Source organism: Nilaparvata lugens, chromosome 8 (assembly GCF_014356525.2).
Source record: "Nilaparvata lugens isolate BPH chromosome 8, ASM1435652v1, whole genome shotgun sequence".
NCBI lineage: Eukaryota > Metazoa > Arthropoda > Insecta > Hemiptera > Delphacidae > Nilaparvata > Nilaparvata lugens.
The window spans coordinates 21,339,964-21,628,321 of NC_052511.1; the positions used below are offsets into that span (position 1 = coordinate 21,339,964).

A 288,358-nucleotide genomic window follows, 5' to 3' on the forward strand; every position below is an offset into this window, starting at 1 on the left:
TAATAATTTATGTTAATAACTTTGGTGTAAACGCAGCTTAAGAGACCATATCGCTTGCTGAAAACCTCAGTTTTATATCATCAGATAACTTACTGGTGATACTTTTCCTTGAATATGCTCAAATCAAAATTTAATTTTATACTCGTAGCAAAGTTCTTCTAAAATATTTTATTTGTAAATATGGATTTTTATAGGGATTTAAATGAAACGCAAATATAATTAAATTAATTGTATTCTCATCGATTTCAACATTCTACAATTATAACGTTTGGTAACATCTGTACAAATAGACAAAAATTTAAAACAAATCTACAAGAATTACAAATAAACAAAAATTTTGACATCTACTTCAAGTTACAAAATAAATCTACAAAAAATTGTAATGCTAAAATAAATCACAGATAAACTTATAAAAAGTAACATATTCCATATTTCTAGTAGTTTAGTCAACTGTAAACAATTAAATATCCTGAATAAATGGTATTTAAAATAAAGTATAACTGTATATTATTGGGTGTATAGTTTGGGGTACTATTGTAAAATTATATTAGTTTCATACAATATTCTATGTTGATATAGATTGACATTAACATTAATAACATTCACTTTGATTTACTAGTTCAAATACACTAGGCCATACATACAAACATGATAATAGTTATGAAACTGTTTAAATTTATCGTTATTATTGTTCTCTTATTACTGTTGTTTTATACATTATATAAATATAAAATTCTTTTTCAAAGCAAAAATGAATATGAAATTGAATTATTGACACATGGTTTGAACTCAATGTTTGGTTGGTTGATAAGGGTATTGAGATTGCTGTAGAAATGATAAGGGTGATGAGAAATGTAGAGAATTTAATAAATAGCACAGGTTTCTTCTTAATTGAAAACCATATACACATAATGTTAGAGCACCCAAAAATTTAATGTAACATCAAAAATTTCAAATATTGTTTGGAAATCAATAAGTTCGAGCATTATTTTTAAAATTGTTTCAATATTGCCAATGAACAATCGAATTTCGCGTCACCTTTATCTCCAAAATAATATCAGTTTCTTAAATAAGCCTCACAACGTTTGTCACTTCACACATATAAATTTTTTTCTAGTAAATTCTAGATTATATCTGGCTATTCTAGTCCTTAAACACCCCATCATAAAGTGAATTTGAATGGCTTTTTGGTGGTGGAGAGTCCTTTGCGGAAAGGTCATTGAACATTAGGATAACTAACTTTCCAGGCTTTTTAAACTTTGAAGTGGGAATACCACCCTTAGATCAGTTCCATCTCGCCGTAAAACGATGATCAAACATTTTCATGAATCGGATGGAAATTCTTCTCTCATCAATATTCATAGTAGCTATTTCATCCAAATATATTCTCTTTAACCTTGATACTGTATTTATTTCGAAATGTTGAATATATAAATTCATATTCTCCAAGTAGAACTGCAACTGCTGGCTCCTCCATTTATATTTGTAACGATACATTTCATTTTGGAAATTTATTCCCAATTTATGATGAACTGAACTAGATATTATAATTACCATTCTCATTATTACAATGAAAATAATTTCAATTGAAATAAGATTTATGCAACTAATGCATTAAATAACTTTACAACCATTACTATTCTTACAACCTCATTTTCACTCATTTCTAATTAGTTTTCAAATGGAAATTACAAATTTCTAAATCCCTTACAACTGAAATTTGAATGTATGAATATTATGTAGTTCAAATTCTTCTTCATTTGAATGAATTTCTCAAAACATTAAGAATATTATCTTTCTATTGTTGATTAATAATTTATTAATAAGTTTTACATACTTTAACCTCAAAAAATCTCTTCATTGCTCAATATCTTCTAGATATTACAATCATACTTATTAATGACTAATTCCAGTGTTTTGTGTTCATTGGCATAAACTAGTAGCATGATTTCAACAGTAAGGGCATGTTTATGTTGACAGATATTATAAAGGATTTCCAAATTACGGTATAATTCCAGACATTAAGAATACAACTCGAATATCAAGGTTAAATCTATACAATAATTTACAGCACTGTACACAAGAGACTTTACAACAATTATTTCTAGAAAAATGAAACATTAATCCTATAACACATTAATTTATAATTAACAACATTGAGTCTTTAAACACAATATTAGCAATAAGATTTTTCTTCCAGGCTTCCTACTACTATACATTTGTTAAATATTGTCACCATTTCACGATGTAATGTACACTAGCTTCCTAATAATATATCATACTTTCACACTTGGATTTTAAAAGCCACATCAATTATATTTTAAAAGGTTTTCATTGTAAACCTGTACATTTGAACTAGAATACCTTCGTTTTTTAATAGCCAGGTATTATATAGGGGTAGATAAAATTTAAAATTTGTGTTTTAAAAATATACAGTACCTAGTACTGTACTACCTCCTCAAAGTTATTATAGTTTGTCTTATTTTTCAAAATATCTGAACCCCATTTTTGTAAGTCAAGTAGTATCTGAATTGACTTTCTCATTGGAATTCAATTTTACTGCACCTACTCAGGAGTGTAAGTGTATGACTTTTTTGAATCTTAATCGAAGTCGAATCCTTAATAAAGTTATGCTAAGTTAAATGCAAATAATTAATTTTTATTTCATTTTGACACTTACACGCAAATAATTTTTTTGTTCCATTTTGACACTTGAACTGTCCAAGTCTGTTGGTTGTTAACGCTTGATTTTATAATTTATGAATTAATAGAACAGTTTCAGGGAATCTAATCCTTAAAATTTTGAGGTCCAAAGTAGATGGTTCTAGAAATATTTGTGGTAAGTCAGAACTTCAATTTGGTATTAATTTATGAATAATTATTTCAAATGTTGTGTACTTCGACTTTGAATTATTTTAGTTTTGGAAAAAGCCACCATCGTCTTTTTTCAACTATTCCAACCTGTATTTTGCTTTATTACAAGTCAAAATTGGAAATTTTGATACCATCAAGTTTTTCATTTTGACTTTTAAATAAAGTACCAATATTACTTTTCCAACTTTTAAAAGTTTTTAAAATCTTTACCACTTTTATTTCATGAGGTTTCGACTTTTACATTTGAAATTCTTTACCACTTTTATTACATGAGGTTTATCATTTCGACTTTTAAATATAAGTAAATATTACTTTACTTATAAATTACTTAATATTACCTCAAATTATTTCAATTTCCCATCTTCACCATTTATATTATTTTCATGAGGTTTATTCCTTCGCGTTTAAACTGAGGGGATATATTTTTGTTTTCTTACAAATTAAGCATATTTTTCTCGGAATAGCTTTGAAACATACATAAGCTTTATTAGCTTTCAAATATATATGAACGTATAAACTTTAAAAGTTTTATTGCTATTCCAATCATGATTATGATAATTTGTATTTCTTTTAGTTACTTGTATTATTATTTGCATCCGTCATACAATGACTTACTTATTTCTAAATAACGCTTCTGAATATATAATAATCATTATTATTTTACGTGAAACCTCATTGAGTATATCTAAGTATAACTCTCTTAACGTTGAAAGCGATTAACTTACTAAGAAATTGAGTTTTTCTCGCTTTAGTATGCTGGTGCTTGATAGTCCATATTCCCACCTGAAAAATTGAATTATAAATTTAAATAAAATTCTTTGAAAGTATACCGGTAAATTTAAAAGAACTTTCAATTGAAAATGAATATTTAGATTTGTAATGAATATTTCTAGTCTTCATTCTATCAATATAAAAGATTTGGATTTATATCTTATTGGTTAAACTTAAGCTTTAATAGTAATGGCATCATCTACAGTAGAAATAGTACCGGTACTTAATAGTATTGCTACAATAATTTGTGTAACAATATATATTTTCTTGTAAGGTCTACACAATACAAGTAGTTAAAAACTTCAAATGTCATACTGCATTTTTATTTCAATAAATGTTCACAGCATTTATAAAAGTATAGAAAACAGGACGATAATATTGTTTACACAGTACAGTGTTATATTGGACCAGGTCAATGTCAAGGTACGGTATGAGAAAAACAATCTACATGATATTTTGTAGAGTTTGGATATCAATTCTACGTGACACATTCTTCGTCATCGTGTACAGCATAATCCTAAACCGACAGATTAATCCCATTCTACACTTTTACAGAATATGCAGTATTCAGGAACAATTTTGTATAGGCTAATTATCAAAACCAATTGATGATGCGGTTGATATTAATTTTTTTCAGAATTTAACTGACCTCTCTGCTGATTTCCTGAGAAAGGAGCTTCTTGGTATCCAGTGTCTGTGTCAGGCCCTGTAAACATAGAAATTTTGTTTTGAATATCGTCAACATACATAACTAAGTACGAGTCCATAAACCAAATAATCCAATAAATCAAACCCTTGAGAAAACTTTTGTCCCCCTGTGGGGCGAGGGAGCTTTGAGTCGAACATCGGACTCAAGAATTTGTTGAAAACCAGAAAACACCCATAGTATCCCTGCTTGTCGTAAGAGGCGACTAAAAGGCACCCTTTCCAAAACCCTTCTTCTCTTTCTTAATATGCTTTGAAACTTTTCATTTCTAGAATGGCACTTTTTCCATTCACTTAAATGAGTGTCATTCTTTCTTTCTCTATCTGTCGGCCTTCCTTGGCCATTTTCTAACTTCTTCTTTCTAATTTCTTTTTATCACTTGTAAAATCTGATTTCACAAACGGTTGTTAGGACCCCATGAGTAGGCGGACCCTCCACCTAACTAGTTCATGGAGGGCTAATAACCCACATTGAACGTGGGTTATTATCGTTTCTCTTTATTTGACTCTGAATAAATAAAGAGAAACGGACCGGAACTCAGGAAAAGCTTGGAAAAAAATTATATTTTTGCTACATGGAATGTTACTTATATTGCAGGAAAAGAGTGTGAAGTGGTCGATGAAATCAGAGAGAAGTTTGTAATTAGAAGTGAGATTATTTCTTTCATATCTGATGAGACGGAGAAATAAAAATTGAAGATACTAGGTCTGAGTGAAACAAAAAGAAGGGATGTGATGGGATGGCTCCAGGTAAGGGATACACTCTCCTGTATTCTGGGGTGGAAATGAACTGTCGAGCGAAAGTAGGAGTGGGCATTATAGTCAATATTCAAGCCAGTTCTACTTTATGGAACAGAATGCCTCGCAATGATAGAAAAACACAAGGGTAGAATTACCACCTCAGAAATGAAATACCTAAGGAGGGTGGTTGGAAAAACGAAAAGAGACGGAGTGAGAAATAGTGTAATCAGAGAAACATTAAAACAGGAGGAACTGTAGTCCAGGCAATGAATGCTCAAAAAAGGGTATAGAAGGAAAAGTTTGGAAGACAATTTTTGACCCCGCAGCTCTTTTTACGGTAGTAAGGAGGTAAACATATCAAAAGTCCCTACCCCACCCCCTAGTGGGGATGGTTCGAAGGTACCATTTTTTGGTTTCTCGCATATAACTCGAAAACTATTCATCTTAAGGACATGTCTGTTCTATACAAAATTGAAGGTTACATAAATTCCTATAATATTCATCCTACAAGTTTTTCTGTATCTTCTATAGTTCCCGAGATATCCGCTCTTGAATGTGTGAAATTAAAAAAAAACACGTTTGCTTCCAATTTTTTGCCATTTTTGCTCTTATAACTTCTTAAATATTGATGGAAGAAATCCATGCTGATTATGAGCGTATAAAGTATCAAATTCTCATCAATTAAACGTATAATTTCATACTTTTACGCCTTTCCCTACGACTGTTGTAGCAGCTTTCAATTTGATGTATTTTTTCTCTATTCCAAGTTTTCCTTTCGTTGTTATAGCATCTTTAATGTGGGGAGGTTGATTTTTAAATACTGCAATAATTGATCATTTGACAATGGAGTTTGAAGGGGGTGTGTGGAGCGTAATATTTGACTTCGCAGATTAATTCAATTCAATTCAATTCAATTCAATTCAATTTATTTATCCTTTTTACAACATAGTTATTGTACAAAGTAGTTATGAAATAAATAACTTAAAACTAAAACAAAATAACTTAAAATAGCAGGTTAACAAAAACACGGAAGGTCCCTGCAAAGGCAAAGCCTGTGCGCAGGGGCCGAGTGTTACAAAAAACTACAGAACCAAAGTGAAAGCATAAAACAAAAATATAAATTATAAGTATGAAATTTGTATAATAAAAAATCTCGAGAATACAGACAATTAACAAGAAATAATGAGCTTATTTAAGAGAAAAAAAGAGTTGAAAGGTGAACAGTTACAAGAAATCGAACAAATCAGTAGAGTTATGCGATGTGATCCATTGACTTATTTCGTTAGAAAGATTTCTGGTCAAATTGTTGGAGATAAAATGATCAGGTATTACGTTAACAAGTTTATGGACAATGTAATTGAACTGCCTTCTACAAATGGATAAAACTGTATGATGAGATTCGAAAGTGATGGATGAGGGACGAAGATTGTACGGTGATAAACGGAGATTGAAAATATTACTATGCTTATTCATGTAGATTATCAAGTTTTTCGTGTGAAGCTGCCTGACAGTCAGCACATTCAGTTCCCTGAAAAGATTGTCACTAGGGAAACGTCTGGGCTTTCCAAGAATTGCCTTTAATAAGGTCTTCTGAATAACAATTATCTTATTCAAGTGATTCATGTAGGCAGCGCCCCAAACGATAATCCCATATTGAAGAAAAGACTGGATGTAAGCACAATAAACCAATCTAGAAACGGCTATGTTACTCAATTTACTGATAGTGTAGAATTTGTTGATCCAGTGTTTAAGCTTATTACAAATGACATTGATGTGGACATCCCACCGAAGATGTTGATCAACAGTGACACCCATATACTTGAAGAATTTTTCTCTACCTAATTTTGGACAACTACAATCTGATGAATCTGAAAGGTTACAATCAGGACTATGAATATGAATATGAGTGAGATCAAGCGGCAAACCAACAACATTCGGTGAAAAGGCTAAAAATACACTTTTCTTTGCGTTGAGGGTAAGAATATGCTCATCTAACCAGGCTTTAACAGTTCTCAATCCAGATTCAGCCCTATCTTTAACCTCTTCCCATGAATTACCAGTAAATATTAAGGCGGTGTCATCTGCAAAAGCAAGTGTCACACAGTTCTCAATATCAAGTTTGATTAAATCATTAATGTAAATGAGAAAAAGGATAGGAGATAGCACCGTGCCCTGTGGGAGACCAAAATCACTCAAAAGTCTAGAACTAGTTTTATTTTCTAAGGTAAGCTTTTGATGTCTATCACTCAGGTAACTGGTGAATAATCTGAGGGGTACACCACGAATTCCTAATTTCTCCATCTTGTTCAGTAATTTTGAATGAGGAATGGTGTCAAAGGCCTTAGCTAAATCCAGGAAAATGGCTATTGTTTTCTTATTATTAGTGAAATTATTGGCAATTGTTTGAGTTAAGAGAGTTATAGAATCAATTGTATTTTTGTTAGTCTGAAAGCCATACTGCTGTTTATGAATGACCTCGTGTTTGACTAAGTAACCAATTAATCTAGACTTGATTACTTTTTCCATTATTTTTGAGAAACCACTTAACAGGCTGATTGGGCGGTAATTGGTTGGGTCCTTAGGATCCCCCATCTTATGAAGCGGTATAATATTAGCTAACTTTAAACTAACAGGGAAGTGCCCTTCTAAAAAACAACGGTTTATTATTACTGTTAATGGTTTAACAATGTGTGGAAGTATAATTTTCAATGTTCTATTGCTTATTTTGTCAATTCCCGGAGCAGAGTTATTGTTGAGAGAGTTAATAATAGCTGATATTTCACTTTCGTTTGTGGGTGATAGGAAAAAGGAGCCATGACCATTTACAGAAGAGTTCATGAACAGATTACCATCAGATGCATTGGGATTATTACTTATCAGCTTTTCAGCGAAAGTTTTACCTACTTCAACAAAATGACGATTTAAGATGTCTGCATCAATTTTAGGAACAACCTTTTTACGGCACTTACCCAATAATTCATTCAACGAGTCCCAAACTCTCCTAATATTGTTTTTATTCTGATCAATCTTGTTTTTATAATAGTCGCATTTACACTGTTTTAATAATTTATTAAGCATATTTCTGTAAGAGATGTATTCGGCTTTTAATATTACATTAGAAGGCTGTTTAGAGAGCTTTTTAAAAAGTTTATCGCGTTTAGCAATTGCCACAATAAGTCCCCTGGTGATCCAAGGCTTCAAAGGTTTTAATCTATGTGGAATATGTACTTTAACTGTAGCCTGTTCTACATGGGATGAAATCTTGTCAGTCAAAAAAAGCATTTGATCATCCAAGTGTAAATTAGGGCTTAACACCTCACTCCAATTTTCTTTTTGAATAGAAGACAATAATTTATCATAATCAACTTTATTGTAATAATTAATAGGTTTGTCAGACCCATCAATATCAGCCGCAAGATCAACGTGAACACTAGTACAAAAATGATCAGTTATATTAGTTTTAATAATAGAGCTGATAACATTATCAGAATTGAACGAAGAGTTCTTGAAAAAAATGTGATCGATACATGATTCAGTATTGTTATAAATTCTTGTAGGTTTATTTATGTAGGATTTCAAACCATTTAACGATAATATTTCAAAATATTCACTGGCTAAATTAGTATTTCTATTCAAATGAATATTCATGTCACCAGCGAATATTACGTTGGATTTATTCCTTAGAGTTAACAAACAGTCATTCAAGCTGTTCAGAAAAATATCAACATTGGATGAAGGCGATCTATAAACAGCGATAACAGTTATCTTTTCGCTAATTCCTGGCACTTGTACATCCAAACAAACAGTGTTGGCTTCATTAATCTCACAATTCAGCTCATCTACAATCAAGTTACTTTTAAAAAATATACAGATTCCGTTACATTTATTGATTTTTCCTATTTTGTTAATTACTGAATAACCATTTAGGTTAAAATTGAATTCATCATCATCGACCACCCAAGTTTCACTAAGAATTATAATATGAAAGTCAATTGAACAATTACTAATTACGTAAGAGAACTGATCGAAGTTTTTTTTCAAACTTCTAATATTAAGTGGATGACATTAAAAAAAGAGTTGCATTCTCTATTACCAAACAACTCAGTTCGACACTGGAAAATATTCTCAATTTCAATAGTATTGTAACATTCGAGGGAAATATGTTTGTCAACGTCATTGACAAGAACCATACTTAAAAAAAGTAAGAAAGAAGAAAGAAAGAAGAAAACGGAAAGTTAAGAAGGAGATATGAAAAAGCTTAGAAGAAGCCAACATATGCACGTTGAGTCTCCACAATCTTATCGTAATGATTCATATTAGAGAGAGAAAAAAGATGACCATATCTGATGCAAATAAAATCAATTATAAAATAACGAAACTACCGTAGTTACCTCGGCAAAATATGAAAACTAAACTTAGAAATCCTAATCTCCAACCAGACACTCACGCATCAAGAAATCCTGATTACTAATAATAAAAAGATGTTTTATAATGAAAATAATAATAAATATGTTTTATAATAAAAATAATAGAAGCTTTATAATAAAACTAATAGAAAATACTCGTTGAGTAGTTTAACAGAAAAATCAAGACACCCAGGACGCGAGCACAAGTTGAAGAGAGAATAATAAAGAATTTTAAATACTAGAAAAAAAATGAATTAAACAAAATTGGCTATAGATATAGATACCTTAATCATGTAGTAGACTAGGGCACAAACACTCACTCACTTTCATTCATACGAATGCGAGCTTTGGAGAACTGAGAGACCGTTTTCCCATTCTTTTTCCAAAACACAACACCATCTCGACTCCACACATTTTTAAATCCAATCTTGATACACAAATCTTTGAAAAACGTACGTCTTTTCATGGTAAGGTCCTCATGAATGGAGAATCCCGTACCCTTCAAATTTCGTCTGCCCGTGATGACTAAGTTTCGCTTTTGGTAGCTGACAAATTTGATGAGAATTTGTCTGTGAACCACACGAGTAGAAGACGAGTCATCAGCAGCAGGAGGGTGGAGGTGGGTCGGGCGACCGACACGGTGGCATCTGTCGATGTCGTCCGGGCAGATTCCCACATTCAGCTTCTCATTCAGGAGACTAACGACGGTGGCGGTTACATTCTCACCTTGAACCTCCGGAATACCCGAGACACGAATATTATTTCTTCTCGAGTACTGAGCTAGCTCGTCTAGACGAGAATCGAAATCCTCCTCCAGCCTTGCGATGTTACTTTTGAGGGTATCCACCTCACTCGCGAGCCTCCTAGTCTCGTCAGCCATAGCCTCGAGTCGCCCGTCAAGTTCGGCAAGCACCTTAGCGCTAACCTCGGCAGATAGTCGCTCGCACAAAAGCTCCTCCAGGCGGGCAGCAATCTTGTCAACGAAGGCTTCGTTTGACAGCAGTTTTTCAAGGGCGGCTGCTATCTGGTTCTCTGTTGTCATAGCAACCGGGACGCCGTCTGCAGAATGCGGCCGGGCCTGGCACTTCTGCTGCTTCTTGTGTTGCTGCTGTTGATGCTGCTGCTTCTGCTTAGCCGGTGACGGAGCGATAGCCAGGTTCTTATCTTGGTTGGAGTTGGCACTGGCAGCGGAACGAGTTAAAGCCGGAGATTGAGATTTCATGTCAAATATCAGTATATGCTATAACAATGGAAGGAAAAATTGGAATAGAGAAAAAATACATCAAATTGAAGATAATTTAATGCTCTTCAAACCTACAATGAGCATTAATTTTTACAATGTATTGTTGGAGAGTTATACGCCCTGAAAGGGCAAAACAATGGATAGAAACCTGTTATTCTGACAATTCCACACTTTCAAGAGCGGATATCTCGAAAACTGTTGCAAATATCACAAAACTTTATTGAACAAAAATTGTAGAGAATTTATCAAACTTAATTTTTGAACATTTAGTCATAATGGTTGAAAAAGATATGATCGTGGAAGCAAAAAGTTAAAAAATGCAACATTTAAACCACCATCATCCCTTCAGCACATGAGGTAGGGATGAGGACTTTTGATATGTTCACCCCCTGACTGGTCCCAACAAGGCTGCAAAGTCAAAAATTGTGCTGAAAGTGAAAATACTCCCTCCAAATTCATTTGTCAATTGGTCTATTGTTGCAAAACTGAAGATTTCACACTCAACACTAAAGCTGCTACAACAGTCGTAGGGAAAGGCGTAAAAGTATGAAATTATACGTTCAATTGATGAGAATTTGATGCTTTATACGCTCATAATCAGCATGGATTTCTTCCATCAATATTTAAGAAGTTATAAGAGCAAAAATGGCAAAAATTGGAAGCAAACGTGTTTTTTTTAAATGTCACACATTCAAGAGCGGATATCTCGGGTACTATAGGAGATACAGAAAAACTTGTAGGATGAATATTATAGGAATTTATGTAAACTTCAATTTTGTATAGAACAGACATGTCCGTAAGATGAATAGTTTTCGAGTTATATGCGAGAAACCAAAAAATGGCACCTTCGAACCACCCCCACCCCCTTAGCACAAGGGGTAGGGGTGGAGACTTTTGATATGTTTACCTCCTCACTACCCTAAGCAGAACTGCGTGGTCAAAAATTGTCTTCCAAACTTTTCCCTCTACAAATCTTCCTTGACTGGACAACTGATTACCACTGTTCAACGAAAAACCCTTGGATGGTATGTATGGCCATGTAGTTCGGATGAGTGATGAACGAAAGACAAGGCTGGTTATGGAGGCAACACCGGAAGGAAGACGAGGCAGGGGACGGCCACAACTGCAATGGAATCAGTATGTAGAGAGTATAGCTGCTGGAAGAGGAAAGACAATGATTGAAGTAAAAGAATGACACAGGATCGAATGAAGTTTAGAGAATAGTTGAAGGATCCCGACGCGGCAAAAGGGTATTAAAAAGAAGAAGAAGTGAAAACTTTTGTTCCTGATTCTAAATTAGTCAACATTTCAAATTCATTCATTTTTTTTATTTCAAGAATTTTGGTATTTTTAGTAACATTATTTTCAAAATAGTATTCAGGTGATTTGTGACTATATTATGTACCTGGGTATGAAGTGTATGCAGCTCCGGATAGATTGCCTGGGTCAGCGTCGTAGGTCGGAGCGAATGCTGAGTCAGCTCCTTGTTTGAATCGTTGGAAAGCAAACCACGCGCAGCCAGCCTAAAATTTAAATTAATGTATTAATAAAATTATATAAAATAAATTAATTTCAATTAAAATGGATTGATAAGATTTCTATTATAAATCTTTGCTACCAAGCTTTAGAGATATATTTACTAAATAATATAAGGGTGCATCAGATTAAATAGTATATAATACTACCTCATAAATTACATTAGGCCCAGTTTCTAGGACACTTATCAAATCTAATATGGACCATTAAACCTATAGATCTAATGGCAGATAAAAAAGTTTCATGGAAACCGGGTCTACGAAACATTATATTTCTGCTTAGATTTTAGTGTATGGTACATGGAAAATATCAGGAACTTTTCTATCAATTATTATAGGGATATGAAGAATTATTCAAATATTTGAAGTAATGAGATGATTTGAAATTAGTTGCTCATTCAAGAAGGAAGTTTTACCTCTCCAAGTTCAAATAATCACTTTTTTTGTCAATCAACTAGCTGGCTCGATACAGTCATGACAAAATATAATGATTTCTTTTCAGAGGACAAATTGACATAGGCGTATTGCTGGATTATGGGAAAACAATTATTTCACAGGAATATTTTTTATTAGCTTTTGGACTTGTTAATTCAATCTAAATCCAATAGAGCTCAAGGTAAGTTGACCCGATCATTTAAATTGTGTTCTTTTTGATAAAATAGTTGGTTGATAAATATCTCATTAGGACTCTTCTATCTGAAGCTTACGGTATATATTATGCGGTATACAGTACCTACTTGTGGTATAATGATGAGGTTTTGCTCTCGATTTTTTATAATATTGGTGAATTTGTTGACTTACCCAAGTTATAACGGAGAAAAACGAGAAACAGATGGCGGCCTGAATACTTCCGGTTCCGGCGGTCTCGGGGGGAGGGGGGGCGCTGCTCCACTGATTGGCCAAGTAGCAGAAGCTGATGAAGTACAGGAAAGACCAGAATCCTGAAAAATTGCACAGTGTATTATTTTATAATAATTTATCTTTAAAAATTGAAATTATTTTGTTTTTAATTACATAGACTTTGAATAAAAGTATCTGAAGCTATCACAAGCACCTTGGGCCAAGCCACATGAAGCGTTTTTTCAGGCGTTTTTGCACTGGCAGCGGACGAGTCGGCAGGGCAGGAAGCTCTCCGATTGGCTGATAATGAGCTTATTCCCAAACGCCAACCCATCAGCTTATAATCAGCCAATGTGAGAGCTTCCTGCCCTACCGACTTGTCCGCCACCAGTGCAAAAACGCTCCATGTGACTTGACCCTAATTCTCTGAAATAACATGTGACTAGTCTCAGTTGTTAAACCATTATCAATCTTCAGGATAAACTAAATTTTCTATGGAATTATAATAGTATTTAGTCCAGGCAATGAATGCTCTAAAAAGGATATAGAGGGAAATGTTTGGAAGACAATTTTTGACCCCGCAGTTCTGTTTAGGGTAGTAAGGAGGTAAACATATCAAAAGTCCCCACCCCTACCCCCTGTGCTAAGGGGGTGGGGGTGGTTCAAAGGTGCCATTTTTTTGGGTTTTCGCATATAACTCGAGAACTATGTATCTTATGGACATAATTATTATACAAAATTGAAGCTTACATAATTTCCTATAATATTCATCTCCCAGCGTTTTCTATAAATCTTCTCTAGTTTTCGAGATATCCGCTCTTGAAGGTGTGACATTTTTGAAAAAACACGTTTGCCTCTAATTTTTTTTCAATTTTTGCTTTTATAACTTTTTAAAAATTGATGGGAGGAATTCATGCTGATTATGATCTTATAGAGCATCAAATTCTCTTCAATTTGATGTATGATTTCACACTTTTACGAATTTCCCTGCACCTGTTGCAACAGCTTTAGTGTTGAGTGTGAAATCTCCAGTTTTTCAATAATAGACCAATTGACAAAGGAATTTGAAGGGAATGTTTAAAACACAATTTTTGACTTTGCCAGCTTTGTTGAGACTAGTAAGGAGGAGAACATACCAAAAGTCCCCATTTCTAACTCATGTGCTAAGGGGATGAGGGTGGTTTAAAAGTTGCATTTTCCAGCGTTTTGCTTCCACGCTCATATCTTGAGAACAATGCGGTCAACCGACATAACTAACTGTTCAAAAATGAAGCTTGATAAATTCTCTACACTTTTTGTTCAGTGGAATTTTGTGATATTCCCAACAATTCCCGAGATATTCACTCTTGAAAGTGTGTAATTGTTCATCGTAGGTGTATAGAGCATTGAATTCTCTTTGAAATGATGTATTATTTCACTATTCCAAGTTCTCCTTCCATTGTTATAACAGCTTCAGTATAGGGAATGAAATTTTCATTGCTGCAACAATAATTGATCGTTTGACAATGAAATTTGGAGGGGGTGTCTGTGACACAATTTTTGACTTTGCAGCTTAATTTAGACTAGTTAGTAGGTGAACATAGCAGAAGTGCGCATCTTTATCCCATCTGTTGAAGGTGTGGAACCGCTGAGTTGACACTTGTTGCAGAGTTGAAAATTTCATTCCCTACATTGAAGCTATTATAACAATGGAAGGAAAACTGGGAATAGTGAAGTAATGCATCATTTCAAAGAGAATTCAATGCTTTATAAGATCATAATCAGCATGAATTTTCCCCATCAATCTTTAAAAAGTTATAAAAGCAAAAATTGGAGGCAAACGTGTTTTTTTCAAAAATGTCACACCTTCAAGAGCGGATATCTCGAAAATTAGAGAAGATATAGAAAACGTTGAGAGATGAATATTATTGGAAATTATGTAAGCTTAAATTTTGTATAACAATTATGTCCGTAAGAAACATAGTTCTCGAGTTATATGCGAGAAACCAAAAAATGGTACCTTTGAATCACCCCCACCCCATTAGCACAGGGGGTAGGGGGTGATTCAAAGGTAAACATATCAAAGGGGACTTTTGATATGTTTGCCTCCTTACTACCCTAAACAGAACTGCGGGGTCAAAAATTGTCTTCCAAACTTTCCCCTCTATAACCTTTCTTTGACTGGACTAATAGCGATTAAAGCTTGCTTATTTTTCTTGTACTGTAATTGATAAATGGCTGTTACAACTTTCAGTAATAACTAATTACATTCAATATACGTATTACATAATATAACTTATTACATTCAATATAAGTATTATTAAGGAATTGGAATGAATGTTATTTCGTAATTTGTTTCACTGTTTGCTCAAAATCGTTTACTTATTTTCTTGTGTAGACACAAGTAATTGATACGTCAATTTTATACCTAATAACACTAAATATTCAGGAAATGCAGGCCTCCTTATTCGAATACTCCGAATGAAAAATATTATGAATTTTTATTTCTTAATTCTTGTGATAGTAATCTTATATTTCAAATTCACATCCTTCAATCACTTGAAATTCACATCAAACACTTGATTCAGCACCGCATGGCAAAGCATGATGATATAGCTTAAAGTTAGTTTCATGTTTCCATTATTTTTTTTTATACTCGACTATAATATACTATACCAATAAGCTTTGCTTGTAAAAAATTATTTAGCCTAACTTAGAAAAACATACATATAACAAATAAATAAATACCATGGCCAATCTATAGTGTAGCCAAAAGAGAACTATAGATTGGCCATGATAATACATATTATATGTTATAATCTAGACTGTTATTGGCAGGTGCTATTCAATAGTGTTGTAATGCCAGGATCCCTTCCAGAATGATCTGGAGTCTCAGCAGTTGATAATAGTGGAGCTTGAGATTCATAAAACTAGGGGTTTCTCAAACACGTTTTACCTATGTACCACAACAGTCAGATTCCCCTTATTGACCTTAATACTTTCTTTCCCACATGTCAGGTTTGTAGGTTCATAGTTCATAAGTCAGATTAGTCATTAGTTAAATCTGATAGACCATTAAATATTTGGAGAGTCCCATCCCACTAGGCGTCAAATCTTCAAACCCGTAGAAATCCATCTGGATAACCCCTACATATTTTATATGGATTTAATATTCCATTTTGATTTAATAAGTGTCCTAGGAACTAGACGTATTGTCACTATATATTCCTCACTTCAATACTATGCATTGAAGTTAAGATCACAGTACTATTGAATCGACAGTGGGAGGAAGACAGTTTTGAGCCAAGTCTTCTCTACATCATATTATTGTATATTATATAATTATATGTGATTTTCAATAAATGAAACAAATAAATAATAAGGAGTCCGGTCTCGTGAGGTGTCAAACTATCAAGCCATACCGGTAACTGAAGAAAATTCAATAAATATTGTTTAGAAATCACATTAATCCCTATGATAATATAATAAATAAAGTGTTGCACTAATTGTAAGTTGAATGGCAACTGACCAGAGTAGCCGAGGTCGAGCAGAACGTAGTGCTTGCGGGTCTTGACCGACGACATCTGTTCAAAGAGGTACTCGCCGACCAAGAAGCCGACGGAGGCGAGGAATGCGAGCAGAGCAACTCCCTCGCCGTAGTGACAGGCGCTGGCATCCCGGTTGAACAGGCACACCTCCTGCTTCTCCGAGTCGTCGTATATCCATCCGTTCGAGCTGATGCACGAGAATACTATGATGGCGAACAGCTACAAAAAAATAGAAATTAGTTTGTATAAATTACAACTGTTAATCTGGAATTCGCTGAAAATTATTCGTGCATTACCCTATAAATACGGTACTATGATCGTGAAGAGCTACTAAAAATGGAAATTCGTTTATATGAATTAAAAGGGTTGAACTGCAATTTTCTGAAAGTTATTCGTGCTAGAAAAATTGATATTCGTTCGTAGCCTATGTATAAATCACAATGGTTCGTTGAAAAACATTTGTTCATTACCCTGTGAATAATGTGACCGCGAATAACTTACACAATAATGCAAATTTGTTTGTACAAATCACTATAGGGTTGGACTGGAATTCGCTGAAAATTATTAGTCCATTACTCCATTACCCTATAAATTGAAATGTACGGTATTTATAAAAATCCACTTTTCTGGTACTGTATTGTTATTCATCTTATTTTGGTATTCTTAATTTTCATGTATTATTATTATTACATTCTATTCTATTGTTTATTGTACTTGCACAAGTAGGCTGTATTGTTTTTGTTCTTTTTTACGAAAATAAATATATTATTATAGAAATTTATAATTTTGGTGCTGGTACAAACTACTTCTACTTGTTTGTAAAAAAATGGTTCAAAATAATCACTCTTATAAAACTCTCCCTCATGGACGACAGAACTCCGAATATTTAGGAGTATAATATTTCAACATTCTTCATAAAAATTTATGAAATGAAAATTGTCATTCTAGTATTGAAAAAAAAACGAATATTAAATATTCAATAACAGAAAAGGAGAGCTCATAGTGGATGTTGAAAACCAATAATTTTTTCGAAACAGTTTGAATTTTTTTTTGTTTATGTTTTTTTATTTATAATCTGTTTAAACAGCAATGTTTCAAAGATTGATTGATTATACTGTTTTCAGAATAGTTATATATTTATTTTGTCTGTAATTGTGATCACATTAGCATACCTATAGGCTACTTGTATTTATACATAACTTAATTCACTCATTCTAGAAGATTGGCATGTCAAAAATTATTGTAGGCTATGTGGCATTGTAATGGATTTAGTATAGAGTATAGAAAATAGACCATCCGCTTACTATTGCAGTTAATATCTACGAAAATGGAAAATATAACACCGTATATTTGAATATAATGTATCAGCTATATCAAATTGAGATAAAGTATTTCACGCTATTTTTCATTTATTACTTGGAGACAAATGAGTAGAAAGAATTGTACATTGTAATGCAGATCATGTTATCTGCACGCATAGATCCATTGTCAGCTATGTAGAACGCACACTTGGCTCATAGCTTTCTATAAAAATCAATAACTTAACTTCCGTTGTTTGTTATATTATAATTTTCTTACTAAATTTTATTTAATGAAATTGTGCAAAACTCTCACCAAGCACACCCCTCGCAGAATAACTTGAGGCCTTTGCACAAATGTGAAGGGATCGAAAGGGGCTCCTGCCTTCCCTCCCCCGTAAGCTCCGCCAGCATCCATTGTTAATTATTCCGAAAAAAACCTCCCCTAAAACTTAACTCGAATCTATTCGCGTGCTATTCCTCACAAATACACACACCTTATAGAAATGCGAACTGTTAAGATGATATCAACTCAAAACTCATTGAAAAAGCTAGCTGTCTTTGAAGCACGACTAATGAAATCTACCCATTGAAAATATCGAACATCAGGGTAGCCAACTTGACAGGCTTCAACCCCTTATCACAGGCAAGTAATCAATGTTTCAACTCGAATGGTTTCTGTGAATGAACTAATTACAAACTCAAGAATTGATTTTAAGCTGCGTGTATATTATTAGGAAATATGAAGATGAAAGCAATAATATAGTCCCCCATTTTTTTCCTGTTGCCTATTTTAAAACCTTCGGCGCTTCATTCAACCCCCTTATCGATTCGTATTGTGTCAACCCTCATCTATTTCAAGATTCGTTGTTCCAACTATATTATGAGGAATCAGTAATCTAACAATAGATGAATATTGACACATTTCTGGTAGGGTATTTTATTTCTTTTAGATATATCTGGCTGCAAAAAGTAGGCTACATCCTTTTGTCATAAAATTTTATTTCTTCTCATTAATATTACTATAAATAAATATTAAAATTTCGTACTAAATAATGTTGACAAAAGCAACTCTTGATGAAATTGAGAGCCCCGAAATTCTAACTATCAATGCAAATTATATAATAATAATATGGTACATAATTAATATACAGTGCTACATTATAACAGAGACAAGAATAATATAGTACTTATCGTACTATAGTACGCTATAGTACGCTATCGTACTATAGTACGATAAGTACGTATAAGTACTTATAGATAGTACGTATATATACTTATAGATAGTACTTATAGTACTTACTTATCCTTCATCTATGATTATAATAAATAGACCAGATTTATTTTTTCTCTTCAATGTGGACTCCTACATTCTCTTTATATTGAATAATTTAAATTCATTTTAAATCAAGCTCTTTATTCTAGCATTCCTATTTGCAATGAGTTTCCCTTAAGAATTTTACCCTACAGTTTTTTATAATTTTTTAAAAAATATTATCGTCACTGTTTGAAATAAATTTTCAGATAAAATAAATTTGATCTGAATCAATAAATCTTCCTGATCTAGATTTGCCTTGATAAAATAAGCTTAATAGTATTCCTTTTTATCCAATATATACCGAGTAGGCCTATAGGTATCATTTTTATAGTTTATTTCCTGATCGCATATTTTGGATATTTATTGACATTTTTATGCAACATAGTTTTCTACAGAGTAGCTGAAAATTATAGAAACAGCCTAATATTTCTTTCACAAACACAAGGATAATTTTACAGTGAGTTTTATTGGGGTTTGGGGATCCTATTCTAATATTTTTCTGTGTTCTGTCTCTTCAACATTTTGATCCACCATGATTGCAATATGGAACCAACTTCATCTTTTTAAATTGGAAAGTGATCATTATGATCAAAAACCTTAAAGAGATGCATCTTTAAGGTTTTTGATTATGATACAGAATTTCAAACCGTTCCATAGTAACTCACATTTAAAGATACTAATATTATGGTAAATCATACAAAAATAAAACAGAAAAGTAAATTCAATGAAATAGACCCTATTAAAACTCACTGTCAAATTATTCTTGTAAAAGAAATATTTACCTGTTTCCATAATATTTTCACCAACTCTTAAAAAATATAATAACCTGAAAACAATCATGATAAAGGGGTGGCGAATGTGGAAATAGTTTTCGCCTAGATTTTCCTGTTTTCCTCGTAGCAAAATCAACCCGATCGCTATGTTGGCATTTGGCAATAACCTTGAAACGTTCAGCTGGTTTTACAATCAGCTGTTTTTATAACTGAATATTTACGTTTTCATTTCATTGCCGTCTGCGATGTATGTGTCTGAGAATTTGTAGGCTATCTATTATCTCCGTGATTTAAATTCAGAATAATTATTAATGAGTAATACAATAGCACTGAGAGATGTGACTGAGATATTTCATGATTTTAGAAAGTGAACTTTAAAACAAGATAAGCGTTACTCTAGATTACGATGTAGTTCATCATAATAGTAGCTTACCTAGTAGACTGAAGAAAACCAAATTTATTGAAAATGTTCTGTTGTAAATTAGTATTAATTTCTATGCTTTTCTAGTGTAATTAAAAAATGGAAGAGACCTATTCGCTATGGGTAAGGATAAATTTTTGCGCAATGCTATTTTCATTTTTACACAAACATATTTCTTAAAATAACCTTAACACTATTTTCAACTTTACTTGCTTTTACTTATACCAACTATAATTTTATTGCAATATAGAAACCTTTTTACTTACTTACTTGTTTAGTCTTTTTTTGTAGTCAGAGACCGGGGAATCGTAATTTTGAGAAGGTATTGTGGTTTCTGCTTCTCGACAAGGCATGTGTTGGAATGACTTGTATGGTTTTTAATAAATTCCCTTAGCATAATATAGTATGGTCGCTCTGTGAGGAAATATCTCTTCAGCAAAGATTCCACCTTGTTTTTGCTTTTAACAAATAAAATTGATTAAGATATAGACAAAATATTTAAAACTTTCAATTTACTTTGTAAAGAGGATAATATTCTATTGAAGATTATGATAACCAATGAAGACTATTAAATTAATCTGTAAGAGATAATAATTCATTTTTGGTTAAACTCAAAGCAGTAAATTAAACAGCAAAGACCGTATCAAAATATTAATACTAAAAAAATGTATAAATATTTTTTCATATTCCATGCTATTCAAAATACCAGCCAACGAATATTACTTTTAACTAATCAAATTTGAAACGGGAACTTCATCATAGCTGTAGTTGTGGCGGCCATTGTTGTTACAAATTTGTCGGCGGAGAACTGTGATTACAAGCCAGCTGTTTCTGTTTACTTTTTAGATTATGTTGTAACACAATGTTTGGTCACGTACGTTTTAAAAAATTATTTTATTTGTAGTTTTTATAAAAATGTAGGTGGAGGAAAAAAAAATGTTGTGTATATCACAAATGAAAAATGTTTTTTCTCCCTCAGGGAAATTGCTGCCCTCGTCTTCGCCTCGGGCTTCAAACTTTTCCCTCAGGGAGAAAAAAACAGCACTTTTCACTCTAGATATACAAATAACAATTTGAATTTTCACAAACCATGTTATGTGGACCCTTCTTTTTATGTCTTTCGACTTCCGAGCCTCAAAAAGAGCACATAAACTATCATAAGAGTCCAGTCAATATAGACATAAAAAAGGGGTTGTGCTTGCAATTTATATTGTAGTTTTGATTTTTTAATATATTGTTTGGATAGATAAGAGAAGTCTAGAACTAGAACCAATTCTTTCATGTAAAATTTCATTTTGCTAAAAAGCCAAAACCATACGTGGCCCAAAAACCACGTATTTCCGGTTAATTTTTTAGATAATGAAATTCTGAATAAAATGAGATCATTGGGAACTTTCTATCTACGATGAGTAACTTACTGAGTGATGATTTTTAAAAGTGAGCAAAATTTCAAGAAAAAAATCAATTTTTTTGAATTTTAATTTTTTATCAACAATATCTTTCGGTTATTACCATTTAAATGTTTAATTACATACTGGGCGTAATTTTGTGCTCTAAAATCTGTGACCAGGTAGAGCGCTCTATCTCATATAGATTTCCAGGTATATCTGACAATGTTCCTTGTATTTTGAAAAACACCTCATTTTTAATTTCAATCATCATCACCACATTCATTGTACTCACATTTAGATTTCGCACAATGATAAATGATATGAGAATATGATATTGATTTTATATTATATGATATTCCATGAGAATCACTCGTTAGATGCACTTAATTAAGTGGAGAGGCAAAAGACACCTGAAGGTCAAAATTTCAAACACTCGTAACTTTTGACACATCGGATCTCATTGTACTACAGCTCATTCTTCTCGGCTCGTTAATGCGGTTGAAAATCATGCATCACAAGTCAAATTCGGTTGAAAAATCGAAAATCCATCCTTGATTGTACTTCAATAAGTATTTCAATACACAAAAAAATCCAATTTCTTCTGTATTCACACAAAATTACGCCCAGAGGGATTTTGAATTATAAATATTAAATGTTAACAATCGGAAGATATTATTGATCAAAAACTAAAATACATCAAAATTGATTTTTTATCAACATTTCACTCATTTTTGGAAAAAATTTTAACTCAGTGCTCATTGGAGATAGAGAGTTCGGAATGATATAATTTTATTCCGAATATTTGCTCCTCATTTCATCACTGTGTACATGATTATGTAAGCTTGTAGCGCATAATAATATTGCTTAACAGGTCTCTACTTTTTGCTTTTTGGCACTAATTGAACCATTCAATTATTCTCATATAAAATACTATAAAATTATCATATTATTAACTTATTGAATTATTCTTAATTGTTTTAGTCTAGAGCGTAATATGGCTTTCAAATATTTTATTAAATTATTCAAGTAGCTTCATAATTATTAGTAAGTAATGGTATTTTTAGTATTTTAGTATTTAATTAATTAGGTCCATAAAAGGGATCACTAAAGTGAAGCCCACTGGGACACGCCAAAAAAGTAAAAGAAAAACAACTGCCCTATGGCAGAGATCAAATAAGAAAATAGGCACTCACCACATTGCTCTCCAACACAAAGAACTCACGGAGTGTGTAAAGACTGTGATCCGTCAGCAGGCTCCTCAGAGCCCCTCGAAACCGCACAGCAGGCAGATCCCTGGCCAACAGAGGCAGCCTGTTATAGAGGCTGATAGACATATGAGCCAGACCAGCCCGAGTTCTGCTCAGCCTCTGGTAGGGTAAATTCAGCCTGAGTCTACCCCTAGTCTCATACGGGTGGAACCTCTGTCGGGTTACGAGCAACCCCACATTTGCATGTGTTCTGCAAAGGGTATGAAGAACATAGAGGGAGAAGACGGTGAGGATCCTCTCTTAATGGACGTTACTAACAATCATCTTATTGGTACTCATTTGATGATTCAATTCACTTTGATTCATAGTTTCTCTTCTTTGTTTGCAGACTGGTCTGATCTATGTTTTCAATTTGATTGTTGGCACTGGAGCGCTCACTCTTCCAGCGGCTGTTTTGAAAGCAGGATGGATAGTTGGTATAGCAATGCTGTGCTTTCTTGCAATTGTCAGGTTAGCTTTCAAAAACCCTATTTCAAATAAGTTATATCAAATTAGTTATTGCTAATGATCTAATGCTGCCACGCTCTGATTATTGAATAAAGCTTTAATTTGATTTTGACTAAACCTAAATTTGATTTTTTGAATAGATTTTATCAATTTGTTTTTTTTTTCAGTTACATCACACTGACTTTTGTAGTGGAGGCTATGGCTACTGCAAATGCTATCACCCAATGGTACAAGATGAAGCGTTTGAAGAGAGTAAGCCAAAATTTATGCATGGTGGTAAATATTTTTCCATTTTATTACCAAGCTCCTAAACTTTTTCCCTTTTCCTAAACGTTTTCAATTCAATTTACAATTCCTGTTGAATCTACAGGTATTTTTCACTTATAAAATTGAATGTGAATACTGCTTCTGTATTTTGTCTGAGTGGCTTGAATATTTTTTTAATCAAATTCTTAAGTATTATAAATATAATTCAAATCTAAAAGCTACTCTTATCTGATGAGTAAAAACTAGCCTATTGTTGTTCAAGGCTCAAGTAACTAAAAGTTACTTGAAATAAAAACACAGTTTCTGTATTATAACTTGACTTTCCACTCAATCTTTTAGGCTGTATATGCTTTTTTAATTTTCGAATTTACTAATTGTCATGGATGTATTCTTCTACACTGTCGTTTATTACTACCGTATTGCATGTGCTTTATTGCTTCTTCATATATTACAATAATATTGATAGTATTTTTATATTATATTTATGTTGTATCCCGTTAAATGTTTTCTATTTCTTACTTTGCATGTTGTAAATATTTTATCTTCTAGTTATAATTGATTGTCATGGATATATTTATACAAATTTGGAAAAGAACCATTTTGTATTATAATACGTCCTCCTTTTCATTTTCTGCTGCCATTGAATCTATTAAATTTTCACGTTTCCACTATGAATGGAAGGAAGAATAACTACAATTCAATAAACTATATTACTAACTACACTTATGTATGTTGTATTGATTATTGAATGGCTGTACTCTAAATATGTACTCAGTGTATTGCTTTTAATATTGTCACCGTAGTGAATATGAAAACTTTGTTATTTTATTTTATTACTGAAATTACTCGATCACTTACAGGTTGAAAATTTATATTCACTATTAATTCTCTGAACAGTATTCATGAAGATTCTTCTCCATGAATATTGTGATTTTTTGATGAAAACCCGTCTGTAGGATTCTTACTCTGGTATCTCAGTGTTTTCACATTTCATTCTTAATGTTCCATTCATTATCAATTTTTTAATTATATTCATGAAAAATTATGTTTCTAGTTCCACTCTACAATAGTTGCTCCATTGTGCATGTATGCACCTGTAAAAAAATAGATTTGCATTGATTAGTAGTAGCATTGGTGTTTGAATATAATAGGCTACCTATTGTTGTATTTTGAATTTAGTGCACTTATCGCGCCCACAATGAAAATACTGTAGACTATATTACAAGAAATAATGGCTTATCGCTATTATTCAATTTCTCCATGTTCATGGTACCTATTCTTTCCATTAAAGTATCAAATTTATTATTATTATTATTATTATTATTATTATTATTATTGAACGAAAATCCAAATTAAATGCTGTAAATCATTATGCAGAAGTCATTTGCAGTAGCAGAAGTCTTCGGGGTGATTTACAGCATTAGATTTGGATTTTCGTTTAATAATAATTATTAATTCATTTGAATAAATGCAATATCTCAGTGATTTCCATCTATCAAATTTATTATCAGGTTTGTATAAAACTATAATAGTATACTGTACTATTATACTGTATAAAACTATAGTATAATACTATACTGGTCCATGTATTCGTTTATCAATATATTGTTAATATTGGCATATTGTATTATCTATTTATTTCATGTATATATATAATTATAAGCAATTCTCTATAGTCTCAATTACAGTATTTTTTACTCTCCTTGCCGTATTACCATAGGTAAGGAAAGTATTGCTTTCCAAAAAAAATTAAGGTACCCAAATTTCAAGTTTTCTATGCGTCCAAAAAAATGATTTTCGCCTTTTGTTTAAGATACAGTACAAACACTAGCAATCTATTACTGTATGCTTGAATTCAAGTATAATCTGATTACAATTTTTATAAAACTACTTCTTAGATTTTAATATTCATTTTGTGTTATGCTGCAGATAAATCAGGGTATAGGTGATGATGATGATGATCATGATAATGTTGATGACGACGATGATGATGTTGAGAGAATTAATGACGATAATGATGAAAATGATTCCATGCTTTCATCCGAAGATGCTCCTCTATACAGTGCTGGTATGTTCAAAAATTTTCTTTGATTTTCACTGTTTTCACCCTCTTTATTTTAGCAGTAGGCTACTGCAATTAGAACCTATTGATTGGAAGATAGTTGATAATTTCAAAAATTTATTGAAAAATGTTTGTCATTTTGATTATTTTTTAGTAATCGTTGTTTTTTCTCCATTCATAGGTGTTTTAGTGGAGTAATCCATTTTTTAATTATCATAATAATTTGATAATGAAGTTATTGCTATATAAGTTAATGATGTTATTCATACTTAATCGTCTCAACCACACTAATTCATTACAAGAATCATTATTATTATGTTGTAAGTAATAACTTTATTTTCCAATTTATTCATTCTAGCACAAACTATAGAATAGAATAGAATGACTGCCTTTATTTTATACCTAGGAGGGCGAAGTTAGTGCGCAGTCGGCCCTCTCTTACACCTTAACCCTCAACCCTTAACCATATAGGTCTAATAATGATTGGTAGTGAGAACAGATACAAGGCTCAATCTATAATATTGTTTCCCTCTCCCAAATTTCGTTATTTTTCAAGTTATAGTTTTAATTATTTTTAAAGTTGCCTATTTTATTTTTCAACTAATTTATCATATTTTTCTTTCAGGAACTCTTCGCAACTTCCCGCCTATGCCTGTCACATTCTTCTCAATTGATGAAAAAGTTGAAATGGTAGGTATAGGATTAGCTTTGCAAACTTTTCATTATTTTCTCACCCTACCAATTCAATTTTAGTTTCCTCTATGCGATTATTTCTATATGCAATTATTCACATTACTCATTAATGTTAATTTACTAATGTGGAAGTTACAACATACCAATCAAACGGTTGAAGACCGAAATCCATTTCTCTCCAGAATTTAAAAAAATAATTACCGTGTCAGTACAGTCATAGAGAAACAATAGCATAAATAGATATCCCATGGTATAGGGCGTTTATGTCGCAACTTTTACTGTTATCTCAAGCCGCTAGTTCATGTAATTCTTTCCCGTAAAGCTGTGTGACACTGGTAGTCTCTCATACTGTGCCGTTCATACACTATCACCCCAACAAAACAGTAAAATTCGACAATAATCAACAGTAATCGGCTTGAGATAACAGTAAAAGTTGCGACATAAACGCCATGGGATATCTACTCACGCTATTGTTTCTCTATGGTACAGTATAAAAATTAAAAGAAACAGTTATTTAAATTAACAGAACAGTATAAAAATTGAAATTTATTTGCAAAAGTAAATTAATTACAAACATCATGAATGAAACTCAAATTGTATAAACTAAACTAATACATCATACAAAACTGATTCCTTTCAATAAATTAAACTAAAATGAGGTTATGATTTATGATGATCAATGAGGTTATCTACACTCATATACCTCCAATGGTTACCAGATTACGAGCGAAACTGGAAAATATTTTGTTATGTTTTCATCATTTGGTTTTTCCACAAACCAATGGATTGTATTCATCGAGGAGAAATATTGTCTGATCATAATCTATTGCCAGTAACTGATTGGTTCTATTTTTGATTTAAATTTCAGGGACAGATGGCAAGATTGTTCTTTCCAAAAGTGGGTCAATTCCTTTTCTATTTGACCTTCTGCTTGTACTTATTCGGCGATTTGTCTATCTATTCAGCTGCTATTAGTAAATCGCTTGTTGATGTAGTTTGGTGAGTAGATTTTGTTTGTTGAACTGCAATTAAATATGAAAATGGGGAGGCATCCGAAATTTGCTTCTGTCTCTTTCGAGACTGTTTTTAGAATTATTTCAAGTCGTCTCATTCTATGTGGATCTTAGTCAACATAATTCACCTCAATTAGAACTCATAATATGTATTAGATAATAGCATTTATCCATCATCAGTCCTAAACATGTTTTCAAATCATCATCAATGCAAAGCTGGATGCAAATTTGTTCTTCAAATTGAATAAATGGAATGTGATAATCTCTTGGATTCAGATAGGTCTAGTTAATATTGTTTCATTACATTATTACATCTTACTTACTTACTTATCCTGGCGTTACAGCCCGATGTGGGCTTTGGCCTCCTCCACAATCTGCCTCCAAGCGTCTCTGCTGCCTTTCGCCTTCATCCTCTTACTCCCATCGCTCTCAAGTCTCTCTCCACATCCTGCATCCATCGAACCCTCGGCCTCCCTCTTTTTCTTACAGCTTCCAGTTTCTTATATAGCATTCCTTTTTGTATTCGTTCATCGGCCATTCTTTCAACATGTCCAAGCCACCCTATTCTTCTTGCCTTGACGAACCGGAGAATATTTCTACCTTGCAGGATGGCTTCTATTTCGGCATTCTTTCTTATTCTTACATCATCAGATGTTATTTGTTAGTAGACTGATATTATAGTAACTGTTATTATATGTTGTGTTGCTCATCATAATTGAAACTCTTATCTTATAATTAGTAACTCTTATTCTTGTCTTATAATTAGATACCACTCTACTTGAGATTTACTTGTACTTTTTATTCTCTATCTATTGTATCTCTGTACTGTTTATAATCTATTGCTTGGTCTATTACTGAATCTATTTTTAGATTTACTAATACAGTACCGGTACACATGATTTGCAACACATGCTTTTTCATCTTTATTAATTAATGGCTTGAAGTATTCAGGATTAAGCAATTATTGTCCGATGCTCTTTACATGTATAGAAATGTTTTTAATTTAAAAACATTCATAAGCTGGAACCTTCCTTTTCGAATAAATAGTGCTTCTATCTATTATTAAGAGTATGCTGTAATTTGTGTCTGTTCTTTGCTTAAAATTCTGTAGCATATTATACAGTAGTATTTTCTTATCTTGAAATCAATTATTATAATTATCTATCAAAATTAATCGTTTGTAAAAACGGTGTATTTCTTGCTATCAAAAAAATTTGAATTCCAAAGCTAATTTTAGATTCTAATATGTTCATAACTACTAACACATTTAGTATTGTTCACAAATTGATTTCTAATGAAAATAATGTATTTATTACAGTGAGGCTGACCGTAATTCATCATTGCTGAAAGATAATGAGCCCTGCTTTGAGAATTACAATATCACACAAAAGACTGCTTATAGATTATTTCTTGTAAGTACCTTTTTTCAAATATTGTAAATATTGTACAAAATATATAAATGAGCTGGAATATATTTTCTATTCGCGTTAGCTTGATCATTTTAACATTTTGAATTTGATTATTAGATTGATTATTTTCGGATTGTTTTTTATAATTAAGTTATAATAACTATAAAAAATCACTTAATTATTAAGTTAAAAAAGTGATTTTTTTTAATGCAGTGATATTTTTGATGGTTGATAATTCATATTCTTGAATTATTCCAGAGTGCCTTCCTAGTCGTATTTGGACCATTCGTTTTCTTCAACGTACAAAAGACAAAGTATCTGCAGATTCTTACATCTCTAACAAGATGGCTAGGTATGTATTCACTTTGTACAAATCAAATCCGTGTACTTAATAAGATTTGAATATTTCAGCACACTTGGACGAAAAAAGATGTATCAATAATACTGTAATTACCACAACCAATTAAGAAGCCAAGAATGAATAAATGAGATAACTAATTTAACTAAAATACGGTACCGATAGAAGTGATGAATTCTGCAAGTAAGCTAAATTATAAATGTGAGAGTATCCCTAAATGTGAGGGGATCCCGGTCCATCACGTTGCATATTATGTTGACTATTTCATGATAACTGTAACAAGTGGGAAGTTGAGCCGATCAGTTCGTCGAATCACACGGCATCACAGCATAACCTGATAGGCTATATTTGTAGAGGTAAAAGATATACTGTATGTCAAGATATTTCATATTGACTGAGGCTTATGAAGAATAGTTCTTTATGATGGTGTTCAAATTTACTGATGTTAGCGGTAATGTGGTCAAATTTTTATTTTTTCCTTTTACAACTTCATTCTTTTAGTCTCCTTCTTCCTCCTCCTCTTCTTCGTCTTCTCTTTCTTCTTCCCCTCCTCCTCCTCCTCTCCTCCTCCTCTTCTTCCTCCTCCTCCTCCTCTTTTTTCTCTTCCTCCTCCTCTTTTTTCTCTTCTTTCTCCTCTTCTTCCTCCTTCCCCTCTTCCTTTTCCTCTTCCTCTTCCTCCTTATCCTTCTCCTCCTCCTCCTCCTCCTCATCCTCCTCCTCCTCCTCCTCCTCCTCCTTCTCCTCCTCCTCCTCTCCTCCTCCTCTTCTTGTTTTTCAACTTATGATCATCGCAGTTATTATTAACATTTTGTAATATACTCGTACCTAACGCCATTTCTTCTTCTCCTTCCCTTGAAGCGTTCACCTCAATGATAGCCCTAGCCATCCGGCGCCTTCTATCGCCGTCACTGCCTCATGGTGACCCCACACCGGCGCACCTACACGGCGTCCCGACGCTGTTCGGCGCCTGCATCTACTCGTTCATGTGCCACCACTCCCTGCCCGGCCTGCTGGCCCCCATCCACGCCACCTCCAAGCGCCGCCTGCTGCCAGGCTTGGCCGCCGACTATCTGCTGATTCTGCTGTTCTACCTGACGCTGGTGCTGACCGGCATTTTCGCGTTTCCCGACCTGCAGCCGCTGTACACGCTCAACTTCACGCCGCGACCCGGTGACAGCGGCTACTTGAGGGCCGTCGACTACTTCCTCGCGCTCTTCCCTGTCTTCACATTGTCCACCAGCTTTCCTGTCATCGCTGTCACATTGAGGAGTAACTTGCAGGTGAGTTTCATTCTTCAATAACAAATAATAATAATACATCATTTATTGATTCAATGATACATATTTGGTCGATTGAATAAAAACTAGAATCTAATGACCAGCAAATAGTCATTGGTTCTAGCTAAACAAATAAGATTATACAGCTGACTCGAATCCTAGCTCTAGTTTTATTTAGTTCATTATGAAGAAATAATATCGGGGGACCGAGCTTTGCTCTGGGGTGTAAAAGCATAGAATATTTGTAACGATAGATTGAATTTATAGTTTATTTTTATTTATTCATTTTCTCAGTCGTACAATTATTTTTTACAGTTATATGAGGAGGCACAACAGGATTATGCCCAAAACTGTCCCTTTTCAAATTTATACTACAGTCCAAATCAAAATCTAGGTTAAGCTACTATCACTCATCAAAATAACAATTTATTCACACTTCAAAAAACAAACACATCAACAATCACAAATAGATATACCGGTACTATGAATTCGATTTAGAATGATATATTATGTTTGCGACAATATTTATTTGTTAATATACTACTGTATGTGCTATTCTACACTAACTGCATCTAGTTACTTTTTTGGACTTTCTGAGTTAAACATGTTTTCCAAAAAAAAGAAATAAGTTTTTCTTGCTGAATTTTTTTTCTCGTGAGATCAGCTGAATGATCCCACACATGCACTCTTTCACTCACTTTCATTACGGTACCGACAGACGACAAAATTTCCAGCTGTTTTTCCAAGGACGTATTTATCCTTTCAATGTCCTTCAGTGAGTTATCCCGGGGTTGAGACCTAGTGCAATCGAATTTTCATATCATGAACCTACTTTGTTCCAAATTTCGTGAGAATCGTTAGAGCCGTTCTCGAGATCCGGTCACATACAGATATATAAACAGAAATTGCTCGTTTAATAGTATAGGATTTCAATATCATTCACAATACAAATATTAATTTATGAATAAAAGAATGAATAAATCAATCAATAAATAATTTTATTTGTTAGAGGACCCATGTAAATAAAGTCGAGCGCATAAGAAAATAAACGTACGCAATACATATAACCGTAATTGATACATTTAACAATACTAGTAACCGTAGATTGATTCACAGAATGTAGCTTATACCTTCATCAGAGTGTGAAGTTTCATTTCTTATTCCATTACAAGCTACTAAGCTAAATCACATTTTTAAAACTATATTGACAACCTGCTGACTATTTTACGTATAGGATTATGTGTAACGCTTTAATTTCTAGTATAATAATATATATTTATTTATTTTTAATTTTTACAAAGAAGTACTGATCTTGAGAGAAAAACTATGTGGACTGTATAATTTGTAAACGATGTAGAAATATCTCTTCAGAAATCCGGTGCAAGCAACACAACATGCATAAAATTAAAGAATAGACTCACCATATTAACCAGATTGCAATACTTGGTTGATGCCTTGCAGTCTCCTATTTATTATAGATGGAATGGACGTATGTGAGGAATACGAATCTAGAGGGTTTTCTGAACTGTATTAGATGCTGGTCTTCTTCACTATTTACACATAGTATCGAAGCACTATTTTTCTGCTGATGTTTTATTTGTGTGTATTTTCAACTCGAATAGATAGATGAAAAAAAATTAAGAATGATTGTTTAGTAAACAGTTTATCCTTGATACTTAGACGCTCACTTCATTATTAAGTGATACTATACTTTAATCTGGGAGAATGACTTATCTCCAGGAAATATACGACGATTATTTCCCGGGCACAAATTTAAAGGTTGGATTTGAGCCGAATCGCTCAAATACTAAACCCAACGATACGATACGCGAATGATGCTTTCCGATCGACAGTTCTGCAATCACTGGTTGTAGTCGACGGTCGACCCCGATCGCCGGGGCGAGAGGGCTGAGCCCAGGGTAACAAGCTGCCGGGAGCTCAATGAGATAGATAAGCGAGACCACTCCAACAACAGCGGTGGGGACAAACTACTAAAACGAATCTATACAGCACACTTGAACGCAAATCGCGTCAACAATGTGAAATATTTATCCACTGACTGCAGCATGCTTTAGGATCGCTGTATTTATGTTATATGTTTAATGTATACTGTTGACAGTGGATCCCAAGCGCTTAGAAAGCATGTTTCAGTTAGTAAATATTATTGAAATTTTGTGTGATAATACCCCATGGATAAACTTTTCCAAGCCACCATTTTAATTTTCGATTTCAGGCTCTGCTATCTCCCAGCACTCCTTATTGCATCCGTCAAATCATTGTACCAGCTTTCGGTGTGATTGCGCCTGTCCTATTGGCTGTGGTTGTTGATGACGTCAATACTCTGGTAAGCTAATCCTCACTTATTACAAATTTCAAATTAGTAGTTCTGTGGCAATAGATCTTGCGCAGTTATTTACATACATCTCGTAACACATATTGTACAGTGTTATTCATGTTGACAGGGCCAAAGTTGAAGAACCAAATCCTATTATATTAAGCGAGCAATTCCTGTATATCTGTTTATATTTTTATATCTGGCTATCTGGTTATATGGTTATTACGGATCTCGAAAACGGCTCTAACGATTTTCACGAAATTTGGAATGTAGTAGGTTTATGATATCAAAATTCGATTGCATTAGGTCTCATCCCTGGGAAAACTCACTGAAGGACACGAAAAGGATAATTCATCCTGGGAAAACAGATGATGATTTCGTCGTCTGTCGATAACAAAAGATGCGTGTGCCTGTGTGGGAGATCAGCTGTGTAATCAATTAGCTTACCGTATCTCGCGAGAAAACTAGAAATTTTAATTGGCTCGATCAAAATACAGTAATCTTATTTGTTGACATGAGATGGTATATATCATAATATTCAAAGTTAATCATTATTTTACAGTTCTAAGTGATTAGTGAGTGTTATTTTGTTATTCAATTTGGTATGTAAACTATCTAAATTAGAACTTTTCTGTTTTCAAATATTTGAACTGAAAATTTGACCTGAATTCAAGTGTACGAAACATAACCTACTTTTTTGGAATATTTATAGTGTATAAATCAAAATTCGGGGAAGAAAAAGTTTTGGGCTGTGCCTGTCAGTCCTTCCCCAATCATTTTAAAGAATTGAGTTCTGTTTATCAATAAATGAATAACGAGCAAAGCTCGGTGCCCCGATATTCAAAATATTATGTACACATTATTTTGGATTATTACCAAGTAATGATTCAATAAGTAGCCTACTGTAGGGAGAAACAGTGAGAGAATTCAAGGAACTCCTCTTTCTTAGTGAAGAATCGTTCTTGATTGGAATTCATAATATATTCACGTTTTCATTACATTTGTACTCTTTTGATATCAGCCTTTTGAGATCTCATACATTACACTCTCATGACACAAGAGCCTTACGCATACCGATGCGGGATGAGTTCCATTGTTTTAAAGCTGATTCTATGATAAAAATCCTCTCGGTTCTACGTCTAGTACTCATCCCGTATCTTTTAAAGGGAGATTCCCACGTATCAGTATCACGGAACAGTGAATATATTATTCCTCTTTGTTCTTATAGGACTATTCATACTCGCTTGTCCGGGCTTGGTGGGGATAGTCCCATTAGAGCTCATGGGTATAATATCTTCACTGTACCGAACATCTACACTGACACTCATTCGAATTCAAATTCATTTATTGCCAAAAAGAAAACGAACAATTTACTCATACACATACATACACTAGCAAAAATAAAAATAAAATTTACATGATACAATTACACATACATGCAGAGAAGAAAAATTAATTATAATAGGCATCACCAGCAAAAAGATTACTCTTTGCCCGCTGGTGAGAGTTGCTTAAAAAATCCTAAAAATAAAACTAGAAATTGAAACGAAAAGGCTTTATAACAAAAGTAGAGACACAAATATACTTTAAATCAATATACTTTAAAAATATAAATATACTTACATGTGGGAATTCGTCTTCTCCTATTAAATAGGAAATAGCTAAATTTTAGCTAGTGTTTCCATTCAGATTGAAATATACTGGATTCAAGATTCTCAACAATATTCGTTGATATCCATTCAAAATACTTCAGACAGAGATTGTATCGTCCAACTAGTGTGTATTTGTTACCGCAATTTGATCAAGTTCGATGATGTATTGTGTTATTAATGTAGAGTGTTAGTGTGTGCTCGAACTAATCCAATATTTTTGCTGAAGGTTGGTTTCACTGGATCCTACGCTGGAACAGGAATCCAATATCTGATTCCAGCATTCCTGCTGATTTCAGCCAAATCAGCTGTTCCTCCTGAGCTAGCTCGTTATAGGAATCCGTTTGCATCTCCTTTTAGATCGACCACTTGGTTGGTTCTAGTTATTTGCTGGTCAATAGTTTGTATCACTTTTGTCTCAATCAATCTGATCAAATATTGATTGAACTAGGTTTATCAGTGATAATTAATTATCATTCCACCAACAGTTGAAAAACTATCTTCTAAGTCTATATATTTAGCATTTTGTTGTCTGTTATTATTTTTCAAGAATGAAACTATTATGTAAAGGAATTTTATTTTTACCTCAGAAGACTAATTTAATGTGAAATGTGACTAAACAAAAAGCTTTGCGCACACTACCTAGAGCACAATAATTACAATTATTGGGAAGAGTCTATCATCGATTTCCGTTACAGAAATAACCAGAGATCCAATGGTTCGGAAACCATCTAAAAATCAAGATATTGATTATCTCTCATGATAATCATCTTTGTTGCCCACGTAAAAATTTCATAATTTTGTGTATCATTTTCAGCTAAAACACCGGATTAGATGATAAAAAATGAAAGTATCTATTATTCCTCACTTGTACTGAAATTTTTAAAGTTACTTCTATATATGTCAAAGTATTTTCGCTCCCATTTTGTATCTGTATTTTCTGTTGTGAAAGTGAAATTCCTTAATATCAGTGTTTTATTATTCTAGTGATTCAACTGTTTCAAACTAAATAGATGTTAGTCTAGTCTCTTATATGTATTGAACTGCATTCGGAATAGTAAAAAATCGACTGATAATATCATTTATACTCTGAATTAAACCAGTTATTGAGACTTGCACAAAATATTGTCCATCCACTATATAAGTTGACATTGGTGCTTGCAAAATATGTTGTAGTTATAATTTTCAAATAATATTCTGTTTGGATACACATAAGAAGTCCAGAACCAATTTTTCCCTGCAAAATGCCCTTGTGCTAAATTCAGGGTATCCCAAAAACTTCGAATTAGTCCATTAGACATTAAAAAGAAAAAATCATTCTCACCTTTTATTTAGATACCTAATTTAATTTTGGATGAAATAGAATCATCCACTTATATCTATATTCAATAAGTAGTACTGAGTAAAGAAAAAACAGTGCTTTTTAATTTATCAATGTATGCATTTATTCATCTATCTATTTATTTACATAGGAAATTTACACAAATCATATTATGAATGATCAAATTATGAAATCATAATCAACGAATTGTTTTAATTGCTTCCAATTACTTAAATACATAATGTTTATAATACCAAAATGGGCATATTGTATCCTCTACAGTTTTAGTCTGAAACCAATATCACTTATTATTTTTAAAAAGGAAGCCTATAGTTTTCAAATAAAAGTTATTTGTACTAAAGTCTGGTTTACACGAAACGAGATTTCTTCATATTGATTTATATAGGTTCTACATATTTGTCAAAAACATTGATTTGAGTTGAAAGGCAAGGAGCCTAGCGCTTGATTCGAATTACTCTAAGCTGTTCCTTTTCTATCTTGTACAATATTGGTCTGCAAATTTGTTTAGAATCAAGTTAGTTATACTTCCTCCCAGTTGTTTGTTCTGTCCTAACAATCACTTGTATAAATTAACACTTTTAAAAAAGTACTTCTCCTGCAGAAAATATTGGCTCCCTAAATTATCTTTTATCATTGTAGAAAAGTTTTTTCAAATAACGTTTTATATTTTAGAATATTGTTATATTGTTTCCTTTGTATTGTTTTCAATTTTCCCTGTGATAAAACTATATTCCAGTCTAGAAAGGTTGTTTAGACAGAACAAGTAGCTTGGAGCTTGTAACTAGGTTCCATATTGGGTTGACTATTGTAAAAAAAGAAGCTTTGAAGGGAAAGTCCACTTGTCATCTAACTAGCATTATGTAAACCAGAAGTCGACCAAAATCGGTTTTTAGGATTATAATGTAATTAAAAAAAAAAACCATAATATGTTCTGTAATACTGTATGTTGAACATTTTTTCAAGTTGTTGTATCTTAATAAATGTTGTAACAGGAACCTTCCTCGCATTTTCGTACAGAAAATGGAATAAGTCTTCTTTGTATTTTCAATGTTTCAAAAATGTAATTGTAATTTTTAAATGTTTGATATGTCTTAGTTCTTACATGATAACTTTGAATAAGACTTCTTCAGCTTAATGTTTTTATAAAGTAGGCTACACGGTTTTTTAAATATTTTTATGAATGTTTTAAAAATAATAAATTTTAAAACTTGATAATATTTGGTAATCTCGTCTCTATTGAATTTAGATACATTTCCATTTTCAAAATTGGCTTCCATTGAGTTTTATTTATCACGTAATGCAATATCTCACATCTAATTGTATATCCTAGAAAAGATCCCTTTGTGATGGTAAATTCAATAAGAAAACCGGCATTATGATGATTAATAATTTATTACGAGAATAGGCTCATTCCTCTCCATTAGTACAGTACATCTCTATTAGTAGTCTATTATTCTTAACAATATTTCTAGAAACTTTATCATAAGTGAAAGACAACAGTCTGTGTATTAACATAATTTACACTTGCTCAATCATGCTATTTTCATGATAGAAAGGATTTTGTACCATCTAAACTCACTATAAAAATGTCAATGTTGTTTTATTTATCTATTTTTAATATTGTTGTTAAATTTATAGATGTAAAATAATTTAATTAAGGAAAATGCGAAGACATTAACTGTCTTATAAAATGTGCAGCTACATTCTTACTAGAATCTGGATAGCCTATATTCTAGTTGAATAATATTTTATGTATGGAAATACTGTGAAATATATTTTCTATGAAATGTTCCAAATTTATTTTTTTCTTGAATCCTGTAGCTATATAATTATATAGTTAGCCGAGTGATTAATTTTTTTTTACTTATGCAGTAACTTATTCTCAGGTGCGGACCTAGGGGGTCTTTTCAAGTGATATTTGATAAAAAAAACTACTGTTACTACTGTAGAAATTAGAATCGTGAACTTGGAATTTGAATGAACAAATCGAATTATCTAAATTAATATTGAAAAATAAAGCTCTCAAATGTTGTTTCTGATTAAAAACTTCAATCAGGTTGGTGTTTGGTGATTGGTGTCATGTAGTTGGTGGTCGAACGGGGGTCCCCATTTCTTCAATTTCTCGAATATAACTCGAAAACCATGTATCTTTCGGACGTACCTGTTATATACAAAATTGAAATGATGTATCATTTCACTATTCCAGGTTTCCGTTACATTGTTATAGCTACTTTAATGTAGGGGGTGAAATTTTAAATGCTGCAACAATTGATAATTTGACAATGTAATTTGAAGGGGTTGTCTGTGGCACAATTATTGACTTTGTAGCTTCATTTGGAATAGTTACTAGGTGAACATAGCAAAAGTGCGCATCTTTATTCCCTCTGTTGTAGGTGTGGAACCGCAGAGTTGACACTTGTTGCAGCAATTAAAATTTTACCCCCTCCATTAAAGTAGCTATAACAATGTAAAGGAAACTTGGAATAGTGAAATAATAGATCATTTCAAAGAGAATTTAATGCTCTATAAACCTGCGATAAGCATTAATTTTTACGATGCATTTTTGGAGATTGATAAGCCCTGCAAAAGCAAAAAATAGGATAAAAACCTGTTATTTTAACAATTACATACCTTCAAGAGCCAATATCTCGAAAACTGTTGAGAATATCACAAAATTACACTAAACAAAAAATGTAGGGAATTTATCAAGCTTCATTCTTGAATAGTTAGTTCTGTTGATTGAACGCATTGTTCTCAAGTTATGAGCATGGAAGCAAAAGCTGAAAATGAAACTTTTAAACCACGATCAACCCCTTAGGAATGGGGACTTTTGATATGTTCCCCTCCCAACTAGTCTCAACAAAGCTGCAAAGTCAAAAATTGTGTTCAAAAATTCCCTCCAAATTCCTTTGTCAATTTGTTTATGTTGCAAAACTGGAGATTTCACACTCAACACTAATGCTGCTGCAACAGTTGTAGGGAAATGAGAAGAAGTGTGAAATTATACATCAAATTGAAGAGAATTTAATACTCTATAATCAGCATGAATTTTTCCCATCGATTTTTGAAAAGTTATAAGAGCAAAAATAGAAAAAAGTGGAGGCAGACGTGTTTTTTTTTCAAAAATGTCACACCTTCAAGAGCGGATATCGCGAAAACTAGAGAAGATATAGAAAAACTTGTGAGATGAATATTATAGGAAATTATGTACCGGTAGCCTAAGCTTCAATTTTGTATATAACAGTTATGTCCAAAAGATGCATAGTTTTCGGGTTATATTCGAGAAACTGAAAAAATGGTACCTTTGAACCACCCCCACCCCCATTAGCACAAGGGATAGGGGTGAGGACTTTTGACATGTTTACCTTCTTACTACCCTAAAAAGAACTGCGGGGTCAAAATAATATGTCTTCCAAACATTTCCCTCTATAACCTTTCCTTGACTGGACTATTATGAGATGCTAGAAGGTAAAACATGATGTCGGTGATCTTTTTCTGTGAATCTTCTTGAAAGTTTCAGCGATGGTTAGACTATAATGCTTTTATTATAGTATTTCTAGTTGTAATTTAGTTCCATATTTCAAAAGTGTCAATTTTTTAGTTTCTATTCCTTTTTTTGTGAAGACTAAGAAAGTTTGGAAAATAAATAAAAACTTGGTAAAATATCTTGTCAAAAATAATATTATTTAACGGAAATATTATAATTATACTGTAGATAAAAATTGTTATTCTAAAGGTGCATACAGATACACGCGCCTCCAACACGCTCCGCAATCGCTCCGATCATGAACTTTATGGAAGATGTTAGCTCTTCTCGCGTTCCACTCTTGCTCCCCGGTCGATCATCAATCGATCTGCTCGAGTGACGTTCGATTGCGGAGCAGAGCGAAAGTCTGTACGCACCTTAATCTGAAATACTACATGTATCTGTATTTTCTTATTGAAAAAGCAAGTCAAGCTTGCATCAAGTTCAAATAATGTTTGAAAATGGCGCCACATAATATACTCATAACATGTTGACTGTATAAATATTATTTTTTTGTATTAAACCTTATTAAGATAAATAATTTAATCAATATAAACACATTTTTAATAATAGATATTCCATTTTTCTTGTAAAGTGCTGCACTCTGGCCACAAAGTATTTGACGCAGCTGAAGTTGTCTCTTCTGAAATCTGGAAATTGAAAGAAAACAAAGATGGATGACATAAAGTACAATGTTTTGTTTGTGTCAGTGTGTTTATTGTGTTTCATTTCTTGACTCTAATGATTTTTTTCTAATAATTAGTTTTATAAGACAATGAATAATCCTCACAATTCTGACAGCTTCAATTTAAACGGTGAGTGGAAACTATTTTCTTGAAATCTAACCTTTCACTTGTCTAGCCTACTTTTTGGTTATCAACATATTTCACTTAAATTATTAGTATTTTTAAGCGAGTTTTATGCTATGCATTGTAAAGTATTTGCAAATAGACTAATATATTGATTTCCTTAAGCTTGAAATTGCATTTTATCTCCATGTTGAATATAATAGACTACCGTAGGCCTACTGATTTCTTGTTGGCTAATTTAAGCAGTAATTAGCTTCTTAAAATAAGAATCTACATATTAAAACTTTTAACATTAAATGTACCAAAAAATGAATTAGTCAATATTGATAATTACATGCGTACTGAGAAAGTGTTGAGGGAGATTTTTTGACTTATCTATTTATTTTAGACATGGCTAACCTATAACTATAATATTCTAGGTAGGCTCTAGCATAGAGCCTATGCTATACAGTATCACAGAGGAAAGAAACACTACTTTAAACTTTATGCTTATTCCGTGACAGTATACTGTAGTAGACTAGAGGTGATCAATATAAAAAAGTGTTAAAACATAGTGGAGTGGCAAATGTGAAGTATTTACGTAAAGGTAGCTAAGAATTTTAAGCGTAATGTAGACCTATGTATTTAAATGTATCAAATAGATTAAAGGAGAGACATTTTGATACATGCATTGTTTTAACACTCTGCTACATCCTTTGATACACTCTACTTTCTATGTTTTAATTCTTATTGCAGCCGGTCACCAATCCAAGTATAGCCCTTGAAACTTTCAACTTAATCTCATGATCAATAATTGAAAAATACACTTTCAATACTGTACTCTTTAATTTGGTAAACTTATGACTATAATGACTTATTAATACATACTTTGCTTTATATCTAATGCTTGATCCAAGTTCATTCAGGATATACCTGTAAAATAATGATTATTTTCTAATTTTCAGATTTGTCCCCTGAGCAACAAAAAATGCTCATAGAAATTAGGAGACGTAAAACAGAGCTGCTGCTAGAAATACAGGTCAGTAAAATTCAGGTTGTTTTGAAATCCAGTTTTATGGAAATTTTAATTCATTTGCTGCCCACTAGATATCTGAATAAATTATTGACTAGTTTTTCTATGTTTATAAGAATTTGTGCTGTGTATTGTACTATTCACTCATTTGGACTTGTAGCTTCTCTAATAAGATGTTTTATTTTACTCGCTAAATTTGTCGACATACAGTCAGTTTACCCTTTTACTTTTATGGTACCTACCCTTGAATCATTGTAAAGGTTGTATTCCTATGAGACAACTTTGCGCTTTATAAACAGTTGAAGTCTATTAATGTACATTATTGTGGTCTATTACGTCGAACATAGCCCACAAAATATACAGTAATAGACTATGTTAACTCATGGCTGTTAATAAAGCGGAGCCAGAGTTGCTTAGGAATTGGACATTGAGACTCCCTCAAGTCCAATTATCTTAAATAGATTACCTAACAAAATATTGATTGTAATATTATTAGAATATTAACCTTAGTGACATTTGTGTACTTGAACTGTAATCTAACAATGAAATATTATGATATGAAATATATTATCACTATGACGCGCTAAATCTTCCCAGCACAGAAATCTTTGAGAAATATGAAAATATTGATTGTCTTATTATTAGAATATCAACCCTAAGTAACCTTTGTGAACTTGAACTATAATACAACAATCTTATACTAGGATGTGAAATATATCATTGCTAAGACGAGGTAAATGTTCCCAGCGAAGAAATCTTTGAAAAATATTATTGAAATGTGATCATATGTGTTAGCAATTGGATTTGATTGATTAGTGTCGATACAATAGAAAAATGTCTTGAAAGTATGGAAGAAAGTGTTGAGATTTGATATGATTACTAAAGTGTAAATTACACTTTACACTAAATTACAAGGGTAGATTTACTATAATAGGTGAACTACTTTTATTATATTTGCAATATCAATTGAGCTCTCCAATCTGGTCCATCGTCAGTATCTTGGGAACATTTAATTAATTAAAGTAATTTGAAGCTCCAAGTGCTGACTTTGTGAGAGATGTGGTTTCTGCGTAGTAAGAATGTTTTACTCAATTTGAATACCTGAATGAGTTTCCACTTCCGCACATCTCTCTCTTCCATTCATTGTTCTCACTTTCAACGAATTGAATGGTTAGTTTAACAGACTTCTCAATTCTGTCATAATTAGCAATCTTTCATTTATATGACAACGCTCTCTAACTAGAACTCAATTTATCTGACTTAATATCAGTCTTGAATAATGATTGTTTTTAGTCACAATACACATTTATAATTTGAGGAAGTCAGTTGTGAAGATTTTAGATCAATTCCAATGATCAGTTAATGATCAATCCCGAAGTCGTATAGTGGAGCACATTGTAGATACATGGTTATTCTAAATGGTAGTCCGATTTCGAAAAAAAATTAAAGTAGGCTACCTTGAAATTAAAAATCTAAGTACCCTATTTTAAAAGCTGTTATTCACTACAGGTCTCAACATTTTAATGCCCTTAGATTGATAGAATATATACTAATGGAAAGAGAAGATACCAAAGACTTTTCACAATATTCACCTTAGGTCCCTAGTAGACTAGGCATTCGGCAGGGCGGACGGTCGCTCACTCCGTCACTTACCAGGCATTGTTGATAGTGAGGTCCACGTTATATAGGCAGTATTTGATTAGCATTGGTGTTGCTATCCTTGTCTATCATCCGACAAAGCAGAGCGCTATCCTTCTCTAGCTCCACATCGGGTCTTCAACAATGTAGAGACATAATTGATCAACAAAATATTTTATCTTAATTGTGAAAATTTATTACCGTACTGAATCATTGAAAACTATAATTTCTCGGAGAACAAAACGTATAATTTTAAACAAGAATGAACAGTTGATATTACTTCAGATATACCGGTATCAGCTATTCTCTAAAGAAGACGGTAGCAAGACAGAGAATCGGCAACGCTGTTCGGCTATCTTTCGCCACTGCAATTATAACGTGGACCTCACTAATAGAGTCACCAGTCGGGAAGCCAAATTTTGGATTTTGGGGATCACGTGGCCGCAATCAAAACGTGGCTGCACTTGTCTAAAAACTGTTCTCAGTGATGGAGTGAAAATTTTCGAAATTTATGAAATATTTCAAATTTGCATCTCAAATCTTGAAAACTTTCGAATTAATATTAAATCAAGAAAATAAAGCTTAAGACTTTACTCACATTACATTAAGTTTTTCCACATCCTAAATTTGTGGTTCATGTAAAAGTATTTGTGGAACCTGTTTTAAAATAATTCAAAAGTGTCGTGAAACGGGAACAGCTGACAGCAGGATGTACACACACTAGAGAAGCATAGAGCAGGCTGTGTATCTAGTAGGGCTTGTCTAGTGTGTGCACAACCTATTTGAGTACAGCTCTTATCATATTTCAACCTTAAAAAAATCTATCCGATTCACATGGCTAACACATTTTTATAAAACAGGATTCGAAGTTTTTAGGTTTTTAAATAGGATATAAGGATAAATAGGATTTAAGTTTGTATTGAAGACTAGTTGAGAGGTAAGGAGCGGGAGATATTGCACCAAAATATTACTTTATTCCATAATGCAGTTTGCATCAATTATATAATCTTCTCAACATTACCGGAATCCCCCGACCAAGACTATAACTTACGTATATGTTTAGGCTGTAGGAGTATTTTAAGTAGTTAATTAAGTAGGTAATTTAAGGGGTTTTTAGGTAATAGGGTTAATATAGGCAGTGAAGTAGCGAAGGAAGGATGTTTCCAGCTAACAACCAACCCCCACATGAACCCCAAAAAAGAGGCCTCAAAAATCGAAGATCCAAGATATACTATGTAAAAATGATCTCAAATTTGTTTTCACTACTATATTGTTTGCTGAACGTTGAAAAACTATTACTCATTCAAATGGTTTGCAATTGGCTACAGCAATGTCAATCTCATTCACAATCTGTTAAAAGAGACCGTCTCGCTAATGCCTAAATGTGTAATCCAAACATCCATAAAACACAGCTAAAGCAAAGTTGCATTAAAAACAAGCAAAACAATTGCCGGTAGTGTATGCTTAGGAGAATAAGTTTAATAATCACCAAACACCCAAATTCGTCACCATCTTGTTGGCAATGTCACTAGGTAAGGTCTATATGGGGTCCAAAAGTTTTGGTCAACATACAGTAACACTGCATTCCTCATATGAATAGGTAAATTCCTGTGTACTATATGAGCTTGTAAGGTATTCTCATTATGGACCACATAATAATCTTACACCCTCATCCATGGACCACTTGAGGCGTCACAAAGCCATAGTTCATCCTGTATATTCTTGGGTAAGTAGGAATTATTTCTGGCACAATATTTAATGTAGACTTTCTGAGATAATTATTGATAAAGATCTATTTAGAGTTGTTTTATGTTCAACAACGAAAATTCTATGAATAGCTGAATGGTTGGGTAGCGGTACTCTTTTTTTAGAATGCTAATAGAATAAAAATAATCAATATTGTTATTGATGAAATGAAAAACCAATTGAGTGTTTTTTATGAATGATTGAATTGTGCGCAGAAGTCTTCACAGTATTTCATCTGGATTTTTTTTCTCAAGTTTTCATCCTTACTTGAAATGTTGGTAAACAAGCTAATAAGATTAGAATTTCACTTTTGAAAAAGTACAGTGAAGTGCTTACTGTACATGTTGAGTACTTCCAAGGACCACATCTTCTGCATACTGTGAGAGTATCAAGGCCATAATGCTGAAGAAGAAGGGATATAGTTACTAACGCGTCCGTACTCAACTGTTGTAGTGAAATATTCTATAATTTTGGATAATAATCACACGTTGTGGGGAGAAGAACTTTCTCAGTGGAGCTAGAGTGATTCTTTTCGAAGCTAGAAGAGTATGCAAATCCTCAAAAGTTGAACGTTATCAAAAATAATTTAGGTGAACAACTGTTTGAATGAGATCAAGTGCTGGTATACCGTACACCTGTAGCAAATTAAACTATATGTGCTCATTCACCAATGAGCAGTCTCTGTAAATTTTACAACATGCATACTGGTTCATTGACATTATTCATAATAGAGTGTGCCATTGAATAGATTATCCCAATCAGTCCATATGGGTTATTGCATTTAGGCAGCAATAATTTGAACTTTTGAGGACACATTATTGTGCAATTGGTGAACCCGTCCGATCACGAAAAATCCCGTTATCGATTGATTTTATTCAGTTATCGCATGTCCATGAAGCAAGTTTCCACGAAAATCACCAGTTTCATTGGTAATTTGGATCGAATTATGCATTAACACGCTATCCCGTTCCCGTTTGTGATTGGGAGTGCCAACAGGTTAGTTTGATACGTAAGGGATGTTGCGTATCATAGGTAAGCAACGTGAGCGTCCTGTCTGTATCACGTCGACCTTCCGCCGGTTTTGTCTGTAGTTTCCAGTTTGTTTTGTCAACTTTCAGTAGTGCCAGAGATCCGCTGTTGTATAGTGACTGATATTCTGGTTTCTGCTCCTTATCAGTTTGTTATCGCGTGTTATCAGTACCGGAAGAAGAAGAAAAATGGAAGTGCTCGAGATTTTAGGTTATATTCTCGGCGTGTAGATACCCTCTTTGTGGTGTTTTGTGCAAAATTGTGTGGTGTTTCAAGTGTGTGCATTTTGTGATCAGTTTGTTTTTGTTGAAAATACGGCGTGCTTTATGTTGGATGCGTTCCAGTTCGTTTGGGTTTGTTATTGTCACTTGGCACAAATTATTTAATGTTTCATGTCTTGCATTGAAATCAATGTGAGACATTTTACAAGATTGTTAATTTTGTATATCTTTACTATAGGAATGTGTGTAACAAGGCGTTTATTATAATGTACATAGGTATCCCATGTTTCCTTTGTTTGAACATCTTTTTTACAATTCTTGAAGCATTCTCCCTATCATACAAACAGGAATGTGTGAAAAATAGAATAGGGGTCCTAATGTTTAACCTATGTATAATATAAATCCATGCTATAATGTTATATAGAAATGTTTTTTTTTTGTATATTTGACGTTTTTTCAAAACACAATATTATTTTTAAATTCAGGAATGTGTGAAATGACTAACATTTAAAAATGTGTTTACATGCATTATGCATGTTTTTTACAACAGGAATGTGCGAAAATTAATAGAGATCTACGACGGGGTCCCTTCGTTTTCCTCTTATTCATGTCTTGCTCAGTCATCTCTTTGTGTCGTCTTTTCATGTAAATTTAAATTTGTTTACTTCTCACTGCACATTTTTCACAACAGAAATGTGTAAAATTAGTCAGGTTTTACTCGACTTTCTGTAAGCTGTTCATCACGTATAGACTAAACAATTTCTAGTGGTCTACTTGATAGTTATTTATAGGTTCATAGAACCCTTTGTCTAAGAAACCGGCCGTTTAAAAAAAATGAAGGTTAACTTAATACTTACTATAGGTTTTATAGTGAAAAAACACAACAAAATAATATTCTTTGGTATTTTTGAAAACACATTCAAAAATTATGATAACGCAAAACAGGTTGAGGATACATAAATTGAAATTTTTCAAAGTTTCAATAGTTTATATTTATTTTTTATAAAACAAATTATGATAAAAGTGTCATGAACACTCTCGTAGTCTCCTGCTACTAGTCACTCAAGTCTCCTGCTTCGCAATCAATCTCCGCTACTGGGCAGGAAAATAATAACAATATTAGGCTATTGGTTCTTATAAGGGTTTTGAGTGTTCAGCATTGAGCTGCGTTCCAACACGGGAAGACTGCAAATGTTTGAACACTCCCATAGCAACAAATGGTATTCTCTGTCTGTCAGAGCAGAAAGTTTTTGAGAATCAGGGGTTTAGACCAAACTATGCAAATTATGAATGGTAGGGTTAATTTATTGATACTTCTAGAAGCATTAATTTGTTTAGATAAATATTCATAGTGAGGAATACTGGAAGTGGTATCTGATAGTAAACCTACAACAGGTCTTCAACAAATATCTAACTACTGGTCAAAATTATTAATTTCATTTTTCAAAGACAAATTAGATCCATTAGGTATTTAAGAACATAATTATTTGTTTTTACAAAGTTGAATTTACAAATTAACTTCTTTCATTGGTACTGACCACAGTAGGACCAATCAATACTTTAATGGCATCTAAAATTTAAACAGTGTATAACATGCTGCAAACTGTTTTTCCTTTCTTTCATTTGCTGAGCTGTTTGATTCACTTTGAAGCTGCTATCCCGAGTTATTAAGAGAGGCAAAGAGATTCTATCAGCAGCGCAAAACAGCGCAGATAAATCTATTGGAATGGATTGGCAGACGTCCAACCTCATTGGCTGGGCCCAGGGTCCTTCTTGTAGTCACTTGCAACTGTCAGCATTGCTTGAATGGGAAGCGTTGATGTTAGGTATGAGGAATGCTGACAAAAGTGAAATCTCACCATAGCCGAACTTGTCTTAGGTTGGCTGAGATGTATTTGTAGTTGAGATCGAACTATTTTCAGGTTTGGGATTCGGTTGAAAAGTAACATTGCAGGGTATGGTCGCCGCTTTCACATCGACAGACACACTGTACTTCACAGACATTCTTTAAGTAAGACATTGGACAGATATTTCACAACGTAGCACAGTTCCAGAACGTAGGTAGATTTTGAAAAAAAATGTAGAATTGTAGGTAATATATTGGAAGAAAACTTTGAATGTCTAAAGGGGGTGCCTTGTTTATGAACTATTCTTAAGAAGGGCATTGAAACATGATTGTATTCTTGAATAACGCCAAGCAAAATTTGGTTGCCCAGCAAGCAGCAATCATCTACTAGAGATGTTCCGATTTGTTGTTATAGTGAGATTCACTTGGAACTGTTAGAATCGGTTGTTTGGGAGCTTTAGTGCTATTCACGAGGAATGTTGAAAGTTCAGTCAATTTTACAATAGACAGTCAATAGATCTTGATTACTAGGGATTAATATGGGTGTAACAACTGAAACTATAGTCTAAGTGAAACTTGAAAGTTGGCATAGCCAGATTTTGTAAAATCTCGTCTTTCTCATGCACGTCCATGTGCCAGAATATATTCTATTGGTAAAACATGCAGTGTCGTCACATATTTTGTTGCATGAAAAACAAAATATGCATGAGAAAGTTTCCATTTCAAAAAAAAAACTGGTTACGCCGATATTTGGTCGACTAGAAGCTCAAGTCTCAACTTATTTTATTCAGATAAATTAAATTAGTGATTGTGACAATTTCAAGTAGTTTTTATTCGATACTAGCTGGTAACCCGTGCTCCGCAAGGGTCTAATTAAAAACGTGACCTACTGAAATCTGGAAGAATTTAAAATAGGCCAATTCTTTTCTTTATTATATTATAGATAAATATCTACTACCATAGCACATTCCCTACCACACAGAAAGTTAAAACTACAGTTGATACTTCATGAAGAAAGCTTGAGGAAAAAATAGCCGTGTTTATTTTATTTATTTTTTGATACAATTACAAATCATATGAATATGATCGGGATAGAACAACAGGCATAGCCAAAACTATTCTGTTCCCAAATTTTTATAACTAATAAAATGTCCGAAAAATAGTTTATGTTCTTACTGAGGAAAGTTAAAGTTCAAAGTTCTTTGAAAAGTATATATGAGCTAAATTTTTTGAATTTAGAATGATTAAAATAACAAATTATAGCCGAATATTTCACTTAATATCACCGCACTATAAGTATATATAGTGTTATAAGTATAAATAACGGGTGATAAGTATTGTTCCTAATTGATGATTGGAGTATTGTTTCATTTTGAGAACGTAGTAATAGGATTTCTATTTTCAAGCATAAACCTGTCAATTCTGTCATTAGCATGATGGCGTGACAAATTGTTATTTGGCAATCAATATTTTTATGGCGCTATTTTCTGTCACTTATCTGTCTCAATTGATAGTTTACTGTGAATTTCAACTGCCAATGTCTCACGAATTCATTTATGAAAAACGGCCTTTGAATCTATTCAAAGCTGAAAAAGTATCAAAGTAATACGTTGTACTTGAATAATTGTGGTAGTAAATTAGTTTCAAGTTGTCTCTCGATTTAGTTATGCAATAATGAAGCTGTCACGAGTGATTATAGTGATTTTGTAATGAAATTATTATTGTTTGATACCCAATAATATTTGATAACTGATATCTTGTTAGTCACATGTAATAAAAAAATAGTACCTGTAAACTGTAAAGTACTCATAAACCTACAACTGTCGATAGTAAATTGTTCGAAGTTCAATGACTACTTGTTAATTATTACAATTGGAATTTAGTAATCTCGTACTTTTCAGATTGGTTTGAGTGTAGAAATGTTGCTATTGGAAATTTGAAGTTGATTAGAAAGTTTCTGACTTGAAACAGCTTGATAATGATTACAATTTCACACTTGAGAGCAAAATGTGAGTGATAACTTCAAATTCCTCTCGATAATTTGTGCTTAGTCTCTTAATTTGATTCCCAATTTTCCATTTTTATGTACATTTTTATACAAGCAAAATATTTATCAATGGTATATTATTACAATGATCGGGTGAGAACTGTTCGCTCACACCAAAACTATTTCTATACCTAATTTTGATTAATAAAGCGAATCTAAAATTAAGGTTATATTTTTACTTTTCATATTTCAAGTCCTTTCTCCTATCGATAGATTCATTAATTAAACATATCACATGGAAATATGAAACTAGAAATATAAATGCAAAACACAAATTTGTGTCTACATACTTTCAAGGCATCTTATAATACACATGAAATAGAACTCATTCTTACAAATTAATTCCAATGACTATCTTTCTAACATTCTTGATAAAATGTTCTATTATAATATTATTTATGTGCTTGTAATTTTTATTTCAATTCCTTTTTTAACAAAAATATCCTTCTTGACGTATTCTAAACTATTTCTTCCAGCCTTTTTATTCGGAACAATTAATATCTTTTCAATCCCATTTCTTTTATGCTCGATCTCCTTTCTAATAATCCTCTTGTTGAAACAAAAAAGTATTACACAATAATCAAACTAACCTTCTATTATTCCCTTCTAAAGATACCCGGATAGAAAGTAGGCATTTTCATAGCACACCACAAATTTAATTGTTTCGCGCTTTCGTAAGACATAATACGCATCTATTCAATGTAATTAGTGTTGCCGAAGAATACTGTAGTTTAAAAAGACCTTCACCATCTACTTTCAGAGCTGTAAATTCGAATTAATGTAACTTATAAACTCACTAAACGTTCAGTTTCCTGTTGTTGCTTCCAAACGAACCGCGGGCACTAGATTTTAAATGATGGCAATTTGGATGACACTCGTGCTATGCATAGTACCATAGTAATAGGTGTTGCATAGAATATACGGTATAGAGATGTATACAGATTTAGGTGTTGCATATACATATAACATTGAAGTAGCTTCAGTTTCACGCTGAGCTTTGGTAATCCTCTGTTATTTTGATCAACGCTAATAGGTCAGGTTTTAATTGCTGACAAATTAACTGCAGTCAAATTTAACGTGTACTAGTAGCTATAGGCACAAAGGAAGGAACATAGGGGTTCCTTCTGAGTTCCTTCAAAGAACAAATGAGTTCATTCTTCTGTGCTATAGGCTAGGTACACCGTGAGGTTTTAGGAATTTTTGTTATTTCGATCGACGTTAATGGAAAGTCAGATTTAAACTGCTGTCAAATTAACTGCAGTCAGATACCTTGTGAATTCAGGTTGCATTCATCTGTAATCATCGTTTTTTGCAAATTGTTCTTTGTTTTCACTACGGTTTACATCACTCTCGTTATAGGGGCAAGTCAATTTAAAATTTATTTATTTTTCTCCTTTTTTTGTGGATATGTATTGACTGCAATTACTGACTCCGTACATATGTACAGATATCTCCTTTCTCCGTACTATTTCCAATTTGTAGCTTGCATTCAGCAGAGTTCTCATCAAATTTATTTTTTAATATATTTATTTTTACGGTATGCAGTTTTTATTGAACTTTATTCTATTTTTCATTTGTGGCTGATTGACTACAGGAAAAGTCTAAAGCAAATTTGTAAACTCCATCAATGATATTTGAGTAGCTGATTAAGAGTTGTATTTGTTTGTTGTTAATATTGATTTTGTGTCTGGTACTACACATCAGTCTAGAAAATAGTATTATCGGCTAGATGTATTAAGGTTAGACATGTGTCCTGATTAGATTAGAAGTCTCTCGAAAGAGTTACTGGTTGATTTTACAAGCTTTTAGTCTTTGCTGATAAATTTGAAACAAACATTGTTATTCATAATTAATTTTCTATGGAACGATTCTAAAGTGTATGTAAATACACTATAGTTTAGGTTTATCTTCTTGTGAACCACAATATTGAGATCTTACATGTACGAGTTCGACTATTTTGACTAGTAACCAATTACTAGAATCACACTGATTGGTTGAGAGGCAATGAAGGCTGAATATAAGAAGTTCGATATTGAAGATTGTTCATAAACGCAAAACTCCTAAATTTGTGATTACCAATTAATTTGAAACTATTCGATACAATCGATAAATATACCAAACCAGATCATTTTTATCTTTCAGATTGGTCCTCTTCAATATAACCATAGAAAAACCAAAAAATAAAAATCCAAGTATGTACCCTTTTTTGAAATTGTTAATGGCGTGATGGCCGAAACATGTCGTAAGTAATCAATTTAAAAAATCTAGTGTGGTACACTCACATAACTTTCCTTTGCTCATTGAACTGGAAGCCTCATTCTAAAGAGAATTTAGGGGAATAACATAATGACGATTGGCAACATATTTGGAACTACGATCAGACTACTGTATAATATGTGTGTATATATAATATGTTTTCAGAGTACTTTTCCTTTGTGTATTGTGAAATTCGATGGTTTTTTTAAAAGTCGTCAGAACAACTGTTTTACAGATGAAATATCTCGACTATGTGTTCTTTTTATAAATTGCTCTACCTACCTACCTACCTACCTCATGCACGAGAAGGATTCTACAAAGTCCATTTCTTGGGTTGGACCCCCCATTAGTTTCCCAGGAAGGAGACTCATGCCAGTTGATAGAGCTGATAAATAGCTATCTATGGTATAAATTTGAAGAAAATCGTTGAAGCCGTTTCGAGAAAATTGTGAAAAACTTGTTTTTTTAGTAATTATCCGCAGGGTATGAAGTTGAAAAAATCGGTCGTCATTTTTGAGAAAATCGTGAAAAACATGGTTTCTTTGTAATTATCCGCCATTTTTCTCAAGAATATTACGGAGCTCCTGCAATTTTCCCAGAAATGAGACTCATGTCAGTTGATAGTGCTTATAAATAGCTATCTATGGTATAAATTTGAAGAAAATCGTTAGAGCTGTTTCGAGAAAATTGTGAGGAACATGTTTTTTAGTACTTATCCACCATTTTTCTCAAGAATATTGCGGAGCTCCTGCAATTTTCCCAGAAATGAGACTCATGTCAGTTGATGGTGCTTATAATTAGCTATCCATGCTATAAATTTAAAGAAAATCGTTGGAGCCGTTTTCGAGAAAACCGTGAAAAACATGGTTTTTTAGTCATTATCGGCCATTTGGTCAGCCATCTTAAATTTAATTTCTTGTCGGATCCTCATGGTATAAGGACCTTAAGTTTAAAATTTCAAGTCAGTCGGGTAATTAGGAATGGAGTCATCGTGTTCACAGACATACACACACACACATACACACACATACAGACCAATACCCAAAAACCACTTTTTTGGACTCAGGGGAACGTATAGAAATTTAGAAATTGGGGTACCTTAATTTTTTTCGGAAAGCAATACTTTCCTTACCTATGGTAATAGGGCAAGCAAAGTAAAAAGGGTACTTAGATTCCTATTTTTTATTTTTATTCAAGTGTAGCCCTAACGAAATTAGACAACCATAGAGAAAACATAGGTTTGTGTTTGGTAAAACTATTGTTCATCTCATTCTTAGTACGTATTTCATTAAGAATCCATCTCTTAGTTGAGTATTGGTATATTCTGTTCTGGTTTTAGTGTTCCAAATCTGTCGTGAAGATTACTCTTACAACGCTTGTGCAATTTCTAATGATAAATTCTTGAGGAATTTGAGTGATGTAATTCTGTGTACAGCAGCTGAGAGAGCCATTGATACTTTGATAGTTACATCATAACAACTATCTTCTACGATTTAATACTGTCAGTTTGAGATGTTGAATAACTATGATAGTTCTTGAAGGAGTTTGAAGTCTGATTTCTGTGCCTTATTAAAGCATTGTAGCTGATTCATTTAAATGAGCAAATTAGTTCAGTCTCTTGAATGTTGCTGTTATTATTAGGTTTCTTTCATTGTAATTAGGTTTGAGTAACCTACAGGTAATGTGGCAATAGATTTTCAACCTTTTGAAACGAGTGGTATGATGTTTAATGATGCCTTGTCATTTCTATTGGTATATTCTCTATTCTTCAGGATGTGAGTCAATTTACCGACATTGGTAATTTTAACTGGTCTTGAAACTGCCGGAAGTCATTTTTTAATAAATTCCTTTACATAGTGAGTATAAAATTTTACGAGTAATAAACCTTCTCCTCAACGATGAAATTTGAACCTTTCAATAGAATGTACGATTAATTTAATATTCTATTGATAAAGCAATAGAGTTTGAACCTTTAATTTTAATATTTGATTCATTAAGTATTTTATTGATTGATAAATCGACGAAGTTCGATCTTTTCAATTGATTCTACAATCAATTGAATATTTTATTGAGTAATAAATTTTCGTCAACGGTCCTGAAATAACTTCTTAGGCTTAATTTTTTATAGCTTCTACAAATAAAGGCAGTAAATCCTTTCAATAACATGGTTATAGACCTAGTTGGTAACATGAAAACCTAATAGGCTATTAAAACGGGGGTTTCAATGGTGAGACTCATTTGATACTGTCAGTTTTCCTTATGAATAACATCAATGCATCCCATTCAATCAATGCTGACAATTTGGAGTGAATTTCACTGTAGCAGGTATTTCAACTATTTTGGAGTGCTGGCTATATATATATGGCGCACAAAAATAGATATAAATTGCCGATTTTATGGAAGGGAAGCGTCTTTTTGGTTAGATTTATTGGTTCAGTGATACATTGACACAAATCACTGGCTTGGCTTTGGATGCAGTTGTAGGCTTTTGCTCGTTTATGGGTGGATAACATCGGAGAAGATTTTGAAGTGGGAGTGAGAGAGAGACAGTGCGAGACGGATGAGGAGTCTTTTGGATAACGTAGAGAAGGGTTATTTAGGGAGAAGAAGGGAATAGAAACAAATGAGTGAATGGAAATTATGACGAAGTGGAGAGGTGATTTAGGAACAGATAGAATTAGGTAATAGAAATAGAAATATGGAATAGAATATTAGTGTAAATGGAAGAGCAAAAGAGAGACGAGAGAAAATGAATAAGGAAGAGTTTAGAAGGGTTGGAGAATATAAAAGTTGTAGATAAAAGGGAGGAAAATATAAGAAACGAGGATGAGAAGAAAGTACTGTGAAGTCAATTTGAAAAAGACAAATGAGAAGGAGCAGAAGAGAAAATGAGGGAAAGTTGGAGAAATGGAAGAAGAGGAAGATGGAATGATGAAGAAGGATGAATTCGGAAGAAAAAGAGAAGTTTCAAAGGAACAAGTGCAAAAAATATTTGAAATAAATAAAATAGCGGTCATTCAGAAGATTTGATTGGATTTATTTATTTATGAAGTTAACAATGTACACTGTCTTATGCACTTGTATAATTTTTATTTCAATCTTTTTAAATACAAAATTTTATAAAGTGGAGAAAACGTAACCTATTTTCTGAACTATTTTAATGAATGAAAATTCGGGAGAGGAACAGTTTAGGGCTGTGTCTGTTGATCCTCCTCCACATTATTTAAAAAAATAATTGTGTATCATTGAATCAATGAAAGAATATGAATGAATGAATGAAGTTTTATTCTCAATAAGTTTAATACAAGAAAATATAATATACATGCATATCAAAAACTAATAAACAAGTTTATAATATACAGAACTGCATAGTAACGAATCACAAACCAAATTTAATATTACTTCTTGAGAAAAATACAATGAGAATGTAATAATCTGCCATGCCAACCATGCTAATGAATGAAGGAAGTGATAAATTTTATAAGGATAAATAAGGATATGGATAAGTAGTTAAGTAAATAAATTTAAAATCAATAAAAAGGATTGAAGGTTGAAGAAGAAAAAGAACGAACGTTGAAATTGGAAGGAACAAGAATTTAAAATAGAACGGTAGTGATAATAAGGGTGGATGTATGGTGTCAGATTCACCCTTTTTTACTTTTACTAGAACAGCGTTCCAAAATATAACAAATTTCATTCACTAATTGGGATCATTTTTCAACTTATCTAATAGCAACCCTATCCAGCTCACCACTTTTGGTAGATTATTTACTTCCTCTTGAGTTGAGGATGTAAGAGAAGAGTGGGAAAGAGAATGAAAGTGCAGTAGTAAAAGAGTAAACCAATCTATATTTACTTGGACGATATGAAAAAATCTAAAAATAGTAGCTACCTGTACAAATATCCTCCTATTTCGAAGCTATCTGACAGGAGATGAACAGACTACGTTCATTAATGGCTTTGAACTTTGCTGTGGCAGACAACACTCTCTCAAATCAACGTTGGCACAAAGTTTTCGTCGGAGGAAAGAAGCAGAAGAAGAAGGAGGTAGAGGAGGAGAAGAAGAGCAAGAAGGAGGAGGAGAGAAAAGTATGAAAGAATAAAAAATAAGAAAGAGAAAATGATCCAAAAAGAGAAAGACCGAGTGAACAACTTTGGCACTAAGTTTTCGTCTGAGGAAAGAAGTAGAAGAAGAAGAAGGAGGAAGAAGAGGAGGAGGAGGAGAAGAAGAAGAAGAAGGAGGAAGAAGAGGAGGAGGAGGAGAAGAAGAAGAAGAAGAAGAAGGAGAGAAAAGTACGAAAGAATAAAAAATGAGAAGGAGAATATGTTCCAAAAAGAGAAAGATCGAGTGAACATCAAAAAGTATAAGAATATTGTGAAGACAGTACAAAAACAGGGAGAGTAATGCAATGGGATTTGAAGAAGAAGGGAATATGGAAGATGATAATGTGGAAGAAGAACGGAAATAGAAGAGGAAGAAGAAAAAATTCAATGATAAGGAAGAAGAAGAAAATGGTGAAGGAGAAGCAGATGAAGAAGAAGAAAGAAGTATAAGGTAGTAGAGAAAGAAGTGACAGAGGAAAAAGATGAAAGAGAATGGGTTAGAGAAAGAAGAGTGACAGAAGTAGAAAGCGGAGAGGAAGATGCAAAAACAGGAAAAACTGAAAATGGATCAGAGGAGGATGCATGTAAATCTGGAAGAAGAGAAAGCAGCAGGATATAAGAAGAAGAGGAATAGGTTAAGCAGAGGAAGAGGAAGTATAGACGAATAAGGTAGTAAGGAAGTAGTTGCAAGAAGAAAAAGATGTACAAGAAAGTAAAGATGATGAGTGAGTAGAGAATACAAAATTCAAATTAAAAAAAAGTTGAAAAAAGTTTAGTTTAGTTTTGAAAGAAAAATACTAGAAAAAGAAAAAGATGTAGAAATAGTCGAACATGAAATGAACTGTCAGAAATAGGAGGAGCTAAAAACAAGCATGTAACAAAGAATGATGATTGACGAAAGCGAAAGAGTAATAAGTAACTGGAATATAGATGAAAAAGGTAGTGAGCAGAAAAAAAATATTGACTGAAAATAAAACGTGGGTTATTACAGAAAGAGGGCGTTACCCTGCACTACAACACACTCAAGTCGCCACGCGTTTTGACGTGATCGAAAAAACACCCCCCTAACCCCCTGTTAACCACAAAACTCCTCCCCCTACCGCTGAAATCGGCAGGCACCCTTTAGGTGTACCGCACACGAGCCACTTTAATTAGGCATGACAGTCGGACCCGGAGTTGAGAAGGGGTTGAGCTAGCACTCAAACAAACCGCGCTCACGCTAAGTGCACGAAAAACCCACAGATTACAGAGACGGACAAATGTAGGTGTAAGGGTTCTGAATTGAGGATCGGACATTGGAGGGATTCGTTGATGTTTCATGACCAATCACATTACGGGCCTATAGTATAGTCGATGAAATGCCATGCTATGCTTGCTTTGGCTATGGCTAGCCAGCAATCCACGGACCTCCTTGTGTTGTGACGACTATAGATAGTTCACCAGGAGATGTGCTCTGGCTGCCATTTGAAAACCATTGTCAACAATCAAAACCAGAGCTTGTCTAATGAACTATTTTTTATTATTATTTTTTATAGTTATAATTATTGTTCAATAGTTGATATGCATAGCACATATGTTTTCTGTTCCTCTTGCTGGTTTTCATTACTCAAGTCGACGTTCTGGTTACTGAAAGCAGGTTACTCACTACTATTATTACAGGTATACTTAAAATAAGGTGCTATCTTTTTCAGGGGATGGTGAGATTTGTAACTCAGTACTCCCTCTTATGGCCGACGTTCAAATTTGTCCGATCTCGTCTGCTATGTCTGTTATTGTAATCTGTGGGGAAAATCGAGGGATCGGGCGACAAAACCATACACCACTTTGCGTGACACAAGTTCCCCTAAAATTCCCCTGAGAGCGGGTGCCATTTTTCCTAATTTCACCAAAATTAATGTTGCTATGTGTGACCCCCTCCTCTTCCCACCATAATCATCATCATCGTCATCATCATAAAACGAAAACAAGTTTGACAACCCTTTCCTAGGCTTTTCCTGAAATACTATAAACTAAGGATTTTTTCGAGATTTGTGTTTCAGAAGTCTCTTGGTCTATTGAGATATTCATTTTTTGGTTCCTCGAGAATCGTTGTAAGGGGTTGCACTGTAATTTTTTTCATTTATTATTTTTGCATGAAAGCACTGACCGGTAGAGAAAAACTAATGATACTCCTTGTAGCTAGTACTATTTCTCTCCCAAATTTAGATACCATTTTTAAAGTTATCTGAAATTAAGTCCATTTTCAATTTTAGTCCATATTATCCACAATGATCAATGATATCGTTACAAATATAATACGACCTTTCCACAGGGTAACAAAAGAGACTCTCCATTCACAAATAAATAGATAAATAATCTCAAATATAATTCAATGTTTTCTCATTACGTTGAACTTTGTTAGATATTCTACTATATAGGACTAAAATAATTGTTTTGTTTGTACCAAATAATACGCATTTTCAATTTTAGTCCATATTATCTACAATGATCAATAATGATACTGTTAACAATAATACGACCTTTCCACAGTATAACAATAGACTCTCCATTTACAAATAATAGATAAATAATATCAAGTATGAATATGATTCATATTTAACTCCGTTAAATTTGCTACTATATAGGACTAAAATAAATTGTTCTGTTTGTACGAAATAATATGCCTACACAGTTCCAAGTTCAAGGGCAATGATACTGTATTGGAATTAGCAGCATTCTATTGTGTAGATACTGTATCATCAATCGGTCATATTTGCCTGAGGGAACACGGAAATTTCTATTGTTAGATTCCGATTTTCTCTCAACAAATAATAATGTATTATTGATAGATTGAATATAATACATTGTATCAATAAAAACACTGTATTATTTATGAACTAAATTTCATTAATATACTTGGAAGATGATCGCGAAACATAAAGTATTGAAGAATTTTATAGGCAGAAATATAATTCGTGATTTTGTGTTTATACATCGATTGTACCGTATTACTTGTAAGGGACTGAGAACTGTACTAGCAAACTACCTTATTTCCTCCATGAGGTTCTTGGACCAAAACAAAGCTGTTGAAACAATTTTACGACTACAAACAACAACATCAATGACATTGACATTTACAAGTTAAGTATGACAATGACATTCAATGCGTCAGATCGATTTATATGGTTTGTCAGTAAAATGTCCCTGTACCAATAAAAAAGCTTCCAATTTCTTCTTGGTAGAGTAGACTACGCGTTACTACGCGGCCTCTGTCCTATTCATAACGTGTCTATTTTAATGCCGTTTAGGGTGAAATCCAATTTTTTCCAAATTGACTCAAAACTGGAAATGTCTTATTTCTCTGACTATTCAGACTGATGTAAATCAGTCCAACTCTAGTCTAGTGAAGTCTAGTCTAGTATGCTACTGTATTGAATACAACTAGCTAAAGTTGTTACAACCACTCATTAATTGAACAATCAAGAAACTTGTTTCAATATCAATCACCAGAAATCAAATCTTGAACTTGGAACAGTAGAATACTGTAACAATGGAGCTATCAAGTCCATTGAAAGGCTGCCATTGGTCAAATGGTACTCGTATACCGTCATTCATATTGCAGCTGAGATTATTTGGAATTATTAATTTCATTTCAGATTATTACAACAACAAAGATGTTTTAATGGTTTTATAAGCCATGAGTTGTTATCTCATTCACCAATCATGGTGTTCCATTCGCAGCATATATTCTGCTGCTCCATGTTCATGGTTTCAGTCTACTGTGGATTGATGAAGATTCAATAATTTTAAAATAATTATTGTTGAATTGAAACGTTTTGAAACGTCATACCGAACTACTTGTTACAAATTATGATGATGTATATTTGGTTTGTTGATTATATTCAGGTGGATATTTCAATTTCTGTAAATTGTTCAAAACTTAATCAAATGGAAGGTCACGGATTACTGCATCCAAAAACAAAACTAAATTGAGCGAAAATCGTTAACAACCCACTCACTGTACTCTCTCTCTCTCTCTCTCTCTCTCTCTCTCTCTCTCTCTCTCTCTCTCTCTCTCTCTCTCTCGCGGCCATCATACATAAACGAGCTCTCAAGCTCTCAGTAATCAACGAACCCTGTGGCATTCAAATTTGGGTCGCAGTTTAGAGATTAAAACCCAAAGCCATCACACCCCATTTCTACCACACAAAGAACAAATTAAAATATTCATCGGGAATACTGTGGTGGGGAGAGTTCGAGAGCGAAAAGAATTAGAAATTCCCTGAGTATAGAATAACAGTGTATTTACTTCTATTACTTTTTATACAGTGCTGAAGAAACAGGGAACTGGAAAAGAATTGTCAACGATATTCCTTCAGTAGTCGATGTTCTCTACAATAAAAAATATGGCTCACTCTTTTCCATGTTATCCCTGTTCTTTTATGACTTGAACCGACGATCTATTTGTGAGATTCTCCCTCTAACAATAGAATGAATACTGACTGACTTTAAGAACGATTTAGTGGATCAAACCGTACCTCTTCATCCTTAACGGGTTAGTATCCTACCACTATCATCATTGCCCAATGCAATGCCAATCCAATCCGGAAATCTATTTTTAAAAGGGATACTACACATCACCCGCTAAGCAGTGCTGTCCTCTTAATAGCCGTATAAAGTGCCCAGTGATTAATGCTTTACTACTTGATCCACAGAGATTTGGAGTCCCTGTACTCAGTTCTTCACTCGCATATTCCATGATACTGTACTCTCCCTATTCATTTTCTTTTTCTTTTCTTCTTGGTTTTGCTCTTCTTGTATTTTTTCTTGTTCATGTTCTTCTTTTTCTTCATGATCTTTCCTCCTTGTCCTTCTCCTCCTCCTTTTCATCTACCTCCTCCTTCTCTTTTTCCTCTTCATTTCCTTTCTTTTTCTACTCCACTCCCATCTCCCTCCATCTTGTCTTCGTCTACCATGTCCTCCTACGTCCTTCATTTTCTCTTACCATATACTCACTCCTCCCTATTTCTACTTTCGTTTTCCATGTTACTCTTGGAAAAAATGATTCGCAGGAAATTGGTTACAATAATTTATTCTCATATGCTACCCGTAACTGATTTACAGTAATATCTTCTTTATAAATCTGCTTGTACGATGTCATAACAAGAGTAGCTAGAATAACTAGAAGAGAATTCTAACTTAATTAAGGTATTAGTCTAATGACTGTAATCAAGAAAAGGACGTAGTCCTATATAGTCTAGGACGTATATGAAGAATAATTCAATTTGGATTTCAAGGCAAATCTATCTCGTTCATGGTTCAAATTTCTAGGATAGTACCAATTCTGTTACATTTTCCCATCAAATAGTTGATATTTGAGCTAATTAATTAATTCATGGTGATGAATGATGTAATCTGGGATACTGAAACTGGTCACTTTGTATGATTAAACTTTCATAAATTTATCAATATAGAAATTTCTGCTATATATGTCTTATCAACTAGCTGTAAATTAAGATATACTCATTTCTTGTGATTAGCGAAAGTGAGTTTAGAACACTGTGTATGATAAATTGTAAGATCGCGATGATTACTTTCTGTAAATAATTCCAATCTTGTAATACTCCTGTCACAATTTCCCATCAATTTGCTAAAAATTGAAATTCATTCACATGTTGCAATTTGGGAAAGTGAATCTGGAACACAGTATGATAAATTATGTTTGTGAGAAGAAGTGTTGAACGGTAATTTGGCCGCCACTGTAGGTGGTCTCTGGTCTCTGGTCTCTCCCACATGTGACGGCGCTTTTTAAAACGAGCAGAAATAATTAATGAGACGAAACGGCGGACATGTGTTGCCTCTATTAGCAAGCTCCAGGAGGGACTAGGCTGGCAGACTATTTGCAGATTGTATGAAGAACACATGCATATTTTGGGGGGAATTGTGAGTAGAATGAGTGCTAAAGGGACAGACTATTCGCAGACTGTACCTAACACATGCATATTATGTTTGGGGGGTTGTGCGTATAGTGAGCGCTACAAGGACAGACTCTTTGCAGACTGTGTGCATGATACAGCTTATTTTTGAAGGGGTTAGGAGTGGTGTGAAAGCTAAAGGGGGAGACTTTTTGCAGGCTGTATACAGACAATTATATCAACATCTAGAATGGTTTAGCATGCATATTTTGTGGGTATAAGAAGTAGTATGAGTTCTAAAAAGACTGACTACAGATTGTATGCAATACGCATTCAGCATATTATTTTGATGGATGAATGAATTGAAAAAAAATCAATTAGAAAGGAATAGACCTATCATTTTGTAAAATTCATCATGAATTATGTTGAATATTACTTGAAGACAATGTACAATAACTATATCACAATAACATTTCTTTCTGTAAAGCTCAATTTTCTCTACGTTTTGCTAAAGTATTGAAGACTCATAAAAATAGACAATCCTTCTATTTGAACATATCACTCAGCAAATACTGCTACCTATTGGAAAAGTTTAATTATAGAAAAAGTCGACCAATCCGAAGAGATAGTAGGCAGAGTTGAAAATATTACCCAACATTTGCTGCCGTCTACTGTCGAAATTCCAAATTACATACAAACTGTTTTCCAATCAGGATATAGTAGGGATGATCAAGATTTTTTTAAATTCCCATACAGCAATGTAATGAATATAGTCCTGTCAATGAGTGAAAAATAAATGTTTTAATGTGTGGAGCAAACAAGATAGACATTTTCCAGACTGTAAACATTCAATACCCATGTAACATTCAACAATTCAACCTCATTTAGACTGATATGATTGATAGATTCTCTGCAGATTAGACTGAAACTGTATTTCTACTTTGCCTACTACTCAGGAACCAATTTCCGCTTTTGGTCTCTTACTAGTAGGTTGACTTCCAAAAACCATTCATTGTAGCTTTTTTTTTCAGGACTCATTTGTACCCATTTGTAATAGTCTCTTGAAGCCATACTTAAAAGAACTCTCATTATCGAGATAATGGTATTCATAAATGTTGAATATGAATGTTTGTCTTAGAGATACATTTATAATCAACACCTGTCCCTTTCGATCAATAATATTGGGAGAGTTCAGCAACGTTCAATTCAACCTTTTAGAAGACAGTTGCCCTCAATTATTCCGTTGGAATGGTGGGCGCTTGAAGCCAGCTCTAATAACTGACAGTTAGTAGATGTTAGTACTAACTTTTAGCTCCACCAGTTAGTAGTTGGGTTTGATGAGATATGAAATGTTGGTTTATGGATATGTATGTTGGTTTTTATAAGATATGACATAGGTAGATAGGTATGAGACATGAGATACGAGAACCACAACTGGCAACATACCGTACTTTACGTACGAAACACGGACAGTTATTGCTATTACTGTCAGGTGGTTCGAAACCCACCTAAAACTGTTGGTCCTGTACCTGCAGGTCCTATACCTCCTGTCTCATCACTAACTTCATCATCTCTCTCCTCTCTCTCTGTCTCTCATCATCACTATCTTCATCATAGTGATCATCATCAATATCATCATCTCCTAACAACATCATCATGCATCTTCAATCTTCTACATCATCATCATCATCATCATCCTTAACCCAGAACAACGTTGACAACCCTTTTCAATGCATTCATCCCAAAATAATTTCCAGTATCGAATAATCATCGCTAATGACGTATCTCCAATCACTAATCCATACTAATTAAATCTATTCACCCATTCACAAGCCTAGATCTCATGAGCGAGTCGAATAGTATGTGAACCACACAAATGGCATATCTACGAGTCAGAACGGAAACGAGCGGAGATTAGCGGTAGTGGACCCATCACGGGGAAACCGTTGGTTGCCTTGAAAAAGAAGAAGATGCACTTATATAACCTTGTTGTTGATTTGCCAGTGCCGCGGAGGTCTAAATTCGGCCGGTCGTCTTTCAAAACCGGTTGGCGAGAAATTTTATCTCCAGTGAAGAGTGCACGGTGTCAGTCTCTCCAGCTGTCATTGTGACAGGACTTCTGTTGGTGGAGGTCTGTCAACCACTATTATAGTCGTCGTTCAATGATTGCCAAGTTGTGGAAAAGGAAGGCAAATGAGGCATACGCGGTAGCATGCCTTAAAGCTTTTAAACGTTGAACACAAAATGTGATTAACAATATTTTCAAAATCTGTTCAAATTTTACCAAAATGAACAATTGTTGGTAACTGCTTGCTTCAAGTTGTGAGAAATGATAGGCTAGTGATTTGTTTGTATGCCTAAAGATTAATCCAACACTAGCTATGAATTTGCTCAACTGCTGGTGTTCAGTAGAATGATTCAAGTTGTATGGAGGAGAAGGGTTTATTTTATGGCATGCACTGTTTCATTCCACAAGCACGTCTTTCAAGTATCAAGTCGAATGATAAAAAAAAGATGTGGTAAGAGAAAATGTATTATTGAATTCGTCGAAATTAGAATGGAAAGTAAGCCTCGCAAGTGGGAAGATAATTGAAATTTGGATGCATCAAAATATATGGATAATTGAAAAATTTCAATGCATCTGTTGAAGGTTGGAAGAAACCAGCTGAAAGGAAAGTTGCAGTGAATCTGTTGAAAGTTGAACGTCGTAGTGAACCATGAAGTTGAAAGTTCAATGGAATACGTATAGTATTGCTAGTAGAAAACCGGTTGAATGTTGGAAGAAAAGTTGCAATAAATTCGTTGAAGGTTGAGAGAAAGATATTGATAGTTCTTGACTCCACACTGTCTGGTTACTTCACAGCTGTTTTCCTCTCCAAAGGTCGTTTGAATACTTGTCTTTATAATCCACAATCCTGGTTGGAAGGCAATTCTGCATTTTCCTTGTTCATTTAGTTCAGTTTTAGCTCAATGTTGTTGTTTTATGTACAATTTAGTTCTTAGTCATTTTTATGCACAATTTTGATATTTTTTTTGTTCTCAATATTGTCTCTGGCCTACTCTCAATGTTGTAATTCTGATAGCCAATATGTGTTGCCTTTTCTTTCGTGGACAGGTGTCAAAATATATTGTGTAAATACCATCATCTGCTCTACGCAAATTTCATCTGCTTCACCGGTTCAATTTTTTTAGAGTTTCGAATGATTCACAAATCATCCAAAAGCTGTTATGTGGTTTGAAAACATAAAGACTGTGAAATTGTAAAGATAATTCACTGCTTCTATAAGCTTCTAGACTTATAAATAACACCAATGCTTGTCATCCTCCCAATGCTGACAGTCAGAAGTGAATCTCAATATAATGTCCTTGAATAACCACGCAAATAGCCCGTGTGGAATTGGGAGGAAATTTCAGTTAGTTGATAACTATTTGCAACTATTTGCTAATTACCTTGTTTGAATGTCAACTATACCAACTTCAGAACATGAAATAGTGATATGGTATCAATAATCATTTTCCAAGCTAAAAACTCTCACTAATCAGTTAAAGTGAGGAAAATATTCTCAATTTCAAATAGAACTTTAAATACAAATACATGTATATTTTAATATGCAGTGATTTTATACAACAATATTTCTCGGTTGGAAATTTACTGTGTATATAAGTGTATCAGCTCTACAAAACTCAAATATTATCTATGAAACACTTTCCAAAATGTAGCCTATTGTCAAAAAAGATTTCAATTTGTGAAAAAAGTTTTCTGTGAGAAGTAAATTGTGTGTTTCAAAAGTATTTCTGTGACTAGGTAAAAGGAATTGAATCCAAATAAGCATATTAACTAATATATTTCAATTCAAGTTCATTAACTGTAGCTGGGTGGTCCTTATTAAATTAATGGTAATTGTATCATTATAATCACATAGATCACATTATTAACGTGATTAACGTGATTAACGTGATTATTAATATTACACACATCACATTATTTACGTGATTATTAATATGATCTGTCACACGAGTCTATTATAATACTGATATTCTAATAATAAACTAATCTATCACAACATATTACCCATTAATAACATGAATCTACCAAACCATATCCAAATATTAATGAACCTAATTGTCATACTTACTTCATTGTTAGTAGACATAGTCCAAGTCAGACTGAGTCATTGAGGAGGCATTGTTATAGACCAAACCTCTCCAATACAATTCTCAGAAATCCCCACTCGGCTTATTAAATCATAGCAAATTGTTGAGCTGTATGTTCATAATAATTAAATTGCGAATATTTGTGGCGAACTAACAAGAGGAACAATAATTCTGTGGGAATTTGATTGTCGGTTTGCCCTTGGTTGGTTTGAATAGTTCTCACGAGACACTAGTTGCTCTAGTCACATTCACTTGCAACTGTCAGATTTAGATGAATGGGAAGCGCTGATGTGCTATGCATAAGGAATGCTGACAGTATAAAGTGCATATGACTGTAGTAGGGAACAGTTGTCGGTATGTGGAAGATGCATAAAACAAGATGTAGAAGAAAAACATTGAATAGAAAAGGATGCAGTATAGAATTAAGAGGAAGTTGGAGCAAGATAGATGAAGTTGCGTGGTAAAAATAATTTTCGCATAACTTTTTTCGTATGGAACCAAACCTTGAAGCAACCGATTTTAGACGAAACAATCTTGCTTCCTTTCACATGTTGCTCGACTTGAATTTTAACATTGATTTAGTTTTTATCGATGCTTTATGATCACGTTTTGTAACTTGATTTAGTTATTTTGTACGGGAATGATCTTCGAAAATTATTTCTAAATAAATAAAAATCTCTCCAACTTTTGAGTTGTAGTGAGTGATATTGTTTTATTCTGTCTCATGTGTGTAACTTGAAAAGCTCCACCCATATGGGCGTGTTTGTCTCGGCCAATGACTGTCTCTCACGTTGATTCGCTAAACAACTACCAATCATGAGGCCACATTATATATAAGTTATTCTGTAGCTCAATGCATGTGAGAAATCTGAATTAATTTATCAATTCTTCAATAAATGAGTAGTTATGATAGTTTCAAGTATTTTAGTCTAAAATTATCCCTTTTCAAGTTTTAATACTGTGAAACATTTTTTATTTTGGAGGAAAGACTTGTAAAATTGCAAACTCCAAATTCAGCTACTCACGTTACCCCAATTCCAATACCTTCTTGATTATTTACTTTTTTAGGGCTACTGATTATTAAAATACAAGTTATCAATAAAATAAAGTATTTCATAATTTATTTGCATTGTGTTTTAACCTTCTTGAATAGAGTATACTGTATTTTGAAGACGTATGTAAATTTTGTCCCATTTCATTCCTGTAGTAATTTTAGAATTGAATAAACTTCCAATTCCAGTCCATGATCACTTTGCTAATAAGTACATCATTTTATCACAGACACAATTATTGTAGCGAATTAAACCAGCAAAATCTATATCAATCCATATCCGCAGTGAGATGTCGAAACTGTTAGTTAAAACTTGAGAATATTTCGCTTTGTCCGTTCAACTTTGAAGTATTTCGCTTTTTATCACGCAAACTTCCTTTAAATTATCCGGCGACAATTTCTCAACAGGAAACCAGATTAGCGATGTCATCCGTCACACAATCACAATATTTTACCATAGAAATAGGACGAAAAAGTTTGTCAACTGCCAACTATTGATTGCCGAACAAAAGTTCTCAGCAACTTTCTCGAAGCTCTTCAAATTCGCTTCCGAATTTCCGTTCCAGTTTTACTGTAAAGAGAAGATTTCTAGTTAAATTTGAGCCAAGTTTGGGTACATCATTAACTAAACTCTGGCAATAATTAGCAACAATAAGTTTCGGTGGGAGTGTTGGGAATGTTCTCCAAGCTTTGAATTACTTTTGTAACTCGATAATAATTAATAGCCTGAAACAGGCAAACTCAAACTACCAAGTACGTACAACTGTTTCTTCTGAAATTTGCTTTCTACAGAATACTTAAGGACTGTATTGTACTGTATATTCTGTGCAACTATTTATTGTATTTAATATTATTTTGAATTTCATTTTGTGCGATTTACTTACAGTTTTTCCACTTATCTACTTTTCTATTTCTATTTATAGCTATTTTGCCACGCCTACAATTCTTGCATTGTCCACTGACTCAATACTGTAGATTTCAAAAAAAACTTGTATTCGACGGTATTTTAGCTTTTCCATACCTACCATCCATTAATTAACATTGTATATTGTGGGTTTACATTGATTACTGTTGCGAAATCATCTTGATTTCTTGAAAGAATTCAAATTAAAGCATCCCTATCTTGTATTCGTCCCACTGTGATTCTTTAACATTGTATATTGTGGTTTTACTTTGATTACTGTTATAATCTTGATCTCTTGAAAGAATTTGAATTACTGCATCACTACCTCGCATTCATCCTACTGTGATCTTTGAGTTGGAGTTAACAACCTTTTGAAATAACCTTGTTCTTGATCAGTTTAATCTAAAATGTAGGCCTGATTGGATACAGGAACCAATTACTTGGTTATAAAGTTGATCAACTACTATTGATTGGATGTTCTGTAGGTTGATTTGGAGTTCAAGTAAGATGTTCAACTCAAAGATCAATTTGAAATCAAATTACTGCGTCCTACTGTTCTGAGTAGGATGTAAAGAAACATTCTATGTAGTAATGTAGATACCATACATTCGTTTGTTATGCTTGAGTACATGGAAATGTTTTGAACTTTGCAATTCTTATGTTATGAATAACAATTGTAATGTATGTCATTCTGCTGTTGGAAAGTGATTTTAATAGATTCCAATTGGAATTCAAATGACTGCTTCCTACTGTTTACTGTTGAAGCTATGATAAATTCTATCGAACTACGCAGTTCTATAAAATGAACTTATATTGATATTGAAAATTGACTGACTTTAAATATTGTTCTCCTTGTACCTAGGACCGTCCCAATTTCCATGCAGTCCTTGAAAATTAACTAAAAAAACTGTTGAATCTCACTGAATCTATTTTCACTCTTGAAACCTTCCCATACTTGTAAATCAACTAAAAAAATTTGGAATTTCACTTGACAAACTGGATACGTCACAGATCATGCACTCATGTAACTGAATCTCATACCAATATAATCAAAGTCGTCTCTCACATCTCACATTCAAACATTCCTGTTCAAGTTGTATCAGATTTGGTGACACGAAATAATGATCATGTTACATTATCATAACATCGTATTTTGTTGAATGGGATTTGACATTTCACAGTTCAATTCAAAATATATATTATCATCTAGCAAGAAAAAATTGTTTATTTTCAAATAACTTGAAATATCAATGAATAGATTTTCATTTATCCACGAACACTTATTTTTGATAATGAAATATTAACACTATCAGTTCTAATCACCAAGTTGTCTATTCTACTGAAATGATCTTATGGATATAAAACCTAGACTTCAATGCTCAAGGCATCATAATTAGTTACTGGTTTACTCTTGAATTTGGAGATATTTATGTTTAGTTATATTAATTTTCGCCACACTTGTATGTAATGAGCTGGTTTACGTGCGTCATATGGAGGCCGAAAGTGATTGTTTTCCGACCAGGCCGGTAAAACTTTACGGCCCTAGGGCTGTAAAATGACCTTGAATAACAGCTGATCGTGTCCGATCTCACAAAAATCATAGAGATAATCTCATAACGACTGTAATAATCTATATAATTATGTATCGTGAATCGCGGTATCATGTCTATAATATATTTTATAAATTACTGTTTCATAATTTAAAATTTATTATTGTGTTTTTGATATCAAACAATAGAATATGATGATATCTCCATAGCCTCAACAATATAATGTTGGCTGCATTGTCCATTGTCAGAAAGGTACGTATCGCAAGTATTTAAAAGTGAAGAATCGAATTTGAAATCAAAGTACAATAATTGTATCAATATTTAAAAGTGAGGTAGAGTAATAATTGTTTTTTTTTATTATCGAATTCCACTTCTTAATGCAATACAATCAACAATAATAATAGGAAAATACAGCAGAGATCTGAAGTTTAAGGTAAGCCTACTGGTGAAACTCAGCCTTGACTGAAAAATTCCTAGTAATTTTTCCGTAATTCATTATTAAAACTTTTAGATAATTTTTCTTCAATATCAAACCATATAGAGAAAACATTAGGCCCACTCAAGATTGAATCTTCGAATGTTTTCTCTATGATTTAACTATTTTCAGAGCAATATTTTGTTGTGAAAATGCCGGCAAACCGGCTTCAAGTTTGCCGTATACACTATATTATAGTAGCCTACATACGTTACCTGACTTACAGGCCCTTACGATCAACAATACGCTATAGCCGAGAGCGTAAAGGCGTAATACAACAGAATTCAAAGCTCAGTGAATTTACAAACATGATCTAGGTTCGAACCTCGGTCAATGACATTTTTGTTTGTCGATGAATTTCGACTTTTATTAGCTATTTTTTATATTAGTTACCGTAATTGAATTTCAATCAATTTTTTAGATATATTTTGAGACAAAACTGTGAAATATGCAATTATATTAATTTTTTAATCACATTATTTCAAAATAGTAATGGAAATTCTATTCATCCATCTATCCATGAGATATTGCACCAGGCGCAAAGCGCGAGCTATTAAAAATTCAAACAATTATTAGAAATATTAACAGTATAAAAATATTGTCACTATTGTAAATTATTAATTAGTAATATTGAAATTAATTGACAGTGAAAGTTGTCATAACCAAGATTCAAACTATCAAAATAGGCTGTTTGAATTTTATTTATTTTTCAATTTCTTATATATTGGGAAGTTTTTTTTTTGGTGTGGCGAAAAATAGCGTTCGCAACACGGGCAAAAATGTTTTCCGGCTCTCGAACGCTTCAAGTTCTCGACTTCGTCTCGAACTTGAAAACCGCGATCTCGAGCCGGAAAACGTACATTTTCGACCCTAGGTGCGAAATATACTATTACGACTATACATTTTTGTATCCAAAGAATTCGCTTTTGGTAACCTGTTGGGTTTTAAAGCTAGAGTTGAATACCCTAAAATTCATCATAGATAAAAATAATCATCTCGAAAAAACTGTTCATATTCTTGAGTTCCATCCTTCTACCTGTCATGAAATCATGTTTGAATTCCTCCACATAAACGTTTTCATGGGAACCGATATTTTTGATTCTAGAATGAAATAAATTCTACTGTAAACTGAAATACTTTATGAACTAGTGCATACAAATTAGAACTTGATACAGCCCTGCAATCAAAACCTTGAAGAAGATTGTAAAATTCCAGTTACCAGTTTTCTGGTTTAGGCCACTTGTGTTGTAATACAACAGTGCTTCCAAGTACATGCATCTTTCCTTGAGCTGATGCTTTGCTAGACCAATGATTAAGTCCGATTCTGTGAGATGATTGCATGTTTCCTGGTGCAGTTCCTCTGCAACACAAGTGAGATTCACTTCATACTGTCAGCATTGGTTGAATGGGGAACATTAATCTCATATTATAAGCAAAAACTGTCATCGACACATCAATTGAGAACCAATTCTCGAGTAGGAATATCAATTCCATAGGAAAAAAGACAAATTAAGAAGAATGTGGCAACATTTAACAAGAGTACATATCTTGCATCACGTGAATTTCTCTTCAAACCGTCAGCATTTGTTGAATATTCCGAGCATTGAAGTTATAAGGAAAACACTTCTTTATTAATCACTATCACAATTCCTTTTATCCTTTTTAAAACCAACCCACATCACTACAAATACAGTTCACGTCCAGGGATTTTCAATGTTTCGCGTTTGTTGACGTATTATTTCCTTATTCCTCTCCATGAGAGTGATGATATTCGCATCATATTTCCTGTGATTTCGGTTATGATTCACTCAGTTCAGAATCGTCATGATTTTGCGGATTGTAATTTCATTCATTGAATTTTTTCTAAAGCTTGTCATAGAAATTCATTGGAATGTTTTGTTATTGATAAATGAAAAAAATATTGGAATGGATAATTCATTATCCATAATTTTCTACTCTCAAAAAATGCTTAGTGTATTAAAATTCAGTTCTTGAAACTTTTGGGGACCGGATTTGAAAACTTCAGTCTGCTATCGCTGTGCCTGGTCGTGGGTTCGAACCCTGATGCTGAGCACATGGTTGGTTTGATTATTTCATCTTACCAACAAGCAAAAAATCGTAAATTGTACCTTAGTTCTTCAAATATTTATTCCCTTGCTCGTCCTAAAAAATACGATATTCAATCATTACCGCACATGGATAGCTCCTGTAAGACCGCCATTCTTTATAAAGATTTTTGTTGTGCATTGATCCAACCCATAGGTATCAAAACTGAATCAGGACAAAAAATATTTATTCCAGCAACCACATGCATTGAAAACAATCAGTTTATTGACCTCGTTCTGATCGTAATCGTATTTAGAATTGCAAATTATATTGTAATAAAGAGACAACTCTTTCAACTTAGCTTTGAATTGTAACATTGTTCCGATAGTTTTAAAATGTCCAGTTGAGTGGATAATCTTGTCCCAAGATTTCACTTGCTCGCATCCTGTTGTCGAAGGACTCTTTTACAGTCCTTTGTTTAGTTTGAAAGCAGTTTATGATGTGTTTCTTCCTTTCAAACAAATTCGTGTGCATGAATTTCGGACAGAACAATAGTTCTTTATTATTGATATTTTTAAACTATCATCAGAGTGCAGTATCATAGAGTGAAGATAGCATTTAAAAGATACTATAAGCAGTACTTATCTTATAAAATATGAACATTCAATAAATTACCAACATAGACAGTTCTTATTCAGGATGTATACTGTTAATCCATACGATTCCACAACATATTCATTCAATCAATTCACTAAATACTCTGAAAAATTTGAAATAAACCAATAAAAGTGATATCAATTTAATATCAAATTGTAAAGGTGTTATTTCGGTAGATATTGATTACGAATGAAACTACTTGAAGTTGTTGCAACCACTAGTTCAAAATGCAAGAAACGAGTTATGTGTGTTACACCAGTATCCATCCCTAGTCTACCTCAAATTAAGTCATATTATTGGTAGTTGGCTATCAAGGAGATAGGAGGCTGTCATTGGCCAAGACAAGACACTCTCATTGTGGGCGGGGCAGCTACAGTAGGAGTGCTCACCCCCACACAATGGCCATGTCTCAGCCAATGACAGCCTCTCTCCTTTATAGGCCAATCAACTACCAATCATGTGGCTTCATTCATAGTATACACTCTGTAATGTCACGTTGAAGATTTTAGTTAACTGTAGATCGATTATGGTGTAAAATCTAGTTTCTCAATTATGCAATAAAATAGGTGGCTATGAAAGTTTGAGTAGTTTTATTCATAGTTGAACTGACGTTAGTTGTCATAAAGTTTTATAATTGTGCAATATTTATTCTGATGAAGTTTGGAAGAACTAGTACTTTTAATTCTCTACAAAAGAAAAATTGAATTTATTCATTTATTTATCACATTGTGTACAAATACTCAACATGAGGAAAGGCACAACAGGCTCATGCCCAAAAATGCCCCATTTTAAATTTATACTATACTGTCCAAATCAAAATTTTTGTTATGTCACTTTCACTTTTCAAAATACAATTCACGCTCTTCAATACTCAGATAAACGAGCAAATTTTGAATCAATTAGATACTATTAGAGTCTAGAATCAAAAAATCCAGAACAGTAACTTGATAATAAAATTACCGTATTCAAAAAGTCTAAATAGTACGGATATAAAAATAATTATAGATTAAATTCAGATGAAACCAGAATTTTCCATATATTCATGCTGTGATAACTAATAATCAGTGATTAGAGCATATAAATAAGGAGTTATTGATGAATTTCTGAGCAAACAATTTAGTCTTGCAGTCTGGGAAAGTCCCACTGTTTATCAACTGAATAATTTGACATTTTCCCTTAATTAAACAATCGAAAGACAATAACATATTACTCATATTAACAATAATATCATATTAAAGTGAATAATATTTTCATAAACTGAATTTGTTGACTGCTATCTGCGTTTTCAAGTTTTATCATGTATCCCTCTTACATTTCAAGTGTCTTTTTATCTTTGATTAGTGTTATTAGTGGATTTTAAAATAAATTTATTACTTGCTGAAAATTGTTTGGATCTCTGTATTTTCTAGTCTTTAGTTATATCAAATCGCAAGGTTTGAGTTGGCTTAATTATTCAATTAGTGCCAAAACCAGTCGATTTTTAAAGTAAAGATTAAAACTGAAGTAGGTTCTTGGGACATATTACAGTGATAAACTTATATATAATATTACTTACTTTGAGTGGAATCTTGTGAATTATCAATAAATGTTGTTCTTTACTTCATCACTGAGCCCTATAAATAATTGTAAGCCACAACATCCCTTCCGGGTGGTAATATGCTCATCTATAACAATAGGCTAATATTCTAATCATTAACCCTCCCATAACCCACGCATAGAGCATAGGGCTAATGTAGTATCCTCTTCAATGAAAAAATTGTCAAACTTCAAATTTTCATGCTTCAATAATTATTATAACCAACCTTATGTTGTGCTAATGTCATATTTATCATTTTGAAAAAGATGACTTTCAAATTCTTTTTGTAGTTTAAACTAGATTTGATGTTAATGAACTTCTTGTTTTGCTTGAGATTTAGCCTAAATGTAAAATAATAAATTACACTGAGATACAGCAGGTCAATGCCATAAATCCTTAATAATGTTTACAGTTTCTGAATAATCAAAATTCAACACTATTCAATAACGTTCATAGACATTGCTTAGAATAATCAAATTGTAATACGGGTTCAACGTTTCGTTTACAACTTGTCCACTAAAAATTGATAATTAATCAAAAATCAATAAACCTCCAAATAAAGAGGATCTAATAACTCACCTCTAATAAAATGATAAAATATGATCTATAGATTTTCTTAGAATTGTCAGCATTTCTTATCAATACCACCGACGCTTCTCATTCGTACATAGCTGACTGTTTCAAGTGAATCTCACTACAATACAGTATACTTGGCACTCAGTATTTATGTATTAATTTTATCAGGTAAAGAATTATTGACCTTGCACCTCCCATTAACCTCATTCATCATTCATTTTTTCCCTCGTTTGCAAATTCACACCTCATGTCAATGAATCAGCTCAACCTTTTACGGGCCAGAACACCATTTCACCTATCATGTCACATACTATGTATAAATATATTCAAATTTTATCCGAAAACTATAATGTCTGGAATTTGGTTGCCATTTCTCATATTGACGCGAAATATCAAGGCAAGGCTACGACAATGAGACCACTTCAAACTTTCAGCATTCCTTATTAATAACATTAATGTTTCCCATGCAACCAACTCTGACGGTTCAGATTGAATCCCACTATAGACAGTGTTATTTACAAGGTAAATAGCTGGCTGTGGCATTTGTTTCATGATAATAATAGGTGTTCTAAATTGATTCGCCTTCCAAGTCTTGACACAGATACTGTTGATTAGTTCTCCTGCAAGTTGCTGTATTGTTAGTCAGTAATTGATGAGAATAGAATGACTGGGCTTGGTGATAATGTGGTTCACCTACTCACTCACACAATCAAAGTACACAATATACTCTATATGTACTAAATTATATTTATAGTGTCTATGTGAAGACTTCCAATCAAGCTGGAATCGTTTCTAGTAGGTTGTATCATAGAAAAATGATTCTAATTTGAACTTGCAACCTCTTTGGTTGTATTTACAGTAAATTTTAAGCACAGTTTATAATAAATTTGAATAATAATATAATATCGGGGACCGAGCTTCGCTCTGGAGTACAAAAGCATAACAAATTTATTACGAAAGAAGAAATTATAATAACATTCATACAGAAATGTTCTATCTAATAACAGTAAATTTAGATTAATTCCCAGAGGAATGCAAAAATTTCCCTCACAAAGGCCCAGTTGCACAAAAGCCGGTTGAATTTTAATCCTGATTAACTTCACGTGAACCAAATCAGAGAAGACCATTTAAAAAAGATGGATCTACTGGAATTAATCAGGATTGAAAATAACCAGGCTTTTTTCCAACCGGCACTAAGTACCTGATTGAATGATTACAAAAGTTCAACAGCTGAGTCATAATTTTGACACTGTCCCACACACATGAACTCGCTCACCCACTTCCATCACCAACAGACGACGAAATAATTATTATCATCTGTTTTCCAAGGATGAATAATAATTATCCTTTTAATGTCCTTCAGCGAGTTTTCCGAGGGATGAGACCAAGTGCAATCGAATCTTTATATTATAAACCTACTATGTTCTGAATTTTGTGAGAATCGTTAGAGCCGTTTTTGAGATGCGGTGAAATACTAACATAAACATCTAAACATATAAACAGAAGTTGCTCGTTTAATAGTATAGGATAATAAATAATAATAATCACAATAAATAGAATGATACGAGATACATTTGTCAGATCTAATCATTGGAAAATACAAACTAGTTTCGGCTGTTACATCATTAAAAACGTTTACTAGATTTTAGTTACTAGAGATTGATAATGGTGTAACAGCCGAAACTAGTGAATAAATAAGTATTTTTGTTTAATATGCATCTTTACTTAACAATACTTGTACTACTTCATAAAAATTACATATTTAAATATACATAAATAAAGCAACTTATCAGAATAGTGATTTTACTGAAAAATCATCAAATTAAATAATAAAATTGTTGCATTTCCCTCAACTAACAAGGAAAATATAATAAATTATGGACATTCTGTTGAGAAATTGAGAATGATTACCCAAAGGAGGAATATTTATAGTACATTCGTGAAAACAAGAAATTTGAAGATATTAATAATAGGTTTTTATAGGTTAATGTATCTCTGAAAACAGAAATTATAAATACTGTATATTGAAACGTCAAAAGCAATTCATGGTTTTTACAGTCTGATTACTAAATTTAACACCCATTAATATTATTAAATCTCCTGATAATGTGTATGTGCTCATCGGTTTTTGCTAAAATGATCATGAACTTTTACCGTAATTATTCAATGATGTCTATGTTTGCAAGCGTTTACGACTTGATAAAATTTCCAATAAACACTAATGGAATTAATTTGCAAGCCAAATATCTATCACATTTAATTAGGCTACTGTTCATTGATTGCAATGCTCTTAACGCCAATTATGGGTGTAGAATGCTTTCAATTGATTGCTGAAATTTCTGAGAATTGAAAATAATTATGTTGACTGTGAAAATTGATTTCTTATTGTCGATAATGTTCTCCATTTGGGGAAAAAGGTCGACCCTATATGGTATATTGCTTGTAGAATTTATCATATTTTGTGAGTCTATTATGATATCGTGTTATCATTTTCTCATATCTTTTTAAATTTTCATGGGTTGCTATAGTGTAGTTGGTTGAAAACAAGGATAGTATATTATTCAATCCAAGGATTAACTATGTACTTATCCAAGGATATACTATCAAAAATAGTAACTTTGATGAAATCTATGTCCCTATCTATCTGTCATGTTCGAGTTGTAGAGTGATCTTGAAGTCCCACCTCCGCCAAATGAATAATTTTTTTCATTTAATTTCTCTGCTCGGTTGATCGGTTCGATTCCTATTTCACCTAACATTATCTTCATCTTCTTTCAACTCATTACCCCATATTGTCAAAAAAATAATTGTTTTCCTATTAACTTTTACAAACAGCAGCATTTGAACCATTTTACTATATCAGACTATTTTCTCCGGTTCACCATTTTAGACTGCACTTTTCACTGTAATTGAGTGTCGAAATGCTTATCAAAGTCTCACATGTGCCCAAAATCTATAATTATTAGTTGATTGTTTCATTTTTCAAGTATTATTTCCACTTTAATTATAATAATTGTTTCGGCTGCTTGCCAAAAAATAATAGATTTTGTTGTATTGAGACGAAAACGTTGTCAAATTTATTGACACCGACTTTGAAGTCTAATCTAAATATGTGTTGAAATTTGAGATAGAACAATATTTGGATTTAATCATCCAATACTTGGATGATTAATTGAATAATAGTCTTAAGATCTCAAAATTAATTTATTAATATTCAATTGATCAATGGTATATTTGAATCACCCATTGCTTTTGATTGGTAGTTGTTGATGATGGTAGAAAAAATGAACATCTCAATTATTGGATTTGTTGTTTTAAAGTACTGTATTCTCCTTGAAGATGTATTGTAGAGTAATAGGTCTATCGCTGTATTTTGTCTGCTAGTATTTGGTATTTTATCATTTTGAAAGAAGGCTTACTATTTCCATTTCTTTTACTCATCCATCACTAAACAAACATACAATACCTTGTATTATTTACTTTATCACTAATCTGTGGTTATTATTTTTTTTTTATTAACTAATTATTATTATCATTACAAATAAATGTGGGGGTTTGTAATTCATCTAGCTCCACCGTTCCCCCATATCCCCATAATAAGGCTTTATTGCGAAGTTGTTCTCCACACATTTAAAAGCAATAAAAACTGTTCAGTATTGAAATAAATTTCTCTCATAACGAGACTGAACGGAAATTTTATGGTTTCAAGTTGTATTGCAAATATTACACAATTTTACTCCACGGTAAATGGAACCATTGAACCACAATCTAAAGTTTAAGGTTAGTTCATTGTTAGTTTTTTATGAGTTCTATTGTAAATTTATCAAAGCATTGATTTACATTTATTATTAGAGTTGATCTATTTTCCAATAAAACCCTTGATCCATGATACTCTTAATAAACTTGAAGTTTTATCACAAATAGTACTAACACTAAAGCATTGTATAACCACAGATAATATAGAAAGGTTTTAGTAAGCTTTCTGTGGTATAACATTGCGAAACAATCAGTTTTAGTAGCGTTTTACTGTATTTGAAATGCACTTTGGTGTACTGAGTTGGAATAGAGCCGACGCCCACTATTTTATTTTCTTTGGTCTTTTATTTTGTGTCCCGATTCTGTATATTTTCTGGGTCATTTATTCACTTTCTATCAGATTGGACGGCAGCTTTCATTGTTTGCTTGCTGGCTGACTCTCTACTATTATGTTATTCACTATTCACTTTCATTGTCACTCGTCACTTGGGGGGGCTCTTTTTCTCTCTTTAGCTTTGCTGAATCAATTTAATCATCTTCATGATCACATTCTTATTCCTTGTCCTATTCTTTTTTTACCTTACCTCCTGCTTCTTTATCACAACCTTCATCTGTCACCTTCAATATTTTTAATTGTTCTTTACTTTAGTTTCTTACATTTGTGTACTTTTCAATTTGCTTCATCTTATTCTTCTTCATTTTTACTTTCTCATTCATCTTTCAACCCCAACACAATACCATCCTTCTCCTTTTCTCTCTTTTTCCCTCCTTTCATATAATTTAGAGTTTCTATCCCTTATAATATATTTTCACTTCTCTACTCTCATCTTTGTCCTCTTTCTCTCACCCTTTCCGAATTTCTTCCCTGAATGCTCCTAACTTTTCTTCTACATCTACTTTCTTAACTTTGATTTATTCTCCTAACTTTATTTTCCTAACTTCCTACTTTGCATTTCTTACTTCGTCCTGCTCTTTTTTCATGTCCTTCCTATTTTCTCTGTACTCCCTTTCTCTTCGTCCTTTCTATTTATCTAAACTTCTATTTCTTTTTTTCTGCTTCCTATTATTCTTGCTCCTGTCTTATTTACTCTCACCCTCCTCGTCTCACCTACTTCTTCTTTCAAATAACGTCTTCCAAACCAATTATAATATTCTCTACTTTTTCGTTTCATGCTCTACCTTTCCATCCTCCTTTACCATTATTCTTCTCCTCCTCATCCACCATTTTCTCCCCTCGTCTATTTACTCCTTCTACTTCATGTTCTATTCCTCCTCTCTTGTTATTCTTTTTCTCATTCTCCTTCTCCTACTCCTCCTCCTCCTCCTCCTCCTCCTCCTCCTCCTCCTCCTACTCCTCCTCCTCCTTTATCATGTTCTCATAATTCATCAATCGTCGATATCGTCATCGTGTCCCTCTTCCACTTCTCAGTTCATCACTTTCTCTCTCCTACTCCTCTTCTTCACCTTCATAATTCCAATTCATTTCTCTCCCACTATCTCCTTCCTACTTCCTCTTATACTTCTCCTTGCTCTTCGCACTGCTGTGTTGTTTATTCTGGCTGTCATCCAGAAATGACACACTCCTCCCGTGTGCTGGTCTCTCGAATACACTTTGTGTACTGTCCTTGTCCTTGTGTTGATGGGATGGGATGTGATGCTTGTTGGTCACTGCCTGCCCTATTATATTGATTGTGTGTATTGATGCAAATCGGCCCTCAATAAATTGATTGTGAGACGTCAGAGGCTGGCTCTCTTGATGATTGATTGCGTCAACAATCGTGAGTCGCGAGAAACCAGTTTTCAGTTCATGAATGTTGATTAGGTCTTGGGTTCAATGTTGATTGGGTGCTAAGTATGTTTCTTCTGTTAATGTCAAGTTTTAATAGAGTTAGCGATGCTGTAAATCATATACCGATCCGTGGACTGATAACTATGATACTTTATTGCAAAATATAGATATTTCAGGGTATCAAGAACTAGTTGAAGAAAAGGTTGAATTATATGCATTGACGTTTAAAATTTCATTTGAAACTTCTACTCATAATTATCATTATATTTATATCGTTATTTCTACTACCTATCTTATCAAAAAATAGTCAGCGTAGAGATAAAAACAATTAGGTTAGCTGATTTCCTCTAGATGAATGTTGAGGTTAACATCGATTGGGTGTTAGGTATGTTTCTTCTTAATGTCGAAGTTGTAATAAGTATGTTTCTTTTTAATGTCGAAGTTGTAATAGGATAGAGTTATCTTTGTTGTAAATCATATACAGATTTGCGATCTGTATATAACATATATATTATTGGCTATCAAGAACTAGTTGAAGGAAAGGTAACCAAATTGAAGTAAATATGCACTGAACTTAAACTATTAATAGACAGCTTCTATCCATAATTACTACAAAAATTACTCAAGTATATCATCTAGTGTACTCGTAATGTTATCAGTGGTATTTTATGACAAAATATGGATATTTTAAATATGTCACTGACCAGTCAACTCCAAGAAAAGTGTGATTTGCAGTTTTAATACTTTACTACTGTAATAAAAAAGTTTTACTCATTATTATAGAAATACCAATGTTTTACTATCGTATCAAAAACTAGGTGAAATGAAAGGTTGAAATGAATCACAGGAATGAATTATTCACTATTAATGAAAAAGTTTTACCAAACTGATATTTTACTGTCTTTCAAGAAGTAATTACTTGAATATAAAGTTATATTTCATGGATTGAACTACTTATTGAAAGGTTTTATTCATGAATTTAACACTAATAATTGACTTTCATATCTTTTCATTCTTTGAAAACATAGCACAAAGCAAATACAGTACTGAACTGGAGAAAGGTTTACATGAGCGCGTTAAGAATGACTTCACGAGTTTTGAAAGTGCAATTTAATATTACAAAATATAACTAACTAAATATACAGTTAATGAACCTGACCAATGTTAATAATTGATATAAATATATTTCATGAAAATTATATGAGTAATAGAACATATTGCACACTTTAATAATTATTGATTATTCTAAATCATTTACTTTCACAACAATACATCAGTTATTGACCTAATTTCTTGTGATCTCAATTGAATTTCAACCCAGATACACACATTACTTCATTCACGTCTTCATTCTTGTCTTTTTATGTAGTAAAAGTCATGAGACCTTCAATAAGTATATTTATTACATGCCAGATGATATGCCATTGTTCTAGATACTGGATGACTCCACTTTTATACCTAAATAACTATTTTTGATGCGTCTAAAATGAAAGGTCATATTTAGTGATTTTACGGTCTATTTTTACTAGTTTTAATGGAGTGTCTTCTATCATACTTTATGAGTGCTTTTCTGTTTTACTGTTATGAGTGACTTTTAGAGGTTTGTCCTCGTTGATGGTATTGCACGGTTGTAGTTGTGAAAATGTACCTTGGTGCAACTATTCCAACTTGAAGAACAAGTTGGAACTTTAAAATTCAGGGTTGTTCTTCGTCTGTCTATTGAAAAAAATGTGAGAATTTCAAGAATTTTTATATCATATTAAAGTGGAGGGAAATATCCTATTTTCAAGGAACAGAAAGGAATTCTTGATGAAAAATGTCCAGTTTTCTGGCTATTGAGGTATTTCATTATACCAGTTTTATGGATTACTTTGATTAAAATTCCCTTATATTGTTGTTCAGTTATACACTTGTACTAGTATGTCACAAGATAATCCAACACTTTCCATATAATTAATAATGAATACTCGTATCATATTTCATTATCTTCTTTGTTAGGTTAGGACGTTAGGACAGTGACTTTAGTGACAGAAATCCATTCAACACTAGTTTCATGTGTACGTCATCCTTGGCAAAAATCGATTAATGTCTGTTGTGGGTGTTGGGATCGACGCTAATATCTTGTTATTTCTCAAATCTTACATATGGCTGTGTTCCTTATTCTCTATTCTCTTGATTCTGTTTTAAAATTGAAAAGCATGGTCAGCGTCTAGGTTAGGTTCACTGGCTGATGAGAATGGCGTTCCCCATTTTTATTTTCTTGCAATAACATGGACAAGCTGTGCATTTATTCTTATTCCACATTTTATGTTTATTTTAAAAGTCACGCATTTCGCTCTTAATACACTGATTTATGTAATGATGAGTAGTTCAAATATATCTCATCATACATTCTATATTTTATATTATAATATTTCATCACTTGTAGATAATATTTGTTCCAATAGTGTTGTTTTCTGTTGTGGTCAATTGATTAACTGAACTGGATGTAGAGAGAGAGGCTCCCCCTTCCCCTCTCCGAGGTTGGTTCATTCTACTCTCATCACCATCCCTCCCTCCACTTACTCACAAGGTCAAATCAAATAAAATAAAACTTTTATTCACAAAATAAGTAAATACAGCAGCACAAACAAAATACAAAATATACATAGTGAATATTCCCCACAAAGATAACAAGTCTGGGTTTGGGGAAAATGGGTTTAATTTTCAACAATAAAAATATATTCCTATCACAGTTCTTCGAATTAATATTCGTACAGTGCTGTTTTTACATTTTCAAGCTATAGATTAGTAGCATAATAATGAGCTTTTTAATCTGAAAGAGTGTCAACTACACTTAACAGTTAAAGCAATCCAAAAACTGTCTATTCTCATTTAAATGTTCTTACTACAAGTTCAATTGCATGAATAGTGTTTAAACCAAATACAAATAAAATATTACATGATGGATCAATGTAATGTAAGCACCTCAAGGTTGTGTCGTTATGTGCTAGAGAGAATACTATCAATATCAAATCCAACTCCCAAATATTAGAGAATAATATTTCAAGAGAATAGTTTCTAGAATAGGTGAAAGAAAAATTTCATTTCAAATCCTTTACATGCCCTACTGTAGCGAAATATGTGACACATTCAGTAGCTAAAAATGAATTTTCCTTCCGAAACACAAGTAGCCGTGTATGTTTTGTTTATCTTTGTGGGAGAGCCCCGCAAAAACTGTAAGCTATTCCAGGAAGATGACGCGTTCTTGAAAGCGCGCGCACTGGTATTTACGGGTGTGTTGTCCTTGCCCCCCCCTCCCTCCACCTCTCGGCACCCTCGAGAAACTTTAAAAAACTTTTTTCCTTGAGTAAAAAGGCTAGCGGCTCATTCATATCCATTGCACGCATGTTTGATAAGCGCGCTGAAATAATTTGTGAGGTGGGAGATGACGGACGGGGTCATAGAACACCAGTATGCGAGGTGTGTTGACGGTAGAGCTGCTCCGTTGCAAAGCTCGGTGATACGGGAGTGATGTTTAGTATCATCAATGTTTGTTGATACTAGATGAGATGTAATAAAGATTTATAATTTATTGTTGAGAATATTATTTGTTTTGCTCAGATAGGATCATTGATTAATAAGGGAATAAATGTTTTCTTGAATTCATGCAAAATAATCAAGATATTGCTGCTGCTAATGTTTGATAAAACAATTGATTAATGGAAAATGACCATAAACTACATAATATTTGGACAATTTGGGGCAAAATTAAGAAATAGAAGAAGTTTTGAGCAATATCCTGTTTTTTCGTGTCTGACTATTGTATTGGTGGTTCTATCCAATAAATAAATAGTTGAACAATTTGGTAGTAAATATTGTGTACAGTGGTTTTTGACTATTGGTGGCTCAACACTTTAGTCGCTATATCGTAAAATTACTTTCAAATTAGGTTTATTCGAATTAATGAACATGGTTTATGTTCAGCTAAAGACTGTAAAATTTCTCTGTTAGAGTTTATCAATCAATACGTGTTAATTTTTATAAAAGCGTTCCAATTCTGAATATTTTAAACTTTATTGAGAAATATAGGGTTTGCAGCAATATCGTCATTTCAATTACGGTATACACGGACTGAATGAAAGTAATTGATTATTGATTTATGAAGTTCCAAATATGCTCCATGAATTATTGGTCCTTGAACGATTTAAGTAGATATAATCAAATTTAGATTCAATTCAATAAAATGTTGATAAGCATATTGGAATGTTCTGAAGAAGTTCAACCCCCCAGATTCATAATTATATTGCATCAGACAAATCAATAAATTCTAGTAGAATAAAATGAATTATAACAACAAATTTCTAGAATAAATAAGTATTGTTGCTCTATTAATACGCCTTTGTTTAGATACATTGGTATTTTTGAAGAAATATTGGTAGAAAAAGAATATTATTTATATCATAGAATCTGTTCGAAAGCCCGGTAGTCGTCGTATATTAATATCTTATTTATTATATGAATTCCAGTGACGATAAATTGATTCCATTCAGGTTTATTAACAAGGTTTATGGTGCATTACAGCCAAACACACTAATAACTTGAGTTGTTTTGGCATCCAAACGTCCACAGATCCCGACTTGAGACGACTAGCATTAGCTATTTGTGACGTCATTTGGTCCGAAAATAGTTTCACAGTGCGAAAACAAACTAAACTCAGCTAAACTAGCGTCTTGTCTAATCGCCTGAAGCTCACCTTTCAAATGCCAGACAATTACTAGAGAATTTATCTATACGAATGTTTGGTATGGTTCTGTCAATATTTGTCCAATGAAATAATAAATACTGTTCGTTGACTATGATAATAATGAGGAAATTTTTAATGATTATAGGCTAGAAGTTGTGTCCAATTACAAAAATATCCAACTAATATTAATCAGATACATTTCCACAATGAGAAATGAGTTCGAGGTGTCAAAATAAGTCATGGGCTTGTTGTATGTCAATTCATACAAATCATTAAATAAATTATACACGCAAATATATAACTAATGTGGAATATCCCATAAGCATAGGCTAGAAATTATTATGCTTAATACCAGAATATCAACCTGTTTCATGTTATTCATCAGATACAATATATTTCCCATCTATGTTATGTCCGTAAATACTTAAAATACGAGTTTATGATGATATCACTTTTATCTATTAATTTAATTTAATTTTCACTTAGTTCAAGCTCGTGTTTTACTTTTACACACTCTTGAATTTACTAGCGTGATTTTCTTTAAGTTGAATTTTTCACTTTTTACAAGAAAGAAGTTGCTCCAAAATAAGGTGAATTCCGAACTTAGATCATCGAACATGCTGTGTATGTTAAATTCTGAGTCTAGTGAGGATATTTGGGGTTATATTCCTACTATATCAGAGGTTTTTGCTCTCAATCCTTGATAATTTGTCGGTAGTTTTTATGTTGTTTACTGGAAGTACTGTATCGTCTTTTGGAACCACAGAGGCTAAGTTTGACGTTGGCTCATCAATCATTGGCTGTCAAGAGGCTTTACTTAGCTAATCATTTTCCTCCTTCTCGTCTGGTAATTACGGGTGTTGAGGTGTTTTCCAACACTATCAGAGTTCATCAGAAACATTTAGCAACCTAAATGAGGTGATTTTTATGAGGTGTGCCTTTTTCATTCAATTACTCTTTGGGTTCTATTAAAAATTTGAATATTTTGTATCATAGAGAAATATATCATAGGGCTTATGCTATATTTTCTCGCTATATCGCTAGCTATATTGCTATATTTAGTCGCTGTATCGACTGTGAGCATCTCAGTATCCATATGAACTTATTTCTGGGTAATAAAGTTATTACTGTACTACTTATCAATTTCTGCAGTTTGTGAAACTAACTTCTAGAACAAGCTTTTAATGATAAAATACTGCTTTTTAATTTTTTTTTTGGTACTGCATTAATAACCTTCGACTCATAAACTAGTTAAATATTATAAGATCTGTTGATATAAGATTTGTTTGATAAGATCTGTTGCAATAAAGTTCTGTTATTCAGTTACTTTTCTAATAAAATTCTCGAAACGCCGGCTCGAACTGAAGAATTTTACATTTTCTGTTGCATGGTTCGAACTCAGAAGATCGAGAAACGCCTGTCGAGAGTTGTAAATTACAAAATTGCTGGTTGTTGTGGAGTTGAATTGTGGTTCCGCTTCCTTCTCTGACTTCTGAAACTGAAAACTGGTTGATCTGGTGTTCTTTGGCTCTGTAAACCAGTCTCTGATGTGAATTTGACAGTTACTGGTGTCAAAATACTTTCAACATTTCATAATATATACATTAGCTTAGAAGGAATATCGCCATTGAAGCTCTTGAAAGGATAGATGGTTTCATATATGTTTGAAATGAGACGAAAATAGCCGTGTGTTGAACATTTTGAATATTTGGATGTAATATTTAACAGATATATCTTGTCAATCGTCAAGAAATATTAATCCGTTTTTAATATTAAATATTTAATACGTTTAAATTTTAAGCTAAATTCCATTTTTTCAGCTGCTAAGTCACTTCCACCCCATCATTATCCTACCATAACCAATGTACAAGAACAAGGATAGAGCTTATTTAAAATGTAGAGCTCATTCTCCCTTCCAGAGCTCAGGCTCCAAGCTTTTCTGGAAGGGCCTGTATCATTATTTCTGATTATTTTATGTATATAATATAGTAATTTAGTGTAATATTATATTGTATTATAAATCATATCATGTATATTTTTGAATAGGGCAATAAAAATCATTTCAATTTCAATATCAATTATTATTTTATGAGCATCATTCTCAGTAAAACTTGGATTAAATAGTGAGTTGACGATATTTGGTTCAATTTACAAACTCTGAAGCCTCTCAAAATTTGCAAACTGAAAAATCATGAAATTCTCATTTATTATAAACTGAAACTTTTCTCTATTCTCTTGATTCTGTTTTAAAATTGAAAAGCATGTTCAGCGTCTAGGTTAGGTTCACTGGCTGATGAGAATGAGAATGGCGTTCCCCATTTTTATTTTCCTGCAATAACATGGACAAGCTGTGCATTTATTCTTATTCCATATTTTATGTTTATTTTAAAAGTCACGCATTTCATGCTTATTTTCACAACACCTACACAGCCCAGTGCTTGGCTTCAGATTATTTTCTCGCAAGTTTTGATTTTTCTTCATGGTATTCAAATATGCAATGAGCATAAAGTTGAGTGTACTCCTGTACAGTGCATGCTGTAACAGTGCTTCTTTGTTTTGACTACAACGCAACATTCCACAGAGTTGCAAGCTGTGAGGAGGAGTGAGTGAGAGAGAATGAGAAAGAGCGAGAGGTAGCAACTTGCTTTCCAAGAACATAGCGCGACACCTTGTGACTGTGCGAGATGTGAACTCAGTGACCACAACATTGCTGTACTTTTTATGTGAATGCAGACGTTGAGTAAGCTGTTTTGCAGAGAAAATCTCATGGGATTCAGTGTCTTTTCAGTTCATTAAAATTATAAATCACAAGCAATAAATTATTTTCTCATTTTCATAAAATAATGCTACTCATATGATTTAATGAGTTTACTTCCTTTATGATAAAATTCAAGACACGTCTTGTTGCTTCTAATTTGAAAAATGTAATAAATTTGTGAATTCCAAAAAATTATCCATACCAGAGGATTTATGGTTCTCATAGGTAGAACCGCCAATTCACACTGATTAGAAGAGTTTATGAGAGATGCTATCGTTCCTCTCATTGGGAAATGTCTCTGCTTGCATACAGCTATGAGCTTCATGACTATTCTCTCATAGTTCCGGGACCCACTTAAAACTATAGATTCTTTCATCCATCCCTTCATTGCTCACGCACAAGCCTTATGTAGCATTATAATCAGAAGAAACTCCAATACCTACTTATTCAGCTAGACTAGAGTATGAACAAAGAAAATTCTAACTTGATGAAATGGTACACTGGAACTTCTATGGATGTTACAACTTCCATGTTATTAATATACAATCAATGCAAATAGATTATATGATTTGGAATGTTGATGTTATTTTCGAAAGTTATCTCTAGTATCAATTAATACGAATAGACGTGTGAGATAATTTCTAAGAATAAAGAGAAAATGAAGTAAGACTAGTAGAAAAGTTTTCTGTAGTGAGATTCATTCCAGACTGTCACAATTGTGTGGAGGATAATGATTGATGGTATGTATGAGGGATGCTGACAGTTTCAAGTGAATCTCAGTGGGTAGCTTCCTCCAAAGGCAGACTAGACCGGATTATTTGAGTCTGTGAGCTTTCTTCTGACATTTAAGAATGTTGTTCTTTTCGCAAGTTTATTGGAAAACGTAGGAGTTCTCTTGCTTTCGCCAACTTAGGTGTGCTTTATGTTGTACCTTGTTTGAGTCTTGTAATTCTAGTTGTTTATTACTTGAGCTTCTGAAACTTGGTTTGGAAGTCAGACGGAGTGTTTTGGGCATTTTGGTGAATGAGCTTGAGATTAAAGATTTGAATAATATTGCTGTGTGAAAAATATGACGTCGTATATTTCCTAATTTAAAGTTATGTGTGTTGTGCAAAGTCAAGCAGCTTATTGTCGTAATTCACGTTATTTGAGTAATGAACATAATTTTGGAAATTTCCCAATTCAAATTTATATTTATGTTGTATGCACAGTTAAGCAGTTTTATTGTCGTTATTCACGTTGAGCTATTTGGTGGCATTGATCATTATTTTGGAGACTTTTCCAAATCCCCAAAATACATATTGAATAAAAATAAAATATTATTTATAAACGTTTGTTAGGCACAGTTGAGTAGCTTTATTAGGGTAATCCACATCAATTTATAGTCTTGAGCGTGATTTTGTAGGTAGGTCAAATATGTTTTGATTGGACTTATTGATTTTTGGGAAAAAATCTCAGTTACTTGAATTGTTAATTATTATTTATGGAATCTTCTTAACTTGAATTTATGAAACCTTGAAAAAACTCTTGTTAGCTACTAGTTACTACTCATAAATGTTGATTTATAATTATAAAAAATCAGTCAAGAGGTAGTTGAAGTTTTAATACCTCTTGATACTATGCTAATAGTTGAATTTTTAATACTTCTAGATACTAAGATACCACTTACTTCTCATTAATGTTGATTTATAATTATTGGAAATCATTCAGTAGTAGAAGTTGTAATACTTCTAGATCTAATCACTTTTTATGCAAATACTTTCAAATTCAATTCTTAAAAATGAGTATTATTTATTAAGATTACTGTTGCACACATTCCTTAATCCTCATCTGTTTTGTCAATCACTTGGATGCTGATTGTTGATTTCTGAAAGACATTTTTTACAATATTGTTGATCATCAATCACCATTTCACACATTCCTGTACCCCACCAGTGCCAAATTCGATCTACAACAAACCCAAACGAACCGCCAACTAAATTCAAATTTGCCACCAGGTGTGCACCAACCTAGACTCCGAAATATGCTATGTTGGCGCGCTGCTGTTGCCGTACTGCTTCTAGTCGCGGTGATGCCAGCAGTGGACAACACGTTAAAAACAGTACAGCGACCGCTACATGTCTCACAGCCATCTATTACAACTTGACAACTATTTCAAACTGTGTTACCGTGTTGCATTTGACAATAACTTTCAACAAACTCTGTACCGTCGTTAGCAGATGGTACAACAAGTGTAAACAACTGTTATCAACGGAATTATGAAGCTCTTTAACTAAATAATTGAATAGACTTTTCTTGATATTTGTTACAATTTTGATCTACAAGTGCTCAAACGCCTTCCAATTAATTTATATGTTGAAATCCTTTTCAATTCTATTAGGAAGCTCTACAAACAGCCTGAAACGATTCTACAAATGTTGGATTGTCAACAGCTTACATCAACGATATTTTCTAGTAGTGACCAACAAGTGTACATCTGGTCATAAAAAAATGAGGATTGTCTAGGTCTAGAACTAGTATCAACAAATTTTCGCCGAGATTTGTGTGTTAATTTGAATTCCATCTGTTTTTGGGGGGGTGATGGTTCGAAATTAGCTGGAAATTTGTCATTTATTATTAGTGAAAGTGAACATTCGTCTGTTATTGGGGCGTAATACTTCAAAATCAGTGAAAAATACAACGTTTAGTTTTGGTAATAGTTGAAAATCATCGGACAATTCTCCCATTTTGGGAGGTGAAAGTGGTGAAATATGCAGAACGACTCGAGGGGAGCAGTGGACAATATATCGACGTTGAGTATGGTGGTGAAAAGTACAGCGCGGACCTCCCGGCTACTGAGGGTGTTTGGTGGCGGCCATGGAGGTGCGGGTGGCAAGGAGGGTTGGTTCTCGTCGCTCAAGAGGTCGGCGACTGGGAGGGGTAAGAAGAACAATCGGCTCACCAAGTCCGCCTGGGATATCAATGCAGTGGTGAGTTGCCAGATCAAACATAAAGAAAGTATATACGATAAAGTTTACACATTTCTGTACGTTTGGAATTCATTTTTGTTGGAATTTATGATCCAGAATTTTGACATTCCAATACAGTAATGAATTTTATCAACATTGTAAAAGTGTTGAAAATGTACAAGTTTATAATATTTTTGTTATACAGTTTTTCTATTTTTGATTCTGTGTCTAATTCATCTAAATTTTTTATTCATAAATCATTATTGGAATAAGAATTATTAGACTTGAGGTCTTGAGGATCTAAATTTATTGCAGCATTACAAATTTTAGTGATGTAGTATTCCATATATTTCCAGTGTTTTTTCCGTATAATCATATAAATTTACTACTCATTGTGGTATAGTGTTTAATTTTCAATAGTCATCATTTTCTTACACAAGGATTAGGCTCTATTGGCCTGTACCGGCATCCATTTCTTTCTTGGTCTTCTTCCTATGCCTTGCTTTTCAGTAGTATTTTTATATTCTTACTTTTTTGTATCCTTACTTATGTATAATGAATTATTGTGATTATACTTTTATGGAAGCAATTTGTGGGCGAATTCCAGTTTACTTCTATGTTTACACAAATAAAATATCTAATTTTGGGAAGTATATAGTTTCAAGATTTGGGAAAGGACCTGTGTCAAGGTCTTTCATTTTCAGAAGGTCTGAAGGTGACTATTTGAAGGTGACAATACAGTATTGTAAAATGAAATATCACAATACTAATCATCTTGACAAACATTCTATTAATAAAAAGTTGGACTCATCCAGTCTAGTATACGAGATGAGTTTAAGCTCCATGCAATAAATTCATTGAGTTCCTACATAGTTTCCTGTATGAATCATGATTTGTTGAGCCTTCATAGAAGCTCGCCGATGACTAGTCGCTATCATCTGCAGTGACATTCACTTTAAACTGTCAGCATTCGTTGAATGATAAGCATTGGTTTTACTTATGAGGAAGGCTGACAGTGAATCCCAGTTCAGTATTAATAGGTGTACTCTTTTTGCCTGCAGTGAAGGTCGCTTTGTTAGCTGATAAGAATGTGATTGTTGCTTTTGAACTGGTATGTCGTATTTATGTGATAAAACACTGCTCGGGGAATTCGATGCACGTCATTAATTTATTGCACTCGAATTATTCATCAAAATAAGCGATGGTTTCAACAACATCATTAATACGAGATTAGCAAACGTTGACAATCGAAATGTACTGTAAAATGGAAAATTGTAAAACTCTGTAAAAATGTTGATTTTAGCAAAATTTGTGATCAAGTTTAACTCTTCGCATGAATTCAAATGAATATTGTTCAACTATATGTTGAATACAAATGACACTTTTGAATGCTACACACAACTTATGTATATAAAATGAAGCAACGTATTTTTTCAATAGTGTAAATGAAGTTCAGTGCACTGATGAATGAAGACAACAGGTTTCCCCTCATGTCTCCTTAATACATGAAATGCTATGAAGTATAAATACATATGCATTCATAGGCCAAGGATAAATAATAATTTTACACCTAATGTTAAATACTAATAATTTCACACTTGATATGTTAAATAGTAATAGACTCGAAGTAAATTCTGGAGCCACTGACAAGCCTCTTCTCCAGCAGCATAAACTTCAGTCAGCCCTCCATGATATGAATATTATTCTCTTTTATTTACTTATACTATTCTCTTTTATTCTTATTTATACTATTTGAGTATTGTGGACACTCAGCTTATTGCTTAGGCCTATACATGAAGTTGTTTGATGATTGTTTTGTAACATGTAACAATAACAATAATACTGCATTCAGAAATGTTAAGTGTCAAGTATCGTATAATAAATTTGCATTATGGTGATGATTTCTTGATACTTGAATTTATCTGAGGATTTTAAAAATGTAGTAATGAAGGGGGGGTTTCAGTTCTTCTGAATTTCAGTTCATCCTGTCTATAAATTTATATGAATATATCCTAAAAGGTTATGTTCATCAATTATCTTGCAAAGGTAAAAGAACAGGTTAGGGTTTTGTTTTTAAATAGCAATATGTTGGTATCAATCGGAATTTATTGATTATTTTAGATAATAAACACAAAGAACGAAAACGTTAACCAAACAGCGAATCAGGATGAACTGAAATACAGGATGAAATGAATGTCACCCGTGATGATGTAGGCTACTGTACTTTAGTGAGAATAATTATCATACTATAGTGAGGGATAACTTTCAGAGTTTTGTTCTGCAGCCTGTAGCTAGTTTCAATCCAATTATTGGCTCATCATTGCACAACCCCATTCATACAAACAGCATTGTGTCATTCAACAGTATCCACATCCAGTGGTATTGAATGATTCCATACTATTTGAGGACTATTGTATCAAACTCTCATTGGATATAATGTGGAGGAAGTGAACTAAAATAGAGCCTGGCCACTGGGCACCCGTATTGCTGTGTTGGGACCCTATGACCTCATCAGCCGGGGCTTTCAGTCTCCATTTAACATTTTATTACAGACACGAATCGCCCGCCCTGCATTGATTTCTACACAGCTTGTCGATTTGATTCACAAAATTGGGTGATAGCTCTCTCATAGTGGAAAGAAGAATTAAATTGATGCTTTACCTCTCTCATAGTGAAAAGGAGAATTACATTGATACTTTACACATAATATATACTATTTACTCTATTTGATTTTCTTTGATTCAATATTATGTAATGATTTGGCCAAAGATATATTGCAAACACCGTACAAAGAATAATGTATCCATATAGAGAATAGTTTACTATCCGTATAAAGAAGTATTTTCCATTTAATTTTCCATTACAAACTGCTTATCAACTGTTAGTGTGAAAATTTTTAAAGACTGCTATGTAGTTTTATTCAAAGTTGAAATGTATTTATTAATTTTAAGCCATTTCCACTAACAGCAAGTCCTACTCTCCTACACCAAGTCCAGTAGTCAATGTTTCATTTTATTCTTAATTATTATTTGTCCATCTGACAACAATAGCAAGCACTATAATTCAAATTGTGTTCTGAAATCTTCGTGTCAATATTTTTCATTCCAATATCTTCCACGTACCTGACTGAATAAATCAATAATAAATTAGGCAGACAACAATACTGTAGGTTTACCAAGTAGGTGTCATTCAGCTATAGATGATTCTTTTCTCTAAAATTGTCAATGATTCACAGTTTTTCAATAGAAACTATTTTCCTTTCTCAGTACATTTTTCTCCAGGTTTCGAATCTTATATTATTGTTGTTGTACAAAAAAGGGCTGTAAGGATCATTTGTAAAGTTGATAGTAGAGCACATTGTCGACCTCTGTTTAAAAAACTAAATATCATGACTGTTTATGCTTTGATGTATACCAGAAAAAATCTATCCATCTTACCCATAAATAGTAATATTCACAATCATTTTACAAGACAAGCAGAAGCACTTAGATTATCACAGTGCAATTACCATTTAACTTTGAAAAGTTTTGTTGAATTTGGAAAGAGGTTATTTAATAAACTGCCTGCTCATATTAAAGAATGTGATATTAATAGTTCTAAGGTTTCTGTTAGAAAGATTCTAATTGACTGCTGTCCATATGGTTATGAGGATTTGTGGTGATGTATTTGTATTTTCTTATTCTGTGATATACCTGTTTTAAAAATGTGTCTTATATTATATAGAATTTGCTTACCTTTGTCTTATTTTTTTATATATTACAATGTGACTGTGATGACTATTAACGTTTATTGTTATATTTTAGAATTTTTTTTATTGAATTGTTGACTTTGTCTTGCATTTTTGTTAAAGTGTTCTGACAATAAATGAATCTTGAATCTTGAATCTTATTAAACTATGATCGTCTATTGCCTAAAAGCATCAATGATTCACAATGCCAAAGAATCTTGAGTCCGGTCCCACAACATGTCAAATTATTTTAAAGATAAACTGAAAAACTTCAATACATAACAAGCAAATTTCTATCTTTGTTTCTTATTCAGGAATTCTTCTTTGTTGGCTATCAATTTTGTATTCAATAGTAGATTATTGTGATTTAAGAATCACTTGTCTGTTAACGAGTTAATGCAGTATTTTATTTGTTTGCAGTTTTTGACCATTGGTTTTCTTTTGTTTGTTACAGCAACTCAAAGATGAACTCGGCGAAGTGGTGGCCGAAATGGAGAATATGGACACTGCCGATGACAGGTAATTCAACCAGAGATCACACAAATAATCTTTAATATTTACTTACTTTATGATTCAACCGAGAGAATCTGTTTCAAAATTGCTATTTTCTATCAAATAAAACATGATACAAGCAATCCTATGACAAACATTATTTGTCTATGTCAGTAGATGTATTGTTGGCTATCGGTTGGTCTGTCAACTTATCATAAGCTTTGACATGATAAGCTTTTGATTCACAAAAATGTTATTTAAAAAATGATAGATTAGTCACTGCAATTGGACCGTTGTACTCACAATCATAAACCAGAAATAGTTTTCCTCTAGATTACGATGAATCATCATCATATCATTGTATCCACGCAAAAGCGAAAAAGCGTATAATGATCTTACTTCGCACATTAATGAATAATTGACGAAAGATTTTCATTTACTTTAGAAAATCGATTTTTAATGTCAATTATAATATAAATAATCTCAATAACTTAAACTGTACAAATATGAACATTCAATGATAGTTTGATAAACAACATTAGTAAATTATTAACAAGTCATATGGTTCATATGATTAGAAAGAAGAAGCGTGAATGTAGAGCAACCAGCTTCTTACATCTCCCCCCCTTGAACGAGAAACTTCCTCGAAGGTGTCAATTTGCTTGAGTGACAGATGATTGGTTCACTCCCATTGATTCCGCAGGCCACTTCATACATTGAGTTTGATATTCTTCTTATAATGGGGAACGGTCCACTTCTAACTTCATCTAATTTATTTCTATTCAACTTGTTCCCTTTTTCTATATACACTAGTTCTTTTTCCTTGAAACCATATATTCTTCTGTTCTTATCACATCTCAGTTTGTTCCGTTTGTGGTTTAAATTGGAATTTTTTATTGCTTCTTCTCTGTCTATTTGTAAGTTTCGTTTTTTCCTCAGTTGTGATGGTATTATTTCCATATTTACAGAGAAGACAGATGACTCATAATTCAATCTTTCAACATCTGTTTTGTCATCAACCTTCTGTAAAATTTCTAAATTTTCATTCTGTATCAATTTGAACTTTTTTATTGCATCCAATCCAAGAAGTAAGTCATAAGAGAAATTATTGTTCTTCACAACATATACATCTAATATTTCTTCGATTTTATTGATTTTCATTGGAATTTTGGCCCGGCGATTTGTAAAATTCACACCACTAATAGTTCGAAAAAGGTTATGGTCGTTCATAAGTTTTGTCTTCAGCTCATCAACAATTTTCTGATTTATTAGAGTGATATTTGAGCCACTGTCATAAACCCCTTTTACAATCTTCTTTTATCAACTAGTACATTAACTGTAATCAATGGAATGAACTTACACGCCGGCTTATTCAGTTTTTTGAGTTATCAACATCGAGTGTATTTTCCTCACAGGTTGTGAAATTCACTGTTTTATTTCTATTCCTACAGATCTCTGCAGGATGAAAGCGATTTGGTTTTCCCATGGCTGTACATACAGAACAAGGAGTCTTCTTTCTTCTTATCTCTTCCATCTTTGTTGAGTCTTTTTTCTGGCTATTTATATGACTATGTCCGTTTGAGTTTGTGAATGAATCATATTTTTGAATCTCATTCATCAGATCTTCTGTGGTCTCGATATTTTCCTTATCTAATCTATTCTGAATATGAACTGGTAGTCCCACAACAATATGTGAGATTCTAGATTCATCTGTCATAGTTCTCTCACATTCAAGCAATAATCGTTCCTTTTTCAAAGCATAATCAAGCATAGATCCAAAATTTTCAATGTATTTGAATGAATATGCATATCTCACATTTGACCAGCCTTTATTAGAAAAAGTTTGGAGAAATGTTTTTGACCACAAATTCCAATTTTTCAATCCTAATTTATATTTGTTGGAAATATACCAATCTTCAGAACTCCCTTCTAAAAATAGTCTTAAACATGTTAATTTTTCTTCATCGTTGTGGATATTGTAACGGATACATTCTTTTTCAAAATCTTCCAGCCAGAATTTTGCATTTTGTCCAATTTTCCCCGAGAATTTTTCCAAAACAAATTTCCTATCAATATCAATTGAAAATTCACTCTTACCTTTTTTCGGCATGTTGAACAAAAAAATCGATTTATAATGATCTTACTTCGCACATTAATGAATAATTGACGAAAGATTTTCATTTACTTTAGAAAATCGATTTTTAATGTCAATTATAATATAAATAATCTCAATAACTTAAACTGTACAAATATGAACATTCAATGATAGTTTGATAAACAACATTAGTAAATTATTAACAAGTCATATGGTTCATATGATTAGAAAGAAGAAGCGTGAATGTAGAGCAACCAGCTTCTTACAAGCGTATGTGGGCATCATCCGCAAAAATGATTATAATAATAAGCGGAAACGTTTGGTGTCATATGGACAACAATTGGAACAATAGCTACTTTGAAAATATACTACAGTATAAGTTATGCAACATGAAAAATTAATTATATTCAGACGACTACAGAAAAATGTAGATATTCACTATTATGATTAATGTTATTATTCACTTATAATTCACCATAATACAAGAAAGTTTGATAGTATTCATGCCAAAGAAAAGTATAGTTTGTGTAAAATGAGTTAAGACTTTGCCCTCCATCTCAAGAAATTACAAGGTTGCCAAATCGTGTAAAATTGCAAATTTCCAATTCAATGTCAGAATATCATCCCCGATATCCTAGTAGTGCTAGAAAAGTTTCAGGGTTGAAGGATCAAAAGGTAATTTAACTTTAATGATAAAATTGGAAAATCGCGAAAATTTGTTTTTCTTTTGAATATCACTTCTCTCAGAATCATGGGTCATCCTAATGCGTAATAATTTTATATCAAATTAACGGCGAATATGTCTCATTTCTATTGGTGTCTGGATAATTATTATCCGACCTATAGTTATTTTTTAATTAATGTTTATGTTCGTCAATGTCGAGACATTTCGAGCAGAAAACATGAAATTTTCGACATGCCAGAAACTTTTTTGTTTCAAAAGATAAGTAGGTGGTGAAAGCGAGAAAGTTTCTCAGAAATAATTGAAATTATTTTTCCAATTGTCAAACGTACTCGGAACAACGTATTTTGGCCTCTCGGGAGTTTCAAAGTCAAGGATAGCGGCTGAATGGTGTGCCACCATAGGCTATCAATAGCAAGGATCAACAAAAACAAAATACAGAACGATTGAAAAATTCAGAAACTGCAAGCCAAATGATTATAAAATAGTGAAAATGACAACCTCGCCTTGAATAATCCAAGCAGTGTTTCATTACAGCCTTTCTAGAGGCAATCAGCTGCTTACGTTTGAAATAATTCAGTCAAATATCTCGTAAATTTCCAGCTTTTAGCTTACAATTTGGTACACAATGCAACCCATGCAGCCGCTCTCCGAAATTTAAAATTCCTTGGACATCGAAATACGATCTTCCGATCTTTTGACAATTGAAAAAATAATTTCAATTATTTCTGAGAAACTTTCTCGCTTTCGCCACCCACTTATCTTTTGAAACAAAAAAGTTTCCAGTATGTCGAAAATTTCATGTTTTCTGCTTGAAATGTCTCGTCACTGAAGAACATAATCATTAATTAAAAAATAACTATAGGTCGGATAAAAATTATCCAGACACCAATAGAAAGGAGACATTTTTGCCGCTAATTTGATGTAGAATTATTACGCATTAGGACGCCCCATGATTCAGAGAAAGTGATATTCGAAAGAAAAACAAATTTTCGCGATGTTTCCAATTTTAACATAAAAGTCGGATTTCCTTTTGATCATTCGAACCTGGATCTTTACTAGCACTACTAGGATATAGGGGATGATATTCTACATCCAATTCTGACTTTGAATTGGAAATTTGAGAAAGTTGCAATTTTACACGAATTGGCAACCCTGTAATTTCTTCGGATGGAGGGTAAAGTCTCAACTTATTTTACACAAACTATAGACTTTGAAATAGAAAAAATCAGCTACCCTTTAATTGCCAACACTTGAAATGAAAGCTTAAGTTCATTAAAAGCATTGAAGTGCTTATCCGTTCTATCCAATAGAGTATTTCTATCTGCTGATCATAGCATAACGGCCTATTTTGTATAGGGTTGGTGAAGATGATTGAAACAGCGTAATATTTCTTTTAAAGGGAAATTTTTCATAAGTTTTATTGAGAATCCTATTCAAATTGAAAAACTATTTTCTGTAGCTTCAAAATTTTGTTCTGTCAACTTTGATTCGCCATTTTGAATCCAACTTATTATTTTTCTAATGGTGGTCATGTGATACATGTAAAATGGGAAGGTGGTCATGTGATACATGATTTCGATACAGAACTTCAAGAGCAAATGAATTATTGATTTTTTCATTATCTTCAAAATAATGTGTAAATGGATTAAATATTAAATATGAAAGCAAAATAATGTAACAGGCTTTTTCTTCAAACTTGGAATAAATGAAGAATTCGGTTGGCGGAATGAGTCATGCCAATTGAATTCTTGTTATGCTCTCAAAATTTTTATTGTGTTTTTGTTTTGAAGATCAATATTTCTTTATTTATAATCTATCTAAAAGAATGGAATTTCAAAAGGTAATATAAGGTGATACATGATTTCGATACAGAATTTTAATAGAAATGTATAGCAAAAATGGCACCTCGATATCTTTCTATCAATATTTGATGGTGAAATGGTGCAGATTCAGCCTAGTTCTTCCTCCTTGGTCATAATTACATTATGATTACAGTGTTTTGTACAATAAAGTGAACATTTCTGACAGATATGAAATAAATGTGAACATTGAGAATCCAAACTATCAAATTCCTTGTAATGAAAACATGTCATTATTGATGGTGAATGCTCACAGTTCAAAGTGAATCTTACCATTGTATAGACTTAGTGTATTGAGGTTTATACTTGGTATAATTTATCAATTTGTCGCTATGAATGAATCTATTACCTGATCGTTTAGAAATTGATATTAATGTTGGTATATATTATGGTTGCAGTAAAAACCACACGCGCACGAAGCAGACGTCGATCGGCCGGAAGAAGTTCAACATGGACCCGAAGAAGGGCATCGAATACCTGTTGGAGCATGGCCTACTGCAGCCGACGGCCGACGATGTGGCCGCCTTCCTGTATAAGGGCGAAGGCCTCAACAAGACCGCCATCGGCGACTACCTCGGCGAGAGAAGTGATTTCAACGAAAAGGTAACAGTAACATCCGAAAACGGTTGTAATTTCAGTGGTGAAAGGGCAGCTCAGCCGTCTATATAATATAATATAGTAGAATTAAAGCAACCTCCGACTTGGAGGGATATACGGAGCAGAGATCAGCCAATAACAGTGATAGAGTAAAGTAAATTCCTAAGGCTTTTGTTGGTGGGGAGTACCTTGCGGGAAGGTCCCACCTTCTAAGGTGGGTCCCACTGAATATATAATTTGAGCCGTCAATGGGCCTTACGACTGTCATATTGACATCTGCCGGGGCCGACAGATTGGCGTGCCCATCCGATAACATGGTAGTGACCTGGTTAGAAAACTTTTGGTCGTGAGTGGGTTTGAACCCGGGATCTCTCGGCTGTTTCGCAAGCACTCTATCCACTAGACCACGGACCACTCCATTACAGTGATAGAGTCATAGAATGTAGCGCAGTTCCCAAGTTCACTATTAGACTCAGTCAATGAAGTGCTTTCGTAGAGGAAACTAGATATGCTAAGCATGTCAGGTATGCTTATAATGTGGTGTTGAACACTCACTAAAGACTACAGAACGCTGTCCACTTTAGCACGGCAACATCGCCGCGGTATCCCTACCTTTCTTCTGCTCCGCATATCCCTCCAAGTCGGAAGTAGTTTTGAATCAACTATAGTGAGATTCACGTTATAAAGTCGGTCATATTGGAAATGGAAATGATAGGACAACAGAGTTGCCAATTTTCTGTTACCACCGCCTTCTATAGAAGATAGCTGTTATTCAAGTTATTCCGGTTCTGTATATTTTTTATAATATTAATTATTGATTCTTGATAATAATGAAAAATTCTGTCTCAAATGTATTTTATTAATCAAGAAAATAATCCTCTCATGATTTAATAATGAGTTTTCATAATCGAGATGTAATATTTTTATAGTTCATTCTATTTCTTCATACCAAACAAACAATTTGGCGACAATGTGAACTTTGAAAATGATAGAGTAAACTGCTTTATCTAATGAAAGACAACGAACATTGGCAAACCAATGTCTATCAGGTACTGACTTTATAACGTGAATCTCAATATTGTAGTAATCACGAGCTGAGCTTTAGTCGGTAGAATAGGCTCAAATAGGCCTCCTAACAATGTATACAATTATATTCCATTACATTTACATTACATTTATTACATTCCTTAATCACAACATCAAATTAATGATTGGGAGAGAATCAACAGGATAAACCCAAAACTGTTCCTCTCCCTAATTTTGATAAAAATAGTCCAAATGAGGTTATGAAAACACATTTATAAAGATCACAAAAATTTACAGTCCAAATATACATTATACTAAAAGTTTTGTATCTCGGTTGATCAGAAAGATGAAACAAATTATTATTACACTTGAAAATTCATTAATTCAGAAATTACAAAGTGATTCTGATGAGCTGAATTCTACAGAATGCAGTGGTTCAGTTCTACAGGCTCACAGTCGACCATCCTGATTTTATTATAAAATTTTAAAATCTTCGTATGTGTAGATAATTCTCTCTTAAAATTTTCAGAGCTCATCTCGTAATTAACTAACAATACTTAGTAATATTTTCACCGATAGAGGACTAATCACTAATGTGTGAATAAAATAAGTTGAGATTTTCTACTTATAGCCGACCAAATATCGGCATTGTCAGATTGTGTGGAATTTAGACATTTTCATGCCTAATCTCATTTGACTGAATGTTTGCATCGGCTAGTGTCAACGGTATTGCCACTTGGACGTGTATGAAAATTTCTCAATTCCACACAATTTGGTAACGCTCATTTGGTTGGCAGAGAGTCTCAATATTTATTCATTCAGAATATAGCCTAGCTCAAACAGATTCTAAAGCAAATTTATTTTTACTATCATATTATTATCCTTCATTATCAAGCGAGCAAATTCTGCATATGTCTCATGTGTGTCCAACAGATCTCAAAAATAACTCAATGATAAAAAAAATTGAATATAGAATGCTCGTAAAAAAATCGGTTGCACCAGGTGTCATCATCCTTGTGATAAGGACCTTAAGAATGAGAGATTCGTCCTTCAAGAAATAGCTTCCTATTCATATTCCAAAGTCTGTACTCGGTGCCGGGAGACTATGCAAAACATACATGCGCGTATGAGAGTAGATCTTGGAGTAGCTAGACCATTTCACAGTAGCCACCCAACACACTCGTATCTTCAGACCTTTGCAGCACCTAGAGAGTAGTTAGTGAATACTCTACATAATAATCTCAGTACATGATTCAGTGTAAATAATTGCATCATGTACTGGTATCTAAAAGTTTAGAAAACAACAGATATGAGTCTTCCTTCCTGTGAGTACACAATCGCAAACCTAATGTTTTCTATTTATTTGTTAATCAAATATTATTAACTATTCATTAAATATTATTATTTATTAATTAAATATTATCTTTATTTATTCATCCATTCATTTGTACAGAATCACTTATCATTAAAATGATACTGGAAGAGGAAAAGCAGGCAAATCATTCAATATTCTTCTTATAAATTTAGAATAATATTAGTTTTAAATAAGGTTCAAGTCACTTTTAACTAGTCCACTCTACATCACAATTTTCTGTCTAAACATATTTGCACTTGAAATTTTGAACGATTAATTAAATAAAATGAAAATGGACATTTCTCATAGCAGAATTATTCTTTATTGTTCATTTTTACAAAATGTACATCATTGAAATGATCAGGGGAGAAAAAAAATAAGGTTACCTTTGAGATATTTCTCTCCAGAATTCGATGAACTCTCAAATTCAAATCCAAAATGTTCCATTGCCGTGAAAAAATACATGTTATTGACGATTCATCAGGTGAACATTATACAAATCAAAAATCAAATCAAAATTTATTTCCATAAAAACACTTTACAAAACAAAATTAACTAATAATTTACGGAAAAATAGCACCCGCAAAGAAAAATCTGAGCGCGGAGTGCGAGTTGTGCTTATTTTTTACAATGATGAAAAATACAATACCGTATATTAATTATAAAAACAGAACCAGAAGTAACAATGGCATATCACAATGATAATCTTCTTGTAGCATAAACCTGAGTCACAATGATATAACTTCTACATTAAAAACAACATATAGATATATATATATATATATATATATAATATATATATATATATATATATATATAATATATATATATATAATATATATATATATATAACAATAGTGAAGCAGTAGACATTACATAACAATAATCGACCTTGTAGGGGGAATTTATTGTAAAATGTAGGGATATACTCTCCCTTTATTATTTTCCCTCATTTATTCTATTTTTATTTCTGATGGTGATCTGCAGAAACCCTAAAACTCTATTTGTTTTTGTATACTGTATTTATTTTCTATCATGAAATATATCTCCTGTTTTCATAAAATTTTCTAGATTGAAGCAAATGTAAATCAATATGATAACAGCAAATACACTGAAGTTTAGATGATTTATTCTCGTATTTATTTTTTTCCCGGATTGAAATTCAGCTCAATTTATAAAAATCAGTTATTCATTTATTTAAAATTTTTTTATTCTTCAAGATGGCAGCTCACTTTTTAGTTTGAAGCAAATATTGTTAGATAGGGTTACTGTTTTAAGGATTACAATATAGTATTTGCTTTCAACCAATCATCAAATTCTCTAGTGTGATATTTTTTGCAGCTCATCTCTACTATTCTCATTGGAACTAAACGCATAATTTTATTCATTCTGTATTTGAATTGTTTCCTGCATACATCTAAGTCTACCCTTTGCTGGTTCATCGTTATGCCTCGTAGGTTGTATGGTGTATCTCGTATTTCTAGTCTGAAATTACTTTTGTATGCATATTGGATAATATTTTTACTATATAATTCCCTCACAGTAAGTACTCCCAATTCCCGAAAAAGCTCACTACTTGGATAGAGTCTAGGTTTACCCAAAGCTGCCCTTATTATGTGCTTCTGCATTACAAAAATTTTGTTTATATGACAGCCCGCGGCTCCCCCCCACGTCAGAATCCCATACTGTAGAATAGATTGTACATACGCTATATAGATTAATTTAGTTATTTCTATGTCGTTTATCAAATTGATTTTGTAGAATCTGAAAATGAGGTATTTCAATTTTTTGCATTTGTCATCAATATGATAATTCCATCTAAGATGAGAATCAATTATAACACCCAGATACCTAGCATGGTCCACCTTATCAATCATTGGGCACTGACAATGATCCAGCGCAGCAGGCAAATTGCATGATGCATCATGAATTTGCAATCTTAAATTTGTTGGTTGTGATCCGGCAGTAGGGGAAAAAGCTATGAATGAACTTTTTTTATGGTTCAATGTGAGTGTATGGATATCCAACCATGTCTTGACCGTCTTCAACCCTTTCATTGCCAAATCTCTCACCTCCTCCCATGTAGAACCCGAGAAAGTCACAATGGTATCATCAGCAAATGAAATAATTGTTCTATTTTCAGAATTAAGTTTGAGCAAATCATTCATATACACCAGGAACAATATTGGAGATAACACAGTTCCCTGGGGTACCCATATTCCGACAAATGCACCTGATCAGACTTGCTTCCTATTGATATGATTTGTGTTCTGTCTTTTAGGTAGTGTTTGAACAAATCTAATGCCTTGCCACAAATTCCTATATTTTTCAGTTTGTTCAACAAATTTTTGTGTGGAATTGTGTCGAAAGCCTTTGCCAGGTCCAGCAGCACTGTAAGAGTTTTTTTATTGTTATTAAAGTTATCTGTCACTATGTCTACCAGGTGTAATATAGCATCTTGTGTACTCTTGCCGGTTGGAAGCCATACTGATTTTTATGTATAATATTGAATTTATCTAGGTATTCTACAATTCTTGTTTTTATTATTTTCTCCATTACCTTAGACAGGCTACTAAGTAGGCTAATCGGTCGATAATTACTAGGATCATTTTTAATTCCACCCTTGTGAAGAGGTACGACTCTAGCAATTTTGAACTCCTCTGGGAAGTATCCCTGTTCAAAACACTTATTTATTATGAAGGACAATGGACTAGCAATGAAACTGGATATATTTTTCAAACAAAAATTACTTATATTATCAATACCAGGTGAAGAGCTATTTTTTAATGTACATATTGTTTTAATTACCTCACATTCATTTGTTGGAACCAGAAAAAAGACTTTGGTGAGTTGACAATTGTTTCAGGGAAATGAATATCAATATTGGAGTTTCTTATCTTTTCTGCATGCGACTTGCCAACCTCTGCAAAATAATTATTCAAGATATAATTATATCTTAATTAATAAATAATAATTATACATACAATCATTCCACTTATATGGGGTACTTTTGTTCAAATTAATAAAAACAATATAAAAGCTTGTAGTACCCTTTATTAAAAACTTTAAAATAAATCCTCGTCCTTTTCCTCCTTCTTATTTTCCTCCTTTCCACCCTTTTTCTTCTTTTCCTCCTTCTCCTTCTCTCCTGTTGCCCCTTCTTCTATTCCTTACCCTTATCACTCCTCCTCCTCCTCCTTCTCTTGATACTCCTCCTATTACTCCTCTTCCACATCCAAAGTATTTTAAAGTTTTTAATAAAGGGTACTATAAGTTTTTATATTGTTTTGTTAATTATACATACATTTTGCATGCTCAAAAGCATAGAAAAATATTATCTCAGAAAACAGTCTTGGGTAAAACAATTACATATTCCAATCAATTATATTATTTTAAGAACTCTTTAAAAGTCAATGTCTCCTTTTGATGAAATGATGAACAGTTTCTATCATCTTGTCAATGGGGATGTAAAATGTGTTGTGTTATTTTTTATTAGAATCAATTTGAATTTGTTGCAGGTGCTTCGAGCGTTTGTCGATCTGCACGACTTCACCGACCTGATCCTGGTACAGGCGCTGCGTCAGTTCCTGTGGAGTTTCCGGCTTCCGGGCGAAGCGCAGAAGATCGACCGCATGATGGAGTGCTTCGCGCAGCGCTACTGCCAGCTCAACCCCAACATATTCACCAACACGGACACCTGCTATGTGCTGTCGTTCGCCATCATCATGCTCAACACCTCGCTGCACAACCCCAGTGTCAAGGACAAACCGAGTGTCGACCAGTTTGTGTCGATGAATAGGGGCATCAACAATGGCGGCGATCTGCCCAGGGAGCTGCTCGACAGTCTCTACGAGAGCATCAAGACTGAGCCGTTCAAGATACCCGAGGACGACGGCAACGATCTCATGCACACCTTCTTCAATCCCGATAAGGAGGGCTGGTTGTGGAAGCAGGGTCAGTGCCAGTGCCAGTGCCAGTGCCATCTACAATCTTATATCTATTAACTATTCTATAATATTATAATAAAGGAATGAATTGGCTTGTACAAGTACGGGATAGGAAATTCACGAATGACGCATCATCACGTCTCAACTACTCAACTGATTAACTTGAAATTTGTAACTTGAAATTTTTCATATTGATTCTCAATTTAACGAGGATGGCTATAGGTCTATTTTAAACTATTTGCTATTTCAGTAGGTCAAGTTTTCAGTTTGTCAAGTTTTTAATTAGACCCTTGTTGAGCACGGGTTACCTGCTAGGTTTTATATAACGATAAGGGCAAAACAACTAAATTATTATCAATATGCGTATGGCGCTATTGGCTGAAACTGGCCTCTAACGGTAGGATATGCATGATAAATCATCCACACACACACTCACATGTGCATTATGCATGATTTGTCATCAGCTAGAGGCTTCTAACATGAAATAAGCCAATAGCAATAAATAAACCACTGGAAAGTTACAAATTATAATGGTGGAAAATAATTTAATCTCGAATTATTGCGCAGTGAAGAAAAAAAATGAATACAAAATAGGAGGAAACCTCAAAATTTTTGTTCGAAGCCTTTCATTGTGATGACACTACAATGTATCACGTCATGTGTATCAAGCATTTTCTGTGAGATAATGTTTGAGATAACTAAATAAAAATAATGTTTGGATGCAATTCATATTCTTAGGATAAAATATAGAAAAAAATTTGAATGGCATTAGTTTATTTAGTTTTAAATATTAATTGTCTCAGGCCAATAGCTTCTATTATTGTAATTTTTTATCTTTCTATAGCATATCAAAGGGTATAGTTCCCTTTGTCAACAGGTCGCTCTTCAACTTGAATGTCTTCGGAAGTTCACTTTAAACCAATTTAGATAAGTTTTCTTTAATGCCAAGCAAGAATGCCTTTGTTTCTAATGCCGCATCTACATGTTGGTCCAATGGAGGCCAATGTCGACCAGTGTCCCACAGTGTGTGGATGGGTGGTTTGCCAACGCTGGCCTTCATTGGGCACTGGCCACATTGCGGGCTGGGCCAGCGACTGGGCCAACATTTAGATGCGGCATTATGGAAGTGTTCACATATTTGCAGTCTGCCAACCAAATCAAAAGAAATCATTGTCTATTCATCAAAAATATAATTCGCAATACAGAGTGGCCAATGTGTGACCACCTCCATCAGAATCAACAAAAATTCGCTCTCGGTCGTTGGCCGCGGTCCCATAAACGAAATCGTACCTTTACTTGAGATAACTGCACAGGAAGAAGCTAGAAAAGGTTAAATCAGGCGACCGAATCTGCCATTACAGACCGCATTTCAATCTTCAAATCGAAAAATTATTTATAATTCATTTATTATTAGTTATTCATTTATTTTTATGTAAAACTTCTTTATCATAATTCCTCTTGTTTTATTATCTATCTATAATACAAAGAAAATTTTTGGCTTACACATAATATACGGGATAAGAAATACACGAATGACGCATCATCACGTTTGTAATACTGAACTGATTAACTTGTAAATCTCGCATATAGATTCTTAATTTACCGAGGATGATTATAGGTCTTTTTTCAGTTCTTCAAGATTTCAGTACGTCAAGTCTCCAGTTTGTCGATTTTCCAATTCGTCAAGCAACCATTTTGTTATACTTTGCTTGAGAGTAGATAAAATAGTATATTCGACGGTTTTATCTTTTATCTTTTTATTTTTCTTCTATCTATATCTTCCTCTTCTATTTCTTTAGGCTACTTATAAAGGAAAGAATAAGCTTTTATATGTACGGGATACGAAATAGATGTCTGAACTACTAAACTGATGGAACTACTTAAACTAACATGGAATTTTGCATAAAGGTTCTTAATTTACCGATAATGGTAAATTATCACATTTGTTAATACTTTCAATATCAGCATTGATTTATAAAACTGAATTCAATCTATTTGTGCTTTAGACAGACCCTTGCGAGCACGGGTTACCTGCTAGTATAATAATATACATATACTCATTTATGCTCTTATATTTATTCCTCTTCAGGGATAATTTTCTTCTACAAATACAAAATGTTTAAAAACATATTGAATTGTTGTTGGTTGCTGTGACAGGTGGCAGATACAAGAGCTGGAAACGCCGGTGGTTCATTCTGAACGACAACTGCCTGTACTACTTCGAGTACACGACCGACAAGGAGCCGCGAGGCATCATTCCGCTGGAGAACATCGAGGTGCGTGAGGCGGCCGACCGCCACTCGTCCAAGCCGCACTGCTTCGAGCTCTACGCCGCAGCCGGCACCGACTTCATCAAGGCATGCAAAACTGACAGCGAGGGAAAGGTCGTCGAAGGTAGCATATCCTCCTTCCATTTACTCACTCACTATTACCTATTTACTCCACTTGAAATATCGGGGTACCGAGCTTCGCTCGTTATTTATTCATTGATAAACAGAACTCAATTCTTTAAAATGATTGGGGAAGGACTAACAGGCACAGCCCAAAACTGTTTCTTCCCCGAATTTTGATTTATACACTATAAATATTCCAAAAAGTAGGTTATGTTCCATACACTTGAATTCAGGTCAAATTTTCAGTCCAAATATATGAAAACATAAAAGTTCTAATTTAGATTGTTTACAAAGGAATATGAATTCAATTGAAATTGAATTCAAACCAAATTGAATAACAAGATAACACTCACTAATCACTTAAAACTAAAATAATGATTAACTTTGAATATTATGATATACCATGTCATGTCAACTAATCAGATTATTTTGATCGAGTTTATTAAAATTTCTAGATTTCTCGCGAGATACGGTAAGCTGATTGATTACACAGCTGATCTTCCACACAGGCACACGCATCTTCTGTTATCAACAGACGACGAAATTATCATCTGTTTTTCCAAGGATGAATCATCCTTTTCATGTCCTTCAGCGAGTTTTCCAAGGGATGAGACCTAGTGCAATCGAATTTTTATAAACCTACGAGTACTATGCTCCAAATTTCGTGAAAATCGTTATAGCCGTTTTCGAGATCCGTTGGACATAAATAACCATAAATAAATATAAAAATATATACAGAAATTGCTCACTTAATATAATAGGATATACTTTACTTCTTATTATAAAGGGTGATTACAAATGAAATAGACAGTTTGAATAGCTTGTAGAGAATTTATTATTTAAAAGTTTAGATCATTACTTACATGATTACATAGAAGAATTCTTGAAGTTTTTATTGAAAATTTACAGATGTTCAATGTGTGCACCATTTGCAACACGACAGATATCAACACGGTAGTCAAATTCTGACCCCACACGACTAAGCATCTCACGGTTAACTGTAGCAAGAGCATTTGTGATTCGTTGTTTAAGATCATCGATATCAACAGGAAGCGGTGGTACGAAAACTCTGTCTTTTACATAGCCCCACAAGAAGAAGTCGCAGGGCGTTAGGTCCGGACTACGAGGTGGCCACGGCTGAAACACAACGTTTCCTCACTTGCACGGCCGATCCATCGTCTAGGAAGATGTTCATCCAGATACCCTCTGACGTCTGAGTACCAGTGAGGCGGAGCTCCATCTTGTACAAAAATGAAGTTACAACTATCTTCATGGAGTTGAGGCATTAACCATTCGGTTAACATGTCCAGATAAATTCTTCCGGTTACTGATGGTTCTTGGAAGAAGAAAGGCCCGTAAACCTTTTCACAAGATAAAGCGCAAAACACGTTCACTTTAGGAGAATCGCGTATATGCTGTACAGTCTCTCTTGGGTTTTCTGTTCCCCATACTCGTACATTATGTCTGTTAACTTTTCCACTAATGTGAAAAGTGCATTCATCACTGAAAATTAGGCGATTAAACAATGTGTCGTCATTTTCAAGACAATGTTGCATCTCTTGACAAAAATTTTTACGTACAACTTTATCATTGTCATTCAAACTTTGTACTAACTGCAATTTATAAGGTGTCATTTTCAAACGTTTCCGCAGAATTTTCCACACAGTAGGTTGAGGACTTTGCAATTCTAAACTTGCTGATCTTATCGATTTTCCTGGACTTCGTACAAAAACATCACGAACACTATCAATTTTTTCTTCTGTAACAGAAGGTCTTCCAGTACTCTTCTTCTTACACACACATCCACTGCTTTCAAAACGTTCATACCAGTCATAAATTGATTGCCTTGTTGGTGGTGGTTTACCGTATTTTGTTCTGAAATGACGCTGCACAACAGTAACAGAGTTTGTTTCGGCTAATTCAGAACACAATAAGCTTTCTCCTCTTGAGTAGCGGCCATATTGTTAAACTAAACTGGCTGTTGTAACACAGAGCAGTCAACAATAGCCAGCAACAGTTCTACCAACATAAACTTTAAGAAATTCCCTACAAACCTATATCACTTACTATGTTTAAATACACCAGTTTAATTTTGTACAGGCTATTGAAGTTGTCTATTTCATTTGTAATCACCCGGTATATACTCATATATTATCATATTCACTATCATTTATTCGCCTATTCTTTATTAATTCTATTTTTCTACGTATATTTATTTTTCGTTTTCTTTTTTCCAATATTATTTCCTATTCCTATATTTACTATTTATTTCTCTTTTCAATTCTATATTTTTATTTCTTCCTCTACCTTCATATTCTTTAGGCCATTAGGCTACTCTACCATTTTTATTCTTTGTGTATTTATTCTCCTTTTCCCTAGAAACTATAAATCCAATATGAGAAATTAAAAGGTATTTTTTATTTTATTTGTAATAAATGTAACTCTTATGTAGCATAACTTAATTTTTGGACTGTTTTGTATAAATTGGAATAGGGGCAGTTTTGGGCTTCAGCCTGTTGTTACTATCTGCAATTGTTATTATTGCATTCTATGTAAATAAATGAATAAAATATTCCATCTGATAGCATGTCAAATGAAGTTAATGGAAACAATTATTTGAAATAGGAAAGTTTTCAGCTAGGCTGTAGTTGACAAATTTAAAAAAAAATCCAATAGACCACTTTTAACATTTGTAAGTATGACGAAAATATAGGGCTAAAATTTGAACATTATTCTTTGTGCAATTTAAACCGTAATTCACATAGCAATTGCATTGCTCTGTCATTAAATAATGTATTTCCATAGATTTTATTCAGCTGATTTTTTGAGAAAATGAAAAAGTATATAAATTATATTGTAGTTGAAAATAACAATCAATTTATACCTAGAATATAATATTACAGACTCTGTCAAAATATTACCAGATTGTTCAATCTATTTCTTTTAATATGTGTTTTTTCTAGTTTCATAACAAAAAATTGTGCTAAGTTATCCATTTTATTAATGAATCGTATGTTTTTCTAGGTAAACACACTGTATATAGAATGTCTGCTGCCACCTCCGAAGAAAAGGATGAATGGATCAAGTGTCTCAGGTAAAGCAATGTTTTCACTTTTCAACATTGCTAATTTTTTAAAATTATATAGAAAAGTTTTTATATACAGAGGATGTACGAATACCAAGTCCGCATAACAAACTTTCTCATTTGATTTTTAAATCGAAATAGGAGCTTCATTAGCTCTTCAATAAATTATTCGACATTCTTACCATTCGAGAGAGAAATGAACGAATTAAAAATGTTAGGATGCGCAGAAACACGTAGTGTTTAACAAAAAGAATGTACGGATATTAGCAATGAAAGGTTTAAAAACTATAAGGATTCACTTTTGCTTCATTTTAGTGGAGAATTATATCATTAAGAAAATGATTGCTATAAAATTATCCCCTTTCTTATTAGATCATATAATAAATGTTCCACAACTTGAACATATTTCAAGTTTAGTTTGACACGCATAGTATTGCATGAACGTAGAACGTTGTGTGAGACACATAGTGTGAACCATAAACTAGAAAATATTGATTCTAGAAACCAGTACCAGAGAAAAATAACAAAGAAATACTCTGATATCATTATTGAATAAGAATAATTTGAAATCACCAGAGTTATTTTTTTGAAAAAAATGAGTTCGTTATTAAAATGATTTTTTTAATTTCAGACAAAGCATCAGCCACAATCCTTTCTATGACATGCTAGCAGCACGCAAAAAGAAAGCGCAGAAGACCAACGCGCATCATCATCACCATCATCATAGTCAACACCACAACGCTCGCAGCTAACTTCATCAATGAATCATTCATCCCATCATTCATTCCGATGCGTGTGCAATTATTTACCAGACAATTTTTGACGATGGCGATGGAAACTTTTATTTTCTATCATCATGAAAACAAGAATTTGAAAATTCTGTTCTATTATTGGTGTTTGAAATCAAATTTATTTTCTACACCATAAAACAAGACTCTAAAAATAGTTTGGTATAGTGACCAGTAGTCTTCACGTTTTGATATATCTATATACATAATGGATCACACGAATATATATATATTATTTATAAATTGAACATGTATATAGTATAGATATTGTAAAATATTGTGTTTGTAAATACGTATTGACAAATTCTGATTTGATCAGTAAGTCAGTTTCTAACGATGCTAAGATTTGTTTCTTGATTTCTAATTTAATGCGATTGGTTGTTGATTTTATTGTGCCTTGAGAATTGATTTAGTTGTGACTAAAAGCTAGATTGTAAATCGGCTGTATGTTATTTGAGATAGACTTGATCTAGAATATGATTCTGTTTGAGTGAAATTGGAAGAGGGTAATGTTTTATTGTCCTTAGAGATAGAAGAAAAATGGATTTTTATTGTTATTATGAATTTAAAGAACAGTCCAGTCTTTATTGTTCTTTGAGAAAGGATGATACTTTTATGGCTTTTAGAAGTTCATTGATATTTATTTTCAAATGTTCACGATATTTACAATTTTTGAACATGATCTATTACAACAGATTTAAAGAATTTGGGAAATATTTATTCTTCTATTTACACAATATTTACAATGTTTAAAAATAATCTGTTATGACAGATTCAATTTTTTTTGAAGACGATGTTTTCTGAGTATCCAAATAATTTTTCCAAAAGTGATACCAAAACTGAATAACCTATGACATTTATCATGATTTAGAAAAGCAAATCTTGACATTTTTGCACAGTTATAGTCAGAAATTAAAAAAAAACACACAATTACAGTGATTTCTTGTTTGAATGGGAGCCAAGAATAATGTAGACTTTATTATTTTGAAATACACATAATTTAGTGTATTATTTCATACTTCTTACTACATGTATTGGCTTAGAAAGCTGTTTTACTATGCAGAAAATAAATATTCTTTTCTGTGGCCATTCTATTTTGATACATACTCATTATAAGTGCACATGCCTATTCATAAAGAATAATTATTTGAACAACAATTTAACCAATATTGGAATTAATAGACTTTCTAAAACAATTTTTTGTTCAATTAACATTTTTCCCTCTTTACATGTATGAGGCTTGTGAGAGAATGAAAGAGCTAATCATTGAGCATTTGAGGATCAATTTAGACCAAACTACATACGTCCATTTGATTCTTGAATGGTATATTTTCAAATGATCCTTCCGTTTTCTTTGTAAAAATATTTTTAGTTACCAAACCCAATCATCTTGAGTATTATGATCTAATATATGTTTTACACATTGTTATAGATATGTAAACTAGACTTGTATTGGCAACATTGACTGTGGAGACTGGCCATTCAAAAACGTTTGTAGTTTGGATACTTTGACTTTTCAAATCTATTATTACTTTTTTAAATGTTTGAAAATAGGTTTGGACTGTCATATTCCAGTATATTAAGAAATGTGATCAGCTCATTCTCATCACCCATTGAAATTTCACTTAATTTGTTGTAAATGCCTTGAAAATCGAATTAATTTAAGTTATCTACCAAGCAGGTATTTTGTTGTTACATTTTGGCAAAGAAAGATTTATAAAAAATAAGCGAAAATTTCCTTCATAAGAAGATTTTTAATTATAATGAATTACAACATTAAGAAATTTGTTTTCAATGGACTGATATCTCAAACTTATTGATTTTTCTTCCTTTTAAATATTTTAAGACCTTGCAATATTTTGCGTTGAATCAATTATTGTATTTTTTAGTGGAAATCAGCTCTGTGAATAATAAAGTATCATATAATTAATCGTGATTTCATTAATATGTTCGATAATCTTTGTTTATTGGAGATGCATGTCTACTGCAATTCAAGTTTTAAGGCAGTGATTATGTTTTTGTAATTGAGTAATAATATTTTTGTAAATACTGTAATTAATGTAAAGAACCATTACTCCATACCATTTCCAAGATCTTGTACATTACTAAGTTTTGCATCATGATATATATTGTACAGTAGGCTATATACTTTTGTCATAGTCTGTAGGTAAAAAATGAATTATTATATGGTTTGTAGATATTTTTTGATTGTGAAGGTGCCTCGTGTTTGTAATTCGTGTAGACCAAGAATATTGTGACACTGAAAAAAGTATCTTTTTTCCCTATATTTTTTGTATCCAGGAATATTTTCTGCTATTCACTTTCAAGTATACCAGTCGTACAATATAAATTTATTCATAGTATTAACAAGTGATTTAGATTGTACAAATTTCTTCCTATCATTAACTTAAGAACAAGATTTATAATTTGTTTTCCAATATTCAAGCAAGTTTCTGAGTTTCAGTTTTGAGTTTTGAAATGCTGTTCCGGGTGTCTCAATTCCCTAATTTGGTTATGGCCATCTTTATTATTTGCAAAAATATTTTTTTGAGAAATTGGAATGATAGAGAAGATTATTTTTAATTCTCAATCTACTTCCACTCAACGCACATAAAGTAATTAATTCCTGATGACAACTAATGGTTTGGAAATAACCATTGAGGTGTGGTATAATTGTTATGATCTATTACATGCATTAATTTAATGTGCCTTATTTCCAACTATCTTTCAAATTTTTTCCATAGAATTATGTTCAACTTTGAATATTTATTATTAACTTTATAATCAATCATTATTCAAATGTTTTGATGAATATTTCATCATAGATAAGCCGTATAATAAGCATCGAATGACTTGAAAGAATGGTGACAATATTTTTGTTGATAGTTAACTATCATAAATATGTCCGGAAGGAATCTGTTATTTTCATTAATATTTTATTATAACGTCTTAAAATATGATGATTTGATATTTAATTGCATTATATCAAATAATGGATAACTATAATGTCATGTTATTAATTGTCTATAAATCGCCAAAATAAGCCATCATTTTGGAATAAAACATTCTTTTGAGAATTTATAATACTGATTTCAAATCAATATTACTTTAAAATTTAGTTCACGATCTTGGCTGTGCATTTTATAAATCTGTAATTGTGTATTATGTATTATAGAGCATTGTGTTAGTGTATTTTCTCAAGATTTCCGTTAAGATTTCTTGAATCATATTATATACTTTATTTAATGAATGACCTCACTATTAATAAAATAAATGGTATGCTACTGTAATTATGGTAGTCTACCATAATATATAGTCTATCATTATGATAGTCTACTTGGCACGATGTAAATACAACGTCTGAATGGAAGTTTATACCAAAGCGAGTGAATATTATTCTTTTCCAATTCCAAAAATAGTTTTCAAAGAATTACAAAATATTTGTCGATTATGCATATATAGTATATAAATATATTTTTATGAGTTTGAAAGAGATTAAAACTTTTGAAATTGTATTTTGTGGAATTCTTTCAATGTTCCAGTTAAAAATCTTTTCAGTTGCTATTCTGTATAAAAAATTTGAAAACTGAATAGACAATTGAAATGTAGAATGTATGAGAATAAGCAATATTTTTATAGAATTATTACTAGTATCCTTTATTCTTTTTTGAAGGCATAAGTGGTTTCTACTAATTATGACATTATTAGGTAGCTTATCCATTATCAAGTGTCTGTAAAAAGAATAAAGGTTACTAGTAAGAGTAATAATTCTTTTAAAAAATATCGGGTACGTATATTGCTATAGAAATAAATCAAAACTTGTGCAATTTAGGTATTATTTGCTCTAGGTACAATACTAAAAAGCAAGGTAAATTTAAGAAATATATTTATTCTAAACATTTAGAACATCCATATTTACACTAAATAGGTAAATATGAAATCACTTCACTTATATGGGCTATTTTATTCCAATTAATAAAAACTTGAAGTACTCTTTTATTAAAAACTTTAAATATTTCAACGACTAGTTTCGACCATTGGTCATTTTCAAGTGACTTGAAAGTTTACTTCAAGTTTTTTTTATATTGTTTTTATTAATTTAGGTAAATAAAAATAGTAATAGCCTAAACCACTAGTCATGTCATTTTTTATTGTAAGGTATTGGTACTGAAATATTAACTACCTACATTCCCCATATTAAATCATCTAGGCCCTATCTTAAAATAATATTGATACAATAGTACAATGAATTTTATTGTTTCAAGTTATAATGTTTAATATTAAGGAAATAACTTTTCTACCTTTAGAAAAACATGTAGGCTAGTATTCAACCAAAATCACTCATAATCAAGATTTTGGCCGTATTTTACGGTAGAATATCTGTATTCTAGCTTAACATAAACGAAATTCTCCTTGAAAAAATACATTAGTTTTGTTATATTGTTTTATTATTTTGAATTTAAAATATCCATATCTTTATAGAAAATAAGGTTTCAACAACACTCGTATAAAAAATTAATTTGTATTTTGAGGTTCTTAGAAACTAGCTTAAACTTGATTCATCATAGAATAACATAAGGATTGAAATTCTCCTATTCTCTTTGATCGAACTACCTAACTCAAATTATTGAATTAAATTATACTATTGAATTCAGGACATAAATCGTCTCTACACAATGAAAAGAATATGTAAACAAACTCAACTTACAATTTTTTTAAACTGTACGGTAGAATCTAGGAAGAAACAGAATTATATTAATGTTTAATTTTATCTTATCTGTCTAAAAAGAATAATCGGATGAACGATGCAAGTCGTTTTTTTCTCTCTCTTCTCGTTCCTTCTCTTTGTGTGTTTTGAAAAAGTCTTTGACCACAGGCAGTAAAACATAAAAAGAAACAGCAATTACCAAAATCCAATGCAAACAAACGGCAGCTATCATAAATATATTTAGCGGATCACAAACGTTCCACATAAATCCACATTTGTCTTCTTTTGATAAGTAAACTGTGCTGTTTTTGTAGATATTTGACATGTTTGTTTATCTTGATTTAGTTTAGATTAATCAAGCTTATTTTTGAAATTCAGAATAGAATGATCTGATTATTTGTGTCAGTTGATTACCTATGTTCCTAACCTATTATATTCTACTGACTCATAAGAACAGATTACGTAGCCTAAAGTACTGCTTTACACCAATATACTCCCAATTGAAACGATAAGTGATAAAACATTCTGTCAAATAAATATTAATATAAGTGTCAAGGTAGAAGAGGAATTTTGTATAATATACAGTTTTCTATAAGATTTTTATAAAAACAGTTTGAAGGTCGCTTACTAACTTGATTTTGAGGAGTCCGGTCCCACTAGACGTCAAACCTGCAATTGCAGACCAGAGGTGCCAGAGTAGCCTATATATAACAACAGCAATCATCTTAATGCTATAAGTAGGTACCTAGTCAGCCACATTTATTAACAAATTCATAGCTTTTGCAATGCACTATTTTTATAAAATTTAAACTAAGAAACAAAAGTTTAAGCTGGATTTGCACATTACTGTAACAGTATAATTGCTTTAAGCTCTAATGGTACCGTACGTTATTCATATCCACTTAGCCGGACAGAGTGGAAATAGTGCAATTATTAGAACAGAACCTGCCACGGAAATTATATTTTCACTGTCACTCCAGTTGTGTGCGAATCCAGCTTTAATCAGCTTTGTTTTTAACCAAATGCAAACAAATTATAGAAAACTACACTCTGAAGGAAATTGTATAAAAATGAAATTACATTGAGGGAAGCAGGACCTCATTGTCTTATTGTCTCATTGTCTTATGACGGTATGTCATAATAGGTATTAATGGTGGTCCTAATAATATAAGTCCCTTAAAATACCTCATCATCTATACATATAGGAGATCCTGAGGAAAGCAATAAGCAAGTACTTCATAGGTTTAAATCCTACGGTCAACCGAGATTGCTTTGTATCAGTTTTTATTAGTTTAAATTTTAAATAGCTTGCAATTAATACTTGAGTTGAAAGAAATCACTTGCAATACATTATTCATTGTTTTCTGCAATGTTTAAAGAATATTCTTCGATATGAAAAGTAAATATTTTTCTTCAGTTAAAATAAAAATTATTTTTGAAAATAAAAAATGTTACCCAACGGTTGGGGTAACTTTATCTAGGTAATTTGAATAAATATATATTTTCAAGAGTTATTGGTAAAGTGAAACCAACTGTAAACCTTTAAAATAAATAATAATATCCTATAAAAACGAATAAAACCAACTTGAAAAAAACTACGTACTTAAAGGTATCTATTGAAAATTATTTCAAAGAAAACTGCCCAAGATATTTTGTAGCGTCGAGGCATGTTGTCTGCAGCTACAGAATCAGCGAACAAATGAATAGGATATTCTAAGCGTATTAATTTTACTTTAAGCAAGGTGAGGAAGGTTTATATTTTGTTTTATTATACATAAAATACGACTGCATATTTATCATATTCTGCATTATATTCTACATAATATCATAATTGTTATACCGAGAAAAAGTGAACCAAAGTGTTATCTGAATGTGAACTTGCATGAATTAAACTGGTAACAGAATCCGAACCAGTCAGTTACCATCAACTGTGGATCTTATACAATTCGAATATTTTCCTGTGAAGTGGGACAAAAAGTCACCCCGGTTGTCGGTATAAATCAATGTCAATACATGATTTCTGTTAAAAAATATATTCATGGCGTGTGTATTTATACGATAATAGACCTAGTTCATAAACGCAAAATGACGACATTTTGTTAGTTAAAGAGGGTGTCATAGGCCTGAATCTAGTTCTACTTTTATAAAACAATTTAATTTAATTTGTAGGATCCTGCTCGTTTCAAACCACACATGCAACTTAAAAATAGTGAGCGGTAATTGAAATCTCGCCATATACTTGCCATATACTCGCCATATACTTAACACTGGAATACATTTTTGGGTAGGAAAAGGAAAAAATATATTGAGTTAACGTAGGTAATAAGCCAGGTAAACTATAATAGGTACCTCTTAACAGAAAATATAATATTATTGTAAAAAAACTTTAATATTCTAGAAGAATACCGTAAATATAGTTATATGAAAAGAAAAAAGAGAAACTTTTATTACAGCAGGCTACCTTTATTAAGTTTATTACTTGTGATTAGAAATATCAAAGTGCCGGTTATATTGTTTTCGGCCCTAGGTGCGAAATATACTATTCCCTCACTTTTCCGCTCTAGTGCGCAAAGTATTACTTTGCGTACGGTACTCCAGATCTGCAGCATGACAACACAAAATAGTTAGTAGGTTATATGGAGCACCAGTGCAGGAAAATCAAAATTAAGTTGGTAACACTGACTGTAGTATAGTGGTTATAATAATATATGGGGGTAGTGGACAACGATGACAGCCACCACATTCACCACATGAGTGCCGCCTTCATTCATTTACATTATTATTATTCAATTTTAAATAAATTAAGGTTTTTATTAATAATAAAATTACACAGAAAAACATTTAACGGATTTCAGGGAGTTTTACCCATAATTACACACTTTTCATATTCAATGGTAACTCTAGGAAAAATTTAATGTGAAATATGTGTGCAAAGTTCGTTTGCTGCACTCAAGAAACCATTATTCCGCACTCGCCTACGGCTCGTGCGTAAACGTTTCTTTCGGCTCAGCAAACTGTCACTTTGCGCACTAGTTGCACAAATAACTATATTGTGATTACAGTAATGTCACGAGAAAGACTTCTCTGAGTGGTTTTCTTAAAATTAATCACGATTAAAATTTATCCGGCTTTTGTGCAACCGGGCCAAAGAAAATTTTAAAAAGAGATTCAAATCAGCCGCTTATGATAAATATTTTGAGGAAGTTTAACGTCAGCAGTGTTTTTAATTGGTTTTTTATGATATCAAAATTGAAATTTTATACAGTACTGAAGTGTTCGGATTTCTCAACACACTCACATGATAAACAAATTATATTGAACTTTGAATATTTTGTCATAGTTGCGGAAGATGAGAGAAAAGATAAAAACGCAGTACAAATAATTTAATTTTGGACGTTGTGACACGCTTATGAATCGTGCTCTAGATAAATTAAAACTAGTGCAATAATTGGGTAACGACCGACATTTCAAACTTCGCAGATTGTCTAGTTAGCGCAGGAAGTTAGCTGGCAAAATTATTCAAAGGAAATTCGTGTTCACTGTTCAGCTCGGTAAACATCGTAGCTTTTAGTTCCTTGTTTTCACGTATGTGAAACTAGGTAAGGAAATTAAATTTTTATCGTATGTCTGTGATAATAGTTCGTAAGTGCAGCTTAAGATAGCAGCAAACTTCATAATCTTGTGAGCAATTTATTGGATTGATAGCGTTGGTGTTTCATTTTGTCTGGGGCTGAAACGAATCAGTTTGTCTTGAACTTTTATAAACAACCATGGCGTACTGTGCAAGGGCCGCACGTTTCAAGGTTAGTTCTGCTTCAATTATGAAAATATTATTTAATTTATGTTGATATTAAGTTTATTCAAGTCATATACTATCTGACTTTTGATATAGACTCTTGTAATTATATAATCAAGTAAAAATTGTTGGTACTTTGTAGTCCTCCAACTTAGTTGAGGTCACGATAAATTCCTAACCTATCAAGTAAGTTACTTAAATTTGAGTTTTTATTTTCATTACTTATACAAAAATAAAATACATATTTTATAAAAATAGTTATACCTATTTTTTAATTTAGCAATTCTTGCTTTTACATTTCCTATAGTTTGAGAATAATTAATTTATGTTGATAGGTGACCGATTACGGCACCGAACCTACAGTCGTAAAGCGTAGGTAAAATAAATTTGGCTTTACCGGGTCCTGTTGGTTATTTTAGAATTATTTTACATTTTAATATTACTTTTTCAAGAGCTTCTGTCATAAAATTGACTATAGGTCTAATTATTTTTTTATTAGGTTGCTGTAACTTTAGTATCTAGGCCTATTTATTTTTAATAATTTTATGCAATGGAAGAAGCAAGCTATGTGCTATATCGTTTATATTTTTAATTTGCAATTATTAGCCCATGGCTACATGGTTTCTTCACAGAAAATAAGTTGTTGTATTCCATTAATAGCCTATGTCTATTATTTTCTTTAGCTAAAGGTTCTATGATGGGGTTTATGATTACGACTCTACGGATTAAGTTATCTGCTTCCTACTTAAGTTGGGTACTCAAAACATAATCAACATCTTTAAAACACTTGAAATCTTTATTTTTGAAAACTATTTTAAAACAGGTCACAGAGAATGCGGGGTCTATATGAAATTTGTTATTTTATAAATTTTAATAAACCTACATATAAGTTTGATTTTTACAATGAAACATTTTTAATGAGATTATTCTTCCATAATCCACTGTAAATAGCTTATATAACTTAAACTAGCCTAACTTAAATATTATGCTTTCCAAATAAAGCTGTTAGGAATTAAAATCATTATCTTTGCATAAAATTACCACTTTAAAGGTAAGCTACTTGTATCCTTTGATTATTTCTAGTTCAGTACCTACATCTTATCAATATTAACTCTCCATTTTAACTAAGTGATATCAAGTCTCTCTTAATTTCCAATTTTGTAATTTTTTTTCAAGACAGATCAACTATGATTAAGCATTTCTTTAGGTATCTCTACTGTTTTCCTTTTTGCAATGTATAGTAAAAAGTAGCCTACCTCTATCTTTTACAATGAAGTATTGTGTTTTATTATTCTTATTATAGATAACAATGCATTTTTCACCAAATAATTATCTGTAATAGGCTACTTTCCATTTATTTTTACAAAATTGCATTTTATTATTATAGTACTCTTGTCTGTGAATTTGGCCAAACCGTCAAAATTAATATTAATGTATTTTCCATTTTTTTTTAGTCATATTTCTGCTTTGAAAAATTTACATTAGTTACTAATAGGTAGGCCTATACCCATCTGTAGGCCTACCCAACTCTCAACATGAATAACATTTTGTAATATTCATAGTTTTTTGTTTGAATCGTATGACCTATGACCCTTAATTTCATAACACTATTAAAATATACCTTTCAATAATTATATTTTAATCAGCAGCTATGTATCTTGCATAATTACAGTTCACTTCCTCATAATAGGCTTATCTATCAACATTATCTTTTGGCAAATTAATTGAATTGCATCTTGAGTTAGGAAATCGTAAAACGTTTTTATTCTCATAACTGTACTATTTTTAATAGATACAAAAACAAATCATTTATCAATGATTGCTGTTTCACGTTGAATGTTGAAATCCATTTGAACTTATCAGAGACCATCAGGCGTTTCATTGTAATTACACAGTCCTGTAATATAGAATAACACATCTTACACATTGGACATACCTTTTAAAATTCCGCTTTGTAGTATTATCCTTGTGTGAGGGAACCCTTGTCTTATATTGCAGGACTTGTACAAATATATGAAACAGGCATCAGTCTATAAATGAAATTGTGCACAGAAGTTTTAGATAATTTCTCCCATTAAATCCATTATCCAATCTAATATCATATCCTCATTATTCAAGTTTATAGAAAATAGGTATAATTTTTAAGGCTTTACTTTTTCACATTCAAGTTGACTAGTATTTGAAACTATTTGGTTATCTTCTGACATGTACATTATTCAATGAATAATTCCTACATTTTTCTTGCTTCATTTAAAATTAAAAAGTTGATTTTTATGGTTTTATTGGAACAATTTAACTTGTGCATCAAGGTTTTTAATAATCCTCACCCCTTTATTCAATCCCATACTTTATCAGCTTTACTCAATATTACAGTTTCTGAATAAATGAACTAGTGCAAAGGATATTAGGTCATTTTCTCTTGTGTTCCCCCAGCTTTTTCCAATATTATATTGTTATTTTTCATAGTTCTTTCATTTCTGTTATCTCTAGCGTCGTTCTGTGGCCTTGGAATGCCAATCAATAGACTGGATTTTGTGCCAACCCAATTTAACTGTTGAACTGAAAACTAGAGTTAGCTTACAATCAGCTTTTATGTAACTATTGAATTGAGGCGTTTCAGATTCTATTCAAGGGATTAGAACAATTCAGTGAATGCATCAAATGATAGCCTAACCAAAAACTACATAACCGATAAAAATAATAATTTAAATCGATACTTATAATTAGGTATCAAGCTAGATTTCCATTATACCTTACCAAAAAAAGCTAAAATGTCTTTCCACATTCTGTAAACCTAATGACAGTCATTATGTACATTACAATGGACTAAATTACATTAGGTTTGAACCAAAACAAAGGTTAGCAGCCATATGAAGGCCTAGGTTTTAATTTTTATAACCTACTGAAAATATGGTAATTGGCTAGCCTAATGTAAAATGACTGAAAATGTATGGTAGCACTATCTCACGGCTTTCTGACAAGACTTTTGATTTTTGTAAAATGTATTTTACTGTAATATACTACTTGCTTGGGTTTGATTGCTAGATAGAATAGCCCTATCAAATAAGGTGACGGAAAATTAGAAAAATACCAGCGGCACTTGCTGTTGTAGGTTTAGACTAGTATTATTGCTATTATACTGTTACAAGTTTGATCATTTTCTGTAATTCCAAGAAATCGGTATGTTTAATGCCACTCAATCTTCAATTCTAAAAATTCAAAAGACTTTTTCATATCACATGTTCCTTTGAAAATATCTAATACATAAAGCTATCACATCAATTGATCCGCGAAGAAGCCAGATATTTTCAAGGGTTAAATAATGAGAATCTTTCCCAACTCATGAACTCAACTCAACTATGATACTTATACAACTCATGAACACAAAACATGTCATGTTATAGATCTATTTTTAAGAGTTCTCATTGCTTGGAATTCTTCACATTTTATGTTTCTTATAATTTGGATTAATACAATTAATGGACTTTAGGGTTATAACGTATAATATATATTGAAATAGATATTGTACCGTAGTTTTAAAATAGCATATCAACAGTCAGATCAAGGTCTCAATCCTGCCAAGTTTATAGTTTACTAGCTTACCCGGCGAACTTCGTACCGCCAAAAAGTCAATGTATCTCATGTTGCACTTGACTTTATTTGGTGAATCATGAAATTTAACTGACAATCAATATTACTTTCCTTGCCCACACCTCCCTTTCATGAGGTGAATAATTTTTTCCAACATTTTCCAGATTCTCAATGATAGGGGAGTGATAATATTATTTGTATAGGTCTTCTAAGGAACCATTATCTACAGCTGGTACCAATCAACTACTCTTCAACTCTAAACTACCGTTTTAATACCAGTACACAATTTATCACAGTGTGACGTGTTTATTGGAGCTGGTAACTAGATGTTAAATCATATTATTATCACAGTATGATCTTGAATAATGATCATCTATCCGTTCTTCCGTAGCCGCTCGGACGAAAATTTCGAAACATAGGTCTGTAAAATGGATCAATGAATAATAATTATTATTAGCCCCCCTATTAAATAAAATGTCTGGTCAGAAACCATCCCCAATATTAAATAACCATCCCCTATTAAATAAAATGTCTGGTCAGAAACCATCCCCAATATTCACACAACATATTCGCAAAGTTTCATGCCGTTCTGTCAAGTAGTTTTTAAGTCTATAGGGAACAAACAAAGAAACACACACATACATTAATTTATATATATATATATATATAATATATATATATATATATAATATATATATATATATATCAGTAGTATTGAAGGAAATAATTATCTTAAAATAGATTTTTCTTATCCTTGACTGGATTTGATTTTTGTATAGAGAATGACATTAATAGTCATTGAAAAATGTATGAATTGAAGTTAATTTCAGTATCTCCATAGTTGTATTTTTCAACAATAAATGAAAGTCATGGTAGGAATTTCGAAATTGCCTGAATGATTGATTTTCCAATAGAGAACATGTTTTAAAGTACTCATTCTTGGAATTAATTTCATACACAATATTTTCTCCTCATGTTAATCGATTTCAAGTTATAATTCTGTAAGTGTTTTGATTTGATTTTGTATTTAGCTTGAACAAGACTTATATAAGACTTACCTAAATTATGTACTGGTTACATAAAGTGTAAACTTGGTTGATATTCCATGAACATTCAAATAAGGGCCAAGCCACATAAAGCGTTTTTTCATGCGTTTTCACACTGATTGGGTTGGCGTTCGGAAATCAGCTGATAATCAGCCAATTGAGGAGCTTCCTGCCCTGCCGATGCGTCCGCCGCCAGTGTAAAAACGCCTGAAAAAACGCTTCATGTGGCTTGGCCCTAAGGTGTGATAAGGAGTAGTACCTACAAGATTTTTCAGGATTTATAAGATATTTATAATACAATCTATATACTACATAATACAATTTATAACCTCTTTAGAAGTGGTTCCCAACTCAGTTGGGCCTGCGAAACATATAGGCTACCTCAGACCATATTTGCTTGACACCTTCACTTAATTTTAAAAAAATTGAAAACAAAGTAATGATGATTCTATAATGTAATAATAATACTATAAGCTGGAGACCCAGAGGAAATTCCTCCCAAAAACATTTTTCAAGTTAATTCAAGTTAATTTTTATTCCACACTCATAAATACAATATACGTACATGAATCAAACAAAGCTCAACATGACAATACAATCCAACCAAAGTGTAATAATAATAAACGGTAAGTGAAAAAACCACTGGCATAAGATGACTCTTGTTCGCCTGTGGGAGTAGGAGTATTTTTATTTTGATTTCAACATGTTCAACCAGAGCAGGCATAGGAAGAAGACAAACTCTGGGAATTTCCCAGGTATTCAAGTGAATTCATCTCCTAAATTTCACAAATTTAAAATCTACTTGAACTTGATAGATTGCTGTATCAACTCTCTGCAAGCTTCAACCTAGATTAATTAGTTTGTTGAACGGCTATTCTATAACCACTCATAAATTGAATCTCAACATTATAGACCGCCTGGCGGTTTTCTAAATTTATTTTTCAAATAGTCTCACAACTGGCTTCCTTGCCAAGGTGGAATGCTTTAGAGCCAGGCTGGCTCCGGGCCAATAGCAAGGTTAATAAGATTGGATAGTTGTGAATTGACTTCTAGATGAGTTAGAAAGAGTAAATTTGGGAGAAAGAAAAATAAAATTGAAACTTGGTGTATCATTGTTTGTCAGCGTAAAAAGTTGTAGTTGATTTGTACTCTGTATGACCTGTATTATATTATCAACTCATCAACTTTTTTGTTGATATAAACTATAAAGTTGGAGTAGTTGAAGTTGGACGTAGTAAACTTGCTTTTAATTGTTGTATTTCTCAAATTCTCTTATTCAATATTTTATAGTCAGTATTTTAAACTCTAAATTTAATCAAGCATAACATTTATGAAAAAACTTTCTAAGTAGTATTTTTATTCAGTATTTATGAAACTTTATTCAACTTTTAACTTTATTAACTATTTTTTAAACTTTTATGTACTTTATTTAGTATTTTTATACTTTTCGAGCTTAAACACTCAGCATATATTTTAAAACATCAATATTTTCATGTCAACATAGAAAACACCATAATATTAAAACATGAAACCATCATAATAATTCATTTAGAACTATTGAGGTAATTTGTTCAACAAGGAACAATATCTCAATTATTCCTATAAGAGATGAGATTTCCATCATACCATTAGTTCCTTACTATTAGTTAACTATAGTTAGCTATCCAGGTTTACTGGGTAACATTTTCAATTTATATCTGCCTTTTTGACTTGAATAAAAAAAATTGAGTACCTTATTATATTTCTTCACCTCAAGCCTTGACACTTGAGTAATACCATAGAGAAAAGATAGAAGTTAACGTGTCCATAATCAAAGGTAATACAGATAAGTCTTAGCACATGTATTTGCTTTGTGCCTCTGGTACTTTGTAAACATTTTCTGGAACCCAGCTTCAATCCTAATCCATTTGTATGGGTCAAACAAATGAGTTCTTGTTTATTCTGATTTCATACCTTTTGTACGGTAATGCTAGTCTTTCACAAATTGAATTTAGCTTACACTTTTTCTCAATGAAGGAATAAATTTAACTGGTAACCTTGGCAATCTTTCACAAATGTGTCAATCTATTTACAAAGCTCATTTGTATCCTCATTCACATGACATTGTTGAAAGCAATGAATGTGACTGGCCTATGATTGCTCTATGCGTTACTGAACTCTCACGTGTGATTTTGCATTTCAGAAGCAAGTTTTAAAAGTAGATTAGGCTATTTATCTGAATGAATTTAAATGAATGATCATGCATCTGTGATGCTAATTGGGATTCAAACTTGAATGTTACTCCATCCATTCAATAGTTATAATTCATTGTTGATAGCATTTATTGGTATTATACCCTATAATATGGCCTCAACAAGGATAGTTGATAATACACAGGATAAGTAATGAAAATGTATAGTTGAAGGTAGTATCGAACCCCTAGTGCCGGGTGCACAAAAGCCGGTTAAATTTTAACCGTGATTAGTTCCACGAGAACCAATCAGAGAAGCCGTCTTATCACAAAGGCCTTCTCTGATTGGTACTTGTGAAATTAATCACGATTAAAATTCAACCGGTTTTTGTGCAACGGGCCCTAGAATTGTACTTACAGGTACAATTCTATGATCGAATCCAAATTGACTTAATCACAACAAAGTTGTTTAATTACGTTGTTCATAAATTAATTCATTGACTATTGATGCAATTTCCAATTTCTTCAACTTTTGAAGACGAAAGTACATAATTTTCTCGTTAACATTACCTTTAATTCTAGTTGCATAAAGGCAGATACCTGAAAAGCTATTCATTTACTTCACATCACTCTCAATGAAAACATCAATCGGTATTTTTTCAATGAGTTGTTCTCGAGTCTAAATCTTATCTTTCTAAAACAAAAGTATGCTATAGATAACTCTCGTATCACAGTCATTTTGTAGAGTTTTTGCTTTTGAAAGAGAATTGCTGCACATTTAAAGTTTTAACCTTATAAGTACCTACCGTTCGATTGTTCATACTTAATCTAAATGAGTTTTTTTATCGTAATATTAGTATTGAATAACTATATTTAACATAGCAATATATCCTTTAACAATCCTCTGATTATAATCTGAGATATATTTAGATTTTTTAAAAATTGAATTGAATATATTTATCGCTCTACTAACGTGTAATTAAGTCAGTAATTTATAGCTTAGGATATGCTCTTTATTTATTTTAAAATGAGATTTATATTCCAACGTTGGAATTCAAAATGAACTAGATCTTAACAATTACTGTACTACAAATACTAAAGTTTATCTAATAACAATTTATTTTATAATATTAGGAAATTAATTGTTAATTGTTGTGTTGAACATCCAGATCTATATAATCCTGGACCTAGTCGGTATGAGTAATGAGGTTCACGTTATAATGTCAGTATTTAATCAATATTGGTGTTGCTATCCTTGTCCATCATTCGACAGAGCAGATAGCTCTATCCTGTTCTGCTTGAATAGCAGAATAACGTTGCATACGTTGCCATATCGTTTTTTAACAATGTAGAAATATAATAATTTAGAAAATATTCAATCTGAATTATGAAAGTCTATTAGTAGGAAATAATAGGAGAATAATATTCCTGGCGAATAAAATATAATTGATTACTTCAAACAAGAATGATCATTTAATATCACATCAGATATACCGCTATTAGCTTTCCGCTATAGAAGGTAGTGGAAAGGCAGAGAATCGGCAACGCTGTTCTTCTATCTTTCTCCACTGTCATTATAACGTGGACCTCACTAAAGACCTAGATTACTGTATTCTAAATTTGAAATTTACGAGATCGTAAAGTGATATAACCGCTTGTTTTTAGCTTGAAGTAGTTTTCAAATAACTCAACGTTAATAGAATACGTAGCCGTGTTTCATGTGTATTTGATTCTTACAAAGCTATTTAGAAAATACTCAATGCTGGTCGAAATTAAAGTTTATTCAATTTTTAGTAAAAAATAGATACCATCATTTGTTTTTTAAAATGGCTCCTTGAATATGAAACGTTGTCATTTTTCCGGGGCTGGAACATCGTGATAGATCCCACTACACCATTCCTGTATGATCCCACATACCCTGTAAAGTTTATAAATGTTATAATGTTGCATATAGTTGTATGTAATGTTACATTACATAGTTGCAAATAGTTGTATTTTTGTCTGTAATGTTGGTTGATTTAATGTTTCAGGGTCTTCAAGGCCTGGTTGAAATCCAGCAAAGATGTTTCCACGCGTCGCCGATGACTTTTGCCGCAGCCAAGGTGGCCATGAGCAAATTCGACACCGCTCCCATGCCCTACGAAAAATTGCAACAAAATTTGGCTGTTGTCAAGAAGAGGTACAGTGTTGAAAATTTGCATTCAATTGAGTAATATTTACTCACTTGTTTCAAATATCCGTATATATTCCTCATCCCATTATTTCCACGCTCAGTGGGTGTGCACATCTTAAAGCTAATTGACATCTTGACAACTGAATTAGTGGACAGATGAATGAGGCTATAATACACCTTGTAGGCAGTGTAAACGTGTAGGCTAACTTTCAGTATCGTAAAAGATTACAATAGCCTCATTTTTACAGTAGGTCTTTTTTAAGTTTGTATCACATCTTCCATAGCCCGTGCAAACTTTAGTTTCCAGCACTGAGCTCTATAACCAATGTTATTTCAATAAAACAATAGGAGCACACGTTTGCCGTTTTTATGCTGATTCTATCTAAAAGGCCTAGGCTCTCTTTTTATTTTTGGTCTGCTTTATTGTGTGAGAGTGGATACCTACCGCACCCGTATTTCAGATTATCATATTCAATTTAAAATCGGGATAGAAATAGCTGAAGATTCTCTTATTTGTTTCTCTTCCAATCACTTTAATAAAAAGTACTGTCAACCTCTATCACGAACCTCTAAATAATGACATTTTGTACATAAGGAACATATCGAATTTAGTCACAAGACATCCCACAATTTTACTTATTTTTTACTTCTATGTAACGAGTTTGTCACATGACATTTAGAAATGTTAATGAGTTTTTACTTCTATTTTGCCTAAAGAACTTTTACATTATTTGTAGTATTTCAACTGGTTTTCTTCCTCTAACGAATTCCTTTCTACATCGAAATCCGCATTTCGTTAAACTAATGATTAACTGTATTTGTAAATAAACTTGCACTTGTGATATTAATAAAAAATTAACATAACAACTATCCCTTAATATCCTATGAGTGCCTTTCTTTTTCTTCCTCTTCTTCTCCTTCTTCTTCTTCTTCTTCTTCTTCTTCTTCTTCTTCTTCTTCTTCTTCTTCTTCTTCTTCTTCTTCTTCTTCTTCTTCTTCTTCTTCTTCTTCTTCTTCTTCTTCTTCTTCTTCTTCTTCTTCTTCGACGATGGCGCTAGGCGCTACAGCCCAAATCGAGCCCTGGCCTCCTCAATACTGCGCCTCCATCCATCACGATCTCTTGCCTTCATTCCCCTGTGAAGAAGTTTTGCTGCATCCTTTGAGATGCCATCCACCCATCTCAGTCTTGGCTTTCCCACCGGTCTTTTGCCTCCTGGTTGTCCCATTGAGTGCCTTACTATCCATCCCTTACAATCTCTTGAATCCAACTGTACAATCTAATTATGTATAATACAATCTATACTATCTAATTATGTAATTGTGAACTTGTACTTATTCTATTATGTATGCTGTGTATAAATGTATATTGTATGCTTGTATTTTGTTGGAAACAAATGAAATCCAATTCAATCTAATTTGTGTGTGGTTGTCAGGTTGAACCGGCCGATGACCCTCTCGGAGAAGGTGCTGTACTCTCACCTGGACGACCCATCAGGCCAGGACATAGAGCGGGGCGTGAGCTACCTGCGCCTGCGCCCTGACAGGGTGGCCATGCAGGATGCAACCGCCCAGATGGCCATGCTGCAGTTCATCTCATCCGGCCTGCCCAAGGTCGCCGTGCCATCCACCATTCACTGCGACCATCTCATCATTGCACAGGTTGGCAACACATATAATTCCAATTAGTTCTAATGCTGCTATTCCCACTCAAAGTTTAATAATAATATCGTATGACCTGGCTGGCTCAGGTATGGTGTCAGAGTTTTCAGGTCGCAACTGATCAATTTCAGGGCCTCTGACATGATCTAACGACTACTTTTTAGGCAGCCGGGACCGACGGCTTAACGTGTCCATCCGAAACACGGGAGTGGCCCGAGATAAATATCTTGCCCGAGCCGGGATTTGAACCCGGGCCTCTGAATCATGAAGCCAGCATCTGATCCACTCGACTACGGCCACTCCTTCACTCAAAATATGAATACTTCATTGGAACTTATGGGAATGGTATTCTCACTATACTGGACACGTTCACTGAAACTGATATGTGGAACACATAGTAATTAGTATTAATATTCAGGGTCGCTTTCTCCTAAGTTTGTTCAACTATTAAACCAGTTTAATAAATATATGGTCGCATTTATTAGAATGTGTTTTAATTCAGTTAGCTGATGGTTTAAACTAGAATTTTGATTCAACCTTTTTTTGGAGAAAGTTACCCTGAATGTACTTGATATTTAATATATCCCTAAAAAATTATTGGAGTAGAAGCAATCACACATGTAGTCTTGACTCACAGCAAATTTGGGTTGATAGCAATGGGCAACGAACATGTACTTTATCAATTGGATGATCTTGATTTGAGTTTACTTCAGAATTAATTAGTCAATTGAATACAGAATAATTCATTTAATCATCAAAATTAATTAATGATTTATATTTGATGCAATAGTCTTCATATTGATTGGTTAGTCTTGATAAATTATTGATTTTTTCTTTATTTTAACTTGATTCTTATTTGACAATGTTTCTTTGTCTAAGGTTGGAGGAGAAAAGGATTTGCAAACTGCCAAGAGCACAAACAAAGAGGTCTACGAGTTTCTGCAATCAGCTGGTGCTAAGTACGGCGTTGGATTCTGGCATCCTGGATCTGGTATCATCCATCAGGTTTGTTCATTCATTCATCCATCCATTCATATATTTATTTATAAGTCAATTCATCCTGTTTTATAATTGGCCTTCCATTTCTATTGGATCAAATTTATTCATACATCTGATTTAAAACATTTGGCTAAGTAGCACCCCATAATAATATTTACTCATAATATGAGTAAATATTGTACAAACTACTAGAATCATAATAATTATGACCATGGAGGAAAAACTAGGCTGAGCCTGTACCATTTCTCTCGAAAATTTTGATAAAACGTTGATGTTGTCCAAATTATTATTAGGTTATGAAATTACACATCACTGCTATGCCACTCAATTTTCGGTCCAGGAATAGTTTTTTGAAAATTTTGAAAGTTGACGTAAGGAAAAGAATAAATGAATGTAACAAAGAAAACAATAACCGGAAATTGAAAACTTGAGAAATATTGCACTTATTTGAAAACTTTTAAGATAAAATCACAAACCTATTCACTATGAGTACAGCTGTAATTATTGTACACTTGAAAATTAATATTGATTGATCACGAAATTACTTGACTTAGTAATAGATTGGTTAAACCTAAGTTTTAGTAAGTAATTGCAATTATTGTGTGACAGATCATCCTGGAGAACTACGCGTTCCCAGGTCTGCTGATGATCGGCACAGACTCGCACACACCGAACGGCGGCGGTCTGGGCGGTCTGTGCATCGGAGTGGGCGGTGCAGATGCGGTCGATGTGATGGCCGACATCCCCTGGGAGCTCAAGTGCCCCAAGGTCATCGGCGTGCATCTCAAGGGCAAGATGACCGGCTGGACCTCGCCCAAGGACGTCATTCTCAAGGTCGCCGACATACTCACCGTCAAGGGTGGTACCGGCGCCATTATCGAGTATCACGGACCGGGAGTCGATAATATCTCGTGTACAGGTGGGTCACTGAGAGCAACATATTTTCCACTTTGATTTCCACTCATTTGTCATCAATTCTGTCTTTTGTCATGCAGTTTTAAATCATCTTCAACAGAAAGATCTTCCAACAGGAGATAACTTTGAGCCTGTGCACACCACTGTGATCAGTTATGTGGACTACTAACTTGGTACCATAAATCATAATCTTGAAAAGTGAGTTTATAGCTGCAGTTAACGATAGAATCCAAAATTGAATACTTATGAAATGAAAATGGGAGAGAATACAAAAATAGCAGTTGAATAAAAACCTTACTCAAATATACATTTAAAACTAGTAGTTCTGTGAACAGTAGACCTCACGCAGTATTCTCATCCACAAGTACCTGATTGAAACTATAGACGCTATGGAAATACATCAATAGACTGGCTTCTCCAAACATCTGTGTAATCACTTGTCAGCTGATTCATGATGAATAATTCTATAGTCTGATTTTACTCTAATATTGGCGTATGAAGGAGGCTCCTTTTTCCTTTTATATTATCCTTGAAATGCAAGATTTCCAAAAACCTTGTATATACGTCGACGCGCAATTTAAAAAGGAACATACCTGTCAAATTTCATGAAAATCTATTACCGCGTTTCGCCGTAAATGCGCAACATATAAACATTTAAACATTAAGAGAAATGCCAAACCGTCGACTTGAATCTTAGACCTCACTTCGCTCGGTCAATAATGAAAGAAATCTGAATCCAAAATAATTTGTACAATGAGAAGAAAAATCGGTATACCTCACTAAATTCATAGAATGAAATTAAGTCAATTCTATAAAAAATGGAGTTCTTACTTAGTAACTTAGAAATGGGAGAGATTATGGGAGAGAAAGAAATAGGAGTTGAATGGCTGGCTCAGAATATAGATTTGTGCACATCACTGCAATTTGCATGAATGTAATGGAAGCGAGAAAATTTTCAACCCGTAGATAAATGGTTGAAATCGTTGCTGTCGCCGTCATGCAAATAGCAGTGAAGTGCATAAGTATGGGAAGCTACATAACTGATCCTATTCTCCCCACTGATATCCTATTCTTGTATTCTCTCCCATTTTAGTTTCATAACTATTTTGGATTCCATCGTTAACTGCAGCTATCAGCTCACTTTTCAAGATTATAGTAACTAAATGTTGGTCCACATAACTGACCTGGTTTGTGCAATTCAAATCAAGAGGGCTAGTTAGCTCCATTTTTACCAGAATTGAAATTTTGACATTGAAAATCGCATTTTAAAGCTATACAGACCCACTTATCACTAAACGTTTTTAACTAGGTCACTCCCGTGTTATCGGATGGGCACATCAAGGCTCAACTGACACTGCCTCCACTCAAATCGTACTCCAGTCGAGGATACTCCAATCTCTCGACCTTACGACTTTTCTGCTCATTGTCACTACCTCAGTTCCATTCTGCTACTCCATTTCTAACATCAATTCATTAAAAATAACTCTAGAAAAAAAATGGGTCAATTGCGGACTAAAAAGAAGAAAATGAATATATCGTAACAAAATGATAACTTAACAAAAAACATAGTTTAAGAAAAGATGTAATTATGTTTTGTTAGTCTTTTTTTATTGAATTGTTAAATAAGTTCTGTAACAAATTGTATAATAATTATAAAGAATATTTTTTTTATTGTCTTATTTAAAATGATGGAACAAAAAAGAAGCAACAAGAAAAATAATGTTTCCTTCAAAGTTCAAATTCCAACCTGACTTCATTAAAAATACACGGTACTATTCAATTCAAGTCGCTTCTCGACCAACATGTCGAGTCGCCGCTCGACTCGGTCTCACAGTCATGAGGTTGCAGAGACTAGAATCGACTGGTGTGAGTGTCACCATTTGAAAACACACTCTGCGTTGCGAAGGGACTGGAGTTGCAGTCTCTTCTCGACCTGAGTCGCGTAAGTCTGAGTTGTACCTCAAGTGTCAGTCCCGGCTGAAGTATGACAGTTGTAAGGCCCATTGACGAATTAAATGATCTATTCAGGCTGTGTGTGATCTTCCCGTAAGGGACCTTCCAACAAAAGCCATACTAATTTACTTACTTTAGTGCTACCAACTATTCATTTGTATTTTAATTTCTGTTTTATCACAATCTGTTTGGTTTGATGTATGTTATAGGTATGGGCACAATCTGCAACATGGGTGCGGAGATTGGTGCGACGACGTCGGTGTTTCCTTTCAACAAGCGCATGTACGACTACCTGAAGGCGACCGGTCGCACTGACATTGGTGCCGCCGCTGAGCAGAACAAGAACCTCCTCACCCCAGACGATGGCGCTCCCTACGACGAGGTAACACACTAAAGCCTAGTGTCCATTCTGGCAATTCATGTAATATCATAACAACACGACGATCTGTGCCAGCTCGTTGAGTGACCTCTCAACTTTTAGTCTATTGTTCCCATTTTTGCGCAAACTGCATGAAAGTCAGTGCAATAACATCGTAGACGCCATCTCACAATATATGAAAAATTATAAACTCAACCAAAACTCCCTTATATTTGGATATTTTCGGAAATCTGGCTTACGCAGTTAGTATTTGGGGGTGCTGGATTAATATCCAAAATCATAATCTATCTTTATTTATAAGAAAGTTAAAATTCAGAGAGAAAGTTAGTGAGAAAATAGATGACTAATCAATTGCGAAATACCAAACCGCAACAACACTTGTTTTGCGGCACATTTTGCGGCTTACGCAGTTAGTATTTGGTGGTGCTGGATTAATATCCAAAATCATAATCTCTCTATCTTTATTTATAAGAAAGTTAGAATTCAGAGAGAAAGTTAGTGAGAAAATAGATGACTAATCAATTGCGAAATACCAAACCGCAACAACACTTGTTTTGCGGCACATTTGTCTGGTGCAAGAAACTGCCGAGTTGAAATGTTGTTGGCCGTTTCCATTGCTACAAGTTTTCGTAATTCGATCTCTACTCATGTTGCTAGGTTAAATCTATGGCAATGGAAACTAGACTTAACTAGCCTACATGCTTCATGTTGGTTCAATTTAAAAAAAAATATCCATATCGTATGGATTTTAAAAAAGTTAATTGCCGGTGAGGTTAGCCTAGTCGACTATTTATGAATTCCAAATAATTGACGTAGAGTTGCATACTAAAATTGAAGGTAGAAATTAGATTTAAGTTTCAAATTTATTTAATCAAAAAAATGAAATAACTTTAAATAAAATGATTTAATTTATAATCTAATGCAATTTTAATGTTTTTGTATTAATTAGGCCTAAGTATGATTGATTTTTCATTCTCTTTGTACCATAAAAATTTCACTGCTATAGCGATTGTAGGCCACCAAATACATGAAAAAAATTTAATGAAACGTTTTTTGTTTAGCTGATCGAAATCGACCTGTCGACATTGGAGCCTCACGTGAACGGCCCCTTCACCCCCGACTTGGCCCACCCCATCTCCAAGCTGGGTGCCAATGCCAAGAAAGCCGGCTGGCCTCTCGACATCAGAGTCAGTAAGTAGCACACTTCACATCATTATTAACTGTTATAACTTACAATAAAGCAGTATCATTCGCTATTGAAACGAAAACAGTTTTCAAGACTCATTGTTTATTGCCAAAAGTAAGTGTAGTAAGGCTTTGCAGTAGGCAACTGGAATCAAATTGAAATTATTACTCCAAAATAAATTTAGTTCTCAGAAGGATCAAGGAGGGTGTAGGAAGTACTAATGTTGTTTTTTTTTCGATTGGCAAGATATATTTTACTCAACTTTAGTCCGTGCAAACCTTAGATTGCAGAAAGGGACTTTATGGCAATGCTATTTCTTTTATTCAATCATTTAACATAACACAACTTCCAGAGCCCAAAACTGTTCTAATTCTAATTTATACGACAGTCCAAATGTATCTAAGTTATGTGTCACTTTCACATTTTTTAATTACACACTGTAAGTTTACAATCCAATAAAAAAACAGATTATACAATCTAAAATTACTTTTAAAATGAATCAAATCAATTACAAACTATTAAAAAAGTCCAAACTTTGAAGAAACTGTAAAATTTAAAGGCCAAAAAATGAACAATTATTCTTAACGAGAATAGGAGCACTGTTGCTGTTTTCATGCTGATTCTATCAAAATGACCTGCAATCTCTTTTTCGCTCTTTCTCTCACATAATCTGCTCAAAGGCTTTCTGGCTTCTGTGAAAACTGACAGCACTGTAATTCATAAGAGTAATGCTGCAATTTAAGGTTTGCATATACTATAGAAAAGTAAGCTAGTCAGAATTTGAATTATTTATTCAAGAATGAAGTCTATAATCCATTATCCATCGTAAAGTTTAATTTTAATTCATGTTGAGGTGTATGATGAAATAGTTATTTATGTATTAAGAGTCAAATTCTTGGTCTACGAACTCGATCTTTATAATGGTTCAAAGAATATGAGTTTTTAAGTTGATTGATGAAAACAATCAAAAGTGTAATCATCGAGCGTAAAATAGATTGCAGGTTACCTACCCAAAAATCAGCTGTTTTACGATGTGTTTTAATACGTAAAGAAGTGTTTTACGAGCAGTTGTAGTAAAAACTATTTGCTTATCGATTGTAGGCTTGATTGGAAGCTGCACTAACTCGAGTTACGAGGACATGGCTCGTGTGGCGAGCATTGCCAAGGAGGCGATGAAGCATGGACTCAAGTCGAAGACCCCCTTCAATGTGACTCCCGGCTCAGAACAGGTCCGCGCCACCATCGAACGAGACGGAATTGTAAGTACCGGTATTCAACATTCTTGTACCAGTATATATTTTTATTCGTATGCCAATTTAACCAAACTATTGAATTTAATAAAAAAAAACAATTTTAATAAAATTCAAATTTAAGTACCTCAGTATTTTATCTAACAATGTTTTCACATCAGTCTCGTTTGTTACATAAATACAAGGTGCGCCAGAGAAACTTACTTATTTGAAAGGTCAATAAAAACAAAAATACTCTAGATATTGTTTTAATCTTTTTTTTTCATGGTAATACAATATCTTAATTTTTTTCATGCAGTATTGAGAATGACATCAGACCAATAGCGACCCCTATTGCGCATACACTGATGAAGTCGATTTTTGAAATTTCGTTGCAGTATATCAATCGGTATGTTGGCAATGGCGCCATCATCGCCAATGAATCTGAATGTTGTTCTTGACGTTTGCTGTGATCCGTGGTCGATCGACATAAACCAGGGATTTCAAATAACCCCTTAAAAAAATCGCATTGAGGAAATGCATGTGGAACTGAGCCTTGTCACTAAAAAAATGACCGCGTCTTTAGGCAGGTTGTCAATCAGCATATCACATGCATTTTGACAGGCAACAAAATCGCGTTCAGTCAATTCTTGAACAACAGCCAATTTATAGGGATGAAGTTGAAGGTCTTCATGGAAAATTCGTCAAATAGTGGAGTAAGAAATCGCCATAGCAGCTGCGTGTTTCCGAGCTGAACGCCGGGGAGAACGCACAACTGACTGCCTCACTCTTTGGTATTTTCTTGAGATCTGATGGTTCGTTGAAGTCCATTTCTGGGTTTAGCGACACTTCCACACTCCTGAAATGAGTTAACCCACGACAGAATCGAATAATGGCCAGGAACGAGTCTTTGGGGAGGAATTTCAAATCGAGCGCGGAAGGTGATTGACCATTAGAAAAGAAGCTCTCATCTGCGAAGGCCCGCTGCTCTCTAGACCAGAGCATCATGGCTATTTACTTGAGGGAGAATAAACTTGAAAACTTTCCCCTCCAGATGCCCCTTCTGCCCCTCTACACGACCAATTCAACGCACGGGAATTTTTTAAAATAAATAAGTTTCTCTGGCGCACTTTGTAGAAACATAGGAGAATTTGATAGATAAAATAGATTACATAAAAACGGCCATAGGAGTTTTTGCAAACCTTATCACCTATCTCAATAATATAAATCACCTTTCTCAAGGGGAATCTGTAGAATTAATCGTGACTACTGTTGGCTTAATAAGTGCCTAAACCCTAGAGTCTTCTTATTCAGAGCCACGATCTTAGCTCAGAGCTTATTCATGAATCAAGAATAATTGCATTGGATTTTATTCTTCATTTCAGTAAAGCTCTAAGCTCGATTATAATTTATGTTTTTGTTATATTATTGTGAAGTTCTATGAAAATGTTTTGTAGTTTTTCTTGATTATAAATACAATTTGTAGAATAGGTTACTTCCAACTGTTTGAATGGTCATCTTCAAAATTAAAATAAAATTAATTTGAGTTGTCTGAATGATTATATCTACTAAACTGCTATGTCTATTTAGCATTCTATTAAATCTTATCATTATTCTATGGATACGTATTAAAGCCATATTTTTAGTATCTCTATTCATTATAGATTTCATCAACCACAAAACACTATATTTCTACTACACACAAAATCTATCATTATTCAATATAAGTCGTTGACTTCAAATTTATTCAAAGACAAAAACACAAAATAGGAACAAAGTACAAATATCAAACACAAAACTAAGTAACAGGATACATGGTGGGATGCACTATAATAGAGGAGGATTGTTATGATTTCCATTTATAGTTAGTCATGTACTAGGAAATCATTCCATCCTTTAGAAAGTATAAAATGAATTGGGAAACATGAAGGGAATGTAGGTATGATTGAATGAGAAAATCATAGAACCAAGTGATTTTTATTAAAAAAAAGTTATTATAAATATAGTATTCACTTCAATAAAGATCCCTTTTTTATTGAAGATGGTGCACACATAAGCTTATTCCTTGTGCTACAATAAGTTATTATATGTTAATTTATAATTGGTTTGAAACGATCAAACATTCATGTCTACAGACTGGATTCGTGCAGTGCTAGCAGACTGAAGGGTGCAAATCATTAGTTGGCTCGACAAAATGCGGAAGAAATGAGAGTGTATGTTAGTTTTCTATGTTGTGCAATAAATATTTCATTTATTTTGTAAAAACTGAGCAGACTCAGCTAGCAGACTGAAGGGTGCAACGCATTAGTTGACTCGGCGAATTACAGAAGAAATGAGTGTATGCTGGTTTTATATGTTGACTGACTAAAATTTGACTTTTTGTGGTTTGTTTGTTAGGCGGAAACGCTGAGACAGTTTGGCGGCACAGTGCTGGCCAACGCATGTGGACCGTGCATCGGACAGTGGGACCGCAAAGATGTGAAGAAGGGCGAGAAGAACACTATTGTCAACTCGTACAACCGCAACTTCACGGGTCGTAACGACGCCAACCCCGCCACGCACGCCTTTGTCACGTCACCCGAAATGGTCACCGCACTCGCTATCAGTGGCACGCTCGACTTCAACCCGCTCACTGACACGCTCAAGGGACAGGATGGTTAGTAAATTATACAATTCAACAACTAGATGGTTAGTCAATAATGTAATCTTCATAAGGAAGTTACTAGAGGTGCTGCATTAATTCATTCGAATTGCCTGTAGTAAAAAAATAATGGAAGGAACTAGAGGTTTCAGTATTGAGTGTTTGTAATATTTTCTCAGAGACTTCAAATAGAAGAGAATAGATTTTTTCATCACAAATCAAGCATAGCTCAGTAGTATTTAACATGTCAGAACAAGTACGGTAACAACTTATATAAAGTCTGTATATAATATAACACAATATCAAATTCATCAACTCGACGCCGAATCATTCATTGAAACAACCAGAGTATATAACAACCAAACTTTTAACAGAGTATGGGAATTGTCATGAAAAAGAAGAAAACATATAACGTAACACTCAATAAAATCAATACACAGAGGATCCCTCCCTACACATATACTCATGTATAGCATAAAAGTCACCATCTTGTAGCAAATTTTTCAACTCCTTCCCCAAAACTTTGAGATTCTCACAATTTTTCATGAGGATGTGAAGATTAAAAAAAAGTAAGTCCCATATACGCTAGTTCCTTTCAGAAAGAACTGTTCTATGTTGATGGAAAACATAGTCTCTACTTCTATTCCTTGTTAGTATCGTTTTTTCTTGTTAAATTCTCTCTCTTGCAAATCATTAATTTGACATGATTCAAATGTCATTATTCCTATTATTGTCCCAACAGTCCTTGGGACGTTGATGAAAAAAAATTCTGAAGCTGAAAAGGTATATACAAATTAATGATAATAATTAAGGTAATTATTTGATATATCATCAATGGAAGCAGTCTGAAGACAATTGCTGATGATTCTTAGGTTGATAATTCTTGCAATAAGAATGAGATACAGTAGAGGCAAAGACCTTAGAGAGATATAGGCCCACAATGCCTATGCCTTCTCAATGATAGCTCTTACTTGAAATTGAAGGCCGCCATTGGGGTATTTTAGCACGAGATATTATATCTATATATATTTGTAATACTATAGATCACAAAGGCATTGGTGGCATTGGTATGTAATAATCTTATGGGTTGCCCCCTCAATGGCGGATTTCAATTCCAAGTACTACACTAGCGCTGCATGTGAGTCTATGCATCTTTAAGGTCTTTGAGTAGAGGTGTGTCCTTCTTATAGGTTATGTTTTATGGAAGTTTAACAAACTCTTGTTCGGTGCATTTTAACTTATGATTGATAAACATCTAGTTGAAGTATAACTGCATTTCGCTCCAACTTGACTTTCTAACTATAAAAGTGCAAAATGTCAACTTTTTTGGCGGGGGAGAATTATTGTCTCTTTTCAAGATTGTAAACCGAGAGTATCGATTGGAATAATTCTCTATATAATTTATAATGCTCATCATTATAAACGTGTTGAATGTAAATGAATGTAAAATAATATGGAATAGAAAAATAATTGATACCGTGATAAGAGCAACAAAAAATGTAGTATTTTGGTATTTTATTTTTCGCCTCGTAATTATGTTTGTAAATTGTAAAATTTTCTCCTCAAGTTCTTTCTTGACTTGTTTTTAGGCAGAGTTCAAGCTCATCGACTCATCTATAAAGTTTTTTCTCAACTTGTTTTTAGGCAAAGATTTCAAGCTGAGCGACCCATTCGGACCCGAACTGCCCGTCAAGGGCTTCGACCCGGGCGTAGACACGTACCAGGCCCCGCCCAAGGAGGGCCAAGCTCTCAAGGTCAACGTTGACCCCAAGTCACAGCGGCTGCAGCTGCTGGAGCCATTCGACAAATGGGACGGAAACGACCTCGAAAACATGACCATCCTTATCAAGGTCAGTGTTCAAGCTTGATTATCCATTATCCAATAAAGCATATTTTCAACCCATTCAAACTGCAAAGGTAGCAAGGTTTCTATTATAATAGATAAAATTCAATTCTATTTATTTCCACATAAAATTATAAGTTTGTACAAAATACTTCAGTTACAATAAATAAATGCTTTATTTGTTCAAGTGCCTTACCTCATACAAATTGGTTGTAGGCTACATTTACATTTATATCAAGGTCAATATAGAAGTAAAAACGGAAAAGTAATACTGTAATAAGCATAAATCCTCAAGTTAAATGAACAAATAACAACATAAATATAGAAGTAGCAACGGAAAGGACTGATAATACTGTAACATTACATAAATATCGAAACTAGTCATGTTTAATTTAATGATATTAGTGTACATGGGTACTAGCTATTTTATATTATTCAAGTAGCTCTATTTATTAGAGCTATCACATATAATATTATTAGTACAAATTTATTTAAATTTTATACATGACTGCTTTCGGCTGATAATGTCATTATCAAGTCTCAAATATTCTATCAACTCAAATAATTCTCTTGTGCGAATGATTAACGAATATAATTTTTCCATATCCAATTAATAATGGAATGAATGTGTCGAGTAAACTCGACATAGTCGAGTCTTAGTCATATAAACTAAGATGAATATTTAAACTAAACCAAATAATCTAATCTAAATAAATAAACTAAGATTCAACTTAGATGAATATAAACTATATTGTAATCTAGTTTAGATATGATCTTTCTAATTAAATGTAATTTTTGCAGGTGAAGGGAAAATGTACAACAGATCACATTTCGGCAGCTGGTCCCTGGCTCAAGTACAGAGGTCATCTTGACAACATCTCCAACAATCTGTTCCTGACGTAAGTCAACTCACATCCTTGTTTATGACAACATTATTATTTTTAATAAACTTTTCAGTATTATAGTCGATTATTTGATTATTAATATTAGTATTTGATGTACAATATAGTTCTTCAACTTTTTATGGGCAACTACGTACATGGCTGGGCTCTCAACTCAGGGATGAACAGTCGCAGCTGAGGTATAGGACAAGCTAAGGTGGGCTTTGCTTGTTAAGCTCATATATGTGCGTAAATGCATTTTGCTCTCTTTATGAAAAAACAGCTTCTTACAAGATAAGAGCTCACACATAGAATAAGCTTACATGAATAGAAAGTTTGTAAAAATGCATGAGTTTGAATAGCGAGACTCTAGCGCCTCATAGCTTGAAGTAACACTATCACGTGGCTTGAAGTAACATTTGAAACCGGAACGATGTTCACTATCACATGAGAAATTCACCTTTGTATCCCTTCTCTAAGGTTCAGTCTATTGAAAAAAGCATCGATCTCTATTGCAAGCCTTCAAGCTACTTGGATGCAGATTGTAAACCTTAATACCCCTATACCAAAGAGGTCTTTCAACTAGGTCTACCTAGTTCTGGGAAACTGGAAATAATTTTCATTTTCCTTGTTGAAAAACTTTGTGTGACACTAGAATCTAGTGATAAATAATATACGGGTGTCCAACGAAAGGTGTAACAGACAAGGACCATAGATTGTACATTAAATTCGTAACAAAATATTTTTTGTAAAATTTTCTTATATCGACCTCTTTTCGAGATATATAGATTTTTCGATATTTTCGAAAAACGTCAATAACTAGAAAACTATCAAAATACAATTCTAAGGATATGGTTGGAAAGCGGAAGAAATTCCCAATAAGATTCATATAATTTGTTTCATTGTTTGACGTTTTTAAACTTTTTATGAGCGCTCAATGTTGAAAAAAGTACATTCGCCGAGTTCAAAGCCAAATTCCAAACAGTTTGAAAGCTCATAAAAAGTTCAAAAACGTCATACAGAAAAAAAACAAATTATATGAATCTTAATTGGAAATTTCTTTCGCTCTGCAACCATTCCCTAAGAATTGGATTTTGACTGATAATTTTCTAGTTATTGACAATTTCCAAAAATATCGATAAATCTATATATCTCAAAAACTAAGGTCGATATAAGAAAATTTTACTGGTCATTTTCTGTTGCAAATTTCATGTAGAATCTATGGTTTTCGGATGTTACACCTTTCGTGGGACATTCTGTATAACTGTTGCTTGTTTGTTGTAGGGCGACGAACGAGGAGAACGGCGAGATGAACAAGGTGTTGAACAGGAAGACGGGTGAGTGGGGGGCGGTGCCAGACGTGGCGCGTGCGTACAAGGCGGCCGGCATCAAGTGGGTGGCCGTCGGTGACGAGAACTACGGAGAGGGCAGCAGTCGCGAGCATGCCGCTCTCGAACCCAGGTACATGGCTTATATATTGGGAAAGATACGTTCAACGGGCATGACTATTCAAAAATTAAGCTTGAAAAACTCTACAATTTTTGTTCAGTGGAGTTTTGCGATATGTCTGACAATCTTCGATATATTCGCTCTTGAAAGTGTAAAATTGTTTTTATCCAGACAGGTTTTTATCCAATTTTCGTGCTATTTCAGGGCTTATAACTATCCAAAACTTATATCCATCATAAAAATTAATGCTCATTGTAGGTTTTTAGAACATAAAATTATTTTTCATTTGATGTATTATTTCACTATTTCAAGTTTTCCTTTCATTGTTATATGAGCAGTTTCTCCCTTTATAACCCTTCCTTAACTGGACTATAGAGCCCATGTGAAGAATATTCATTCTCTGTGTTACTATTCACTTATGAAAACATGAAAGCAAACACGATTTCTTCGAAAAATTGCACCCATAACACAATAATTACAATGATTCATTATAAATAAGTAGGAATACGAAAAAGTAAGAATATTAAACATAGAATTAAAATACCATTGAAAATTAGAATTTATAAAAAAGAAAATGTTTAGAATATAGCTACACCACTACAAGTTGCAATACTACAATAAATTTGGATGAACGACAAGAAAAAGACACAACGAAATCTTACTAATAGTATACAGGGTGGGTGAAAAGTCCGAGAACGGCTCAATAACTCATACACAAAGGTAATTTGACGGTGAGTGTGTCTGGGGATCGTACTCAAATTGAAAATACTAGTCTACTTTACTATGACTTTAAAAATCTGGTCCGCCATTTTGAATGCCACTTAATTTTTTAAATAGGAAGGTGGTCATGCGATAAATGATTTCGATTCAGAATTTCAAGAAAAAAATGAATGGCGAAAACCCCATATCAATATCCCAAACCTTTTCGAAGATATTCACATAATTAATCAATACTATTCAAAGCAGAAAAGAGAGAGACAAGTATGAGAACGGCTTAGTATCTCATAAAAAAACGCAATTCCAAGGTGGGTGTGATTGGGGATCCTACTCAAATTGTAAATACTACTCTACTATGTCTTTAAAAATCTGGTCCACCATCTTGGATGCGCCATTTTGAATGCAACTTTATTTTTTTGAATAGAAAGATTGTCATGCGATACATGATTTCAATGCGGAATATCAAGACAAAACCGCACATCGATATCTCATACCGTTTTACATTATTAATCAATATCATGCAAATCAGAAATGAAACCCTAAGCAACCTTAAGAACTTTTTATGTTTCAGTTTTTTGTTCTTGTTATATACTCATTTGCATATCAGTTACGGGTTATGTGGCAAAAATTGTACGTGTTTGTCTGTTAAGGGACTCTTTCAGTCTAGGCAAGCCTCACTGGGAACTGTCATGCTCGTCCTTTAAGCTTGTATTTCCCATAAACTCATATAGATCGACTGTAATATTGATGATAATAATCATTTTAATGAACTAGGAATTATAGTGAATAATATTGGTCGACTGTTATGTTGCAGACATTTGGGAGGCCGAGCCATCATTGTGAAGTCGTTTGCCCGCATCCACGAGACCAACCTGAAGAAGCAAGGCCTGCTGCCTCTGACCTTCGCCAACCCCAGCGACTACGACAAAATCAAGCCAACTGACAAGATATCCATTGTTGGACTGAAAGCATTCGCACCCGGCAAGGTAGCATCTTATAAATATCACTTAACCTATAAACAGATCTCTTAATAGTCTCTAAATAATTTTTTTTCAAGTTTTTGTTTCATACAATTTTATTTTAAAATGGATAATGGAATGGATACCCGAGACATCAACATCGTGTCATCAGGGAAAATGAAATGGCACTAGAGATTCTATATAAAAGGTTACTTCATTTTTTAATAATAATACTGAGGGTGATGCCCACTAAGCTCTTAGGCTTGTGCGTGGGGTAATGAGTGAGAGGGATGATGATGAGAGATGACTACTTTTTTAGGTAATCCGGACCGACGGCTTATCGTGTTATAGTGTAACAGTAATTGGATTCTATATTAGGCGGGCCACTAACTGTAGAACAGGCATGTCATGCATGTTCATCATGCACATACACATGTTCATTATCAGCGAGAGGCTTCTAACATAAAATAAAAAACCAATAAAAATAAATAATCCACTGGAAAATCACAAATTATAATTATAGAAAATAATTTATCTTCAAATAGATCAGAGAAGAAAAAAATCAGAGATAAAAACCTAACCTCAAAAATGTTGCTCGAAGTGATTCGCTGTGATGACACAACAATGTGTGACGACTGTGTATCATGCATGTTATACCGTTAGTGGCCAGCAGCCTATTCAATTATTTTTATTACTTTTTTCATACAATTTTATTTTGAAACGGATAATGGAATGGGACATCAACGTCGTGACATCAAAGAAAATTAAAGAGCACTAGAGATTACATATTCAATTTTACTTCACTTTTAGGCATCTTGACAATTTTATTAATATTTATATCTTAACAGAAATTTGATTCTATATTACTGATTCTTTTTATTTTTGTTTCATACAACTTATCGTTTTTGCTTCTTGGTAATTCACTTGTTGATGTATTGAGGTACGTACAGACTTTTGCGCCACGATCACGGACATTGCACTTTTCAACAGCTGATGTTCATTATGTCTTTATCTTGCTGTTTCTGTTCAAATACAGATTCAATAAGAATAGAATCAGCTGATGAAAAGTGAAATGCGTGTGTTCTTGGCGCAAAAGTCTTTTCGCACCTTGACAGTAATTGGATTTTCTATTACTAATTTTTATTTCATTCTTGTTTCATAGTTTCACATTAATGTTGGATTGTTGACAATTTAACTTGGATGTTTCAGCCACTGGACTGTGTGATCACGCATGAGAACGGATCGCAGGAAACAATCAAACTGAACCACTCGTTCAACGAGCAGCAAATCGAGTGGTTCAAGGCTGGCAGCGCTCTCAACCGGATGAAGATGCTCGCCGCCAAAAAGTGAACCCATTCAACTTTTAGCCAATTCAAGCTCTAGAAATTCCCGTCTCAAGTGTCTTCGAGTGTTTCAAATTATTCAGTCTCGTTCAAAATTACAATTTTATTCTGTTCCAATACTTGTTTTTGAACGGGTAGTATAATAGTCCACTAGACAGCTGATTTATGATGAATAATTCTATAGTCTGATTTTTACTCTAATATTGGCGTTTGAAGGAGGCTCCTTTTTCCTTGTATATTATCCTTGAAATGCAAAATTTCCAAAAAACCTTGTGTATACGTCGACGCGCAATTTAAAAAGGAGCATACCTGTCAAATTTCATGAAAATCTATTACCGCGTTTCGCCGTAAATGCGCAACATAAAAACATTTAAACATTTAGGGCCGTTTGCACAGTGTAAGTTTAAGCTAAAGCTTAAACCAAATCTGGATTTTTTTTGTTTAAACTAAAATTCCGTTTGTACAGTATCAGTTTAAACTCTGTATTGAGTTTAAACTCTGGGAAAGTTTAAACCTCCAAAGTAGGAGGTTTAAACCAAATTAATAATTTGGATTAACTTGAAGTATTTTGATTGAATAAACCACTTGATAGAAATTAAGACAATTTTTAACAGTGGTCTTTGATTAGAAACATGTTTTTAATAATAATAATAATAATAATATTTTATTGTCATTAAACTTTGAAAAAAAAACAATAGACAACGTCACAATCGTTATTTGCATACACATACAACATATACATATAAAATGTAAACAATAAATAACAGAACTTTACAATAATAAAATATGCAATACATTTAACTTAGAAATGAATTGAACCATCATTCAAAGCTAGGAACTCAGTAATAACATAAAAGGGATGTCCAACCAGCCACTCCTGAAGCTTACGTCTAAGAACGCTGATAGGATAGTCTTTCACCTGTCTTGATAGCTTATTGTAGCTTTTGATCCCAATTACTTCGTAGCTCTTTGTTGATTTCGTCAGTCGGTTAAAAGGTACATTTATCATTTCACGATGCCGAGTGAAATGCTCATGTATGTCCAGCCTACGTTCAAGGTGAGATATATTGTCAATTGTATACAGTATAACCTTAAAAATATATACATTTATTACTGTCATTATTTTCATGTCCATGAACAGAGGTCTACAATGGGCAAGGAATTGTGCACTAGAAATTATTCTAACAGCTTTCTTTTGGAGTACAAGCACACTCCGTATATCACTACAGTTTCCCCATAAAATAATTCCATATGATAGCAGACTATGGAAAAACGCAAAGTAAGCTGATCTCAAATACATGTAGGTCACATGCTCTTTTAAATTGTGTAAAAGATATATAACTCTAGAGAGTTTACCAGTCAAATATTCAATATGTGGCCGCCAAGTCAGCTTCTCATCCAGGAAAATACCAAGAAATTTATTACTTTTAGAGGAGTTCAACAAGGTAGCTCCCCTCAAACCAAAAAGCAGTGACTGGGTCTTGCTCTCATTCAGCAGGAACCCATTTGCTCTAAACCAATCCAATGCTTTAGACATAGATGTTACCGACGAAGTTTCAAGTTTGTGGATGTCATTACTCTCATTTACAAAGTTGTATCATCGGCGGACATTATTGTGATTCTTTACGAAGCTTGGTAGGTCATTTATCATTAGTATAAAAAGCAGCGGCTCGAGCACGGAACCCTGTGGTACACCATACTTGACTTCTGATACCTGGATCTTGATCCCTTAATACACACTATCTGTTTTCGCTTTCGTAGATAGGATTTTAATAATCTATTGGGAATCCCATTGCCGTCATCTTATCCAGAGAACGGAGTGTCAATACAATCAAATGCCTTGCTCAGATCACAGAAGGTGGCCTGAACAAAGCGTTACCCTCAAAAGCCTCAGAATTTTATGATGAGTGAATCAACAGCTTGTGTGGTCGACCTATTCTTAATAAAACCAAACTGCTCATTACATATAATTTTATGTTGCTCTAAATAATCACACATTTGCTTATGAATTATAATTTCAAAAAACTTTGGCAAAAATGGGAATTAATGAAATTGGTCGGTAACTGGAAGGGCAATTCTTGTCACCTTTCTTATAAACAGGTATCACTCTCGATAGTTTTAGTGCATCAGGAAAAACGCCTTGCTCTATGCATTTATTTATACAATAAACTAAAGGACATGCTATGCAATCACCTAATTTCCGAAGTAGATTATTTGTGAGGCCATATATATCAACACTGTCAGATGATTTTAATCTATTCAGAGCATCGAGGACATCATCCATGGTCACTTCAGCAAACTGAAAAGTAGGCCTCTCTTCTCCAGTGATGAATTCTGCATCATATCCATTGCAGTCTCGGTAGGTTTCATTATCCTACTATTTATATCATCAACCGCAATCCCACAGAAGTCATTAAATTCATCAGGTGATACTGGAATTACGTCATTGCATTTACTACCGTTTACTGAACCTATTATTTTCCAAGCCATTTTGCATTTGTTTGCTGCTTTCTCAATTCGACCAATTGTGTGTGCTTTCTTAGCATTCATAATTGCTGTTTTATACTTACTTCTAGCATCCAAGTATAATAGCCTAGTTACCTCCGTGTTAACTTTCTTATTTAAGTCATAAAGCATCATCATCCTGTTTTTCATATTAGTCAATTCGGTTGTGTACCAATCATTCTTACGTTTATTAATTCTGTAATTCCTGAAATGTCCATTAAATTTACACTTTCTTTGAGGTATAGTGCTATCAAGGATACTCATAAATTTATAAAAAAAATTATCAAAAATCTGACCTGCTGTAGACAACTCCATACTACTAAAAAACCTCACCCAATCATAATTTCTAAGAGATTCTCTACAATTGGCCAATTTTAAGACATCTATTGGCCTAGAAGTAACAATCTAGCCTGGGTATTATTAATTGATTTATCTAAGGAAAAATTCTTCACAGTTAGACATACAGAGTCATGGTCAGAGAAAGTGCACTTGATAACTTTGCAAATCTGATTCAGTTCTGTGATACAAGCATTGTAAACACATGTCAAGACAAGCTTTCCCTCGTGTCGGCATATTATTCTGTGCTGTAAAGTATATTGCCTAGTAGGTCTTGAAATCAGCTACATGCCTCTTATTATTGACAGTTACATCGAAATGCGCATTTTATCTCCACCAATTACAATTTTATAGTTTCTCCACTTATAACTTGTCGCGTAAAATAAAAGAGAGTTTCCAAACTTTCCAAGAATTGATGGATCTCCATTAGGTGACCTATAGATAGAAAAATTACCACCTTACTCATCTCTATGCAAACACCAGCTATTTCAAAATCAAGCTCCTGGTACATTGACTCAAGCTCTAACTTCTCAGCCATGCCTGACAGTGCTTCCGTCACAAAGATTGCAACCCCCCCCACGCATATGAGTATCCCTACAATAAGACTGGATCAATTTAAAATTATCCAACTGTTTAAAAGGCAATTCAGTCTTCCTACACCAGTGCTCACATATACATAATACATCAAAATTATTGTCTGCCGCATATTCATTGACTAATCGAATTTTATTCTCAAGGCCTTGTACATTTAAATATCCAATTCTGAATTCAATATTAGTAGACATTATCAAATTTACAGCCCGTTTAACTTCATTACAGTTAGAATGTAATGCTTCCAGGTCCTGTCTGTTTAAAGGTTTTAGGGTTTCTGATTGATCTTCTTCTAAAGCAGGACCATAAACTAGTTTTCCGAATTACTAGTATACCCTAACTCAATAACATTCCCCCAGCATGCCCACACTCCAACTGTTCTTTTAATTTTCGAGCCAGTGAAGTTTTTCCCTTTCTATTCAGATGTAATCCATGCCTTGTGAAGTTTTCTCTACCTAAGTCAGAAATATCTATACTCTTACGTTACCAAATTTCCACAAATCGTTTTAATTCTTTATTTGTTTTTTTATTTCGGTGTTGACACAGGACCAGTCCGGTAGATCATGCCTCATTGGTATTGTGGATACTAATATATTGTAAAATTCAATACTTGGATAAGAGTAATCAAGCTTCTTAAAAATTTCGACGCCTCATTAAAATAAACATCATTCGACCCTCCAATAACAACCACGTTATCATCACATGATAAATCATGAGTGTCACTTCTTATATTTTTAGCAATAGGGTCAAATCCTGCGCCAGGCATGATAAAACCACTGACCGATTTTCCGAGCTCAAGTTGATCAAGGTGGTGTACCAAATCGCGACCGGGACTGTCTCCATACACTCTGATTACATTACCATTACATTATTATTACAAGTAGTGTGAGTCACTTTTCCATTAATACAACTTTTTTTCAAAACTTCGACTGGTTCAGGATTTGAGGCTTGAATTTTTCTTTCTCAAAATTTTACTATAAGTTTGCCTCCATATCTATACTGTGACTGGTATTATAATATAACGATGGACAAGGAACTAGGAGCACATGAGTGACCACAGCCGCCCCTTCATTCAAACACTACTACATTATTATTCAATTTGACAATAAATTAAGGTTTTTATTAATAATAAAATTACACAGAAAAACATTGATTGATTTCAGGCAATTTTACCCATAATTACCCATTTCATATTCAATGGTAACTGTAGGAAAAATTTAATGTGAAATACGTGCGCTCTTCCTCTGCTGCACTCAACAAACCATTCCGCCCTCGCCTACAGCTCGGGCGTAAACGTTTCTTCGGTGCAGCAAACTGTCACTTTGCGCACTAGTTGCACAAATAACTATTATCTTGCTGTTTCTGTTCAAATACAGATTTAATATGAATAGAATCAGCTGATGAAAAGTGAAATGCGCGTGTTCGTGGCACAAAAGTCTTTTCTCACCTTGACAGTAATTGGATTTTCTATTACTAATTTTTATGTCATTCGCGTTTCATAAAGTTTCACATTAATGTTGGTTTGTTGACAATTTTACTTGGATGTTTCAGCCATGGACTGTGTGATCACGCATGAGAACGGATCGCAGGAAACAATCAAACTGAACCACTCGTTCAACGAGCAGCAAATCGAGTGGTTCAAGGCTGGCAGCGCTCTCAACCGGATGAAGATGCTCGCCGCCAAAAAGTGAACCCATTCAACTTTTAGCCAATTCAAGCTCTAGAAATTCCCGTCTCAAGTGTCTTCGAGTGTTTCAAATTATTCAGTCTCGTTCAAAATTACAATTTTATTCTGTTCCAATACTCGTTTTTAAATCGTAGGTGCGTTTCAAATGTTATATGAAATTGTCTTCGTATATACGCCTTGAATTGTCGTTTTTGTTTCGTTATTCTTAAATCATAGTTACTTTATCAACCGTTAATACTCAATCCACTACCAATGGACAATTTAATTGTCTGAATATTTCGCTTTTAATTTTGTTTCAATACTCAATGTATTCAAGTTTTAGTTACTTTTTCATTATATTCTAAGAATGACTATCAATGGAGATGATCGTTTATAATACTCATGATTTTTTCAAATCATACTCATGCTTATTATTAATAATAAAATTACACAGAAAAACATTTGATTGATTTCAGGCAATTTTACCCATAATTACCCACTTTTCATATTCAATGGTAACTGTAGGAAAAATTTAATGTGAAATACGTGCGCTCTTCCTCTGCTGCACTCAACAAACCATTCCGCCCTCGCCTACAGCTCGGGCGTAAACGTTTCTTTCGGTGCAGCAAACTGTCACTTTGCGCACTAGTTGCACAAATAACTATTATCTTGCTGTTTCTGTTCAAATACAGATTTAATATGAATAGAATCAGCTGATGAAAAGTGAAATGCGCGTGTTCGTGGCACAAAAGTCTTTTCTCACCTTGACAGTAATTGGATTTTCTATTACTAATTTTTATGTCATTCGCGTTTCATAAAGTTTCACATTAATGTTGGTTTGTTGACAATTTTACTTGGATGTTTCAGCCACTGGACTGTGTGATCACGCATGAGAACGGATCGCAGGAAACAATCAAACTGAACCACTCGTTCAACGAGCAGCAAATCGAGTGGTTCAAGGCTGGCAGCGCTCTCAACCGGATGAAGATGCTCGCCGCCAAAAAGTGAACCCATTCAACTTTTAGCCAATTCAAGCTCTAGAAATTCCCGTCTCAAGTGTCTTCGAGTGTTTCAAATTATTCAGTCTCGTTCAAAATTACAATTTTATTCTGTTCCAATACTCGTTTTTAAATCGTAGGTGCGTTTCAAATGTTATATGAAATTGTCTTCGTATATACGCCTTGAATTGTCGTTTTTGTTTCGTTATTCTTAAATCATAGTTACTTTATCAACCGTTAATACTCAATCCACTACCAATGGACAATTTAATTGTCTGAATATTTCGCTTTTAATTTTGTTTCAATACTCAATGTATTCAAGTTTTAGTTACTTTTTCATTATATTCTAAGAATGTACTATCAATGGAGATGATCGTTTTATAATACTCATTGATTTTTTCAAATCATACTCATGCTTATTATTTATAATAAATACTCATTTTTCGATTTGATTTTATCAAAACTAAATTTTAGCTTAATTTTAAAATTATTTAACACTAGCATGTTTTGTATTATAGTAGAGAATTTTGGTATAAATGATTCTCTTCTGAACATATAAAATGTAAAATCATTGTCTTGTAAACCGTATGTAACTTGTATTAGTACTGAAATTTGTTGTTGTAATTACATTGTCATGATCACTTATTTATTAAATTCAGTGTAGATTTGTGATAGAATGACATAGAATAAACGTTCTATTATTTTTCTAAAATTGTTCAAAATTTACTCACAAATTTCTAATTTCTCGATTCAAGTTTGCTTTAAAAACAACTACAGTATCAACTGAAGCAAACTAAACTATTAGATATGCCTATTCCACCCCCTAGGTTATCCAATATTTGCGAAGTATTGCTTCGACGCGGACTAGCTACAGCCGGATATGGGTCGGGGTCAGTGTCCGTACTGACTGGTGGAGATACCGGGCCTACACTTCTCCCCTATCCTGATTATTTACCCTCTGTTTCTTTCACGAGGTATTTAACTTGAAGGGAAGAGTATGTGCCCTTGCCGTTGCTGGCCGATTAGGCCCTCGGCCCTTGGAATTCAGGTTGGGTGTTAACGAAGATTAAGATAACCCTAACCAAGGAGACGGATCCGGATATCAGATCCTTACAAATAATTATATTTATAAAGGTAGTACGCAGTCTGAACCAACTGCGAGCTGACGGCGGGCAGGCTGGATCTGCGAGCCCAGAAAGTGGTTTTACTACAGGACTTGAGGTGAGAGCTATGGGGTAAAGGTATGGCGGAAACTGTGGGGATGTTAGTGGTATTCAATAATTCAGAATTTGTTAAGTAGTTACGCAATCTGAACCAACTGCGATTTGACGGCGAGCAAAGCTGTTCCTGCAAGCCCAGGATAAGGGTTATAGAAAGAAGGATTGAATTGAGTTCAATAAGGAACGGTATGGAGTTTTGTTAGGGTTTTCGCAATTTGTAACTGCGCGCTGTCGGTGTGCAGACTGGATCTGCGCACCCGGTGTTGGATTAATATTAATGGTAAAGTGTATGAGGTGTAGGGTACAGGATACAGAGTATAGAGTTTGAGGTATAGCGAATAATTTATCGGGTCTGGGGAACAGTTATTCTTCCCTACAACTAACGGGAGTTTGTTCAATAATTCGCAATCTGAAAATCGCAATCTAGCTCTCAGCAAGTTGGACCTGCTAGCTAAATACGGGATATAAATTTTAACTACTGTATGGGGAAATTAAGGTTTAGAGGATAGGGTTCTAGGTATGGGATTTCTGAATCGCGAGCCTGTAGCTGCGAAAGGATCTTTAGCAATTCTGAAAACTGCTAAGCAGGATTTCCGCGACAGTCTAGCAACTGCGCGACGGTTATTAAGGGCTAATCTTTAACAGCCCTTAAGGGAATGGAAATCACTCTCAATCGTCCGAAACGCTTTTAAATTAATAGTCAGTATGTCGACTATTATGAGAGGATAGAAAAGATTTTCACAGACACAGTCTGTAGAATAATATCGGGAAGGCACCGATATGTTGTTGCCGAGGTAGGAAAGGATTTTCCCCGGGAATAATATCGAGTCAGAGACTCCTAATTCAGGAAGGGGGTTTTCCCTAAACTCTTCGCGGTTCTGAGGACCGCGACTGGGTCGATCTCTAGTCTGCAACTGAGATCCTAATTCAAACAGGATTTTCCTAAACTTTTCGCGGGTCTGAGACCGTGACGTGGTCGATCTCTAGTCTGGAACTGAGATCCTGAAGAATTTTAGAACAGGAAAAGTTAGAAGAAAGTATGAGGAAGTTAGTCGCAGTCTGATGACTTCGACCGGGAAGTTCTCAAGCTATACCTGAGAACTGGAAGGGTTTTAGAATAGGATAAGTTAAGAAAAAGGACGTCGCAGTCTGTTAACTTCGACAGGTACGAACTCAAGCTGCACCTGAGTTCTCTAGGAAAAGGATTGGGATTTCCTACTAGGAATTATAGCTATTCAAATGCTAATTAATATATAATTATTATTTTAACGAAGCTCCCAAATAAATGCTGCAAATCACCCCGAAGACCTCTGCAGTCTATTTGGGAGCTTCGTTAAAATAATAAAATTGTACGTGTTTGTCTGTTAAGGGACTTTCAGTCTCGGCAAGCCTCACTGGGAACTGCCATGGCCATCCTTTAAACTTGTATTTCCATAAACTCATATAGATGGACTGTAATATTGATGATAATAATCATTTTAATGAACTAGGAATTATAGTGAATAATATTGGTCGACTGTTATGTTGCAGACATTTGGGAGGCCGAGCCATCATTGTGAAGTCGTTTGCCCGCATCCACGAGACCAACCTGAAGAAGCAAGGCCTGCTGCCTCTGACCTTCGCCAACCCCAGCGACTACGACAAAATCAAGCCAACTGACAAGATATCCATTGTTGGACTGAAAGCATTCGCACCCGGCAAGGTAGCATCTTATAAATATCACTTAACCTATAAACAGATCTCTTAATAGGTTTCTTAATAATTTTTTTCAAGTTTTTGTTTCATACAATTTTATTTTAAAATGGATAATGGAATGGATACCCGAGACATCAACATCGTGTCATCAGGGAAAATGAAATGGCACTAGAGATTCTATATAAAAGGTTACTTCATTTTTAATAATAATACTGAGGGTGATGCCCACTAAGCTCTTAGGCTTGTGCATGGGCAATGAGTGAGAGGGATGATGATGAGAGATGACTACTTTTTTAGGTAATCCGGACCGACGGCTTATCGTGTTATAGTGTAACAGTAATTGGATTCTATATTAGGCGGGCCACTAACTGTAGAACAGTTCATCATGCACATACACATGTTCATTATCAGCGAGAGGCTTCTAACATAAAATAAAAAACCAATAAAAATAAATAATCCACTGGAAAATCACAAATTATAATTATAGAAAATAATTTATCTTCAAATAGATCAGAGAAGAAAAAAATCAGAGATAAAAACCTAACCTCAAAAATGTTGCTCGAAGTGATTCGCTGTGATGACACAACAATGTGTGACGACTGTGTATCATGCATGTTATACCGTTAGTGGCCAGCAGCCTATTCAATTATTTTTATTACTTTTTTCATACAATTTTATTTTGAAACGGATAATGGAATGGGACATCAACGTCGTGACATCAAAGAAAATTAAAGAGCACTAGAGATTACATATTCAATTTTACTTCACTTTTAGGCATCTTGACAATTTATAATATTTATATCTTAACAGAAATTTGATTCTATATTACTGATTCTTTTTATTTTTGTTTCATACAACTTATCGTTTTTGCTTCTTGGTAATTCACTTGTTGATGTATTGAGGTACGTACAGACTTTTGCGCCACGATCACGGACATTGCACTTTTCAACAGCTGATGTTCATTATGTCTTTATCTTGCTGTTTCTGTTCAAATACAGATTCAATAAGAATAGAATCAGCTGATGAAAAGTGAAATGCGTGTGTTCTTGGCGCAAAAGTCTTTTCGCACCTTGACAGTAATTGGATTTTCTATTACTAATTTTTATTTCATTCTTGTTTCATAGTTTCACATTAATGTTGGATTGTTGACAATTTAACTTGGATGTTTCAGCCACTGGACTGTGTGATCACGCATGAGAACGGATCGCAGGAAACAATCAAACTGAACCACTCGTTCAACGAGCAGCAAATCGAGTGGTTCAAGGCTGGCAGCGCTCTCAACCGGATGAAGATGCTCGCCGCCAAAAAGTGAACCCATTCAACTTTTAGCCAATTCAAGCTCTAGAAATTCCCGTCTCAAGTGTCTTCGAGTGTTTCAAATTATTCAGTCTCGTTCAAAATTACAATTTTATTCTGTTCCAATACTTGTTTTTAAATCGTAGGTGCGTTTCAAATGTTTTATGAAATTGTCTTCGTATTACGCCTTGAATTGTTGTTTTTGTTGCGTTATTTTTAAATCATAGTTACTTTATCAACCGTTAATACTCAATCCACTACCAATGGACAATTTAATTGTCTGAATATTTCGCTTTTAATTTTGTTTCAATACTCATTGTATTCAAGTTTTAGTTACTTTTTTAATATATTATAAGAATTTACTATCAATGGAGATGATCGTTTTATAATACTCATTGATTTTTTCAAATCATACTCATACTTATTATTTATAATAAATACTCATTTTTCGATTTGATTTTATCAAAACTAAATTTTAGCTTAATTTTAAAATTATTTAACACTAGCATGTTTTGTATTATAGTAGAGAATTTTGGTATATCTGATTCTCTTCTGAACATTTAAAATGTAAAATCATTGTCTTGTAAACCGTATGTAACTTGTATTAGTACTGAAATTTGTTGTTGTAATTACATTATCATGATCACTTATTTATTAAATTCAGTGTAGATTTGTGATAGAATGACATAAAATAAACATTCTATTATTTTTCTAAAATGGTTCAAAATTTACTCACATATTTCTAATTTCTCGATTTAAGTTTGCTTTAAAAACAACTACAGTATCAACTGAAGCAAACTAAACTATTAGATATGCCTATTCCACCCCCTACGTTATTTAATATTTGCCATTTAATATTACATTACAGCACCAGTATCCATATTAAAACCGCAGACGGTGGTTCTGATAGGCCTAATTTAGCAAACACTATTACTGAAAAAATTGTTTTCAATAAATTAATTTCAAATCTTGAAAATGAAGATTGGGAGGAAGTAATAAATAATAATAACATCCATACACTAGTACACTCTTTTGAACAAAAACTTTCAACCCATATTGAAAATGCAACTATCAAAATAAAGACATCACACAGAAATAAACCACTAAAGAACTGGATCACCACTGGACTAATAAGAGCTATTCAAACCAGAAATAAAATGCACAAAAAACTACAGAAGCAACCACATAATAACGAAATGAAACAATGCTACACTCGCTATAGAAACGTCCTAAACAAATTACTGAAAGAAACCAAGATTAGGTATTACAGAAATAAATTGGAGCAAAGTAGAGGTAACTCCAGGAAGACATGGAATACCATAAATGAAATACTTGATGTAGAAAAGAAAAATTCAAAGACTGATATTGATCCTGAAATTTTAAATAAACATTTTTCGTCTATCGGGAGAGTACTCGCAGAAGAACTGAATAAAGAAAATAAAAACATCCCTCCTCCAACTGGTCAAAATTCCCGTTTTTCACGAATAGGTTTCCCAAATTCCTTTTTCCTTTTCCCGACAAATGAGGAAGAAATTATCAAAACAATTAAAGACCTCAAATCCAGCTCAGCACCAGGAATTAATAACATAAATAATAGCTGTCTAAAAATCATTGCCCACTATATTGCTAAACCTTTAAAAATTATAATTAATAAATGCTTTGAAGAAGGTTTCTTTCCGGAGGAGTTCAAGGTGGCTAAAGTCATACCTTTACATAAATCGGGAGATGTTGACGATCCCAATAACTACCGCCCAATAAGCTTGCTAAGTGGATTTTCAAAGATCATGGAAAAGCTTATTAAAAAGCGGCTAGTACAATACATGATTGTGAGTAAGGTGATTCACCCTAACCAGTTTGGATTTCAAGAAGGAAAAAACACAGAAGACGCTATTTCGTATTAGTAAAAATTTTAACTGAAAATTTTAGTAATAATAAAAAATCTATTGCAATTTTATTGACTTGAAAAAAGCATTCGATACTGTCCCACACACCAAACTGTTGGAAAAGCTCAATAGAATTGGAATTCGAGGTTTGCCCCTGAAACTTTTTACAAGCTACCTTGAAGGTCGCTCTCAAATATTATCAATTGAAAATAAATCCAGTACTGAAAATCTTTTAGATTACGGCTTACCGCAGGGGACTGTACTCTCACCAATTTTATTCATACTATACATTAATGACCTCCTGAATCTCGACTTGCAAAATGGTCAAACAATCTCATTTGCCGACGACACCACTTTAGTTTTTTCGGGTGATAACTGGGAGAGTACTAAAATATCAGCTGAGAAGGGTATTTCCAGGGTCAAGAACTGGCTTGACTATCATACCTGACTCTGAATCATAAAAAATCTTCATTCATGACCTTCACACCAAATGCTGCTACTCAACCTGTAAACCGAATAAACTTGAAAATTCATAATATCAAATGTAATAAAATAGGTTTGAATGATTGTGACTGTCCTAAACTAGAGGACTCTAAAACCGTTAAATACCTGGGAATAATTGTTGACCGTCATCTGAGATGGGATTCCCAGATCCAAGCTCTATGTCACAAGGTCAAGTATCTAACAAATAAATTTTACAAAATGAGCCAGTTGAAAATGCAACAAATTACTAGAATGGCCTACTTTGCTTACGCACAATCTGTGTTGCAATATGGAATTAGGGTATGGGGGGGTGCTGCTGAATGTCATATAAACAAGATCTTCAATGTTCAAAAACATATAATAAAAGTGGCACTAAGCAAACCAAGACTGTATCCTACTAGAATTCTCTTCCAGGAATCTAACATACTTACAATCAAACAGCTCTACTTGAAAAATTTAATTTCATATTTATTAAAAAACAAAAATCTTTTCAATACCCGAATTACTCCATATAACACGCGCCAAACTTACAGGAGATCTGACTTACCTGAAACTAATCTAACAGTATGTAGAATGCAATTTCCGTATAGATGTGACAAACTAGTAAATATTATACCACAAGACTTCATATCAGACAATCAAAATTGCTATAAGAGAAAAGAAATCTTATCATGGATCAAAACATCACCTGACGTTTTCAGTAATCAAAGGCAGTAGCTTATAACAAATTCTAAATTTACGTTTCTCCACTCACCTCTTCTCATCACCAGTTGACTTGTGCATTCACTGTGCTTCTTCTCTTTCTCAGGTTTTCCCTCTTATATTGTAAAAAAAAACTGTTCTTCATTTCACTCTGTATTTCAAATTTGTTTTACCATTAGGCTATTCTTAGTCATTTATTATATTCTATTTTATAAATATTTTTTCTTTTCTACGTTTCTCAATCTTTATATTCTCTTACTCATGCTCGCGAACAGACGAAAGTCTTGCGAGCTACACATTCTTTTGTACTCTTTATTTATGTTTGTATTTTTGTGTATTTAAACTATGTAAAATGTGCAAAGAATGAATAAATTGAATTGAATTGAATTGAATTGCGAAGTATTGCTACGACGCGACCAGTCAGGTGGAGATACCGGACCTACACTTCTCCCCCTATCCTGATTCTTTACCCTCTGTTTCTGTCACGAGGTATTTAACTTGAAGGGAAGAGTATGTGCCCTTGCCGTTGCTGGCCGATTAGGCCCTCGGCCCTTGGAATTCAGGTTGGGTGTTAAGGAAGATTAAGATAACCCTAACCAAGGAGACGGATCCGGATATCAGATCCGTATAATTCAAAATCCCTCTGGGCGTATTTTTGTGCTCTACAATCTGAGATCTGGTAGAGCGCTCTATCTCATATAGATTTCCAGGTACACCTGACAACAATGCTCCTTGTGTTGTGAAAAACACCTAATTTTCAGCTTCAACCATCATCACCAACTACATAGTCTTCACATTGATATTTCGCACAATTACATAAGCATATTTGTGTTCTTTTGCTATCATTCCTAACAGTTTGAGCAATTTTTAAATTATATTTCTTTGCAAATAGTCTACTAACGTTGAATACAAGGTATGTTTATTTTTATAAGAATAACATTTTTGCTAAAACTGTCAGATTTGAGGCGAGGAATACGAATCCGACATTATATTTACAAAATTCGCACAGGAAGATAATATTTAGTTAAAAAAATGAGAATTGCAAAACTTAAAAATGCTATCTATATCTTGTCAACGGTTGAGACAACGTTTTTGTGCCTTGCTTCTAGTAGCCTATTATATCATAGTATAGTTTTAGATATTTTGATCTGGAAAATTTCGTAACAAAATAGTGAATACCATTTGATTTGCAAAATTGGCACATGCTCAGGAAATAATATTTAAATATTCTAGCATGTCTTCAATGTCAGGAATATTAAGTAAAATTAAAAATTAATTATAATATTAAAATTCAGATCACTGTATTCATCGATATAATCCTGTAAAATATGATTTGATAAATCCTAAAGTCAACCGCACGAAAATAGTCTTATTCAATAATATCCTTTACAATTTCCATAGGACTTTTTTCGTGCGGTTGACTATGGTTATTGCATTCCGTGAATATTAAACTAAAAACACTAGAACCAAATAGTTTTGTAAAATGAAATACACAATTTTAGCATTCGATTTTATTTTCATATTTATAAAAATGGTTGAAGCATTCCCATAAAACTGCCTTCAATGTTCTTTGCATTGAAGTCCATTACAATTACTATGTACACTTGGTATATATCTACTATTTATGGTAACACATTCATAAGAAATTTCTAGGCTAAAACAATTTTTCTTGCATATGTGTTTTGGGTTTATTATAACATAGGTAATACCTACAGTAATTATGATGTTGAAACTCGACGATCTACTACTCCCGAATGAAAATGATGAATATGATGAGTCATAAACATTGAATTTTAGGCTACAATTTTTTCTGAATAATTGAGATATATTTCAAATGGAATTGAAAAAATTACAATCAACATAAATTATGGTGACTGTAAACAAGTTCATCTTCAGAACATATATGTATTTTATTTAATCAGATGTCCTCACCTTATTTACATAAGTACCGGTACGCAATATACAATATACAACATGGTAATTTTATCATCTTTGCAGATAATCATATGAATTATAATTATAATCATAATTAATATATATAATTAATTATAATTATATAATTATAATCATATGATTGTTGCATGAGAATCCTGCATAAAATAGTAATAAGTTCAACAATTACTTGGTAATTTTATAATTTTTACAGCGGTAAGTAAGATATATATTTCAATATTAATACTTGTGATGACGACATCATTGAGAATTATGTAGCTCTGACATAATTACCGTATATTTTAAAAGGTTTCAACAAATAGAGGTAAAAATTGGGATGGAGCTATCTTGTATTTGGCAATAAATTCATTATTCATTCATTATATAGAGCAGTCTTAACTTCATTCAACTACATCCGATTTTCTCTAGTTCATGATTTTTCAAGTTCTTGAATTGATTTCAATATTAATTTTTTGTCAGTTCAACGATTTCTTCGATCGTTTTCTTCAGTCGTTTTCAATCGACTTACCACTGCTCAAATTTAATTACCAACATGATATAGCTAAAATTTACAGCAATATTTTAGCGTTAAAATAGAAAAATATTACATTTTCAAACGTTATAGTTGGAAACGTTCCATTTCAGAAAGATAATTAAAACTTTAATAACCTAGCATAGCTCATTATTATAACACACTACCTACCAAATACAAATAGAGATTCATTACTTTAAATACAATTAAGCTAAAACTGTTCATGGTAATTGATATGTTGAATTCTCTATTCGAATAATTATCGATAACGTAAATACTTATAAGTACTGAATAATCATGATGAATACATTTAGCCTAGAAGCATTACATAAGAGAATGGGTGAATCAAAAAGTTCAAGTGAATACAGTATTTACTACTGAAAATAGGCTAATATAAAATTTGGTAATATACACACTCACACAATGTTTGAAAATTTATAGATAAATAAAATAATAATGAGCTGATAAAATGTAGTTGATTTTATATAGAGTGAAACATAATATAAATGCTTATCTATTTATTCAATTATAAAATTTCTTGAATGAGAATTGATTTTGTCACATCCACATTTATTGAAAATTAATACAGGACTGCAGTTGCGTATTGAAGCTGAAGATGTGTTGGTTTCAACACGAAACTGCAGTCCTGTATTAATGTCCAATAAATGTGGATGTGACAAAATAAAACTGTGTTTTTTCATTTATCCAATAATAGTCATTCGAATAATTAATCAGCTATTATTTCATTAGTGACGTGCAAAATTCATAAAACTAAAATCTCGAATTATTTTATAGAAATTTCTCTGCTCTGGGAAAAATATTCAAGTCGAATTATTGAAAGACAAACTTGATCAAAGGAGGTACAATTCTTTTTGTAAAGAATTAGGCTACTACTCACTTTCAAAAAAGTACAACCTTTTTCTAAGAATTACGGTACCTTTTCCATTCTAATGAAGTTGGGTTGTAAGATTTTCCGTCTAAATGAATAGATGAAATTACAATTACGTAGATAGTTATTATTGTTACTTATATTTATTTTTTATTATTTTATCAGAAAAGATTCAGGTGGTTTAGAATCTCCTATAAACTATCTCACAATACATTTTTTAGATAACTTAAATTTTAGTAACAAATGAATAAACATTTTTCAATTTAATAAGAAACATTTTTTGAAAACTGTCTGAACTTGAATATTGAAACTTCTTAGTTTTCTAACATTTTCCAAACAATTTTCCAACAGTGGAAAATTAAATTTTGAAATGTTTGAGAACTAAAAAGATTTAGAACTCAAGTCATACAACAGCAACAGCGCTATTGAAAACATGTTCTTCAATTTTTATTTATTTTATTTGATTTTTTCAACAAAGAACAATGGGTTTCTATAGAATGGGACTAAGTAGTAAAGTAAGACTAGAAAGAAACCTCAGTTAATTGATGGCAGTGCTGGGTTTGGCATTCTGTAGTTGGGTTGCATTTTACACAAAACATTAACTGAGGTTCCCAAGAGATCGATGTTCATTTTTATCCTCATAAATTGAGTCCCATTCACATTATAAGCTGTTCATACAATTAATTAGAACAAAAATAATCATTGTTAATTACTTTTTGAGTAATATGTTGATATCTCTAGAGATTTCAAAACGAAAATTTCAAAGAAAACTTACAAAAATATAGCAGAAAGCTTGAATTTTCAGAGCCTAAAATTGAGCAGTCCTATAAATCAAGACAGCTAAAATTACTTTTTCTACTTTCATCAAATGAACAATATACTCCTCATTTCTAAAAACGTTTTATCACAGAGAGGGCATTAACAACCATTCACAACTTAGTGATTGCTTACAACCACTAGCTACCTATTTATCATTTTTCAATTCAAACTTTCATGCTAAACTTAATGTTTTTTTTGCTCGTTTTTGACTTGATAAAATACAAGATAGTTTGAAAAATTAATGAATCAGGGATAATGTGAGAAAGATTCAAAATTCCAATTGACGAGGCTCTGAAAGGTTGGCTCAACTCAGTAGAGTTCTAATTCAATAAGAATTTAAAAAAAATATAAATTGATTACAATCGGAAGACTCGCACCCTTCTCATTGCTCTTTTAAAATAAAACTATAATAATATATTAATGAAGATATTTTTTCCACATTGAATTTTTCACTATAAAATTGAGAACTTCCAAAAACCCTACTTTAATTTCATCATATGAAACGTCTTTACTAGAGCTTTTTGATTCACCCATCAATGAAAATAATTCAAGTTTCATTTCTTAAAACGCTACAAATAATGATGGAAACAAAAAATTTAACTAAACAATTAGCGACAGTATGGAAGAAGGCAAGTAACTTGTTATAAATTTCGGTTAATCTCGACTTGGTGTCAGTTCACATAAAAGTACTAATTTATTGCTACGTGATACTGGCTGATGAAGAATTTTCCAGATTTTCCTGAAACATTGAGTTGTTGTTCGATTCAAGGTCGTCGCCTCCGCTGCTGCTACAGTCCACGTCCAGAAATCTGAAGACAAAATATTAGGAAAATTAAAAAAAAAACGGAGATTAAGCTACTATAGAGTTAGTTGTTGATGTGTGCATCAAAAGGTGCAACTTTTCTCCCTCCGGATGTGAAAGTAAATCCACCTTGGGAAAGAGACGAATACGTATAGGGGAATATATTATGTAGATCGAATGATTAGGAAAAATACAATAGATTAATATGGGTTTAGAAGCTGATATACCTTCTGCAAGTTTGGAGAACATTAATAATAATTGTAATTCAAAGTAGAAAAAATAATAGTTTGTTTAAGTATCTAGGGCTTAAAGTTCACCCTTACTTCCCCTAAGGAAGAAAAAATACTTCAGTTCTTTTTTTCTACAAAAAAAACGCCAATATTATTAAAGATTATTTTTATTTAAATTTCCCTCTATAATGATCTTGAGTTCAAAAGACTGCTCTAAAATATCAGTCTTTAACATATATCACCTATCTCTAAAAGCAAACGCTCAGATCAAAAAAAAAAAATAGCATTCTATAATAGTTTCATAAATTTTATTAATCTAGTTATTGAACATGAAACAAAAGCTCAAACCTGAAAAATACTTGATAAGATTGTAAAATGTATTTCTTAGAGTAGTAAGATTGATATGTATTTTTTTAATTTATTCTGGTTCAATTCCTAGAATATTATGGTAATGTAATATTTAAAGTACTTATAAGGTTTTACTCACGTATAAGGTTTTTCATCGCCTCTCATTTCACATATCACATTGGTAAGTGCCATAATATAGTTCTTGGCTAATGTAAGGGTTTCAATTTTTGAAAGTTTTCGTTCCATTTTCACATGGGGTATCACTTCTCTGAGTTGCTGTAACAAACCAAAATTACAAAATAAGAAAACCAGTTTAAAATTTACAAATTTCAAATTTAGGACATTTCAACTTGAAAATGACCTAAGTTATGGTCGAAACTAGTCGTTGTAATATTTTAAATAATAAAGGGTACTACAAGTTTTCATATTGTTCTTATCAATTTTATATAAAAGTTACAATATGCAAAGTTGTGAAAAATAAGAGAACATAAGTTGAGGAGTTTCTTTGATAATATGATGCGTTGGTAAAATTGTTACAATAATTGGTAAGGTCGTATCTGGTAGGAATGTGTGGCGATTTTGGATAGCCCAGGGGCGATAAATCTTCAAACTTGCTTTACTTTCTTATGGTCAACATTGGTGTATCTCTGGTGCCCCACCGGCGATCCAGCCTGGTGTCCTAATCCTAATAAAGACCCTGTAGTTTAGTCACTATGTAGTCGAGATCTTGATCACATACGTACATATTTTCCCTCCTAAATATTAAATATATTATAAGTAGGCTATATATAATAAATATACCCATATTATTGTTTTCTCTCCTTTTGAAAAGCAAACTTTTTATATTTTAAAACATTAAAAATGATTGTGACCAAAGTATACACACGTAAAATATTTTCGATTAAATATCTGTACTAATAAGTATAAAGGTGTTGTCACCTTTAGTTTAAGTAAAGTCATTTTTCATGATTTTTCAGGATAGCAAAAACAAAGTTCAAAAAATGCTGTATGAAATTTATGAATCATTATTGAAAGTATTAAGCGTGAAATTTATGAATCATTATTAAAGTATTAGCGTGGCCCTAGGGAACGCTAATCGTTGCTCTACATATTTCTTCACATGTTTACTGTGTCCGCAATAATGATTTCTCACATATTGACATTATCTTTATACAGATGTAAACAAAAATGTGTACGACTTGAACCCTTTGTATCAAAGTATTCTATGACTTAACCCTTTTTGATCTTGATTTGAGTTGACTTAATTATGACCTATAATTTATATCAATACCCTATTGCCGCGTCTTGAAAATTATACGTTGACTTGTATCATTTATATCAATAGGAACCTATTTCTTTTCTTGAGAGTTATAAGTTAACTTGTATAATTTTTACCAATACCTATTAGATTCAATTTCATCTTTTAGAGGTTATGAGTGACTTGTATCATTTATATCAAACATGAATGATTTTTTACTGAGATGTAGGTATCCATTTTACCATGATAATAACTCCAAAACATAATACTATATAGACTTGAATCCTTTATACCAAAAAAGAGCAAATTTTTACGATTAAGAACATATACATATATCAGTACAAATACTTATTCTAGTAAATAACTATATTCTAGTAAATAATAAATGATATTTTTGTAAAGTTTGACCAACCAACCTCAAAGGCATCATTGAGCGAGTGCATTCTCATTCTCTCTCTCTCGTTGCTCTCCAGTCGGCGCAGGTTTCTCTCTCTGGCCGAGAGCCCCGATTTGCGTCGACGAGCACTGTTCGCGCCGAGCAGGCATTTCCGTTTGGCGCGCGAACACTTCCGCGACGAACTGGAGTTGGGACCCTCGCTTCCCGAACTATCCGAACAGTCTGCGTCTACTCGTCCTGCACAAGCCAAAATTCACACAAATTAATAATTATTTTACTAATATTCTGCAGTGCATGATCCGAAAAAACGAATATCACACAAATATTAATAACAGTTTTACAAAGTTTTTGAACTGTGTTATCACCTAAATTTGGAAAAAATCAATCACAAAGATTGCCTTAGTATTTTATCTAGGTACCAATGTTTCTACTGTGTTGTTTTTTACATAGATAAATCAATAAATAAATGTATCCACTTGTTAATAATAATTATACTGAAAAAGAATTTACTTTGATGAATACCGTATACATTTCGTTTAGTGTTCACTAGCCTTGGAAGAGTCAAGAGTGAAAGATAAAATACACTATCCTATAATATAATTTGAAAAAATATTGAAATAAATCTGACTGAAGCTTGATTGGAGAATGAAGAGCAATATTGAATTAAGTTTCAAATATATTCTTCAATTGACATGTTATCTGGAAGATTGAAAATACACAAAAACTTCAAAATACTTTCAACTTATTCTCACAATTTGAATAAACTGGAAATTAATATAACTTAAAAAAATGTAATAATTGAGAAGCAGAAGTGGTGGGTCAGGTTAAAGCATGATTAGTCTATTTTTATATTTCTCTTAACGGTTAAAATATATATTCTGAATTTTGTAGGCATTCTTCATCAATGGATTATGAAATATGTAATGAAGGTAGTAAATAGATTGTCAGACCGATGAGTTGGAACTTGTTACCTACGGTACTATAATCATCACAAAATTAAGTTGAAATAGAACAGCTAAATAGTTATCTTATTAGACTGAGTGCTAGGAACAAAACATAATTATTGTTTCAAGTCTAGATGAATTCGTCGGCCAGGACTAAAATGCGTTTGACCCTTCAGTCTGCTCTAGCGCTACCCGGTCGTGGGCTCGAATCCCGCCGGTAGGCATGAACATTTGATCATATCATCAAATCACCCTCCCACTCTCCACTACCCACGCACAAGCGCACAGCTCATGTGGGCATATTATCCGTAATAAAACAATTATAGAGTGAACCATGCATTAAAACTTCCATAAATATAAATAATCAAGTTATACATTACGGTATGGATTATGTATTTAGAGTTGATTAATAGATTCACAACCTATCACAAACCAATTAGCCACTGAACATTCCAGAAATACACAAAGATTGTGCCAACTTTTTCCTATGTTACAGTATAATGATTACTCAATCTTCTCAGGTGAAATAACGAGATTTTAATTGGTTCCGTGCTTTGTATAAAAGTTGACAATTTCCAAGTTGGAAGCTTTTTCCAACTTTTTGTGTTTTTTTGCCCGGCGGTATGACCTGAATGTTTCCAAGTCTAAAAAGTTCTTCATTATTTAGCCTTGCATAACTATATAGATATGAATGCATTCTCATTGATAGACTAATTAAAATGTAACTGTAAAAGTTGTTTTTTGCAATCCGGATAAAATAAAAGTAGGTGTGATATATATAAGAGGCCACACCCACCTTTATGTTCTAGATGTAATTGAGTAAACCGAAACAGAGCAGAATTATATATAGATATGTAAGAAATGCAATAAAGAAAAGTCGTTAGCCAGAAGAAGGAATGTGATGATGCAAGCTGTGATAAAATCTTACTATTTTTCCATTCAAATTATTTAACCAGTCCAAGAAGTGCATTGGATACCTCGCATGAACACTTGCTCGCATAAGCTAAGAGAAATTTAGAGATTTCTCAATTTCCTCTGAATCAGGAGACTAGTAGTAAATCTTAGGATAGAATAATTATAGGATTAATATTTTTCATCTTCTTTTTATTGAAAATTGTATTATGTTGAAAATTATTGTATTTCTTACCGTATATTGAATTATTGTTCTGTCTCATCCATTAATAAAAATTATTATTATTATTGTCATTATTATCACGCAGCACTTGATAGAAAAATAAAGAGCTATTTTATAACAAATCAATAAAAGATTAACATATAGGCTAACTCAATTTAGTAAAACATGATAGAAAAAATAAAATAAATTGATAATACAATAAGAAGAAGGAACTATTATATTATAATCATGAATTTCTTCAAATCTGATGAAATAATGTGTTGAAACAACACACCAATATAAGCTAAAATTAGCTTCATGTGGTATAGCCACAAAATCGTAATAATAATAAATTATGGATATCTAAATAAATTCAGTTCGTACAATTATCATTATTATTATATCATGGAGATCTGAACATATTCTCACGACATATATGATAAATATAAGGTGCTATTATATAATGATTACTCTAATTTGTAAACATTGTCATATATGTAATGTGAGAAAAATTTGAATAGGAGAAAATTAATTTTGTTAAATTTTATCTCAAATAGCAAACAATTAGTCATCAATCTTGGTTGGCACGAGGTTGCAGACTATTTTAATAGTAGGCTAAATGAAGAGTTGTTTATGTACTCTCATCGAATTTCCATCTAGCTGTTAACTCTGATATCAATATTTGCAGTAGTACAGTGGCATAGCCAGAAAAAAATTCTGGGGGGATCATAACATTGGAGTAGAAAGTACCTAAACTTAGAGGGAGACACCGGAGGGTGTGAGGGTAAGGAATACCCCCACAAAAGGGGGGTCAGGGGGTCCTCCCCCGGAAAATTTTGAAAATATACCTTCAATTTGGTGCGATTTTACGCAATTTCCACATTTTATTAGAGTGATGTGTCCCTCCTGACCACGCTAGAAATTTCTACCTAACTACTCCGGTGGAAACAACGCCCGTTCATCATAGCTGTGAAATTTCCGGGGGTACTCTGTAGAAGAAGCTGCTGGAGCTTTGTTAAAGAGATCCTTTGCTTAAGGATATGCATGAAGCTGAATGAACTATAATCAAGTAGAGCCGTATAAGTTATATTGAATCTCTTTATAATAATGGTAAAAAGTGATCTAACTTTGAAGTGCTATCTGCAGTTTCTCTATCCCCTGATTAGATATCCCTACGCACTAGACCACTCGTCACTGTCTATTCTAAAATAGCTCAATATAGTGCTATTCTCTCATCCCTTATATATTTCTCGACTTACATAGTACAATATAACGGAAATATGATATTATATGCTAATTTTTGTGGCTGATCCAGCCAGTGGCTGGTTTATTACAGTTTAATTAGGTTTATTTACAGCATTTAATTAGGATTTTCGTTTAATAATAATTAGTTATTGATGTTTTGTGTTGTATTTACCGTTGATTTTTGAGTGTGAGTCATCGTCAGAAGCGGCTACCTCCACTTCGATGTCCTCGTCGTCGGCATGCCACAGCTCTGGCGTCCGGCAGCTGCTCTCCGAACCAGACAACATCTCCGCCGACCTCATCTACAACAACACATCACAATACAAATAAATAAATATATTAATATAAAACTACAACACAACAAAACAATAAATCAATGCATGAATCAGTCAATAGGTAAGCATATGAATAGAAAGTAATGATTTTATAAATCATTAAAAGACCCTTACCTACACTGAAATCCAATCTCCCAATGTTAAATACAAGCTAAGAGCCTGTCCCGTTCACATTCTTAGATAGGATTCTAAGATATATTCGTACTGTATCTTAGATAGGATTCCGTTTACATTGTTAGATAGGACGTATTTCAGCGTAGCGTCGCTAATAAGTGTGAAGAGACCCTAAAGATCAAAAAGGGCTTGCTGAGTGTGAAGAGACCCTATAAAGATCAAAAAAGGCTCGCTGAGTGTGAAGAGACCCTATAAAGGGCACTGAAGCCTCTGTTCAGCGATACTACGGAGTGATATGTAAACAATACTGTAGAAATAATTGAACAATTCTTTATTACCCTTATTATTTTATCCTCCAATATTATTACATCAATGTCATTCGTACCGTAAAGAAAGAAATAAATTATTACGTTATAATAACAGTATTCGATCAACTTTTGTTTTGCTATCCTTGTCTATCATTCGACAAAGCTGGTGGTACTATCCTTTTCTAGGTCCACAACGATGCCAATTATGTTTTTAATGATGTAGAAATATAATTAATTGATGCAGAGAATCGGCATCGCTATTCTCCAATCTTTATCTACTGCCATTATAACGTGGACCTCACTTTAGGTACCGTATTCATTATAGAAAGAGATTCACTTCAAACTTTCAGCATTGATTGATTCTATTTGTCATGAATAATGCTGACAGTGGGTCAAAGCGAATTTCACTATTTTTATTATGAAAATGAGTGTATAAGAGCTAGCATATTATATTTGAATCTTCATAGAAAAGCAAATCGTATCTACTCGTATAAAATATAATCTTATCGAACAAAATTATCAGAGCATATCTTCTCAATATAGTCCAGACAAATGGTAATTTCTCAGGAAACAGCCCCGAAAGATTTTTTCTTGTCGTATTTATATGTATTTTAGGGCGCTGAATTCGAATTTGGAATTGGCTAACACGCCAGAGGGTGGCTTCACCCCCTCAAACCCCAAAAACGTCCAAATTTTGGGAATTTTTCTATTTTATTTCGAAAATCTCGGGATTTTCGAAAAAAAAACATTTTCACAAAATAAAATTTCTAATAACTTGAGTGGTCGCGCAGGATTCTACGATTTCTGGTTTTGGAGCTGCACATTTTCAAAAAAGGGGTATTTTCCAAGATTTTTGAAAATTCTGGAAACTCCACTCCATGCAACTCATACAACTTTGAAGATTATTAAGTAATGATGAAAAACATATAATGTAAAAATACAATAAATTCTGAAGAAGATTCCTCTGAAATTTTAAGGGGGAAGGGGAGGACTAGTGAAATAGAAAACTCAAGCTTTAAAGCTGAAAAATGCCCTAGAGGCCAGCTCCTCAGTAGTGAGTGAGATTCACCTAAACCTGTCAGAATCACTTATAAATAGCATTCAGTGCTTCCCATTCAACCAATGCTGACAGAGTAAAGTGAATCTCACTACAGCTGACAGTTACAAAAGCTTCAAGTGACACCTTCTCGCTCGGTGGTTTGTGGTTCGTAGATGTAGTACACCAAAAACTGGGCCATTCATTCAAACTATTATAATCCATTCATCTTTCATTGATAAACCCAAGCACAAAATAATAGAGCTCACGTGTGTATCGTCTGATCGTCGCCCTCAGCCAAAAAAAAAACTCTCTACCGTACAGGGTTTTGTTACAGAAAACAAAATTTATGATAAAAATGATACACTAGAGTTTTTATCAGTATACAAAGTAACGGTACTACTGTACCAAGTTTAATACGTCAATAGTTTCAAAGAAAACACACCTAAAAATAACCTGTCCGTTATTTTTGTTTACAATATTGTTGAGTCAAACCACAATAATTAAGATCAGTCCAATATGTATGTCAAGGATATTATTATGCTCCTTCAACCACAAAACTAGTGTAATAGACTGCTACTATTATAACATAGGAGATAGAAATATGTGTATAGGTATAATATTTATATGGTTTGAATATGTTCTTTCAGATGCCTAGCGCACTTTTGGCATACTTCCAAGACTAAAGTATTTGAGTAACAGGAACTAAATAAAATGGGAAGGCGGAGTAAACATATTTGTCAGCTTGTCACGTGGTCAACTGGAAATTCCGTTCTTACGTTTTATTTACGGCTAATGGTAGACTATTACTGTAATTCATTTATCCAATTATTTACATTTATAGGTACCAGAATCAAGAGAGATTCTAACAAATAGTCCATATTCAAAGGCAAACAAATAGGTAAATAAAGCAAATTTTGTAATGTATTATCTGTAGGTTTGACAGGCTTCCGCCCAGAGGATTGTGGGATCAAGAGTGTTCTTGGAGTTTACCAGCAGGAATAGCAGCTTTCAATAAAGCTAGATCAATCGTTGTTTGACGGTAGTTCCTAAAAGACTTGGCATCAGTCTTATTTACGAGTAGGCCTATATTAGTCAGTACCGGTAACATATAGTTTGTCGTATCAAATCAGTCAAGTTCATATTTATTAGCCCCTCCCTTTGTATCTATTCTCCTCATGCTTTTACACTAAATTCTTGAATATAACTGTAATAATTTGTGATGTAGAAATAAAACAATAATTATTGATATTCATTATGATTTTTTGTGTAATAGGCTACATCATATTCTACAATAATTGTTGTAAAACACAATAATTTGAAAGAGCACTTCACGTAAAGTAAGCATGAAATTACAACCTATATAGAATATAGACTTAAAAGCCTAGATTCAATGTAGAATAAATATTTTTATTGTATTCCATTACTAGCCCAAAACTTTATACAGAAAAATATACAGTCGTATAATCAATTTTGAAAAATCACACTACTATAAAAACCTTCATTTATACTATAAGTAGGCTACTATTAAAAACAAATTCTACTCAGGTACTAAATGAGAAATCAATAGAGGCTTGCATACTAAATTAGGAGAAAAAATTGAAAGATATCGTCAAGAAAAAATCTTCAAGAGAAAGCAGTGAAACAATAAATTCGGCTATATTAACACGTGGAAGGTAAAAAAAGGAAAACAATAATAAGAAAAATAAGTTTGAAACCACAATCTGTGGTATCTTGTTTCTTTTTTGCGGTTTCAATAAAAGAAATCGACTCAAACGAACCGAGCAGCATATTTATTGAATGATCAATCATGATAATTATAGTAGCTTATAAATAGGCTAGTATATAGTAGCTTATTATAGGCTATAATAAATCTGATACCTTACTGTGAACCAAGTAAAAAGGTTAGAAATTGAAAACATGGTCATCTGATGTACCCAAAAGTAATGCTAGTAATAATGCTAATACTGTAAACAATTACCTGAAGTAAAAAATATTTTGAAATGAACTACCTACTTATCAGTAATAAGCTATCTGCTATCTACAAGCTATAAACATATTAGTCAATTGATTTTTATGAGTTTTCGCAGTTTTAAATTTTGTTCAATCGCTTTGAAACAGGCTACCTTATTATCCTACAATTTTTCAGCAGAATGTACTCTCTCATTTACTGTATGTAGAGCGAAAGACCTGTGGAATGGTAGGTACAGGTAAGTATGCGGTGGTTGTTGATATGTAGGTATACATAGTAAAAGAAAAATGTGGAAATCTAATAAAATCTACTCCATTTTCACTTGTAAAATCTATGGACTACAATTTACAATAAAGCTGAACGGTACTTAAATATCAAGTAAAAATACAACAAAAATTATAAGAATTGAATATCGTGCATATTTATGCCAACCAAAAAATTTTCAAAATCAGATTAATATCTCGAAGAACAAAGGAAAAGATAAACAGGAGGACATTAGTAGAACTGGTTGTTATATATGATGGAGCTGAAACATTAACAATTTTAAATAAGGATGAGAAAACGTTGAGTTCATTTGAAAGAAAGATGTTCAGAAGGATATGGGGACCAATAAGTGATGGAGAAAACTGGAGAACTAGGTATAATAATGAGATTAAGGAAGCAATTGGAAGAGAAAGTATTGTTTGCTCCATTAAGGCAAAAATAATTGAATGGTTGGTGAGAATGGGGGAGGAGAGAGAATGATGGACGAGATGATGATTGGAGCTAGGAGAAGAGGAAGACCAAGAAGAAGATGGCTGAATGACGTGGTGGATGATCTCCGTGTGCTGAGAGTGGCGAACTGGAGGAGAGCACAGGAGCGCATTGTATGGAGGCGCCATGTTGAGGAGGCCGTAGTCCAGCCAGGACTGTAGAGCCAAATGAAGTAAGTAAGCAAGAATTGAAACATCATCATATCAAGAGTATTTATCTGGTGCCGGTGACAATGAAATTTTTAATTTTTATCAGTATTCTATTGTAGGCCAACGGCAAACAATTGAGGAAACAAGTTTATAATTTAGCTTCAGATCTATAATCTTAAATGCACATATGAATAAAAATGTCTTGTAACTTATATGATAACCAATCAATAATAAATTTGAAATTAATAATTATACTGGAAATTTCAGTCACAATTTCGTCCCTCTAAAAGTCTGTCTTGCAAAACATAGGATAAGAGAGAGAGAGAGAGAGAGAGAGAGAGAGAGAGAGAGAGAGAGAGAGAGAGAGAGAGAAAGAGAGAGAGAGAGAGAGTAGATTTCTTTATTTATGTATGTTACAATATTTATACTGGCTTATACACTAATTTATATTAAATGACGATGATGCTAGATATTCAACGAATTTTACAAAGTATAAATAATTAATCAATGAGAATAAAGATTGAATGCAATTATAATAACGATAATATAATAATGTGATGTAACTTCATAAATCGGCGGTGTTTCAACAAATAATTGACGATTCTCTAAGAAGGATATAAAATATCCTTCCCATTAACATACGACAGGGTTTTGATGAATTAGAGCTGTTAGGAATTATAACTCGAAGTAATGTTCAAATAAGAAACTCTACTCATTAAGTTAAAAACTAGTTGATTTGAATCTTAGAATTATGGGATGAATGAATGAATGAAATTAGAATGAGTAATAGTGAATACAATATTGCATTGATAATTGAAATTAGATAAATGGAACAAACGTTATAGGGTGGGATTTGAATTAAAATTTTAGAAATTGATTGAGTAATATATATTGACAATATACAATACTAAAGAACAGAAAATCATGAGATGGGAAGATGAATATGTATTATGTAGAATGGAGATGGGATGTGGAAAATGGATAAATACATGGAATGAAGAATGGAAAGGAAGGGAGATTAGAATATTTGTCATGCAGTGCTCTAGGGTTGGACAGAATCAGTCATTTTCTCTATAACATACTTTTTCAAAGATAGGATGAAGCCCGCTCGGCTCTCAATACATCTAATAGAGTTGGGAAGTTTATTCCATTCACGACAAGCACTGACAAGGAACGATTTGGAATAGAGCGAGAGAGAGAGAGAGAGAGAGAGAGAGAGAGAGAGAGAGAGAGAGAACAAGAAGAAAGCGTTCAATACATAATATATCGAGGACAATGACAAGAGAAAAATCAAATCAGCATTCTGGTATTAATATACGGTGGTACTATTAATAACAAAATAATATTAAAAAAAAAATCTCTGAGACTGAAACATTCGTAGCCTAATTCCAATCTAAGATCAGCAATAGGGCTATACGATGTAGGCCTACATTGCTGATGAGTTGGCTGGTTCATCAAAACCTACTACAACAATAGAATCATATTCTAATACAGATGAATCATAAACAACTCAGGTATTTGAAAATAATAATCGTTTACATAAACGACCATTCCAAATGAACAACAATAATGTATATTACTATCAAAAGACATGCTGTTACGTTTGGATCTCAAACAGAATAGAACTCAGGGCAGTAATACAGCCTTGGCATTTTAGTAGGCCAGATGCCGTACTTCAGCCGGCTCCCAATGTAATCACTTCGTTACTACAATCAGATTTACTTCAAACTGGCAACATTCATTAAAGATAACATTGACGCTTCCAATTCAACTGATCCTGGCAGGTTGAAGTGACTCGCACAATATCAAAGTATCCTAGCGTGCTGAGATGCAATAGGAATGCCTCAAGTCATCCAATCACATCAGATTCGCATCAACTCCGATTATTTTGAACAGCCAATCAATGGTGGCTGTCAATTAATAACAGATATAGTTTATAACTGTATACTAATCTAACTCAACCTTCTGTGTACTGTATTGGCTACTGGAGATCCAATCATTCAGTAGATCAATTTGTACCTTTATATTTCTGTTTATTATATATTATACAGACGTCTTTATTATTAGGTTGTATCATTTTCGAAGTATGAAACTGATACACAATATTATTATCATCGGTCACTAAATGTCAATTATTATCATTTTATTATAAAATTTATGTTTTATGCTACATAAGAGATTGCTCCTACAAAAATACGACAGTACTGTATACCTGCATAGAAAAAAGGCTAATTTAATATTCTGATCCAAAGGAAGCATATTATATAACCTACAATATAATGCAGGAATTTTTATTCACTTCTATAAACGGATAGGACTAGGATGAACGTCACTGAAGAGGAAAAGATTATCTAGTACATTGAGCCACTTATGAAATATTACATGCATATTCTTATCAAGTTCAACATTCTAGAGAGATACGAATACAAAACAAAAGAAAACAGAAAAATAAGTCCATTAACAAATCTGAGGTACCGTATCTCATATTCTCTGTTTACGGGAAGACACCAATTTAATTAAGGATTTTGTTTATCAGCAAAGTTTTTCTAGCAACTCAATCAACGAATAGCTATAATAAAATGGTTGACACTATTCTCACATCAATTTTATTTCTAATACTGTAGTGATTATAGACAGATTTTGGGGGTCATTTGATTATTGATCAAATCAATAAAAAACTTCCTAGCTTCTATTGGTGGGGGGAGGTGGGTCATTTGATTATTGCTCAAATGAATTATTGATTATTGATCAAAATAATTATTGATTAAACACATCATTTCAAACCCCACTTTATCAAATCACCTTCTTGTTGGAAAGTGTGTTAACTGTTAATTTTATAGGAAAAAATGAGTAGATTCTTTAAAAAATAAAAAATTCAATATACAAGAGATACTTGTTACTACAGAATACAGTAGGCAACACTTGAATAGGCCTACATCTTTTGGAAGTTACCTAATTACTGAAAATAGCAATGTTAAAAACGTCTGTGTCTAGTAGCTTTTATTAGATCATATATATAACTAAACAATATGCTCTAATTTAATCCTTACAAGTATTCATTTTGCTTTGAATCAGGGAGGAACCCCTCCTCCCCCCGACAAGGACAAGAACTCACCACCCCCTTAATATAAAAATATCCCCAATATTAAGCAAAAGAGGGTCCTCAGTCGCTATTTTAAACACTGCTGGCCTTGTTTTAGAAGCTCCCCCTTAGAATTTTGAGGACACAGTCCCCATGTGGGCACCCCAGTTCAGGTGAGAATTATTCTAAAAATAATTCAAATATGAGCTATTATTTCAAAAATTGTATGAAATTGAAATGAATTTTGAATTGCTTTTTTCAAATGCTAATGAATAAGAAATTATTATTAAACGAAATTCCAAATTAAATGCTGTCAATAACAAGCATTAATGCTCTAGCAGAAGTATGCCGGGGGGTTGACAGCAATTGATTTGGAATTTCGTTTAATAATTATTTCCAATTGGTTATGTTTTCATTTCCAAGTATTCAGTATTAGAGTGCAGACTCTGGTACAGTGATTCAGGATTGTTATATGGAGTGCAATTATCAGAACAGGCTGCTTACACAGAACTGTACCTCCTTTACCTGATATTAAGTTCAGTGGCTGCTTAGTGCAGTACAACAGCCTGATAAGTCATAAATAGTGCAGTTTATTGCATAAACGAGGACGGATGTTCACTGCAGACTGCACGATTACCTAATTTATTAGTTCAGCTTGTAACCCATCAATAGCGACTGTTTCAGTGCTATTCAATTAGATTTAGCTGCCTGTGCTAGTGAATACTCAATCACCCGCATCTCTTTATAATATAGCATGAAATGTAGCATAGGTACAGTATTACATCTTCACATATCACTGTTTTTTCTTGTAAAGTATAATGCATACGGTAGGCGGAGCATGCATGTTTTTTGTAAGTATATTGAATGCAATAATTGTGCTCTTGATAGATAAAGACAAAACATAACGAATAGAACAGAAAAAAATTGAGTAACTAATAAAAAGAACAGCTTCATTATAAATCACCCTGAAAACTGATGATGGAAAAACTAAATCAAGATGTATAAAATAATATATTCACACTAATTGAAAATTTAACCTTACAGTTGTGTTGTGTGTGGTACTTTTCCATAATGAAAACACAAATTTTAAATTGCCAACAACTTTTTATTATTATAATATATACAGAACCAGGTTTCGTGACTTTACCAGCCACATCTTCAGCTGTTTGACAAACATATATTATAATAATAAAAAGTGGTTGACAATTTCAAATTTGTGTTTTCATAATTGAAAATGTGTTCAGTACTATTTATACTGGGCTTGTAACAATATGATTCAATTAATTCATATTGCATATTGGCCTATTGTCTTGTAAAAATATGATTCAATCAATTCATATAGCCTATATTGAATTAATTGGATCATATTATTACAAGCCCAGTATAAATAATACTGGACAAATTAATGTTCAATTAGCTCAATTTAGCAATTCCCAATGGTTCGATAACAATTCCTAATAATTCATACTATTATAAAGTATATTTATTACTGATAAAGTAGGTGATAAATTTACCTATAGTTTCATATGGGCTCCAAACCACAAAAGAAGGTTCCACATTAACAAACTAGGTCCCTCCCTAACCAACTACTTTTTACCAACGAATATAGAGTCAGAAATATTGAAATCTAATTACAGACATTTTACAAGTGTCAATTACAGTGGTTTGAGCACCTACATTGCAATGGAAGCCATAATTTAATACACTACTCAGTTTGTAAGAGAAAACATTGAAATAATAGAAGCCAACAGTATTTCTATATTTATCAAGTCCAGGACATATACAATATTATGTTGCCTATTGCATCGTATATATCCAGTACACCTATTACTTACTATACCTAGTGGTTATTTTCCTGATATAAAGGATATTGCTGTATTGAGAGGCTACAGCAATGTATTTTAATCACAACTGTAGGCTATATATGGGCTATAACTATGTATGCTGCATGTTGTTGCAGGTATGATTGCAATGTAAGGAGAAACATGAAATTTTATGAGATGTGCTCAGTCTGAGAGCAATTGGCACAAGAATTTCACGAGTTGATGTTGATTGCTGCATTTTTCGAATAATTCGAGGCACTTCAATTGCTTCATGTCAATAACATTTACACACCTCGGCTTATAAAGCAATTCGAATACGGTGGTGTACCACTATAGTTAAACGTGTATCAGACATCAACTAATGTAATTATTATCTTGCTGGAGAACTTTATTCATCTTGTTTGTTGAGTAATATTATTTGATTGAAGGGTGCTTCAAGTACTGAAAATGCAATATTAAATTTGAATAATCAAGTCTAAAAACGTTTACAATTAGGAACATTATGAAATTGAAATGAATTTTGAATTGCTTTTTTCAAATGCTAATGAATAAGAAATTATTATTAAACGAAATTCCAAATTAAATGCTGTCAATAACAAGCATTAATGCTCTAGCAGAAGTATGCTGAGGGGTTGACAGCAATTGTTTTGGAATTTCGTTTAATAATTATTTCCAATTGGTTATGTTTTCATTTCCAAGTATTCAGTATTAGAGTGCAGACTCTGGTACAGTTATTCAGGATTGTTATATGGAGTGCAATTATCAGAACTATTATCGTTACAAGCAGGCTGCTTACACAGAACTGTACCTCCTTTACCTGATATTAAGTTCAGTGGCTGCTTAGTGCAGTACAACAGCCTGATAAGTCATAAATAGTGCAGTTTATTGCATAAACGAGGACGGATGTTCACTGCAGACTGCACGATTACCTAATTTATTAGTTCAGCTTGTAACCCATCAATAGCGACTGCTTCAGTGCTATTCAATTAGATTTAGCTGCCTGTGCTAGTGAATACTCAATCACCCGCATCTCTTTATAATATAGCATGAAATGTAGCATGGGTACAGTATTACATCTTCACATATCACTGTTTTTTCTTGTAAAGTATAATGCATACGGTATTAGTTGAACATAATAAGAAAAATTGAGAGGTTATTCCATATTTGATTTATTGCTTCATTATTGACTTACTTGTAGTTGAGAATTTTTAAAGTCAAACTAGCTGAAGATTAAAACCTGAAACCTTAGTAGAATCTGATACGGTATCTAAATGCACATAAGTAGGCCTAGTAAATATTAGAGCAAAATGTGCAACACATAAATAAATTTAATACAGTGATATCGATAATGTCTAAAAATTATCACTTTCTAATATGGATTTCAGATTGAAATTTTTAAATTTATTGGGTTTAAATAGTTATAATTTTGGAATTTTGAATTCCAATAAACTCAAGAAATCATAAAGTTTAAAAGTTATAGAATATGTACTTGTTTCATTAGTACTGAAGCAATATTTTCAATTATATTATTATTTATAGTTAAAAAATAAAGCCTATCAATGAATGAAAATAACTATTTTTCTAAAAATATAATATTATATAAAAATATAGTCATTTATCCCTATATTCATTTATAAATAGGTCTTATTATATCACTTACACCCAAGTAGCTCTATATCTAATCACTTCTAATGACTTATTGAGACTTTAACCTTCATTGCTTTTGTTCCAATAAGTACTGTAATATTGTATGATAATTAAATTATTGAAAATATAGACATCATATTCCATGACGATACAGCTATTTAAATTCAAACTCATTGAATCCAGCCTACTTTGTCAGAAAAATTGGAAAAAAATTGTAGAACTTCCTTTCAGAAATTTCATTTGATAAATAGTCGTGATTTCTTTTTACTATGTGGTGCAACAAAGTAGAGATTTATGAACTCATGTTTAATAAGTGCAGTACGGTACGGTAGTTGAATAAACAGTAATTCATCACAAGTTGGAGATTTGTCTTGACCTGTCTAATAATGAATGGATGAGGAGCCAACTGAAGAGTGAGAGATGTAATTTATGGGAGCACAACATTAATGCAACTGCTTTATACGAGTGGGTTGATGAAAGTTGGTTGAGGGTTGAGGTTTCAATCATGTTCATGAGAGGTTTTATTGTACTTATTTATAGCCTACTAGTAGTTATCAGTGTAGTATAATAATGCACACATAAGCTTTTGGTAATATGAATAATGCATTAGTAGCCGAAACATGTCGTGACGAAATGATTTAAAAAGGGTACTCAGATTTATATTTCTATATAAATTAAAAAGTAGCCCTGAAGTAAAAAAGACAATTGGATGGCTTTTGGTAATCTTATTGAAAAACTCACTCACTCACTCACTCACTCACTCGCATAACTTAAAATCTACCGGACCAAAAACGTTCAAATTTGGTAGGTATGTTCAGTTGGCCCTTTAGAGGCGCACTAAGAAATCTTTTGGCAATATTTTAACTCTAAGGGTTGTTTTTAAGGGTTTAAAGTTCGTCTTTTAGCATGTAAATTCTTCTTCTCCCAATCTCTTAATTATAATTGAAATTTCCATATCATATGTTACTATAGAACTATAATCTAGATAGAGTACCTCTTCGAAACAGTTGTTAACTGGCAACTAAATTAATAATTTTGTCAGGTTGGCATTAAGTTGAGTTGACTTTGTTAGGTTGGCACCAAGTTGAAGATTTAAATGCATTTATTATTTATATAATGTATTTATAAAAATTGATTGGGCACTGCTACTTCAATCCTGGGAATATTATATTACTAGCCGTCAGGCTCGCTTCGCTCGCCATATCCGTTTAGCCAGACGTTTAGTCTGGACCCCCGACTGGATTGTTCTAACATATGATAAAAATGCTCAAATGAAAAATGCAGGCGAGCGAAGCGAGCCTGCTGATCTTATTCCTTGGACGATCCAGTCGGGGGTCCAGGGGGCGGAGCCCCCTGGCTAGACGGATATGGCGAGCGAAGCGAGCCTGACGGCTAGTAAATAATAAAATTATCAAGTGTATGTTGCCCAATTTACTAGCTTATTCACGTAGAACCTATATAATTGAATATAAACCAAATTGACATTGAAACCTAATAGTTCTGTACACGATAACTTTTCAATATACAAGATAAAATGAAATATATTGACCTACACATGCATAAATTGATAATTAGAATTTCATATTTTATGTTTTACTAAGAGAACATGAATGAAAGTAGAGCAACCACATTAAAACATGACCTTGTAAAAAGATGCAAGTAGCTTCGCGAACTGTTAGCAATCACAAGTTAAAATTATTTTGCATCTGAATAAAAACAAATTATTGTTTAGTCCTTTAGTGGAAGTGGTCTTGACTTTTACGGCTGTTTTATCACATATAACTCCACTTTAAATTTATCATTACTGTCTTGAAACTTGTCTGATTTCACCTAACGATTCTCTTAACTGATAAGACTTGCAGGCTCCTAAATTATAATTTCTAAATAATATGTTATTGAAATCCTTTCAATTAGAGTAATGGAGTGGTCTAGTTTCTAATATTTCTATGTTCGATCCAACAATGTCATACTTTTCCAACATTATTGTCCACTATGATCTAGATCTATGATATTGACAGATAATATGAATATGTTTTTTATTAATTATATATTTTTGATGGAAATCAATGAGAAACTGCATTTATTCAAATGCTAATTCATGAATAATTACTATTAAACGAAAATCTCAAAAAGGAAAGGCTTGTTGATCCTCCCTCAAATATTTTACATAATAATTTTGTATCTTCGAATCAATAAAAAATAAGAATAAAATTCGAATTAAATTCTGCAAATCACTCTGAAGACTTCTGCTACTGCAAATATATCCATTTTTGGATAGTAGCTCTCATAGAATTTCCTTCTAGCTGTTAACCAGTTGTCAATCTTTTAGTAGCAGAAGTCTTCGGGGTGATTTAATTTAATTTGGATTTTCATACAATAATAATAATTATATTATAAAAATTTCCACTATGAAGTTACAATAATAAATCACACCAGATGGAAGAGCAAAGACTTAGGCCTACATTAGGAGGTATAGTCACCTATATTATAGTCACCTATAGTAATATTATCAATTTCAAAACACAATTAGATTTCAGTAGAATTGAAGCATAAATATTTCAAGATTTGCTGTTCCAGAACACATAGACAAACATCTTCACACTTTTTGTACAAAACTTATTACCCACCTTCTTTCACTGATATTTCAAATTTTCTATTACTTTATCTATTTATTTTTTACTTTTAGTTTTCATTACGGTAGCTAACTGTTTTTGGTGTTCAAATATAAATTTATATATTAGTAACATGTATGATGAATTCTGTGTAACTTTTAGAAATGAATAATTAAAATGGAAAGGTAATCACTCACAATTCATCAAGGAAGATTTCAATAATTTTCAGCAATATTGCAATAGGTGTGGACATACCTGAAACAACAATAAAATCAACATTTAATTCACTTTCCCTAATATACCTGCAACAACATTCTCAGTAGCACAGAATTGTATTCACCACATGGTGTATAGTAAATTGTGACTCAATATAATCACTGAAAAAATACGAAACGTCAGTAGGCCTATAATAGAGGAAATAACATAGGGACGCTAAAGGATGGATGAATAAATAAGAGGAAGTAAAATTAACAAAAACATTGGATTCAACTATAATAACAGTTACTATATTATCAATCAGTAAGGAACGACTATAATAGAATTTTACAAAATAATAATATATGAGAGGAAGTGTTTTCCAACACTTAGTAGTTGTATAACTAAGTTCCAATCAGTCTGAAGTTGAAGTACAGTATAAAGTAGGCTATATTAATATTCCAATAACCAAAAGTACAGAACAGAGTTAAGTGCTAATCTTTTAAGCGTACGTAGTACAAAAGAACGCAATTGCTATAGGAGCACAGTATGAGCGGGAAAGAGCAGAAAACTGTTCTACAACAGAACATAATAAGAGAACAGTACTAGAAGATAATACAATACAACAACAACTCTTGTACAGTGGAGTAGGTAGGCCCACCCCCACCTAATCAGTAACAGTCAACACACATAATTGGAAAGCAAGTATACAAGCTACAAGCGACAAGAAGACCTCTACAAAATACAAGAACCAAATTAAAAGATCATCTATCAACTGCCGTGCTTCATTTAGTAGACAGAGGACAGAGAGCGAACATCATCAAAACTTTCATTCAGAATAGAGAAGGAAGATTAGAGAAATATAAAATTAAATAGAAAATAATAGAAGTAGGTCTAGGCTAGCTGTGACAGACAAAAGGATTGGACCAACGAAATTGATAAAACCCTTTTCATGATCTACTTGCAACCTTGTCTTGCTGAGATTGCTGTCCTGATCTTTGGAGTTTGGAATGAAAAGAAACAGATTGAAGAGTGGCTCTCAAGTGGATACTGGTTCAAGGCTGTCTCCGAATGCCATGGTCATAGTTGTATTCTTCAACTCGGTTGACACTTCAGCATCGTAATCGTATTTGCGTATACATGTTCATTGTATCAAACTTATTTAGTAAATACGTATTGAACTAATGTATAAATAATATAAACTAATCTTTCAGCACAGAGTTCCATACAGGATTTCAATAATCAATACAAATTCGATTTTTTTTTGCCATGGAAAATAGATATTTTATCTAATATTAAATTAGATAGAAAAAAATAATTGATAAAAACGGGGTGCCCACGCCCGTAATCCCAACGACGCAACAGCCTCAAATATAAAAAAATTTAGTACCAAAGAGGATTTCAAGGAAGCAGACTGCTTCCTCGCCCCCCCCCCTGTGGGCACCCCTGAATTTTAATCTTGATATTAAAAACGAAAAATAATTATAAGCTTGAAGATAGAATGATAGGTACGAATTCAATCGTATAATATTTTCAAGTACGGTATTAATTAGATTGAATTAGACAGATCCCAAGGTATTAGGGTGAGTATAGTATTCAATTAATTTTTAGACAATAGACACCCATAATTAGGCAGTACTTATTCTACAGCAGGTAGGTTACAATAGAAGTTATCGGCAGAGTTTTCCTTATGGAAGTTAGCTTTATTGTGGTCAATGACCCTATATCTCCTGCTTTGATTTTTATCATCAGGAAATAGAGTCGTCGGTTTTTATAGTTTCGGTCTTAATAAGGATAAAAAAGGCATGATGCAGCTTTCTTGGATATAAATATCGCTTTCATACACCTTTCACAGTAAATAAACTATTTTTGACACACAAAAACTATTTATATCTGTTTAATTTGCAATGGTTCTGAAATATCTCCTTCGCAACTTCAACCAACACTATAAACTGACAAAAACTGCAATATTTCTTGTAAAATTGAATGAAATGCAAGTGAGAGCTGTCAGGTTTCCTCTCACCTATCCCGCTCCAACTTTAAAGTTTCTGAACTTTTCAAGTTTCATAACTCAGAAAGAATAAACACCGTTCATGAACTTTCAAGATTCGCAAAGGCCAAAAGTCAAGAGTGTTTTCAACTAAGAGTCCATTGTTATTAACCTTTTTACAGCTAAAACATGATGGCTTCAATAGTATATATTATCTGCAACTGATTATCGTAGGTCTTTCTAAGTTACATTGTGCGGGTAAATGCCAGGAGTTACCATTATGTGGACTTCTTAATAGAGAAAATAATACTAACATTAAACTATTCCATAGCTCTGATGTTAAATCAGAATGCCAACTTGCCGACAAATGGATTCGATAGACCTCATAGATCCTTACATACCTGATAGATCAGCGGCTATTTCCTATTCTATAGAGTGTTCTGCGACTTTCTATGACCACGTTGAATATCTTAAATCGAGGAAAGTCACGAAGAAAAATCCAGAAGATTTGTCCAAAATCTTAACAATCACTACATTTACAAACTAACTTACTCTTTGGTCTCTTTGGACTAACAGTATTAGACAACTTCAAGTGTCATGAAATTATAGACGGATAGATCAAAACGTTCTTGTATCTGAATTGGTAGAGAGTTATTCTATTGTCTTCAAGAATACTGTCTTGTTGAGACCAAAAAATTGTATCAAGTTCAATTGAAACCTAAAAAAATGTGTTAAGTATTTTTGTGACATGCCTCAATGCTGCAGGTATTACTTCGGTACACTTGTTGGTTAATCAATCAATCTTTATTCAAATATACATAAAAATGTACAAGAATGCGTCAATTAAAACAAAATATTTTCTTGAAGATATAGCATGTCAGTCATAACAAATACATCAAAATTTACAATACTTATCTAATAGTCTTCAAGGATGGTTTTCCAGAAACACATCCACCGAGTAATAGGCTTTTTCTATTAAGAATTTATGAAGGTTAGCTTTGAATTTTCTCAATCCACAGTTAGTTGATAATAGTTTCAAAATGCTTGGAACGATATAGCACTATGGATATCCCCATTTCAATGGATAATTAGGCTTCACGGCGAGGTGTCACTAAACATCCACTAGGTTCTCAACCAATAAGTTACACCAATGAAAGCAAACAAAAATGCGACTCGTTTATTTTTCTCTTCTGAATGAAATATGCAATAGTTGGAATGCTAAAGTGTTACTAGAAACTGTTACAGCACTATGGCCGTACAGGGTTTGAGGACAAGTAACGTATTAATTGTCCGTTACTCGGTTACCAAGACCAGGGAGTGAGAAGATCAGTCAGTATTGGTAGCTATGGAACCGAACGGTGCTCTGTGTAGAATACAGTGATTCGACCTTGACATTTGACAGGCACAGGCATGCTGACTACAGATACAGATAGAATTCCTGTGCAATGAACCGAGTCAAAGAATATTACTACAATACTCATTCGATTCTCCTGTACTAACTCTGTGCTCCTACACTCCTATTCTATTTGTTCTATTTGAAGAAAACCTCGACCCTACTAAGCTTTAGTTTTTCATTTCATTTGGTTTTTGGATATCAATGCATCAAACAGGAGCTGGACTAGACGGCTTCTGTAGATTGTTCGACATTTTTAGATGTGAATTCTATTGGAGTATGTTATCAAGATGAATTTAATTAAAAAAAAAAACTGATGATTATAAAACTTCGATGTTCATAATCTCCAGCGATTCAATACTTTTCAGGAAAGATTGTGAGTTGATGCGTTGAGGTGGGGTGGGGTGGATAGTGATAGTGATAGTATGGATAGTGAAATTGTGAAGATGTGCACCTTCATTCTACCAGGAATCAACAATCTTAGCTGTAAAAGAAGGGCTAAAAGCTGAAATATGTAAGAGAACTGTTTCAAATAATTTTAACTCCATAATAATTGGAAAACACGGAATCAATTGTCAATTTCAAAGTTCCAGTAAGTAGTACCAGTGAAATTGACAATTTAATCAGTATTTTTCATTTATGGAGAAGTTCAACAATGTCAATATCAATGTTTTATATTGTAATCTTCTATGAAAAATGTAATTCTTTTGTAAAAAGGAATAAAATTTCATTATTTCATATATGTATTCAACAAATTTCAGCGATCAACTTGTATCTCTTGCCTCTAACAAAATAAGACATATTCTAGATTTCCAATTATCAGGCTTCAGATACAATTTGAACAAAACATTTCAAGTGGAAACGATTGAGCATGAAAATCTCTACAATTAATGTCCAGTAACATTCCCACCTAAAATTGAAAATAAGCTCGAAATTCGAGAAAATGTGATTATTCAAATGCAAATGAGAAATGCAAATGTTAATGAGAGAGACAACTGTTGATTCTATTAAATCATTCACTAGAAGAGATAGCAGACCTCATGTGTTTCCAGCGCCCTGTCACACGATGCGAGCTGGCTCAGATCTTTGAATAGTTGACTTGAGATGGGCGTGAACACTAGCTTCAGGTGATCAATTTTTATAACAGCAAGGACATTATTTGTGTGAGTGCGCCACACCAGATTTTTGTTCACTAGTTTGGATAATAATATCGGGGCACCGAGCTTCGCTTGTTATTTTTATTTTTTGAGAAACAGAACACAATTCTCTAAAATGATCGTGTTTATATTTTAGAGCTGGCTATTATACGTCAGCTTATGAATTTCGGGGATGCGATATTTTGATTTTCTACAGAATCACTCGCTCACTTTTTACTATCCACAGACGTTAAAAGTCTCAGCTGTTTCAGCCAATAACAATTGTTACAATTCATTTTCTTGCTTCCTAATCCTTATTCCTGAATATTGTCTATTCCCTCGACCATTCCCAGTAGGCAATAAAATAAATTATTAGGTTTAAAATCTGTATTTTACTGTAAAATATGTACTGTCGGTCATCGCGAATAGTAAATCATCCTAGTTGTTTAGGGCTGAAACTGTAAGTCACTGTTGACTCTCGTTGCAAGACATGAAGACAGTGAATGAGTGAAAGACGGACCTTCGCATTGGCAGACTGTCCCAGCCAATTATGGACAGTGAAAGTGACCAAGTCAGCCGCCAGTGACTTGTGACGTCTCCTCGCAATTCGCCTTGCTCTTTCTTTCTTTCACTGTCTCTTGAATTTGAGCTCAAGTACGTCACAGTAGCACGGCATTCAGAGAGGAATCTGCCGGAAGGATCTACTTATGAAAGAAGTAAATTTTATAATTATAATTTTAATTGTATTTTTTTGTAATGTTTTATTCAATAGAATCAAGAATGAATTGAGAATATCAGTGCCGGTTGCACAAAAGCCGGTTAAATTTTAATCGTGATCAATTCTTCGATGACCAAACAGAGAAGCCGTCTTTTCAAAAACGGCTTCTCTGATTGGTTCTCGTGAAATCAATCACGATTAAAATTCAACCGGTTTTTGTGCAACCGGGCCTTAGAGTTGTGTTAAGGATAAATGGGAAATAGACTGGTAGGTATAATGTGAATTGATATTGATAATATGATATTGCTGTTTAATAATATTTATATTGATAATATTGTATTGATGTGACTAAGCTTCTATCTGCTAGTCTAGTTGAAAAGCTTATGATTTTTTATAATGATTTCATTGTCTTGAAGCTTGAACGATGTGAAAATGCAATCGAATAGTTTTTCAATAAAAACATATTCAATAAAATTTTTCAACCATTTTATTGAAATGCTACTCAAAAATACATATATTAAATACATAATATTCAAGTGAAATATTTACTATGACATGAATTTAAACTGTTAATATATTTCAAAAACTCTATGATATACTAGGAGTATTTTGACGTGCACTAATGAGCATTATTGATTCAATTCAATCACACCACCATTATTCTTTATGTTTATTTAAGACTAGAATGTCGAAGAGTTTTAACTCCAGAAGACCTTAATCTTCAAGAGCTTAGTCCACGATAAGGAATGGAAATTTACCAAATATTACTTTCAAATCAATAGCGGAGAAGCTTTCCTAGAACTACTTATCGTTAAACTTTATTGAACACGACTACCATCAAATAACACACACTTATTAACAAGTTGATTAAACAAATATTAATTGTTCCAAGAACTGAAGAAAGGATTTAGGCTATTGAAAGGCTATGAAGGACTAGTTTCTCCGAAAAAAGTCTTATCACATCTATATGAGTTAATAGGACATGGGAATTGTAAAGTACATGATGTGAGCTGTTTTTAAATGTTAAGTAGAGAGTTTGGTAAGTGGGCTATCTAACAGAGTTATCTCTATCGAGAAACGAGAGATTGAGATTCGAAATGCCACCAACGAAATATTTCAATATTAATCTGATTGACAGGGATCACAGAATCATGAGTAGAGGATTAACTTTTAAAAGTATTGTGTTATAATGAGTTGTATATGTAGATTGAAATCTTATTGCATAGAAGACACATAGATTTCGAAACCAAGATCAACACAATTTCCAATGAATTAATATCACTGGCTCACTTCGATTTCAATTTCAGGAAAGTTGAGGAGAATAATTGGGACGAGAGAGTAAGAAGAGAAAATCTGAAAACAAAATGAAAAGAAAGAATGATAAAAAGCGGGTGAGGAAGAACAAAATGTACTCTAGCAATGAAAAAATCCATGATATTAGAAAGAAAAATCATAAGGAACGAGGAGATGAAATGAAGATGAAAAAAGAAGTGGAGTGGATAAAGAGGATGAAGATTAGGATGAGAAGGGGAAGGAAAAGCGGAAGACAAGGGATTCAAAATGGAGAGGAAAAACACAGCGATAAGGGGAAGAAAAGAGGGAAGCAATAAATGGAGTCTATATTCCTTCAAGGAAAAATCAACGGAAAAAGGGGACCTGGCAGAAGGAGAATTTCATGGCTGGCAAATCTGAGGCTATGGTTTCACCAGTCATCTGCAGAGCTGTTCCGTAGCGCCGTCGACAAAATCAGGATAGCCATTATGATCACCGACATCCGAAACGGAGCAGGCACGTGAAGAAGAAGAAGATATTACTTGGAATAGGGAGGAAATAGGAAGTTTCAAAAGAAACTTCCTTTCAAAAAGAAAAGAAAAGAAAAGAAAAATCGCTTTCTGTGATGTATACTATTTTCTTTGAAATTGTAATTGTTTTGATTGACAAAATAAATTCGAATTTGAATTTGAATTTTGAGAATAAGAAGGTGGAGATGGTTGAGCAGGAGTCGAAGTAGATATAGGAAGAGGATGGAGTAGAAGAATAGGGAAAGAAAAAGAAGAAGAAGAAGAAGAAGAAGAAGAAAAACTACAAGATGAAGAGGAAAAAGAAGAAGGAAACAACACGAAAAATAATAAGAGAAAGACAAAATTGATGAATTAGTGAAGATGGAGAAAAGCATGACAAATTACAAAATGTAATTCAATCGACGAAAGTGAAAGAAAAATAGTCGGGAAGGTAATAACAAAAGAAGAAAGAAGAATCAGAAGAAGGAGTAGAGGAAGAAGAAGAAAGGAAAATATTAAGATGGAATAAAATGTCGGGAAAATTCAGATAGCGAAAAGTATGACGAATTACAAAAGGTGTATTACAATCAGCCTAAACCATCCATGTATGAAGGCGAGAGGAAACGGCGAAAAATCTTGGACGAAAAATAATGTTACAGCCGCACATCCGTCCTGACCTTGAGAGGAGGATTTATCCAGTCTGGCGACTTTTGACCAACAAAAAGAGAGAAAAAGAAAATAAGAAAGCGGTGTCCTCATTGGTCGTTGGGCGATTATCTTGTACGAAATGCTAATTTCAACATTTGATTCGTTGCCAAAAAATTATCCAGACGTGGAAATCCGTTAAGAGCTGAAAATGTTAACGAACGGTTCGAAGGACTCAAAGCCAACAAGGGATTGCTTATGATATTAGTGGCTTTTCGTACATTCAATTACTTTTTGGGAATGTTATTGATAGCTTAAGCGAAAATGGGAACTCGGATTGAGGTCACATTGGCATAAAGAAACCATGCTATTTGGCATTCCTCAAAAATTCCATTTGGAATATTCAAGTAGTATAATACACACAAGATTCAGCCCAGCGACCACATAATACAAAGATTTGTATTATGTGGTTGCTGATTTAGCCTACTCAGTGAATGTCAGTTTTTGCAAAGTATAACTATTTTGATGCCTGGTCTTGTCTTCTCCATAGGATGTTCTCGAATGTAGCCACTAGATTGAAATCATTCATGAGACGAATGTTGAATTGATTGAAATAAAAATAAATAAGGCAAATTTTTAATTTATAGCTTTTATCCAGGCGTTTATTATAAGAATCAACAAAATATACTATTAATCAAACTATTATTGATATTATAAATGTCTGTATCTGTTACTATTAAAAAGTAAAATTATAATTTGACTTGAAAATGAACAGCTATTATACGGGAGAGCAAGGCATTCTAATCGTCAAGGATTTGCAAATAGATAGAGTATGCCTATAAATAGTATATACTTGGAACAATAGTTAAACTCAAATTTAAAATGACTGTATATCTATTATGATTGAATAGGTTACTATCATCACTCAACAATCACGTCTTCTATCAAAGAGAATACTCGAAGTTTCTATAAATAGCCCAATCAAATAGTACATCGGACCAAACAGAAATTAAGGTAATTGATTTTATTGTTTTAATCGGTCCATTTGGGTTCTAGTAAGAGTAATCCACATCCATACGAATTTATAACAAGTGAAAATGAAATAAAACATGGATTTAGCGATTTATCGCAAAGTTGAAAAATTACCAATTTTTGACGAGCTATAGCTCGCTTCCTATTGGAGATAGGAAAACGTTTAGGGAATGAAAATTATAGAGAATTTAATGCTATTCAAAACAAGATAGAACAAAAATATTGATTGAACAACTGGTTTTGGAGATATCTTGAAAAAACTGAAAAAATACGAAAATCTCGTGGTTTTCAGGCTGCCAAAAGTTATGTCTTCAGAAATTTTGGTGGGAAACCATAGATTACTCTTACTAGAACTCAAATGGACTGATTAAAACAATAAAATCAATTACCTTAAGTTTTGTTTGGTCGGGGCACATTATAGTCATTTGACTGGGCTAGAAGTTCTTCAACGTTCTACGCTCTCGTCATTGGCCTAGAAAAAAATCTAACACACATTGACCAATGAGAGAGCTCGGAACCTTGACTGTGATCTAGAATGTGGATGGATTTTTGCCATCGGTCTGAAATTTCAAAAATTCATCAACCAATGGCAGAGCTCGAAATCTGAACAAAGATCTATGCTTTCGTCACCAGTGTGTAAGGTATTCATTTATTAATTTGTGAAGTTTCATGTCAAATATTAGTAATAGAAGAATAGGTTGAACCCAGAATGATTATTTATTTCACGAATCTTCATACATTACGCAGTTCAAAAACGTTTCAGAAATGCAATATTATTAAGAAAAGTAGAAAATAAGAATCCTGTAATCAATTACAACTAACAACCCAAGTCACCCACTGATTGTCGCAACGCAATCAACCAGAGAAATTTCGTCAACAATATCGTTGGATTTATGTGTAGCCCCAAACCTTCTCTATTATCCTGTTCAATTTAAAAGTGTTACCCAAAAAGCTATCAGGTTGCAAAAGCAAGAGCCAACAGGCACAAAATCTCTTCTGAACTTTAAAGAATAGAAAGTTGCAATACCAGAGTGAAAATTATACACTAGTGCACCGTACTACAAGCAACGAGCAACAAGTTATTTATTTGATTTATGGCAATATTGTTGGAGGCACTGTGAGTATAGTGAGCTGAAACCTCTTGCAATTTTTTTCTCTCCAGCAATAAATTGCTTAAGGAGGGCAATAACCGTAGGAAATTGTTATTGCCTTACAATTTTTAAAGACAAGTTTGACCCAATACGTGTGTAGTCCAATCGGGCCAATTTTATGCAAATTATCAATAACGATCTGATCTGAACGTAGATTGCCAATCTGATATCTTGGTAGCAGAGTAGTCATTCGAGAGAGGAAAAAAATGAATGAAAAGCGGTTTGGGTTGAACTTGATGGTTGTCAATGAGGATAATTTTACCATCGTATACAATGCACAGTATATGGTATATGTGTAGTAGTAGTAACAGTCTATCTGAATAAAAATGTAAAATAGTAGTATAGTGAGGTCCACGTTATAATGGCATTAGATAAAGATAGAAGAATAGCGATGTCGATTCTCTGCATTAATTAATTATATCTCTACACTGTAGAAAACATAATTGGCATCGTTGGACCTAGAAAAGGATAGTAGCACCGGCTTTGTCGAATGATAGACAAGGATAGCAAAACCAAAGTTGATCAAATACGTGGACCTCACTATAGTACATAATATATTTTAGCAGTATATATAATTGTGTATTTGTAAAAGTACAGTTTGTATTTAGTAGCTTATAATGAGACGCCATTCAATTTTTCAAGCTCTCTGATTGGATAAAATTGATTGGCTCGTTCGTGAATGGAGGAAGTTAGGGACTATGGAGGCATTGATATGGTTGCATGATATGAAATCGTTATTATAGAGGAAATATTGAAAAATATGCTTATTAGGGAAGACTACTGTTCTGAGCTGAGCTACTGGAATATGAGTTATGGTACTGTCTTCACTCTTGAGTTTCCGTCTAACTAGGCTACTGTATCACAATCTGCATCTCTAACAGCTATCACAATGATAGACAGAGAGGTGAATATTCAGAGCTCAAATTGTATACAGGTTTCAGAGTCCATCAATGCTGTTGATCAAAACCAAATGCAGTTTTTCAACTCATATACTTTATAAATTTTTCAGACAATTCTATAATGGCATATTTTCTTGATTCCCTCGTGAGTTTTTTTCTTAGGTGGAGGATAAACAATAATGTTACCTACAATAATGAATGGACCCGCTATTTATGTAAGTTCCGAACCATCGAAAAGATACTTGAAAGCTCAAAACTCCCCTAATATCTTCTTCTTGTAGTGCGCTATCAGTTTCTGACGTTGGCGACGAGCATTACATCAAGTCTGACTCTGTTGACAGCAATTCGGAAAAGTTCAACAGATGTCTTCCCGGTCCATTCCCTAAGATTGTGTAACCAGGATATCCTTCGTCTTCCTGGTCCTCTTCTTCCATCTATCTCCCCCTGCAGGATGAGCTGCAGCAGAGAGTATCTGGACTCATTTCTCATTATGTGAACTAAGTATTGAAGCTTACGGATCTTAATGGTGTTCAGAATGGTGTTACTTGCTCTGTCTTAATGGTGTCCAAGATATTTTGAGCATTCTTCGGTACAACCATAATTCAAAAACTTCAATTTTCTCGATAATTCTCTTGTTCAATGACCATTACTCTGCTCCATACAGGGAAATAGAGAAGATGTAACACCCCCTAATATAGTGGAGTTTGATTCAAGCAGTTAGCCTTCCAACGGAAGAATAAAACACGCATATCTTCACTGATTGGATCTGAACGGCTGGATATAAATCCAACTAAAGGACCTCACATAAGACGAACTGCGCTTTACCATAGTTCTCGCTTTATGTTGAGGATGATGATGATGATGATTGATTTGCTGCATTTATTTTAAACCTTAGTTAGGGCGCAGCCGGCCCTCTCTTACACTCAAACCTCAATGATGAATGATGAATGGTGAACAGAGATGAATGGACAGTTTTTGTGAGTTCCAAATCACGAAGAAATGATTTTGAGCTTATTATAACAGTCTTGCTAATATAGAGATGTCCTCCAGAGTAGACAATCTCCAACTGAAGAGCCAATAGCAAGGTGTTTATCTTATGGAAAACGACGTAAAATAACAACGAGTAGACAAAAAATTCTATGTATTCAGTTATGATGAAGATTCCACATAATATGTGAAAAATATCAAGTACAATAAACTTATTCTTTTCTAGCCTCGTAGGCCTAGATAATCGAGAATGCAACACCACATAAAACAAACTTTACAAGAAAATATAGAGCTGGAGTAGAGAGGTGGCATTTACAAGAAAGCGATTAACATATTTTGATCGTTAGGACCAGTTGTGGAACGAAACTGGTTCTTTCATTTACGAAAATAAAAGTTGAGGCTACTGGAAGGATTTTCTCCACTATTGACTCGTGTCCAATCACATGAATTGATCTCCAACGCCCGACACCTCTGAAGTTACATGATAAAATCATCTTAGCATCATTTTACTGATGATAAAACCATCTTAGAATACTGTAGTTTTACTGATGATCTCCTCAGTATCATTAAACTCATCCCAAATTCAGTTAATTATATGATAAAATCATTTTCCTTATGATGAAACCGTGAATAACATAGTTATTTAACACTAAATTTTAGAATGTGAGTTGAAATCGTGAATAGAACATCTTCTTAGGAGAAAATTAGTGAGATTTTGATTTATTTTCCCATGACCGTCGATAATTTCAACTCCCAGTTGGTATAGTTGAATTGGCTACTATCAATCTTGTATGAATAATTCTAGCGAGTTGGTGAATAATATTGTATTGTATATAGATTTCCCAATTTATGGTTTCTCTCTTTAACGGTCGGTTGCACTCAAGTTGATCAAATTTTATCCCCGTTAAATGACGGTCCTTCCAATGGGGATGACATTTGGTTCAAACTGAAAGGTTTCGTTACATAAAGCACAATCATTGGAAGAGCCGACGCTTATTGAGATGATTGGAGTAATAAACAATTTAAAACCGCTCACTAACCGAAAATTAAGCCAATTAAAGAATTAAAAAAAATTAAAGAAACTCTCGCCACCTTTATAATTTCAAAGCATGATCTGAGTCTTATCGATGGAAATCGGTCAGCTGATCGATAAAAAGTGACGGGCTCTAGGAATCATGCTGCAAGGGAGACCGTTAGTGACCAGCTCCACAAACTTAGCACCAAATTGACTCGGAAGCCACTAAAAGATAAGTCCAAAATTGTCCTACATAAATATATTCCATTACCCACGCACAAGCATAGAATTCATGGTGGCATCATCCTCAACTAAAAATGATACAGCAAGCTTTTACCCTAATGAAGCTTTTTTATTCTTATTCCAATTTATTCAGTTATTTATTCTATTTTCACAAGAATCACATATCGGGGGAGAAGAACCAAGAATATCTTATATAATTCACTCCCAAATTTCTCTCTCTCTTGTCCGCTCTACAGCCCGTGGTGGGCATTGGCATTCTCCACCTCTCCCCCTCAATCACCCCTGTCAGCAGTCTTGGACTGCCAACCCCTCACCACCATTCCTGCCAAGTCCTTCATGACACAATCATTCGCAAATAAAGATAACATTAAATCCAAGATGGGGTTTTGATTTCACTTTTCTAAAATCCAGTCCATTTTCACCCAGAAACAACATTAACCACGTATTTTAAATTTTAACGGTCGACGGTCGATAAACTAATTGAAAACACTAATATAACACTCAAATCACCGTTATATTAATAAAAATGTTCAAGTAATTTCACACAATCTAGAGCCAGAAAATCACTCTTGAAATAAATAGAATAATTTTAAATAGAAAAATTGATAAATATACATGAAATATTCAAACATATTATATTATTACTGCTAATAAATACCATTATTAATGATATTTAAAAGAAATGATTTTATTAAAATGTTAAAAAAAGTTTTAATGATTATTTTAAAGAAAACTACTTGCATTTACAGGTGAATATTAATATAGGGTGAATAGACTAAGCTTCATGACAGCCAATTGAACTCTATAATTGAACTACGATGTATTGTTGAGGAAATTGACAAAGAGGAGAAATAAAAGAAGAGTAAAAAACGCCGATACGATAACGGAACGCCACGACGAACCGTTAAAAAGGTGAGTAACTACTATAGTTGAATTCAACTTAAAAAGTCAGCATCGATGGAATGAGAAGCTATGATGTTTTTTAGATGAGGGATGCTGACAGTTTAAAGTGAATCTCACTGTGGAGTACACGAAGCGACCTTGGCTCAAGGCAATGCTAGACTATAAAGTAGGCGCTTCTTGTTTCATTCTTATTTGCTTTTTTCAACGAAATGTCGTGGTACTTTAATAAGAGAACCAAGAGAAAGAGAGTGGGTAGACAGAGGGACAGTGAGAGAGAGAGGAATAGAATGAGATAGATAGAGAAAGGGTGAAAGAGAAAGAGAGAATAGAGTGCGTGTGAGAGGGAGGGTGGTAGTGAAGCAGAATCCTTTTTCAGACTGAAGTTCATGATTAGCTTTTTCCCGTTGACCCAAAGCCCCAAGATGTAATAGTACTGTAATATAGGTGAAGTTTCTCATAATTTTATAATAATTTATTTTGTGCACCAAACTTCTTAATACTTTTCTCTCGTGATTCTAGGTGCCGTCTGTATTCTCTTCAGATACCTCCCGTTTTACATTCATAATGGCCGGTTGCACAAAAGTCTGTTAAATTTCAATAATGATTAAATGCTAAGAGAACCAATCAGGGTAGGCTCTTTTGAAAAGAGTGCTACGGTACTCTGATTGGTTCTCGTTACATTCAATCATTGATAAAATTCAACATGCTTTTGTGCAACTGGGCTTTAGAGTAATAAAACTAAATTCATGACTTCACAGATGAATCCAATGTACCAAGAATACCTAGTATTTACTACCTAGAATAACTATGGTTACCTAGAATACGAATACAGTACTAGGTATTCTAGGTACCTTGAGATGAATCATTGATGGTTTTAGTCGAGCAAAAAATAAACTGATGCAACTATTTCAAATAGGAGCAAATAAAACCTTTTTAGAAATCAATGTATAACTTGATTAAAGATACAAAAGAATACAAAAAATGGAAAAATCTTATAATCATCTGTGGCTCTCCTTAATTTGGTACCCTAGGCTAAACCTATAAACTCCTTTTGGTGAGTCTGCCTCTGGCATTGAATATGATAAAATTATAGAATATTGGTTAAAACTGTTAAAAATTACTCAAAATGATAACTATTATTGGAAGGTTGTCTTCAAACAGCCATTTAATCAATTAGTGTGATTACTCTCAGCCGAAAGCACCTCAAGTAATTAATTCTCTGCGTTGAAACCTCAAAGGCGGAAATTGCCATGAAAGTGAAATTATTCGGAACTAATTGGCTCAGTTTTATGTAACATCGTCTCGTTAAAACTAATCTCATTACAAATACAGTACCAGTAACTTATCCTTCCCAATGCTAGGTTAACTCACAAGACTAGATGTACGGTGATAAATAGATAGGAAGTAAAGATAAGAAGATTATGAAAAGAGATGAGAAAATCAAGGATAAAGTATGATAACATGGTCATAAAAAGAGATAAGCGAAGTTAATAAACGGATCTGGCGTGTTTTAAGATGAAGAACAAAAATACACATAATAAACAGACAGGAATGTGAAAATTGGTTGTAAATGACGTATTTATCAAGTTCCATAAATATTTATAGTAAGATTAACCTCAAACTGTCTTAATTCCAAATCAATGCTTCCATTCCTTTCCTTTCAACCAATGATGACAGTTTGAAATGAATTTCACTATAGAAACTCTTATCAGAATAAGTACTGAATTTGAAGTGCCGTATAAAATATAAATAGCCAGAGAAGTTTTGCACATAATATAGTATGTTCACTAACAAGTTTTTGTGTTTTATGACAGATTTAAAAGTTTTTCACTGCATGAATCTTGAAATTTTCTAGTTAATAAGTTGAATTATGATGGTGAAGCATAAATGATAAAACAACTAGTAGTTCGCTTGCCTGAACCAGGATTTCTCTATTCGCAGATTTATTTTCTCTACTACAGATTTTTCCATATTTTTTACAGATTTTCAACACATAGACAAAATAATTTATTTATGAGATTCTTTCTCTGAACTGAAATGCAGGAGCCGTAGAATCGTGTAGTACCATTCTGATTGGTACCAGTTATTATTGCTAGACAACCAAACAAAGAGTGACTCGCTAGAACGTCCTAGAGAATTGTTTATAAAAATGTGAAACAACCCTCAAACATCAACAAAAACACAATTATTTGAAACGCTTTTCATCCCAAACACAACTTTTCCATCGATCTCCAAGCTCCCTTTCTATTCTTCTCTATTCTATTCCATTCTTTATGCGTAATTGAAGGTGCAGACAGCTCAAGCTCTATCATGCGGGCTCTATTACAAATAGAGCATAATCTCCAGTCGTAGTTCCGATCTATTCCAGGTAAGACTTCAAGTAAAAATGTCATCGACCTTAATTTCAATTGCAAATCATTCATTTGTTACCTGAATTTACTCCCTCTTTTCCTTTCCCACCTGATAATCACTATATAACGAAGTATATTACAGTTCTATATTTTACTAGCAATCTCTATCGCTGTATAACTATACTGACTTGTGACTTGCTAACTGTGTACACATAACTAATTCTGACCTGCTGCACTGTACATATATATATAATGACTGTCTATCATTAATGACTATGTGTCCAGAGTCATACATACAAAGTATTCTGTTCGTATATTACGGCCATTAAAATTACTATTATCAGCAATTGCGTTTCCGCAGAGAATTATTAATGATAAAAGGACGAGTCTAGAACAAGAGTCCTTTTATACGAGGTGATAAAAAACACATAAATCATCAGGACAGCACATCCTGAATCCTGGATGGCCATTGTTTCTACTGTATTTTTAGATCAGTTGTTGTTTTTGTGTTAAATTGGAGATACCGATTTAAACGCCTCTCAACAAAGGAGAGAACATATTTAGGCCTGATCACAAGTATGCCTATGAAAGGTAACCGCAGTTAAATGAAGTCATCGCATTGTGTCTTAATCATTTATTCGTTCTCGAAGCATTAATTTTTTCAGATGTATAGATGAATTTTATTTATTTATACATAAATTTTACAAAGAAGCACTGATCGGGAGAGAAAAACTAAGGATACTCCTTGTACTATTTTCTCTCCCGAATTTAATAACATTTCAAAAGTCCGAAATAGGGTTATGATTTCACTTTTCCAATAGACGTGCAAGCGGGAGTAGTCAGAACTGTGTGCGCAAAATGTTTACGAGAGCAGGCAGAAAAAGTAATAGTGGAAAAATAAATAGAAACAATAGTGTGAATTAGAAAAGGATGTAATTTTACTAGATTTGATACATGGTGGAGTTTATAAAATATAAGGAGAGAACGGAATGCCAAGGAATGCAGCCCAACGAACGAGGCAAATAGAAAGAGACAAGAAGTCAATAAAAGTTTAGAGAAGACTACCATTTCCTTCACTTCCAGCAATTTACGAGCTACTGTACGTGATAAAATTGCTACCAATTATCACTATAAACTGCATTTTTCCAGGTGAAATAAAAATTTCTTCGCGAGCTGGAAATGAAATTGTAATAACAGTTTCAAATTCCTAGCCGAGAAGCTGTTGATTATTATGACTTAATTTGGTTTGGAGTTATTTTCTACCAAGTTTTCGCTCGATTTTTAATTCTTTAAAGATTTCTGAATTTTTATGGAAAGCAACCCTATCCACTTGATCATTACCATGTTGTATACTATCATGATGTATATTCAATTTCCTTGCTTTATTATTTTATTATACCATATTTATTATAATCGATATATATTATCTTAATCACATCTATTGCGAGATTCATTTATTCATTCTTTTACTTATCATCATATCCCCCAAAATTACAACAATCTATTGCTACTTTGCCAGAAATGTTAAACAAACTAGAAATTTCCGAAAAAACCAACGTAAAATCATTTCTTGTTTTCCATGAAATGTGAGTACGATTGGACATGAGTGCAATAAACTCTATCAGTTGATTGTGAAATCCTGGCGGGAAAGCGTTTCGAATCATTTTAGTCACGTGACACTTGCACGTTTGCCTGTGACTGTGACACTGTAATGACAATCAGTGACGTCTGTGACGAACGAGAATAATTCACATAAAACTTGTGTTCGGATCCTGTAATTTGGAAAATTCTTGCATAGCATTCTAAGTACTGTATTTTGAATCCTTTTTTGAATTAGAATAAATGTGTTATTTTCATTGCCAACACAGTATAATGTTATATTCTGTACAAATATATAACACAATATTTCATTATTACTCCGTAATGATGGATTGAAACTAGAATCAAAAAATCAAAACTGGTCTGGAATTTCTTGATCCATCACGACTTAGCAGCTTGTTGAATACTCTTGAGTGCTATTAAATACTCTGAAGACTTCTGCACAGCAAATAGTGGCAACAACGCAACAAAGGAAATGATTTAGTCACTTTTTTAATACTTTTGACATGAGAAAGCTGAAAATAGCTGGATTACATTAACTTTACCATTCAAAAAAAGTTATTTTTCAACATTTCTATACGTCTCTGAAACCGATATAAAATTTATTAAATTGATTGAAGAATTATTTAACATATAAATTTCTTACGAATTTACAATTACCTTTCTTTTACGAGACGATGTGCGCTCTCCTTTGGTTATATGCATTTTCAAAGGAAACTGTCAAATACTCCACCACGCAAATTCAACTGATTGTCAAATAAGAAGAGTCGAACAAGTTTTTATTGAAATAACACGTATTTTATGAGAGATACAAACCCGTTCAAGGGAAAATGAACACGTTCATGAGAAAAAATAGACACCTTTATGAGAAAAAACAAATACGTCTCGTTTATGAAAAAACAGACACTTCAATGCACTTCACAAACACCAACTTGGAAGTAATATTTGATTCTTGACATTAATATCCATCACTTCAAGAGACAGAAAAGTGAAACTAATATCATAGGAACAATCCGAATCGTGAAAATGACACCTTACTCTTCAAGTAACAGCTAATATCACAAACTATCAATTCGATAGTGTACTAAAAAAGTGACCTTCGTGGAACACAAATACATTCGTGTCAGAACTGTAGTTCGTGTATCAGGCCTAACCTTGATACAAGAGAAGATATTAGTGGATAAGAATTGGAGCCGTATCTGATGTTATTGAAGTATTTCAATAACATTCAACTGTTTTCTATCAGCGTTTTTGCAAAACCAGAAATGGTAGAGTGACCTCGATACTGTTACAATTTAGCCGATTTATGCAGAATCGTCAGAAAAAACATCAATATAAATTGCTTAATTGTGACGAAAATAAGTGGACTTCTTTGGTGACATTTCAAAAGTTGTCATCCTTAGCTAATTGGGATTTCAAGTCGAGGCTGAACTTGAAGTGATCGACAATAAAACGTATTTGATTGTAAAAAAATGGATGAAACACATTTTTTAAATTCATAAACGTTTTGAACCAAAACACTAACAATAATCGAACTCACAAGTTTCCATTAGAAGTATTATTTGTTAAATCATTTTCTCAAAATATCCTTTTAATAAATTTGAAACCCAACCAACTCGAAAAATGTCGTCAATAGTCATTCTAAACACTACTGACCTACTTGACACCCACCAAAATATGAGATATATGTTAATAGAGTTAAAGTGAGTTCGGATATGTAATTAAAATTCAAATCCTCTGAAAATTCATTTAGGATATAGTAGTTTATCCATACATGTACGTAAGAAAAATCATTAAAATGAAGTAAATTTCTTGAAATCAACAGCAGCTAAAAGCAACAGTTGATTGGTAAGTGAGCACTACCAATTTGATGTGAATCCTTGCTTCTGATTAGTCGAAATAATAAAATGGAGGCTCTCGAACTCACTAGCCAATCAGCTGGCTTCTTGAATTTGGAAGCTTTCTACGTCACTAATGTCGCTTTGTCATTGGTCAGTGATTGCTAGATTCTCCATTTTATACCTTATACGCAACAATTTATTATAATATTTTGCCTTTATTTGGTTATTGTGATTGATGATGATTGAAATTCAGGAGTAAACTGAATTACTAATAAGTGATTACATAGCAGAAAATATTAAGCTTCAAAATTGGAAATAGTGTTAGTAGCCTACAATTACACAGGCTATAAAATCACAAGTTAGAAGCCATGAAATATATATGCAAAAGCCATACACAAACCATATACAGAAACTTCAAATTCATCATAAATGTAACAATCATGGTTTTTTCTATTCATAGCCCATTTCACATTCAAATGTAATTATCCATAGATGTATATGCAACATCACTTACTGAACCAAGAACATAGAATTAGAAGATCTTCTAAACGTAGAGATTTGCTCATATTATAATAAAAAATTGCGTAACTGAGAAAGTAGTCCAGTTACAATTTTACTACATATTGTTCGAATCTAGAGCAGGCCATATTGCAACAGAATCGTCATTGTAAATTTGAGAACAATTTTCACAAGTGAAGTGATGAGACTGCATTTTGAATCTATTAATAGCAACAATTATTTTAAAAACAATACTAAAATCACCGTTCTGGCAACTGGATTGAATTCCAGTGACCCTGAATTATTGATATTATTGAAAAAGTTGAGTAAGAGTAGGTCTGTATTCCTGGAGATCAAAAAATCAATCAGCAACAGCAGGAAAGCTGAAATCACATGTTAATTGTAAAAATTCAAGAAACCCTTCGATAAAATATTAAAGAGAACTCAGAGAATTGATTATTGTATCCCATTTATAATTCATATTATTAATAATTCTAGTTTGTATTGAATAGTTGCATATTACTAATAATTCTAGTTTGTATTAAATAGTTGCATATTACTAGAGTATGTTGTATTTTATTTTCAATAAGTAAATCGCAAAAATTCAACCGAACTTCAGTCTCCACATGAAAGTTCATAGAAGAGGATGTTCATGAAAATTAACTTCCAATCAAATACCAAACAAGAGAAATTGGATTACCTATTGCTATTGGAATACATTTCATAGTCGCTGAACAATATATTTTCATTTATACAGAATTGCACTTGCAACGAATATAAACTGGAACACAACTGGACTCTGGAAACATATTGGGAGGATAAATACTATTCATAGTCTCTGAATAATAAATTTTCATATTCACAAAATTGTATTTGTAACGGATATTTGAATTCAAAGCAACTGGATCATGGAAAGAGACATGTCCCCAAACAATAGACCTTTGAGGGGGCCGAGCCTAACCCTAAAGTGACCCACCTCAATCAATCACACACAAATTTCACTTCACAATCACCTACCGCCCCATTTTGATCTCACAAGATAAATAACACTACAGTATTACATTAATCACCGATAACTTCCCGTTCCTCTAATCATTTACGAGCCAGATTACAATGAATTATTCCGATATGAGAACGTTTGATCCAATTTCTTCCGAGAGATCACGAAGAAAGAAAATATACGTAACTCGTGAAACTTGATTTCATCCACTCAAGAAGAGAGATGGGAAATTATTACGAATTAAAAACCCCGAAGAAATTAATAGGCCAGAAGAATGATACCACGGTAAGCAATATTTTAATTCAACAACTCCCATAGATTTTACTCAATTGTGATACATTCTGTGATTCATTTAGAGTATAACATCAGCCTTCAAAATTCAAAATTTCAATTCATTATTCCTGGACCGAAAATCGAGTGACGAAGCAGTGTGTGACTATATAACCTTACCTTTTGGACAACATTAACATTTTATCAAAATTTTTGGAGAGAAATAGTACAGGCTCAGCCTAGTTTTTCCTCCATGTTCTATTGTATTATGATTATAGTGTTTTATACAATAAATGAATAATAAATGAATTAAATTGACAAGCGAGATAAAAATTGATAAAGGATTAAGAAATTCGGAAGGAGAAAATTGAAGGAGCTAGTAGAGATAATATTCTACATTATGATTCGTGAACTTTGATTTCATTTCGTCCAACCGACAAGAGAGATGAAAAATGATAACGTATTGAGAAATTTCGAGGAGATGAAGAATGGAGAATGCAGAATCTTTGACCGCACCCACTCAAAGATTGGGAAAGCAAGCTTTAAAATACCATTGCACTTCTCTCTCTTACTCTCACTCTATGTGGGTGCGTTTCAAAAACAAGATCACTTTCTACGACATTTCGCGCTAACTATATCTTTTACTCCAATTATTTCGTATACCTGTATCCGTCTTTATAAATATATTGTGTATGCTCATGATAATATCTATATCAAGAATATATTGTGTGGACTCTCGTACGCGCATGGTAAGTCACACGCGTCTCTCTCACCTGAGACCTGACTTAGTCAGTGACTAGTCAGTGAGGGTTGGGTCAGTCAGTCAGTCAGTGAATGGCCGAAACTAGTTTACTGATCAATCAGCCAGCATACCAGGCCGGCGTTGAGATGATTGTGGAGTTCGCACTTTCACATTTACAACGGTTATTATTTTGCCGTAATAAATTGTGTTGCGAATTTATTATTCAGATTGAATGCCGCACTGAATAGTATCATTATCTGTGTAATATATCAATCTTCAACTCAATATCATTAGGGTTCGACTCTCTACACCACGAGTGGTGCAGATTTTTTGCAATGATGATGCCTACATGAGCACTAGGCTTGTGCGTGGCTAATGATGTGAGATGAGTGGGCTACAGTTGAAATAACTTTGAAAAGGATTAACATCTTGAATGAGAAACAATCCTAGGAGATTCATTTGTTTATTGGACTAGTTCTACATTCCCAATGCGTCATCTTTGGAGACTTTTGTAGAAAAAAATAGTTCCACATTGGACCTATACCTCTTACCACATTTCTGCTTCAACGGGCTTGAATTGAACTAGAGTAATACTATTATTGTACTTATACTATACTGTACATAATCAAAGTAATCAGTATTTTTAATTGGAAAATTTGAAGACAATTCAAGTGGGCTGGCAAAGTAGGCTATTAAGATTATTCTACTCCAAGTTTGGATTTGGTTTCTTATTGAGTCAATATGAGTTTTTATTGGCAAATTTGGAAACAATTGATCAAGTAGGCGGTCATGGTAGGCTTGTAGGATTATTCTACCTTGACTTAAGTATCTAGTTTGGATTTGGTTTCTTTTTGAGTCAATATTTTTATAGAAAAAAATGGTGGATATTGAGTATGTGTGCAACCCCAATACCCCTGGACCAATAACCAACATAAAATTACCCTGAGAGACAAAATGAAACGATTATATTAATCCAAATCCATCCTCCTTAGCAAAAACTGACTTTTATTGTATTTGATCAAAATGATCGATGAAGGAAGTAATGACAGTACATTTGCTAAACCACAATTGGACAAATGAAAGTATACCAAATGAAAGTCCACCATACCTTTAGCAAAAACTACAGTAACTAGAAAAACATGTTTCATATAGTTACTGTAGCAAAAACGAACTCAACCAAAATGAAATGTTAGATAAACGAATTAATAACTGCTTATCCACCTAACCACAATTGGACCAATGAAATGATACCAAAGAAAATCACAGTATTCCATATCTGCTGAACGTGTAGTTTGGCACGCTGTTAGAAGCGACACGCATCCACGGATTTCAGCTTGCTCCTCATACTATCTCATGTCGTTTTTTATGCCGATTATACCAAAACGGACGCAACAAGAGTAGACCTATCACAGTAATCCAAATCTTCAAATCCACTTTTTCTTGGAGCAAAAACCGGAGGCGATAAGTGCATTGGCGTGGAAAAATGGCGAAATTGAAACCGGGGGTGTGGCTGGCTGGCTAGGCTCACTAAACTCGACGGCGGTTTAAAAAGGCGCTCACATAACGGGGACCTGCTCTGTTGCGCGCTTGCGCGTGTGTCAGCAAATCTAGGCCGCTGCCAATAATGATAATAGTAATAACAATCATTTCTAAATAGCCGAATCTTGCTGATGGCTATGCTGCGCTAAGCTCGAGTCAGCGACTTACAAGTATAGCTTTACAATTTAGATATGGAGTTTACAAGGAATGAGGAGTGTAAAGTAAACCATCATAACAGGAGGATAATATACAGGTATACTGAGGTGCTGATTTAGTGCAGCAGAGCTTGATTTTGATATTCATAGTGGAAAGATGTTGAGAGGAGCATTAGTGGAAACGGAAAGAGTAGAAGAGTATAGAATAGTGAATAGGAGTAGAAAGTAAACGAATTAATAGAAGAGTGAGAGAGAGAGAGAGGTAAAGATGAAATTGGATACTAGTGAAGTATTGAACTATAGAGTTAGCTAGCACATGAAAATTCATAGAATCATTTTTGGAATAAGGCATAGTATAGTGGGTATAGTAGAAACGAATGTATGAATATAGTAATGAGGAGTAGTAAGCAGACTAGATCCAATAATTGTACTGATCTAGATCTAGTAATCATACTAGACTGTAGGAGAGTTAACTGGAATTTGATTGGGTCTATGAGTGGAATTGTATTGAGGGAGGCCTACTGGTAAAGTATTAAGTAGCAGAGTTCCAGATTTGATGGAGTGAATAAGAATTAGTAATAAGAAATATCATTTGAAATAAACTATAAAGAAGAACAGTGAATGCATACTATTTTATCTACTTGGTAATTGTAACTACTGTGAATATTTTCTGACAAGTTTCATGTTCCTTCCAAGTCCTGTGCTTGTGCTTGTGTAATGCAAAGGAAGGAATCTGATGATAAATGACTGGACCTACACTTTCAGGTAAACTCCGATTCACCGAGAAGTGCTTTCAACTTTTAAAATCTGCCAGTTAGTGGAGATGGCCTCCATCAATCACCCTTTCAACAGACGTACCGAGAGAACGTCACTGCGTTATTTGTACAGTATTATGCAGACTCTTGACAGACGCTCTGCAGACTCGTACACCAATGAAAGTGGTACACTTTGTGCCTGTTACGGTAGGCTGGCTATGTGGCATCCATAACTCATAACATAACCATGTCTTCCGGCTTCTGTCACTTATATACAGGTGATTCACTATCACTTACTTCTTCTCCTTCTCATTCTTTCCTCATTCTTCTCGTTCTCCTCCGCTTCTTCTTCTTCTTCTTCTCCTTCATTCTTTTCCACTTCCCATTATACTCCTTCTTAAGCTCATACTCCTTCTTTTTGTGCTTCTTCTCCTTCTTCTCAATTTTTCTCCCTCTCCTTATCCTTTCACCTCCCTTTTCTTCTTCTTCTTCTTCTTCTTCTTCTTCCTCTTCTTCTTCTTCTTCTTCTTCTCCTTCTTCTTCTTCTTCTTCTTCTTCTTCTTCTTCTTCTTCTTCTTCTTCTTCTTCTTCTTCTTCTTCTCTTCTTCTTCTTCTTCGTCTTCTTCTGTTTCTTCTTAGGCGTTAGAGTTTGCAGGTCACAACTGATCAATTACAGGGCCTCTAACATGACCAAACGACCGCTTTTTAGGCAGCCGGGACCGACAACTAAACATGTCCATCCGAATCACGGGAGTGGTCCGAGAAAAATATCTTTACTATATCACACTCTTAAACAAGAATTTAACGTTATTTCTACCAGTGAATAAGTAACTCAAGAGACTATTTCTTGTATTGAAGTCAACCTTTTAATTGTGTGTCAGGAGCCCGCTCACATCACTAATATAGTTTTCGTCTCTATTTTTTACGCCCGGCAAATAGACCTTCCAAAAGAAGCTACAAAATACAATAGAGAGGTCAGTACGTGGAGGAATCAGCAGTTCAAGTTCAAAGTCTTCTTCTTTTTTGAAAGGCTGGTGCCTACCAAATAGTGGCTAGCCTTCTCATGAATGAGACTCACGTAGGCCTACTTGTACTAACGGTTCTCCAATGTGACGTCGCGTTCTCCACTTCAACTCAGCTGTTTTCTGAGTGCTTATCACAACAAAGTAATTATCGCAATTTTACAACGTATATGGACTGGGACACTGCGACAATACAAACTGTTTTCAATCTGAATTCTCAGGGCCGTTTTCAACCTGAAAATTCAGGCCAATTAAGGACTGTGTACTCACTTTCAGTACAGGTACCCTCAGCACCCTAAGCATTTTAAAAATTTAGTTTTTCATTCTCTTAGCTATTGTGAACTTACGTAACATTTATGAATGTAGCATGGTCGAAGATGAACCCCATACATATGGGGTTCTGAATATGTTAATTGTTTATTTTTTCCATTATAATGTAGTGCTAGTATGCAATGGTTCTTGCAAGACCTGGCAATACATTGTCATTTGTGATAAACAATCAATAAACAATCAATCAATCAATCAATCAATCAATCAATCAATCAATCAATCATACATTTCATAAACGCCCTGCTGTCTAATGAACTACTGTTTTGACGGACAGAAAAAAATACAATCGGTTCCCAAGGGAGTATTCACTAATTTTCATCAGAGCAATGTATGAACACTCCAACGATATTCCAATTCTGCTCAGCAGAGAAGATATTCATTGCATTTTTTTATTGCGGATGATGCTCACATGAGCTTTTCACTTGTGCTTGGGTACTGGAAAGTGCATTTGTGAATGAAATTGATGAGATATCAAACGTCCATGCCATCGGAGGGACTCGAACCCACGAGCCAGGCGATGCTAGCAAACCAATGTTTGTAACGCTCCTACTACTAGACCAACCCGGCCGGCGTTAGCGGGCCATCAGGGAGGAAAGAATATAAGGAAAAACAGGAGGTTCTGGAGAATTTGGGATGATCGTTTATGAGGTTTTTAATTTATCGTCAAACTTGAAAGTGGAGAATCACAATGATGTATCCAAATAAAAATTTTCACTATCAAGAATTGAATGTAATACTCTCTAGTAGGCCTGTGTAAAGACATAGTGGAGGTTGTGGACTTTTGGTACGATATTTGCAACATTTGCCCAACATAAACAAACCAGTATTATAATATTGAGGTGAATTCCCACATTTCAGTATCAGTGTGCGTTTCCGGTTCAGTGAAAATATTCTGCAATGAGTTTCAATGGGAGGATTTCTACTCGGCCGGCGACAACACGGACACTGATACTGATACGTGCAAATCCACCTTTAAACGACAAAACTCTTAATATTCAAATTTTTCCAAAATGAATAGCATATTATTTGAAAAGGGCCTTCTTGGGAGAAAGCTTTTATGACAACTTTGCTCATTGTTCAACTGTATGCAGTATAGAATGTAATAATTGATCTACATTGTAGTTACATTCTATACTCACTGACTGTATGATTTATTCTGTTTTCCTCTTTGTAAGAATTTTCCTTTTGACAACCAAGATATGATGTGAAAAATTATTATAAAATTGTACGGGTACAACAGTACCAATATAAGCTCCAATATAGGCTACTTTAGTTGATATTTGATAGATGATCTATAATTTCCAATTCAAACGATTAAACCTTTGTAGATAAAATATTAAATTCAAATTAAACTTTATATACATATCAGAAGCAATGCAACTACCAAGAGGGTGAATTATTTGGAAAAATGAGAGAGATTTGAATTCAACTTAACCTTAACCTTCAAAACTCTCCTTGTACTGAATGACCTTGAACCTGAATTCCCGTTTCTGACATTTCCACATTGACGACGAATTTCCATAATTCTACAGATCACATTAAACCTCTCTCTTACTATTCCTCTCTTCTTATCTTCATCATCTTAACAATTGGTGATTATTGTTGCCATGCTTGCACATAGCATCCTTGAACCAAATATGACTTCTAAACTTTCTCTTCTTTAAATTCTTTCACGTAAACTGAATCATCCACATTCATTTGGAGTATAACTACATAAGTAGTATGTACTGATTTATGTGTCTTACAAATGTAAACTGAACAATGATATTCGTTCATTTGAAGTAAAACTGTATATATTTGAACCTAAACGTGTGATAGAAGCTTCAATTTAATCATTCGATACATTCATATGGAGCAGAACTATATACAGGTACTAAAATATTGTGTGGTACCTTCATATCAAACAATACAGACATGAATTCAGACTACATGAGTGACGTATGAGGTCTATATTTCAATGTAATGTGTATCAAGTCATCTTCAGCATAGAAACAGCCTGCTTATGTTTGATCTAGATGACAGATGAAATCACTGTTTGTACTGCAGTTGATCTTTGTCGTGAAATTTGAAAGCAGGTCAATGTCGCCATATTCTTTTAAACTACAGTTGAAATTGTTTGCGTATTTACTGTGCTAGTAAATTAAAGTAGTTTGGACCTGTATAAATAATAAGATTATTTCGATTTTTTTAAATTGATATTTATTTATTCATTCATGCAATAAGTACATCATAAAAATGATAGGGAGATAAAAAATAAGAATAAATAAAAATAGAAAATAAGAAAAGTTTTCATTTAACAATAAATATTGAAGGAAACTCTGTATTTTATTTATCTATTTATTCATTTATTTATCACATTATGTACAAATACTTGACATGAAGAATGGCACAACACTTCTAATTTCAACCGAAAACACTGGATATTTGTAGTGCATTGGGAAAGTTCCATACTTTCAGCTTCAAGAGGGATTTATCATAGAATTGATATCAATTTTGATTCATCAGGGATCGAGATTTCGGATGTTCGAATACATAAATGATGAAGGAATCAAAATCTCTTATAAGACACATTACGGAAAGGGAGGCAAAGTCGGTGATAGATTATAGTACTATAGACTATAAAAAGTTTAATAATGGAGGAAAAAATAAAAGAGGATATACAAAATAGATATAGATGACATTACAATAATTGAATATAACTTAGCTATCAAAAGATTTAGACAATTATAAATGGGATTATGACCATTGATAGTTTGGCAGGATCTACTATAATGATTGATGGTATTAAAATCATAGAATATCAATATAGAAAGCGTCCTTATTCTCTTCCAAACACAAACCATAAAATTCGACATTAATTCATCAACATAAGACGTTCTGGAAATTCAACCATTAAAACGCACCACATACCATCAACACAAGACGTGTTAAAAATTCAATGAGATTGATTTTCCCCTATGACAAATCACATTCATAAATGTTATGCTAATAATTGATAAATAATGATAGGCTACAAGAAAATATCACATTAGCGATAACGTTTCGAATGTTAGGCCCGTCTGGATTGAATAGATGAGAAGATATTATCCTCGGCCGAGATGAGAAGATATATCCGTGCTTAGATTGAATGCTAAATGTGAGAAACTTGTTTTATAGAGGTGTTTTGCCTATCACTGAATAGAATACAGTCCTAAATTAGCTGTCTAATAAATTTCACTTCTCTAATGAGAATCACTATAAACTTACAGCATTCTCTACAACCCTATCAATGCTTTCCATTGATCCAATGCTGACAGTACGTAGTGTATAAAGCCGAGTCGTAAACCAGTGTGTGAAACGGGTGTTTTCTTTTCTAAACGGTTTCTTTTCTGCAGCCATTTGTCTAATCTATCATCGTGTTTATCATTTTCTATTTTGATCCTAGATAATTAAATGATGAATGTTCCTAGTTCATCCAAGTGCTAGTTGAAAATGATGAATGTGGGTGACTCGGAAATGATAAACAAAGCGGTAGCCTAATGCAATTCTTCTGATAACGCCCACATTATTTTCAATAGTATTATACAATATTCGTAGAGTCATAGTTTATTCCTACTTGTAGACGGTAGGCCATTTACTTAATTACACCTTGTTGAAAAGTATCATTAATTATTTCAATTAATAGTAATTTATCCATAAATATAGATAAGTATCATAAATATGTCATGCAAATATAAATTATTTTATTTTGGACCGTATTAATAATATCGAGTAGCCATTCTAATTTTCTTCCAATTGTATAATCATTGATTCATCTCATTAGCTGAATTTTTCTGTCATTATTACTATCCTATACTACAGTAACTATATACCCTATGGTTATAGATGTTCGTAAGTTCGAACCTTATACTATGACGTATGTACCTTGTGATTATTGATACTTTTGTGGATTGGACCAACGGATTTGACTTCGAAATTCATAATAACAAATTTGTTTAAATCTCTATAATTATAACACTAATTATATATTTACTATTGTTCTAATTGTATATTTACACTATGATAAATGCTATGGTAGTAATGAAACTCATTGAAGACTAGCCACTCATAACTTTATCATGAAAGATGCTGACATGCCTGCAACTAGCCAATGATAGCTTCTATCGAAGTTGCTAATACAATATTTACGAACTTCTGAAAAGGATGAAGATCAATGCAGAAGCAAGTAAACGGCAATTGAACCCAAGATAATCAATGAAATTGATAGCTTATCAAATTTTCGAATGAATTACAACCACTGAACCGTGTACCTACATTATATGCCGAGCAGAATAGTGATTAAACTATTGAACTACTAGATTGAACTCAAGTTAAAACATTAGTAGTAGTACTCTTTTGTCTGTTTTCTGTTTAGGGCTACTTGTAATATAAATATAAATACAAATCTCAGTACCCTTATTTGAATTATTTATTGGACTTGAAAATGGCATGAATGTCCGAAACATGTTGTGATAAAATAATTCAAAGAAGGGTACTGAAATTATTTTGTATTTCTATTTACAGTGGTTTTTTGTCTGTAGTGTATTCCTATCAAGATTACATCTATAAGAACTACAAAAAGCCATAGTTTTAACTTCATAGTAATGAAGTTAATTTATTGTCTACGATAAAAATTGTATCGGTTTCAATCAATTTGATAAAAGTATTGTCAGTGATAATACTTTATCATTTGTTTAACTGTCATATTTATGGGGCATAGTGTTTGAATGCCATTTATATTATTGTGTATCGAGTATAGGACATGAGGGCAAATTCATAAATACTTTTGAAATGTTGTTGCTGAATTTGTTTAATTTCTCAAAAAACAAAGTCCACCCTTCAGCTGTTCCACATTGCAGCAATATTGATATCTTAATATTCAATCATTATTAGTTAAGAAGAAGGGATAACAGTCTCGTAACAAGTGCATGAGATTATTTGCGCTTATAAAATGAGTTCTTTGGAAATGTTTTTTTTAAATCTTGGACAGGCTTCTTAAATGTATTAGATTCTATGAATCTCAATTTGAAGTTTCATGATCATAAACCTCATAATATAATGAAAAGTTTAATGAAATGACTTATAAACTTTATTTGATATCTTAATGGAGAATCACCATAAAAATTAACTAATCGGCTTTATGTGGCAAGGCAATAAAATCAGCTTATCTTGAATTATAGCTACTTACTTTCATCAAATAGGTCGTACGAAGGTAATACATAACTTATTTAATATATTCTAAATCAAGGTAGTTTTGATTTTAATAACAGATTTATACTAAAACTCATCCTTTCCCATACTAAACTATAATTATTAAAGTGCCATCATCTTATACACTTTACACACTAAAATATTTTTAATGTAAAAATGTGCTGTTATCAAATGAAAGTCATCAGTAGCATAGCAAGAAATTTGTTTGATGCAAGCATTAAGAGCTTAATTTCAACTTTCACTGGGGAACCACTGTATTTGTAAATGTCAGAGCAACACCGTACAACATTGAGACGGCTACCGATAACCATCACATCTTACTTGTTACTTCAATGCCTTCTAGATTATCCATCCCATTTTCCCACTATATTGAGAATTGAGATTGACTCTCTCAATTGGCAGCATTGGTTGAATGGGGAGCATTGATGTTTATTCATAAGAAACGCTGACAGTTTAAAGTCACTCTCACTGTACTATGATTCATTGAAAGCTGTCAGCATTGTTTGAATGGAAAGCATTGATGTAATTCATAGGAAATGCTGACAATCCTCTCCAAAGCTGACTTCTCGCTCGATTTTAATGTTGCACTTTTTCGCTGTTCAATACAGGAAGTGCCCTGTCAATTTCAGGATTGTGATTGGTCCAATTATTCGATCGTCCTTTCACTCACTCTCTCTCTCTCTCTCTCTCTCAGTTTGGCATCGCCAGTCGCCCACAACTCTCTCTTTTCATTGCCAAGGTGGATCAATTTGCCATCATAATCATCATCATCATCATCATTGAACGCGCAACTTTCTAAATTCTTAGCAAGCGGCATTTCAATAGTGACCGACCAATTTACGTTGCATTGGACTATTGTTTCCGAGCGGAGAATATCAATTTATGACTTGATTCAATAGAATCATATACATTATCAAGTTGATTATGGGATTCACTTAAAACAGTCATCTATAGTTCAATGGGGAGCATTGATGCTATTCGTAAGGTATGCTGACAGTTGAAAATGAATCTCACCAAAGAATAATTCAATTCTCAAACTTTCAAGCTTGACGTAATCGAATCTATTCTGTCATAAAATAAAAATTAACGACTATTATCACACTGAATCAATTTAAATTTCTCTTTATATTTTTAATACTTATGATACGTTGAACAAGATTGGGAAATTCATACAATGATTTTTTATAGCAATCAAAACGCAGAAAGGAGTAAGCAAAAATCTGTAAGATCAGCATCATGATTATGAAGAGATGATAATGAATAAATAATGAGGAACGGGATGTCTCAAGACTAGAGTGGAACAATATTCGATAGCGGATTATATGAGCATTATTTAATTAGTGTGTATTGGAACAGCACAATGTACATCTTCAACTATTCTAGTACCTACAAGAGTTTCATTAGTTTGAGTATAGTTATTTTTGCATTCATAACTATTTAAAGCCGAATACCACAATATAAGCTGACAACTATTCAACAAACAAGCTAAAACTACGGTTTAAATTAATGTTTGATGCTTTATGAAAAAAGTTGAATAGAAAATTCATAGGATAATACCTTAACCCTAGTCCACTCACTATGTATTCTTTTTGTAGCTTCTAAGTATTTTTTTATGTAGCTATATCTTATGAAACCTCGTTTAAATAAATGGGTCATCAAACCATCCAAAGTCCGTTATTCCTCAGTTTTCTAACCAGATTCCAAACATAAACTGTCAACCATAGCAGCATCAATACAGAAGAAAATAGATAGTTGCAGCATCACTATCTGACCATAAACATTCTCAATGTTTTCTTAGTCGGCAGTTAAATTACCCAAGTATGTCAGTGAATGGTAGACGCATAGAAATATTTAGAGCCGTTAAATTATGATTTAGAAGCGGATCGGTACCATGGTATTATGTTGAATTAGTAACGGCCACTGTCGACTAGTTGAAGTAAATCTAATCAACGGCTTCAACGACTCAAATATTTAGTTGAAATAATAATCATCAACTTAATTCCCAACAAGATAGGACGGATACAACTGACATTTTTGTTCATTGACTAGGAAAGTAGTAGACAATATAATACAACAAAGTGACAGGGATGCAGACGCATTATTTTCCGTTAAGCAAATACGTTAACCGTTAAGAGTAAACTACTTTATCGATGTCGTCTCAACTAGTTTATCAACTAGACTACCAAAATTTCAACTAGTTTCGAAACGTTGATTCACGGACAGTTTTTTTCGTTAACTATTATCCTAACTTCCGTGTTGCTAGTAAGAGGTACCGGCCTTTCACTTTCTATATCTGTAACAATACTGACAATCATCTCTGATCTGAAATTGTTTTTGTGGCTCGAAATAGGCAGACAGCAGTAGCCTGGCACTAATAATAATAATACAGTTCTGTCTCATGACTTTCCATGTTTACGAGTGGTCTAGCAGTCACTTGAAATGATTTCATGTTAACGAGTTGATTACAAGTTAGACTAGGTTGTTGAATGTGGGTAAAGTGGGTTGTTAAGGTATTTTTGACCGGATCTTCTAGTTTCATCCTGAGCTGGGATGAATTGGAATTGAAATACTTTTCAAGGATTTACTTGTTTGAAAAGAGAATGACGGGAATCTCCTATTAATCTGTCTCATTGGAAGAAAGAATTTGTCTTTTCAAAGGATTTCAAAGAAGTCAATCAACAAAGGAGATTTAGGACTTAAAAAATCATAAAAAGATTTACAATGAAAAAAGCCAGAAAAGAGAATGAAAAAATACAATTTGGAGGGAGAGTAGAAGTTAGAAAGAGAAAACATGATTAGAGGAGTAGACGGAGGAGAGGGATGAGGAAGTGATGGTAGAGAAGAAAGAGGGGGAAGAGAAGGAAGAGGTGGTAGGGGGAGGAGTTTGATTGATTGATTGAGTACTTTATTTATGTAGATTACAATATATACTGGCTTATACACTTATATACAATAGCTTACAATACAACAAAGTTATAGATGAATTTACATAATATAGACTAAGAAAATAACTATTGAACTGTATATGATATGAAAAAGCAATTTGTAATATAATAACTATAGATAATAATCATATTGTTATGCATCTACATAAATTGGCGGAGCTTTGGACATATCAATGTCCATTCTTTGGGAAGAATATTAAAAATATCCTCCCCACTAACTCTCTACCAAAGACGAATAACTCTCTAACTCACTAACTCTCTACCAAGGAGTAGGAGACGAATGGGAGAAAAGGGAAATTGAGAAGTGAAATGAGAAAATAGGTTGAATGAGGTTAAACTAGGTGCTACTCCTAAGGAGTTGGATAAGAACGCACTTTTATAGTACAAAAATGAGAACTCTTGTATAGAAATACCCTAGTAGTCCAGTCAAGGAAAGATTATACAGGGTAAAGTTGGGAAGACAATTTTTGACCCCGCAGTTCTGTTTGAGGTAGTTAGGAGGTGAACATATCAAAAGTCCCCACCCCTTCCCCCTGTGCTATGGGTGTAGGGGTGGTTTAAAGGTACCATTTTCTGGATTCTCGCATAAAACTCAAGAACTATGTATCCTAAGGACTTGACTGTCATATAACAAATTAAAGCTTACATTATTTCCCACAATATTTATCGTACAACTTTTTTATATCTCCACTAGTTTTCGAGATATCCGCTCTTGAAAGTGTGACATTTTTGGAAAAAGCACGTTTGCCACCAATTTTTTTCTATTTTTGTTCTTATAACTTTTTAAAAATCGACGGAAAAAATCCATGCTGATTATGAGCTTATGAGGCATTAAATTCTCTTCTCTAGATTGTTCTCTAGATATGAGCGTGGAAGCAAAACGCTGCAAAATGCAACTTTTAAACCACCCTCATCCCCTTAGCACATGAGTTGGAAATGGAGACTTTTTATATGTTCTCCTCCCAATTAGTCTCAACAAAGCTGCAAAGTCAAAATTTTTGTTTAAAAGATTCCCTCCAAATTCCTTTGTTAATAGGTCTATTGTTGAAAAAATTGAGATTTCACACTCAACACTAAAGATGCTAAAAAAGGTGTAGGGAAATTCGTAAAAGCGTGAAACTATACATCAAATTGAAGAGAATTTAATGCCTTATGAGCTCATAACCAGCATGGATTTTTTTCGTCTATTTTTAGAAAGTTATAAGAGCAAAAATAAATAAAATTGGTAGCAAACGTGTTTTTTCCAAAAATGTCACACCTTCAAGAGCGGATATCTCGAAAACTAGTGGAAATATAACAAAAGTTGTGGGATGAATATTGTGGGAAATATTGTAAGCTTTAACTTGTTATGACAGTCAAGTCCTTAGGATACATATTTTTTGAGTTTTATGCGAGAAACCAAAAAATGCTACCTTTAACCCTTAGACTACCGAATAGGGTCTATGGAGCTTGTCCCATCATATACCAGATAATCAATAATTTTACCATTGAGATAATATGCCCCAATACAAAAAACACGATAAAATGAATAAAATTCAGTAAATAGCTTTGAAATTTCAATTTCACATGTTATTATTGACATTATATGAAGTTATTTACTTACTTTCAACTCAAAATGACACTGCAAAACACATTAGAACAGCTTCAAAACAAAACCAGCATCTGATGCATGCATGCATGAGAGCATATAACCACAATATAACCTCAATTCACAATAATATGGCGATCAGATAGTTCTAAACCGCTGATGTATTTTACAGAATAGACCCTAGACTACCGCTGGGATTCATTACTGTGTAGTTTAGATGATCTATTCACCCACTAGGATTCGATGAACTTCTATTGGGACATATTGTCCCAGTTGTAGTCTTAGGTTGGTCATTTCTGCTGGGACATATTGTCCCGTTGGTAGTCTAAGGGTTGACCCACCCCCACCCCCTTAGCACAGTGGGTAGGGGTGAGGAATTTTGATATGTTTACCTCCTAACTACCCTAAACAGAACTGCGGGTTCAAAAATTGTCTTCCCAACTTTTACCCCCTATACCATTTTTTGAGCATTCATTGCCTGGACTATCGCCAAATGTTAATCATTCGATACTGGATAATAGCAATCCATGAAGAACAAAAATTGAAAATAATATGAACAGAAAGCTGTTTTTGCAACTCACCTCAGCTGCTGTAGTACGATAGATGAGCGCCGTCCTACGTCACAAAAGGTCTGCTCCGCGATCCGCCAATCACCAGCCTTCCCGCCAAAAAATCGACCAATCGCGTAGCACCACGTAACTTGACACCAGATTTGAAATTCAACACAAATTCAGCTAGTACTCACGACACTTCCATCATCCTACTCTAATCCTAGAATAATCCTGATAGTTTATCCTACTCTAATTATTATTATCTTGAACAGTGGCCGAATTATGATCGTAAACGACCTTGAAACTTGAAACTTACTCTCCTGCCGGGCGCCTTCACTAATGACTTTTAAAACTATTATTATTATTCTATAGTGTGTTTATCTGACAGCTGTGGATGGAGTAATAATAGATTGGAGATGTCTGGCTGGCTTTGGTTCTGCCTTCAGGTGCAAGCTCCAAGCTCAGTGTCCTTTGTGATGTCCTGTCAAGCAAATGAAAAACAGTTGATTAGTAATCATTGTCATAGAGGTGCTGAGTCAAAATACCTATTACACTGTTTCCATCGCCTATGCTATTATCATATTCTCAACACATCATGTAACAACTTGATACAAAATTATTTATATATCTATTTCAAATGTATTTTTCTAATTCCCATATAGGCAGAAGTGTATTGAGAATATGCCAACTCCTCTAGCTTTTTTAGTCTCATTGGGGTTTTTCATCATTATTATTATCTCTTGAATATATTATATTTTTGCTCAGAATAGTTAACCTTTATTTGTGTAATTCGTCAATGAATGTTAATTGTTAATGTTAATTAATTGGCTAATTGAAATAAAATTGAGTTTAAAATCATTTGTAGTATAGGTGACTAGTGATTATAGGGGAATGTTCGGCTGTAAATGCTGATAAGTTTTTCAAGTGAAAAGGGGATTATTTTAATATTATCTGAGTGATGAACAGGTAGTTTTTATTATAAAAAAATGGATTCTAGACACTAAATATGAAATATCCTTCAATAAACTCAAACTTAACTTAATTTTCAGAGATTATTACTTGAGGGACTCAAATTCACAAAGTTTTGTATGTGGATGAATGAATAAATCACTAAATAGCATCTCAGCCTGATTAGTGGAATCATAGAGTTTGGAGGACTGGAAGGCCTAATTTTTCTCAAGTTTGACGCATTTTTGACGGACCAATTCATGGGATGGAGTACTAGTACAACACACAATTTCCTATTGGCCTTATTTGAAACAATACTAATACTGGGTTGTAACAATTGGTAGGAAAGTACCCTAGCTATGTAACCCCTATCTAAGCAAACCAAGATTCAAGTTTATCACACCAATTATGACAATACATCTATCCTATCAAAAAAAATGTATAATTATACATAATAATAAAAAGCTAATGTTTATATTTTTGTTGTTATTCATTTCATTTTCAAGCAAGAGAATATTATAAATCATTGATGACAAGAAAGCAGCTCATCACACGATACAAGGAACCACGAAAACATTAAAACCTGATAGAAATAATGAAAGTCGAAAGTAATAAAAGATATTGAAGACAATAAAGTGACGTCTCGCTACTGAATCGAACTAATTGCTGGAAGTTTTTCGGTTTTAATTAATTAATTGTATAACGAGCACAGTACACGTAACAGGACCTCGGCTCCAAAATCTCATAAATTAATGAGAGTGGTCCAGTTACGAACAGTTATGTAATAAAATAATGTGCTACTGTAGAGGAGGTTAATATGTTATCATAAGTAGAAATACTTTCAGAGAGTATAAAAGTGAAAAAGTTTGTAAAAATTCTTCCTTTCTTCTAAATGTCCATCCCTGAACATTAGAACTTCCAAGCTTAGTCCCCGATATTATAGTCTATATTACATAAAAAATTCACTCAACTACCTACTCAATTCTATTGCATTCAACAAACAGTATACTGAATACTGTATTTGTGTTATAGCTTATGAAAACACTGTTTTCCAGTGAGACAACTGAAGCGCAAACCTGTCTAAAAACTATCGAATCGGTTCAATACTCCTGAATCAGGAGTTTCCATTTTCGAATGTACCTAATTACTAGAACAATTGACAGCATAAGTGGGTCATAGTGCTCGAATGGGAACCGGCGCAACAACCATAATTCTCTTTGTTTAGTTGAACCATCATAATGTTGGCAGTTCCGGATAGCTGAATTATTTCCCAATCAGTTAGACTACTTTTACCACACTCTGGTATTTTTTATATTTGGCTGCTTTTGTCGTAAACTCTGGGTTTTTGCACAAATTAGTTGCGGTGGTCTTGTTGATTTCTATGAGTTTAAATTAATGGCATTGCTGCTTTCTGCTTCTGAAAGTGGGTGAAAAGATGGACTATGGGTGGATAATTAGGTGGAATATTGTTTTGAATGGAACTCTGGAATTCATTTCAGGTTGAGATGTTCTTTGGTGACGTTGGAAGTTAATATTTCCAACTCCATATTAGATATGCAGCTGGAATCCTACTGATTTGTAAAATTACTATCGCTGCAGTCATATTATGGTTTTCTATTGAGTTACCTAGAGAACAATCGGATTGATTGGAAGCAAAATTTGAGCTCCAGAATTAACTCTATTAGAAATTAAAACTATCTTCAAGATTTCTCACGGGAGTTATTGCAGCGACATTTTGTCTCTGTTTCAATAAATACATTATTTTTCAATAAAATATTACTAGTACCATCTATTATTCTTTCGAAAATACTACCGGATTCTAGAATAAATGATTTGTCAAACTGTTCCACTATGGTGAACGCCGATTGCCAAATTCAGGGAAAAAATTGTAGAGGAACTTGAATTTAGAAAAATTAGTAAAATTTCAATCTACAACATTGAACTCGTTCAAGTGGAAGAAAATTCTAGAAAGACGTGTGTTTCATGAACAAATTAAACACATTTCAATTGTACGGTTAAATTTCGTGTACATGTAATATCTCACACTTGGTTCACCCTAATGACAGACAGAAGCTCTTCAACACTATGGAGAGTTACACTTCAACTGTCAGCATTAATTGCATGGAAAGCATTGATGCTACTTATAAGCAATACTGCCATACCAACGTGAATCTCACCATAGAAAAAACATTTTAATCATTCAACAGTGAGCCATGAAAGTGCATCGCTTGCGGTGAGAATCACTTGAAATTGTCAGCATTCCTCATAGTGGTCAATCAATGCTTCGCACTCAAGCAATGCTGACAGCCTGAGTGGTCTGGTGGCCTAGAGGCAGGTATGGTTACGGCAATTAGATCGTCAAACACTCTCCACCCTCCACTCTCCACTCCACTCCAACCTCCTCGTAATAATAATTTCAGATCAACATGCACCGCACTGAGTTTCACCGCCTCACAAGTCAGGTTAACGGTGGATGCGTGTTTTACAACACGACAGAATAACTTAAAATTTAATTTCAGAAAACAACTTCAAATATATTAGTGAATAGTAATATTTCTAACGCTGCATACCTATTTTCAATGGAAGTATCTGGAGAGTAATCGGAGTGATTGGAATACGTAAAATTTTGGGTCCAGGTGTCCAGAATTAACTCTAGACATCAACAACTATCTTCAAGATTGTTTCACGGGAGTTACTGTACCGAAGTTTTGTCTGTAGATTGCATCCGGATTATAGTTAAATTATTATAGTCATTTTTTCCAAAATAAGTCTGTATTTAGATATTGATAACGGATGCCCCTCCCCAAAAAAAACCATATAAAAAAATTTCCCCAGTAGTCATTTCAACAGTGCTGACCTTTTTCCCCCAATAATTAGATTTTGTGTCCCCCCCAAGAATTTCAAACCTTGTCATGGAAATTTCATTTACTCTTCGGATTTACGAATTTACTCTTCAATGCTGTTGAATGAGAGAATTCACATCCACCAGCAAATAACCGCAACGGTACAGATCTTGCATCTGGCACATTTTTGACTGTCAAGTGTCGGTATATTGTATATCAAGTGGATAATAATTGTCTCCTTTCTCCAAGCATAGAAACCATCTCTGACACTAAGACACCACTGGTTTCCTCACCATTGATATATATATATATATATATATATACAATCAGAGTAACCACCGTAGATAACTCACGAATTCATTTCTCTATGACACTGTATACTACAGGTCATAGTCTTGAGCAGGTCTATATACACTATAGACATAAAAATCATGGAATCATTACAGATATACTGACACACGAATCCATGGTAATATATCTGTGGTAATCACCCACGCTACTAGAATAAGAATGTAACCGGTCTTACAGCATTCTAAATGCAGACACTAGGCAGACATAAGGCAGACCTTCACTTCACTTGTCGCTAGTTATCCCCAAAACCGTTGCCAGATTCACATCAAACTGTCAGAATCTGTCATGAATAACCTCAAAGCTTCCTATTCAACAAACTACTGACAACTAAATCTTCTATAGTAGGTCCTTTCGAATGGGATCTAAGCTCATCCAACTTACAAAGTAAGCTGTCAGCATAGCTTGAATGGGAAGCATTGAGATTGTATATAAGGAACACTGACAGATTGAAGTGGATTTAGTTAAGTATGTCCATCAGGAGACGTCTCACAGTCTGCCGCGTCTACACACAGATTAACTTCAATCTTTCAGTAGAGGATGGATGGGGAGCATTGCTGTAATTTATTTGTAATGCTGATAGTTGGGAGTGAATCTCCTTATAGGTTATTATTCAGATTTTCAAGTGGCACATGAGGGAAGCCTACTTTCACAGCGCACGATTTGAGAGACTTGAGATGATACATGAGTATCGTTTTAGTCGTTCTGAAGAGCTCTAAGATTCGTTAAGTTTGAAAAATATGTGAGAAATTTAAAATCAACAAAATCCATGTAAAGAACAAAGAAGCTACATATATTATTGTTAACTATCGATTTGATTTCTATGGATATGAAAATGAGACCTATCGAATCTCCTGAATGAGTTGATATGTCGACTTTCATTGTATTCTACGTTCTGGGATGATGACAACGAGCTTCGAGATTTACTGTAGACTTCTGAAATATTAGATTGATTTTTCACTTTAGGGCTACTTTTAATATAAATCTTAGAAATTCTATTCCTTTCCTTTTAAATTATTTTGTCACAACTTGTTTCGGACATTAGTGACATTTAACATGTTGTGACAAAATAATTTAAAGGGGTACTGAGATTCATATTTTCATTTAAGATTTAGATTGTATATCATCTCAATACAATATAATTGACCGAGTGAAGTGAGGTCTAAGATTCAAGTCGACGGTTTGGCATTTCTCTTAGTGTTTAAATGTTTGAATGTTTAAATGTTTATATGTTGCGCATTTACGGCGGAACGCGGTAATAGATTTTCATGACAGGTATGTTCCGTTTTTAATTGCGCGTGGACGTATATACAAGGTTTTTGGAAATTTGCATTCCAAGGATAATATAAAAGGAAAAAGGAGCTTTCTTCATACCCCAATATTAGAGTAAAAATCAGAATATAGAATTATTCATCATAAATCAGCTGACAAGTGATTACACAGATGTGTGGAGAAGCCAGACTATTCCTGTATTTCCATAAGGTCTATAGTTTCAATCAGGTACTTGTGGATGAGAATACTGCATGAGGTCTACTGTTCACAGAGCTACTAGTATTAATAACCTTACTGGTTCTTCTCATGACAAAAAACTGAATTGACAAATTAATCACAATTAAAGTGAAACGAATCAGCTGATAAGATTTGAAAAGACAAAATTGATACAATCTGAATACTTTTATGACAACAGAACCCATATTAAACCTCTATTATATTATTGTAAATATTGAACAATAATATTCGACTTGGAGTCTTCAAATGTTGGAAAATTTTAAAAAACCGAGTGAAACTACTCAGCCAATGAAATTTTGAAATACAAAGCTAGTTCAATCTGAATAAGTTATTAACAACAGAATCTATATGAAACCTCTTTGATGATAATCATTGTGGATTGAAACATAATATTCAAGTTGCAGGGGAGTTGAAAAGAAAGTGGAGTGATGGAAGACAAAGTAAAAAAAAAAGAAAACCAAGACATATCTCAACAGTAGACGTTGTAACATGTTTAAATTTGGGTAGATGAAAAGCCCTAACAGAAATAGTAATAGGTCTAAAAATAAAGTAATTGGCTAATATCGCCAAGCAGATAATAATCAAGATAAGATAGCATCAGCTTGTTCTGGCTAAATGGTACAAGAACTTAAAAAGGATTTGAAGAAAGTTTACTACTCATAAATATATTATTTATAAAATATTTGAAGATTGAGGTTAGATAGATGTATTCACAGATCGGTGACCTAGAGATCGATCAAACCGAAGAACGTAGAATCTGACCACAACCCCTTGGCAGAGCTTTATTGCAATCAGACGGTGTGCAATGTGAAAAAACACCCGTCCACGTGGCTAATTATTAGTTAGCATGAATTAATATTATATATATAATATTAACTAGCATGCAAAGAGCATAAATATAAAACCAAATAAAAATAATTTAATGTATTCAGGAAATAAGAGTTACCAGGCGCATGAATACCTAATAAAATTTGCATGCACCAATAGTAAAACGGCAGTTAATAGGCGGCAACTGTAGGCCGATTCAAAAATATTTATATATATTTATATAATTGTAGTAGATTTCGTGTAAAAATTTGTGTAATCTATGTTATCAATATGGCTAGAATGCAAAGAAATTGTTAATCATATAATCTAAGCAATATTTTGGCATTCTTTGTAAGATCTATTTGAATTTAATGGCGGAAGATTGGGATATTTAAATTTTATGCTAATTTGAAAGCCGGAAAGAGGATCTGTAAAACTTGAGAAGGAAGAACCAGCACTCGCCAGCCAGATGCCACCATAAGAGGACCCCAAATATTTTAGAGCGAAGTACCTTATTAATAATTTTGTAAAAAATCAAAGTTAAAGTAAATTATTAAATTTCTTAAAAGACTTCGTGATGCTATTGTGAAGCAGAAGTCATTTTTCATTTTAATTAAATTTATAACCCCCTGGAGGAGACGATTCCGGCTACCATATTCCCGGACCACATGGAGTTGGATCGACATCGGCGGCTTACAAGAAGATTTTCGACACGTGAGTGATTTAAATTTGAATTTAGTGATGGGCGCCCTAGTGCTTCGAAATAATCTGATGATCAAAGCTAGCTCGCCGAAAGGGTTATTATAAATTAAGAAATTAATAAGAGTAATACTTGCGCAAGTAAAAAATTAGTATTAAAGGTACTTAATTGAAAGAAAAATATAGATCAATATTTTAGAAATTTCTATTTAATCAAAGAAGTACGAAATCTAGGCTATCAAACGTATGCATATAATATTTAATTTTTTGCAATACAATTTGCGATAATTTATCATAGTTCTAATTCACTAGATGAATGGCTCTACCTATTCCGTCAGGTGCCGAATCTTGCACCCTGAGATAAAAATATATATTCGATACAAATAAATCTACTAAATACTAGAGATTTTAATATATAGATATATTTGGATTATTAGTGGCTAATTTATCAAGCTGATCTTAGAGCACATATTTTTGATTGAATTATCCAAGCCGACAAGTATTAGCAAGTACATGTCACAGCTACATGCCAAAGAATGCATATGATTTTAAGATAAAGGCACACGGTAATGTTTCGTGCCATTAATCTAGAATATAAAGTTTAGCCTGTGATATTTTGCTGATATAAAATTATTGTTCTATTTTTTATATTATATTTTTTATCGCTCTATATATATTTTTTGCCTCGACTGATCTTTGCATTATTTGTATAATATATGTGTAAAATTTTCATGGTGTGCAATTTATTTGTTATTCCTCATCTCTATAGTATAAGTATCATTTTTATATATATTTATTATTTATTGAATTACAAGAGTTATTGGAGAAGCCCATATCTAGGCCTATCAAGATTTTTTAAGACTGAATACTATTAGAAAACCACGCCCTAATTATATTAAATCTCATGCTTTACCGACTGATGCCAAGCAGGAGGCTAATCGTTATTTTTATATAAAGAATAACGTGACAACGTCGAAGGAGAAAAGGAGGAGAACGAAAAAGCGACTGGAGGAGAAGAAGAAGAGGTAACAAAAGGAGAAGAAGAAGAGAAAATTAATAGAAGATAAGTTCGTGGTCTCGTGAAGTGTCTCTTCTTGTATAAAGCTTCCCTCACTGGATCACGAAAGCAGCTATACTTAGATTCATTATAAAATGTCAGCATTATTTACATTGGATTCGTTGATGCTATTTATTAGTAATGCTGACAGTGAACGTCACCATAGTCTTGGCCTAGTTCTAGCGCAGTATACGAGACATCATAGAAAAAGGTGATGGAAAAGAAAAAGAAGAAGAAGATAAGGTATAGAGTAAAAGACAACTTGGACCAAGAATAGAGAAGATGAGGTGCATGGTTGCGTGTTACTAGATGCAAGCAAGAAAGCATCAGCAACTTAGCCAAGGATGAAAAGAGAGGATAAGTTACACGAAATAGAGGGAAGAAGATAAAAGGACAATGTAGATCAAGAAGTTACTCCTCGAAACTTTCTAGAATCATCGACAGTGAAGAATTATCTAGAAGATTAGATGATAAATGATATGTGAGAATGAACGTGAGGATGTCTAGGAACAACAAGACGAAGATGGAAATTAAGATGAAGAGAAGAAAATGAGGTTGAGAATGAGGTGAAGTGGAAAAGAAAAAGATGAAGTAATCTGTAACTGAACGAAATGGGTAGTAAAACTATGAGGCTAAACGCTGGTGATAGTCGCGGTTTATGTTTGGAGTGATGAACCAACTCAAACTTTCGAAAGAGATGATGAAGATGAAGATGTCTAGAGCTGGTACACATTATCATTACACTGATGTCTTTATGCTTTACGACATTATAAGTTATTATAGGCTATAACAGTTGGTACAGTTCTAGTATTACTCAGTTGCTGGGTAGAGGGTAAGTCAAGTTAAGATGAAAGTTGAGACATACCGATATTAGAGTAAAAAACATTAGAATACTGTGAAGAGTAACATAAGTTTAATCAAACCATACAATAATGATTATGATGAAGGTGAATTTTTTATATCTATATAATAATACGATTTCAATAGATAGGATATCTAATAGGGTAAGAAAGGAAATGAATTCTTATTCATCATCGAGTTCAACTTGAATTTCAAATCAATAGAGTATCATAATTTTTTCGATTCATATTCATTATTAACTAAATCAACTACACTTTCGAATAATTATCAAATCCAATGAAATTTTGTATAGCCTACACGGTTCTCTGAAAACCATACTCGTTTTATGATTGCTATCCAATTCATCCCATCATCTTCTAAATAAATGCTCAGTACACTCAGGAATCACAGACCTAATAACAAATTACAATTCCAAGAGAACAACACCAAGAAATGGCTGAGATTTTCCTCGTTGTGACGCACTCTATGAAAAATGTGTTTTTGATTACTTGGAAGATCAACCGATTAATTATGATCCAGGAACATTCAAGCAACTTATCTTTTCACTAGAAAATATGTCGTAATCAATAATGTGGGTACATAATAATGTATAATACAACCAATCTATTCTTTTGTATCTAAACGACTATTCGAGGAATCTGAAACTATTGGATTCCGAAAACTAAAAAACTGTTTTTAATTTCCAAGTTCCTATCAATATCATACTTCAACTGTTGGTTTGAAATTGAGAAAAGTATAACTATCATCATCATCATCGTCATGATGGCTTTTCAAGCCTGTTCCGGGTCCATCTCTTCATCTGTCTACCAATAACGTATACAGTATAACTAACCAGTTTGGAAAAAAATTGTTTTAGTCATTCGAAAAAATTGTTATCTTCTATATTAAAAGATTAACTTTGAAAGCTAGTTGATTCATCAACATCAACTACAAGATTGAAAATATCCCATTAATATCAATGTTCATCAAGCACCCTGCACACAGGGTGGCGTCCACTAGACCACATGCGGTGCGTCTAGTGGCAGATACTATTGGACTTCACCATTGTCCCCCAAATTCAACTGAAAATATTTCTGTCTGAATAAACTTTATCGTGCGGGGGACAAAACCAAGCTTCAACACATATTGTTTTGGTAGTCATTTTCGATTCAATAAACATAAAAAATGTACAAAACTGATAAAAATAATCTGTCCCACCTATTTTCAATAAATTAAATATTTTAAATAATTAATATTATATCATTAAATAAATATTTTAAATTTCAAATATTTTCAATAAATTAATATTTTCGCCTTTTCAACACATTTGAGCAATATATTATTTTACTTTAGCACAACAGTTTTGTTGCAGCTGCCACTTGAGAGTAAAACACCACTTATTAACTATAAGTAAACACCACAATTGACTATAATTCTGAGAAACATTATCAACTCATAAAGAATACAAAAAAATATAAAAATCATTGAATTCAATAACTATTTAATGGATCAATCATTTTAAAGGAGCAATATTATTTATCCAACATTTCAGAATTCCGTGTTGAAGCCTCATCTCCTGGTTCCATAATTCTAGCCAGGGTAACAAAAAATACATTGGATAATAAATAGTTCACGAAATAATATCACTAATCCCAACAAGCCGTTAGACCTAAATTTTGGGCGTGATGTACGCAATCGTGCCACAAACAACTTTTAATCAAATGAACACAATTAGTCGTGATCTGCGCAGACCGACTGTTGACAGCAGAAGAAGCACTTGATTGATGAACTTGTGTCATAAACGTGCTGGCTCATATAGGTTAGATTAGGTTACTTGTTCTACTTGTGACATTCAGTTTCGAATTAGAACAGTTGGAAACTTCAAGGCCAGATTTGTGAACAGGAAGATGGAGCTGCAATAAGAGTTTATACCTTGTAGATGAGAGATGATTTGAGAAATTATAATTATTATTTGAACTTGTTATAAAATAAAATGACTATTGTTGGCGAATCAAAAATAAGTTTGACTTGAAAGTTGATTTTGAAATGTTCATTTGATGTTGACACTTCAAAATCGAGAAACTTCTTCCGGTTATCACACCATAATCGATTTCCAGTAAAGTGGAATCGTACATATGAAGATAAACTATAAATGGAGTCATATGATTGATAGGGTTTCTTATCAATGTGAAATCGGTCCATTGGACAAGAAAAGACAGCTCATCAGAGGCGGAGCATTCAGAGTATAAAACGAATTATTTCATAATTATTGTAAGCATATAATATATACTATAATAAGCTTGAATAGCTTAAGATTTGAAGAGCATGAAACTACAAATGAACACTTCACTATAAACCAGGGAGCTCCAACCTTTTTTATCCAAGGACCACATTGTTAATTCTAGGGAGGCTTGGAGGGCCAATAACAAGGTACGTGGAATTTGACTTGTGGGACCATCTCGCAATGGTTGATCGCTGCTTGTTTGCAGCTAATTCTACACTTATTAAGAAATGGAGTGGCTAGTAAGAGTTGTTGTCAAAAATGCGTATAAATATATATTTTAAAAAATCTGTTCCAATATAACTCTCGGCGGGCCGGACAAAATCTATCCGCGAACCGGACGTGACCCGCGGGCCGTAGATTGGAGAGCCCTGCTATAAAATATGCTATTTGGTAATAGCACAGATTTGGTTATAAAGCCTGTTGTGCTATCCCTGTCTTTATTGTTTTATCTTTACTTGCAATAATATATTAGGTTTATACAAATTAAAATCATCGTTATTCAAATCTTATAATTTCAAAATTAACAACCACAAGATACGAGTTTAATACTATGTCCGCAATATAGTGAAATAGATTCTTATCCAAGTATACTGGAATAATTCATATTATATAGTGAAATTGGAATCAATTCCAATCTACAGTGTCATATCCATAACATGCGATACGCATAATCATATTTTTTAGTTGCGGTTAAAAACTGCACCATATTAGTTGCACACTGTACACCACAACCAAAAACATATTCTCTATAGTGAAATTCATTTTTTACTGTCAGCATTGGTTGAATAAAAATCATCGATGTTATTCATAAAGAATACTGTCAGTTCAAAGTGATCTTACTATAGTTCTCTAATAATATAGTTTACACAGTGTGAACAATGGGCTTGTAGCATAAATATAGTTCATCATCCTTTTCTATGCTGATCTACACAGATATAAATGTTCTATATAAATGAGAGAGCATGGATAGCTATCATACGCAGATGTTATTATGTAATGTTGTACCAATATTTGATCAATTTGAATTGCACGTCATATATATGTCAATGCTTCGAGTTTCGAGAATGTTCTCATTCATAGGAAATCATCACAACACAGTAATGGATCAACACGGGTAGAGTATCGATTCTTCGGGATGCATTATCAGTTGATTCAATTCGGCAATAAATTATTGAATTAAGTTGAATTGATAAATTAATCATGATAGAATCGATATGGTTTCATGTACAAAATCTGGATATGTCAGTATGCCACTCTACATTTTCTACTCTACACTTTCAACCTGAATTTCCATTCACAACAGATTTTTGCCAAGATGATAACTAACTTTTCAGAGATTTCAGAAAATTAGCATGCTTTTCCTCCAAACTTTCGAATTTTATTCGATTCCGATTGCAATACTTGAATTTGATTTCTATACTTGAATTCGATTCGGATTCAATTTTAATATGATTTTTAAGTTTCACGATACTTTAAGGAATGTCCATTTTCTTCCAATCAACTATCAATTTCATTGGTGATTCGGAAAGATGTTGCTCCATTTAAAATGGATCTTTGACCTCCTTGCCACGATGATGATACTGTCGAACATTATTTCAAAATGCACATCATAATGGTGCAGCTCTTTCTCTCGCTCGTTAATTGTAACATGATGGCATGTTGCATCCAACATTGGCATTCATCGTGACCTGCCGGCTGCTTTCAACACAGCACACTGCAGACACCAACCACTCTCTCGTCTCAACGTCTAATAACGGCTAGACAGTCAACAGCCAGCTTTTTCTGCTGAAAAATATTATGAGGTAACAGCCACCTACTATCGAAACGGCAACCAGACGATGAAGCGAGTAAGCGAAAGAAAAAGAAAAAAAGTACGAATAAAGAAGAAAGATAATTGAAGTGAGAATATTCCTAATTGGGCAGAGTTAGGACTTTGAAGACCTCTCCACCACTCAGACTTGCACGAGGGTAGAAAAAGGAAAAGATGGAGAGGTTGAAGAGAAAGTAAAAAAGAGAAAATGGGATGAACAGAAAAGAGAAATAACAAGACAACATAAAATAGAGAGAAGGAGTAGAAAACGAGGGAACATTCATTGTAAGAAAAAGAGTAATGAGGATAAGTCGAACATAGATAGTATTGGAGGATACTTACAAAACCTTAGATGTCTAAAATCTTGTAGGAAATGAAGAGAGGAAAGAGAAGAATGTGAGACTTTTCATAAGACGATTTACAACATTGCTCTACAATGAGGAACTTGTGAGACAAAAGTGTGAAATTATGTATGACAAACGAACGGAGTTTAAGACGATGTATGAGGTGGAAAGATAATGATGGATGTGAAGAAGTGGTAAGAGTGTGAGAGTGTAGATCAAGATATGAAAAAGGGAGTTGATGAAGTTAAAAATATAAGGATGCAAGAGAACATTCGCTAAGACTGGGATAGAAACGGAAAAAAGCAGAACGAGAAAAGAAGGAAGAACCAGATCATGATATGTAAGAATAGGGGGAGCAGAATAATAATTGAAAAACAAGAGAGAAAAGAGACAGCGAAGATAAAATAGGGGGTAGATGAAGGAGAGAGATGACAAAGGAATGAGAAGGGAAGGAATAAATGAAGAGGATGAAAGATAGTCGAGTAATTGAAAAATAATAAGTGGAGGAAGTCCAAAGAAGAAACTTAGAACAGAAAAGGCAAGAAGAAATAGTGGAGGAAAACAACAAGATAATGATGGTGAAACCTAGCAATATTGGGAAAGAAGATTAGAAGACAAGAGAAATGTTTGTACATTATGAAATCAGAGAAATAATACAAAAGAGAGATGATGAAATATTATGAAAAATAGAGACAGTGAAGATCAAAAATTAAGATGGTTGTAAACAAAGAAGTAGGAGAAAAAATCGAAGAGAAGCGAGCAATAGGCGAATAAAAAGATTGGAGCGTGTGGCGTTCGCGAACTTTCGCTTTTTGCCCGATAGAAAGCGGAAACGTGCACATTGGAGAGAGAGAGAGAAGAGTGATCGAACGAGATGAGTAAATGGACGAGAGTCGTTTGTTGTTGCATTTTGAGAGAGCATCGAGTGATATTTCCACTTCATCGAATTCGTGCTAAACCATTGATAAGTTTGGAAATCGTGTACGAGTAGCCTATACTGTAATGCAGAGACTTCAGCTGAAATGAAAACGAAATTTCTTCCCCACATAAAGGGCCGTTAAATCAATCTGAGTGATTACGATATTTATGCTATGTTGAAGCTCGGCTAAATTAACAATATTGATTTAATGAAGTTGAAATCAGCCAATATACTAGGTTTGTCCTTTTTTACTTAAGAATTAAATACCCTGGCAACAAGAAATAACACATCAAAAGATTTGAGCAACGTTGAGATATTCGAGTATTGGAGAAGCTAATTTAATTACTGTTTGAGTATTGAATTGAGTATTATAGACAAATTTCAGAGAGTATCGTCACATTTGACAGCGTAAAAATGGAGACCATTTTATCGATATTATTTCTAGTACATAGGTAAGTGAAACTGCATATTCTAAGGGAAATATCTCTTGCAATATCCCTTGCATTCTAATCTTAAAATAGTGGATTGTTGATCATTTGTGAGACGCCTGTTCCCCGTGGCGGACTCTGTATCGTTTATTTAGTCCAATCAGCCATTATTAATCACATTTGGCAACCACTACACCAGGTTGGCCAACAGTAATTACAATTCTTCGACACCTTTCGAGTTGCACCTTCCTTAACAAGATTCCTAGCACAGATTACTCTCTCAACTCTCAACTGACATTAGTTTATCATTTCGCTCGCCGTATAGAAAACCTTTCTAAACCCGGTTTGAGTTGGTTGCGAACTGCGATCAGCTGTTATCAGGTCACTAGCCACTCCTTCGACAATTTTTCACTACTTCTCTCTCTCACTCTCCCACTCTATCTCTTTTTCTCTCTCTCTTCAATACTCTTCATCTTTCACTTCACCAAATTTCATTTAGCAAATCTTGTCCAGCAAGTGGCCCGTGAGAGTTAGGTGAATTAAATTGCTCTGTGTAATTTTTTTGCATTTCTTCAATTTTGCACATTCTCTTCCATCAACACAAATTTCCAGTTTCAGCTCCAATTGTATGATGTATGACTGAATTATCAATCACTTAAAAGTGATTCTGATATTTTGTTACTTCAACTCACATGAAGAAAATATTGAGATTTGTAATTTTATGAGAGATTGTTTTTTTTGTAACTCACAACTTGATTTCTAGAATTTTTTATTTCTCTATTTGATTTATATTTCTATTTCCAGAGAAATATAAATATAAATAGCCGAAGTTATAGTTATATAAATAACTATAGTTAAATATAGTTAAATATATAGTTAGCCCAAGTTTAGTTATATAAATAACTAAACAAATAGCCCACTAACTATACTCGGCTTCTGATTGTAGTGAACATGTAGTTCATAGAGTTAGTTCATAAAAAAACATTGAACTTGACTCATTTATAATTCAGAAGATCATTTCAATCAAATCTTTTTTCGTTTAATAAGCATAAACTGTGAATAAAACCTATTCCTGTGGAACATTTGAACAAATCAGATGTTAGAAATGATGATAATAATAATATAGAGTTCTATATTATCGAGAATTGAAAGAGTCAATCATGTTATCAGCCACAATAGTGATAAAATAAGTTCCTTACCACAAAACCATGATCATTTCTGAATGAAATACACGTGTCAATAGTCAATTTAAATTCGAAACATTGGAGACAGTCTGCACTGCAGCTTAGAAAACACTATAAAGCTCGCTAATCTTGAAATCGGTATTGTGTATACAGTAGCATTATCAAACCCATCATAAAAAATGTAGTTACTTTTCTAATGATGTTGTGATACGTCTCCCTAATGAATTGAACGAATGCCAAATCGTCAACCACAGTTAATAGTGGTTGACGACAATTATTTCTATATACTTTACACGCTTAGCAGAACCTAAAACCAATTAAATAATATGTTGATGTTGTGGAAGTTTTCCATAATTGAATAGACTTAGAACGTTGTCAAAAATCCACTTTAATTAAATAAAAATTATTATTTTACAGGAGCATGCTTTCGTGTGTGCTCACACATTAATTTTTATTTAATTAAAGTGGATTTTTGACAACGTTTTAAGTCTATTCAATCAAATAATACATGAAAAATATTATTCTATAATAAAGTATTCTAATAGAGTTACTTCTCTATAAAAACACTACTGGTTTCAGCTTTCAAGTGCCCTTATTTCAAAATCATTTACTACTCCGAATCAAAAAAGACACATGAAAATGGCTTCAAAGCTGAAACAAGTGGTGTTTATATAAAAAAAATGAAAAAGGGTACTATGTGATTGATTGTATATTGATCAATTATACTATTATCCAAATAAACCCCATATCATTGAATGACTAGCTTGATAAGCTATTTTTGTGAGAAAATAATTATTAAAAATGGAAAATAACACCAAATCTCACCTGAAATTCAAGCGTCAGGCGATGTCAACGTTTCAGAAACGAAAACTAAATGCAACAGAGACACACTAACAACCGCAGTGAGGCGACTACCAAACGAAACTGCGGCTCTAGACGCCGTAAACCGACAACTTTCCCCCCTCTGCCACTAGGACTCCCCTCTAACCGTAGAGTCAACAGGTAACCGGTAAATAACTATTGGAAGGGATCTCGATAGTGCGGCATGCTAGCTGAAGGAAAGAGAGAAAGCAACGAGTAAAAAGAGTGTGAAAGAGAGGATAAGAGAGGTGAAGAGACAGCGCGAGTGAGAGAGAGAGAACGAGCGAGTATGAGGGGGCCAGAACGGTGATTTTCATAAGTAGATCACTCGACTCCGTGTCTATCATTGAGTGACTTTTCCTTTGAACACGAGCGGTGCGGTCCGGTCCGGCCAGACTATACACGGACGTAAAAAACGTGGCGTTTCCGTAACGTTGAGGGCACGTGACTCATGTTAGGCCCATTGTGGCCCGACTACGGCAACTAACAGTGTCGTTTCAAAGAACAGTATCTTCAGAAAATTGGAAAAATTGAAGAGTTCAAGATTTTAATTGACATTTCTTCTTGAAAAGGGAGGAAGAGTATAGAATATTTTGGATACAGTAGTTGGTCAAATTGGAATGAATTGAACTTGAAAAAGGTCTCAAAGATCTTTGGAAAACTGTATGTAACTAATTGTACATACACAAGATTTTACAAGAAAATTGACAAATATAATTATAAAAAATATAGACAAGTGAATGAATATTCATTGTTGGATTTGTTAACACAGATTGTGAATAGTGTTGAAAGTTGAATTGAATCTGTAAACAAGAAGATTAGAATGATGTTCATTTTACAGATTTGAAGAAATGAGGCTAGCGCAAGATCACCAATCCCATGGAAGGACCATTCTATAATAAATTATAGTTACATTTTACACACGTTCTCCACATCACATTGCTCATTAATATTGATTGCTCTCTACATTCTCTAGAGAAATTAATTTTAGTGGAGAGATCAATAATTCAAAACACTGAGGCCCGTTTTATAGAACTCTTATCAAATCTAATAATGGAACATCAATTATATTGAATCTGTAGTTTGAATGTTCAATGGTGATTTGTTGTCCTATAAGCTAGGCCGTAGTCGAATAATTCTATAAAAAGTAAATTCGTATGGTTTTTGTTGGTGGGGAGTCCCTTACGGGAAAATAATTCTATTAAGTATTAATACACATGGAAAGTTTATGAAGTAAGTAGTAAGATAAGTTCATGAACAGTATTATGTGAGAAAATATAAATGGGGGTACTTTTAAAACTGAATGATGTAAAATCCACTTTTAAGATACTCGGATTTTTTCTTTTTCAATTTTGGAACATCAAAAGAGCTAACAAATGTGAAAGAAGTCATTGCCCTGTCTGTAATGGTAGTAGCTATTGTTTCAAACTGCTAAATAAGCAGATAAGTTAACCAAATAAGTTTTTCTCCAGTTTTTGATTGGGTATAGGGACGATAGGAGTTTTAGTAATGCCTTTAATAAACTATGAATAAATACTAAATTAATTGATTGATGATTTAATAAATGGTATTTCAATACAAGTGGTAATTTGTAAATAATTTATGAGTGAAATGTATATCATTCTCGAACAGAACTTAGTTCAGTTATGATGTTCTGACAATCCATAACTTGGGAAATTTATTGTCTGATTAAGCTTGAATTTTTCTCATAATATTGAAAATTATATTTGATTGAGATTCAAATTTGTAAGGTGCGTTTTTATAAAATTGAAAAATTTCGCATTTTTTGTGAATGAAACACCTGTATTATAGTGATGACCAATGACGGACTCAACTCCAACTAATTGAATGCAGTTTTCACTAAATTTAGCGTGAGAGTCCCGTGAGAGACTCTTTGAACTACATGAATGAATAGGATGTCACATGAAATTTCACTTTTCAATGAGTCATTGGAGAAGTCCAGACAAAAATGAACATGAACTGTCCTCTGAAATAAAAACTTCGTCAATCTCTTTTGCATTGAATGGTAAACTGAGCTTGCACTTTCTTTTACACCTTGCACTGTATTTGATCTCATTCGTATTTTCTCTCGTTCCATCGACAATTCTCATGTCATCATCATTCATCGTCATCTTCTACTTACTTATTTTTTTCCTTTTCCATTCCTCCTTCTTTTACTATTCCTACTTCTTCCTTCTACCTTTCTCTCACCTCCTTTGCTTCATTCTCTCCCTCCTACCACAACTCCTCGTTCGACTCCTTTTCCTTTCTCTCCTCATTCAATTTCTTTTCATCCTTATCTTCCTCCTCCTCCTCGTCCTCATCCTCCTCCTCCTCCTACTCCTCCTCCTCCTCCTTCTCAGTACTCTAACCTATTTCTCTTCTTCCTTTTTATCTCCTTTTTCTCCTTTTTTCGAATTCAGCTACAGTAATACTAGTGTAAATAAAAGCACAGCAATAGCGACCCTGAAGTCTCTTTAAAAATATTGAATACGAATTTGAATATCGATTGAGAATGATCAACGCCATCTACCAGCGAACTGGGGAATTGAAAGGCGACATCTGTTCAAAGTGCTAGCGTGTGATAGTTTCATAATGGTTGATTTGGTACTGGCGCCGACTTACCGAAGATTTTCTGGAGGGTCAGGGTGACCTATCCTGGGATCATAAGCCCCACCATACCCCAGCAGTCGGCGCCTATTTGAGTTGGTTTAGTTTCTTTGTTAGGAATTGGATAATGTATTTTCAAATTGAATCTTATATAATCTTGTAACATGTGTAGGATTGGTAGAGGTTCTATACTATTGAATATCAATAAAATTGAACAGGAAATGTGTATGGAGATATATCCTAGCTGTCGGATAATGCCTGAATCCTAAGAACCATAATTTTTACTGTATTATAAGAATAAGAATGAAGAATATTGATTCTAACGACAGTATATGAATAACCTGATTAATCTCTCTATAATGTAATCACTGTTAGTATCTTTTAATTTTTAAAAGATATCTTTAATTTATCTTTCAATTTAAACTATCTTTTTATTTCCCATAATATATCATATTATCATATTTCAAATCATCTAAACCAATTTTTAAATCATTTTTGTCCGATGAAACAGAGGAATTCTATAAAATACTGGCCCAGGGAGGATACACAATTGTCAATAGCCTGATAAAGCTTATTGCTGATTACAGATCAAAATTTGATCTATTATTTAAAAAATAATTTACTATTGGATGGAATACAGCATTGAATAATAGAATGGAGTATATTCCACTCATCATAATAGACTTACAGCTTCGATGAAGAATACAGATACAAATAAGAGTACCACTGTCAAAGGGATTTGCAATAAGAGTAGGTTATTCTTCAAACAATTCGATCATCTCTATCCTATCGTAAATTAGGCTAGTTTTATTGTTCTCACTGTAATCTCTTGGAAGACATTCAGTCAGGTGGAATGGAGAACCTTTCACTTGGCAATACATTCACAGTTTCCCATTGTTGTTGCCATTGTAATGTGGTAATGCCTGCAAATTGCATTCAGACAAGTGCTGTGCTGTTGGCTGTTGGCTGTATCTGTATCTGCTTGTTATTAGCCTACTAACAATCTGTCTCTCGTTTCAGATTGGAGAACGTGGATGGAGAATGGAGCAGGTGGATAGGGAGAAGAAGAAGACGACGAAGAAGGGGAATAATCAGAAGATAGAACATAGAAGGACAAATAATTGAAATGGAAGAAGCAAACGGAGGAAAAGGAGAAGAAAAACTGAACAAGAAAGAAGGAAAAATAGCATAGAAGGAAAAATAATTGAAATGGAAGAAGAGCAAACGAAAGGAAAGGAGAAAAGAAAACGAGAAACTGAACAAGAAAGAGAAAAAGAAGAACAAACAAGTGGATGAAGAAGTAGACAATGGAAGAAGGTAACTTGTTATGGGAAGCTCAAGAGTCAAGAGAGAAAATGAAATAGAAGAGATAGGGAAGAAGATGAGGATAAGTTAAGGAAGAAGATGAATATGGGGAAAAGAGAGATAAGATATGAAAAATGTTGAAGAGTGTATGAAAACATGAGGAGATATTGGAAGAGAAAGAGTGTATAATATTGAGATTTGGATAAAAATGAGATGAGGGGAAAGAAGGAGGTGATGAGACGAAGGAAACAGAAAATAAGAAAAAAGAAGGAATTTCTAATAAGAAGTTAAGGGAAAAGATTGATAAGATATGAAAACTGTGGAAGAGTATATGAAAACAGGACGAGATATAAGAAGATAATGAGTGTATAAGATTGAGATTTAGATAAAAATGAGAAGAATGAAAAGAAGGAGGTGATGTAGACAAAGGAAACATAAAATAAGAAAAAAAGGGAATTTCTAATGAGAAGTGAAGCAAGAAACCTTTCAAAACAATTACAAAAACAAAACAATTATACAAAAGAAGGAGAAAGATAAGATGAGAAGCTTTATTACTAGAGGAAGATGAAATTAGAAGAAAAACAATGTATTAGAAAGATGAGATTGGAAAAGGATGAGCGATAGTAAAGAAAACGATAGTGCAGTTCATGAAAAGAAGTAGAATAAGATTTGTGAAATAATTAAAGAGAAAAGGATTAAAGACGGTTTCCCGCACATCAGTATCAGTATCAGTGAACGTGTCAGGTTCAGTGGGAATATTATCTCCACATGTTTTAATGGGACTATTCATAGTCGTTAGACTGGGCTGAACATGAATAGTCCTATTCTAACTCATGGGAATTATTTTAATTGTATTGGTCACTGATACTGTCACTGATATTGACTCTGATACTGATAAGTGGGAATCCACTATTATTCTTCAACTCCTCTTTCTTGTTGTTCTGTCTAGAACAGTCTCGTGCACTTTTGTAAGTTGAGCTAACAATTATACAATCAATTTATGTAAGAGAATAGAATCAGTAAAATATGACGAAGGCGATGAAGCAGAAAATAGGAGTAGACGTATAAAACATAATTGAAAAACGATAGAAGCCAGGAGGAGGAGGAGGAGAAGAAGAAGGTGGTGATGGAGGGAGGAGTAGAAATAGAATAAGCACGAGGTGGTGAAGAAGACGATGAAACAAGCCTTTCTCTTGGCGAATTCTTAGCTAGTTTCGTGATGCACCTTTTCAAGTCAAAGGCAGACGGATCTTGAAAAACGACGAAAGTGCTTCTTCTTTGCTTTACATAAACCGTATTATACGGCAAATAACATTGGAGAGTGGCTAGCAAGAACTGCATAGCAAAATGCATTGGCTTCACTCTCATCTGCTGCAGTTTAACTGCAGTCGGTGCATAAGAACTACTTGTTCGGTCGTGTTATTATGTGTGAAGACATCTCTCGACTCACTCATAAGTAGGCCTAGGTGTGAAGACCATTCGGTTTACATGCATGAATGTGTGTGAGAGCAGAACGCTACATGACTTTCCAATTCAAATGACTGTTGCAGTGAATGCACTTTTATTGTATTGATAGGAGTCTACTTCTAAGTATGCACTGCATCATCATGGCCACTTTTAAAAGCTTACGAATATCATGATGATTAAAAATGATTGAATTGAAGAAACACTTATGAACTAATTCTGATAAACCGTACTAATCGAAAGAATAAGGCCGGTTGCAGACGAACCACTATCGCATGTGGGATGGGATGTGGGACCGACATACCACAGAACAATACGACAAACGCAGAGTCTTTCACACTACATTTGAGAAAACGCTCATTAGTGCGATTGTGGTATAGAAGGTGGGGGGAAGCGTATGTTGTCAATACCACTATATTTCTTAAAAATAAATTGAATTACAGAACCAGATTCCATTGCAACAACGAGTTATTCTTTCAATTATAAAGAAACACCACAACATCCCTCACCATACATTCAAATTATTCCACTGATTGACTTGGTTAGATAAATTATTTATAATGTATATTAAAAGGTTAGGACATACATCTTTTGAGTAGTACATCAATACAACTTACATATCAGTCTTAGATATATGATTTGTAAATTAATGTGTTAATGAATGAATGATTGATTTTGGTAGATGGATGTCCCTTTTCAAAAACTCACATTTATTATGAAGAATTATACCTGAATCCGTGAAACTTCAATGAACTAATTATGATAAATTATTGTGTTGAGACCGCCAACAGCATCCAATAAACTCGTAATAAATAACTGTTTCGAAAATAAAAACTGTTTCCAGAACATGACTCATGATACTTGATGTGGTAGAGTAAAACGTCTTTTTTAAAGTGAAACCTACATGGTTCAATAAGGACATTGATTAGCCAGGATCCTTGATGAAACTAATACGTATTCGAAATTCAATTATCTTCCATTCAAATTCTTTCAACTTTGTAAACGTAAACCTACAGAGAAGAATGGTAAACACTCAATGCTGAAACACCTCTATTCAACGTGAAAATTGAGGCGAACCCCTAGAAATTGTCTTGAAGACATTCTGAATGTAGCAACTATTAAAAAATAAGACAATTGTAGTATAGATTGGAAATCCTCTGCAGTACGGTACTTGAAAAAAGGTAGAAATAGAAAGTTAAAATAAACATAAACAAGTAGAGGATTATTTCGAATGATAGTGAATTGATTCAACTATTGTGATAACTGACACTCGACTGAAGATGGGATACGTCACATGTCTAAATGTTACGAATGGTAATCAAGCCTTGTATTGTTAACTGAACAAATATCTAGTACTCGCTCGCTATTAAATGTTGATTGAAAGTATTTGAGAAGCATTCATATAAGATAGTGAATAAGACAGGTGCCAGTCTGAAAAATGTCAATGAATAAAATTGTTCTGAACAGTTCAATCGGAAAGTTGATTTGCAATCAATTTAGTTTGTATTCCCTGCTTATAACTGTTAGCACTCACCATTTTATGATTACAAGGATATCAATAAGGTGGATGCTTAGGTAATGAAAATGACAAAAAAGGAGGAAGGTCATAAGGGATTTTGAAGCTTGTGATAAATAATTATTAAAATGGAATGAAAATTAAGAAGAATTAAAACCCCTTATCATAATGCTAGATTTACAAGCTCGATTTCAATTATTGAAAAACTATTGTTATCTAGGTTTCTGTTCGAATTTCTATGTGTTACAGAGTTGTTTTTAGCATTAAGTGCTATAAAGGATTCAAGATGATTCTAAATAATTCATTTGATCAAGTTTCTTGTCGTATCGTTTTGTACTAGGCTAGTTTAACTTCTTTTCCTTCTTCTGGTTTTACAGCTCAATGTGAGTTTTAGCTTTGATTATGGATACGTTAAGATATCCATAACGTATCCATAATCAACGTTAAGATATCCATAACGTATCCATAATCAACGTTAAGATATCCATAACGTATCCATAATCAACGTTAAGATATCCATAACGTTTCCATTTCTCCTACTCAATCCAGACTTTCCTAAGGTGAGATTCACTTCAAACGGTCAGCATACATTATGAATGATAACACCGGTTCCCATTCAACCAATGCTGACCTTTCTAAGTTCATCTTACCATAGACTCAGTTACAGTGAGATTCTCTTTATACTGTCAGAAACCAATTCTGACAGTTTGAGTGAATCAAGCTAATGATTAACTACAGTCAGCATTCCTTATAAATATACTGTATAACATCGTTGCTGTCCAATCAAACAATGCTGACGGATTGGAGTGAATCTTGCTGTATACACCGCTCAAAGCGCTTCCTTCACGGATCTTGCAGCAGAAAAAACGCGATTTAATCGCGTCGCGCGGTTCCATTTGACGGCGATGCATTTTTTCGCGCGTCTAGCCATCACGCTTTCCCTCAAATTGGCGTTTTGCAACCGAATCGTAAATGCAGTTGGAGCAGCCAGCATACTGTCACAGCACACGGACGGCTGTTTCGCAATCGATTGCTCCTGCTACGAAAATGGTGACTGATTTTCCATTTCATAGAATTGTTATTCACTTGATATTTTACGATTGCATGAAACAGTCGACTGTATTTAATGGATTTAGATATGATTTGAAAAAGTAGATTGATAATGCTTTCGCTTATAGAAACGTAATCATCTACGTTGACGATTGCATAAGAATGGTAACTTATTTGATAGCCTTCATAATTATTGAATAATAATGTAGATTCACTTAATCTCCTACAATTGGTTTAAATTGACGAATTCGCATTTGAAAAATAATGTTATTTCATTTTTACGGCAAAAAACATATTGGAATTCTCTTTCGACTCAAACTTATTATATATTATAGTCTAATAAATAACAGAGAAAATGCAAGTGGGACCAATCACTGAACCTGGAGGCAATGAAATGACGTCATTCTATGGTGGTTGAATTCAATTGTATTTTTGAGCACTTGATGTAGTTTTTTACGATTGTTTGAAACAGGCTACTGTATTCGATGGATTTCTCATCTGGAAAATTGTGTAATCCCGCTAAATGCTTATCTTCATAATTCATACCAAAATAATCTATTTGAAGTGAAGAAAGATTGAAAGAGAGGGGAAGGGGCTTCAAATAGTAATCCAATGTGTAACTGCATGAGAATTCAAAAAATATAATGTAGGCTAATTCGAATATGCCCAACGAAAATGCAAAAAACACCCACAAAAACTGAAAAATCATTAGAAAAGGTGAATAAATTAATAAAATAGAAGTTCAATCTCATTATTCAGCAAAATAGAAAATTATAAGTCTATAAAAGGTATTACACTCGTTTACCTAATATATATTTCTAGTATATGCAACTTCAACCCATCTCTCAAGACAAATTGGACAGAGTTCTTAATTACATCACACAATTTCAAACATACCCTGTTTTGGAAATAAACTGGAGCAAATGAAATAAAATCAAGAGTGAACAATTAAATGGGCCTTCAATGGAAAGGTCATTAATAAGTTGTGTTGTAATGAGATCGAAACCAATTGGCTCTCACTCTCACTCTTTCTCTTTCTCTCCATCTTTCTTTCTTTCTTGCAATCTTTCCATTGGTTCGATCAACTCAATAATAATCGAGAGTTGTTTGTGTGCCTGTGTGTGTGAGTTATCTTCCAACAACTAGTTATCCTTCGCTGGGTGCAAGGCATAGCATAGCACACCATAGCACAGCATAGCATGCCATTATGTTGCCACGTTCAAATACCAGCCACTCTGAATTTCTGACCTTTTGAAAAACATTAAATGTCCCACTGTCTTCCAATCCGCAGTTCAATTCTGTTTTCGAGATACATATACGATGATCCAAGAGTGTTACACATATATAGCACACCCCACACACACACACACACAAACACATAAATATAACATCTCCATCTCACACACAATTCTATAACTTTTTATACAGTTCTGTGTCGATGCACATATTTATACATACTATATCTGTTTATACGAAGATCCAAGAGACGTTTGTTATAAAGAACCATGATAATATATAACCCACCCCACAATGTAATATATCTATACATATTGACGCACACGCACGCACGCCTATACACCCGAACGAGCTTCGACGGTAGAACCGGATTGGTTGATAAAATCGCTTTTGGCTCACATTTATTGAGATAGTGTTGCGAAAATATGTATTATGATAATATCTTACCTTTTGAAGATGGATCTGGTTTTCCAGTGCACTGATCTGATCTTTACCAGTTGATTAATGATTTGGAACGTTTTGTGGAATTATCGAAAAGGTCTTCCAATCCTGATTTGAATTGAATGATGTTTGCCAAACTAATGACAGCTTCTGTCAACGTTGTACTAATTTGCATGGAGTTTGTAGCAAAACAAAGGTTGGTCCCAATATTTTTTACTTGGAAAAAATCTGAATAATAACGCGCTAATTGGGTCAGGAATTTGAATGACTGGAAGCGTCAGTTAGTAGCTTTTTGATGACAGAACTAGAACTACTCCGATTAAAGAAAGAGTGTTGAATGATTAGATAATATTGGATGATACTGTTGAATTGTATTGTAATTGAAGTACAGTAGTAGTAGAATATTAAATATAAGACGAAGACAAATTTGAACAAAGTATGTGGGTTCAACTAGTTTATTATGAATCTACTCTGATGGGAATCCTTGTGTGAAAGTAATAGGTTAAAAATGTTATCATTCAAGATTTACGAATCACGATTTAAGTTAGTCAATTAACTTGAGTCAACAGTATTCATGATTCACAGGCTCAAACTTTCATGGAAAAATATATCTGTATATTGATTCTTAGATCCCTACCTACCGGTGGCAGCGGGGCAAATACAAACATCTATAAAATTTGACATCTATAAGATTTGGTTATAATGACGTCATCAAAAAGACTAAATTCAACTTATTTGCACTATTTTTGGAAATTGAATTTTTTTGTTGAACTATGTGCAGAGTATTGATTTGCCATAATGTATAGTGTGAAATAAAGATGAAGTGAAGTAGTTAGTATTAGGAGATATTTCTGTATCCTTTCTAGATCAAATCTCAGAGTTCTTTCCACAACAGTAGTTCTAAGTAAGAGTTGAAACTATATTATGCAGAAAGTTGTAGTCAAGAAATTAGTTCCAGTTTTCACTTGTGTCATGCTCTCAAGATCAATAATATTGGTTCAGTTATGTGTTGGATTCGTTTCACTTCCAAAATCCCCAGCGGCTGAATAAATTATCGCTAAAATCACAATTTATGTCTTCAAAACAAGACAAAGTCTTCGCGCTCTGCGTTATACATTGAAATGCCGACCTTATCACAAATCTGACATTAAAAATGCAAATAGCTGAATGAGTATGAAGTAATATTAGCAGGATGAAGGGAAGAAGGAATAGAAGAGAGTAAAAGATAAAAGTGGAAAGGAGAACGATCAGACCTACATGAGAAAATGTCAAGGAATGGATGAAAGTGGGATGTGAGTATAAGATGAAAATAAATTTCATGTAGAATAGGACTACGGGTTACTAGTTAGGGATTGAGCCTAGAAGAGTAAGGTTCTACATTTATGGAGAAATATCAATTGAGAATTGAGGTTTGTTCATACGTTTAGTTGATATGTGTAGTTTGATAGGCATTAAGAAAATATATGAAAGAAAATAAGCATGCGAAAGAGTCTGGTTTCATCAGAATAACATTGATATAAAAAGATAGAAAGAGAGAAAGAATTGAATGAATTGAGTTATTTCCTTTATTAAGGGCGGAGTCAAGACTCTAGGTCCACTCTGCTACACAAGTCTAACCCTAACCCTGGAGAGAGAGAGAGAGAGAGAGAGGAGAGAGAGAGAGAGAGAGAGAGAGAGAAGAGAGAGAGAGAGAGTGGAGAAAACAGAGAGAGACAGTGAGAAATATAAATTTTGCAATTTGATAAAGTAAAGAAGAAAGTAACAATATTGCAAATAGGTGAAGTGGACATAGGAAAAAAGACAAAGACCAATTAACCAATTAAAAAAGAGACAGTACACAAGAATAATATTGGGAGCATACACATGTGTATCTGGACGTGCGAATGTTTTGACATGGTGATTGGTCTCGCGATACCAACAAGATTTAAAAAGCTAACGGAGACCACCTTGATAAATTGGACTCGAACCCAAGACAGCCATAATCATGGCATCATGACGACTCACCTAATTATCATCGCCAAAATTTATGGTAATTGGATTTTTTCGGGACAATCTCTTTCTCCTTTCCCCCTCTCCACTTCCAAAAATCGGCTACACTTTCTTTCCAAACACGTTCACTCCGTGTGTTATTAATAAATTACTAACAATTATAAATTCGTTCCACGAGACACTTGATACGAAATGATTCTCGTTCGGGACACTCAACTTTGCTCAAACCAGCTTTGGTTTCATCTGTAGAGCGTTTTACTAAATGAGAGTAATTGTCGGTTGTGAAGGATGATCTTTTACTAAATCACAGTAATTATTGCTTAATGGATGATGATTATTGATGATCATGATAGATGAATGTCGATCAAACAAAATCAGGTATTGCAACTTTCTCGGCCAGTTGCACAAAAATTGAATAAAAGTTACCGCAGTAAAATGATTCCATCGAACGGATGCTACGAGAATCAATAAACGAATCTGAGTACAATGCTATGACGTCATTTAACAGCGACTGATTCATCTAGCAGTACAACTAACTAACTACAAATACCTTGATTTGAGAACTTTTTAATTCTTCCCCCATATTTTGGCAATAATCAGACATTCCCCACAAAATGCATCAGATGCTAATGAAAACTTATCTCGTAAAATGCAATGCATTTATGTATGACGCACGGATCATCGCACTTTCTTATATGTATTGTAGGTTAAAAAGTATTCAATGCTAATTCATCACAACCCATGCACATCAAACAATAGTGATGATGTCACCAAATACAAAAATGGACTCGCCCAATTTCTAATGAATATGCTAAAAAAGTGGAAAGTTGGATGCAATTTGTAAATTTGCCATTAAATTGAGGTAGGATTAAAGTGAACTCTACAATACAATCAAAAACATTTCAAATAGGTTTTGAGATTGGAAATTATTTGGTAGTATTATAGCATACTACAGAAATATGGAAAGAAGGATTAAAATTTTAGAAGAATTCTAAATAAATTAAGTGGTGGTCTGATTGATGTTATGGCTCCAATATCCCAGCAGGCAACATTCTATTGCCATATTCGTGTTTGATATTCCAGCATTATTGTTAGTTGAAACTTCAAAATGATATTTAAGAGTGGAGAAGATGTTATTCTCCCTATTTTCATATTTATATCATGAATTATAATATATCATAGAAATAATGGAAGGTGATTTTCATGATAACATCTGTCGTGTCGGAAGAAATGAAATTCTTGGGAGAATGTGAATTATTCTTATTTCAACCTATTAATGAAAATTTAAGTTGCTCTAATATTAGCCTATAGGAAAGAAATTAAGTTTTGCAATGATATGCCTGTTGAAGCACGGAGTAAAGAAGCAAGGTGGTAGTTTCTCTTTTCTGTGGTTAAAGCAAGCAAGCAATGGATAGCAAGACTCGTGAATTTGTGAGCACACTTTTCTACTAGGGTCACTGTAGACAAATTTATTTTCGACTCCGCCTACTCTCTCCTGATTGGTTAATATTTTCTGCAATGCATGAGATCCTTAAATTTGCCAATAGATAGCAGAATTTTCTGGGTGATGAGTTCAAATAGGAGGGTTGTTACTGAAGGTCACAAATCTTAATTGATGGTAAAATACTGGTCAGCTACTGAGTGAGCAACATAACCGACTCCTATACTATCAAGCATTTACTTCGATAAATTTGGAAAAAGTAGAGCTTGCGCTACACAGATTCATAATAGGCTACATCATACGCTTAACGTAAAGAATATCCTATAAAATGATAAAGATGTGATTTAATGGCTCGTCGGTTGTAGACAGGTATTTATGAAAATATAATGAAACATTTTTATTCCTCCTCTTTATTATTTCAATTTGATCTCTTCCAAAATTTTAATGTGAATTCGATATCTTGAGACACTCTCTCACTCTTGAATCGAAAGAGAATTGTTTCTTATCTTATAAAAAATCATAATTTAAGTTTCCGTGAAGAATAAGTGGATACTTCTTGTTTTCATCCTATTTTTAAACAGTTTCTCCCAAATATGAAGCATGTATACTCATTTGCCGGGAAGTTTAGAAGTGAGAGAGAATTTAACAAGTCAAAAATAATATGATTTTGAAATATATCTAACTTGACAGTAGCTTTGCTTGTAAAGTGTGTTGGAAAGCCTGGTTGAGGTGTGCAATTATCCAACATCATTTGTGTCACGGTACCCTGATCTGGTGAAATTCCTTGTAGAATTTGTTGAAACGGTGCCAAATTGATAAATATGCAAGTAAATGCTTCATGATGGCAAATAGAGACAAAACACGCAACATGTACTTTATATAACAATCATTGGAAAGTGATTGTCCAGTTGTCTACAGATAATGAGAAAGAGGGAGAATACGATCAGGAAGAAGTAAATGAAGAAAATAAGTTTATCCTTTCATTATTCATAATCAATAGGTAGTGAGATTTATGATCAATAATAATTAGTCTCTATGGAACCAAAGTCACAGTTTACGGAAGAAGTCTGAAAGTTGTTTTTCAAACATTTTTGTTGTTTACTAATTATGAATTTTTGTTGTTCTACTGTTCGATGTTTCTTGTAACTACTGAATTGGGTATCGAGGAGGTTGTATCGAGTAATAGCTCTTTGTGGAAAAAATACCATTGCATTATTCGTCTCTGGTTATAGACCACATGAAAGCTCAAGTCACCTATGTAGCTGTGAAGAGCTCTTCACTGAAATCCCAACACTTGAGAGAATATTCAACCTGGATGTATTGGCTATTTATTGCGATATATTACAAATAAGGTCTATCTATAATATTTTTTTGTCATAGTCATTCAATCTCAGCTGTTTTCCATGCATGAAATCAATCCGGTAAACAGCTGTTTTTCAGCACAAGCAGGTAGTGTTTTCTCAATTATTCTTCTTTAGATTATTATGACAAAAAATAGTGTACGTTACTTGGACGTAAATGTCTTTTGCAGTGCTCGATTGAAGTTCTAGTCTCGGCTAACGCCTCGACTAGAATCATTATTCTCGCCTGCAAAAGGCCCCATCCCGTCCATGTGACGTAAGATACTATGCTTTCAGGAACATAACATTTTTGTATTCTTGTTCTAAGGTCATATTCATACGAGTTCCATCAATCTTCAATTGAAATTATCTCATTTTGAGATTCTTAAATTCATTGACCGAATTCATGGTAGTCGCTAATACTAGCATGTAACCCGTGCCCCGCAAGGGTCTAATAGAAAACTTGTCAAACTGAAAACTTTGCCTACTGGAATCTTCAAGAATTCAAAATAGGCCTAAAACCATCCTCGGTAAATTGAGATTGTATATGCAAAATTTCATGTTCCAGTAGTTCAGACGTAATGATGGGTCATTCATGAATTTCCTATCCCGTACGTGAATAAGCCAATTATTTCCTTTATTATATCATAGAATAATGTGTGAAGAACTTTGAAAAAGTGTGTGACTTACCGACAACATGTCTACGAGGTGCTCCATCGATGATTTGTTCAAGTGTTGAAATCAATCATAAAGGAGCTTCAGTTCTCTTCAAGTACCTTGAATATATACAACAATTTTGTAAAAACTATTTCAATACATTCAAGAGAAAATAGGGATGGATTTGCTTGTTCATTTTTACGAACCATTTTTCCATTGGTGTATTGTGAGTGATGTGGTATTTTTTCTCCATACTATCTTTACTGTTATAGACACTAGCAAGCACGGCTGAAGATGTGCCTGTTTGAGTCATGAAACCAATTCTTATTATAAAAACTTATTTATGAAACAATTATTAATGAATGAACAGTCACATTAAACATTGGGCATGTTGGACTTTGACAACGCTGGATATCATAATATATTATCTGGTTGTTAAGTCTTTGCACTATGTGGTGTGAGTCCAAACATCATTGTAGCTGAGAAGGATTTGCCCATAATCTTTAACTTCAATAGAAGATACTATTGATGTATTTCTGAGGAAGAAGAAATGGCCATTCAATTTTTCAATAATTTTCTCAATAAATCTATGAAATAACAATTTCTGTATATTCGAATTGAATTTTTAAATTTAGTTACGTTATTAATAATAATGCTTGATTCTAGGACTAATTCTAAGTTTGCATGGTAATTTGAAAAACACATGGACCTATCAGAGTAAGTGATAATTATTGCATATAAAATCTTTGTTGAATACAATCTAAAATAATAGCTAATAAAACTCAATTATAAACTAATTTTATCAATAATTATGAAATGAAAACTATTGGAATATCTACGTTAAAAAAACAAACAATGAACTTGCCAACATTAAGTGAAGTGCAATAAAGACAAAGAATCATCAACTTTTTATAGAATTATTGAATTATAGAAGATAAGGGTAATTGATGCGGGTGGTGGGGGACAATATTAATAAGTGAATAGAAGTTTTAGCAAACCAACTGTAGAGAGCAGCACCTTCCGTGTGCTGAGGTACCACGGTTGCCTATCTTCAAGTTCATGTCTTCACCACTAGAGTGCGCTACAAGCATAATCCGCAACACAGCATAGTAAGCATGATTCAAGCAGAGAGAAAAGAGCAACATTATTTTTTTGTCTATACACCGAATCTCCTCTGAGATTATTATCGTTGGAAAGTGATTAATCAAGAACTGTCGGTCCTTTTGACATGAGTAAACAAATAAATGATAATGATAAATGATGGAGATGTTACAGAGATGATTAGATGACGTTGACATGAATGAAACGGATCAATGAATCAAGATGACATGATTTCAAAAGCTAGAAGATGATCAATAAGAATAGAGAAGGAGCAAAAGAAGTAGGAGTAGAAAAAAAATGAAGGAGAAGAAGAGAAAGAAGAAACATAGACGAAGAAGATGAGGAGTAGGATGAGGAGGAGTAGAAGAAGGAGGAGGAGGAGAAGTAGGATGAGGAGGAAGAGGGGGTGGTGGTGGAGAAGAAGGAAGCAGCCCCAGGATGAAATTAAAAATTCAGAACAATGAGAGCTCATCAACACTGTAAGCATGGAAAAGTTTTGTGTAGGTTGATAGTCAATAGGGAACAATGTATATAACTTCATTACATTCCTTCTATATGATAATAATTTAGCTGATTAGTATTTTATAGAAGGACTCCTGCTTGTTATTCACATACTGTATCCTTTTAACTTTAGCACGCATAATGTCACCCATCAATTTCATTATTATTGTAATTATAAAATCAAATACACTATAGTTTCAGTGTTGTGCATAATGTATTGCAGGCATGTATCTATTTGATTTCTTATTTGAAACTATAGATTGTGTAAATATTGTAGATCATTGAGAAATAATCAAATACAGCAATACTTCAATAAGACTGTATAACATAGAATATTTATGATGCCGTTTGTTTCAAAACAAACGAGTATAGCCGATTTCATTATTAAGTTGGAAATGATTTATTATATTGACTTGGAAGGTGATATATCAAATAGGTAAAAATTAAAATCAGTGTGAGTGGGAAGTGAAACTTGTAGGTCAGAAATGCTTGCCATCAGTCATAATTTATACATTATTAAATAGAAGACTAAGAATTTGTCAAAATTGTCAACTTCTCAACTACACAAAAAGTGAAAAAAATAAAAATAATTCATACAACTTTATTTATTATACATAGGTACGTATTATTGAATAAGGGAGAGGAAAATATGAAACAAGCAGGCTAGCTTTTGTTTATATCAAATCATAAGTATGACAAATACATTGTTTCATCGAATTGATTCAGAAACGAAAGCTGTTCCCATACGAGCAGACCTTGATGATTCAAATCTCACGCCATATTGGAGCTGATACAACACAATATGTCAGTAAGTATATAGTGAGGTCCACGTTATAATGACAGTATTTGATCAACTTTGGTTTTGCTATCCTTGTCTATCATTTGACAAAGCCGGTGGTACTATCCTTTTCCAGGTCCACAACGATGCCAATTATCTTTTTGACAGTGTAAGAATATAATTAATTAATGCAAAGAATCTGCATCGCTATTCTTCTATCTTTATCCACTGCCATTATAACGTGGACCTCACTATAGAGGAATTTATCGGCTCATTAAAGAATGGAGTCCGAAACTTGTCAGAACCTGTCCGGTGTGTGTGAATGTTCGCACAAGATTGTATGTGTTACTAAAAGATCAGTTGACGGGACGTTGGTGTGAATGTATGCATAAGTATTTATCAGTTGAAGAAAAAATTGACTGGATGTTGTGTGAAAGCATGAATAAGTTGGTGTGCTCTACTGGAAGAGAATGACTGAATGTTGGTGTGGACGTGTGCATATGGCTTACAAAAAGACGAGAACTGAAAAAAGTCGTCAAGACATCAACGATAACTCGTCCAAAAAAGTCGATAGCAACGAATGAGAAAGTGCAAGGGAGATTGGAAAAGAGAGCGAATGAGTGATAAGATGGAGAAGAAGGTCCAAAAAAGGGGATAGGAAATGAAGCAGTTAAGTGTGTTTACAGAAGAAACACTGAATTAAAGTTCAAGCTACGTAGATCTCCGAAGACGTGACTTGTACATCCAATATCGTACTGCAGATCTCCTTCTGTTTCCACTTCTCTTCTTCTTTTCCGTTTTCTTCATCACCTTCTTCCTCTCTTCGAGTTCCTCTTCGTCTTCTTCCTCTTCTCTATCACGCTCTCATTCTAGAAGTGTCATTTTCCCAGCTTCCCTCCTTCTTATCCAACTTTGACCTTAGACAATAGTTTCTCTACGATCTCTTGTAATGTCATTTTTCAAAAATACTCTTTTCTATTCTTCATCATCACTATTTTTTTTCTCTCAAAATTTCCTTCCAACACTCCTACAATGAAATTCAAATATCCTTTTTCCTTTTTTGTAGCGGCTTTCTTCTACGAAAACTCCACTTAAAGTTAATACCATTTATTACTACTTATTAACTGAAATATTAATATACAATATCATACAAAGAAATACACAAAAAATCGAGTATATACACTTTTTTCGACGTTATTAGATATATATTTTAAAACTCTGAGATTCTATTGCCTCTTTTCATTTCTAAAGATGCCGTTATATCAGCATATCAGTAGTTATATCAGCCGTTATATCTCATAATATCATTATCAGCTGAAACCTGAAAATCATACAGCTCTCACAGTTTATTGTCAAGTGTTAACAGAAAGAAGAAAGAAGTTGAAGATTCAAAGAGAGGATTAAAATTTAAAATCTCTACCATTCAACATAATTATAGGCTACTGACTGACCCTGATATTATCCAATAATCCAATTTCCTCTATTCGCTTTTGTATTATACAATTCTGATATTGAAATTTCTCCACAAATCACAATGAAGATTAAACGAAATTCAACAATACACTGAATTTAGCATTAATTCATCATTGTGTGGTATAATATATGCTCCTATATGGTTCCTATTTATCATAACTCTCTCTAATTGAAAGCAATTTGAGTATCTTTAAATTCATGTTTGTCTCTGAATGAAAGGCGCCGAAATCTGAATATTTCATTAGGGGGAAGAAGAAAAATAGGAAATAAGAGCAAAAGAAGAAGAAGAAGAAGAAGAAGAAGAAGAAGAAGAAGAAGAAGAAGAAGAAGAAGAAGAAGAAGAAGAAGAAGAAGAAGAAGTAGTAGTAGTATGAGGAGGAGGAGGTGCAGGTAGTGGAGGAAGAGGAGAAAGAGAAAAAGAGCGAGAAGGAGGATGGTGATGAGGATGATAAGGAGGTGGATGAGGAGGAGGAGAGTGGGAAGGGGAAAATAAATGAAATAGTGTAGAATGTGGAAGTAAATTAGGAACAAAAAGTACAAGTTTAAGAATCGCTAGTACTATGCTGAAAGCATTTGCTTGTACAATTTGAATGAATTCAGTGGCTGATTGGACTGAATTAGTTCGATTTTTGGCCAAAACCAGTTGTAAATCATCTCATTTCTTTCCATTCCAAGTAGTCAGTCGGCTTTGGGCTTTTCATCTTGCTTGTTGTCACCCCATCCATCATTGGTTCTCTGAAAAAAAACTCCTGGATTGCTTACAATTAGAAGCCTAACAGTGGCATTTTATACTGTTAAAGATGCAATAAATCATTCTTCTAGTTTCGGCGGGTTCAGGTTTTTTTCTAAAGGCCTGGCAGACTTACGTTTGGTGGGCGAAACTACCTCTTGAGAAAATTGTTCTAATGAGGTATGCGATATGCAGTTTGAGGTGCGGTTTACCGGGCGACGAAAATGGAACGAAAAACGAAACTTTCTACATATAAAGGAGCTTTCAAAGCAGGGATAATAGGGCAAAATGTGTTTAATAATCACACAATGCAATAATCATACTAGGAGACTTGGTTCTATTATATTTGTCCAAACCAAGAAATAATGTAAGAGAAAGTATAGCAGCATCGAAATACGATATACTCTTGTGTTAATACTTACAAGACAGGATGGGTTTTGGATCACTGGCAAACTTACAATCCTCATTCATTCAAGAAAACTCGAAAATTAATGACAATCACCGTAAACGTTATTCTGGTACAACTCATAAACACTTTGAACTAAACCAATCAATTGAACTAAACCATTTGAATCAAACAGAATCGTTAAACTATCAACTAGGAGTATTGGTCTGATTGGCTCACCAAGGTGTAGTTGACTTGGGCAGTATTATTGGTAGATGATTCTAACATATAAGCTCTTAGCTTGATCGTGGGTGATGGGAGGGATTGTAATAATGAATGACAAATGGACCTACAGTTTTAGATGGGTTCCAAACCACTGCGCAGTGATTCCACTAAAAGCACATAATATAATATTATATGCTAGGTTTGAACGGAGAAATATCAGCTGTTCGTTTAAAGCCGGAATGGAACGCATTATAATAATTTTTTTGAGAAATAATACCATAGTATTTTTTAGTATAAAATAACAAAATGGAGTAAGCATCCGAAACTGGCATGGCTTACTTTAGATAAACCTTCTATCTATAGTAGGCTATGAAACTGGTTGTTTTTTATTTAGTTATTATAGACTAGTAGATAACCCGTGCTTCGCACGGATAAACCTTCTATCTATAGTAGGCTATGAAACTGGTTGTTTTTTATTTAGTTATTATAGACTAGTAGATAACCCGTGCTTCGCAAGGGTCTATTTTGAAACTGCAAAATGAAAACTTGACGTAATAAAAAATTCGAAATTTGAAAATAGGCCTGTAACCATGAAGAATCGGTTAATGAAGAATCTTTATACAAAATTTCAAATCAATCAGTCCAGTAGTTCAGACGTGATGATGTGTCAAACATAATTTTCCTACATCACGTACGTGTATGAGCCAGCTCTTTCCATTATTATAGTAAAGATGATGGATAGATGGATGATTTATCAGTATCTTCGAATGAGAATAACTTTTGAACGGTTCGAGAAATCGGTGCGGTTTTGATGCGACAGAAAATCAGTTATTTTTATTCGAATAGGATCACCAATCATACCTATCATCCCTTTTACCTAGTGTCCCTTTTAAAAGAAATGTTCAGCTGCTTCTATACAACAACTGGAAGCATGACAAATTGATAACTTGACGTAATGAAATCTTGAAGAATTGAAAATAAGCATAAATAACCAACCATCCTCGGTTAATTAAGAATCTATATGCAAAATTTCAAATTAATCAGTTGAGTATATTTCAGACCTGATATTATCCAATAATCCAATTTCCTCTATTCGCTTTTGTATTATACAATTCTGATATTGAAATTTCTCCACAAATCACAATGAAGATTAAACGAAATTCAACAATACACTGAATTTAGCATTAATTCATCATTGTGTGGTATAATATATGCTCCTATATGGTTTCTATTTATCATAACTCTCTCTAATTGAAAGCAATTTGAGTATCTTTAAATTCATGTTTGTCTCTGAATGAAAGGCGCCGAAATCTGAATATTTCATTAGGGGGAAGAAGAAAAATAGGAAATAAGAGCAAAAGAAGAAGAAGAAGAAGAAGAAGAGAAGAAGAAGAAGAAGAAGAAGAAGAAGAAGAAGAAGAAGAAGAAGAAGAAGAAGAAGAAGAAGAAGAAGAAGAAGAAGAAGAAGTTGGAAGAGGAGGTGCAGGAAGTGGAGGAAGAGGAGAAAGAGAAAAAGAGAGAGAAGGAGGATGGTGATGAGGAGCATGATGAGGATGAGAAGGAGGTGGATGAGGAGGAGGAGTGGGGAGAGGAGAAAAAATGAAATAGTGTAGAATGTGGAAGTAAAATAGGAACAAAAAGTACAAGTTTAAGAATCGCTAGTACTATGCTGAAAGCATTTGCTTGTACAATTTGAATGAATTCAGTGGCTGATTGGACTGAATTAGTTCGATTTTTGGCCAAAACCAGTTGTAAATCATCCATTTCTTTTCATTTCAAGTAGTCAGTCGGCTTTGGGCTTTTCATCTTGCTTGTTGTCACCCCATCCATCATTGGTTTCTCTGAAAAAAAAACTCCTGGATTGCTTACAATTAGAAGCCTAACAGTGGCATTTTATACTGTTAAAGATGCAATAAATCATTCTTCTAGTTTCGGCGGGTTCAGGTTTTTTTCTAAAGGCCTGGCAGACTTACGTTTGGTGGGCGAAACTACCTCTTGAGAAAATTGTTCTAATGAGGTATGCGATATGCAGTTTGAGGTGCGGTTTACCGGGCGACGAAAATGGAACGAAAAACGAAACTTTATACATATAAAGGAGCTTTCAAAGCAGGGATAATAGGGCAAAATGTGTTTGATAATCACACAATGCAATAATCATACTAGGAGACTTGGTGTTCTATTATATTTGTCCAAACCAAGAAATAATGTAAGAGAAAGTATAGCAGCATCGAAATACGATATACTCTTGTGTTAATACCTACAAGACAGGATGGGTTTTGGATCACTGGGAAACTTACAATCCTCATTTATTCAAGAAAACTCGAAAATTAATGACAATCACCGTAAACGTTATTCTGGTACAACTCATAAACACTTTGAACTAAACCATAGGCCTTCCAAATGCAAGTTTTAAGACGATTACAGGAATCAATCAGAATCGTTAAACTATCAACTAGGAGTATTGTTCTGATTGGCTCACCAAGGCGTAGTTGACTTGGACAGTATTATTGGTAGATGATTCTAACATATAAGCTCTTAGCTTGATCGTGGGTGATGGGAGGGATTGTAATAATGAATGACAAATGGACCTACAGTTTTAGATGGGTTCCAAACCACTGCGCAGTGATTCCACTAAAAGCACATAATATAATTATATGCTAGGTTTGAACGGAGAAATATCAGCTGTTCGTTTAAAGCCGGAATGGAACATATTATAATAATTTTTTTGAGAAATAATACCATAGTATTTTTTAGTATAAAATAACAAAATGGAGTAAGCATCCGAAACTGGCATGGCTTACTTTAGATAAACCTTCTATCTATAGTAGGCTATGAAACTGGTGTTTTTTTTTAGTTATTATAGATTTAAAAGTTTTTAAAAGGGTACTATGGTACTATTTTTTCAATAAAAAATTAAGTAGCCCTGGAAAAATTTGATTTTAGGCATTATAATAAATACGATCATTCCAACAAGTAACCGTGGTTTAGCGTTTATCGTAGATGGTCCTTATTAGTCTAGACGTATAGAATCCGAACTTGGTGTATATTCTAACGAGTAGTTCTTTCTATAACATACTCTGTACACTTATACTCCATAGATATAATCCATTTCTAGCAAACAATGTACGTGTCGATAGTCGATAGTTTGAGATTAATCGACGTGGAAGTCTGGCGTTGTAGACTAGCGCCAAAAACCGAATCACGAGATCGGTTCCGCCCACTCAAATTTGTTTACACGGCGTCGCTACTTTCAGTAAATCACAATTTACATTTGCGCTGATTGTTAATTATACTGAACCTAATTTCTATCAGGCACCATAAAACCATTAACCGCCACCATAAACTAGGCTAGAACATGGTTAGTGCGGAAACGCCATAAATTTGTGCACTCGTTTGCTCGCGATTAATTTGGGATCGATTGAGAAAATCAATTAGGACGAATTGGATCTATGCAACTGAATCGATTTTATTGTGTGGAGGCCCGCTAACGGGAATCCCAACTATGTTTTTGTCTTATGATTGTCGATTGTCGAATGGGATTATTTTCTATTACAAAATAATTATTTGTATATAAAGAGTGTAAAATAAAGATTTTTCTCCCTGAGGGGATAGTTTGATGCTTGATGCGAAGCCGAGGGCAACAATTTCCCTGAGGGAGGAAAATAATTTTTTCACTCGTGATGAACAAAACATTTTTCCTCCACCTACATTTTTTATAAAAACTGCAAATAAAATAATTCCGATAGCTTAAGTGGCCCGGAACCATCTGTTACAACATCACCTAAAGAGTAATCAGTTCTGGTGGCTCTGAGTTCTGACAGAGTTCAAAAGTTGTAACAAAGAAGGGATTCAAACCAATAACGGCCGACTCCAAGTTTCAGATTTTATGAACTGGTGACAAAATATTTATTGGCTACTATTTTGAATAACATAGAATATTTATAAATTTTTATAATCTACTAATATTTATGTAATAAGGCTAGCATACAAACATATTATTATATTTCATAAGATGACCAAATTTCTTGTTCAGTTCTTTAATTTAGTTGGCTTAATGACAACACTCTATAAGCTTCCTCATCTTAGCTTCGACCTTCTAACCTATTTCTAATGTAAGTTTTCAAAATAGAGTAGAAATGTTATTCAAGTGGAGTTACTTTTACTCCCTTGAGAGTTTTTCTTATTTTTAGACTCATGAGCGAAAAAGTGATATTTTACTGTTATGTTCCAGGGAGTAAAGTAAGTACTTCAGACAGTAGGTGGAGGAAACAAATTTATTTTTGACCTCTTATCAAGCTCTGAAGCTGAATGAACCAACTTTATTCACATGAATATAAAATGAATGATTGCATTTCATGAAAACACAAACTGTGTTTTCACAACACAAGTGTAAGATTTCTTTCAGTTGGATTTGAGTGATTGTTGTTCGTGAGTCTCAACTGTTTTCAAAGAATCCACACATTAACCGAAAATAAACTGAAAACAGTTAACACCTTATCAAATCAATGAAGATTAAAATCAAAATAAAATTTATCCCCTTTCTGCTATAAAACAATATAAAATAGAATAAAATTTTACGAACTAAAATGTCACACAATCTGTAGACTATTTATAATAAGCACATGAAGTATAAGCACTTAAGAATAAAAATCACTCAATCAAACTAGAATAGAACGTATTGGTGCAGAAAAAAATAACGTCTGAAAAGCCATTCAGTAAATCACAAATGGTGCAGAATTACCATTCATCAGAGATAAATAATTATTTACAATATTATATTGAAATATAAGTAGTACAATTCATACCTCCTAATTCCAAACTAACAATGAACCACTAAATTGATACACTGCGCTACCCCCTACGCTATCAATCAATTCCAAAACCATCCAAAATCTATTTCCTCAACAATTAGCTACTTGTAACACAACCATTTATGGAGAGAAGTCAATAGTTGGTAGCCATGATATAGAAAGACGATAATTGTTATGGTGAAATGACTTTCATCTCAAACTATCAGCATTTCTTGAATGGTTAGCATTTACGTTATAAGTAACGTATGCTGAAAGTATGAATTGAATCTCACTGTAGCTCTAAACACTCTACCAGTATTGATCTAAACTAATAGTAGACCACGAGTAGACCAATCCAATACAAATGGCCTCCTCTTTTTCCATTCTCAGACTATCTGCTACCAATAATGTACATAACGATACCTTTTACGTTGAACATCATATATATGTTATCGATAATACACATACATCACTATATAGTGAGATTTACTTGACACTGTCAGCATTGGTTGAATGGGAAGTATTGCTGATATGCATGAGAAATGCTGACAGTTGTAAGTGAATCGCCCAACAGCTAACATAGAATTATCTGTCAAACGGAAGTAGACGACCTCTCCCACACCCTGTATCATTAAACCGAGATTCATTAAACCGGAGTTGGGACTAGAGTCCTTTCATGCACTCAGAGCTAAGATTCCCATACAACGGAAGCGCTAAACTACAGTTCGAGATGAATATTTTTGCCCCCAAGCTATTTGTATTGAATCCGGCCCGACTACCGATAATTACTATCGTTTAATTTTTTTATTCCTCTCATTTCCATTTCTACCAGAGGCTAGGGAAGGATATTTGTTTCACCCTTTTATGAAACAATCCTTATGAATGAAATACTTTTGTATAATTAATGAGCATCTCGATAAGTATTGCAATATTCTGAACTTCTCAGGACAAAGTTTAACTTGATCCAGGATTAAATCAACTCATTGGTGCATTATTCATAATCTGTTAGAATTAGGATCAGTCAATGGTTCAAGCTCGAAAATTATTTCAACCAATATTGGGAATAAGGGCATCAAATGGTTCTTTTGTATTAATCAGTAGTTTTCCAGGAAGATTAACCATTCCAAGTAAAAAATGTCGTTGATTTCCAGAGATACTGTATAATGAAGATTTTTCAAAATCGATACTTGATTATGAATAAATTGGTATCACTCCCAGAAAGTAATTCTGTTCGATCAAATATTTGAAATACCGTGAGGATGATAGAGTTAAGCTTTTTGGTAGATTTTGAACGGGAATCTATCATACCCGTATTTTATCGATGAAATATAATGAATATAGTGTATAGATATACACTTATATCTATAAAATATTCCATAATATAGTATTACTACACTTTATGACAGTATTACTATCGTGAGAGTTACTCTAGACTCGCAGCATTCGTCGAATAAATAACATTCAAGGTTTTTTATAAGGTATAATGACATAAGGTAGTTACCATACTTTAAATTCTGCCAATTTGAAAAAATAGATGTCTTCAAGTGCATACCTTCAAATTCAAATTCAAATTTCATTCAATCCAATTCACAATATTTATAAATTATAAGAAAAAGATCATACAGCTTAACAATATTAGAGTAATAAGTTAATAATTATAAAGTAAATGATAGTCTGATTATTAAAGAATAACGATAACTTCAGACAAGGATTAGAGCATGCTAAACCAGGAATACTTTGTGAATCTGGATAGAAAAATACTGCTTGCTGAGAGTACCTTCTGTAAATAGAATGCACAGAGTACTTCTAAGCATGATAACGATCAATTTCTCACATAAATCACGCTTCGGAAGCTGCAAAAGATTATTTGTGGGCCCATTCTAGGAAGCTTGAATGCTTGCAAGTACTGCGCTACCAAGGGCCGTTCATCATTGGTGGGTGCACGCCCACTGATCCCGGCAAATGCTTCCTCCATATTGATGTGCACAGGAAGAGAACGAGTCAAAGAACGAGAAGGAAAATAGTAAGGGGAGATGTAGGATAAGAAGAACAAATTACAAGATAAATGAATAGAAGTCGATAAAGAAAGGAAAAGAGGAAGATGAAGGAGGAGAAGTGAAAAATATAGAATATTAAACGAAAAAAGAGAAGGATAAGAAAAACAAAGGAAAGAAATTTTGAGTTTGAAAGAAGGAGGTGAAAATGATCCAAATGTAGTAGAAGAAATCAAAGGAGAATATATGGAAGGAATAGAGTAGAATGAAGGAGGAGGGGGAGTGAAAGATATGGAATTTAAAAAAAGCAAAATAAGAATAAGAAGAACAAGATAAAGAAATTTCAAGCTAGAAAGGAGGAGGTAGAGATGATACAAATAAAAAGAGAGAAAACAAAGGAGAGAAGATAAAGGATTCATAAGTATGAAGTTGAGTAGGAGGAGTAGGAGGAGGAAAAAGAAGAAGTACACTTGGAGGAGAAAAGAGAAGAGAAACGAGGAGATAAGTTATCAGAAGAAAGAGGAGAAGGAGAACCAAAAAAAGAAGAAGAAGAAGCCGGAAGAAAGGTAGTGTGAGGATAAACTGAAAAAAATGAGATAGAAAAATAGAAGGCGAAAGTGAAACGAGTATATAGAGAGAAAATGAGTCATGAGAAGAAAGACTGAAAAAAAGTAGAAGCAGAATAGAAGAAAAGGCAGTAACATGCGAAGTGAAAGGGAAATTGAATGAAATGAGAAAGAGAAAATTGAATAGAAGACAAGAGATATCAGTGGATGGGGGAAGATGGACCAAAAACGGAACAAAATTTGTCCTTGTTGGAAATGAATTTGTCACAAAGTAAAATTGTGACGGAAAATATTGTTAAATAATTAATAATATTGAAGAAAGACGCTCGGCTATCAGCAATGCTAGCCGACCGCGGAGATAAGGGAGGTACCGATGGCGCACCATCTTCCGCGCATCAAGACGATTTCCACCGCCTCTGGCGGCGGCTCAACTCCATCCCCTCCACTTTGGGGGAGTATTTAAAGGCCGGACGAGCCCCAGACCACAGCATTCCGCTCACAACCTTCCTGCCCTGGTACAGTGGCCCGTTGGCTGCCGTACGTCCCTAACCTTCCATCTCCCTAGGGCACAGCGGACCGTGTCTGCCGTCCCTGTCCTCCCATCTACTAGGGCACAGCGGACCGTTGTCTGCCGTCCCTGTCCTCCCATATACCTAGGGCACAGCGGACCGTTGTCTGCCGTCCCTGTCCTCCCATTTCCCCAGGGCACAGCGGACCGTTGTCTGCCGTCCCTGTCCTCCCATCTCCCTAGGGCACAGCGGACCGTTGTCTGCCGTCCCTGACCTCCCATCACCCTAGGGCACAGCGGACCGTTGTCTGCCGTCCCTGTCCTCCCATTTCCCCAGGGCACAGCGGACCGTTGTCTGCCGTCCCTGACCTCCATCACCCTAGGGCACAGCGACCGTTGTCTGCCGTCCCTGTCCTCCCATTTCCCCAGGGCACAGCGGACCGTTGTCTGCCGTCCCTGACCTCCCATTTCCCTAGGGCACAGCGGACCGTTGTCTGCCGTCCCTGTCCTCCCATCTCCCTAGGGCACAGCGGACCGTTGTCTGCCGTCCCTGTCCTCCCATTTCCCCAGGGCACAGCGGACCGTTGTCTGCCGTCCCTGACCTCCCATCTCCCTAGGGCACAACGGACCGTTGTCTGCCGTCCCTGTCCTCCCATTTCCCCAGGGCACAGCGGACCGTTGTCTGCCGTCCCTGACCTTTCATTCCCCCAGGGCACAGCGGACCGTTGTCTGCCGTCCCTGTCCTCCCATCTCCCTAGGGCACAGCGGACCGTTGTCTGCCGTCCCTGTCCTCCCTTCTCCCCAGGGCACAGCGGACCGTTGTCTGCCGTCCCTATTCTTTCCATCCCCTCAGGGCACAGCGGACCGTTGTCTGCCGTCCCTATTCTTCCTTTTCCCCAGGGCACAGCGGACCGTTGTCTGCCGTCCCTATTCTTCCTTCTCCCCAGGGCACAGCGGACGTTGTCTGCCGTCCCTATTCTTCCTTTTCCCCAGGGCACAGCGGACCGTTGTCTGCCGTCCCTATTCTTCCTTTTCCCCAGGGCACAGCGGACCGTTGTCTGCCGTCCCTATTCTTCCTTCTCCCCAGGGCACAGCGGACCGTTGTCTGCCGTCCCTATTCTTCCTTTTCCCCAGGGCACAGCGGACCGTTGTCTGCCGTCCCTGTCCTCCCATCTCCCTAGGCACAGCGGACCGTGTCTGCCGTCCCTATTCTTCCTTCTCCCCAGGGCACAGCGGACCGTTGTCTGCCGTCCCTATTCTTCCTTCTCCCCAGGGCACAGCGGACCGTTGTCTGCCGTCCCTATCCTGTCTGTCCTTCCTGTTCCTACTTCACTGGAGCGGAACCGAGGCCATAAGGCCGATACAAGATTACATCAAAGTGGTGTCATCAGAGAAGAGAGCGACCTTCACGCCGTCAGAAGCACCAGGAGGTGCTGTTCACGCCAGCTGAGGCACAAAGAAGAAGGAAGAGGAACTTCGACTTGCCTCCTTTCCCCGCCCACATTACGACTGAGCGAAGTCATCCAGGAGCAACACCTGGGTATCAATCACCCACCTCTGAAGCTACTCAGGGTGTACGTGATAGATTGGCGCCCAACGTGGGGCACGAGGCAACGAAGTAAGAATCATGAGTGAACAGGGAGAGTCTGATTCAGACGCTCAACACCAGCAGCTGACAGAGGATCAGTCGGTCGAGGACATAAACCCCGAGGTGATAGCTGACCCCAGAGTTTCCTGGATCTATAGATTGAAAAAGGATGAGGCATTCAATCTTCTACAAGATTGGGGCATAGTGTCATCTGGAACACTTGCTGAGTTGAGAAAGTTGTTAGTAGAACAACATAAGAAGATGGCAGTACGTTATCCCAGCCCAAGACCCGGCATAATGAGCGGAAGCAGTGGGGAAACTAAACACTTGGTGACAGGTACCCATACTGAGGTTAGAACCAATATTCACACAAACCCCCTCATGGACCCAGGGGCGGTATGTGACAAGGTAAGAAGCTGGAGACTGTCATTCGACGGCCAATCAGATGCTCCCAGCTTCTTGGAAAGGCTAGACGAGCTACAACAAGCCTATGGGCTCACTGGCAACCAGCTACTAGTCGCGCTGCCTGAATTACTGGTTGGTAAAGCTACTCTATGGATGCGTAATCGTCGTGACCAGTGGAAATCATGGGACAATTTTGTGACAGATTTCAGATCACGCTACTACCCACTTACCTATGAGGAGGACCTCGAGAATCTAATTCAGGCAAGGAAGCAAAAGGAAGGTGAATCGTTTGACGAATTTCTCGAAGATGTACTGACACTCATGAGGCGTCGAGGAGGTTTTACAGATGAGAATAAATTACAGAGAGTGTATAAGAATCTCCTCCCATGGTACAAATTGTATATTCGGCAATCAGATGTTCATAGTATCAACGAATTGGAAAAATTCGCGAGGGAGTATGAACAAATAAAAGCAGAGGAGAAACAGAATAGACAGAATTCGAGAGTTCACATGATTGAGGACACGAAAAAGATTACAAGGCTCAAGGTTGAGACAGTTATAACCCCTACTAGTAACAGACCATCTCTTAGTGAGTCTGAACCCATGTGGGGCAATACAAGAGACCGGTGCACTGGAGATCACACTGTCCCGATATCCCACCATGTAAAAGGAGCGGAAAGAGAGCACTGAAATGTGTCTGTGATGTGCAGAAGGAGAATAAAACTCCGAACAAGACAGCAGTGATGCGAATGGCACACAGGATTCCTGTGATTGAAGAGTCATCAAGGGACAACAGACTGTTCATTACTGTGACAATTGGTGGTAAAAAGTGTCAGGCCTTGCTAGATACGGGTGCTGAAGCTAATTATATGAGCAACAAGGTCTATGAAGTCATCCGGAAAATAGGGATGATACGGAAAGAACCAGCACGTCACTGCGCGATATTAGCTGATGGACGGTCAACCCCGTTAAATAGGAAAGTGACTACTTTCCTATTGTGACCATAGAACAAATCACAGTTCCACTAGCGGCGTCAATAATGGAAGGACTTGGACAAGAGCTGCTATTAGGCATGGAATTTATGCGTGAAAACAGAGTGAATATTCACACATTCACGAGAGAGGTAGAGTGGGATCCTCCCCAATTGAATCCTCCAAGTCAGCGAATTATGTCGCGATCTCTCTTATTGGGGACTAAGACAACAGCAGTCCCAACAATATCAGCTGTAGACTCCAAATCTCCGGACAACAAGAGTCGGAACAAAAGGAGGTTCAAGCAGGTTGGTTTGAACAGAGTCGAACCCAATGCCTTAATTGGTAGAAAGGCGGAGTTGTCATATATTCCAAGGCAAGCATCCTGGGGCAACATAGTGATGGATCACAGGGAAGAGATGACTGACTCTGAATGGCAGGCCACGATTCATGCTTCAGCCACCAACACAAGTGGTAACTCCAAGAGGATATGGAAAAGACAAAACCACCACCCCCTGTCATGGATGTGAAAGAGTTAATGCCACCATTGACTGTCATGGATGTGAAAGAGACAACACCACCCCCCACTGCCATGGATGTGGAGGAGTCCATGCCACCCTCAACGGATATGGACATAGAAGAGCCAACACAGTCTTCGACCATCAAGGAAGTAGTCCCACCGTCCCAGGCTCCCAGACCAGGCCCCTCTCGAAATAAGGATCCGGTGATGTGTCACCGCAACACAACACCAGGAAAGCGCAAATGGGCTGGCAAGCCACGTATAAAAATCCAATTACCGGATGGACGGCGTAAATATGTGCCCATAGACCAGGCATAGATGATGCCTATAGGCAGTGGCATACACCTCTAAAGGTGATGCCTGAGCGGCATACACCTCTTAAAGTGATGCCTGAGAGGTGTACACCTCTTAAGGTGATGCCTAGATGGCTCACGCCTTTGAAGGTGGTGCCATAGAGGGCTCCGCCCCCCCCCCCCAAGTAGGAGTGGGGTGTCACAAAGTAAAATTGTGACGGAAAATATTGTTAAATAATTAATAATATTGAAGAAAGACGCTCGGCTATCAGCAATGCTAGCCGACCGCGGAGATAAGGGAGGTACCGATGGCGCACCATCTTCCGCGCATCAAGACGATTTCCACCGCCTCTGGCGGCGGCTCAACTCCATCCCCTCCACTTTGGGGGAGTATTTAAAGGCCGGACGAGCCCCAGACCACAGCATTCCGCTCACAACCTTCCTGCCCTGGTACAGTGGCCCGTTGGCTGCCGTACGTCCCTAACCTTCCATCTCCCTAGGGCACAGCGGACCGTTGTCTGCCGTCCCTGTCCTCCCATCTACCTAGGGCACAGCGGACCGTTGTCTGCCGTCCCTGTCCTCCCATATACCTAGGGCACAGCGGACCGTTGTCTGCCGTCCTGTCCTCCCATTTCCCTAGGGCATAGCGGACCGTTGTCTGCCGTCCCTGTCCTCCCATCTCCCTAGGGCACAGCGGACCGTTGTCTGCCGTCCCTGACCTCCCATCACCCTAGGGCACAGCGGACCGTTGTCTGCCGTCCCTGTCCTCCCATTTCCCCAGGGCACAGCGGACCGTTGTCTGCCGTCCCTGACCTCCCATCACCTAGGGCACAGCGGACCGTTGTCTGCCGTCCCTGTCCTCCCATTTCCCCAGGGCACAGCGGACCGTTGTCTGCCGTCCCTGACCTCCCATTTCCCTAGGGCACAGCGGACCGTTGTCTGCCGTCCCTGTCCTCCCATCTCCCTAGGGCACAGCGGACCGTTGTCTGCCGTCCCTGTCCTCCCATTTCCCCAGGGCACAGCGGACCGTTGTCTGCCGTCCCTGACCTCCCATCTCCCTAGGGCACAACGGACCGTTGTCTGCCGTTCCTGTCCTCCCATTTCCCCAGGGCACAGCGGACCGTTGTCTGCCGTCCCTGTCCTCCCATGTCCCCAGGGCACAGCGGACCGTTGTCTGCCGTCCCTGTCCTCCCATCTCCCTAGGGCACAGCGGACCGTTGTCTGCCGTCCCTGTCCTCCCTTCTCCCCAGGGCACAGCGGACCGTTGTCTGCCGTCCCTATTCTTTCCATCCCCTCAGGGCACAGCGGACTGTTGTCTGCCGTCCCTATTCTTTCTTTTCCCCAGGGCACAGCGGACCGTTGTCTGCCGTCCCTATTCTTCCTTCTCCCCAGGGCACAGCGGACCGTTGTCTGCCGTCCCTATTCTTCCTTTTCCCCAGGGCACAGCGGACCGTTGTCTGCCGTCCCTATTCTTCCTTCTCCCCAGGGCACAGCGGACCGTTGTCTGCCGTCCCTATTCTTCCTTCTCCCCAGGGCACAGCGGACCGTTGTCTGCCGTCCCTATCCTGTCTGTCCTTCCTGTTCCTACTTCACTGGAGCGGAACCGAGGCCGTAAGGCCGATACAAGATTACATCAAAGTGGTGTCATCAGAGAAGAGAGCGACCTTCACGCCGTCAGAAGCACCAGGAGGTGCTGTTCACGCCAGCTGAGGCACAAAGAAGAAGGAAGAGGAACTTCGACTTGCCTCCTTTCCCCGCCCACATTACGACTGAGCGAAGTCATCCAGGAGCAACACCTGGGTATCAATCACCCACCTCTGAAGCTACTCAGGGTGTACGTGATAAATTAAATCCCATTAAAAACAGGGTAACAGCAATAAGAGAATCACTCTGTTTAATTAACCACAAAATGAGAAAAATATTGTTCCTTACACCGTACAATTATATATGCCTCTCTATTGCTTTAGGGGATCATACCAGATACATTTATTGTAACTAAAATGGACAAATGCATATGAACATTCAAGTTTTCAGCAACATCCTAATGTTATCAGGTATAAATGAGTATTTGATAGAATGCCTCAGTAGAAGTTAGCAAATTATTTAATATCGATTCTGGAAATTTATCATTTATTCATTGTAAAATATATTTTCTTGACGAATAAAGTTAATATTACATAAGATATACTGGTATCAACTATTCTCCATAGAGGGCGTTGGCAAGTCAGAGAATCGACAACGTTCGTCCTATCACTCTAAATAATTTTTTCCCCGTCGTGTGTTGATAGGAAGGATTTTATTTTATATCTTTTCCAGAGAATCGACAATTATTTGATGAAACACCACCGATTTATGAAGTTAGATCACAATATTATATTATCGTTATTCTAGTTACATTCAATCTCTATTCTCATTGATTAATGTCTTATACTTTGTAAAATTTATTGACAAATTAGCAATACCGTCATTCTATGTAGATTAGTGTATAAGCCAGTAAATATTGTAACATACATGAGTAAAGAACTCTAATCTAATCTAACTCTAATCTGCCGTGGATTATAACGTGGACCTCACAATTGGTTTGGTGAAGCTCAGCGATCAATTTCCTCAGTTTATTCCAACGCATCAAAATTTGCCGGATCTCATTACTGCACAAAATAAACCTAAATACTCCAACTGTAATACTGCTAAAACACAGTACTTCCTCCCAAAGCACTTACCAACCTGTATAAATACCTCATAACTGGAGCTGGAATACTACTATATCTACTTGAAATGTCAGCATTACCTATTAACAACAAATATCCTTCCCATTTAACGAATTCTGACATTTTAAAATGAATCTCACGAGAACGACTACACTGTTTTCTTAATTATAAACAAGATTTGCATATCAGGTTCTGTGGACAAGTCACCGCTTCGTAACAGCTCCATCATAATTTCCATCAACTCAATCATAATTTCTTGTTTGAAAATTGCATTTACCGATACTAGTCTATGAAATCGACTATGACGATGGAATCAGTCATTATCGAATTAGCGGCTGAATTTTTATGGCATAGCGTGAAAAGGAGGATAACGATCACTGGATGACCGTGGAAAATTGAGATGGGATAAAGAAAATGTAGGATAATGTAGAAGAGAAAAACGAGGGAGAAAAATAAGAAAGGAGGAGGGAACAAGAGGAGAAAGAGGAAGAGGATGAGTGGGGTGGTAAGGAAAAATAGAGAGTAATGAAGAAGAAGGAGAATAGAAACAGGAAAACTAGAAAGGAATGAAGAAAAAGTGAAAGAAGAAGAGAAAGAGGGGAAATAGGAGAAAAATAAGAACAGAGGTGAATAAAAATAGAGAGAAATGAAGAATAGGGAGAATAGAGAGGTTTGAAGAAAAGTGATGAATGACTGAACAGACTGAAAGAAAAGTATGAGGACTGGGAAAGAAAACAATGGAAGCAAACACAAACGTGGAGAGAAACATTGTAAAATGACTGAGAGGCGGAAAATTGAAAATAATATATAGAGAGAAATACAGGGCATGAGGGAATTGAGAGGAGACAATAATCGAAGCAGACACAAACATGGAGAGAAACATTGTGAAATGGTTGAGAAGAGGGAAATGAAAAAGAATGTATGGAGAAATACAAGGCATGAGGAAATTGACAAGAATAAATGTGGAGGAGACGTGAGGAGAACACGCAATATAGAGACGGAAAAATTTTACTAGAAAAGATAGCGGAAGAAGGAGTATAGGGTAAAAAAAACGCGGAGTGAAGAGTGGGAAAGCTGAAAGAATAGAAGAAAAGATAGAAATTGCAAAAAGTAGGAGATTGAGAAATCAAAGAGAAAGAAGCAGAATAGATTGACAAAAAATTGGAAGTCAGAGATATTCGAAATAGATAATAATAGACAAAATAAAAGAAATAGAAAGGGGTATGGTGCACGAGAAAGAGGAAGGAGGAGATGACTGGAGGAAAATAGAGATGGAAAAGGAGCAAGAAGAGAATTTGAAAAATTATAAAGAAGAAAAAATACATGAAAAAAAAAACTACAAAAACAGAATAATAGAATAGCGAAAGGTCTCTACAGGAAAAGGATGTAGAGAAAGATTAAGGGAATGACATGATGAACAAGAAACACGTGTAAGAGTATAAGGATAAGAAAAAATCATAACGATGAAGTTGTAAGGGAGAAAATCATTGAAGATTGAAGCGGACCGTAACAGCCGGTTCACGCATATCATCTTAAGTGAGATTCACTTCATACTGACAGCATACTACATAAATATCATCAACGCTTCCCATCCGATTAATACTGACAGATGGAAGTGAACCTCACCAACCTGTACATCCTATTTTTCAAAATGGTTGTTCACTGATATGTAATTAATCCAATTCATATTGAATAATAATTCACAAATATTGCTGAAGGGTGAACGGTGATTGCCATAAAATGCTTCTGATTGGATAATTTCTGCAAAGGATTGATTATACAGGAAGGAATTCGATACGTGTATCATGTGGAGGTTGTTGATGGATTTAATTGATAGTATGAGTTTGATTGAATGATGATGTGGGCCTATCAATATCAACGACTCAATATTGTACGGCAACCAGTATCAGTGACCCACAATATGAATGTGTTCATTTTGACCCACAGTGAACGACAAAATGAATGAGTTCACGGTAACATGAAATCCATCTCTATCTCAGGATAACATTTGATAACAGGTTAATGACTGTGAAAAAATTATTATTTGATGCCATGTCTACAAATACAGAATCCTCGTATTCGCATTCAAATGATCTATTTCAATTCATGAGCATGAATGGTACGTAGATGATTTAGTACCTACCAAATTGTTAATTATTATTGATCTTAGATCCAATCGATTAAATTTCGAAAATGGTTGATGCACCTCCGCATTCCGATTTCTCAACTTCACTATTGATAAAGTAAAATAGGCTACAGTGAAATGGTGAAACAAGCAAACATGCATCAGAATAGTGTTACCGTACTAAAATCAAAGAGTGATATTCCGATCGTTCCCGTGTCCAAATCGGACTTGAATCTATCTATATAGGCCTATATAAAAGCGAAATGGCACTCACTCACTGACTGACTGACTCACTCACTCACTCGCAGAGCTAAAAATCTACCGGACCAAAAACGTTCAAATTTGGTAGGTATGTTCAGTTGGCCCTCTAGAGGCGCACTAAGAAATCTTTTGGCGATATTTTAACTCTAAGGGTGGTTTTTAAGGGTGGTTCTTTTAGCATGTATATTATTTTTATTCCAATATCTTAAAATTATAATTGAAATGTCCATACCATATGTTAACATAGAATTATAATCTAGAGAGAGTACCTCTTCGAAACAGTTGTTCTGGTAACTAAATTGAAAATTTTGTCAGGTTGGCATTAAGTTGAGTTGACTTTGTTAGGTTGGCACCAAGTTGAAGATTGAAATGCATTTATCCAGGACCTCCTAAATACCAATTTATCCAGTTAGCCAAAATTAGCGTTTTCTCAGCTTTTCTGCGTTTCCTCACCTTTTTCAATAATTGATGGAAAGATATTGAAAAAAATTCAGTACACAGGTTTAGCTGAGGTGGAAGAATTTTGTTCGCCAAAGATACGCCGATATAGTTAGTAACAGGTGTATTTCGAGATCAAATTGACATAATACGTTCAAATTTAATACAGAGGTTCCGCTGAGGTCTACATGCAGGCGAGCGAAGCGAGCCCGCTGATCTCATTTTTGGACGATCCAGTCGGGGGTCCAGAAGGCGGAGCCCCCTGGATAGACGGATATGGCGAGCGAAGCGAGCCTGACAGCTAGTGGAATATAATTTCAACACATTTATCTCTATACTGGACTTTGAGTGATTAGTTACCATTACGACTTCGTCATTAGCTAATATCAAGTCCTCAAGAGTGCATGTTTCTTGGAGCATCCCGCAAGTCAATAGGTTCTTGCAGAAAAATTCGTAGAGTAGGTGTTCTGGATCCTGAATTTCTCCACATTCGCATGTAGTATCCCTATCAGGAAGAATGTCCCATTTAAGTAATCAATGACTTTCACACTGTGAAATTCAGATTATGTACAGCACTTATTTCTTCACATAACACAGTTTAATATTACTTTATCTCATTCTTCCAACAGCTGACACGGCTTTCTTCTCTTGAATGAGCAAGAATGGCCTGGCCATTAAAATTTGTCTGGATTTGAGGAATTTGAGCCTACTATCAAACAGTAGAAAGTATTATAGTATTGAAAGTATTATAGTATTATACAGTGAAACGATAATAATGAGATACAGTGACACTTGACAAGCCTTGCCAAACCTATAAAGATAAATTATAGAAAGTTTGATAAAAAAAGGTTTTTACAAACCTCAATTCAATTGTGACTTTGAAACCATCCATGCAAAGGGATCCTTCGGCTGAAATATACATGAATATCTCAATTCTGAGGTCCCGGTTTCCGAGCTCGTGATTTGGCTAAGTTCTAGACTTTAAACAGCTGGAGTCAGAAAATTGGCTTTCCAAAACGGGGCGTAGTCTCAGTTTTTATAACAGTAGTCGCAGTATTTTCTCATTTCTATAATTGGAAACGTTTTTCCTTGACGAAATAAACATTCCTAAATAATTCAAAATAGCTGAAACTTTTCACTATTTTCTCTTTAATTTATTATGTGTTTAATTTTCTAGTTTTTTTTAATTTAATTCAAACGTGACTATGGCAATGACTACGACTACGCCCCGTTTCGGAAAGCCAATTTTCTGACTCCAGCTGTTTAAAGACTAGAACTTAGTCAGAACTAGAACTGAGAAGGAGGAGGAGGAGGAGGAGGGAGAAGAAGATGAGGAAGAAGAAGAAGATGAGGAGGAGGAAGAAGAAGATGATGATGATGAAGAAGGAGAAGAAGAGATAGGAGGAATGGGAAAAATGGAAGAAGAGAAGAAAGGGAGAAGAGAGACAAACAGGAAGAAAAGGAGGTAGAAAGAAAAAAGAAGTTGATAAGAAGAAGAAAAAGAAGAAGGAGAAGAGGAAGAAGAAGAAGAGAGAGGAAGGTGAACGAACGGAAGCGTAGAGTAGGTCGCGGCATTGCACGTCCAAGTTGAAGGTCAGTAACAAGGCTAAGGTCAAGCTAAGCTAAGAATAAGCTAAATACTCCTCAAACTTCAAACTGTGCCGACCTCTAGAGTTTTTACAACATATCCACGTTCAATCTTTCCCACCTTAGTAACCCTACTGTTTCATCCCAACCCATGTGACACCAAATAAACTTGAGTTTTTTCATTATTCAGTTTGTAAAATGTAATTTGAACTTCTGATAACTCACTCCAACATACTTACTCCTATACTTCACGAATATTCCAAGAGTTTCAGTTTCTAATCAATTATGTCTTAGTAGATGATTTTCTCTTTTATTGTCTTGTTCCGTCTGTTGGTATCCTACTTATTTAATTTTTTAGTTTCCTTGCCCTATTACCATAGGTAAGGAAAGTATTGCTTTCCGAAAAAAATTAAGGTACCCCAATTTCTATACGTTTTAAGGTCCCCTGAGTCCAAAAAAGTGGTTTTTGGGTATTGGTCTGTATGTGTAGGTCCTTACACTATAAGGATCCGACACGAACAATTTCGATCAAATGCAATTCAAGATGGCGGCTAAAATGGCGAAAATGTCGTCAAAAATAGGGTTTTTCGCGATTTTCTCATAAACGGCTTCAACGATTTTGATCAAATTCAAACCTAAAATAGTCATTGATAAGCTCTATCAACTTCCACAATTCCCATATCTGTAGAAATTTCAGGAGCTCCGCCCCATCTATGCAAAGTTTGATTTTAGGCTTCAGATACAATTTAAACAAAAAATTCTAAGTGGAAAAGATTGAGCATAAAAATCTATACAATTAATGTTGAGTAACATTTTCACCTAAAATTGGAAATGAGCTCGAAGTTCGAGAAAATAAGATTATTCAATTTGCAAACTGTTGGCAAGTGCTGATTCTATTAAATCATTCACTATGAAGAGTTAGCAGACTTCATGTGTCTGCAGCATTATTGTCCTGTCACCAGCTGGCTTAGATCTTGGAATAGTAGACTTTAGATGCGCGTGAACACTAGCGTCAGTTGATCAATTTTCATAACGGCAAGGAAAGTTGTGTGAGTGCGCCATACCAAATTTTTTTGAATTTGAAAATACAGTTTTTTCTAACTCTCAATTTCTATGTTTCCATTCTCCCTTATCAATGATATTCTATTTTCAATATTCTAATTCCCCAGTGATTCATTTGGTACATGACAAAAATATACTTCATTGCCAATTGCATATCCAATTCAATTTAAGCTGTTGTCTTCATCATTCAACTTATGAATTAAAATAATTATATCTTATCATTTCTTGCGATCCTGATAATGATTGTGAGATATACTCTGGAATGAAAAATCCTCCACGTCTCTAGTTTTCTCCAAAAACATTTCTCCACGTTTCTCATCTCCATACAGTGTCCCTCATCTCTTCTCTTATATCAGAATAAGATGTTGTTTTATAACCAAATGATAGCTTTCCATATCCACTACTGTATAACAATGGAAATCTATGGATACCTCAGGTATTAAATAACTTTCAATTATTTTGTTAATGTCAATCTATACTCTGTACAGAATTACTTCATACTTGGGATGGACATGCGCAGCAGAGAAAGCATACAGTGAGAAGGATACAGACAGTGGCGCGATGTTGCCGTTTTGAAGCGGCCAGTGTTCTCCGACTTCTAGAGACTGTTCGTTTGCTCATGCTACACATGCAAAGTTTCCTGTCTGAAAGCAGTCAGACGATTGACACATTGGCAACAGTGCTTCTACCTATGACTCTATTAATCACTGTAATTGGCTGATCTCCCTCCATTTCTCTACGCTGCATATTACTCCAAGTCTGAAGTAAATTTGTAGGGACTATAAAATGTTTCTTTTTTTGACATGGGGCTCTCCCTCCTCTATCTTGAAAAAAACTCTCCCCCTCACCACGTTCTCCCCAACTCCTCCCAAATACTTTACCATCATTGATACAGATTATTACAGGTTATTTATTGGGATAATCATAGCCTTCACAAGATGCATCTATTATATATCAATCAGGCCCTATCCCAATCAATTAGTCGGCAAACCCGCTCGAGAAACCAATGAATAATTTATTCAGATTAATCGATTATTTAAGTGACTTTCATTTCACAGATGACTGCTCCTTTAATGTAGACTGCAGTTAATCTGAGAGTATCTACTCGTTAGCATTCTGAGCTACAACAGTCTACTCTATTATATACAGTTATAAATATTGTATATTCTATTTGGTGTACGGTACTATAGAGGTGAGACGTTGATCCGTTAAATCGTTTATTCAACGGTTTGTCATCTGCCAACGAAGTCGAATGGTATTTAACCTTCAGTTAATTCATCAACTACATTTCACCTATACATTTTAATGTAAGATTCAACCGAAAACTTAGGTAACTTGATCAGCTTTTCAAAGGAAGAACACTAAAAGTAAAAAAATTGGATCACTCCAAGAAGAACACTGTCTCCTATGCATACTTCTCTTTTTTAGATGATTCGGTATGTTGCTATACTACTCGTACTAACTCTTTTTTCCTGGTTTGATGATTTCATAATCCTTGAATCGTCCTTCTGATCAGGATCATATCTTGTCGCTCATGGAGAGCTCTCAGTACTTTCTTAGGTAGGGTGACTGGTTTGGGCCAGCTTCTCTAAATGATGTGAGTTATGAGGTACAAAATACCATCCCGTTAGTGAAGAACCCGCATTCACACGAATTGATGATACCCTTGTATTGGAATTGAACTGAACAAGTCCTATAGTTTCTCATTAGATTTTAGCCAATGGTTTTAGTCGCTTATTTTTAGTCACTCATGACAAAGGGCAAATTTTGATTAATTTGAGTGTAGAAAAATGTAAATTCATAGGCAGGAATGGGATTCGCATCATCCATGCACAAGCCTATCTATGGTTAATATTATGAGTATCATCATCAGCGAAAAAAATAATGAATCGATCAATCAATCAATTCTATAAGGATAGCTGTATTTTACCTGTTGTATGCCACATAGCATGTGGCTAGCGGTTGATTTTTCTCAACTCCTGCTGCAACATGTTAGAGGTTAACTGATCCTGAAAGTGTGCCTCATAACATTTTATATACCGTAATTATAGCGTTACTAATTGAAATGTGACGTTATTATCGCAGAAAGCTATTTACTTTTCATTCTAGATGTAAATTGCCGATATTGAAATGTAAATAGGCTGAGATTGTGAGGTGGTAGGTCCGTTCTAAATATGTTGTTGTTCAAACATAAATATTATGTTGATGTTTAAACATGAATATTATGTTGTTTGAAAACAATCTGAGTGTTTAGTGGGCAGGTTGATGTACTGTTACATTCAGTGCAAATTTAGGCCTTCATAGGGTGGGCGGAGTTGTGAATTAAAACAATATGAAGATCCAATTTCATGTAAGAACACTTATATTTTTCGTGAAATGTCAATTATTCTGAAAGTTTCACTCTTTTCCTGGCAAGAATTGCAACATTTCATGAGAATCTTTTCCTGGCTAGAATTGCAACATTTCATGTGAATCTTTTCCTGGCAAGAATTGCAGCATTTCATGCGAAGCTATAACTTTTTCGAAACTATTTAATTTTTTGAAAACCGATGCATTTCTCCGAAATCATCATTTGTATTTTTTATAAGAAATATCTCAAGGCAGATTCAATAGTAAGAATACAAGAAACAATACTAGTAGTTAACAGTAGAATCATAGAGAGAAGATAACATTACTTTATAAGCAATAGGGCCTATCATAGCTTTTCTCAATGGTAGAATAGACGTATATTGCGATAAATCTTCAATGTTTTGCTTCTCAGAATAGTTATTACTGTTTGGAATAAAAAAGAATCTCAAATCAATTTCACGAAGTTGATTTTCTTCAATCGATCAGGCTCTTACAGTATAGGTCAAAATTGATCTATATATTCGTCTTATTTATGATATATCTCTTTTCATTTAATGAAAAGAGATCCTGATCGAGTCTCGAACAACAGCTGCTTAGGTATATCATAGACATAGAATAGAGAACAACCATCAACAATCATAGAATCAACCTAGGATCCAAAATCCAAGAAGGAAATAATATAAAAAGTCTTCGGTGACAAATTAGACGGTTAACTGAACATATCTATCGAGGAACCAAACTCGAACTGAAAATTACAGAATATCCTATCAACGAAGTTCAAATTATGGAATTTAGATTACTGTAAACTTTGATAAAATAATATGGAAAGTAAGAGTATAATGACGGTGTTTGATGCTAAGGTATCTGGTATAAGGTACTAAGGTATGCTGTTGATTTATTTATTCGTGGATACAATTTATTTAGATGTGTATAATATACATATAACTCACATGTACACATACTTATAACTTACATTTAATCGAGTTGAATTAACTGGACAACTTGAGTTTTCTTTCGGGTAATGGACAAATCAATAGTTGGACTATAAAAAGATATTGCCAAAGCTAAACTTGAGTCAATGTTATTCCAATGAAGAGAAAACACATCATTTTCCACAAGTCGAAAACTTGAAGCATTCGTGCTATCAGTTAGGTTTTTGGAAAGCGAATATAGAATAAAATTTTTACAAGTAGAACTATGATGAACAGAAAAAACTCCAAACAAATACAAAAAGTTTCCTTCTCATGAATTTGAACAAGTGCAACAGAAATGTTTGAGAAATCAATAAAAAAATGCAGTGTCTTCTAGCCTTCTAGCCATCAACCTGTTCCACAATTTTTTTCCTAGATGCTTTATAAATTTAAAATAATATTCAAGGTTTAATAGTTGGTGGTTGTAATAGCTGGGAGCTATGCTGTACAGTTATGCTTGTATTCATAAGCTATGTTGCAATGTTGCTCAGTACAATGATCTGATACATATACAAGTATATTATAACAATGATATGCAATATATACAAGTCGATATAAACTGTTATGGTATGGTAGCAAATTTTCTGTGTTTTTGTTGCCTTGAGGTTGAAGGGGGAAACTTATGGCGCTGCATTATCTTCAACATATTTCATTTCTACATTTAGCTGGCGGCCACGCAAATTTTTGTTCTCTTCTCTCCTGACTAGTTTCTGTCTCATGTCTTTTGTTCTCTCTCACTCTCTCACACTCTGCATCCCTTCACTCATCCGCTTTCTATCTCACTCTATCTCTCATTTCAATGCTCTTCTACTGATACGGTTGCATATTCCTTTTCACTAGTTTTTGCTCAATGATTTCCCATGTTTTCGAGTTGTAATTTTCTTTAGAAGAATGTGATCAGAAACTCAGAATGAGTTTCTTTCTTCAGAAGAACGTGACAATAATACCAGATATTGCAATACGGATGCGATAAAAATAATCACACTGATGCGGCAATTGATATGATTAATTATAAATAAAACATAATCATATAATAAATATAAATACATGTGACAGTTATCTTTGGACAATAATTGTCCACATACAATTGTCCACATACAAAGACAATTGACGATAAGCAAACTAGGCTTAAAGGCTAAATTATTTTTTATCTTTCAAGGACTCCCTACTAGTCTCTTGAAAAAGAGACTCATGCCAGTTGATGAAGCTCATGAATGACTATCAAGGATATGAATTTGAATGAATTTCATGGTTAAGGGATCTTAAGTTTAAAATAATACTCAAGGTTTAATAGTTGGTGGTTGTAATAGCTGGGAGCTATGCTGTACAGTTATGCTTGTATTCATAAGCTATGTTGCAATGTTGCTCAGTACAATGATCTGATACATATACAAGTATATTATAACAATGATATGCAATATATACAAGTCGATATAAACTGTTATGGTATGGTAGCAAATTTTCTGTGTTTTTGTTGCCTTGAGGTTGAAGGGGGAAACTTATGGCGCTGCATTATCTTCAACATATTTCATTCCTACATTTAGCTGGCGGCCACGCAAATTTTTGTTCTCTCTTCTCTCCTGACTAGTTTCTGTCTCATGTCTTTTGTTCTCTCTCACTCTCTCACACTCTGCATCCCTTCACTCATCCGCTTTCTATCTCACTCTATCTCTCATTTCAATGCTCTTCTACTGATACGGTTGCATATTCCTTTTCACTAGTTTTTGCTCAATGATTTCCCATGTTTTCGAGTTGTAATTTTCTTTAGAAGAATCTGATCAGAGACTCAGAATGAGTTTCTTTCTTCAGAAGAACGTGACAATAATACCAGATATTGCAATACGGATGCGATAAAAATAATCATACTGATGCGGCAATTGATATGATTAATTATAAATAAAACATAATCCTATAATAAATATAAATACATGTGACAGTTATCTTTGGACAATAATTGTCCACATACAAAGACAATTGACGATAAGCAAACTAGGCTTAAGGGCTAAATTATTTTTTATCTTTCAAGGACTCCCTACTAGTCTCCTGAAAAAGAGACTCATGCCAGTTGATGAAGCTCATGAATGACGCTAATATAGAGGATTAGTGACACCAATAAGAGACTATCAAGGATATGAATTTTGAACAAATTTCATGGTTAAGGGATCTTAAGTTTAAAATTTCAAGTCAATTTTAGGTATGGAGTTATTGTGCTTACAGACATTACATAATCATTCTTATTTGAAAGTATCCATTTGTTCACAAAATTTATTGAAAAAATAAAATATTGAATCATCTTTATGATGTTTTTATAAACTTTATGTGCAAGAGCTATCCTATAATGCAGAATATTCAAGAATGTAGGCCATGATGTAGTCTTTCCATGGGAGATTCGCGAAACATTCCAGTTTTGAGGCACTGACATATGATACTATGGTATCATACGCTATGACACTGTATCATAGGCCTGACTGGCCTTTGATACGGCCCAATGATTGATTTTCATCAATGTTTCGGCTTTCAATGATATTCACTCATATAATAATTTTAGACTTTATAATTATGTGAAGGAGCCATTATCGAGTGAATGTTGTTCAAGTCACAAGTCACAGAACAAATTTCGCAGTAGGTTACATGAAGCTTGAAAGATGTATTATCAATTATATTTCAGCTGTCAATGTGATATAATAATAGAACAGCAACGAGCAACTCACAGAGAGTATAAATTTGACAACTAATATGATTTCTCTCTCAGTATCTACCAAAGACAAGAAAAAGAAAAAGTAGAATAGATTTTATTGTCATGACACCAGTTCAGCCAATAGGGGCACAGTGAGAGGTAGGTCCTAATTCAACCAATCAGAAGTCTGCTGTTGATAAGAGTGGCAATCTAGTTGTCATGACGACACCTAGGGCTTAAGAAAGAGGGAATATGAACAAGTATTTGACCAATCACAAACTGACCAATGAGTTAGTAGCAATTTTTTTTGTTCGACAACAGCCAATCATATTCACATGAAACAGAATTAAATCAATAAACCAATCATTAACGTATGAGAATGTATTTATTTGATATAATGAGTTTTGAACAAAGAGAGACACGAAGAGAGAGTACAACCATAGAGAAAATATAGCATAAGAAGATATCCCATGGTATAGGTCGTTCATGTCCCAAATTTCAGGCCGATTTCTCCTTACCTCAAGCAACTTACTATCGACTATTGTCTATTATTTGTCATTATCGTTTACTGTTTTGGCCGGGTGCGAATGTAAGATCGGCACAGTATGAGAGACTACCGGCGTCAAATAGCTTCACCAAAAACAACTACTAGGACTATCGACTTGAGATAACATTGAAAATTGGAACATGAACGCCCTATATCATGGAATATCTTTCGTGCTATCTTTTCTCTATGGTACAAGCAATAAAAAATCTAGTGATCTGAACGAGACAGTAGAATGACGATTCTTGAATTCCAAAGAGAGCTATCTCTCTTTAGAATCGTAATGGCATCATCTTCAATAAAATTCAGAATTTATACTTCTTTACTGGATACCATTTTCTTAGAATATTTTGTAGTAGACTTGATACATCAAAGTACTTTGAAGAGTACTTTGTAGAGTTATGTAATTAGGAAAAATATAGTATGATTCAGAACTCTGTAAAATATAACGTATTTTCCCCCATCAAATACGGAAAAAGAACAAAGCCAGCCATGTACAAACATCAACATACAATTACCCAAGATTAGCTATATACTATCCTTGACAATTACCACCATTACCGACTTGTTTTACGGCTACGAATCAAATCTACTTAACAATTTCACTCGAGAGGTATTGACAGTAGCAATCAAGCAAATAATCTCTGCACTCGACTCAACACCACGCTTAAGTGCAACTTGAATAAATTACAGATATACAGATTTGCAGTTAGATTTACTTCAAACTTTCGGCCTCTCTTATAGTCTACTATGCATGCTTTCCATTGAACCAATGTTGTCAGTTTAAAGTGAAACTGTAGATGCATTCGATGTGTGTGGTTGCGATTTAGATTGAAAGCTGTTGGCAGCAATCGGCTAATAGTCAACGCTATCAAAAGTCAGAACACTTCCAGTCAAAGTCAGAATGTTGGAAGTTTATCGCGTGATAGCATGCTATTTCTCAACGATTACCCTGACACCTCCAGCTCTATGTTTTTACCATTAAGTGAAAACTAATAGTATATTATATAGACCAGCTATTACATAAAATTTGAATCTTCAGTTGGTCTAAAGTTCAGAATGTGTCTGATGTTTCCCAGCTTATCCTTATTACATTCGTCACTTTTGATTGTAATGATTATCATTTCAGCTTCATTCAATTCATTATAATTTCAAAAGTGAAATATATTGCTGCGAAATATTATTGCTTTCATTGTTATCAATCTTTCGATTTACAATATGAATATGGGGGTGTACGAAGCTGACTTTCAAGCCCACTAATGTTGGAAAGCAACACGCTTGAATGGAGGGCAACCACGCTTTGAAAAATATCAATCTGTTGTTGTTGATTCATCCTCTTCTCACTGATAATAGAATTGAGAGGAATGAGCACTCAAAATATTGTGGGCAACATTCTGTTTTGTGACAGTCGAAAATGGCGTTCCAGACATCCCCTTTAAATTTCATTCTTGAATAATTAGTTGTTGCAGCATTGAAAATTTCACCCCCTGCATTAAAGCTGCTATGGAATAGTGAAATAATAGATCATATCAAAGAGAATTTTTGCTCTTCAAACCTACAATACGCATCAATTTTTACGATGCATTGTTGGAGAGTTAAGCCCTGGAAGAGCAAAATATTGGATAAAAACCTGTTTTTTTAACAATTTCACACCTAAGCACAGGTTGTAGGGGTGGGGACTCTTGATATGTTTACCTCCTTACTACCCTAAACCGAACTTCAGGGTCAAAAATTGTCTTCCGAACTTTTCCTCCCATACCCTTTTTGAGCATTCATTGCAAACAAGTAGTGTAGATATGTAACCAGCCTCAAAATAAATCCCACCACGATTCAAATAGCTGCAAAAAAACTCAAACCACAGAGGAGAAAGTGCAGTTAGCTATCAACAGGCATGTAAATTACGTCCGTTATAAACA

General features: G+C 33.8%; 6 protein-coding genes across 13 annotated transcripts; 4 read left to right on the forward strand and 2 right to left on the reverse strand.

Moving 5' to 3' along the window:
• Positions 1 to 1,506: 1,506 nt before the first annotated feature.
• Positions 1,507 to 18,613, reverse strand: LOC111047996 (synaptogyrin). Its single transcript, XM_022333836.2, has 6 exons — positions 18,257 to 18,613; positions 16,624 to 16,861; positions 13,077 to 13,216; positions 12,146 to 12,263; positions 4,295 to 4,351; positions 1,507 to 3,657 (listed from the first exon to the last, which is right to left on the reverse strand). Exons 1-6 carry the CDS (start codon positions 18,356 to 18,358, stop codon positions 3,623 to 3,625), a joined length of 690 nt encoding a protein of 229 aa, XP_022189528.2. The 5' UTR covers positions 18,359 to 18,613; the 3' UTR covers positions 1,507 to 3,622.
• Positions 18,614 to 20,249: 1,636 nt separating this feature from the next.
• Positions 20,250 to 37,759, forward strand: LOC111047986 (transmembrane protein 104 homolog). Of its 2 annotated transcripts, none has more exons than XM_039434237.1 (11): positions 20,250 to 20,575; positions 23,440 to 23,561; positions 23,726 to 23,810; positions 25,755 to 25,893; positions 26,513 to 26,577; positions 27,449 to 27,579; positions 28,912 to 29,005; positions 29,261 to 29,354; positions 30,219 to 30,640; positions 32,871 to 32,981; positions 34,851 to 37,759. In XM_039434237.1, exons 1-11 carry the CDS (start codon positions 20,552 to 20,554, stop codon positions 35,061 to 35,063), a joined length of 1,500 nt encoding a protein of 499 aa, XP_039290171.1. In that variant the 5' UTR covers positions 20,250 to 20,551; the 3' UTR covers positions 35,064 to 37,759. The 2 variants fall into 2 exon arrangements, with proteins under 2 accessions (XP_039290171.1, XP_039290170.1); XM_039434236.1 differs by having other exon boundaries at positions 20,270 to 20,575; positions 23,726 to 23,834.
• Positions 37,760 to 40,141: 2,382 nt separating this feature from the next.
• Positions 40,142 to 115,703, forward strand: LOC111064426 (cytohesin-1). Of its 4 annotated transcripts, none has more exons than XM_039434241.1 (8): positions 40,142 to 40,304; positions 41,243 to 41,316; positions 95,240 to 95,304; positions 100,315 to 100,519; positions 106,412 to 106,847; positions 108,998 to 109,234; positions 112,258 to 112,327; positions 112,950 to 115,703. In XM_039434241.1, the coding sequence occupies exons 1-8, from the start codon at positions 40,265 to 40,267 to the stop codon at positions 113,068 to 113,070; spliced, it is 1,248 nt and encodes a 415-aa protein (XP_039290175.1). In that variant the 5' UTR covers positions 40,142 to 40,264; the 3' UTR covers positions 113,071 to 115,703. The 4 variants fall into 4 exon arrangements, with proteins under 4 accessions (XP_039290175.1, XP_039290173.1, XP_039290172.1 ...); XM_039434239.1 differs by lacking the exons at positions 40,142 to 40,304; positions 41,243 to 41,316 and adding exons at positions 45,798 to 45,933; positions 90,108 to 91,079; XM_039434238.1 differs by lacking the exons at positions 40,142 to 40,304; positions 41,243 to 41,316 and adding exons at positions 45,802 to 46,076; positions 90,108 to 91,079.
• A 5,344-nt stretch (positions 115,704 to 121,047) lies between these two features.
• LOC111064425 (probable aconitate hydratase, mitochondrial) lies at positions 121,048 to 155,551 on the forward strand. Of its 2 annotated transcripts, XM_039434243.1 has the most exons (15): positions 121,060 to 121,617; positions 130,448 to 130,596; positions 132,024 to 132,249; positions 133,129 to 133,254; positions 133,858 to 134,167; positions 136,326 to 136,498; positions 137,557 to 137,686; positions 138,783 to 138,940; positions 141,308 to 141,566; positions 143,196 to 143,401; positions 144,196 to 144,293; positions 145,560 to 145,736; positions 147,256 to 147,427; positions 148,610 to 148,845; positions 154,945 to 155,551. In XM_039434243.1, exons 1-14 carry the CDS (start codon positions 121,585 to 121,587, stop codon positions 148,748 to 148,750), a joined length of 2,358 nt encoding a protein of 785 aa, XP_039290177.1. In that variant the 5' UTR covers positions 121,060 to 121,584; the 3' UTR covers positions 148,751 to 148,845; positions 154,945 to 155,551. The 2 variants fall into 2 exon arrangements, with proteins under 2 accessions (XP_022207843.1, XP_039290177.1); XM_022352151.2 differs by lacking the exon at positions 148,610 to 148,845 and having other exon boundaries at positions 121,048 to 121,617; positions 154,709 to 155,551.
• A 1,940-nt stretch (positions 155,552 to 157,491) lies between these two features.
• On the forward strand, positions 157,492 to 159,767 carry LOC120352655 (aconitate hydratase, mitochondrial-like). The gene is made up of 2 exons (XM_039434244.1): positions 157,492 to 157,761; positions 158,926 to 159,767. The coding sequence occupies exons 1-2, from the start codon at positions 157,507 to 157,509 to the stop codon at positions 159,064 to 159,066; spliced, it is 396 nt and encodes a 131-aa protein (XP_039290178.1). The 5' UTR covers positions 157,492 to 157,506; the 3' UTR covers positions 159,067 to 159,767.
• A 3,847-nt stretch (positions 159,768 to 163,614) lies between these two features.
• On the reverse strand, positions 163,615 to 239,927 carry LOC111064424 (protein dimmed). Of its 3 annotated transcripts, XM_039434246.1 has the most exons (6): positions 239,808 to 239,927; positions 222,993 to 223,443; positions 172,801 to 172,930; positions 169,345 to 169,562; positions 167,810 to 167,946; positions 165,261 to 167,099 (listed from the first exon to the last, which is right to left on the reverse strand). In XM_039434246.1, the coding sequence occupies exons 3-6, from the start codon at positions 172,928 to 172,930 to the stop codon at positions 166,991 to 166,993; spliced, it is 594 nt and encodes a 197-aa protein (XP_039290180.1). In that variant the 5' UTR covers positions 222,993 to 223,443; positions 239,808 to 239,927; the 3' UTR covers positions 165,261 to 166,990. The 3 variants fall into 3 exon arrangements, with proteins under 3 accessions (XP_039290179.1, XP_039290180.1, XP_039290181.1); XM_039434245.1 differs by lacking the exons at positions 222,993 to 223,443; positions 239,808 to 239,927 and adding an exon at positions 205,158 to 205,669 and having other exon boundaries at positions 163,615 to 167,099; XM_039434247.1 differs by lacking the exons at positions 222,993 to 223,443; positions 239,808 to 239,927 and adding an exon at positions 186,657 to 186,709 and having other exon boundaries at positions 166,959 to 167,099.
• Positions 239,928 to 288,358: the final 48,431 nt, after the last annotated feature.

Coding starts and splice junctions, on each gene's coding strand:
- LOC111047996 (XM_022333836.2), bottom strand. CDS start 18,358: ATGGATGCTGGCGGAGCTTACGGGGGAGGGAAGGCAGGAGCCCCTTTC. Junction 16,862..18,256: donor TTCTGCGAGGGGTGTGCTTG/GTGAGAGTTTTG, acceptor ATTTTTTTGTAG/CTGTTCGCCATCATAGTATT. Junction 13,217..16,623: donor GCTCGACCTCGGCTACTCTG/GTCAGTTGCCAT, acceptor GCAATTTTTCAG/GATTCTGGTCTTTCCTGTAC.
- LOC111047986 (XM_039434236.1), top strand. CDS start 20,552: ATGGAAGAGACCTATTCGCTATGG. Junction 20,576..23,439: donor AAGAGACCTATTCGCTATGG/GTAAGGATAAAT, acceptor CTTTGTTTGCAG/ACTGGTCTGATCTATGTTTT. Junction 30,641..32,870: donor CATTGAGGAGTAACTTGCAG/GTGAGTTTCATT, acceptor TTTCGATTTCAG/GCTCTGCTATCTCCCAGCAC.
- LOC111064426 (XM_039434239.1), top strand. CDS start 90,861: ATGCAGAACGACTCGAGGGGAGCAGTGGACAATATATCGACGTTGAGT. Junction 91,080..95,239: donor CCTGGGATATCAATGCAGTG/GTGAGTTGCCAG, acceptor TGTTTGTTACAG/CAACTCAAAGATGAACTCGG. Junction 95,305..100,314: donor ATGGACACTGCCGATGACAG/GTAATTCAACCA, acceptor TTATGGTTGCAG/TAAAAACCACACGCGCACGA.
- LOC111064425 (XM_022352151.2), top strand. CDS start 121,585: ATGGCGTACTGTGCAAGGGCCGCACGTTTCAAG. Junction 134,168..136,325: donor CGATAATATCTCGTGTACAG/GTGGGTCACTGA, acceptor TGTATGTTATAG/GTATGGGCACAATCTGCAAC. Junction 143,402..144,195: donor ACATGACCATCCTTATCAAG/GTCAGTGTTCAA, acceptor TAATTTTTGCAG/GTGAAGGGAAAATGTACAAC.
- LOC120352655 (XM_039434244.1), top strand. CDS start 157,507: ATGGACTGTAATATTGATGATAATAATCATTTTAATGAACTAGGAATT. Junction 157,762..158,925: donor AAGCATTCGCACCCGGCAAG/GTAGCATCTTAT, acceptor TGGATGTTTCAG/CCACTGGACTGTGTGATCAC.
- LOC111064424 (XM_039434245.1), bottom strand. CDS start 205,202: ATGCATATAACCAAAGGAGAGCGCACATCGTCTCGTAAAAGAAAG. Junction 172,931..205,157: donor CATCGTCTCGTAAAAGAAAG/GTAATTGTAAAT, acceptor GTGTTGTTGTAG/ATGAGGTCGGCGGAGATGTT. Junction 167,947..169,344: donor CGCTCAATGATGCCTTTGAG/GTTGGTTGGTCA, acceptor GGTTTGTTACAG/CAACTCAGAGAAGTGATACC.